The sequence below is a fragment of the Pavona decussata genome, unplaced genomic scaffold (genome assembly GCF_977016875.1).
Source record: "Pavona decussata unplaced genomic scaffold, jaPavDecu1.1 SCAFFOLD_79, whole genome shotgun sequence".
Classification (NCBI taxonomy): Eukaryota; Metazoa; Cnidaria; class Anthozoa; order Scleractinia; family Agariciidae; genus Pavona; species Pavona decussata.
In genome coordinates, this window is record NW_028145497.1 from 59,946 (window position 1) to 323,473 (window position 263,528).

General features: G+C 39.0%; 11 protein-coding genes, 1 long non-coding RNA gene and 2 pseudogenes across 24 annotated transcripts; 6 read left to right on the forward strand and 8 right to left on the reverse strand.

Moving 5' to 3' along the window:
* Positions 1 to 22,868: 22,868 nt before the first annotated feature.
* On the forward strand, positions 22,869 to 115,883 carry LOC146476115 (uncharacterized). Of its 4 annotated transcripts, none has more exons than XR_014865700.1 (21): positions 22,869 to 22,969; positions 25,112 to 25,220; positions 27,805 to 28,038; positions 30,391 to 30,543; positions 31,184 to 31,327; positions 31,611 to 31,784; positions 33,587 to 33,636; positions 34,080 to 34,200; positions 35,398 to 35,520; positions 35,890 to 35,999; positions 36,935 to 37,035; positions 37,511 to 37,899; positions 38,239 to 39,038; positions 39,759 to 40,008; positions 43,722 to 44,513; positions 44,907 to 44,943; positions 45,697 to 45,870; positions 46,188 to 46,331; positions 46,878 to 47,095; positions 48,051 to 49,190; positions 114,620 to 115,883. XR_014865700.1 is itself a non-coding variant. In XM_085114939.1 (20 exons), exons 2-20 carry the CDS (start codon positions 25,119 to 25,121, stop codon positions 48,309 to 48,311), a joined length of 4,377 nt encoding a protein of 1,458 aa, XP_084971065.1. In that variant the 5' UTR covers positions 22,869 to 22,969; positions 25,112 to 25,118; the 3' UTR covers positions 48,312 to 51,118. The 4 variants fall into 4 exon arrangements, 2 of the variants coding, with proteins under 2 accessions (XP_084971065.1, XP_084971067.1); XR_014865699.1 differs by having other exon boundaries at positions 48,051 to 49,139; positions 114,569 to 115,883; XM_085114939.1 differs by lacking the exon at positions 114,620 to 115,883 and having other exon boundaries at positions 48,051 to 51,118.
* Positions 59,363 to 63,411, reverse strand: LOC146476116 (uncharacterized). The gene is made up of 3 exons (XR_014865701.1): positions 63,253 to 63,411; positions 63,067 to 63,121; positions 59,363 to 60,548 (listed from the first exon to the last, which is right to left on the reverse strand). It is a non-coding gene; the product is annotated as an uncharacterized LOC146476116 (long non-coding RNA).
* On the forward strand, positions 67,439 to 115,883 carry LOC146476117 (uncharacterized). Of its 4 annotated transcripts, none has more exons than XR_014865698.1 (22): positions 67,439 to 67,584; positions 72,536 to 72,616; positions 73,506 to 73,689; positions 74,602 to 74,645; positions 75,641 to 75,874; positions 77,033 to 77,185; positions 77,867 to 78,010; positions 82,391 to 82,564; positions 82,909 to 82,958; positions 83,340 to 83,460; positions 97,877 to 97,999; positions 99,341 to 99,450; positions 100,420 to 100,520; positions 104,782 to 105,170; positions 105,492 to 106,291; positions 107,021 to 107,270; positions 107,820 to 108,635; positions 109,008 to 109,044; positions 109,866 to 110,039; positions 111,068 to 111,211; positions 111,821 to 111,958; positions 112,752 to 112,890. XR_014865698.1 is itself a non-coding variant. In XM_085114936.1 (22 exons), exons 2-22 carry the CDS (start codon positions 72,602 to 72,604, stop codon positions 113,010 to 113,012), a joined length of 4,542 nt encoding a protein of 1,513 aa, XP_084971062.1. In that variant the 5' UTR covers positions 67,439 to 67,584; positions 72,536 to 72,601; the 3' UTR covers positions 113,013 to 115,883. The 4 variants fall into 4 exon arrangements, 3 of the variants coding, with proteins under 3 accessions (XP_084971062.1, XP_084971064.1, XP_084971063.1); XM_085114936.1 differs by having other exon boundaries at positions 111,741 to 111,958; positions 112,752 to 115,883; XM_085114937.1 differs by having other exon boundaries at positions 67,553 to 67,573; positions 111,741 to 111,958; positions 112,752 to 115,883.
* LOC146476118 (uncharacterized) lies at positions 84,462 to 86,768 on the reverse strand (annotated as a pseudogene). The gene is made up of 2 exons (XR_014865707.1): positions 85,318 to 86,768; positions 84,462 to 85,145 (listed from the first exon to the last, which is right to left on the reverse strand). The product of XR_014865707.1 is annotated as an uncharacterized LOC146476118 (transcript).
* LOC146476119 (uncharacterized) lies at positions 86,897 to 97,860 on the reverse strand (annotated as a pseudogene).
* LOC146476120 (uncharacterized) lies at positions 114,164 to 133,883 on the reverse strand. The gene is made up of 22 exons (XM_085114942.1): positions 133,413 to 133,883; positions 130,914 to 131,012; positions 130,369 to 130,477; positions 129,531 to 129,656; positions 128,560 to 128,585; positions 127,684 to 127,773; positions 127,268 to 127,332; positions 126,872 to 126,934; positions 126,451 to 126,505; positions 125,978 to 126,039; positions 125,239 to 125,390; positions 124,327 to 124,374; positions 123,591 to 123,655; positions 123,156 to 123,265; positions 122,382 to 122,470; positions 121,582 to 121,715; positions 120,431 to 120,495; positions 120,227 to 120,342; positions 119,807 to 119,865; positions 119,607 to 119,687; positions 118,599 to 118,695; positions 114,164 to 117,895 (listed from the first exon to the last, which is right to left on the reverse strand). Exons 1-22 carry the CDS (start codon positions 133,572 to 133,574, stop codon positions 116,181 to 116,183), a joined length of 3,588 nt encoding a protein of 1,195 aa, XP_084971068.1. The 5' UTR covers positions 133,575 to 133,883; the 3' UTR covers positions 114,164 to 116,180.
* A 1,192-nt stretch (positions 133,884 to 135,075) lies between these two features.
* Positions 135,076 to 150,607, forward strand: LOC146476121 (battenin-like). The gene is made up of 16 exons (XM_085114943.1): positions 135,076 to 135,272; positions 135,770 to 135,827; positions 139,100 to 139,193; positions 139,643 to 139,717; positions 140,354 to 140,433; positions 140,563 to 140,648; positions 140,883 to 140,955; positions 141,987 to 142,018; positions 142,564 to 142,675; positions 143,983 to 144,071; positions 144,787 to 144,839; positions 147,024 to 147,092; positions 147,944 to 147,999; positions 148,477 to 148,570; positions 149,564 to 149,704; positions 150,414 to 150,607. The coding sequence occupies exons 1-16, from the start codon at positions 135,191 to 135,193 to the stop codon at positions 150,549 to 150,551; spliced, it is 1,332 nt and encodes a 443-aa protein (XP_084971069.1). The 5' UTR covers positions 135,076 to 135,190; the 3' UTR covers positions 150,552 to 150,607.
* Positions 150,608 to 153,456: 2,849 nt separating this feature from the next.
* On the reverse strand, positions 153,457 to 173,830 carry LOC146476122 (fibroblast growth factor 1-like). Of its 5 annotated transcripts, none has more exons than XM_085114945.1 (5): positions 173,655 to 173,830; positions 165,774 to 165,856; positions 160,907 to 161,174; positions 154,892 to 154,995; positions 153,457 to 154,049 (listed from the first exon to the last, which is right to left on the reverse strand). In XM_085114945.1, exons 2-5 carry the CDS (start codon positions 165,783 to 165,785, stop codon positions 153,831 to 153,833), a joined length of 603 nt encoding a protein of 200 aa, XP_084971071.1. In that variant the 5' UTR covers positions 165,786 to 165,856; positions 173,655 to 173,830; the 3' UTR covers positions 153,457 to 153,830. The 5 variants fall into 5 exon arrangements, with proteins under 5 accessions (XP_084971071.1, XP_084971073.1, XP_084971072.1 ...); XM_085114947.1 differs by lacking the exon at positions 173,655 to 173,830 and adding an exon at positions 169,409 to 171,458; XM_085114946.1 differs by lacking the exon at positions 173,655 to 173,830 and adding an exon at positions 167,212 to 171,458.
* Positions 173,831 to 179,075: 5,245 nt separating this feature from the next.
* Positions 179,076 to 184,436, reverse strand: LOC146476123 (neuronal acetylcholine receptor subunit alpha-5-like). The gene is made up of 6 exons (XM_085114951.1): positions 184,294 to 184,436; positions 183,522 to 183,566; positions 182,950 to 183,059; positions 181,529 to 181,770; positions 180,105 to 180,539; positions 179,076 to 179,539 (listed from the first exon to the last, which is right to left on the reverse strand). The coding sequence occupies exons 1-6, from the start codon at positions 184,426 to 184,428 to the stop codon at positions 179,190 to 179,192; spliced, it is 1,317 nt and encodes a 438-aa protein (XP_084971077.1). The 5' UTR covers positions 184,429 to 184,436; the 3' UTR covers positions 179,076 to 179,189.
* An 11,849-nt stretch (positions 184,437 to 196,285) lies between these two features.
* LOC146476124 (neuronal acetylcholine receptor subunit beta-3-like) lies at positions 196,286 to 209,803 on the reverse strand. Its single transcript, XM_085114949.1, has 7 exons — positions 209,720 to 209,803; positions 203,356 to 203,516; positions 202,545 to 202,589; positions 201,199 to 201,308; positions 200,410 to 200,651; positions 199,005 to 199,439; positions 196,286 to 198,280 (listed from the first exon to the last, which is right to left on the reverse strand). Exons 1-7 carry the CDS (start codon positions 209,796 to 209,798, stop codon positions 197,931 to 197,933), a joined length of 1,422 nt encoding a protein of 473 aa, XP_084971075.1. The 5' UTR covers positions 209,799 to 209,803; the 3' UTR covers positions 196,286 to 197,930.
* A 10,582-nt stretch (positions 209,804 to 220,385) lies between these two features.
* Positions 220,386 to 224,190, forward strand: LOC146476125 (neuronal acetylcholine receptor subunit beta-3-like). The gene is made up of 3 exons (XM_085114930.1): positions 220,386 to 220,481; positions 222,021 to 222,319; positions 223,301 to 224,190. The coding sequence occupies exons 1-3, from the start codon at positions 220,393 to 220,395 to the stop codon at positions 224,155 to 224,157; spliced, it is 1,245 nt and encodes a 414-aa protein (XP_084971056.1). The 5' UTR covers positions 220,386 to 220,392; the 3' UTR covers positions 224,158 to 224,190.
* Positions 224,191 to 227,229: 3,039 nt separating this feature from the next.
* Positions 227,230 to 231,231, forward strand: LOC146476126 (adenosine receptor A1-like). Its single transcript, XM_085114933.1, has 2 exons — positions 227,230 to 227,356; positions 229,008 to 231,231. The coding sequence occupies exon 2, from the start codon at positions 229,200 to 229,202 to the stop codon at positions 230,295 to 230,297; it is 1,098 nt and encodes a 365-aa protein (XP_084971059.1). The 5' UTR covers positions 227,230 to 227,356; positions 229,008 to 229,199; the 3' UTR covers positions 230,298 to 231,231.
* Positions 231,232 to 238,171: 6,940 nt separating this feature from the next.
* LOC146476127 (neuropilin-1-like) lies at positions 238,172 to 244,989 on the reverse strand. Its single transcript, XM_085114931.1, has 6 exons — positions 244,863 to 244,989; positions 243,843 to 244,052; positions 242,384 to 242,587; positions 240,949 to 241,121; positions 239,717 to 239,857; positions 238,172 to 238,381 (listed from the first exon to the last, which is right to left on the reverse strand). The coding sequence occupies exons 1-6, from the start codon at positions 244,981 to 244,983 to the stop codon at positions 238,235 to 238,237; spliced, it is 996 nt and encodes a 331-aa protein (XP_084971057.1). The 5' UTR covers positions 244,984 to 244,989; the 3' UTR covers positions 238,172 to 238,234.
* A 520-nt stretch (positions 244,990 to 245,509) lies between these two features.
* Positions 245,510 to 261,065, forward strand: LOC146476128 (sushi, von Willebrand factor type A, EGF and pentraxin domain-containing protein 1-like). 2 transcript variants are annotated; one of them, XM_085114968.1, is made up of 10 exons: positions 245,510 to 245,688; positions 246,744 to 246,935; positions 249,616 to 249,810; positions 251,155 to 251,361; positions 252,092 to 252,349; positions 252,898 to 253,143; positions 254,195 to 254,404; positions 257,181 to 257,366; positions 258,645 to 258,684; positions 260,979 to 261,065. In XM_085114968.1, exons 1-9 carry the CDS (start codon positions 245,574 to 245,576, stop codon positions 258,647 to 258,649), a joined length of 1,614 nt encoding a protein of 537 aa, XP_084971094.1. In that variant the 5' UTR covers positions 245,510 to 245,573; the 3' UTR covers positions 258,650 to 258,684; positions 260,979 to 261,065. The 2 variants fall into 2 exon arrangements, with proteins under 2 accessions (XP_084971094.1, XP_084971095.1); XM_085114969.1 differs by lacking the exon at positions 249,616 to 249,810.
* The last annotated feature ends 2,463 nt before the right edge of the window (positions 261,066 to 263,528 follow it).

The following is a 263,528-nucleotide window of genomic DNA, read 5'->3' on the forward strand; positions in this document are numbered from 1 at the left end:
GCTACTTGTTAATCCAAGACATTAGCCCATATCATGGACCTTGAGAATGATGTATTATTCTAGAAAGTGACACAGGCATACTCGGAAAAAAAGAAATCCGAGTGCTCCTATCAGGTGTCGAACCTAAGACCTTCCGACTACTAGTTTGGATGCTCTACCACTGAGCTACAGGAGACTCGTGGGAGCTAAGGCCATTAAGAGCATCCGAACTAGTAATCAGAAGGTCCCTGATAAAAAGCACTCGGATTTCTTTTTCCGAGTATGCCTGTGTCACTTTCTAGAATAATACGCCAACTCATTCATTCACCAGGCTGTAGTTATACTATCACATTTATTTCATCATGGACCCTGTTCTTTAGTATTCCCTGAATTGCATCACGACTAACAATTTTCGAGAGTTTATTTTGTCTTGCGCAAGACGGTTTATCAGACACCGTACCAACGTACATGTGCCTTTATGCCCAGAAGCTTATATCCACGTGCCAAAACGCAAGCCGGCAAAGCGGTTTAGTGCACAGCGGGCGCAATAGACCATTCTCACAGTAATGCAAAATTTTGATGTAGCCTCGGTAAAGCAAAATAATCGACACCGCTGGAAAGAGCTTTTTAAGATAGTAGAAAAGGCGAAAACCTTGAGAGGCTTGGCTTTGAAATAGCGTGCTTCGGGCCACTAGAAATAAAAAAACGGGGTTAGCATTTTCCGTTTCACCTCTAAGTTGCCCCATCCAGCTAGGTGCGTAAGACAATCCAAATAATTTGCCGTGATAGGTACTTTCTTAGCCCAAAATTGTTCACTCGCTTAGATTTTTTTGAAACCGAAAAAGGTGAGAAATTTTGGAATAAATCAACTGACCCATAGCGGGCTCTTAGCGGTCCGTACAGGCAGACCGCATGCAAGCGACGTCATCGCCGCCATGTTGTTGTTCCGCCAACAAAAGGTTTCTTGTTAACGTCTTTTGCTGTTGTTCACCAACATGGCCACGGCATTATTATTTGAATCTCTAGGGACTGGTTGATTCAAACGTGACGTGGCAATGGCGTGGCTGCCATGTTCAAAGTGATTAACAAAAACGATAGAAGCTAATGAGAAACCAACATGGCGGCGATGACGTCATGTGCGTACTGAAAATTTCAGACTACATATCCGAACTAGTAATCAGAAGGTCTTAGGTTCGACTCCCGATAGGAGCACAGCTCGGATTTCCTTTTTCCGAGTATGCCTGTGTAAATCGCTGAATAATATGCCATTCCCAGGAGACTAACGTGTTAGCTTCTTTCGCCATAGAAAAGTGTGATGATCTCTTTGTCAAAGACCAGGTCATTAATGAGTGTTCCTACTGAGTGTTTTCAACCGAGAAGTGAGTTTATATCTTTTGGATTTTAACCATTCTTTCTTTTTCCCATTCTTCAGTAGACCAATTCGAACAAAAAAAGCTATTCTTCTCAACTGGCTAAAGAGTTTTTATTAAAATGATGTATTAAAAACGACTACGTAAACTTATCGCAATTGCTTTGCAATATTTCTAAACATAATAGTCTAGTCATTTTATGAAGCAAATTCGGTCAATCTGCCATTAATTACAAAAGAAGGTATTTCAAAGGTTTTAGACTCAGAAATGCATCCTTAGTAACATATCAATTGTACCAAAAAATCCCATTAGGGGAAGTTACCAAAAAACGGGGTTTATTACGAAGCTCTGAGCACCGTTTTATTAACGGCATAGGAACGAGGCTGCCTTATGCATTTCTTTATAACGCGCGTGTAAAAATCTTTAACTTAATAAAATGCAATGAAATTTCGTGTTTAAATATTCAATTTAACGTGTTTGTTATACAGAAGATATTGTTTTGGTAAATATAAAAAGCTGTATTAGCGAAACGCCTAATTTATTGGTGAAACTTTTTAGTCTGCTCGTTTGGGTAGAGTGTTTTAAATTTGTTGTTGTTGTAGTTTTGCTTTTGTTTTCAGGTTTACCCTTGCCGAATTGATTCCGTTTATGTTAAAAGCATTTAATTTTATTTAAATATGTTGAACATTATTGTACGAAAATAAAACTTTGCGGGTTCACAAGAAGTCGGTCTTACAGGAGCTGGCGCCTTCGCTGTTACACATGTATATTTCACTCCGGAGTGTTTGTACTTGCCTTGCATGTTTGTAATATTTCTGTCGAGCAAAATAGCCATAAAATGTTCAGTTCAGGCAAGACACACCTAAGAGTACCTACAATATTCTTTAGTTCTTATAACAATAAATGAAATTAAATACACTTTTAGATCAATCCTTCTTCACACTAAACATGTGTCATCAAAAAGAGACGACCCGCATGAATAAATAAAACATGCACAGACACCGAGATCATTACAAACGATGCTCTCATACGCATTTTAAAGATACATACACGGAAATCCTATTAATTGTGATTCTTTAGAAAAAGACATTGTACACTTGTGTAATATTAAAATCAGACTTCTGATATTTACACAACGGAAAACATGCAAGAACTGAACACATCAAATGTCCAGTGTACGAGATTCCGATGTCAGATATTCTTACAAAGCATTTTCGTAAAAACAAAGTATTTGATAAACATTTATTAACAACTTTAGATATCAAAGCAATCAGTTAACTACAACAAGTTAGGGTCTGCAACTGCCCCACAAAGCGCCCAGTCACGTTTTATTATCTCGTACAATTTGTGGTCTGCAATAATTTTTTCCCGTGAAACTCCCAACCAGATTAAAGTCCGTAACGCAAAGGACGTCATATCTCGTCGTGAGAAGGAAAGTGAGGACTTTAACCGGGCAAGCACGGAGCGTAATGACATCATCCAAACTGTTCCAGATCAAAAGGTACACCAAACATCCCGCCGCACATACTGCCACCTAACTAACATCACCAGAGCTAAGAAACAGGAGAGTATCATTTCACAATTATCGAGTAGCCGCCGTTCTTTGGATCGCAAGACTGAACAGTCCTTCAACTTTAAAAATGACTGTTTCTTTTGCTGGAACAAAAGCTGATTTCGAGGAACAAAAAGAGAAGATAAAGGGGTGTGTTCAAGGCGACAACCCTCGTAACTAAACGATTCTGTGCTACAAACCTGTTCCGAAAGAAAAGATGAGTGGGCAGAAGTGGTACAAGCCAGAATGTTACATGTTCATGATTTGCCAGTGACCGATGTCATTTATCATCAGGCGTGCAGCGTGAACTTCAGGACCAAAAAGCAAATCACAATGCTATTTGCCTCAGAACACCTGATCTTAAGAAAAGAAAAATTGGACGAATTGCATGAGAAACCTTTTAAATCAGGGGCGTACCCAGGGGAGGGTTCCAGGGGTTCCGGAATTACCCCCTAAACGAAACCAGCTTTTGCGCGCAGTTATATAAAAGGAGGCTGCCAATGGCAAACTGAAAACAACGTTTTTCAGTCTAAAACATGGGTCAAAAGGCATGAAGCTTTCGAGGTATTTTTTGACATGTTACCTTCTATCGTCAAGACACGTGAAGCCATCTCCCATGGACGACTGTTCCAAAACCAATACAGCAACGCTCCATGGAACTGGAGTGGCAAAAGTCGAAATAAAGCATGTTCGCTTTTAAATACCGTATTAAGGTTTCCCTTCCTCATCACTCAAGTTACTGCTATGAAGTGCTTATCGTTCGTAAAGCCCCTGAGCATTAGGCTACAGAAACACGACATTGATGTGTACGAGGCATACCGCCAAGTTGATGACCTTGAAGGCGACCTCAAGCTATCTTGGGAGCATATTGACACCCAGTTTTAACAATGGCTTGAGACAACTGCTACTCTTGCAAGGAAAGTCGGCATCGAACCTTCTATTCCAAGGCCGACAGAAGCATCGCAGTAACGTGGAGGGAACGACGCCCAAAGAGTGTTATTTTTTTTAAGAGGGCCCTTGCAATACCCTTGCTAGATCACTTAGCTACCCAGAAGGACATACTGTCTTCGCTTCTCTGCTTTGTTCCAAAGCTGCTGGTCTGTCAAGAACACGATCAGCTCAAAGATGCACTTCAGTTTTATCGCCTCAGGTCACCGACTTTGAACTCCTCTGTTGCGTTGAAAATAGCTGCAGCATGACCAATCTTAACTTCCTGACAACGCGGTTAAAGCTCTGGCGAAATGCGACTATGATTTCTATCCCAACATTCACTAGTTGTTACGAAATCTCTGCATTCAACCAGTAACCTCTTCAGAATGCCAATGTTTTAGTACTCCACGCCAACTGTAGACTTACTTACAGGCTACTATGTATGATGAACGAAAGTTTTCCCTTGCTCTCATAAGCATTCACTATGACCAGGATGTTGACGTTGATGTTATCATTGAAAGTTTAGCTCAAAAACACCTGCGACGCGTGTTTCTCGCTGACCTTCTGTCTACTGATTGAGAAATAATAACACAATCCTAAAAAAAAAACTATAAAAGAGCAGAACGTACTAGTTGACACGTCAAGAAATGTTTCTTCTAGTGACACGCGTATGCCTTCTGAACGGCTGTATAATTGAACTACCTTGAGTGACTGATTTCCGACGAATTGGACCCCCCACCCCCCCCCTCCTCTTTGCCAGAAGGCCGGGAACGCCCCTGAAAATAATTTAAATAAATTGTGAAATGTTCTTAGATAGTATTGCAAAAGCCTATTTTATTTTTGTCAAACATATCTTGTTTATCAGCATCTTTGAAAACTAGTAGTGCCTAGTAGCTGCGTACTGTTGGACGATAATGTAATGTTATAGGGTTTCTTTAGTACAGACCATTCTGAGTGAAAATTTGAGATACTGTGTGCAGGACCGTTAATGAGTTTAATTGAGCTAATAGACGTATTTACTAAAGTGTTCTACAAGGTGAAAGTTCACAGAAGTACCTGAAGTAAAATTGATCAAATGTGGATAAATTGAGTGCATTTCTGGTGATAAATGAGCAGAATAAAACCAACTTCTGGTTTTAAGCCTCGTTTCCATGTTGCAGCAAAGCGGTAGTTATTAGTCATTACAATTTTGACATGTGCCGTGCTTGGATCCTTTGGGACTTTTCGTATGTTCATCTAGAGACCATTTCTTAATGACTGGCGAAAAGAAAACTTCTGTTGGTCCATCCACAGAATGACCGGACTATAATGTAATCATTGATATGCATCTTGCCAATATCGACATTTCCAGATGACTTGTTTTCCTTGCAATACAAATAAAGAAAGCTTAGTGATTATTAATTAACACTGGTGTTTTGAGTTCATTTAAAATCCTCTTAACTGTAATTAACTTCTTCAATTTCAAAAAAGAACAAAAGATTTCATGTTAACAGGACAATCTGTAATGTTAACAATGGCTTGCTCTTTTATTTTCTAACCGGGTTATGTAAATTTCGTAGCTCAGTACTAACTCCTTGGAGGCCAAATGTTCTCAAACTTTCTTACGAAGATGTTTGCTTAAGTCATAGCGTTTCATTTAGTACAGTTTAGCAGTTTTGTAACTAGCTGAGCCCTCTAATAACGATCTTGAAATGTGGAACTCCATCTTAGAGGCCAAAATCTTACGCTCAAGATTCTAAAAGCGTAAGCACTTTAAGAAATGGTCGAAACCGCGCTTTATAAAACCAGAAAACAAAGCAATTAGAAAAAAAAATACACTAATGAGCTCTATTTCTTTGTTCAATCAAACAATCATATAATACCTGTTCACTTGAAGTTTTTGTTTTTGCTGCGTTGGTAAGGGGTTTTGTTTTAGAAGACTGAAACACTTTTAAATGGTTGTTTTCCGAGTTGTATTCACGGCCAGTGAAAGATGAGTGCACCACCAGCGGTAACTTACTTCCCGATTTCATCTTTTCCCAACCTACTTGAGAAGGGAAAGTTACCTTCGCTCAAGCCTGGTTGTTTCGTCTTCGATCTTGAAGTAAAACCGGGATGGATTCGCTACAATCCAAAGGAGGTGACGGTGTTGTCTTGCAATGAGATGTTTCATCCAATCTTCCCCGTTCCCTCAATATTGGAAGCTGGCGTAAGTATATAGATAGAAATGTTTATAATTTTTAAAGTTCAAGGGTTGAGTTCGATTGGTATTACAAGTCATGTCACGCGGCTCGAACTGTAACCTATGTAACACAATATTCACATGTAAACAATGACCATTATCCGACGGGCAAGCAACACAATTGTTTGATCTCAAAAGGAATACAGGGATGCTTACCATTTACCAACCGGATGGAAATTTTCGGCATAAATACGAATTGATTTAGCTTGTCTAGCAGAAGATGGGTAACATGCCAAATGTATGAACATCAGCTGTAAATCCCAAAAGGAGTAATACAGATGCATCACTGACCAGAAGCCAATAATTTCAGAAGTACTCCAATTGGAATGATGCGTACCATTCGATTTTCCAACTGGAATTTCGGGGGTTTTCATGTAACGTAAGCACAGCTCGGGGACAACTGAGAGCTTTGATGAACAGATGACGTTTAATGACAAACACGATGCATATTTTTAAAGCCAAGCAAAACGGTATTGTTTATATATACTACCCTGAGAATATTTTCGTTGAAAGCGCACTAAGCACGTTGACGTTTTTGCGTTTTCTGCACCACTTTATATGTGTGTTGATTTCCTCTACTCTAACAAAACGGTTTTCTATCTTGAATTTTCAAGTAATGTCTTTCACGACGTCGAAGAACAAGTTTCAGTTGAAAATTAGGAGAATTAAGTTACTTGTCATCTGATATTTCCCATTTTTTTTAGCCACGTGACGCCATTGACCAATGGCAGGGAAGTAAAAATATTTGATGGATTGTAATACAGTCGGACCTCTATTAAGCGGCCACCTATTAAGCGGCCACCCTCCATTAAGCGGCCACTTTCCAAAGTCCCGAATTATCATTTTGTCAGTAAAGTGCTGTATTCGATACCTCTATTCAACGGCCAACCTCTATTAGGCGGCCAGTTTTCAAAGTCCCCAGGGTGGCCGCTTAATAGAGGTCCGACTGTACGTTTGTATTTTAAAGCGGCTGGGGCCAGATAGATATACAGCAATGTTACATACGAAAACGTTTAATAAGAAATATGTAGATATCTAGCCCTGCAATATTAAGCCAAATCCCGTTAACCTCTTCTGGGGCCCCACAAGGGTTTGTCTCCATTTTTGTTTTTGTACCAGGAGACTTGCTGACTGATTGATAGATTCTTAAGGCTTGGAGCTTTGGCACGTATTAACAGAGAAATAAGCTAGAAATAGCTCTCCAAGCCCATTAACTGTTACAGTCCAGTTTTAAATTAGCGAGTGCAGTAAGTTGTTTTTCAGATATTTTGGATGAAATGCTAAGGGGTGGCTACCAAAACCAAAGTTAACGAGCGATATTTCAGTTTACTCGGTATCATTTGTGTAAGAATAAGTTGGACGTTAGCCCATCTTCTACCTTGAGAAACCTTCATTCACTGATATACTAGTAATAATCAAAGATTAGGGAGTGCGATCGAAGATCTCCATCCCAGGCTCTCTATCCTTTGCCAAGTTGGTGATGATGTCATCCGCACCTGCAAAGTCCGTGGGGGACGCCAGATACACGTCCCAAGATCCACTCATTCATTGTCCTATATAATCTCGACTCCAATCTGAATAGGCTATTTCCGAGTTGCTGTGAACCTCATTATGAAAGCGAGGCCAAGTGCAAAAGCTTTTCATATAAAGATTAGTTTTGTTTGCATATGAATGAAAACTAACTTTCATAACAAAAACTTTTCACTTAGTCTCATTTTCATAATGAGGTTTACAGCAACTCGGAAATGGCCTGTTAGGAGTGTGTTTTTTCTACGTCGAACGCAATTACTTAACAGCGATTTTAAGCGGATGACTTGCTATTATCGCATATTAAGTTTATTTTTGTTTTTGTTTAGAGCCACACTGTCAGTGTAAAAACAAACAAGGACATTGAAATGTTGCAAGAAATGTTTTCTCGTCCCGTTGTACTGTGCGCCACAAGAAGACAAGAAGACGAGGCCATGGTCGAAGGCTTCGATACAGATTTCGTAATAATCCTCGATCCTGCCGATTCCAAGATCGCCCGAGAATTATCCCGCATCGCAGATTTCGTCAGCGAAATGATAACAAGGGGAAAAAAGTTTTATCTCACCATAGATTTGACGGAAAAATTGGAGGAATTGTCTCCTGAAGAGTACAGAAAATATATCATGTGGTTGCACTGCGGCTTTTACGTGACAAATTTTTCCCCGCCTTTGGTGCTTCTTTATCACAACACTTTCTGTATCTGGTGTTTCATAATACCGTGCTGTTTGTTTGTGGCTGTGCCATATAGAATTTATAGGAGACTGCGATGCAAGGACAGAAAGATCCATCTGGATTGTCGTTTGGTGTTCAAGATGTCGCAGACGGTACCACTGGTATTACACTGCTTCGCTGCTGATCGACCATTTCCTGGTAGATATTTACAGGACGCGAAGAAATATAATCCAACAGTGCGTCGTGCTTCTGAGATCAACAGTCTCATCATTGTTGAACCCAAGCCTCAGTGATTATTTTGAGTCAAATAAATAAAACGAGTTTCAAGAACATATGCTTTCCTGACGTCGCCTTCCTTCTACAGTATCCACCGAGTCTTTTCTTGGTAGATTCGGAAACTGTCCAAACATAACTTTAAGAAAAAACTACACAAAGCGCTCCTTAAGCTTTTGTCACTTGAGCATGATACCTTTTTTGACGTGTCTACCCTGATCTCTAAACTGTTGCAATATTCATAACTTATAACTACAAACCGCCAGTGTATATCATATATGTATTTATAAGTTTAATGTACACTCAATGATGAAATAAATGAAGAAACCTAAGAATAATAATAGTAGATGTTCAAGCCGGACGCGATGAAGAATACAATCCGCAATCGCTGTCTATGTGACGTGCTTCCAAAACTACAAATGTTATCCGTGTTAAGCTTAAGACGTCGTTAGGATCATGACGTGTAAAAAGTAGAGGGAAAATTTCGGAGTTTGAAGGAAATATTCTGTTTCATGATCGGTGTCGAGTCCTATCACTTCTTCAACGATAAGCGTTGTGCCGGTCCTTACAGAACGTGAAGAGGTTTGCAACATGCCCGAGCTCGTTATTGCAGTTGTCATTTCCTTCTCCAGGAGCCTACTGAAATAGATGTCAACTGTTGTTGCTTACATTTTTTCGTGTGTCTTAATATATGCTCAAATAGAGCCTGTTTATAACCAACCAGTTTCGAGACAATTGTGTTATAGTTATGACTAATACTAATATTATCTTCACTGCTTAATATGTGTTTGTAACTGATTTTTATTACAATTGCAATTGCATGGAAATAAAGGAATTATTTAAAAAGAAACACACGCACTAGAGAGATCGTTAGACCATCAACAGTCTTTTCAGTGTTGAATCCAAGGATGAGTAAAACTGAATAAACGGTGTTTTTCAAATATCGCATCGCTTCTTTGACAAATAAGCCTTTTTTGCTAGATGCAAGACTCATATACAGCTTGAGTCGTCTTTTGAGTCGCAACCAGGAACACCCAACCATTCATTCTGCAAAGCGCCTGCTTCGGGAGTCATTGCCTGAGTCAGAAATTCAGATTTCATTTTGAAGAAAACCTAGCATTTTCTTTAGCGGATGCCGCTTGAAGAAGCTTTCGTGACATTGAAAAACTAATCCCCTGTGTTTTCGGTGGGCCACGCCGTCATCTTTAATTCAAATTTGTCAATTTCTTTTCTTGGGCGCTCTCGACTCAGTCTTAATCCACATTCCACGGTCGCTCAATAGCCGAGTGGCCGTTTTACGGCTACTCCGCCGTGGCTGACAAATCGGGCAGCTTAATCGCAGCACGTTATTCAAAGTACAATTAATCTAACCCAGAACAAGAGTCAACTTTCCAGGCCCGGTTGTACAAAAGCCGATTAACGCTAATCCACTGTTAACTGAACGTGGCCCAATATTCCTAAACAGTACCATTTTTATAAAAAGGTCTTGGTGAGTACAATTCATTTCTGAGAATTTGGAAATGTTGGTTAATTTTTGAGGAGAGGGGAAAGTCGGAGTACCCGCGGAGAAACCTCTCGGAGCAAGGACGAGAACCAACAACAAACTCAACCCACATATGACGCCGAGTCCGGGAATCGAACTCGGGCCAAATTGGTAGGAGGCGAGTGCTCTCACCACTGCGCCATCCCTGCTTCATCTCTGGATTAATTTTCTCGTGCCCTGTCGTTTTGTTTCTTCTGTTGCTGTGTCATTCGCGTTGGTTTTCCTGTGGTGCTGCGTACGTACGGAGGTACGGACGGACAGTGATCTCACTGCAAAATCTGAATCTCGCATCGATAGGTTACCATATTTTCTTACCCATGGTGATCCGCGCGCACCTTCGGCGCTCCGTCATTACACAGACGACGGCCATTAAGAATAGTTTACGTGGTGGTGGAACAGCTGAAGAAAGGGCGACAGATAAAGATCCGACGTTCTTCAAAGCTTCTGGTCGCTCGTTGAAAATAATAAAATGGCAGTTTTAATTGACCCAGTTGCTCGTTAAAGCAGGTTTTTAGAGAATTGTCACGTAACGCAACTGGTACAGGCACTCATCCATGCCGGCTCAAACTTTGACTGTCAGTCTGGCCCAATCGTGCTTTGGGCAAATTACTGTGTTTTGTATCACAGAGAAGTTTAAATAAACGTTAAGAAATTGGACAAAGCTGTAGAGAATATTGTTGCATAATATCAAATTCGTCGTCTAGGACCGCGTGCAGTAGAGAACAAGATTTTAAGTTCCCTAGCAAAAAAGAGACCTTGCTCTCTTCTTGATGACTTTTTGCTCTTGATAGTCTACAAGAACGCATGAGAATTGTAAGAATAGAGATGTGAAAGTTCATAAAAGCCATCCCACGTGAAAAAGTCATTCCGTACATGAGGATAGATGAAGGCATACGAGACTTTTGGTGGTCGCTTTGTTCTAAAACTGGCTTTTGAGAGCCCCCTTTGAAGATTTTAGACGGCCATTTGTCGCGATAAGAACTCCAAGATATTTTTACTTCTAGATCTTATAAAATTTGAGTTAAATTGGTGGCAGTTTAAATTTGTAGCGTAGCATTTTCTGGTGTGTAGTGCAGAAACTTTTTATTACAACCACATTCGCAAAAAGTATTCAGTTTTCAAATTCCTTTGTAATAGAAACATAGCCCTGTGCGTAGTGTTTGACGTACTTCTGCAAAATTCCATGCATGTTCCAATATATTTTTTATTTGTGGTAAACCCACAAAGCCGCACTCCAGAATAAACTTTAGATTCGTGGTCGTTAGTGATCGTTAAAATCGAAGGATATCCTACTCGATAGCAGGTGAGAGCGTTCTGGAGAGTAGGCCAGTTATTTCTAGTCACATTAGAAAGAGCTGAAAGTCACACTTACACAATGGAAACCTAAAACATAATGACCCTTTAAAAGGTATCCTTGGGTACGGATGGTCAAGATGAAAAGGATTGTAACTTGAAAGAAAAAAATGGGTTTTTTTTCGTCTTTCCCTATGTCTGGGAAAACTGAATTGAAAATCACGATGTTTCTTTTCGTGTTCTAGCGGCATATGGCGAACGAGAAAAAAACATTTAGTGTCAGTTTGAGTAAATGCAGTTTTGAATAAAAAACTTGAAAATCCCGGGGACATAGCCTGTTTAAGATAGATCACGTGATTGTCCGCAGAGAACCATTATCTAGTGTAAAAGGAGTTGATTCTTATGAGCCTAGCTAGCTGCGCGCACAGGTCCCCTATATTTGGAGTTGGAGACGTCAACCAAGCTATAATCAGGTGCATTCAACTGTTTATTTCGGTGGATAGCTGCTGAGAAATTCGTATTTGATTGGAAAAGTACCGGCGAAATCCGAGGGGCGTCCTCTGACTTCGGACTGCCTAAAGTGAATGGGTGATTTAAAACGTGACAGGCCAAACACGACAATAGCTGGTCGCTATAAATGTACGTTAGCCCTCAGAATAGAGCTCTCCAGAGTAGGTTTATGAGATTTTTCGCCTAGGATCAAAATGTCATAAGGCTGGTCTGCTCAATGGCGTTGACGAATTTTCGTGGCAGTAGAATAGATATCAGTTAAACATTTCAAAAGACCGACACAACGTTAGAGTTTGGAAGACATGTTCGAATACTTCAGTATCCATCGTCAGTTCAAGGATATTTACAAATCAAAAATTTGTAAACATCCTTAAACTGACAACGGATACTGAATTGAAGTATCCACAACATGACTTCCAAACTCAAGCGCTGTCGTTGTTTTGAAATATTTATGACCTCTTTATCTTAATCGTGAAGGGAAATACTCAAATTTACAGTATGGAGGGTTTCTTGTCATTCGGAGCCGTTGGATTAGTTACTTTATGCCCTTGTGTACGCTAGTGTTGTGGCATGTACTTAGGACTAAGGTTTAACGGCTCAGATTAATATTTGCTGCAAGATTTCAGATAGCACTAAATAAATATGACATCTGTTAAGTTAAAAACATAGGATTTGTAGCCGGATTTCTATGCTCGTGTGTTTATGCTATTAATCCGCCTGCAGTAAGATTGCAGATGTTTGCTTACCACAGATATGAATGTCTAATAAATCCGCGTTTTTGCAAAGCTGTTATTGTTGTCTCTCAGTATCAAGCGCTACTGGCTTTAGTTGTTTCAGCTCTCTTGCTTTGTGACTTCAATAGATATGGTGTTTTTGGAGCTGAAATGTACGTATACCGCCATTCTTTTATGGCCTAGCTCGCATCCAGCAGATATTTAAAGTAGGAAGTCGCAAAGTCCGAAGTCGCAAGTCGGAAGTCGGAAGTCCGAAGTTGGAAATCCGAAGTCGGAAGTCAGAAGTCGGAAGTCGGAAGTCGGAAGTCGGAAGTCAGAAAGTAGAAGTCAGAAGGCAGAAGTCGGAATCAGAAGTCGGAAGTCGGAGGTCGGAAGTCTAAAGTCGAAAGTCGGAAGTCGGAAGTCAGAACTCCGAAGTCCGAAGTTGGCACTCCGAAGTCGGAAGTTGGAACTCGGAAGTAGGAAGTCGGAGTTCGGAAGTCGGATGTAGGAAGTCGATAACCGGAAGTCGGAAGTCAGGAGTCTGCCCAAGTCGGAAGTTCCTCCTCGGCTTTCGTAGGAAAATACACCTATTTATTTCTTCTGCAAAATGTTAGCTCAACATTTTGTAAAACTTAAAATCTAATTCCTTTCGTTTTCTAAAGAGCAAATGTGTCGCCAAAAAAAGGTCAGCTAGCATTTTTGTAAAATCAACAATAGCTAGTAAATTCGGGAAATAAAAACTTGCTTCAACTTAAATTTTCACTGAGTTAACAGATCAGGCTGTATTAACTTTAATACACAAATGGGTCTGGGAAATGTCAGAAAACGGTGTAGGAACACAGAAGACAACGTTTTTTAAAAATATTTTGCTTAAATGTCATCTTTGGGAGCTCCCGCTTGATTGACTCAGAGGCAAATTAATTAGTTCAACTGGAACGCACGAAGGATCAGATCAAACTATGAATTTCTGTTTCTCGTTGTACCCAATCTTCACGATTTGTTCAAGACCCATGCATTCTTGAACATCTCTAGCTTCAAATATTGCATTCGTGAAAAATATTAACAAAAAAACCTGAGACCCGTTTTCTGTGCGGATTTCGACTCGTTGAAGTTTTACAGTGAAACACGCCAAAATGTCCCCAAAGGCTGCCATCTTAAACAAACTTGCAGTTTCTTGTTAAATAATAGACTGCACAACATAACACGAGGCTGATGTAACCTGCATAGTAGTCATTTCAGGGAGCACGAAAAACGAGCAGAACTAAGGGCGTATGGACGATTTAACTGTTCAAAACTGGCATAAGAAGAATACTAATGTTATTGCTCAAAATATTGCCACAGGCAAATGCGTTACTCCAGGAAGTGCATGTTGCATATAATACCTGCAAGCTTTGTGATGGGGAATCGCGTATCTTGCTATGCCAGCTCCCGAAAATGACTGCTATTCAAGTCACAGTGGACAAAAAACATTTTATTTATTTTGCAATAATTCTCTTTAAATATGTTACACATCTACGTTACACTGAATAATTTCACGAAAGTAAAAAAGTGCATAATTCCGTTTCTCGTTGTCATGATAACTCTACATAATTTATCTTGAGTGACAAAAATCGAAAATCTTTCAGTGAAGTATAATAAAAAAAATCGACACCTTTACGAATTTACTTATTCTTTGGGAATCTTTCAGCACTTCTGCCATAGTTTTCAAGTTAACCAAGGTTTCTGTCTTCCTTTTAAACTGATACAGTATCTAACAAATTGACAAAATCAGCAGGACGCAGGACAACCTTATTTTACGGGAATCCACGTTAATAAACTCTAATAAGTAGGTAAATTATGACCATCCGGGTTAGTATAGTCCTGAGAAGGACTGTTTGTGGTGAGATAAATTTTAGTTTTTAAATTGCTAGTTTAAATTATTGTTTTTATAATTTTACTTTTCTTTTTTACATTTAATTTGGCGTTTATTTAATTTCAAAATTCAGTTTAACTTAAATAACAAGGATTCCTGTAAACGTTTTCCTGCCTTTCATTTTTTGCTGTCAATCATCTCAATCGTAACCTCTTGGTAGCCTAAGACCTGATGACATCTAGTGGTGAAGACGCATATAGATACACGAAACTATTCAAAAACCTGGGTTAACTTCAAATCCTACATTGGTTCAATAAGATAGGGGGAAAGTGGTTCCCCGAAAATACGCCTAGTACAAGGGCCCAAAGGCCCTCCGTACACGCCATATGATAGCCTGTTCCAAAATAGTCGTGGCAGTCGCAATCCCTACTAAGTAGGGATTGCGACTGCCACGACTATTTTGGAAATGTTTGGCCATATAGCAAAAGTGAGCGGTAAAAATCGATGAAGGGATTTTTCCCACTTTGAAAATGAAACAAATTTTTGTTACTTTATGATGCAGTCGATTTATAAATGAAACGTTTGGTTGTAGTTAACCCCGCGTAAGTTGCCTGAGAACAGTTTGTGCCTCGATCATTCGGTGAACCGTGAATTCTCGGACGAAGTCGCGTCAAACTTTCATATCGCCTGTTCCAGGCTCCAGCCGTTCCGCGGGAGACGCGAAGGAGCGCCCGCCCGTGAATACAATGTACTCCAACCAAAGCTTTTGACAAGTTTTTCACACAATCCCATACTCAGATTAGACAAACGCTTCTAACGAAATTCTTGTACAAATTTTTTCTGCCGCATAGCGACCTATCCAGTGGATAAAGTTATCCGCTCTTTGAACAACTGGGGCCAGCTTTAAAACTTCGTGAGCCTGTCAACCAGAGAAAACGCCCTAATAAAAGAACAAAAACAAAAAACAAAAAAAAAAAAACGTAATTTATCAAGCCTGATAATAAATGTTAATTGATAATATGAAAATACATTGATAAAGGCGCTAATATTTAAGTTAAGTTTGGATTGCTTCGGCATAAGACGATCAGAAACGTTCCTTCTCCCGGCTTGCCCACCTTAGCCGATCACTTGTGAAAAAAAAATAAAGTCACTATTAGAGATTCTTGAACCCGATATAGAGTATCAATTATAGCTTCTTTAGTTAATTTTTACTTGGCTGACTTTCCTCTACTCCATGCTCATATATGTAACATAAACAAACCAGTCAACCAACTGACCAACAAACATGGATAATTCGGGCACCAAGAGTGAGTATTGTTCTGCCCAAGCTATGAAACTATTTCAGACTTTACAAGAAAGGGTCAGAGAAAAACCGGACACATTGAAATCTCTGTTTTGTTCCAGTACTATTATTATCGAAAGTTCCGAGCCGCTTACTATCTCCTTCATGACAGGTCACATCGGAAGATAAACTCCATCCTTGCTGTACCCTCCGTCGTTGCGTTACTTAGAGGCCCTGCAAAGAGAAGCAAGGATGGCACAGAGAACAATTGACGAAAGCACTGGCTTTGCAGGATGTGCCCCGGCTTGGATCGGGACGGAAAGGGTTTAATACCCCAGCAGGCATATAACGTTGCTGTTAATATTCCCCTTGAGCTCCGTGAGTTTTAAGCTTTAATTTTTTAGCTCTAATTCGTTCCCCATAAAAGACCAACTCTCGGCCTAAATTCCAATTCCGTGCTCTCTAGATAATATGATTTGCATTTCACAATTATATACCACGTTAAATTGAGCACACTCACGGAACTTGTAAAGAAAACCCAAAAACATTGATTGAGACACTTACCGCAATGAGTTTGAATAATTCCGGTCCACATACTCACCTACCTGTATGTAAGCGTTAAATATCACTCTAAAATCTAAACACAGAGATTGTTAAAAGATAGGGCTTGATAGCCCAGACGAGGACAACCACTACAGTACGAAACTCACGAATGCATTACATTTTTCTGTAATTCTCGATTAACTTTTTTTTCCCGTGGCTCTCAGTGAAGCTACTAGAATTGCATCACATTTTTCTGTAGATTAATGAAATTCATTTATTATTCTCTCTTCCATAGTTATTGCTTTATTTTTCTGTATATATCCTGTTCAAGGCTTTCTTTTCGCAGCTGCTTAGGTTGCGTACTTACTGCGAGGATCTTTCTTCTATTTAATCTACAACCCAGAGTTCAAATATATGTTTCATACATTCATATTCATTTATTCATCCTTAAGAACTCACAATATGACCAGCTTCCAGTTGGCTTGATAGCTCAGTTGGTAGAGCACTGCACCGGTATCGCAGAAGTCGTGGGTTAAAATCCCGTTCAAACCTGAATGATTTTTAGGCATTCTTTTCGCAACTGCTTTTAAAGTTGTGTAAATAACTGCAAAAGGCTTTTTTCTAGTTATATCAGTAATATTGTTGCAAAGCAACAACCCCTTCTCAGGAACTTCAAACTGAATTTAAAAATAGTATTTGGTAATTTTCAATCCGAGAAAATTGAAACAACGAGTGACCCCCGCTTGAATACAGACGGTCCTCTGGAACCAGCCATGAACTTCACACAGCGACCCAGTATATTGCCTGTCACCCTAACAGGTCACGTTACAGTTAGCTGCCGGTATAACCCGGCCTGTATTCAACTGAGTTGACTACTGTACCTGTGTGCAATGCCTGTTGAGTGCATTCCCCGGCAGACCGGGATAGGTTGACTGCCACGACTACACGGGCCTCGGGAAGCGCGAAAGTAAGACAAGCACCAAGTGGAGCGCGCGAAACCCTCCACCCAGCTTGGGGTCACGTGATTGGCAACTATTGGCCACCTTTCCGTATTAGATGCTATTTATTATTCACAATTTAGAGTTTGGTTCCGTCGAAAGAGATTTTGCAGCCTTAAAGTTACGTTGTTGGATATTTAAGCAGGGATTGGGCACTGCCGTGCTAAGTGTCACCATTCGCGACAATAGTTTTGTGTTTGATCCAGGTATGTCGGATTTTCTTAAAAAGGCAGGCCGTTGTGGCTCTCTTCTCTACAAAGATATCGAAAAGAAATCAATGAGATGTAATTTTGAGATTGTTCTCTTGAAAATGTGGCTTTTAAGCGCTAACAAGAGACTAGTCTCTTGGCGCTAATACGTTTTATTTAGGGTTTTGTTGATATTTACCTTGCACTTGATGTAAAAAGTTGGCCTCTTTCGAGAGGTCAAATCAGCTACCTGGAGAGATTTAAAATATTTGTTAATAAAGATCTTGGGAATAATTTGCTACCTTAGGTTTTGTTGACGTTTCTAAATTTTTCGGGTTTGATTGTTGAAAGCAGCGCTGAGATAAGAAAGGATACCTGTTTTGAATTCCGGTTTCTAGCTCAACCATTTGGATTCCCAATGTTTCCTCTTACGCTTTGGGTTACAGGTTCGTTTCTCCCGAGGAATACTCGAGTACCTGGGAAAAAGAAAATAAAAAACTGAATAAGTATATAAAGACATTTTAGGCAATCATCATCGGTAGCAGTATTTAAGACTAAGCTAAAGACTTATCTGTTTAAGGATGCCTTTGATTTGTAATTTTTACTATTTTATTCTATGTAAATTTTTAAAATTATTATTATAAAGCGCCATGGCTAGCTAGTGGATTGGCACTCGAGAAATGTATTTTAATTTAATTTTTGTGAGATATAGAGATGTTGATAATGACGACGACGATTGTGATATTGATGATGACGATGATAATGATTTTTATTAATACTTTTAAAATTATTATTATTATTATTGTGATGATGCCTGATACCTGCTTCCCCTTCCCTTCACAAAATGATCTTAGACGAAAAATTTTGACCCCCGCATAATAACAGCCGGTCATTCTAACGCGTTAGCTGCCTGTATTAAGGTTACCTTATACCCTCAGAGGTGTCTCGCGTCCAATCGATGTAGCGGGGATGTAGCGCGTCCAGTTTAAACTGTAGATACCTAAACCCATATATCAAATTAAATCTTGAAGAGCTGGCTATCAAACCATACCAAGTATTTTGAAATAAAATGAATTGCCGAATTTTTAACACTGTTTTCTCAAATCAATTTTTTTACTTGGAGGAGGCGCTTTAAAGAGCTAAAACTCAAAGGGAATTTGTTTGTTTTCCTTCAAATTTGGACAGTAACTAGTTTAACATATATATAATCAACAAAAAGGTGTCTGCGATTTTTTTTTCGAAATATTTTTTCTCCGAGAGCGATTTTTGTACGATCACTCCCCATTTTTTTATTCTATTACGAAAACGTTCTGTAGCTTTTCACAGCGATTGAATATGGCAAAACGCAAACACGTTTTTTTAGCGCTCTGGGTCCGGAAACTGAGGAGCAAAAATTAGCAAAAAATAAAATTCGCTTTGACTTGTAGCTTTCAAAAGGTGATTCGGACGCTCACATTTAGAGGTCTTGAAAAATTCGACAATTCACTTTATTTCAAAACTCTTGGTATAGTTTGATAGCCAGCTCTATATGCTTTAATTTTATGTAAGGGTTCAGGTATCTACAGTTTAAACCGGACGCGCTACATCGCTTGAATGCGAGACACCTCTAAAGGTTAGGGTAACCTTAAGTGACTCGGACTGTATTTAACTGAGTTGATGACGTAGTATGGAAATATAAGCATTTGTATCGGAGCTTTATCTCTGGTCTAGACAGTGGATGAAAAATGACAATTAACAGTGTAGCAAAGAAAGAAGAAAGGAAGGCAAAAGAACTTACTTTTGTATATCCATTTCTCCATGTCTGTCAACATAGTTTGGATCTTGAATGCTTTGTTCTTTTTAACTGGATGTATAGTTCTGCATTTTTATAAAGCTAAAGAAAAACGAAGTAAATTAGTAATCAAAGTTTATTACTTAACCCCAGTTTCAAAATAGCACGTTCGCATGCCCGTGGTTTAACTGACTACGAGTAAGAAATTGTCTCAAGAGAACCGCCGAATTTTCAGGGGTAGTTTTGAAAACGCTGATAATTAATTAATTAATTTAAAAAACTACCCCTTAAAATTGAGCGGTTCTCTTGAGACAATTTCTTACTCGTAGTCAGTTAAACCACGGAGGGCTTTGTGAATCTGGCCCCTGGTCTTTCATGAGCGGCTAGGAAAGGCACAGGAGTGAATGGGTTAAATACTGTTAGTGAAATACTGAAATCAAAACGTTACCTGAGTTAGGAAAAGAAAAAATTTTCTTCGGTTTGGAAAAAATGATCAAACAACTTAAATTAACAGATAGGTACTCTACCTTAAAGATATAGGTACCAGTATTAGCGCTATTCAGTTGTTTTTTAATTTTCTATTTTCTATTGTAATTGAGTGCGTAATACTCTATTAAGAGTAAGACTTATTCAGTGAATAAATAAATAAATAAATAAATAAATAAATAAAGTAAATAATGTTTAAAGTACTTACATTTTCACATTGATCAATTCTTTTCAGCTATTTTCACGTATTTTTTGAGTCGATTTCTACAGCAGCATATTTACTAAAGCAAAGAGTAAACAAAAATAAGTAACATGTAGAAATAATACATTTTAGTTCCACTTTAACAAATATATTAATTTCTTCGTGCTAACCACCAACTCTAACTTTATATAAAATAAGCGTCGGAAAATCGTTTATCAATATAATTGCCAAATAGCAAGGTAATACAGATAATGGGTGTTGAACTCAGATGAGTGTACTTAATATATTTTTCCTTTGGTAATCGGGTTTCTTTTATAACTTATTATTATCTATAAAAAAGTGTCAAATCCGTTTAAAAATGACCGAGTACCTGTTTTCATCTCTTTTTATTTTGCCTTGAAGCTATTCGGTGAATGTTACTGTGCAACTGATATATTAGCAGCGTAAAACAAATTCAATGGCTTAAGAGCGTGATAGCAAAACTGAGGAGCTTTGGACAGCAAACGAGTCCCTCAAATAGGAATGTTTAACATTGCAATTCAACTGTTAATTGAACATCACTTACCCGCTTCATCGGCTTAACAGGTCCTCGCCAAATTGGAGCCTTTTTCCCCGTAAGATAGTCGATGCTGCCATGATCTCAGGCCAGTGTCAACTGTACAACTCTTGAACTCACACTTACACGAGACTGCATTCAGCATTATCACTTTATAGCTTAATCACTTCCATAAATCTTCAAAGCTGTCCGTTTAAAATCCTGGCCGCCAAAGCAAAGTCTGGCAAACTCTTAGTGGCAAACTTGTACACGGACTACATGTGAGTTTTCAGAGACCAACTTTTGCTCCAAACTTAAGTTCTTTCAGTTCGTAGAACAGCAAACGAAATGGCCGTTAAGAATTTTAAAAATCCATTTGAGCTTAGCTGCGCATGGGTGAATAAATTTTTGATGCAGTGTATCTATCACGAAATCATGAATAATCATTGTGTAAGGAAATATCTCTACATTGGTGCGTGCTTCGGCTCAGTCTTGATTAGCATAACCTAAAATGCTGAGATTTTTGTCACTTATGAAACAAAAACAAAGGGAAAAAAAGGCGAAAAGGAGGCACCAGAAGACGCAACCAAAAGATCAACTGCCACGTAAAAACCATGACAACTCAGATTTGCCGGCCGTAATCATTAATCAATAAAAGCTACATTTAACATTCAGATATACACTTTTGTTCCTCGTAGCGGCGCGATTGAAACACATAGTAGAAACTAAGCTTTGGTCCCTCTCCCCTCCCCCTTCCCCCCCCCCCCCAAAAAAAAAAAAAACCCACGCCTGAAGATGCAGAAAACGTAGCGGTCGTAAAATATAATGCCAAAATGGAAAGAATAAATAAAAGAGTATGTATGTTAGTAAGCCGGGTAGTTCAACTTCCAGGAGACCAACTTCCGTTTAGACGATGTCTAAAAAATAAATTAATTGAAATTCACATATCTTAGCCAATGCCCCTAGTGTCCATCTCTGCTATTTCTCTTGACTTATCGAGATGTTGGCACTGGCGCGTTCCCCAAAACGCCTGCACTACAGGCTAAGCATATGTTCCAAAAAACGCCCCTATGTGTGAAATAGTCGCTAACCATAGGTAAAAAAAGTAGAAGCGTTGACTTACGAGATGCTTCCGTCTCTGAGGGATTCAAAATGTAGGAAAAGCACATTCAATTCAATTCAATTCAATTTATTAAAGCACATTTTTCACGAAGGTAAGGCAAGAATGCACTAGCCCGCAAATAGCATAGGCTAATCTAGGCGGGTAGTGCAGTTGATTAGTATATATTTACAGAATATAATTTAAAGATATACCAATAATTAATGTGTAATAAGTTAAGTAAAAAATAATGACTGTCAACTACTGCTCCTAATAATGAGGAATTTGCAAAAGAATTTCAATCTACCTTGGTTGCACTTGCTTTACTTTGTTGTTTCTGTTTTCTTCTTATCTAAGCCTATGGTAGTAGTATAAATCTGAAACACGCTTGAAAGCTCCTTTAAACTTCTTGCTTTTTATGCATGTCAGTCACTCCCTGATGATGTAATGTTGAGGAAAAAAATCCCCAATAAACAGCCGAGTTTTCAGAAACTTGTTGGAAGACTAGAACAGCTGATGCTACAGGAAGTGGAATACTTTGATTTTAACCAGCTGGACGAGTCTAAAGATTATTATGCCTTGCAAGAATCGACCGGGTTAAACTTAGATGGTGACGACGAAATCCCCTGGGACACCGCCGCCTAAGTTGTTCAAAGAGCGGATAACTTTATCCAGCTGATAAGTCGCCATCCAGCGGATAAAATGTATTGGTTGGAGTACATTTTATCCACTGGATAGAGTAATCCACTGAATAGAGTTATATACTTTTTAAACAACTAAGGCCAGGCAGAGGCTTCAACTTATGTGCTACTTCAAAATGTGACAGGGGTCGTCTTGGTATCTTTTAGGTAGGGTACATACCAGGGAAAATAAAGGGAAACGTAGCTTCCATTTATAATCGGTGTCTCTAACAGATGAAAACGATATTGAGCCATATCAGCTTCTGGCCATGTGCCATGGATCCATAGGCGCGTCATCCTGTCTCAAAATTTTACAGATCATGGAGCATAGTTTGCAGCTCTTTGCTGGTATTTTCCGGGTATTTTCATTGACGAGGAAATTCTGGTGGATCTTGCTCAGTTTTTTTTGAACGACTTTTCATTGTTGTTGTAATCCACAGTAACCAAACAGCATCTGTGTACGAGCCGGGGGTACGAGATTATACCTCCAGATTATCGATTACGAAGCAGTTTGGCATTTTGTAGCTTTCGAAAGCAGACGCCTTTCCTGCTTTTGTTTCACCGGAAAAGACGTCTTCTCTTCCGCAGATGCGATTTATTTCGGCCAGCGGCTTACCTCACAAATATCGTGTTCTTCCACTGCTTCTTAAAACATAGCCGTTAACATGAAATGTACGTGACAGAAAAACCCAAACAAGGAGCTTAGTCGCAACACTTCTTTAAAATTTATGACTTCGTACGTTAAAGGTAAGCTTTGTATCTCCTTTAGTTGTAAATCTACACAAATTAGTCGCAGGCAGTAAAGATCGAAGACTCGATATACATGTAGAGCGAGATTTGCACTGACAGCTTAATACAGATTGTTGACATTTTGGACCAAATTGTACACCAAAGAGTTCGCTTGTTTCAAGTGTACGCTCAAAGCTAAATGGAAAAAAAGTCTTATTAAAGATTAAATACATGAGGATGAAGTATAATTTCATTAACGTAAACACGAAAGTTCGTACATATTTGGATCACTGCAGACAGCTAAAGTTCATGGCTCGGTGCTGACAGCGTGCATACACATGTATCCGTGTAACTTAATGATGGACGGAACTCAGTAACGATCGGCTTAAACATTATTTAGTAAATAACTATTTATTAAATCCAGCGCATTTATATGGCAAATCGGTAACGTAACCGCTCAATGAACGAAAATAGCCTGAATTCGAAATTCAATTAAATTTGATTGGTTTAAAACGTATTACTATCAATGGCCTAAGATAATACTTTATTTTTATTGTTTGTAATGAAATGATACAATTCAATTCAATTCAATTCAAATCAATTTTATTCACACTTATTACAACGAAATAGAATATATTTTATTTTAAAGGACAGGAAGTTGTATCATCCAGAAATGGAAAAAGCCTTCTTTGTAAATTATGTGCGAACTACATGAGTAGTTTCATCCTGGGATTCACAAGCAAATTTATTCTGCCTGAGACACAAACCCCATCCCATCTGAAATTAAATTTGTCAAAAGGGCACTGCTTTAGGAATAATGTCTGGTGTCCAAGATGGGAATAACACAATATTTTATAATTGTATTATAATTAATACACCAACTAGCATTAAAAATAAGTATGATGAAATGCACAAACTAAACAATGTTTTTCAAGGAAGTTTCATTGTGAGAATACTGTTTACATGGAATTTTTCATTCTGTTACATGTGCACCCCAGGGCCCAGTTGTTCGAAGCCTGATTAAGCTAATCCTGGATTAATGTGAACTTTGATCTCAGTTTAAAGGGGCAGTGTTACCAAATTTAGTGTCACTTTGAGTGGCCCAAAACATATTTGAATTAGTGGAATCCTAAACATTATGGTTCAGTTTTGTTAACAATATCCCTACAAGTGCACAGAATCTAGTAAGTACTAATTTTGTTTGGCTGTGGATGGCTAGGATGGAAATGAATTGAAACTTGAAAAATTGGCCAATTTTTTCCAGTTCTTCTTGTGTATTTTAGAGAAGTCAGTAAAAACTGATTATAGTTAGTTATTCCTTGGGAAAATCCCTTAATATTTTTTGTCCCGGTGTTCTAACAGCAATTTCATGTTAATAGCAGAAAGCTCATCAATGAAATATTTGAGCACGTTAATTTGCCAAAATACGGCGAAATCACCATTACAGTGCCCCTTTGATTAATAATCAATGAAGATTCTTCCAAAGGATTTTTGTCCTTCAGTATTGACTTGGACTATTCTTTTCCTTTAGCTTGACATTCGCCTTTAAACCAGTTTTAACGTGCGAGATGAAAAATAATCATGAATGTATCTAGCGCTAATCTGAATTAGCTTTAGAACAACTGGGCCCAGGATGACAGTTCATCCCTCAGTGCTTGAAAAGTGGATAGTCATTTCTCCTGGGTCATCCCACCTTGGCAAAAACTGCCAATGTTTAAATAAATAAAATAATATTGTATCATACAGTACATGTAATTAATACACAAATTAGCATTAAAAATAAGTATGAGCAAATGCGCAAACTAATCATACAATGTTTACAAGGAAGTTTCACCAGGAATTTTTTATTCTGATACTGTACATCCCAGAGTGCTTGTAACATGGATGAATTTATCCTGGGTCAAAAGTTGTCCCAGCCTGGGAAAAACTACCATGTACAGTGTAGAGTGAGGCCCAAGGGCAAGTGTGGAAGATATGGTGTTCGTAAGGGAGTGAGCTTGCTTATTTCTGTTAACCCTCAATCACCTCAGTCTGCATACATGAACATGTATGTAGAACTATAATCCCAGAATTGTTCACAGGGACCTTTTTATTTACCTATCATTTTGTAACTAATATTTGTAAAAAATATCAAACTAATCTGGTGACTGTTTTTGCAAGCTGAATAATGAAAGCTCTTGGCAAACTGCCGAGAAAGAAGAAGGCATCAAGGCCTCGACCGATTAATACACCTGAAGTTGAAGATGTGGACAGTCACGGTACAGCCAAGGTCAGTGACATTGAATTCTTTGAAGATGAAATGATGTCGACATTCTCATGGTTGCCTCAAACACCAGACCCAACCTGTTGTCACACTGACAAACATTTGTATTGCACCTTTCAATAATATATGGACTTTGAACTTCAACCCCAACTTGAAATGATTTGCATGTTTTATTGCGGCCAGTCAAAATTATGCTGACAACCAGCTGACCACAAAAATACAGTAAAAGATGGCCAATCATTTCTGGCTGAGATATCCCATACAAAGAAATTCATCCTTGATTGACAGCCTTCTTCATCCAATGATGAAAAAAGGATACTCATACATGTACAGTGTACATGTATCTAAGGCCAGTATGTACACTTCACAGAAAGAACATCACTCTAAGAAAAATTAATGCTATCCTTGTCTACTAGAGATGTTTACAATCAAATAATTATGCCAGCATACATGTACAACATAAGTGGAAGGGATTTAGTGAGATAACCCTCCCATTCCAACAGACGTACCTTTCAGGAGTGCTTAGATCAAATAGAACTTGAAAGATCCTCGCAGTTGGTACGCAACTTAAGCAGTTGTGAAAAGAAAGCCTAGAGATGTCATGGGTTTGAATCCCGTTCAAGCCTGAATCAGTTTTTTTTTTGTTTCAATTTCAAATCAGTTCATTAAACAATGCAAATTTTCACCTGTAACACCTTACAGTGGGGCCTAAGCTTTACTGCCTTAGGTGGGTCCAGGGGCATACATGTACATGTACTTGGGATGCCCCCCCCCCCCCTTCCCCCAGGAAATATGTATTTTGGAGCAAGGACTATAAAATTACCATAAATCAGGGCTTCTGATAGGGTGCGGAGAAAAATTTGGAAATTATGCGGCACTTTTAAGTCTCATTATGCGGCAAGAAAGGTCTATTATGCGGCAAATTATGCGATTCCATTTAAGCTAATTTAACCTTGTTTTATTAGGTCTAAGAGGAGCACAATCCATTTTTTGCTGTTCATGAAGCAATTAGAGCACGGCAAAGGGAAGAAACAGCTGAAATAAAACAGCTGAAATAAATAATTTGTTGCCCTATTTCAAATTATTGAAAATCAGATATTGCTAATTTGGTCAAGTCAGCATTTGTTGCTTCCCACCTGCATTTTTTTCCATGTTTCGCTTGTGTGACTCAGCTTTAATGTGCTTTTCAACCACAAACTTTTGAAGATGATCAACCACTATGTTGCACGAAGAGCAAAACATCTAGGAAGATCGAAGGAGACACTGCTCGCAGGGTTAAAACAACAGACCCTTGTCAACATGAAACGTTCCTTCGAGTACTTTCTTGCCCTGTCTTTTGCCGAAATATTTACAGGAAGGTGCGATCTTTTTTTTCTCCTGCGTTGTAGCGCTCGGCATTTTAACAACAAACTTATCCATAATGAGGATGTTTGTTTCAATTAAAACAAAATAACTACATATTGCAATCGACTATCAAGCAGATTTCATGCCAATACCTTCATCGCAAGTATGAAGGGATCAAAAGACATCTTAAAAATATATCAATGATTGTGATTGGTGTGTTTAGATAATTAAAAAGGATCGATTTGTTTATTCTGGGCAGATGATCACTTGTTTAATATTGAAAACCAGCACCAGGTCCCCAGCATGTAAAATGAAGCAAAGAACACCTGTTTGTTCACTTAATCAACAAACGAACGCTTCCAGTTGATTTTTGACGCCTTTTGAAAGAAAAAACTCCTTGAGATAATGCTTAAATTATCGGAAAACTTAACATAAAGCGAGTTTTTTGCTCTTTTTTTCTTAAATTGTGCGATTTTGTACAAATTCTGCGATTATTCATGAATTATGCTATTTGTTGCGATTTTAGGTCAATTATGCGAAATCACAACATCGCATAATATCAGAAGCCCTGTATAATTAAATACCCTGTAATTTCATTTGCTTTGCTTCATTAGGAATTCCTATTTTATGGACTAATTATCACCTGTAATCGAGTAGGTTCAGCCATAACAGGCGTTAAAGGCTAATGACAGCATTGTCTCCAGACACATACAACTGCAGCACTGCAATAGAAACCAAGATGGCAGTTTTTTGTTGATAATTTTATTTCATGGCTGTCGCAGAGAAGGATGTATCACTGAAGTAATTCTGTTGGGGACTGACCTGCATGACACGATGTCATACATGTACATGGTTGGTCGAGAGGACAAAAGAACAAACAACAAAACAATGTTTCCAACCCTAAAAAGGCAATGCAGCTGCAGGTTATCAGGGTCCTGTGAAAACAGAGCTTTTGAAAGGTGCAGGTCTACTGTTTCTGGTGGCTGCCCCTTATTACAACAGTTACTGATTAATTTCATTTGTAGACCCTTTACCTGAAAGACTTACAAAATTGTATACATTAAATACTGTCTGATGAGTGCGTGAGCACAAAACTCGGAGTAACAGAGAATTTTGTCTCTTCGTTATATCTTCTTACATTGCTGTACATGTATGTACATTTAGAGATAATTTTTCCTCAACACCATTCTACTGACAACTGACCACTGACCACTGACGGCATTTATATGAAACCATATTTTTTCAGGAAATGGAGGAATTGACTGATTTGGACAAACTGTACCTTGCATTGGCAGAAGTCAATTCAGAGTCTTATTTTAATACCTCGTACTATAGCCTGGGCATCACCAGCTTAAGCGGTTTGAAACAATACCCAAAAGACTCTGTCAAACTAGAGAAGAAAATAATGTCTTCTGGAGAAATGGAAAACATACAAGACAAAATTGCTCACAAGCATTTCAATTTTCAGGACCTTGCTCAGGTAACTACCCCTTAAGGCCCCAATATCAATCTGCATAATAAAATTATTGTCCTCACTCAAGTTGTTATCCAGACATACCCAGTGCATACTGTATGTTACTTGTCAGTGATGAGGAGAATATTACTGTATTTGTTTAAACATAAGGCATTTTATCTTTGGTGGTAATTTTCCTTAGTTTTATGACCTGTACTTACATGTACCGTCAAGTGTTGAGAACTTGTCCCACATGATGTAGCAAGTTCCCAGGAATTGTTGCAGGGACTTCATGTAGTCCAGGGGACTTGTCCCACATGAAGGAGCAAGTCCCCGCGAATTGTAGGAGGGACTACATGTAGTCCCGGGAACTTGTCCCACATGAGGGAGCAAGTCCCTGGGAATTGTTGGAGGGACTATATGTAGTCCCGGGAACTTGTCCCACATGCGGGAGCAAGTCCCTGGGAATTGTTGGAGGGACTATATGTAGTCCCGGGGAATTGTCTCACATAAGGGAACAAGTCCCCAGCAATTGTTGTAGGGTCCCACATAAGGGAGCAAGTCCCCGGGAATTGTTGGAGGGAGTACATGTAGTCCTGGGGACTTGTCCCACATGAGGGAGCAAGTCCCTGGGAATTGTTGGAGGGACTACATGTAGTCCCGGGAACTTGTCCCACATGAGGGAGCAAGTCCCTGGGAATTGTTGGAGGGACTATATGTAGTCCCGGGAACTTGTCCCACATGAGGGAGCAAGTCCCTGGGAATTGTTGGAGGGACTATATGTAGTCCCGGGAACTTGTCCCACATGCGGGAGCAAGTCCCTGGGAATTGTTGGAGGGACTATATGTAGTCCCGGGGAATTGTCTCACATAAGGGAACAAGTCCCCAGCAATTGTTGTAGGGTCCCACATAAGGGAGCAAGTCCCCGGGAATTGTTGGAGGGAGTACATGTAGTCCCGGGGACTTGTCCCACATGAGGGAGCAAGTCCCTGGGAATTGTTGGAGGGACTACATGTAGTCCTGGGAACTTGTCCCACATGAGGGAGCAAGTCCCTGGGAATTGTTGGAGGGACTATATGTAGTCCCGGGAACTTGTCCCACATGAGGGAGCAAGTCCCGAGGAATTTTCAGAGGGACTATATGTAGTCCCGGGGACTTGTCTCACATTAGGGAACAAGTCCCCAGCAATTATTGTAGGGACTACATGTAGTCCCAGTGACTTGTCCCACATGAGGGAGCAAGTTCCCAGGATTGTTGGCAGGACTACATGTAGTCCTGGGGACTTTTCTCACATGAGGGAGCAAGTTCCTGGGAATTGTTGCAGGGACTACATGTAGTCCTGGGGAATTGTCCCACATACATATGAGGGAACAAGTCCCCGGGAATTGTTGGAGGGACTACATGTAGTCCCAGGGACTTGTCCCACATGAGGGAGCAAGTCCCCGGGAATTGTTGGAGGGACTACATGTAGTCCCAGGGACTTGTCCCACATGAGGGAGCAAGTCCCCGAGATTGTTGGCGGCACTACATTTAGTCCCGGGGACTTGTCCCACATGAGGAACAGTTGGCAATTGTTGTAGGGACTACATGTAGTCCCAGAGACTTGTCTCACATGAGGGAGCAGGTTCCCGGAAATTGTTGGCGGGACTACATGTAGTCCTGGGAACTTGTCTCACATGAGGGAACAAGTCCCTGGCAATTGTAGGAGGGACTACATGTAGTCCCGGGGACTAATGTCTCACATGAGGGAGCAAGTTCCCGGGAATTGTTGGAGAGACTACATATAGTCCTGGGAACTTGTCTCACACGAGGGAACAAGTCCCTGGCAATTGTAAGAGGGACTATGTGTAGTCCTGGGGACTTGTGTCACATGAGGGAGCAAGTCCCTGGCAATTTTTGGAGGGACTACATGTAGTCCTGGGGACTTGTCCAATGGTCTGAACTATCCATTTTCCTCCAGACGTCTAGTTACAGGGACCAAATTGTTGGTGCTTGTCCCACAAATTCAAAATGGTTTGAACTGAAGAGGCATGAGCCCCTCGGACTTGTTGGCGGGACTACATGTAGTCCTGGGAACTTGTCTCATATGAGGGAACAAGTCCTTCCGAAAAAAAAAAGAAAAAGATGCTTTTTCCCTTTGTGTTCTTCAATATTGGGACAAAATTTTGTAAACACTTCAAGAGACTTGTCCCATGTGTGCCGACCTCTAATTAAAATTCATTTGCTTTTTATCTCTTTGTGAGGTTTTCATTTAAAGGTTAAAATGTTTACAACGTACTTGGATGCTCAACAGATAACCTTCTGTTTATGCTAATTCTTTAGCGCATTAATAAATCAATCTTGAATGCCTTTTATTTGTTTTTGTTTTTGTTTTTAAAGAAATTCAAACGCAGTAACGTTGTCGAGACTTGCAAATTGAAGGGCATTCCAGTTCTTCAAAGGCAAGACGTGACCGTGGTAAAGTCCATGATATGGGGCCCGTATGCTGGTTTTGTGTGTGAAGCACAGTGGACTAAACCTGATGGAATAAAGGTTTGTTTTATCTCAGTTGTAAAGTCTTGCATTTTGTTGACGAAATCACGATTTCGAAAGTGTCTTTGAATTAAAATTACTTAAAAATCAAAATAATTGCTCTAAGGCGTTAGTGTTAATTACTGTACCTGAACTGGAATTTCATTGTAATATTTTGGATACATTTGCTAACCGTCAGATAGAGAATGTTAAACCTTCGCAAGTCTTGGAATGTTTTGGAAAATTCGAGAAAATTACCCTTCAAGGATGTAAAAAAGACAAAGTTTGCCGTGCAATTTGCAGTATCCCTTCATTCACAAAGTCAAAATCATTCACTTTTTACAGAGCTTACATGTAATATATGTTTTAGAAAACAGTCGTCGCGGAAATTTCCATCCAAACACTGAATGGTATGGACCACTCAAAAAGTGTTACGGCACCGGTAATTTCTGTTAAGAAATACCTGTGCCGCTCTGGGTCTATACATGTAGGTGCCCATGGACCTAGAGCAACACGTGTATTAATCTGAGTATCAGGCCTTCCTAAGGCGAGGGGGGAGCGCCTTGTTCTTCCCCCTTCCTCCGAAATGTTTGATACTCAGGCTACACGTGTACTGCTTTATAAAACTTATATCTACCGAAGGCTTGTCTGTTTGTTTTAGGAAAAGGTGTGTCTTCGCTATGGTGTAAATGACGAGCAATTGTTTTTACACGAAGCAGAAATGCTTACTTTACTCCGACACAAGAACGTCCTTACTCTTCATGGGGTGATTATCGCAAGCTCGTATTCACCGTCTCTAGCTTTGGTAAGTTCCATGATCCACTGAAGTGTATTTAATAATGATTTACAGCCGGAATAGTGTTACATCTGTATAGTTTCACATTCGTCTAGGAGAAACAAAATAAATCAATAAATAAATGAGCGAGGGAGGGAGGGAGGGAGGAAGGGATTGAATGAGTTTTTTTGGAGCAGATACCAAACCCGTGGACAGCCAGCGCCAGTAGAGACTTTCAGATTCTACTGTTTGGTTTATCAGCAGAGTTATTAACTAAGGGTAAAGTTACTTTGCATTTTATTTTTGTGTCCAGGTTGTGGAATTTGCAGAATACGGTAACCTCCATGAATCCTCGGCTCAGCGCTCGATAGGACGTCTGTGTAAATTTACTATCCAGGCCGCAACTGCTCTGGAACATCTTGAGGCGAAGAACGTCATTCATAAGTCTGTGAAGTCGTTTAATTGTCTGGTTGTTGCCAAAGACCAGGTTAGTCCTGCTGTATCTCAAAGCGCATGCCCAGGGCACAGCTGTAGTCTATTTGAAATTAATAAAACAAGCAGAGACCAATACAACGTAGAGTTACGGTTTAAAGGTTACTATATTTCGGCTGGCCAAACCAGCCTTCTTCAGGTACAATGAAAAGTTACAATGGGACATACTGTACGCTTATATAGCTGACAAATATTTGCGCAATAGCGGAACAACGTTAAACCTAATTGATTGAAAGTATAAAATATGAAGCAAATGAAATAATAATAACAAAAAATAAAAAAATAATAAAAGGAAAAAAGCCAGTAAATTTCTTCGCGAATATTGAGGCCATGTGGAAAAAGTGTTCTGCCTTTTGAGATTAAAGAGGCTTCCCTGGCCTTACGGATTGAGTCTCGGTTAGAGTAGACTTTTTCTGTGGGGATTAATTGCATGTCGTTAGCGGTGTGGTTAGGAGCGGTGAGGAAGTGTTCTGCGGCTGTGGTGGGTTTAGATTTAGTGTTAGGGTTATCTATGGTGCGGCGGTGTTCATTAAAGCGGTCTTTTAAGCGTCGTTTAGTCTCTCCTATGTAGTGTAAATTACAGCGGTTACATTGGATCATGTAGATTAGATTTTTAGTTTCACAGGTCAGGTTAGATTTGATAGGGCATGTTTCACCAGTGGAAAAGAAGGTGTAGTTAGTGAGACCATCGGAAATGTATGGGCAAGTGGCACAATTTTTACCGCAACGATAGGAGCCGGAAGGGAGCTGTGGGTGGGGATTAGTCGAGTTAGAAAAAAGTTTAGCCGAAACCAGTAATCTCAAAATCTTTAATCTTTTAATCTCAAAAGGCAGAACACTTTTTCCACATGGCCTCAATATTCGCGAAGAAATTTACTAGCTTTTTCCTTTTATTATTTTTTATTTTTTGTTATATTATTTCATTTGCTTCATATTTTATACTGTCAATCAATTTAGTTTAACGTAGTTCCGCTATTACGCAAATATTTGTCAGCTATATAAGCGTACAGTATGTTCCAATGTAACTTTTCATTGTACCTGAAGAAGGCTGGTTTGGCCAGCCGAAATATAGTAACCTTTAAACCGTAATTCTACGTTGTATCGGTCTCTGCTTGTTTTATCATTTGTATTTGTTAAGCCGATCAGATCAACAGTTGATCCAACGTATACCAGCAGGATTATCGTCCACGGTTGCTGCTTGGACTTGACTTATTTAAAATTGGCCGTTCCGGAGTTCAAAATTGGAGACTGGAGACGAGTGTTTAAATTTTCATTTAATCAGAAATTGGAGTCAATCACAAAAATGATCACATTAGTATTAGGAGGTTTACTAAGTTTGAGGTTCTGTCGTTAGATTGCAACCATGTGCAGTTGTGGGTCTAGAAGGCTTTCAAAAATCGGAAAAATGAGACTGTGTATGGATTTGGGGGACGCCATCAGAATTAGAGACAATTGTACGGAATTTGGGAAACCTTTGACAGGTTACTACGCAAGGAAACATAACCAAACTTGGTAAACTTACTAACTGTTGTGTGATCTTTCTGGCGATGGGTTTCATTTCTTCATATGACACCATTTGAACAATGTGTAAAACTAGGGCTCAGTACCTTTATGAACCTCGGAACGGGCAATAGACCTTCTTCTCATCCCAGCGCCAAGAATCGATTCTAGGCTTTGGCCAAGGGATCTCGGCTTGGGGCTTTTTCATACGAGTTTGTGAAATGAGCCCATCTTCCGTTGCTTTTGTAGTGCTCAAATGTGTTTCCTTGTTTTTCTGTCTATTATTTTGATATCCAGATGAAGCTTTCTGGCCTTGGCGCATGTCAGTTTGAGAGCGACATAAAAAAGTGAGTTTTTTTGTAGTCTCCATTTGTGTTAAGGATATTTCGTTACATGGGTAAACAGTTAAAAAAAGAACACTTTTGTTATGTACGTGTCAATGGTATTAAACACAGACTGCTAATTGGGGAGTTTGCAGACGTTGGTTTTGTAGAAGAGGGGGAAACCGGAATACCCTGAGAAAAACGCCTCGGAGCAAGGACGAGAACCAACAAACTAACTCAACCCACATATAACGCCGAGTCCGGGAATCGAACTCAGGTCAGAATGCTCTCACTACTGCGCCATCCCTACTCCCGAATTTTTTCGGCAAGTATAGCTGCAAGAGATGCATATATATCATCGTCTTAAATTTATTAACATCTGAAATCTTTAATCTTTTTTGCACTGAACGAAATTTACCACAAACGATTTGATTAATTTTAATTAGCACTGTGGTCTAACATTGCAGGAAGCTTCCTGTGAGTTTTACGCAAAAAAAAGTGGTTTATCAATTTGCCAAGCTTTTCTCGGCATACTTTGTGCTATACGAGGAATTGACACCAGAAATCGAAATTGCTAAAAATATCAAGGTGAGTTGGTTATGAATGCAAATAATGGATCAGAGAATGAACTCTGCAGTGTAGGTTAAAATGCTAAGTGAACCCATGAATTTCCCACTGAGCGTTAGCCTTAGAAAGGAAACGAGAGAGCGCGCAAGGCAAAGAAAGAAATCTTTGTCCTCGGCGGAGGTCAAAATGAACCTACTTAGTACTTGAACATACACTGCAGAGTTAATTCTCCGATCCGCCATTTGTGTCCTTTACCCTAGCGGGACAACATTTATTTTTAATTATAAATATAGTTCCAAGGGGCATATTACACTTATGTTTTGGAAGTATCTCTTATAAAACTGATTCGGAAGAAATTTGGTGATATGGGAGGATGATACCAAAGCTGGAAGATTGTCCGAAAATTGAGCATTTGGCTGAGAAGCAAAGCTTCGAAGGTAATTGTGAAAATATTTTGTGAACAATCTTTCAGCTAAGGGCATTGTTATCCGATGCAGCAACAAGCTAGGAAGGCGCTCTCTTAGGTTCTTGTATTTTATTCAGTTGTGGTAAAAAGAAGGAAAGAAAGCAAAAAAGATTCAAAGTAGTGGCTGATTGCAGCCAAAACTGACTTTACATTGATTAGACAATTTTCCTTGATTTTATTACACTGAAGTTAGCATAAAAAAAAGTAGAGATTGGAAGGTGCAGCCGCTATTTGCAGGGGGGAAAGTAGTATAATTAGTTATATTATTTTCTAATTTTCAATAAAATGTTGTTGTTGTTGTTGTTGTTGTTGATAAAATTGAGCGAAATTGGATGTGGTGTATCGCCCTTTATAACCCATCGATTAATTTCCGCGTGTTCTTATTGGACAACATTCGTCACGTGGTACGAAACTGGACGGCAACTATCGGACGATAGCAGTCGTCCGATTTGTTAAAGAAATCTGACAGATAAAATACTTTCAGTTTTAGGTCTTTTGCGCCTCGTTTTTTCAGCCTACTTCTCATCGTTTGGATATCTGATGAAACGCACCTGGTGTTTGATATATTATGTAACAAACATCAGTCGTCACTATTTGGTGACGGATTTCAACGGGCTAATCCTCCGGTGTTTCCTTCGAGGTTTACGGTAGTAACCTTTTTATCCTTTCTTTCTGGCATGCCATGCGATGCGCTTAAAGATATTCCTATTAAATATTTAGATATATTTCTTTGATATTTTTGTCCGTTTTAGTCACAAGGTAGTTATGGTCCCCTTTGTCCTTCTCATTTTTGCGATGTATTTGATCGCTGTTTGCTGGTCAACCCAGATGCTAGGCCTTCCTTTTCGGAGATAAGAAAATCTCTTCTCGCAGAGGTAAGTCATTCTTTTATATTCATTGTTTTCTTTGAATTTTATGTAATATTTTTAAAGTTAAAAAAAAAATAATAAAATAAATAAATAAAGTAAATAAATAAAAAACAACAACAAACAAACAAAACTAAACAAAAAAATGGTCTCCAGTAGCCATAAGTAAACATAATTAAGTATAACCAGAATTACCTAAAAAGAATTAATCCTTACACTGTAGGCTAAAGATAAGGGGTTAAACCCCGACCGAATGGAACGTTTAGTCCCGAAATACACCTGTACGTGTTTGATTCAACATAACTCCCTTTAAATATTTCAGTTGTGAGCGTTTGTGTAGTTTAATTGTGTATTCCATTCTGTTTTGTGTTTATGCAGAAGTATCCTTCAAAAGTGAGGGTGATTAGCAGTTTTAGTGCTGAGTCAGCGGAGTTCATCAGCGGCAATACTGGAGACTTGATTACACTAATCGCTGAGGATCGGCACAGGTACATCACAGTCTTAAGCTAGGCCACTTCCGGCGGGAAGCTGCGTTCTCGTTTGAGAGAGAATTGTTGTGGAAAAATTCGCTTTCTAGGGTGAACATGTGTTGTTTCACATCCGCTTTTTAGCTGTTTAGGTTAATTTTTACCCCTATCTAGCCCGGGACGGATAGATTCCGCCCGCGCCGAATTTGAACAACATTTGTAACTGCATACGTCATCAAACTTCGTTACTTCTCAAGATATTTACCTGGGAACTATTTGATGTGATAGGTTTGTGTTCATTGAATTTGATATTACCATGGCAACCAATTTTTGACAGGCAGCTTTTGGCAAAAATGGAATATTCCTGTTTTTAATAAAGGCAATTCACCATCCGTACCGTAACTTTTATGTTTTTAGCCTATTTTAGAGCCGGGTCTCCTGTTAGTTTAGGTTACTTCTTGGTCAGTGTTGGGACGCGTATCTGGCATCCCCCGCATATTTTGCAGGGGCGGATGACATCATCACCAACTTGGCAAAGGAGAGAGGGCCTGGGATTGAGATCATCGAACGCACTCCCTAATCTTTGATAATTACTAGTTTAGGAAAGATGGCGGTTCCCAGATGGCCGCCGTTTGGCAAAATCATGACATAATTCCCACGTGATAGAACGCTCATTGGACGTGCTATTTATCCTCCGAGCGTCACTGGCATAGCTTTAATGTTCTCATAGTTATGGAATTTCCCCCAGGCCACAGAATACGAAGCAAAATCCGGTCAAGATGGGGTTCATGAGGTGCTTTGGAATTCTATTGCGATTTCAGGTAGTTTACTGCGCCGATAAATCGATGCATCACCTTGCCGGGTGTTTATTTTAACCCTGCCCCTTATTTCTTTTGTGTGTTAACAATAGTCAATAGTTACTGGTCATCACAGTGCTAACTCAAATGTCCTTGCAGGAAGGACAAGACGGCCTGGCTGGGTGAAATTCAAGACAAGAAAATTGGATTTTTCAAAAGCGAGTACGTGGAAGAACTGTCTGGCTATGACATCATGGATGGTACGTAAAACAAGCGCCGGTAATAATTTGAAATTTTAAGGTTCGTTTAAAACTTTGAAAAGTGAAATTGTAAGTTTTACTGTGCGATGCCGTAAACCGCGAGCAACACTTTTTGTTAAATTAAAAGTCAGAGAAATGAAAGATCAAATATCAAAAACGGTACTAATTACTACTTATAAACAATAATAGAAAATAAAACAACTAGACAAAAGAAATCAGTAGCCAAGTAATTTGTTACTGTCCGCTTACCCATTCGCTACTGTTTGAGTTTTTATTCGATTCCAAACTGAATCCGATAATGCGCAAACGGAGCCAACTGTCAATCTTCGTAGTAAGGTCTCGACGCAGGACACTATGATCGGGTCTTTCTGAAACAGGCCTGTCACACTGAGCTGAGGTAGCTTTGATTGCATCCAATTCAAGATTTTTGGAGTACAAATGCATTCGAGACATTTCAACAATTCTTGTTTTTCAGATTCATCAGTGCCACTAGAGATCAAAGCCCGGGGCCCCAGAGCCGAGCGTGCTTTTCAAAAGGCCATGCAGAATGGAAAAGTGAAAGTTTTTCGCGGGCGAATCATGCTTCTTGGACAGGATCGTGCCGGAAAAACCAGCCTGAAGAAATCTCTGCTTGGCATGCCTTTTGACCCCCAAGAAGAGAGTACTGTGGGAGTTGAAGTTAGTCCATCAAAATGTGAAGTTGAGGTAGATCAAGTTAAGAACTGGGCGCCTACACCAGGGAAAAAGCTTGAAGTGTCCGAGTTTGTTGAAGACATAGCAAGGTTAATTGCCAAGGACTTGAACCAAACAGAAGCAGACGAGAAGGACATTCCCGCTACGGACTCACTCTCGGAGCAAGCGCAGGTACGTTGCTTGCACAAAGCCTCGCTCCTACTGTGTTTCACTAATCTCCTTATTGGGCTGAATTTGGTCTTGATTACACTACACTACAAACTATAAGAAAGGCTGCAGAATTATTGGTTGTTTTGTCTATGATCAGTGCCAAGCAAATATAAAGGGAGATAGAGAGGGGGGGGGGGGGGGAATTCAACACTGTGAGTTAGTGAAAGCAAAAGTAAAAAAACGTTTGTATGTCTCTAAATTAATGGCAGAGGCGGGATGGAGTATTCGTTATTCTGTTATGTATCTTATTTTTATCTCAACTCTTTCTAGCTTTTCCCCTTTTGAACTTTTTCTTTCCAGGTAAACAGCGACCAGGTGGACGCTGGAAGCCAAGAGCATTCTGAGTCATCGCTAACACAAGCAGAGTCAACACTTGATACGCTCCAGAAAAGCAAGACAGCTGAGATTGATGAAGTCAGTAATAACGTCTCTGAGGCCAGTAACCATACGCAGCAGCAAATGCAGTTGAATATCGACACCAGTGTGGCTTTGCCAGATGATGTCACCGAACTGGTTGTGCGTTACTTGCAGAATCTCAAATTGGAAGACGAGATTAAAGCAAAAGAAGTCATTTTGACCCTGTGGGACTTTGCAGGGCAGCATCTTTATTATGCATCGCACTCTGTGTTTCTATCTGAACGAGCAGTTTACCTCTTAGTGTACAATCTCAGCAAGAACTTAATCGCCGAGGCAGAGCCCTGTGTCAGGCAGGGGATTCATGACATTGTCCGGAAGAATCTGAACAATGAAACCAATTTGGAGAATTTGTTGTCTTGGTTGGTTTCCATACACAGTATTCGAACCACAGTTGGTGAAGCTAGCGGAAACTTTGAAAATCAAGGAACAAGGTTACCCTATCTCCGTCCCCCAGTATTTATTGTGGGTACCAATGCTGATCAACCATTTGGATCAACCGAAGAGAGCGAGAAGTGCATCCAGATGAGTATTTCAGGCAAGGCGTACGAAAAACATGTCATCAGGCCATTCTTTGTTGTTGACAACACCAAGTCACAGAGTGATGAGGGCATTAATAAACTGCAGAAGAGAATCATGGAAGTCTTAAAACAGGAGCCGTACATGGGCGAAGAAGTACCACTGAGGTATGGTGGTGTAAAATATAGAGCTTTTTCATCCCTTGATTTTGGCTTATTCCAGACAACAGCGGTACAATACAGGCGTTCAACGAAGAGAATAGTGTAACCCGTATGCCTCAATATCAACATTTGAAAGGGTGCCTGGATAAAACCCTCAGTGACTTCTAATAGATTGCTAGATCTTCCTTCCAAATTTCCTTGTATTCGCTTGTGAAACAAAAGGAGAATTTGACCTTACATCAAAAGTCGCTTAGGGCCTTATTTCGCGCACCCCTTCATATATGTTCCCCTTATTGTTCTCCATTTCGAATGGTACCATTCGGATTAATTCATTTTAATATCAAGACATAATTTTATCTTTAGTAATCATGCACCTTTATTCTCCTGAACATTTAGTCAACCCGTGATATTCGGTAACGAGAAATAGTGTGCTGATCACCGTCAGGGCTTAAAAGACCTTGAAACTTTGAACAAAAGATTCGGGTAACAGAATCTGGAGTGACATAAGTTGTTAAGTTGGTTATAAAGGAATCTATAGCGAACCACATAGCATCATACATCCAGTATGTATTAGTGCTTGCATACTATGGTATAGTCATTCAAGACGTTACTAAACTCTCGTACATGCAACAATGTTGGTGGTGCTTTTTTCTTGATTTTTCTTGTATTACTTTAAGCAGAAGTAAACGTCTCACATGGCTAAATGCCGTTTTATGAATCTCTTAGGTGGTTCAAATTTGAGAGAGCTGTGGAAGCTCTCGTGACCAACAAGACCTATCATATGGATCTTGATCAGCTCCTGGCTGTCGTCACAGATGTTTGCCAAATCTATGACCAGGACGAAATGACAGCCATGTTGAATTTCTATCATGATCTCGGTGTGATTGTTAAGCATGGTCGCACTGTGGTGTTACAAGCCCAGTGGCTAATTGACCTTTTCAAGCAGCTGATAACCGTGCGGCCTTTTCATGAGGCGGTAAGTTGTTCATGTCATTGGAATTTTTTGTCCTGTTTTTCAAACTTGCACAGTGTGTTCTGGATGACAGTTATAGAGAGTTGTCCCTTACGAATTGCAGCAAATTTAGCGGCTGGCCAACCAGCCTAGAAAAAACTGAAAAGAAAACAGTTTTCTTTGCAACTGCTTCAGTAAAGGGACTAAGTTGAGAGGATTGTGATGATGTTTGTCAGAACCAGTATTCTAGCATTTTTAATGTCAGCTTCCTCGTGTGCGAAATGCCCGTATTGCACTAGGAGGAACATTAATAGTGAATTCATCAAGGAAGAACAAGCCTTTTCTCTTTGATTTCAACACCACTTAATAATATATATATTTAGCCAAGCCTAAAAGCGGAGCTCCACAATAGAAGTCTGCTTATTGTATGAACGTAATAACCTTATAAGTTCCTCAGTCATCAATTCTGCAGTTATATAGTACATTTTTAATGCATATGCAGCTAACTGCTCATCAACAATAACAATGTACAACAGAGGGCAAAATTACTGAATGCTGATTTGTTGTAACAGAGCTCAGTTTTTCGTAATTTTCCTTTCACCGAGGGCAAAATTACTTACTCCTGATTGGTCAAGCGGCGAAAATACTCGCTCCTGATTGGCTGAGCACGACAGTTTTACATTTTGTTGGTTTCTGCATTTTGTGTCCAAAAAAAAAGTCCTTTGAGGTTCTTTCGAAGTTAAACTCTTTAAGCCGGGTTCTTTGTACCAAAAATACATGGAAATCAAGAGCTGCAGCTAGGAAGGAAATTCCTAAAGGTTAATTTTGGTGTCTCTCACAAGAAACAGCAAAAGTTTATTTGTGCCAAAAGCTAAAGACTTGGATCGGATTGATTTTATTTTGCTTGGTTGAGAAACTGAAATCAGTCATGGCGTCCAAGTGCTTTCAACGAACGATAACCGAGCATGAAAGTGTCTTTTTGATGGGAGGAAGGAGCAGGAAGAATTACTCCGCAAGTTCCTTCTTTGGATCCATCGTTTTCTATTTTTATCGATCTATGTTCGTGTGATTTCCAAGCGGTAGGACGCTTCACAGCTCAGGTGAACAATTAATTAATGCCTAACATTTGATTTATCGTTGTTAGTTTGCTCCTGAATTAAACTTGTATTCTCTCTTTGGGAACTGTTCTCGTCGGTTTTGTTTGTTATGTACGCTACGAAAAAATTAAATAATTTGTTAGTTTACTTGCGCCTTCGATGAGTGTTTTACTAACTGTTTAACGAAGTTCCTTGATAGTTTTGGGAAGATTTTGCCCTCTGTGTTATAAAAGCGGAATTTAAATGGCTCAAAATGATATTTTCTCCTTTTGTTATTGTTTTTAGTTTTTAAGATGATCGAGGCAAAACAGTTTGTGAACAGCCAACGCGCGCTACCGGCACTGTCACTGTCTAGTAAATTTTGCTTATCAAGAAGGCCGTACGCTATAAACCTCATAGAAAATGAATACACTAACCAAAAAACACATTTCAAACATATCTTTGAGTAATAAATGAAAAAAGCACTGTGATAATTCATAGCAATAAGTACAGAAATAAACTAAACAACGATTTTTGAAGAATTCACAAAAAACAAGCGAATTAATGTTTTGCGTAAACTTTGTTTTGATGAAAATGAAATCACACTTTTTATTAATTTTACATTCGCTTTTAACGTTCTTTGAAAAGACTTTCAGTGAAAATTACTCACACATCTTAATCTTTGCGGTTATATTCTACTGTTTTAAGTATTTTTGTTTGTTCTCTGTCAAGATTGTCAGAAATAAATGCTAAAATTAGAAATATAAGACTTATGCGAGAAAAACTTGTCAGTAGTTTATGCCAGCGATACAATGTTGGGAGACGTTTGTTTGACTGACTATTTTAGCTCAGAATCAAATTTTTTTAAATGAAGCAAAATGGGATGAGATTAGAAAATAAAACTCCAAGGGAAATAACGAACATGGACCGAAAAATGATCTCAAAAGGCTGCTCTGAGGTTAAAAAAGTTGCAGTGTCAACACTTCAAGAAAAAAATATCTTGCAAAAACAGCAAAGTGTTGTCAACAAAAGCACACGAATATACTCGCCTCTTTGGAGAATAACCAGTCCTTTTATTCGATTGCTGATTTTTTCGTTCGTTTACAACGTTAAGTTTCACTTCAAGAAGAAAAATCCATCGCATCTTAATTTCATTTCATCGTGCCGGATTAGAGTAAAATAATTTCTCTCTTCAAGATTCGGCCGCTGTTTATGAAGTGCCGCCTCCAAAAACTGCTAAAAGAATCGATTTGTTTCTCCCGCCGCAATCCGCCTTGCTCTTTCTCCCGCTGTTTGACGGCAAAATTGGACGAGATCAGAAAATAAAACTCCAAGGGAAATAGTCAACATGGACCGAAAAAATGAGCTCAAAATACTGTTCTGAAGTTAGCAGTATTAGCTTAAGCTAAAGCTTAAGTTAAATGGCGTGTCAAAACTGCAAGAAAACAATATCTTGCAAACCAGCAAACTAGCAAAGTTTTGTCAACAAAATTGCATGAATGTACTCGCCTCTTCTGAGAATAACCAGTCCCTTTGTTCCATTGCTGATTTTTCCGTTCGTTTTACAGCGTTAAGCGAGCGAAACGTTTCACTTCAAAAGGAAAAATCCAACGTTTCTTGGCGCTGGATCGGAGTAAAATTATTTCACTTCCAGATTCTGATGATGTGCCAGTCGATTTGTTTCTCCCGCCTCTTGTTGCTTTGCTCTTTCTCCTGCTTTTGGTCACATATAAAAATTGACTATGTATCTTGTCGTCTTCAAAATTATTATTTTTTGTTTTGTTTTTTTCTCAAACGCAGTTGGCGATGCAACTTCCCGCCAAACAAAAGCGGCCGGCAGCACAGTTGGCCATGCATTTTCCCGCCGTAAAACAACCCGGGTCACAGCACATACGCTCATTTATGTAAGCCAATGTGAAATGAGACACTCAAACCCTGTGCCACAACACGGGTTTTTTTCGGCACCCTTTCCTGTTCTTTCTCTCTTTGTTCGTCACTCATGTTTCGCCTGTTTGCTACCGCTCTCAATCGCTCTCTGACGTCGAACTTCGCTTCTTCGTCGCCTATTTCCTCGATCTCTTTCTATCTCCCTTTCTTTGCTTTACATGTTTGTAGACTTATTCATAATATGAGTTTGTGTTTTGTCGTACAGGTTGTCTTCAAAAATTTTTTTTTTTCTCAAACGCAGTTGGCGATGCAATTTCCTGCCAAACAAACGCAACCGACAGCGCAGAGTGCCATGCATTTTCCCGCCGAAAAAAACCTGATTTGCAGGACAAGGTTTGAGTGTCTCATTTCATGTGGGCTTACATGTAGTAGCGTACGTACGGGCGGTAGGTCGGTCGGACGGAGGTGACGTCATAACCAAACCAAAATTTCTCGCACTGATGGGTTTACCAAAATCTCTTAGCTATGGGGCTCCGCCGCGCGCGCCTACGGCGCGTGCGCGAGCTCCGCTATGACTATCCATCAACTGGCCGCCATGTTGGATTGTTATGTAGCTGATTCATGTGTTTGATTACTCACAGCCGTGCAGACGTCTGATGTTGTTTGCTAAGTTGCAATATCTTATTATTTGTTATATCGTCCCGTTGCTTGTTATACTTACAAGCTTTAAGTTTCAGCGGCTTATTAAGACTTTTTTATTCTCACTCAATGTAGGTACCTTTGTACTCGGAGTGCTGGAAAGACCTCGAAGAAAGCGGCATTCTCAGAATGGTTCTTGTCGATCACGTTTTTGAAGATATCATTGATAACAGGAAAGGACTTTTCAAAGAGGACATTCTGGACATGATGGAGCTCTATGGATTAATCGCCAAATTTTCTTGCTTGTCTTCTGAAAGTGAGCATGAGCAAAGATACTTTGTACCTGCACAACTTAGATCATCCCCGGCTGGCTTGTGCGAGATAAAGCCCTCGAAAAGTGATCCTTGTTCACTGTATCTCCACTTTCTCAATGGCTTTGTTCCACATGGGCTGTTTTCTCAGTTTCTGTCAAGATGCATCAGTTGGTGCTCCAAACATGGCATCAAACAAGCTCCTCAGCTGTACAACAACGGCGCCAGGCTTTTCATTGGAGTGCAGGCCATTTTTGACCTCGTCCTTATTTGCAGAAAGAGATTCATCAAGGTCATTTTGAAGAGAAGAAAGCCTGCTTCACCTGAGCCATCATCAACCACTGCTTCATCAAAAATGGCTGTTGAAGTTCGCACCTTTATCGAGAAAACCTTAGAAAGCTTGTCACGTGACCTATCCTGGTTACGTAATCTCCGGTATGAGCTGAGTGTTGCATGCCCACATTGTGTGGAAAGTAGTGAGAAATGTTCCGAAGATGATTGCCCACATCTTCTCCAAGTGTGTCCTGGAGAAGAGCTGATTTGCGAGAAGAGCTTTTCCGATGAAGCAATCAAAGTTCATGGATTGGAAAAGTGGTTTCAAGTGGAAAATTCACAGGTACCCTTCCAGACTTATGAAGTCAAACGTTCAATCATAGATTTATACAATTTTATTTAGAGCCAATAGAGGGTTGAAACTTAGTGTGACCATGCAAATGAAAGTTACTTTGGACTAAAGCTCACCTTGTGTACAGTGTGCGCCGAAAACATGCAGCGGTACACAGGCTGTGCACTCTTGTGATTTTTTTTGTTTTTTTTTTTGTTTTCAGTTTTCTGCATAATTGAATTTGAACCATTTTTAACATTTTTGTAACTTGGGCACCTCAGCGAATGAAAGTGCAGCAACCTTTAGCTAGAGTTGTACAAACATTCAGAATATAGGTTCCCTCGACCTAAAGGGTATTTATTTGAAAAATAATTCTGAAATATACAACTTCCCTTCTTTTCGTAGACTGTAGAGCAGAAAATGGAATCCTTAGCGCCAGAAGGTAAGCCTTGATCGGTGGTGATACCAGCACGTCTTTCAGGCTGGTGCAAGTGCTCTGTATCTCTTTTGTAGCTCTGTATTCGTTTCATGGCGCTGGTCCAAAAGCTCATGTCGGTATGATGCGTTCTTCTCGCTAACATGCTCGAACCTGTACGAAAACTGATACTGGTTTCATGTAAATGCAGTGTCACTCTTCGCTTGATATTCATTTTAGTTTCAACAATTTAATTGCAGAGGAATACTCTCACCATAAGAATGGAGTGTTTTAACGCGTTATAATTTTTTCATCTTATCTCGGAATGAAAGTCGTACCGCCCTACTTTGCCCATTTATGAAAAATCTCCTTTGAATTGGAATTTGGAAGTGTTACTTTTCGAAGAGAGGAGAAAGCCGGAATACCCGTAGAAAAACATCTCCAAGCAAGGACGACAGCAAACTCAACCCATATGCAGTATAAAGCGAGATGTGGGAGACGAGTGCACTCACCACTGAGCCATTTCTGCTCCTCTTTTAAAAGGACGGAGATTTGGAAGCTCCTTTTCATTTAGCTGAGAAACTTATCTTTTCGCATCAATAATGGGCCTTTAACATTTGTAATCGGGAAACGAGAAATCGTAATACTGTAGTACTCGTTCAAACGCGATGAAGACCTAAAGGCACCAAAATCTTGGAATAAGAAGGATTTGAGCAGGTTTCTTTTGTTGGATATGTGTAATACAAATAACGGCAGCGGCTTCTTTTACATGCTCTGCAGGTTTGGATCAACCCCTGTTAGTGAAGACCGGTACACCCTCATCCGACGATCTTCTCCTCGTTGCCCATGAGCTTGGTACCTCGTGGAAGATGCTTGGTAGAGCTCTGGGACTTCCTGAAGCAGTGCTGGAACAGATTGAAGAAGACAAGCCTAAACTCTTTGAAAAGTGCTACAGTAAGTATAAGCATCACCCTAGTTATTGTTAACTCATCAAATGCGTAATTGAGTTTACGTCTCAAGGTCGTCTCAAAGAATTGGCACTTGGAGACGTGCAACCAATTGGTCGTATAGAATTAAATTGATGTGTGCCACTTTTATTATCGCATCATGTGACGCATTTTGACCAATCGTTTACGAGAAAAATATTTGATGGATTATAAGAGCTGGTATTCTGCTAGCAGAGAACCAGTCAGAGTGCGATGTTACTCATATGCACGCACTATCAATAGAGATAATAGATGTAGTTTTGTACCAAAATGTCTATACCCCAGGTGTTCTGAGAAACTGGACAGAGGCTTTTGGATCTGCCGCTACATATCAATGCCTAGCACGAGCATTGCAGCATCCCATTGTGGGACTACCACGGCTGGCTGTTAAGTACTGTGACGTACACGTTTGCAGGGACACAAGTGAAGGTGAGGATGTTTTCTTGTAATAGGATTCGGTACAGTGACAACGTAGCAAACTCGATAAACCGGATTTCTTAGGAGCTTTCTGTTTTCAACCACACATTTCTCAAGAAATTGGCTCTTTTTAAGTGTTAAACGGGTAAATTCGTTCAGATAAGAATTTCTATCTTGGCTGATTATAAATTAGAGTAACACGTTCTGTGGACAACTAAGATATTTTGTTCTTGGTGGTGAAAGATTTGAACGATTACTTTTTTAGTCTGTATAGCGGTTGTTCTTTCCGAGAGCAAAGGAAGCTCGTGAGTGTATGGAGCTGGAAAGGCAGCAAGAGCAAATTGGGCCTTTTTTTGTTCTTTCTCTCTGGAAGCTTTTGTTCGCTTCTCGTGCTGGCTTGGAAAGGAAATGACTGCGACGCAGGCTATCGATTTTTCAGTTGTCTTATCAGTCTCAGGCTCTGGGTCGGGTTGTATTTACAAGAAGGCTTCGCTTCGCTTTGACAATCCACGCTATTAGTCAATACCATCTCTTAACTAGTTTTCAATACACTTTTAGCCGCCGCAGATTCCCGTGCTCTCATGTGCAAGTCATCTGATGCATCACCTTCGAGTTACCCCGTCTTTCTTTCGTACCAATGGGATCTGCAAGACACAGTCAAGATACTGAAAAGCAAGATTGAGGAGGGCGGGTTTCAGTGTTGGATGGACATTGGACAGATGGGGGGTGGCGACGCACTGCTTGCTGAGATAGATGCAGGGATTCGAGAGTCCAAGGTGAGGAAAATGCTTTTGAACTTCTTAAAATTCCAGCTATTCGCACAGTCAGCGAGGAAGACTCAAGAAACCTGCTATATATGTGTGTGGTAATAAAATACTGTAGTACACTCTCAATTAAGTTGTGGACTCTTTTTGATGCAGTCAGATCTCCTTCTCAGTTCCTTGTTCCTCCAGGTTTTCTAATTGCTTCCATTACTCAATCAAAGATAATACCCTTTGGAATTTTATAAGACTATTTTGTTTCTTTTGGGGGAATCTTTTCCAAGAGATCCTGGTGACAGCCAAGGTACAACCGTGGGCGAGAGAACGGATGGCGGATTCACCTATGAAGGATTTTTACACGAAGAAATCGTTTGCCCACCAACTCCAAATTTCGTACTGAAATTCGCTTCATCAGAGTTGACATCTGACAAATATCGGGAAAAGTGTAACGGACAAGACTTACTTACTGGAACATTCAACATAGATCTAGACCTCAGGCGTTCACTTTTCCTTAACTTTCTGTCTCACAATAAACAAGCGATTAAGGGGTTACCGTTAATTGTTCTTATATTTATTGACAGCTGATTTTTACAGTCACTTGTCGTGACCATCGTAGGGGCATAGCGGTGTAGTGGTTAGCGTGTAAGACTTTTTTTGGGAGTTAGGTCGCAGGATCGGAGGGTCGCGTGGTTTGACGGTTAAGTTGTTCTCTAGATTGTCATGTTACTTTCGTCGAAAGAAACTTTACTGTACGTCGTTTCTCCTGAGTATTGCTGGGGGGAAACCCTGCGATGGACAACCACACCATCCAGGGTGAGTAGCGATAGTCCTAGTTACTTCATGCTACGGAAACTGCGTTAAGCTCCAGCCTTGTGGACCACTTAGGTTCGTAGTGCGACTTTACCTTTTTCGCATCCTGACCATCGAATTAGAATATTTTCTCTAATGTATAACCATTTATCTTGTATAGGTATTTGTGTGCTGCGTAACAGAGAAGTATATTCAATCAGACATGTGTCAGCGCGAGGCCACATTAGCCGACCGCCTCAAGAAGCCGATTATCCCTCTGTTGTTTGAAGACATCCCTTGGCCTCCAAAGGGACAACTCTCTTTGATCTTTGCAAGGCTTCTTTACATTAGGATCAATGACAAAGGTGGTACGATTCATGCTTCAGAGTACGACCAGCTCATACAGAAGGTGCGACAGTTTGTGCAAAACTCTGAAAATTGACGTCAACAGATCGAAATTGACCTTTGGAGCACCTTCAACTAACAAGGATAAACGTATTCGCCCGTTTGAATCTGTCTTGTTAGACTCAGGAAGCTCAATATCACACATGTAGACGTCAAACGTTTTCCAAGACCTTTAAGCATCCTAAACAAAAAAGGAAAGTTTTTGCATCCAGGCAATTGATGCCTGAAATTTCCTTTTCGTAATTCTTTGGTGGTTTTTACTTGTGAGGAAGGCTAGAGGGTCTGTTAATGCACCAAGAAATACTCTGACGTGCAGGGACTGGTTGAATGAAACTTTCACTTCAGATTGGGTTGTGCCACATCTTCGAGCTTGAAAGGGTAGTGACAGGTGGGCTATGTGTCCATCTAGATGAAGTAGCACTGAAGTGTTACATGTACATATGTAGTGTCTTTTATAGAAAATAGGTAGTCACTTTTGAGCATACAGTTACTTCTTTTTTGGAATAATGCGAAGATTTTACTTAAATGCGGTGAACCTGTTTTAAGCGGCACCGTATCCAGCGGTCACCCTCTATTAAGTCCCGAAAATTGCTTCCCATAATTAATGTAATTTAGACCTCTATCAAGCAGTCACCTCTATTAAGCCGTCACCCTTTACTAAGTTCCAACGAGCCGTTTCTCGTTTCCTGTCTTTTCCTTATACTCTTCGTATTAAAGTGCTTGGGAAAAGTTACTAAAATATCAAGAAAATTTACCTTGGGTGATCATATGCTTCAATCTCATGACCTCATGGGTTGAATAAGCATTGATATTACAAGGAGAAATTTGATGCTGATCACTGTTGGGGCTTCAAGGGTTAATACAGGTTCGACTGCATTCGCTTTGGAATTGAAAGGCACTTTCGAATAAGGCTGAGGTAAAAAAAAATATATCTTACAGCTCTTCATTGGAATGCCAAGGAAAGAGTCGAGCAAGCGACAGATATTTAGCCATTTTAATTGTACAAAATCATAATGTTAAATAATGTAACTGAATCTGAATACGACAGTTTGATCGGACTACTTTCTTCTACTTGCGGGGCAGTGAGCCGGGTAACACTTGCATGGTTTAGAGAATTGTTATTATCTTTGTAATGATTTATTATAGTTGACATTTTTGAGCCACGGTCGGCAACCGGAAATTGAATTTTTCCCTTTTTGAAGCGTTTTCACGCCATCGCGTTTGAAAAGTCAAGCCACAGTCATCAACAAGAGCTTTTCCTGTCCTTTGTAAGGAGCAAAACCACGCCAAATGAGGAAACATAAGAACTTCCGGTTACCGTCCGTGGCTCACGAACGTCTGTGCTTAAGCTCCCTATCTATTTAATGGTTACGTTGCACAAAGGCAGCAACAATTCCTTTATTTTTTTAGCGGGCAATATAAAATTTTTGTTTTTAAAATGCTTTCAGTTGCAAGCATTTTGTGAAATACTATAATTTACACATCAAAGTATTGCTTCACAATGATATTCCCATCAACACAAATATATTGCAAGTCTATGTCGGTTTGAATGCCTTGATGTCGAAATGAGTTGGGTAATCCTTGATTGAACTTAACTTTTAACTCTTTAAACTTTCTTTTTATTTTCATGTTTTTGAGTTCGCCTTGTTCTGGGTTGATTTTGTAACATTATAGCGACAGAAACTGTCAACAACAACACATCGTTTTTAAGAACAGCGAGAGACCTTTGAATTCCTTTATGTGTTTGCATTGATAGTTGGCGCCCCCGTGGGGTTACAAGGTCAAATATTCCACATTTTTTGGTCCTTAAACTAGGAAAAATGCATTATGTTGCCAGGCTGTTGCTTGAGAATTTAAGCTGGTAACCTTCTATTGCCCTCCACATCTATGGCACGATATTTCACTACAATTGGCAGAATGTGGGTTGCATGCAATGAATGATTTGTTTTACAGGCAGATATGAACAAGTCGCATTTTTAACCTATTTTTTCTTGCATTTAAGTACCTTGAGAGTACAAAGTTTACTAGAAATTGCCAGAGAACGTTAATGATACTCCTTTAGACCTGCCAATGCCAGAAACCTCTTTAATCAAACGTTGTATCTGGCGTTGTTTGTTTTCCAACATAGGCTATTCTCCTCTTGTACCGAGCGAGTAAAATTATCTTTCGCCGGCGAACGATAAATCGAATAAAAAATGTTAAAGGGATAATCTATCTGTTGCACCTATTGCTCTTACAAAATGTAGATTTCCGTCAATGGAACTTTACTCCGTTAACATTTGGTGAACGTTCTTGCATGTTTGCTGTTCTGTATTTGTGTGGCAACCTGTACTTTAAAGATAACATACGGAAATATATATAAAAATGGCGCTCGTGATCACACAGCCAAACGCATGCACGCGATGCAGTTGGGAAATATTTGTTGTTAGCCCGACTAACAAGCGAGGTTTTACATAACTTATTGTAAGTACCTATGAATTCTCCCAGGGTTCCGTGAGTGTTTGAATAACGCTATGTAAGCTAAAACTGGTCCTTTTCACTGTCGTGAAAGTTTTTAAAACGTTTTTATCTGTTCTTTCGCTTTCATTTGTAACTAGCGTATATGAATTGTTTAGGGACCAATGAGTGGTTTTCACTAAATTTATTACTTTCTAAGGTATGAAATTTATTTATTGCCTCTCGTAATGTGGTTATCACAGTTTATTCCGTGCATAAAAATACTGAAATAAACTGCTGCTACTTTCTCAACTCCGCAAAGTAGAAGAAATAAGAAAATTTTACGAAATATAAAGTCCTGTAAAAATAAATTTTTATAATAAAAATCAAATGACGGTTTAACTGTTATTTTTGTTGTTTGCATGTTCAGTTCTCCTGGCGTTGTATCATTACTTAGGTTTCTCGTTTTCTGTGCATTAATCGATGTATCCGAATGTTAGATGGCTGCTGAAAATAGGCCATCGCCAAAAGAGCCTGCCCTGCCTTTAATTTCTTTGTTTTACTCTCTAGAAGTATAAAACCTAGTTTTCTGTGATAATACCGGTAAATAAAATCAACTTAGGGGAGTTTGCTGTATATGTAAGTCACCAAAATCTAGTTGATCACAGTAACCCAACTGCAACTGTTCGAGACCTTAGGGTTCGGCAAGTTAGATGCTAGTTTGAGGAATATCTTCCAACAGTTCTGGAATCTCCTCGAAACTGTATACAATCCTTGGATGGCCGTCTTCGCCTTGCACAATGAACAGTGGTGTCTCCGGGTTGTTTTGGTCCTCCGCGTTTTCCTCTTTCTGTTGACCCCGAAGTTCATTTTCATCGACATCTGATATTTCAATTTCGGGAATTTCCTTAGGTTTGCCATTTCTGTATCGGTATCTGCTTCTTCGATGTGCAACGTTGGAATTGTGAACTGTTGTGAGCCTTTTGTGGAGTGAACCCCAGAATTAGCTGGGGTACCGTTTTCGTTCACTCGGTGACGATGGCTAGTTTCAGATCTCTTCGTGATCGCGTTCATTTGGTTGTGTCCCCGTTCCTCTTCTTCGTCGTCTTCAGATCGAGCGTGGTTCATGAAAATGTGCTTATGTGGTGATGAAGAATTTCTGCATTTTCTTTTGGAAACGTTTCGCTGCCAGTTGGAATTACCGTAGTTCCGTTACCGTAGTTTAAGTGTAATTGTTCTCCAAAGAACTTGATAGCACCCTGGCCTAGCTCTACTGGTAATTGAGATTGTAGGTAGGCGTAAGAGAAGGAAATGCGGCGCGAGCCGTCAAAAACTGCCGTAGTTCCGTTACCGTAGTTTAAGTGTAATTGTTCTCCAAAGAACTTGATAGCACCCTGGCCTAGCTCTACTGGTAATTGAGATTGTAGGTAGGCGTAAGAGAAGGAAATGCGGCGCGAGCCGTCAAAAACTGCATGAATGGCAACCAGTTAACAGGGATTCTAATAAGGATAATAATAGGAATTAGAATGATCCAGTGGCCGACTATTAGGCAAACACGAAAACCGATTGGCTGCGCAGTGGCGGTCTAATTTGATAGATTGCCTTGGGAGAGACAACGAGAAATCGGACGAACTTTCAAACCTTAAAGTATCTACGTAAAAAATGGTCACCCAAGTGAGATTGACTGAGGTTTCGACGATCTGAGCGGAAGTACAGTCATCTTTAGAGTCAAGTAAATTGTGGAACGTGTAAATGGTATTAATGTCTCTGGTAGTTGACCTGATTGGTCAACGAAGTCGACTCTGAAGACTCCGGCTCAGGGTGTCGAAACATCAGTTAATGTCACTTCACACAGTCCTTCTCAGGACTACACTACATTCACTCACTCATAATTAACGTACGTATTGCATGACCCCTGGGGTTCAAACCATTTTTAGCTTCAGAACTAACTGTCAAGAAATACGTACTTTTACTGAATTTCTTCGTTGAATGGATCGTTCACTGGGCTAGGGTGAAACAATTGAAAGGCTCCAACTTACCGTGTAATTCTTGAAAAAAGGTACAAGAAGAGTCGGTGATGGGAGCAAACCGAGCAAGGTTCGCATAGCTCTCCCTGTTGTGACGGAATTCTTGAGCCTTTGCACCACAACGGAGCCTGTTAACAGCTTATCAATTAACTAGTCTCGCGTTTCTTTTAACATTTGACAAATACATTTGACTTACCAATTCTCTATGCTCTACATAACACTCATGGAGGTAGACCATTCCATTGAGAACGCGCGGATTCAGGATATTTCCTACCTCAGTAGGATGGGACAAAAGGAGAGAACAGTTTCTCTTGAGGTATTCTGAAAGGTCCCCTGTTAGTGTAAAGAAGGTTAAGTCAAGTGAACGTTTTGCCGTGGCGGTCATTCAGTTACATTTATTTTCTTTTTAAAGTACAGCGGGTCGGACTAGATGGCCATGTTTGCTATCCAGTCGTTAACCTACAAGCAGCTAAAATATAGGAATTCTTAGTACGGTGCCTCCTAATACGGAGTTATTTTGCAAAGCTTTTGACCTTGTGGGAGAAGCAAATCTTTGCAAAAGCTGTGAATATTCAAAAAGAAAATTGGAGGTAACCACACATTTTTCAGAGATAATGAAGCAACAATTATTCTAAAAAGCTTTAAAATATAAAGCAATGTGTGAGACTTTCTGTCCAAGTTGAAGCTCAAGGAGGCACCGTCCTTGAAGACTTCACAGTTGACATTTAGAACATTTTAATGCACGGGTTGCGGTGCAGTAGTCTGGCGCCATCTTATCGTAAGAACACAAAGTACATGTATTGACAAATGTAGAATCCTCAAAATGGTTTCAAAATCTCGTCAGCTTCTTTCGAAGAGCTCACTCTTCTTCGCTTCCCTTGGTTCTGGGGAAGAAGAGAGATCCTTGACTAATGAGGAAACGTTTGCCACATTGGAAGGTCTGGGAAATGCCTTTTTTGTATTTCTAGAATGTTTCCTCACAGAGGTTAGGCTAATTTTGTTACGTATTTCAGTAAATCGTCTTATGTGGTGAAGTATGATTTGCTTGCATTAGTCAGGTAGGGTTGCATATAATGTTTTTAGCACAGTTCTGACAAAAAAAAACAGCAAATTCTTCTCGACATGGTGCCCTCTTTTCTTTTGACGACACAAATTAAAACAACAGCAACAACAACAACAACAACTATATATTACCATTAGGCAGATTTTCTTGAACCATAAAGTTTCGAGGTCCTTTTAATCCAATCCCGTGTAGACGCGCTACATTGTCGTGGTTTAAGGTCCTGTAAATTGGCAAGGAAAATTTGAAAAGAACAAACAAAATAAACAACAAAATGAAGTGTAAACATATGGTTGGAAATTAAGGGCTTGGCTTATTTTCCATAAAGAAATTAGAGACAAACACTAATTTAAGATTGATGTCTAAAATAATTGACCTGAAAGTACCGACGACGTATGGCGGATGACTTCCATTGAATCAGCGCCCCCATTTGTGTTGGTGAGTCAATATAAGCCTGTACGTATGCCATCCCTCAAAATAAACGCAAACGTAAAAGAAATCGAAATCTGACCATACCCTTGAGAAAATTAAATTGCTTTACGAAGAAATTTAGAAGAAAAAACATGAAATGGGCTTTTTAATCGAGAATATTGGGCGCGCCGAGCATAATTATCCGAGGCCGATGTCTCTATAGAGTGTATGCACGGCGGCCATGTTGGAGGACTAAAACAATAGAAGATGTTTGCATAGAAATAGAATCTATTTCCCCAAGGAAAATCAGTGTATTGTTTCGGTCCTCCAACATGGCCGTCGTGCACACACTCTATTAAATGAAGTGAATCTTTCGTGTTTAGCATGAAAGGTTAAAAACATATCACAAAACGGTATTTTTTGTCTTTCAACCGAGCGATAGCAGTATTTTTATTGATTAAAGTCTCAATGTGGTAAGCCGACAAATTTAAACTATACACTGATCTTTGTCTGCCAACGACCTCTTACATAAAGACGCCGCTCTAGTGTTGCAACAACTGTCTGCTTTGAGTAGGCTGGGTATATTTTCTTTGGCGCGGGCAGACTGGGTTCTAAGTTACCCGGGACTTTTAAGAAGTTGCAAAGAAAAACAAAACATGGCCGCCGCGCTCATGCCAAAATTATTTGTTCATCTGGGTAGTAGACTATGTTTTACGCCTATAGTTAGGCTGCCTACAGTTTCTTCTAACTTTATTAGTGGTGTGTTTCAAAAACGGAAAGCTACAACACTCTCAAGTGACCATAACACGCGTGAATCCTGCCGCAAACACGATCGCGATCGTCGGAGCTATTTTCCCATATCGTGCCTGGTTTTGGGAACACTATATTTATCCAATTCTTCCACTGCAAACTGTGTTGGAGAGGACAGTGTTTGTGGAGGAAGTGGATCGTGTCCTAGTGAAGAGGAACAGAAACAGACAACAACACCGATAACTTCCGGATTCCCGCTGCGTGACATTTCAGGTCGCTTTTCGTCGTCAAGTAAAAAAATTGTGCTGCAAAAAAGCAACTCAGCTGCAAAATATCAGAGCAAAGAGGAAGCTGGAACTAGATTCTGACGATGAAAACCCTAAGGAGCTGAAAAAATTCACCAGATTTAGTTTGGAAAGTCTGCTTTTTCACTGCATTTTTTCACTTCAAATGTAACATTTTGTCAACATGGGCTGTCACGAGTTTTCGCTTAACAAAATTCCATCGATAAATTCAGTACTAACTTATTACTACAGTATTACAATCACATTTCATTCATTTTCAGCGGACAGATACGGTGGATGAAGACTCCCCAGTTGGAAACAGAATTGTTGGTTTGGAAGTGATCAGTAAAGTATAGGCCTTATCACGGTTTTCGACGCCATTTTGACGAGTAGGCAAACAGGCTTCAAATAACAGTGTTTGTATGGAAATCCGATGTCAAGTAATTCTCCTAAGACATCGCTTCTACAAAATTCATGAATTGGAAACTTTTGGCACTAGGAAAAGGATTTTAAGAAAAAAATTGGAGGGATGTAGCTGGTGCCAGAAAGCCTCCAGTCGTGCTTTGAACTTTCCATACTGTTCCCTGTATTTTTTCCCGCGAACTATTTTTAGTAGCAGTTCACTGTTTAGTTTCAAAATGAACAAACTTGGACTTGACTTTGTTTACGTTTTATTTTTATTTCACATTTCGTGACCGTAACATAAAGTAGCGAGTATTTTGATCATGTGATCTTAGTGAGTTTTAAGCGAAGTGTGTGTTGAGAATCTCCGCAGTTTATTAGCAAGTCGTCGTTTAAATCCGCACAAAATGTAAGTCTCTTTGCACCTTAAATTTGTCTTTCGCCTTTTCTTTAAGTTTATTTTGTATTGTCCTTTATTTCTTTAGTTTTCACCGGTAGTGACAATGTTGTGAAATCGCTCGCCATGATGCTGTAACCAAGTAAATGCAGAGATACATGAGAATAGAGTGTTAACAACCCAACCGCGTCGAATTATTTGTGCAAACCCAACATTCGCTGTACAGACAAATGTATGGAAAGTTCAAAACACGACTGGACGCTTTCTGGCACAGCTACATCCCTCCAATTTTTTTCTTAAAATCCTTTTCCTTGTTGCCAAAAGTTTCCAATTCATGAATTTTTCAGAAGCGATGTTTTATGAAAATTATTTGACATCGGATTTCCATACAAACACTGTTATTTCAAGCTTGTTTGCCTACCCGTCAAAATGGCGTCGAAAACCGTTATAAGGCCTATTAGAGAAGTGCACTAATTGTCAACAAGGTACAAAAAAATTGTTGTTTCATTTAGACATATCACTACAAAGGTTCACATTGAACAACATTTTTACACCATTTGGGAAATAGAAAAACATATAAACATGAACACACCAACAAGACTGTTTCCTTCAATTTTAATGGTAACTTTACGGGAGGTCATGACCTCCCGTAAATTACCGGGCAAGTTCCCGGGAAAATTATTGGGATCGTTAATAACGGGAGCTTCGAGAAACACCCGTAAAATTATCGGGGACTTAAGGACGGTGCCTACTTTTGTTACTGCGCATACGTTCTACGCATCTCGAGATACTCGGTTTTCCTATGGGTAGTGTCTATTAATACAGGAATATTTTTGCGCGGTTTAAAACTATGCAGAGAAAGCTGAACTTTATCAAGTTCTCTTGGTATCCAAAAACAAAATTGGGGGTAACCATGAATTTTTCAGAGATAATAAAACTTCAATATGGAAAAAAAAATCCATACATTGCTTTGTTTTTTACTGTTTTTTTTTTATTATTATTTATTTGAATTATTGTTGCTTAATTATCTCTGAAAAATGCGTGGTTACCCCCAATTTTCTTTCTGGATTCCAGCTCGCTCGTTAAAAATGTTTTTAAGATCTAATTTTAAGCTAGTGGTAAAGAAAATTCAACGTCAAAACTGAGGGACAAAAATCTTTTTGAAAAATCTTTTTTGTTCAGTAATTAAACTCGAATCAAAGTTCTCGTTAATCTAGGATTAGCTTAATCGGGCTTTGAACAACTGGGCCCTGTATTATAGTAGGCACCGTCCCTAATGGGCCACTTACCGGCCCCGATAAGTTACCGGGCCTTTCGAGAAACGGGTTCTCGGTAACTTATCGGGCCCGATAAGTCACCCGTTAAGTCCCCGTAAACTTTTCGGGTGTTTCTCGAAACTCCCATTATTTACGATCCCGATAAATTTCCCGGTAACTTGCCCTGTAACTTACGGGAGGTCTTGACCACCCGTAAAGTTACCGGGAAATCGCAAATGTTGCAACCCTAAACAAAATGGCGGCCGAAGACGGACTTTTTTGTTTAGTTAGAAGACCTCGGTCTTATTAAAGACGGCCCATTCTGGCCGACATGGCTGACTGTGAAGTCATAGAAAGATGCAGGCTTTCACGAGCGAGAATCGAGTGGCTCGTGAATGAACTTGGAGACGAATTGCAGAGAAATACAGCGAGAAGCTGCCCGCTGGCTCCGGAAGCAAACGTGAATACAGGCGTAGTACTATTGTTGTTGTTGTTGTTAGCGTTGTTTTAGATGTTTGAAAAGCGCTTAGGGTCTTTGCATATGGGCGCTTTATAAATTTGAGATTATTACTATTTTATTTTTACAAATAGGCCATTTTACAGTTGTGTGCTAAGTGACCTGGTCTTGGATTCTAAGCGAGGCTGGGGGTGACCTTGTTTTGATACAGACCTCACTACTTCTCATATGTAAATGCAACTAGTTAGCATAAGAACAGCATGATCTACATATGAAAAGCAGTAAGGTTTGTATCAAAACAAGGTCACCCTCAGCCTCACTTCCAATCCAAGGCCAGGTCACAAAGCACACAACTGTAAAATGGGCTATTGTCAACCAACGGTGGAACAAAAAAAATGTGTTGTCATGTAAACACGGCTCACTCGCCGCACATTATTATTACTTCGTAATGACTTCCTGTCTAGCTTAAAAATTGGGTCCTACCATGCAAAACTAATCCTACAGCAAACTAGCGATATTGTGTAAACGGATATTTCGAAGCAACGATCCCTGCTAATTTGTCGGGGGAATTTAAAAGCCATTTCCGCATGACTCGACAAACATGCGAGTTGTTGGCTCAGGAGATCATGCACACCGGACGCATTCCAACTGGGAACACATCTGGGCGGCCTACGATTCTGCGGGAGAGGCAAATACTGCTGTTCCTATGGAGTGTAGCAAATAAAGAGCCCTGTCGTGACATTCGTGGTTTAAGAAAACGTCGAAAATCTCAGACAAAAAACCACAAGGAGTGAAGCAGAACATTGATACACTTCCGTAGCCATTTTGTTTGCGGCTCTTTCGGCTCACGTGACGTTCGCGCTCGGCCGGGGAGACTAAATCCGACACTCATCGCGAATGGAACACAGAAAATTCGGTAATTCCGGAAATTCCGGAAAGAAGGGTAAGCTTAAGCTTTCCATTCGACGAAATTTTCGAAAACTTCGGGTAGAAATCGAATGGAACAGGATCTTTTCCGGTAAAGATTTTCGAAAATTTAGGACAACCTTTTCAGTGTTCCCGAAAAGTGGAAACCGATCGAGAATAAGCCCGTTCCATTCGAGACCGAAATTTCCGAAAATTCAAACCGAAAATTTTTGGTGAATGGAAAGCGCCCCCACAACGAAGAAACATCTTTTCCAAACGAAGCTCGGGAAAGTAAATCCCTTTCACAGTCATTGAGTCACGCCAATCATCAAACTGTTTATTGTAACCCACGAAATGAATTTTTATCTGTTTTCGCTCCTTATTCACGACTATAATCTCAACTTCATTCAAATTGGTGTCTATTTTTGGTCGTTTTGCCACAAAACATTCACAGCGCCAATCTCGTACAAATCGTCCAAAAACTGTTTCGGAGGACGTGACAACAATTTCAACCTTGAACGGATTTCAAATAACCTATGACCTCTGCGATACTGGGCCATGGGGCATTGCTTTACCAACGGAGCCAATTACATCAGGGAGCCATATTTACTCTGGTGAACGAAAATTACAAACCCAACATTGATTTTTTGTTTTCTGAAAAATAAGTGAATTCGATGGAAGAGCAAAACTTACAACAATTTTAGTTTCTAAACTATTATTTATTCAACAGTTAACCGGATAAACGTTTGGTTCATTGTTACTGATAGTTAAAATTGTAGACAGGATTTAAATTGAATGTTCACCACAGCCGCGTGTTGTATAAGAATCTAAGTATACTCACTAATATATTATTTCCGTTCAAATAAATCAAACTATCCCCCTAACAGCCGTCATCTAAGTTAAAATCCGTCTAGTCAATGATGAAGCATCAATGTCACTGTAGCTGCCCGTCAACAAGTTGACTTTCAGCAGAAGTTCAGAACAGAATCTGGATGATTCTAACCGGCTCACTGTAATTGCAAAGTAGAGGGATACTTTCTGTGTTTAACAGTTCGAAAAGGGGGTTCATCCATCAACCGTCAGTAAGGTTATAGCAAGAAATTAAAAACGTACGTTAAGTGTCCTTGCGGTCTTATTTCTTTTACCACCAATCAGGGTTATATCGACACAGCGGCAAAACGAGTGCGCATGCTCCGAAGATTTGTGATTCAAGGGTGAATCGATTAGGAATGCTCCACTGACTTCAATCGCCAAATTCACACCTGTTACCACAATATATTCTTTTTGTTGAATAACATATGTGATAAAGGAAGTTCGAAGAAACCTTTCCTGAAAGCGGCAACCTTATCTATTTTGATTTGGGCTTATCCACGCGCAACAAGGACAAGCAATGGGAATTTTAAAAATGCCGCCATTTTGCCGCGTAAGATTGCTCACGCGTGACGAGCATGCGCACTTATTTTGTCGCTGTGTCGGTTATATCAGTTATCTTATGTAAAATTTAACTTTTAGTAAATATGAACCAGTACCAAGCATTAAACACTTTCACGCATAAAGACAATGTAGTGACAGAGATCCACAAATAATAGTGGTACTATTATCCGATCAGCTTGTTTCCTAGCTAGATAAGCTTGTTTACATAGCATCAAGATTCCAAAAAAAGTAATTTCAATGAGATTTACTGACTAATTGTGCTGAAAAATTCAACGGATTATAAATTCTTATAGGTCAGCCATAATTTTACTTTATTACTTAAGAATTAAGATTTCCGAGTGCTCCGCTGAATAAACAGAGTAAGAATGACATCTCCACTTATCGGGCACCTTCTCCAACATCGCAAATGCAACAGGCAAATTTTCCTGGATGTTTGAGGGCATTGGCAGTGGGCCTGACGAAAGCAAAAACATGGAGAGTTATCATGAGTTTGCTGCATTGATTTTTCAATTTTAATGTCATGATGTCCAACTTCAGGTTCTAGGATTACCAATTATTGTCCTATAAGAGCGCTTTTCAATTGAGTGTCGAAAGTAATTTCACGTTTGCTTTGGTGTTGCTTTAATTCGCACTGTAATTGGCCAGGAAAACACGTGCCACCTTCTCAACCAATTAGCAGCAAAACCAAAACCAAAAATGCCTTGCTCGCACTCTTTCCGCCTCGTTTGGCGTTTTTTGCTTCGATTTCTGATTGTTTCATTGCGCTTTTTGCGCCAGTTGTGATTGGCCAGAGTAATTGCTTTGAAATAAAATACTGAAAATCGTTCTAATTTTAAAAACATTACTTTGTGTCTAGAGAAGTACATTGATTAACGTCGTGAATTTGAAGCCTTTCGTTGGGTCTTAAGGCCCTAATGTGAACAGAGTGGGAAAATTAAATACTTTGGTTTGAAGTAAGTTAACCAATTACTGGTTTAAATTAATGAAGCGCGCTACAAAATCCAACCCAATTTCTGCCGATCCCCCTCCCCCTCCCCTCCCCCTCTTCTCCCTCGCAGGATAGCATGCAACCAAAACGACAAACTGCACCGTGCGAAATCTGCATGCGCAATATGGTTTGAAATTAAACTGGCAGAGATGCATCCTCTCTGAATGAATTTACGGTTCCGTACAGTGTCGATGGCTTTGGTGAATATTGTGTTCAAAACAGGCAGCAAGTGATTAAAAGGGGATGAGCGAACTCGCTTTTATTTTGAGGTACCAAGCTGTAAAGACTCTGGATAACTTTTTTGTGTTTTCTTGACTTCTATCTTGACTTGCTTCGCTTCCAGCGGTCAAAACTGCACATGCCATCTTACAATGCATCCCAAGAAACTCTCAACTAACTCCGACTATTCCCAACTAACTAGAATCTTGAATGCTTAGAATGATTTAGAAATCTTTGATTTAAACGATCGAAGTAAACCTAAATATCCTAACACGGCCAAACAATCCAATAACGGGTATCCCATGAAAACTCGGACAGAACAACAGTTTTAAAAAAGAATGTTCAAATACAATAATGTAAGCCAATGGGTCAGCGAGAACTCCCTAGACATTGAGTTAAGTGAACCCAATAGTTCATTTCGGTCGATATCTGTTCGGAAGCGACCTTAATCGCTAAGAAATTGGGATTTAGTCGTAAAGAAATGAAATCTCCTTTTTTGTTCGGCAAAATGTTTTTCGAAATTTCCGGTATGATGATAAACTAATTCTTTTCGTTTTCAAAGGGGCAAAGGTGTCGTTAAAAATGCGAAAAAGGGTTAGCCTGGACTTTTCGTAAAACAAACAACAGCTAGTAAATTCGGCAAATAAAATTTGAGTCTCTCAAATCTTATACAACTTAAATTTTTAGCATCGGAACAAATCAATCTCTTTTCAAACATGTCTTTAAAAGACCGGGAGAAACGATCAACTAATTTAAGTTCATCCTGATCATTAATCATTAAGATCATTAATATAAGTTCTCGTTCGGTACCCCTGCATGTTTGGATGACAAGATCAACATGACGGTCACAAGCTCTTACGTCACACCACTTAAATAACTCAACCAAATAAGGAAATTCAATTTCCTATCTTAATAGTCACAGTGGACATTCAGTTAATTTCGTACCCAGATCTTGTCATTCTTCGGTAGAGAACATCTGGTCTGAAATCCGTTTTCATGTGTCTGGAATGTGACACATAGCACAACAGCATATGCTCAACATTTGTAGCAAAAACACTCTGCCCAAGAGTTGCCTTAGATAGATTTTTAAGATCAATTCATTCCTATAAATTTCTGTAATATTTCACCCACCGTATTAAAAAAGATCAACTATGTTAAGTTTCCGGAAAAGAGGAAAGGCGCCGCTTCAGTTTTGTTGAATGGTGGCCAAAGTACGTGCGCTATATTGCCAAACAAAAATTTTCATTACTGAAACTTTTAACAGAGAGACAACACGCTTTGGCTTTCGGCAAATCATTTTACTTTAAATTTGAACTCTAGCTCTGTCCGGGGCAGTGTCACCTAATTTTAGTGGCACTTTGAATAGCCAAAGACACATATTTGTACAGACGTAAACGTCAAAATAATGTTTCAGTTTTGTTAACAATAATTCTACTAGTGCACAGAAACTGGTATAATTCATCCTTGGCTGCAGATGGTTAGGATTGAAACTGGATTGCAACTTGAAAACATTGGCCAGTGTTTTCAAGTTCATCCTATGTATCTTGGAAAATGGCTAAAGTTTTTTATAGTTTATTCTTGCCCAGACAATTCATTCCATATTTTTTCACCGCTGCTCCAAGAGCGATTTTGTTTCTGGGAAGCGGTCCAAAGCCAAAATATTTAAACAGTTTTGAGAAACACACAGCAAAATCTCGGTGAACGTGTCCCTTTGAAGACGCTTTGGTAAATTAAGCTATTGTTAGGCATTGTATATTTCATTTACCTTTGTCATTAGTTGATTCGGAATGCTCCTCCATCGCTTGGAGTGGGGCGTTGTCCTGCGCAAAGAATTATTGAAAATGTTATTAGAGGTAAATGCCTTCAAACGAGCGAATAAGATGAAAGTTGTTTCTTTAAACAGAGGAGACTTAAATAGTTAAATGTATTTACATTAACAAACAACATGTACCTCGCCTGTCATAGACATTGTAGCACAGCACACGACTCTAGAGAAAACGTCAGTGTTGGTCGACTGTTTCAAGCTGAAAACTACTACCTAAACTTTAAATGAAGCAAGAAATTTTGTTTAGAAGTATCTGTACAGTAGTGAGATCACATTTCGTGTTGTTTGTCATGTCATGAGACCAACAGAGTCACAAGTCCAGAACATGATCACAGTTTCTTTTAGATCGACCCAAATTAGTTACGCAATTAGCATTATTGTGTTATCAATTACAAACAAACGTCTTTTTACATTCCAACTAAACTGCACCATAAAATAAACACCAAACCTCCAAGAAATGTGTTCTAAGGATACAAGAAAATTTTGAAACTTTTTATGAAGTGTTCTTTGTCTCAGACAGCAAAGTTTGTTGAAAAAAAAATAAAAAAGAACAGTTTGCAAACTCCAACACCAGTTTCTAGGAATGTTCTCTCTTCAAATTTTGTGTTAGTTATCACGTCATTAAACTTTTAGTGTCCATTTGACGTTAATCTCATGACTCAGGACATTCATAAAAATCAAATATATAATAACCGCTTGTAGCAGTCGCGAGGTCTAATATTTCGATTGATTTATACGTAAATAATTTTAGTAAATCACTTTTTATTTTGCAACAGAAAAAATACAATGAAAAGTACATCATCCGGCTTCGGATCTAAGTATTTATCACCGCCTATCTAGATGAGACACCATGTGAACATTTTGTTGCCTAGTTCCTAGACCCCTCTCTGTTTTTCATCTCGGTCAACCCATTTCGGGCCACGTGGTCCGAGTGAAAAAGCGAGGTTTGGACAAATATAAAAAATTAAGACAAATGAAACACAGCTCACGACTCTGGAGTGAAACGTCAGTGTTGGTTGTCCGTTTCAAGCTGAGGACTTCACCTGAAAGTTAAAACAAGCAAGAAAATTTATTTAGAAGTATGTGTGCAGGTGTGAGATCAAATTGCGTGTTATTCGTCATGTCATGAGACTCACTCTGTCGCGATTATCTTGCTTGTGATGTTGTGATCAGCACGTCTATCCGGAACATGTCTCGAACATGATCACAGTTTGTGTTAGCAGGTTTTAGATCGGCCCAAATTAAGTAACCCTTTGAATTTGTGCCGTAACAATGATCAGCATCAAATTTCTCCTTGTAATATCAATGGTGGTTTCTCGACCACTGAGGTCATAAGAATAAAGGATATGATCACCAAAGACAATTTTCTTAATATTTAAATAACTTCTCCCTAGTAATTTAAAAGAAAAGTATAGGGACAAGATAGGAGAATTTGTTCTTTAATATGAGGGTTTCAAGGGTTAATCTCCCGCTCGCCCTGTTGCATGCTCAATTTTATTCGAACTAAATCGCAACATGAAATAAACACCAAACCGCCAAGAAACGTGTGATAAGGACACAAGAAATGTTTGAAAGTTTTAATTTGTTTTTGGTGAAAAAAGAACAGCTTGCAAACTCCTACACCAATTTTGACGAAGGTTAAGAAGTGTTGACAGGCCAACGCGACTCCAGCAGTTCGGAAATAAAGTGTGATAAGGCCGTTCTGCCGCTTTATGATGTTTATCTTGATCATGAAGGCAAAGCTCAAATATACTGAATGGAGGTTTTCTTGATGATAATTTTGAGCCGTTAGGATAAGTTTTTCATATGCCATTGGGTATGCTAGCTCTGTGGCATTTGTTTAGGTTTACGGCACCCGGGTTATTTGCAAAATATCGGACAGGGCTAAATAAATGCTATCTATGAAGACATGGGATCCGTGGATTTCGTAACTCGTGATTTCATGATTATATGCTGTGAGATTGCAGGATCTTCGTTTATCGTGTAATTATATGACAGTCTAATAAACTGATGCAGGTCTGTACGAGACAGCGCTAAATATGTCATCTGATGAAGACTTAGGATCCGTGGAATTCGTTACTCGTGATTCCATGCTGATGCTATTTATCTACAGTGACAGTTGCAGGGTGTTCGTTTATCACGTATATGCAATGCAAGACTTTACAAAATTGCTGAAAGTTGATCATTGTTGTCTCTCGCTTTCGAGAGCTTTGGGCTCTTGCAATTGTTTCCAGCTCTGTTGCTTTGTGACTGAAAGACAATTTTTATGTTCTTAGAGCTGACAAGTATCCTTATTGTTTTGTGGGTTAGCTTGCATTCTATCTAGATGATAAGCCATGTGAAAATTTTGCATGTTGTTGACAGCGAGTGAACTTGATTCAGCACTAGAAAACATTGCAAATTGATGGTGAGTGGAGTGCTGCGTCGCAAATGTTCCCTGACGTCAAATGATCACCAAATACTGAGTATTACTTTACACATTGTAACACTTGCCAGCTATGGTCATGGTGCCGCACCAAGAGAGGATCAACAGATCTCCTGCGATTTACGCGCGTAATTTCGTGTGTCGGGAAGAAAAAAGGCAAAATAAAGATCGCCTCCAGCTTTTCTTCAATAAGACTGTGCTTTGTTATGATGAGCTGAATAATAAAATAGGGGAAAAATTTTCATGCATTTTGATATATAATTCGCTGGGGTCTGCGTCGATTTCGGCATTGTATTCTTGTAGTCTGTTTTCTCTTCGATTACGGCGTGACAGTGACTGAGGTGGGAGATAATTTTGAAGGACAAAATGGTGTTTTAAATGCAACAATCAGCCGAGATCTTACGGGATCAAGAAGATCAAGAAGTAGGTATTTTAATTGAAAAGTTTTAGTTATTTGGGAGTAGTCATTCGCTAAAATGTTCCAAATGAATAATGTTCATTATTTCTTCTATTTATTCTGGCATCTATTTCATTCATATCATTTTCTGCACTCAGTGCACTCACCGAAATTATTGAGAAAATTTTAAAGTAATGGCATATTAAAGAAGTCGATGTTAAAAGCCGTATAATAACCGCCTTCAGGAAAAAACGTGTCTGCTAAAGAGCAAAGTTGATTCCGCGAAAAAAAAAAAAAAAAAAAAAAGGAGCCCTGTGCCAGCGTCCGAACGTTGCTGGATAACTGGAAATGAACTAATGATGGCTCGACATTTAAAGCTTATACCCCATTCACAATAAGGCCTAAACACGTTTAAAACGCTGTCTAGTTAAATACAGTTTAAAGTTGTTTCTTTCATAAAAGCTGCTTTCGGATTTTAGTAGACTACAGACTTAGCACAAATGAAAGCACAAGTTAAAGTTTACTTGAATCCTATGTCAGAGCCAATGTTAAAGCTGGTTTAATTAAATATGTCTTGTAGGTGTGAATGGAGCTTTAGTTTGATTATACCACTGACCGTAAAAATTTCTGACCGGAAATCTCGGAAATTTTGACTGAATGGAAAGCGCAAAGTCTTCCTTTCGAGGTGGACCACTTTTCTCGGTTGGACTGGTCCGCCAGAAAATTGACCGTTCCATTTGTCTATTTCCGGAACTTTCTCAATCCCAGCACCTCGCTGTTCGCTATTTCTGTTCAACATGGAGGAAAGTGTGGAAAGCACTACTTGCACTTGTAATTATCAGTGCAGCCTTTGCGGATGGTTGTCAACGGATTTGTCGGAGCTACTTGTTCACCCGTACACAGTTGCAACAGGTATGCAGTTGCCGTTGCAAGATAAGTGTTTGTTTTGGTTGTTAAAAGCTTTTTATTTCCAGATATTCCCCATGTTTTCGAGCACTTGCAAAACTCCCGCCATTTTTATTTGGTTTAATATCGGTATTCATTTAGTTACAGAAGACTCGACTTCTACTTCAGTTCCCGATGATGTTTAATCTTAGCCAACCCTTGGACGATGGGAAGACAGATCGAAAGCTATCTTAAATTCAAAGACCTAATTGGACAGGGAAATAACACGAAGAAAAGTTCGGACCCGTCGCGATCCATTCGACCCCAAGAAATTTTCGAACTTCAGCCCGGAAATTTTGGTTGAATGGATCGCGCCCATAGCTACGAGCTACGCGAAAATTTGGACAGTTCTTAAAAAAACCGTGCTTTTCCAACGAACGAGCGTGAAGCGCGCGCAAGAGCCTGGTAACGGTCCCCAATTTTACCGGGCCCCGAAATTACCGGGAAAGTTTACGGTCGTTTACGGGTGCTTCGATAATCGCAACATCGGGCCCGATAAAATTTGCCGATAACGGCCCCGATAAGTTTTCGAGCCCGGAAGTTACCGGGACTTTCGAAAAAACGGGCCCCGGGTACGAGGTTGCTCTGCTAGTTCGATCCACTGCGTTTCTTTGTGAAATTTAAATGACAAACAAGGAGCTCAGTCGCAACACTTCTTTAAAATTTACATGCATGACTTGGTACGTTAAAGGTAAGCTTTGTATCTCCTTTAGTTGTAAATCTACTCGAAGTAGTTGCAGGCAGTAAAGATAGAGCGAGAGTATTTAGATTTGCACTGGGATTAGCTTACAGATTGTTGACGTTTTGGACCAAATTGTACACCAAAGGAAATGGAAAAAAAGTCTAATTACAGCTTTAATACATTAGGATGAAGTATTATTTCATTAACGTAAACACTAAAGTTCGTACATATTTGGATCACTGCAGACAGCGTTAGCAGTTCATATTTGGCTGACGACCTGTGCTGTCACATTGTATACGTGTATTTAACTGGATGGAACTCAGTAACAATCTTAAAATAATTATTTATTGCATCATTATTTATTAAATCCAGCGCATTTATATGGGAAATCGGTAACCACTCAATGAAGGAAAATAGCCTGAATTCGAAATTAAATTAAATCTAATTGGTTAATTAACGTGACCATCAATGGCCTAAGATTGACCTATAATACTTGATTTTTATTGTTTCTGATGAAATGTTACATGTATTTTGAGGGACACGAGCTTGTATCATCCAAAAATGGAAAAGGCCTTCTTTGTAATGTGCATTTACACGAGTAGTTTCATCCTGGGATTCACAAGCAAATTTATTGTCTGAGACATACTGTAAACCCCATCCTGAGGGGGGCGTAAGGGTTTGCAGTGATGCGGTTTTGCGGAAATTTTTATTTTAACCTGCGGTATATTGCGGTTTTATAAAACGAAGTGGTATGCGGTTTTTATAAATTTTAGGCTGCGGTAATCGGTGAAAAAAGTGTCTGCAGACCTCTGCGGTGTTACGTTTTCACTCGGATCCTCTCGCTCCCGGTTGTTAAATGAATGCTGATTCGAATTACGACAAGAAAAATTGGGTGTCCCGAACTCGTTTTCAGGGTATTTGAACTTGTAAACTAGTATCTTGACGAATGTTAGACAAGTTTCTCCCAAAAAAGGCTTTTTTAATGTATAACAATTGAGTGGGTTGCCGTGTTGAAGTTGTAAACATTTTGGTTTTTTTAAGTTGCGGTAACTCAGCAGTATTAGTACGTGCACGTGCGCACTTAGTTCCTGACAGGCAGCATAACGTAGTCAGTCCCGTTAAAGCGCGACTTCCAGATAAGTCCTTCACAAAGTCATAAGAGTCATCAATACTCGTCAGAATGCATGATCCACGGATACTCGACTCGCAATTAAGGGCATTTATGATAATACAGTATAAGTTATTTTACCAGTGCGATGATCTTACGTTGATTAACATCGATGTACACTTTTATCAGAATACCTAATACATACATAACTGCGGGTTCGGTATTTTGGTAAATTTTGATGCGGTATTGCGGTTTTTTTACGTTTTTCTGCGCGGTTTTGCGGTTCTCGGACCCCCCTTACGACCCCCTCCATCCTATCTGAAATTAAATTTGTCAAAAGGGCACTGCTTCAGGAATACTGTCTGGTGAGGATGGGAATAACACAATGTTTAATAATTGTATGATAATTAATACACGAATTACAATGAAAAATAAGTATGATCAAATGCACAAACAAAACAATGTTTTGAAGGAAGTTAATCATCGTGAGAAAACTGTTTACCTGGAATTTTTCATTCTGTTACATGTGCACCCCAGGGTTCGGTTGTTCGAAGCCTGATTAAGTTAATCCTGGATTAATGTGAACTTTGATCCAAGTTTTTAATTACTAATCAATAAAGATTCTTTCAAAAGATTTTTGTCCTTCATTATTGACTGGACTTTTCTTTACCTTTACGTCATGTAGCTTGACGTTAGCCTTTAAACCATTTTTAATGCATGAGATGAAAACCTAGCGTTAATCGGCTTTCAAACAACTGGGCCCGGGGTGACATTTCATCCTTCAGTGCTTGGAAAGTGGATAAATTTCTCCTGGGTCAAACTTATCCCAGTCTGGCAAAAACTGCCAATGTTTAAATAATATTGTATTATTAATACAGAAATAAGCATTAAAAATAGGTATGCTCAAATGTACAAACTAAACAATGTTAACAAGAAATTTTTATTGTGAGAAGACTGTTTACATGGAATTTTTTATTCTGATACATCCCAGAGTGCTTTTAACATGGATAAATTTATCCTGGGTCAAAAGGTATCCTAGCCTGGGAAAAAATGGGAGAAAATGCCATTCATTTTTTTTAACATTTTAAAGCCTTTTTAGAATTTTTTGCTTCGTTTCTCTCAAATATACGGGGTTATCCCCAATTTTCTTTTTGGATTCCAATATATATCCCCTGCTTGATCTGCTTTTCTCGCATAGTCAGTCATAAATTAACGTGCAAAAATAGGCCTGTTTTAGGAAGTCTACTGTCCTTGGACACGTACTTAATAACTACATTAACCAATGATCTGTATAAGACAAAAACACATATACTGTATCAGCTGATCAGAACACGCATTTACTAAAGCATATTTTACTAACTTCTTTGTACTGCAGACTCAATAAATAAATCGCACAGAAAACGTGTGCAAACCTTTGAGCTCTTTTCCTTGACCAAAAACGGAACAAAACTGGCAGCAAGAAAAACAACTGCAAAAACTAACATTAGGGCCAACAGGAATGAGCTAATATACCAGCCAAAGTAAACTGTTCCTGTAACAGACAACAACAAAAATTCAATCAGTTGCTTTAATGCTCCCAACAAAAATGTTTGGTAGTGCGATGGTGTAGCGGTTAGCGGCAAAGAAGCATATAGTGCTAGAAAAATTCCCAAGCAGGTGACTTTAATTTACTATTGGCTTCAACTTTAAAAAGTAGCAAAGTTTGGACAAAATACATTCCTTGTTTAAGCTCACCTTTCTTTCAAAATCACATGAAAATTAAAGTAAGTTTGGATTATTCTTTATTTGTCTCATAAACTTAAGACAAAAATTTCTCAAAAACACTCTCATGGAATGTATTTTAACTCGCTCAACACAAAGAAAAGTACCTGAACTATAAGTACCTTGGAAAGTTTCGAAAAAAAAAACGCTCTACATTTCAAGAAAAGTGACTGTTGATGAAGAGCAATGACGTCATTGAGTTGCCATGGTAACTGTGATTATTATAAAACTCAATGCGTCTGAATTACTTTGATCTATTTCTAGCAAATGAGTGGCAGTTGATCTCCTGGTTTACCTTTTCTAACGATGCGATCCGTGTTTAATTTCCTTGGAAAGTATCAGTACTGAAAAATACAACTGAGCTTATACTAAGGTGTATTTCCCTACTTGAGACTCACCTGTTGTTGTTTCGAAGCCAATGGCAGTGGATAATTAATGGTCTCTATATTATACGAGTCATTTCTCCAGTAGGCTGATAATTTACTTATTACCAAATGACAAATAAGCACTCGCACATTGTCCACGCCTTTTGGCGAGCTTGTTATCAACCGGTGCCGGTGCTAAATTCTGACGCTTGGAACACCTCGAAACATAAAAGCACTCAGCCTTCCGTGTCGTGCTTTTCATCGATTTCTTGGTGTTTGGAACCCCTGGTTAAACTCTCGCACCCGTTTTCGATATAATTTTTACGTCTAATTATCTTGGAGATTTTCATTAACTGCAAAGGGTGGTAGGCTCGATCGGCAACCGCTTTTTAAGTCGCGTGATCTGCTTTAAACCATGGTCTTTCTCTGGCCGCCATTTTGTAGGGTGCTACTCCACTGGGGTGTTAAAGTACTATGTACTATGCCGCCCTTTATGTCAGGAAAGTGGTGTGTTGTATTACGTAATTATATTGCAGTTTATATAAGTTATAAGCAGTGTGTTGTATTGCAGTTTTGCTTTCAGCGGTGTGCTATCTTAGTTTCAGTTATAAGCAGTGTGTTTATTGCAGTTTTATCCTAGTTTCAGCGGTGTGCTGTATTGCAGTTTATTTTAGTATAACAGTGTATTGAATTGCAGTTTATCTTAGTATAGCGGAGTGTTGTATCTCAGTTTACTTATTGCCAGGAGCTAGGCTGTTCTATTAATTGCAACTGTGTAAAATTAACATTACTTTTGGAGTAAAAACACCATGGAAAGTTAGACTCAGCATCGTCATAGCGACACCCTTTTGCTTTGCATTGTTCTTCGGTAATTCCAGCAAATCCCCAGTTGATTCTGTTTTCGGGATTCTCTAGTGGGCAGGTTAAAGCTGAATGAAACAGAAATTTTTATCATACATAATATTGAATGGATCTATTCTCATTATTTCATTTGCAGGTAATGCTACTTATAATAATTAATAATTACTAGTAATAGTTCTCACCAAATCTGCCCCTGCTTTTTTGCTGATTGAAAACAATTAAATATTACTAGCAGTAATCATAGATTATAGAGTGCATTTGACACCTTAAATTGAACAAATTTGGCAAAATCATGCAACCTTTCATGTTTGTTCCAGTTTGAGTATTCGTTGTTGTAACTTATTTTTGTCATGTGGCATTTCTGTAAATTACTTAAAAGTAGAATTTTTTAGCAGAAATATTTGAAGTTTTCTTTTTAAATTAATAAGTGTGTGATCAGAAAAACCTTTCGTCCCTCCCCCCCCCCACTCCACCTCCCTAGGGGGAAGGGAGTAGAAGTAGTTGAGGAAAAGAGAAGAGTAGCCGGGGGAATTTTTCCTCATCACTTTGTCTTTTTAGCAAAGCAGCTAGTACCATTTACAAGTAATAGGATTAGCAAAGAGTGTGGCTTGACTCTTTTTACTAACTGCAACTTTCTTTCATTCTCCTCAATATTCAAGATGGTAGCTCTAAAAAAAAAAGCACCAAATAATATTTGGTGCTTGCTTGCCCAGTCAGGGTATACTGACATTGCAGACAAGGCTTTGCAAAATCATTACACTATTAAACTGTTGAATATTGCATACAGGTGTGAGAGGGATTTTTTAACATTTGATTTTTTCTCCTTCAATTGTTGAAGTTGACTTGTTCCTGGGTTTTCCAACAGGCACTGGCTCTGGTGTCAAACTGAAACAGCATTCAGAGAGATGGTTGTGCAGTGGAAAACTTTAAAATGGATGTATCACAGGTTAGTTAGTGAAGGATCTTATACCCCCATAAAAAAGAATTAATTAAACTTATGTTTTACAGTCTTATCAAGCAGCAAACAGCATGGTCTTCAGACTCAAAAGTTAGAACTTAATTCTTAGTGCAAAGTACTGAGCTCGTTTCACAAAATACAGACCTTTAAATTTAGAAACTTTGTACCGGCACAGGGAACTAAATAAATTCTGATCAGTAATTTCAATTGATACACCTGAAGTTGAAGATGTGGACAGCCAGAAAAAAGAAATAGATCCTTCAGCATTTCCAACTTTACCAGTGAGTTATGATTACAACACTGTCTTTACATGGACTTCAGATTGGTAACAGTGTTGAGCTTTTAGCACTGGCAATGGAACACATTGAACTTACAGTTGCTTGTATAGTTGTTCTGGTTTGAAGAAGATATGATATGGCCTTATGTTTCCAATCCCACTCTGATCACTTGGATTTGTTTCATGGTAGTCCTATTTTCAAATCAAGGCCACACTTTGTACTTTTTTTTTTTGATCATTGTAAGTTTATTGTTAATATTGTAATTTTAGCTTTTTAGCCTTTTTATTCCGTTTCTAATCTTGTCATGCGCATTTGAACATTTCATGAAATTTCCGCATCAGAAATGTTATTATTATTATTATTTTTATTAAATAGCCAACTAACTTGCTTCCCACTAGTTGGGATTTTTAACAAATATTTTGTTGAGTTTGTGTATTTATTTGGCTGATTTATAGTGTCCCTAATTAGCACTACAGTGATAAACACTTCAACACTTAAATAAAGTCATCTATTCTTTTATTTATTTATTTATTTATTTATTTATTTATTTATTTATTTATCTATTTATTTTATTTTTAACTTAACCGTAATTCTTGCAGACACACAAGACAGAAGAGGAGCCTCAGTCTTCAACTGAAGCTACACCAGATCAGAGCCCTGCAAAGCCAACGCCAGCAGTGCCCAAGGAATTGAACCAAGCCACTGTAGCAACAGATAATGAACAACCTAGTGTAGCTACTTCACTAACAAACCGCCAGCCAAACAGCGCCAAAGTAGACGAGGGTATGTTGACTTCATTCTTGCATGCCCCGCAATTAGACCTTTATAGGGATAATTAAGTTTTAAATATTTATGTAGACCAGGAAATGAAACTCTTTAGAGTGTAATGTCTTAGCGAAGACGCAGTTTCGTACAAAATTCAGGAAATTTTACAGACGTTTTGCCTGTGTCTAGTCCATACAAACATCTGTCAAATTCTTAGACTTTCATGGTGGCATGAAAATGCCTTCAATTCAATTCAATTTTATTCACACTTGTTACAACAAAATACAATATAATTTATAGCAAGAAAAAAAAAATAAACATGCAAAGCAATTTATTTAGTGATTATACATTCGATGGAAGAAGTGCGTAGTGGCCAAAGGAGCAAGGCTTTCGATCGAGTTGGCCACTACCTCTGTGCAGTTAAATAAAAGTAGGGGAAGTAGAATTTATAATACTGGTTAAAGAGCTCTGCTATGCCTTCACTACTTTAAGGGTCAAGGCTTTCAAACTTGGCCATTTAACTAATTTTAAGGTGCTCTTCACAACAGACCTACATTAAAATTTAAAATTACCATGATAACGGACAATTCTATTGATACAAAACCCAAGAAAAGGACTACCTACTTCAGTCGCAAACCACGAGTCAATGATTGTTGATTTGTTTAATGTAGTTTGTAATTGTTATCTTGATCAATAGGCCATTTTCATGATGGCGTCATTTTACTACAACTACCAGAATTCATTTCATTTTCGTTTTCAAATACAAATTTTGTAATCCCAGTGGAGAGCAAAGAACAATGGCTCTAGTTAGCATGAGAAAAAAAAAACCCAGAAGGATTCTGGTAGTTGTAGTAAAATGGCGCCATAGTGAAAATGGCCTATTTAAAGTTAAAAATTATCTGGAACACTGGATGCCTGTTTCTATTTCAGATCCAGACACGCTTCGATATTTTTCCAATCCTCTTGGATTTCAGGTACGCAATTTCCTTGTTTAGTATTGTCTGTGTTGCATGTGCTACATATTGTAAATGTGTCATAAAATTACATTGTGAAATAATTACCGGCTGCAGACTACAAAATACAGAAAACCACAAAATGGATTGAAATCCGCCAATCACTGTGCACTGACGTGACCTTTTGACCCCATCAAGCTAATTCATTTTTGTTTTCTCAGAGGTCCACTGCAGTGATTAATGGTAGTGAAAAGTGTAAATTATGTTTGGTTGAATCTTGAACTTCAAAGTCTGCATGATGTTATTGCATGAAAGGCACAGTAAGTCATGAGGGGGTTACATTGTACTTTCTAAAGAATTTGTTGATCCCAAAAAACCTGTTGAGGACCCTCTTATTAGGGGAATTGATAGAAACTATTATCAAATTTTGAAGCAGGTATTAGGATGTACTATGATTGTACACAATTTTCACCGTCCTGTAACATTGCAAAGTGGGGCCTTAATTAATTGAAGCTTTGCTGCCTAGCAATATAAGGTGGGTCAATATGGGTATGCTAAGTGATGCTCCCCCAGAAAATATTGCATTCTAGAGCAAGGACTATAAATACCCTGTAATTTTAATTTACTTTGCTTCATATGAGAATGGGTTTTGATAAAAATAATAACTTCATGGACTGAGCATCACCCATAATTGACTGAGATTACACGTAGGTTCAGCCATAACAGGCGTTACAGGTTACAGCCCTAATGACAATCAAATACATGTACAACTGTAGCACTGTAAGCTCCATGGCACTTTTCTTTGTTGATATTATTTTCACTGTTGTGGCAGAGAAAGTTGGATCTGCCCCAGATAATATTATAACAGTTACTGATTCATTTTAATCAGTTTAATTGTTAAGTACCTTCACCTGAAAGACTTACATTAGATGCATTGTTGTACATATATTGCAGTTCATTTTTCCTCAACATGATTCTACTGTTCCACTGACTGCATTATGAAAACAATTTTTCAGGAGGTGGAGGAATTGACTGATTTGGACAAACTGTACCTTGCATTGGCAGAAGTCAGTTTAGAATCTCACTTTAATACGTTGTACTTTAGCCTGGGCATCACCAGCTTAAGCGGCTTGAAGCAATACTCAAAAGACTCTGTCAAACTAGAGGAGAAAACAATGTCTTCTGGAGATATGGAAAACATACAAGACAAAATTGCTCACAAGCATTTCAATTTTCAGGACCTTGCACAGGTAACTGCTATAGATTTGTCCCTCTTTTTTTTTTTAAATCTGCATATTGTCTCCACTCACTGTTCTCCACACATGTACAGTTCATATGATACTTGTCAGTAGTGAGAACAATTAATCATCCTTGGTGATCAATCCTTTTTTTTTTTTCATGTCGACCTGTATATGTACCACCAAGTGGTGATATTATAAGGAGAAAATAGATGCTTGTCGCTGTTTGGGATTAAAGGGTTGCCTGGGGAGTTGTGACTCCCACATGAGGGAGCAAGTCCAAGGGAATTGTTAAGGGCGATTTACACGGTACGACTCTGTCGCATGCGACAAGCTTACGACAGGCCTACAACACCAATGTCTGCAATTTGCCTACGACTGTCGTGACGTACTTCACAAAAAATGTCGTAGGATTTTAAAACATGTTTTAAAATCCTACAACAGTCATAGGTATAGGCAATGTTGAATGACGATAGTTGTGTGTGATTTTTTGCATGATGCGAGCAGCGCGTGCTCTAGAAATGACACGCGACAGTTGTAAGCAAAAGTTGTACTGTCTAAATCGGCCTTTACAGGGACTACATGTAGTCCTGAGGACTTGTCCTACAGCTGTACACGAAGGAACAAGAACCCTTGAATTGTTGTAGGGATAACGTGTTGTCCTGGGAACTTGCCCCACACGAGGGAACAAGACCCAGATAATTGATGCAGGGACTACAGAGTGTACATGTTGCCCTAGAGACTTATCCCACATGAGGCAACAAGTTCTGCATACATGTAATTGTTGCAGGGACTACATGTGGCCCTAGCAACTTGTCCCATGGTTTGAAAGTTTTATCCCGTTTGTCCAAAAAATTGTTTGTTGCAGGGGCCAAATTGTTGGTGCTTGTCCCACAAATTCAAACTGGTTTGAACTGAAGGTCATTGTCCCTGCCCCTCTCTCCCGCCCCCCAAACAAACCCTCCTCCTCCAAAAAATCCATTTAATATGTTTGTCCCTTTGTGTTCTTGGGACAAAATCGTAACTAAATTCTGCATATTGTCTGTTTGCGAGGTTTTCATTTGAAGGTTAAAAGTTTATTTGGATGCTCAACAGACAACTCGTTATCTTAATTTTTTAGCGCATTAATGAAACAACCTTGAATGCCTTTTATTGATTTGTTTATTTAAGAAATTCAAACGCAGTAACGTTGTTGAGACTTGTAAAGTGAACGGCATACCAGTTATTCAAAGGCAAGACGTGGCCGTGGTAAAATGTATAATATGCCGCCCGTTTAGTGGTTGTGTGTGTGAAGCACAGTGGACTAAACCTGACGGAATAAAGGTTTGTTGAGAATGATGTATTATTCAGTAAATGACACAGGCATACTGGGAAAAAAGAACTCCGAGTGCTCCTATCAGGAGTCGAACGTAAGACCTTCCGATTACTAGTTCGAATGCTCCACCACTGAGCTGCAGGAGACTCGTGGGAGCTTAGACCATTGGACTAGGTTCATGGGACGAACAAAGGTTTGTTATGTCTCAGTTGTAAAGTGTTGCATTTTGTTGAAGTACTCACATGATTTCAGAAGAGTAATCAAAATAATTGGTCTAAGGCGTTTGTGTTAATTGCCTGAATTGGAACGTCATTTTGATTTTTTGAATACATTACTTTGCTAACCGTCAGATACTTTGTAAAACTTTCGCAAGTCTTCGAATTTTTGGCAAAATTCGAGAAAATTGCCGTTCAAGGATGCAAAAAGTCAATCCTGGCCGCGCAGTTTCCAGGACCTTTTAAAACTCAATGTCAAAGTCGTTCACTTTTCACAGAGCTTATTTTTTTTGTAGAAAACAATCATCGCAGAAATTTCCATGAAAACACTGAATGCATGTACGCGGCCTGTAATTTCTGTTAACAAATACCTGTGCCGCTCTGGGTCTATAGGTGTCCATGGACCCAGAGGTAGGTATATTTATTTACAAAATTTTGTATATCTACTAAAGATGGTTTGTTTGTTTGTTTTAGGAAAAGGTGTGCCTTCGCTATGGTAAAAATGACAAGCAGCTGTTTTTGCACGAAGCAAAAATGCTAACTGTACTGCGGCACAAAAATGTTCTTACTCTTCATGGCGTGGTTATCTTAAGCTCGTTTTCACCGTTCGTAACTTTGGTAAGTTCCATGATCCACTAAAATGCAGTTGACAAATGAATGATTTACAGAAGGAGGGTTGGAGGGATGATGTCGGTTATATCAATAGTTTCATGTTCACCTCGGCGAAACAAAATAAAATCAATAAAAAAAATTGAGTTAGGGAGGGATGGACGGATTAAAGGATTTTTTGGAACAGATACCAAACCAGTGGACAGCCAGCGTCACTAGAGACCTTTAGATTCTAGAGTACAAGTACGACTACGAGTTATATCCTAGGAAGTTTCATTTTACTATTTGTGAGCGACGAACTTTACCAAGTTGGTTTGAATTATGATAGCTTTTATGATTCAAAAAGAATAGATCTTATACGTTTCGAGGACTTATTTTCGCCACAACGACGTTCTCATAACAACTCAAAGTAGAATGACCACGCCCATCTCATTTTTCCGCCAAAACTGACACTGGTTCACTCACGGGTAGTCTTTGTCTATTGGGAAAGCTCCTAGTTGACTCTTACTTGTACTAGAATCTTGAAGTCTGTATTAAACTCGTCGTCAGTAGATGAGCTTGGGGGTTGGTGTCGGAAAGACCGGTGGTGTCACAGGTGAAGTGAGCTAAGCAAGGTGTGAAACCATGGCAACCCTGTGAGCGGCAACCACCCGGCACCGTCACACTGAAAGATCAGTGGAAATAAAACAGAAAGTAACAGCTGAGAATACAAATAAAAAATACTTGCCACACGCACCTCAAACCATACTTACCAAAGGGTGGGAGGGACTGGGAGCAACAAACTTGGACAGCACAAGCTCCGGCAAGTGAACAGATGCGAAATGAACTGGCACAAGCATGTGAGCTGTAAGAACCCAGGGGCCCCTGCAAAATGGAGTGGCCGCCCCCACATGCTCCGGCCATGCGGGCACCGCTGACCCGCACTTGCCTCGATTTAAACTTTACCTAAATTACATTTAGCCACATTTAAATAAGAGACTTTATTTCTGACAAACTTGCAAAAAAAAAAAGAAAATTGCACGCGTAATTCAGAACAATGCCTGCAAAGAGAAGCAACACTCGTGGGAGCAAAGAAAGTCACTTCTTGACCTGTTCCGCGAGGAGACAGAGTTTGTACTCGTGTCGCCCACTCAACCAACAAGACACAATCAGTAGTCTAAAGCTCCATCCATACCAACAAAGCATGTTTAATTAAACCAGGTTTAACAAAATTAAAATTTTTAACAGGAAGCTGAAACATTGACAAAGGATTCAAGTAAACTTTAAGTTATGCTTTCATTTGTGCTAAATCTGTAGTCGACAAAAATCCGAAAGCAGCTTTTATGAAGGAAACAATTTTAGACTGTGTTTAACTAAACAGCTTTTAAACGTGTTTAAGCCTTGGTGTGAATGGGGCATGACACATTCATTAAGTAACCAATAATAAAGAATTCTTTTTTTATAGACCAATCAATAGAGAAATGGATAGTGATATAATGTTTCGACAGGAGTACATTATTAAAGATATAACTAATAACAACCAAAGGTTAGTGAGTGCGTTGGATGATCTCGATCCCAGGCTCTTTTTCCTTTGCCAAGTTGGCGATGATGTTATCCGCCCCTGCAAAATCTGCGGGAGACGCCAGATACGCGTCCATCCATTCATTGTTGTCCCTTGCAATCTCGACTCCAATCTGTATTAGGAGTCATTCTTTCTACGTCGAACGCAACAAATGGGGATGATTAATATGGATTGTAATATGGACAAAGATGACAAGCTGAGTTTTGTGAATGCAGTAATTCAACGTTCAAGGATTGCAGTCCTTAACTACAGTAAAACTAAATTACTTGTAATATTTAACGGTGTGAAATTAGATAATAATAATAATAATAATAATAATCATTTCTTAAGCGCAAATTCAACTGAAGTTTTCAAATGCGCTTTACAAATGGTGTTAATTAAACAATATATATAGTGTTAAAAAGTAAACTGTAAAAGCATAAAAATTAGATCATAAACATCATGCTAACTAATTCTGTTAAAAATTAAAAATCGTATAAAAGTTATTCTAAAGGACTAATCGAGATATGCTCTTTTAAAAAGGAGAGTCTTAAGTTTCCGTTTAAAAATGTTAAGACTGTGTTCCTTCCTGAGTGCTAGAGGTAGTCCATTCCACAATCGAGGAGCCGCAGTAGCGAAGGCTCGGTCCCCGAGGGTGGGCAGCGTTTTAACTGCCAGTGGTTTGAGCGTATAGTTATCATTGGATCTCAAACCATAACTGGAGTTCGGCTTCAATGTGATTAAGTCCCGTATATATTTTGGGGCGGTGCCATGGAGAGCTTTATATGTGATTAAAATTATTTTGAAATAAATTCTATGTTTAATATTTAGCCAATGAAGTTCAGTTAATAATGGGGTGATATGACAGTATCTAGGAGCTCTAAAAATTAGTCTTGCCGCTGAATTCTGTAGGCGTTGTAGTTTATAAACAAGGCTGTTTGGTAGCCCATACAACAGAGAATTGCAATAATCCAAGCGACTAGTGACGAATGCGTGTATTAAGGTCTCCGTGGTTTCTCGGCTTAAAAACTTCCTAATCCGGCTAATATTGTGGAGATAGTAGAAACCAGCTTTGCAGATCTTCAATATGTGGGTATTCATGGTAAAATGGCTGTCAAACCATGCACCAAGATTCTTTATCGCTTCACAGCTAGAAGGAACCACAGAGTCTCCGACAACTAGACTGTCAATCGTCACTTTCTGTAGCTGTGCTCTGGTGCCAATAAGAATAAATTGAGTCTTGTCATCATTGATCTTGAGCTTGTCTTTGATCATCCACTTCCAGATATCCCGTATGCAGGCTTCCATTGCAGTAACAGCCGCATCTTGAGTCGTACTATCACTCGGTCGAAAAGAAAGGTATAGCTGCGTATCGTCAGCATAGCAGTGCACTGTAGGCAGATGTTTACTGACGATTTCAGACAATTGACTCATGTAGATAGAAAACAATAATGGGCCTAGGCAGGAACCCTGCGGTACACCAAAGTCGATGTCAAACTTGTCAGATCTTACACCGTCAATTACCACTTGTTGGAATCTGTCTGACAGATAGGAGCGAAACCACTCCAATGCAGTTCCACTGAACCCAAACTTATCCTCAAGACGCTTAAGCAATACCGTATGGTCAATCGTATCGAACGCAGCGCTCAAGTCCAGGAAAACCAATAGCGTTACATGTTGACTATTCATGTTAAGTAGGATGTCATTACGAACACGGAGTAACGCGGTCTCGGTACTGTGGAACTGCCGATAGGCTGATTGCATCTCAGGAAAGAGCCCGCATGACATAATATGGGAAACAGTCTGTTGGATAACTGCCTTTTCTGTGAGCTTAGACAAGAACTGGAGGTTGCTAACAGGCCGATAGTTCTTCTTTTCAGGTTCCAGATCAGATTTCTTTAGCTTGGGTTTCACTAGCGCCCCTTTCCACATGTCCGGGAAGTGGCCTATTTCAAGCGAGAGATTTATCATAGATGATATAGTGGGTGACAGTTCATCAAGACACTCCTTAACAATGCTAGTTGGAATAGGGTCAATTTCACACGACTTTGCAGGTGAATTCGTGATGAGCTTCCTTACTGATTGTAACGGGAGGGCCTCGAACTTAGATAAGGGAGTTCCAGTGAAAGTGGTAGACCTGACTGGCTCTGCATGTAAGTCCGCGGTTGTCTCACTTGCATCTAGTTCGGCACGAATACTCGTGATTTTCCGGACAAAAAACTGACCAAAGTCATTAGCTAAACTGGCAGAGCTGGAATGAGGAGGATAGAGTTCGTCAGAGCGTCCTCCCAGAAGGCGATTGACTGCATTAAAGAGACGCCGTTGGTCAGTACTATTCTCGTTAATGAAGTCCGTATAGTAATCCCTCTTGGCCTGCTCAATTATATGATTTGCATGATTTCTTGCCTGAGTGAATGCAATTCTATCTGACTCAAGACCAGTTCTCCTCCAGATGCGCTCACATTTTCGACGTTCCCTTTTTGCTGCCTTGATGGTGTCACTGAACCAAGGAACGCGTGGTCTCACCGTGATAGTTTTCTTGATAATAGGAGCATGCTTGTCCAACAGATCGGAGCAAACGGAGTTATAGCGAGAGACAAGATCGTCTAGTTCCCGTGGTTCTTCGCAGCATAGGGCAGATTGCTTTAGATCTTCTTTGAAAGCATTGATATCTATTGCCTTTATCTTCCTGTACGATATTTCCTATATATATAGATAAGATATATATATAGATAAGATATATATAGATAAGTTGGGCTTGCATCATAAATATCTTTTCCTTATTCGAACGGTGAAAATACTCGGTACTTGTCTTTATGTTTTACTTTGCTTTTTATTTTTGTGGCCAGGTAGTGGAATTTGCAGAATATGGGAACCTCCATGAATCCTCGGGTCAGCACTCCATAGGGCGTCTGTGTAAATTTACTATCCAGGCCGCAACTGCTCTGGAACATCTTGAGGCGAAGAACGTCATGCATCAGGTTGTCAAGCCGTTTAACTGTCTGGTTGTTGCCAAAGACCAGGTGAAAGTCCTGCTTCATCTCAAGGCTTTCAAAAATCGAAAAAAAATTAGAGACTTTGTATGGAGTTGTGGCACGCCATTCGGCAGAATTAGAGACATTTGTATGGGAATTTGTGCGACCTTTGACAGGTCACAGCCTGAAACATAACCAAACATGATAAACTTACCAATTTTTATGTGATCTTTTAGGCAGCGACAAGAATCGATTCTTGGCTTTGGCCAAAGGGATCTCGACTCTGGGGCTTTTTCATATGAGTTCCTAGTGCGAAATGAAGCCATCTTCTGTTATTTTTAAGGTGTTCAAATGTGTTTCTTTGTTTATTTGTCCATTATTTTAACTTTCAGATAAAGCTTACTGGCCTTGGGGTATGTCAGTTTGAGAGCATCATAAAAAAGTGAGTTTTTTGTGGTCTTTATTCGTGTGAAGGATTCTTTGTTATATGGGTGAACCTTTAAAAAACAACAACAACAACAACAACAACAACAACAACAACAACAATCGTTATCATTGCAGGAAGAGTTTTCATTCAACGCTGCTTGTCCGTGGCAAGTCTAAAACACGTTTGTTTTTGTTCGTTTTGTTTTTATACTCGCTTTACTTGGTATTGTTTTCGACTGTGACCTTTATCTCTTCTCTTTTATTTCTGGTATTTGTAATCTCCCATTACCCTCATACCCTCTTCTTCCGTAATGTGCATTTGAAATTTTATTAACTTCTGAAATCTTAAACGATTAGACTGATTTTAGTTAGCACTGTCTGTGGTCTTACCTTGCAGGCAGCTTCCAGTAGAGTACCCGCAAAAAGGAGCGGTTTATCAATTTGCCAAGCTTTTCTCGACATACTTTGTGCGATACGAGGAAGTGACTCCAGGAATCGAAATTGCTAAAAATATCAAGGTGAGTTGGTTATGAATGCAAATAATGGATCAGAGAATGAACTCTGCAGTGTAGGTTAAAATACTAAGTGAACCCATGAATTTCCCACTGAGCGTTAGCCTTAGAAAGGAAACGAGAGAGCGCGCAAGGCAAAGAAAGAAATCTTTGTCCTCGGCGGAGGTCAAAATGAACCTACTTAGTACTTGAACATACACTGCAGAGTTAATTCTCCGATCCGCCATTTGTGTCCTTAGCGCTAGCGGGACAAGGTTTATTGTTAATTATATATAGTTGCAAGGGGCATATATTACACCGATGTTTTGGAAGTATCTCTTATAAAACAGATTCAGAAGAAATTTGGTGATATGGGAGGATGTTGCCAAGGCTGGAAGATTGTCCGAAAATTGAGCATTTGGCCGAGAAGCGAGGCTTCGAAGGCAACTGTTCTTTTTCTGGACAATCTTTCAGCCTTGGGCATTATTCTCCAACGTACCAGCCGTCTGGAGGCGTTTATTTACTAAATATTCGCCGTATGGTTTTGTACCACGTGATCTGCGTCGTCTAAGGAGAGCCCGCGAAAAAATTAATTGGTGGTTAATATATGACCTTCTCAAACTCATTTGTTTGGATATCTGATGAAACACACTTTCGAGTGTTTGATATGGCTTCTCAAATCTCGATCCTTAAACACAAGGAAACGACACAGATCGCGAGGTGAAACGATAGCCAGAGATGGTTTACCCGGCAGACCCAAGAGAAAATTCTCCAATTCCTTTTGAAGGGAGTCTTTTTGTTTTGAATAGCTAGTAGCTTGATCAAAATTCCACAGTTGGTTCAAACGAGTATCAATTTTGTCTAAATTAATATCAGCTGAGCCTGACTGCCTAACACGTACTGTCTTCCGAGAGTAACCACAGCGTTGGTAGAATCGAAAATCACAATCATTGAGATAGCCACACGATGGACACCGAACAGAAGGTACAAAAAATTTCGCCACCAGCGGGAGCTCCTAGGACGGGAAACAACAAGATATCACAAAATTTTATTTAAAATTGCGAGCATCATACTAACTACATCTCTCAAAAAGAAAAGACGATGACAACAGGGTATGACCAAATCGTCCTAAATCACTTATATTAGAACCTCATAAGCTATGTAACATCACATCATTTTGTGGACAAAAAATATCGAGACGATCAATCATCCTTCAAAGCATCTCTGTCCAGACTAACTCGCCATTTCGGCTCAAAGTTAAACACCAGTTAAATAATTTAGAACTCAACCAAGAAGATCCATAAGTCTCCCGGAATATCAGAGTGATTTATCCATCCTTCCTTAGACGGGATGAGAAGGGCTTGTGAATCGCCTTTACGAGCAAGCTTAAGAGACCTTGTGGACTAACACTGGATCAGCGGCCACCAATATTTCCTCGGATACACATCCAAAACAAGTACCGAACATGACATCCGGAAACTCTTCAAAAAACATAAGACCGGACCCACTAAGATTGACGGAGGAAAAACATAAGGTCGTTCCAAAAACAGCTCATATCGGGAAAGATCCTGAGCAAAGAGATTTACCCCTGACGACGCAGGAGTCTGACAGGGCGTAACATGTAGAAGGGGTTCCCCAAATTTATCTTTCATTGCGTTTGAATCCAACGCCATCAAATCGCAGGTGTGACCAGTAAGGCTTACAAACTCTTGCTCAACAACCTTCCATAAGGCAGGACACAGTTTGCTATCCATGGTAGACAGGCGGCGAGAGTGAGTGTCCGCTGGGTGATTTCATTGGTGGAAATATATGACAAATGTAAAGACACATTCACCTCCACCGTAGAAAAGAACAACCCCTTTAACGCTTCATTGAGAGGTCCACTCTTTCCACTTTGATTGTTCCAGGCCTGGACCACAGCCTGATTATCAACCAAAGCATCCACCCGGGAATTCCTCAACTTATTTCGAAAAGCCAGCAGCACCGTCTTGAGGGCAGTAGCTTCCTTTGTGGCAATGTCCCAAGATTGCTCTTCATCGGTCCAATAATCAGAAATATCTGCAGACACTGGTGAAATCAGCGATCCTCCCCACTCAAAGTTAGAAGCATCCGTAGCGACTGATACTCGAACATGACGCTCACCCCTCCAAGGAAGGGGATCGTCCCATGTCTCCAGAAACAACCCATGGGAAATTTCCACTCTAAGGGCCCTACACACCCGTGTTAGCTTGGAAGAAAGATGGCCCTTCGAAATAGCCGCATTCATTTCTTTGGTAAGCAGTCGTGCTCCAGGAACGACTAAGGAGAAGGAAACACACTTACCAACCAAACGCTGGAGTGTTTTAATCGTTATTATTTTAGCGTCTAGGACCTCCCCGATTAATTTCCAAAGTTTGCTTTTCTTCTCGGGAATGAGGTGGAACACCTGTCGAGCTGAGTCCGATAAAAACTCTAAGTAAGGAACAACCGTTCTGGGACTCAAAACAGATTTTGCCAGCCCTAAAAAATATCCAAGTTGAATAAAAAAATAGACCACAAGAAAAAAGGGCCGATTTTGCAGCTGCAAATCTACGCTCACCAGGGGTGGGAATATCAGCGTATACCCCCTTTTCAAGGGGAATTTGTAGTTGTCCGTTGTGGCGATCATCAATATACAAAAGAAAAGGGACAGTCAAAGATCGAAAGAAATTTGTTGCCACAAGACCAGTATTATGATAAACGTACGGTGAAATCTTCCAACCAAATGGTAAAGTATTATAGGTGAAATACCGTCCACCCCACTGAATGCCGAAAAATGTTCGACTGTCATCCGTCAAAAGAATATGATCGTATCCAGACTTGTCATCAAGAACACTCTGATATGAATTCCGTGAAACATAACGTGGCAGGTCACCAACATGATCCAACTTAAACGGCTTTTCTTGCATCCAAAGATTCAAAAAACGTGCATCATTACACAACCGTGGCTTAGGTGGTTCCACGGTCAAAGGGAGAACGAGATGGGGGGGGGGGGGGGAGGGGGTCATACGAGTCATACGATTCTCCCTTAAAAACCCCTAAGAAATGCTGAAAAAAGGGAAAGACAGACACTTTGCTCTCAATCCATGACAAGACTTCAGATTGATGAAACGTAGGATTCCCGTGACAATTTCTTTCCAGCCATCAACATGCTCGTGTAACTCGCCCGCCCTAAAATGTTCGGGGTCTCGAAAGAGAAATCTCCAACATCTCCAAGAGCTTCCCCACGTGACACTTTTATAACCGTTGATCTGAATTGAGAATTTGCTGTCACCTTGCTGCTGACAGGAACGGGGTTTCCTCGCCAATCTACCCATCGGAGACACCGTCTATTCGTTCCAGCTTGGACCACTTTAGAATCAAATGCAAAGGGTTTAAGGCATCCCTGAAAGGGAAAATAAAAGGGAAAAGAAAATGAGCAACTTGTGGCGACGAAACCCAAAGTCAGCAGAGAGATGACAGCTCTGACCTAGCATAACTCGGGGGGTCGATTGAGATACCCTTTTTCAAAACTGCCAAACTCCACGACTTTACGAAATAAAGGATATGCCACACAAAATGGTCTGTAACACATAAAAGACAATAGAGATTTCTGGGATAACATTTATTGAACTCTACAGCCGCAATTACAACTCAAAATGCTGTGAAAAACGTAACTGAGGTGCGAGCTACATTCAGAACATTACTTATTGGAACTGATTAGGGGTGCCTTATAATTCTGCACATTTGATTCACCAAAATCTCTCTTCCTCTAAAGGCACTGTGCCTTAATATGACCCGGCTTGTTACAATAAAAACATTGCCGAGGCGGTCTAAAGGACAAGTAGCTCCTATTCTTTGATACACCACCCGCACCAGACGATTTTTGGAGCTGCCGCAGATTACTCTTCTCGACTTTGGCTACAACATCCAAGACCTTCTCGTGGTCTTTGTCCCCAAGCAGTGGGAAGATGAAGTTGCAAAACTGATTACTGGGCTGATCAAGCTTCCCTCGCAGCGTCTCAAAGACTAGGCGATAATATGCCTCCTTTTCATGCTTGGAATCGTGGGCTGCGTTCTTTAAGGCATCAACCAATTCTAAGGCGTCATACTTACATGTATTGAACTCTACAAGAGGGCGGGAGGCCAAACTCAAATTCGCTTCAACAGATTGTCTACAGAGGACTTGGTCAGCATGTCCATCGCCTCCTTCAACACGTTATACTTGCCGTGCAATGTCTGTAAAAAATTTTGAACAACAAACAAAATGTGTCGGAATGTAAACTCCATAAACGATGAGTTAAATTATGCATCATAGAACACTCACACTACGCAAAGTGTTAGCCCCAGGGACAAAACACCTTCACTTGTTCAAAAACTATCAGGACAGGCCTTCAGTTATACCCGGGCTTAACAATAAAGCCAAAAAAAAAAAATCACAACTACAGAGTATAACTATCCAATCCATCGTATCGAACAATAGTCGCAGGATGGCAACATAACGCCATCCCAGAATCTTCGCGCTCCCGTCTTATTATCACAAATTTGCTTAAAGTGCCCATAACGGAATTTTTTTTATTTTCTCATCTGAATCTTTACATTACGCGAAGAACGTCCGCGAAAAAATTTTTCGATTTGCATGAAACGCAAATTTTTTATGAATTTTACAAATCTTTAAAATCCTATTTTATTGCGGTCCACCCGCCCCGCTGATGAGAATGCCGACAGGCTCACAATAGGGCCACGTGACATGGTCTGTGACGTACATTCAGGAACTCTCGAGTCTATGCACTCACTTGACCTTCAGTAAAGTACATTCGCGGCAGAAAGAAAATCGTCAGATTCACCGGTAGGAAGGAAAAACTTAGCTCCAAATAAGTATATTCCATGGCAGAAAACTTATCTGACACGGAAAGTGAGCAAACCGCTGAAGAAAGCAGCTAGGACGAATTTGAAAGCGTCGAAGTCGAGGCGATAGATGGCGTCCACGAGACAAGTAATACGTGTGAAGATGATGATACACTCGAACCGTACGCGGACGAGCCGATAGCAGACGAAGAATGGCTAAAAAGATATCGCAAGGAACAAGAGGAGAAGCGACGACTCGAGGAAGATTTAACGAAACGCTTGGAGAATAGAGTGCGTGTTAGTGGATGGTAAAGTTCTCACCTTGCATTTTGCATACGCGCTCTTCATTATCATCTGTCAAACTATGGCCAAGTACTCACAAACATTCGAACGAATTATTTTCCATGTAGATGTACTTGTGGTAACTGTAGCCGTGATCTGCTAGCAAATATCAGCGAGTGCTACTGCTGCAAGGAACTCGAAGGCAATTGGGAAGCGCTGACTAGCGACATTGTTCTCGCGGAACTACAGGAAGGACACGTGTTGAACTGTGATAATAATAGCTTGTCTCGTTCTCTGAAATTTCGGCCGTAAATTTAATTGTAGGATGGAAGTTGTTAGCTTGTCCAATGAACAGGTTAATTTCCTTTTTGTCACTGTCCCACAGTTTACAAAATCCATTGTATCTTTTAGGCGCATACGTCTTGCGAAATGTTCGAAGTCTAACAAGAGTTGGCGTCTAATGTAATTCGTGTCTGTCACCGGTGTCGGGACAAATTTGAGCCCTTTAGAAATAACGCTAACAGGCTGTCGCTAAGTCGTTTGTTTGAAAAATTCTTCATGAATTTCTCGTGTTTTTCTCTTTGTATCTCAATCCATTTTTTTGCCAATTTTTTTCTGCGCTCTTTGCGCTTGTTATTTGTTTTGTGCCCTTTTTTATTTTGAACCCCCGTTGTGGTGGTTAGGTTTTCAGAGATAAAGCTGTTATACTTTTCAACATTTTTATTGTTTGCAGAATTCTGCAACACATGTGTGTACAATATTTGTTTGAGCTCGTTGAATTCTTGCTGCAGTTTATCTACCTTATCTACGTCGTGGTTTACAATGTTTTCTGTGTCCGCCGAGTGCGACCGTTCTCGCATCGATCTATTTACATCAGTGGTAGCATTTGTGCTAGTATTTTTTGAGAGCTTGGTCTCAACGAAACTTCGCGGATCTCACGATCTATGAGAATATAATTATACCAAAACAATTACGCTATATTTTATAAAACTTGCGACTGAGTTAACAGTGAGGTCAAACTATAAACCTCAGAAGGTTACAACGCTTAGAATGTCACAAGCGGGTGTGAATATTCAGCATCGAAAGCTTACCATTCGCTTTTCTCTGCTCCTCTTCGAAGGTGTCTCTCGGTCTTCGTCTTCCTTTCGCTTAGCTGTTTTAAAGGATAAACACAAACGCGATGTCATCCTACTTCAGTTCACGTTTTAAGTTTAAACCTGACTTCATCAGCCTTGTGAAATCCTCGTCATTGAAGTGCATCGAGCACAAGGACGAGGTCTTTCCAGGCGCGCGTCCACATCTTCCTCCGCTCCAGCATAAAATCGATCCATTTCTTTCGCCTCCTCAGTCTTTGCGGGCATGTAGTGCCAAAGAAAGGAATCCTGTGCATGCTTATTCCATTTGCTTCGTCTTTGATGTTTCCACATCTCGCTGCAACACATCTTTCCGGCATTTTCGAGAAACGTGCAGAAATACCGCGACTTGTTTTCAGTGAGATCCAGAGAAAGGCTGAAGTCACGTGTTCCTGAATGTACGTCACAGCTCTTGCTAAACCGAGAGGAGACTAATGCGGATCCTGGGCCAAAATGGCGGCAAATTTGAACGTCTTATAAAATTCGTAAAAAATTCACGTTTTATGCAAATCGAAAAATTTTTTCACTGAACTTCTTAGGGTGATGTTTAGATTCAGATAAGAAAATAAAAAAATTTTCCGATATGGGCACTTTAAAGGCCCATGTTCACCCAAGAGACATTGCGCGCCGAGCTGAATTTCGCACAGTCGAAAATTCAGAAAATTACTAGCGAGCGCTAAATAGCGAAAGTAATCCACATTCATCGAGCTCATTTCCAGGAATATCACTATTTTTCGTGTCACTAAGCTTTGTATAATATCCTCTCGCTTCATTTATAAGGATATTTTCAAGAACAGTCTTCGTGTGGAAAGGAAAATTGGAAAATCGTCGGTCGCTTCTAAGTAACATCTCGCCGTTGACAATGTGGTTGTACAATTGTTATTCCGAAGGAATGTATTCGTCTCGCTTTTATTCTGAAACAAAGAAGCGGGAGGATTTGTTGTCTCCATGCATGCATCTGTTGTAGCGATGTTCCTGATTTCTACGGATGCCTGACCTTAACACGTAAGTTTTTTAGCTCCATTCGATTTTATTCTCCCGATTCATGTAAACAGCGTTGCGAAGAGACTTAATAAACTGTATGGTTTTCTAGGTGGCGTTCCTTCGTTTTTTCTTATTGGCACAGGCAAATAAATTAAAATACTCATTTGGTTGGTTAGCTGCAGATTCATTCGTAGCATCGTTGCTTTATCATCAAAGGTAGAAATAATTTTATGATAGTAAGATAGACCGGATCGGCGCAGCCTGCTATAATTTTGAAAGCGATATTAACTGAGCTAACGAGTCCAGCACTGTTAATTTAATTTCATGTCAGCTTTTATAATAATCGAAAGGACACTTTAAGATTACTGTCTAACTTATTGCTGCCGCAGCGAGGGAGCCTGAAGCGACCGAGCAAGGCAGCAACTCTAATCGGCACAGAAATATACTTATGGGGCCTTGCGAGAGCTTTCTTGCAAAATGCAAAGGATTGTGGTCGCGCAAAGATCAAAGGAAAAAGGAATTGTGGTTAATTTTGTGGGCACCACAATGCAACGCGCTGCTTTGCTTTTTCCAGTTTCGAACAGAGCAAGGGAGGGGAGAGAAATCAAGGTGAGTATTTTTCGTCGTTTTCAATGTCCCTGATTTTGCGGAATGTTTCTACTTCGCTTATATTTTCTAAACTGAATCTCTTTTAATTTCAGAACGCAATATATTTGCAATTTCAGCGTCAGGTATATCCTCGAGAACCCTCGAGGTAAAAGTGAAGGCAAATTCTTGAAAGTTGTGTTGTTGATTACGTAAGCTTATCTGCGTTGATTATTTCCAACTTTGTTCATTTTTAAATACAAAACGTAGGCACTCAAGCTACGTACTCACACTATAATTTGAACACTACCTCATGCGAAAAGTAAATAATGCATACAAGGACTGTATTTGTAGAAGAATCATTCATGTTTAGCCATGTTTCAGAACCCTCGAAGCCATCCGCGCCGAAATCGCTGAGACAGCGTATTTAATTCCAATCGTGCAATCTTCTGATTATATTTTTTTCAGCAGGGCAAAACTGCATTTTAGCTCATCTTAAGTCATGAATATGTGAATAACATACGCATTTCAAATGTTTTACTGGATGTTAGTCGTTTTCAATGACATGCTTGACATGTAAACAACATTTTATTTTCGATCAGATTTTTATTTACGCGAATCATTGTATTCACTGCAGGGTCAGTAAACTTTAGTTTTCCATTGCTTCGTTTGGTGTGAATTTTCACACTTCGTTCTAAACTTGATCACTTGGTGTATGTTTATACGCCTCGTTCCAAACTTGATCTCTTGGTGTATGTTTATACGCCCCGTAAAACAAAAGTTAGATTCATTATCTTACCAAATAAACAAGTGCAACAGGAAACAACATTTCAAATGTCCGATATTTTTTAGCCTTGTATGTAGCTGTTTCACAGGTTTTATGTAATCACTCTAATAGAGGGCGTTTTAGAAACGCTCACTACTTAGTAACAGTAAGTATAACTCAGAAGTCTGTTCCACCGTTAAGTAAAATCACACTACAATTTATTGTATATTTACAGTCGAACCAGGTCAAGCGTACCCCCCTAGACTCTATTAATGGATCGATTATTTGAAAATTGAACCCATTAGTCGTTTCAAAGAATGCATTCATTTATTCATTGTTAACGCGGATCAATGATCAAATTAAAATTCGCAGAACATAGATCCGCGCTAACAGTAAAAGCAATAGCCTGTAAAATTCAAACTACAGTACATTTGAAACAGCTCGTTCGTTCAAACTGTTCCTGCATGTTGTTGACACATTTATATAATTCGTTATGCAAATTTGGTCATGGCAAGAGCACAAAGTAAAGCGCTTGCAAATGAGTCGGGCTGAAAAATTCCAATTTATCTTTCATGTATAGCATTACCTACCTTGTAGCATGAAAAAGTTTGGTATATATTATTATTTCACCAGACTGTCCATTATACGTCGACGAATAGCGCAACACATGTGCTGCCATTGTCGAAGGTCAACTGAAATGAACATCTTTTACTGTGAGTTCGCATACTTTTCGCTAAATTAATTTGCATATACCTCAAAAAGAGAACCGCTTGTTATAATAAAACGCTTCCAGTCCTTTTTCATTTTTGTTTTTGAATAACTAACGGAAAAAACGCAAGTGTACAAACGTAAAATGTTCATTTAGTGATCATTAGTTAGTTTAAACAGTTTACGCGACAGGACCCACCGTGCCCGGTTTAAATTGGCGAATTTTCTTTCTGACAGTACGCGTTGACTGCTGTAAATCACGAGAAATCTGTTTTTTGGAAAATCCACTGTTATATAAATCAAGAATTGCCGCTCTGAATATATTGAGAGGGGTTTTTCCCGCGGGTTTTCTGGTTTTCTGGTTCCATGCATTATTTGTACCCTGGTTCGTATAATCCAATCAGAAATTGAATACTTGAAACGACTAACGGGTTCAATTTTCAAATAATAGATTCATTAATAGAATCTAGGGGGGTACGCTTGACCTGGTTCGACTGTAACAGTTTCAAACAAATACAATTGTAAGTTCTGTTTCCTTTGTACTTTCAACATGTCATTAAATACACATTTCCGTTGTTTTACACGTTTCTTGTCATCACTGTGTTTTCCCGTTTTAAATGAGCACCATGGGTCATTTTCAACTCTTTCAACCTCCCCTTCTTATTCTCATCATAACAGCAGTCACCTGCCTCCCCAAGGCAGCATTCACTGCCGTTCCGGTATACTAGTACAACAATAGAATGAAAATCTTCGCACAAAATTATTCAATGTTGAGGGCTGCCGGCTTTAACTGTTCGACTGTCTCGCCGCGTCGCTCAAAGGAATGAATGCAGAAAAACGAACCACACCTCGAATTTCGTTCGCCGAGAATTTTACACAAAGGAGTACAAAGAACTCGAGCGCTTTGGAGAGTACATATTTCTTATAGGTATAGAAATTAAAATAAATCGGAGCGACTGAAACGAAATCAACCAGTCCGATTTGCGTGGTCTGATTTATTTTGAATGCGCCAGGACTTTCATCCCAGCGGGAATATTCTTGTAAACCAATCAGATCGCAAGACTAAACAATAGAAGCGCTTTTAAACAATAACAAACGGCCGCAAAGCCGAATGGGTGAAACTGGGCCTTTAACATAAATTAGTAATCCTGAAGATAGTACAAATGCACGAAACGATCAAAAGAGACCTTGCGGGAGTGCATTAATCAGTCAATTCAATGCCACAGGCACAAGAAAATAACATAACAGCTGACGCAGCTCCCTAAAGAATAAAAATTCACTAAAAAGGTACGATTTCCCAGAATCAAACTGGGAGGTGTCGCCCTCATTAACCCAATTCACCCACATTATCAAAATCAGCTATTGTTCAGAACAAACTAGCAAAGTTTCTCCAACACTTGTCAATTAACTGCCTCGAATCATTAAATAAAACACTCCAACACACAAAGCAAAATAAACAACAAAATGCTGGTAAAAGTTGTCTGCATTCGTTTAACCTCCTCAATTCAACTAATGAGAAATTTCATAAACAAAGTCGGCAAAATCTTACCCTACTTCACGATCTCCATATGGTAAAAGATTCTCGGACAAATTATTCCTAAGACAAACTGGCGAAATCTCGCTCACATCCGAGAAACTAATTTCATAAGCAAGAAACGAGATCTTGCCCTAACGAATCTGACAACTTCACCCATAAACACTGGCAAAACAGGCTTACACATATTTGTGAAACTCTACTCATAAACATTAATCCGGCGAAACATCGCCCACATTGAACAGCTTCCCTCATTAACACTGACAAAACCTTGCCTAATTTTTGTTAAATTTGTCTTATAAACAATCCGGCGAAACCTCGCCCACATTTGACAGCTTCACTCATTAACACTGGCAACTTGAAAACCTTGCCCAAAATTTGTCAAACGGCTATCTCTAAAACAGGGAACGGGGAATGGAGGAATGGGGAATGAGGAACGGGGAATCTCTAAAAGGGGGAATCTCTAAAATAGGGAATCTCTAAAAGGGGGAATCTCTAAAATAGGGAATCTCTAAAAGGGGGAATCTCTAAAAGGGGGAATATCTAAAATAGGGAATCTCTAAAATGGGGAATCTCTAAAATAGGGAATCTCTTAAAGGGGGAATCTCTAAAATAGGGAATCTCTAAAAGGGGGAATCTCTAAAATAGGGAATCTCTAAAAGGGGGAATCTCTAAAAGGGGGAATCTCTAAAAGGGGGAATCTCTAAAATAGGGAATCTCTAAAAGGGAGAAACTCTAAAAGGGGGAATCTCTAAAAGGGGGAATCTCTAAAATAGGGAATCTCTAATAGGGGGAATTTCAAAAAAGGGGAATCTCTAAACGGGAGAATCTATCAACAAACTGGACATATCTATGAACGTTTTAGAAGTAGAGTTTTTCCTAAGAGACATTTACAGCATTTACCAACAACCAATAATATTATTGACAGTTGTTGTCATAATTACTAGATATTTAAGATAAAAATAAATTGTTGTCGTCGCTTGCCGCAATATCTTCGGTCTAAAAAATTTATGCCAATCGATACCAAAGGGCCACATACAGTAAGAGAAATCGAATTTTCTACGGCATCTTACTGCAAAACGGTAAAGATGAAAGCGCAATTGAATCTCTGAATAAGCCGTAGACTCAAAATGACTGGAACTGGAACCGGGCCTGGCATCTGTAACACGCGTCGACCATCATTAACTGGACTAGACAGACGTCTTTACGCCTGCATAAAGCTTATCTAGTGATCAGTTCAAAAATGCCAATTGTGAAATTCGCGGTGTTTGTGTTGCGATTGATCCATCAGCCCTAATGGCCTTACCGACGATGTCTAATAAAAAAGCCGCCCCTTTCTTATGTCTAAAACTAACCAATTTCCTTTTATGCCTTTCGAAAATTGCAACAAACGCCTTCAATGTTTTTCAAGAAAAAAAAAAGGTTTCACTGGTCAAGGAAAAAATTCACCTTATCTATGATGTTATCACTCAGGTACCAGACATGCTTATCTCCCTGGGATAAAGACATGTCTGACGTAGGCCGGAAGCCACCCAAATTGCAAATGCTAAATATGTTTTCATTGTGTCTGGCTGGTTACGTTTCATGGCGTAATTAACACGACTAGTAATGAGAATATAAGGTTTAATAGCGTCTGCTTTTTTATACCAAAAAGACAAATTCTCTTAAAGTAGTACCAAATGGCGGGGAATGGCTGCAAGAACGTGTTAAGATAAGGCATGTCATGCCGACCTTCGGTCGACCTTTTTTCAAGTCGGTGGCTTCAACATGGATAACAATTTCAAGTTGCCATTGGCGTTTGCCAGCAAAAGAAAAAAAGCTGGAGGTGTTTGATGGGCTCCCAAAATTTAGCTGGGACGAGATAGTTTACCAGCCAGGAAGTAATTGGTCAAGGCTCATTTGGCGCGGTTTTTATTACCCAGTATCAGACAACAAAAACGCCTGCTGATTAAACAGTGGTTGTAAAAAAGCTTTAGAGATTTAAGAGATTCCCCCTATTTGAGATTCCCTATTTTAGAGATTCCCCCTTTTAGAGATTCCCTATTTTAGAGATTCCCTATTTTAGAGATTCCCTATTTTAGAGATTCCCCCTTTTAGAGATTCCCTATTTTAGAGATTCCCCCTTTTAGAGATTCCCTATTTTAGAGATTCCCTATTTTAGAGATTCCCCCTTTTAGAGATTCCCCCTTTTAGAGATTCCCTATTTTAGAGATTCCCCGTTCCCCGTTCCCCATTCCTCATTCCTCCATTCCCCGTTCCCTGTTTTAGAGATAGCCTTTGTCAAACTGTTTTTATAAACAAACCGGCGAAACCTCGCCCACATTTGACAGCTTCACTCATTAGCACTGGCAAAACCTTTCCCAATATTTGTCAAACTTCTCTGATAAACAATCCGGCGAAACCTCGCCCACATTTGACAGCTTCAGTCATTAAGACTGGCAAGACCTTACCCATATTCGTCAAGCTCATCTAATCGACAAGCTGGCGAAACCGCGTAAGCTAATTTCATAAACAAGATGGCGAAATCTCGCCCTGGCGAAACCTCGCCCCGACAAAACCTCGCCCACATTTATCAGCTTCACTCACTAGCACTGGCAAAACCTTGCCCACACTCTCAAAGCCCAATACATAGCGACCCGGCGAAACCCCGCCCACATTTGTAACACCTAACTCATGAACACTATGGCGAAGCCCCGCCTACATTTGTCGGCCTGCTCATAAACAACGGCAAAACCCAGTCACAATGGTAGATTCATAGCTAAGTGTACATAATAAAGCTGGCGAAAAAACCCCATCTATGTTGCATAAACTAAAACACAACCGAGTCCGTGCAAAATAAGGAAAACCCACCTAAATCACAAAACATACCGAAACACAAGATAGCTGGGATCCTAATAAACCTATAAGCAAAAATCAAACATTCACCTTAAGGTCTTCACCTCGCGCTGCATTTTGCGGTCCTTGCGGAGCCTGCGGAGCTTGAATGGCTTCCGGGGCGTTTCCTGCTTGAAGGGCTACTGGTGCCTGTGGCGCTTGTGGCGGTTGTGGCGCTTGTGTCGCTGCCAGGGCCGGCTGTACTTGCGGAACCTGCAATTGTTGTGCAACCTGCAGAACTTGCTGTGCTTGCTGAACTTGCGGAGCCTGAGCCGCTCGCAGACAAAGACCTTCACGACGAGACGGGGCTTGAGGTATTTGCGCTGGTCTATCAGCCATATTATACAAACAGAGAAGTCGTGCGGTTTGGACGAGAACAGTAAGAAAAGTCCTTTAATCTGGTTGTCCGCTGGAAGGAAACTGAGCAAGAAACGAGTGTTTTCCATCCTATTTATGCCATCCTCGTTACGTAATCAGCGTGCATATGCAGGCCTGGTGCTAATTAAGCATTAAAATAACTTATCTTATAATCGCATTTCATTAGTAGCATTGTAAATAGTACTTGGCTAATCACCTCCGAGCTAGCCAATCAGCGCGCGCGCGAAAAGTACTATTCACTTGTGTGGTATAAACTAATTAGAAATGTGAAGCACTGCGGTATAGGGCTTACAATACCGCCAGTATTGACTTCAAGTTGAGTTTCCTTTTCTTTGATATTTTTGTCTGTTTTAGTCACAAGGTAGTTATGGTCCCCTTTGTCCTTCTCATTTTTGCGATGTATTTGATCGCTGTTTGCTGGTCAAACCAGACGCCAGGCCTTCCTTCTCGGAGATAAGACGATCTCTTCTCGCAGAGGTAAGTCATTCTTTTATAGTCATTGTTTTCTTTGAATTTTATGTAATATTGTTCAAGTTAAAAAAATAATTACAGTCGAACCAGGTCAAGCGTACCCCACTAGATTCTATTAATGAATCTATTATTTGAAAATTGAACCCGTTAGTCGTTTCAAGTATTCAATTTCTGATTGGATTATACGAACCAGGGTACAAATAATGCATGGAACCAGAAAACCAGAAAACCCGCGGGAAAAACCCCTCTCAATATATTCAGAGCGGCAATTCTTGATTTATATAACAGTGGATTTTCCAAAAAACAGATTTCTCGTGATTTACAGCAGTCAACGCGTACTGTCAGAAAGAAAATTCGCCAATTTAAACCGGGCACGGTGGGTCCTGTCGCGTAAATTTAAACTCACTAATGATCACTAAATGAACATTTTACGTTTGTACACTTGCGTTTTTTCCGTTAGTTATTCAAAAACAAAAATGAAAAAGGACTGGAAGCGTTTTATTATAACAAACGGTTCTCTTTTTGAGGTATATGCAAATTAATTTAGCGAAAAGTATGCGAACTCACAGTAAAAGATGTTCATTTCAGTTGACCTTCGACAATGGCAGCACATGTGTTGCGCTATTCGTCGACGTATAATGGACAGTCTGGTGAAATAATAATATATAACAAACTTTTTCATGCTACAAGGTAGGTAATGCTATACATGAAAGATAAATTGGAATTTTTCAGCCCGACTCATTTGCAAGCGCTTTACTTTGTGCTCTTGCCATGACCAAATTTGCATAACGAATTATATAAATGTGTCAACAACATGCAGGAACAGTTTGAACGAACGAGCTGTTTCAAATGTACTGTAGTTTGAATTTTACAGGCTATTGCTTTTACTGTTAGCGCGGATCTATGTTCTGCGAATTTTAATTTGATCATTGATCCGCGTTAACAATGAATAAATGAATGCATTCTTTGAAACGACTAATGGGTTCAATTTTCAAATAATCGATCCATTAATAGAGTCTAGGGGGGTACGCTTGACCTGGTTCGACTGTAAATTAATAAATAAATAAAGTAAAGTAATTAGAAAAACAAACGAACAAACAAAACAAAAACTAGTCTCCAGTAGCCATACGTAGACATAAGTATAACCAGAATTACCCCAAAAGAATGCACTCTTACACTGTAGCTTACAGATACCGGGTTAAACCCCGACCGAATGGAATGTTTAGGCCCGAAGTACAGCTTTACACCTGTACGTGTTTGATTCAACATAACGTCACTTTAAATATTTCAGTCCGGAGTGTTTGTGTAGTTTAATTGTGTATTCCATTCTGTTTTGTGTTTATGCAGAAGTATCCTTGGAAAGTGAGGGTGAAGAACAGTTTTAGTGCTGAGTCAGCGGATTTCATCAGCGGCAATACTGGAGACTTGATTACACTAATCGCTAAGGATCGGCACAGGTACATTACAGTCTTAAGCTAGGCCCCATCCAGCGGGCAGGTGCGTTCTCATCTGAGAAAGAATTCGTGTGGTTAGCATGAAAATGAAACGAAAAAAAGAAAAAAAATTCGTTTTCTAGGGTGAACATGTGTTGCTTGACATCCGCTTTTCAGTTGTTTAGGTAAATTTGTACCCCTATCTAGTCCGGGACGGGGGCGGTGGGGTGAATTCTGCTCGCGCCGAATTTGAACAACATTTGTAACTGTATACGTCATCAAACGTCGTTACTTCTCAAGAAATTTACCTGGGAACAATTTGATGTGATAGGTTTGTGTTCATTGAATTTAATGCTACCATGGCAACCAATTTTTGACAGGCAGTTTTTGCCCAAAATGGAATATTCCTGTTTTTAATGAAAACAATTCACCTTTCGTACAGTAACTTTATGGTTTTAGCCCATTTTAGAGTTCTTCGTTTGGTTTCGGTTACTTCTTGGTCAATTTCGGTGGTTTTCTCAAGTTTCTGGGAAATCCAGAAATCCAAGATGGCTGCCGATTGGCAGTCAAGACTATTTAGTTTTTTATTTTATTTTATTTAGTTTATTTGCCACACACAATTAATTTAATTTAATTGACAATGAGTTATTTGACGTAATTCTCATGTGATAGAACCTGAGATCCTGTTTTGGATCTCATAGGAAATATCTTTGGACGTGCTGTTTATCCTCCGAGTGTCATTGGCATAGCTTTAATACTCTCGTAGTTATGGAAATTTCTCAGGCCACAGAATACGAAGCCAAATCCTGTCCAGATACAGTTATTGAGGTACTTTGAAATTCTATTGCAATTTCAAGTAGTTTACTGCGCCGGTAAATCGATGCATCACCTTGCCGGGTGTTTATGTAACCCTGCCCCTTATTTTTTTCGTATATTAACAATAGTTAATAGTTGTTAGTCATATTTGTGATGCTAACTCAAATGTCCTTGCAGGAAGGACAAGACTGCCTGGCTTGGTGAAATTCAAGACAAGAAAATTGGATTTTTCAAAAGCGAGTACGTGGAAGAACTGTCTGGCTATGACATCATGGATGGTACGTAAGATAGTCGCCGACAATAGTTGAATTTTTTTTTATAATTTTTTTATACAATACTTTCCTTACATTTACAATAGTTACAATACAATATAATATTAACATGCCAATAGAAGACTATGAAAGAAACTATTTAGTTAGATTAATTACAAAGAATTACAGTACTTTAGGTAACATCCGACAGTTTACATGTACCTTTTTCAAAACAGTTCTACTAAACGTTACACTACTAATAAAGACAAAACTAAGAGAAACAGCACTAACAGATACGCTATTACTTAATAAGAATAAGAAAAAAAAATTACACCAAAAGTGGAAAAGGGAGGGCCAAGAAATATAGGGTTAATTATTATTATTATTATTATTAGTATTATTATTATTATTATTATTATTGTTATTTTTTTTTTTTTATTAAAGGAGAACCTTCAAATTATTCAAGTATAATCGTCTATTTTATGGGTTGTTTAAAGGAAAGACTAAGGAGTTATAATGACTGAAATATTTGGTGCCTCTTTTGCTGGAAAGCGTTTTGTGTCCCTGTAACAATAGAAACATGTTTTTCTATTTTTAAATTACATCTAACTTGATTAAGATATTCAATTAACGATGGTTTAACGTTCTTGTATTTGCAGGAGTAAATATAATATCTGCCAAGAAGTAAACAATGATTCAATAAAGAGGCGTTTTTATCTCCTTTAAGACCTAAACAATGGCATAACGTTAAAACTTGTGAGGCTGGAATTAAATCAGCGGAGACGAAAAATAGTTCAACACTATTCCAAAAGGCCTGTGTGATCGGGCACTCCCAGAAAAGATGAAGCAATGTTTCCTGTGCTGTTTGACCGAAGCAACAGAGATTTGTTTCCGAAAGTTTAATTTTACACAAAAATGAATTTGTAGCGATTCTCCTATGGAGAAATTTGAACTGGAAGTTTCTTAGTTTCGTATTAATTGACTCCCAGTCCAAATTCTCCACGTTTTCAATTTCACAGTCCCTTAACCATTTCTTTTCGCTCCTTTCAGGGCGAGTACATTTTTTATTGATGAGGATTTTGTAGGCTGCCTGACTTGGTTTATTTGTCGAGTTCAGTATGTGAAGTACATTTTCTGGAATTTTTTTTATCTGGCGATGTCAATTTTAAAGACCTCATAGCACTCCTGATTGCCGAAGTTACTCCACAGAATTCGAGGAAGGAAACAGGAAGGCAAAACTTGTCTTTAAAAGAGCTGTAGGTTATAAGCCTTGAATCACTTGTCATCAGATCATTAATTTTCAGCAACCCCGCATCAACCCATTGTTTATAGAAGATACTCTTGCCTGCAATTCTGATCAACGAGTTATTCCAAATATGGCCAGTACTAAATTCAGCTAGGGAGGCAAAGGAATCCTTATAGTGTAAGTCCGCCCACAACTCAATAAGTTCTTGGGTGAAAGCATCTTTTATGTTGAGATTTCGGGCATCTTTTGGTGACAAGTTACCGAGAAAAACCAACTTTCCGCTTACCTAAGACAAATGAAAGTCGAAAAAGCGCTTCCATTTAGATTGAGATTTTTAAAGCCTTATTAAATTCCATTATGTCTAACATTCTTTGACCACCATCTTGGTAACCTGCTATCATTTTAGTCCGCTTAATTTTGTCGCCCTTGTAATCCCAAAGGAATTTGAAAAGAAGGTCATTTTGTCTCTTTCAATGATTTTGAGCACGACGTAGTTGACGACATCACATAAACAAGTTGTGACGCAGCAAGAGCCTTGATAACTGCAATTTTACCGATCAAGGTTAATCTCTTGTTTCCCCAATTATTTAAAATTTCCCCTACCTTATGAACTTTCTCTTCATAATTTAACTTCTTACTTTCTTCATAATTAACGCAGAACCAAACACCTAAAGCTCTAACCTTGCTATCCGCCCATTTCAGATTTTTATCAGAGCATAACATTTGGTTTGACCCTTTCTTGGAGCCAATCCATAGAGCTTCAGTCTTTTCACAATTTACTCGTAAACCTGAAACCTCACCGAATTTTTCCAATATATAAAACGAGCGTTGAAGCGAATTTTGATTACCATCCAAAATCAACGTGGTGTCATCTGCATATTGACTAAGCTTACTTTCAGTGCTGCCTACTGTGATTCCTTTAACCTCATTGTCTTTGCGAATTGTAGTTGCTAACACCTCTGCGCACAAGATAAAAATGTAAGGGGAGAGGGGACAGCCCTGTCTTACACCTCGACCCAATTCAAAGAAACCTGTCTACCAACCATTATTTATAACACAGCTTTGAATATCACAATCAAACAAATTTATCCACTTTATATAGGAAGAACCGAAACCAAAATGATGGAATGTTTTCTCGATAAATGCCCATTCGATAGTATCGAAGGCTTTCTCAAAGTCAACAAAGAGAAGTAGCCCGGGAATGTTCTTTGACTCTGTGTATGAGATGACATTATTAATCAAGCAAATGTTTTCTGCAATGGAGCGCCCTTTCAAGAAGCCAGTTTGGTGGTTGTCTACTAAATTTTCCAAAACAGCCTTAAGTCGAGAGGCAATCATCTTGGAAGCAATTTTGTAGTCAACGTTTAATAATGTAATGGGTCTCCAATTTTTTAGTTCTTGTAGAGACCTGTCTTTCTTGGGTATCAAAGAAATGATAACCCTTCTTTGCGTTATAGCAAGCTTACCCTTCTCATAACTTTTGTTAAGGCAACTTACGAGGAAAGGAGAGACATCCCCCAGAACACTTTATAAAATTCTGCTGGGAGGCCGTCCGTTCCAGGCGATTTATCGGATTCCATTGATTTTAGAGCCTCGAAGCATTCTTTTTCAGTCATCAGTCCTTCGCAATTTTGCTTATTGATCTCATTAAGTGTAGGGTGTTCTTGACTAAAAAACAAATCGTCAGAAGATGTCACTGCGGTGTTTTTTGAAGCGTAAAGCATACTATAAAAGCAATTGCATTCTTCTAAAATATCTAAGTCGTTCGTAACATATGAACTGTTGCTCGCCTTAATCTGCATTATTGTTTTCCTCCTACAATGCCTGTTCTCTAAATTCAAGAAATATTTGCTATTTTTTTCACCTTCATTGTACCATCTGGCCTTAGATCTAATTACGGCCCCTTTTGTTTTGTACTGCATGATACTCTCGAATTCATTTTTCTTCAATCTTATCTGTTCCTCAAGAACTTCTTTATCATTGTTTACATCCTCTTTATTTTTGATCTTCCTCATTTTAGCTTTGGAATATTTCATTGAGGCATCTCTAATTTTAAGTTTCAACATTTCCCACAGCAACACTTCATCGACTCCTTCATCGTTTTCGTATTGGCTGACTGTTTCGGTGATTGTCCATTTGATACTGTAGCATTCACATAATCAACTTCACCCAAAAGCGCACAATTAGCGCACAACAATAGTTGATGTCAATTTTACACATCGAATGATCGGTTTTAAGATTCGTTTAAAACTTTGAAAAGTGAAATTGTAAGTTTTACTGTACGATGCCGTAAACCGTGAACAACACTTTCTGTTAAATTAAAAGTCAGAGAAATGAAAGATCAATTATTTAAAAAATGGTACTAATACTACTTATAAACAATAGGGTCTGGATAGTAGCAGACAAGTTAATATTTTAAGGAAAACGACAAAACTTTTGAGTCTATAAAACATGTTTCGACAGAAACTTCGGTCATCCTCAGTTAGATAAAGTACAAAGCGGCAGAAGTTGAAGTAGTAGTAGACAAAAATGTTAATTATGGTAACGGTAATAACAAAATGAACCTGAAACGTGACAATGCGAGAGTTAAAAGGATAATTTTAGATTTACATGGTGTAATTGCTGGTTCAAGTAGGGTTGTTCTTTTTGAATATGAATAGCCTCTTTTATCTTAAGTTGGAAAGCTACCACTTTCGAAACATGTGTTATAGACTCAAAGTTTTGTCGTTTTCCTTAAAATTATGAACAATAATAGAAAATAAAACACATCAACAAAGGAAAACAGTAGCCAAGTAATTTGTTACTGTCCGCTTACCCATTCGCTACTGTTTGACTTTTTATTCGATTCCAAAGTGAATCCGATAATGTGTAAACGAAGCCAACTGTCAATCTTCGTAGTAAGGTCTCGACGCAGGACACTATGATCGGGTCTTTCTGAAACAGGCCTGTCACACTGAGCTGAGGTAGCTTTGATTGCATCCAATTCAAGATTTTTGGGGGTACAAATGCATTCAAGACATTTCAGCAAGTGTTGTTTTTCAGATTCATCAGTGCCACTAGAGATCAAAGCCCGGGGCCCTAGAGCCGAGCGTGCTTTTCAAAAGGCCATGCAGAATGGAAAAGTGAAAGTTTACCGCGGGCGAATCATGCTTCTTGGACAGGACCGTGCAGGGAAAACCAGCCTGAAGAAATCTCTGCTGGGCATGCCTTTTGACCCGCAAGAAGAGAGTACTGTGGGAGTTGAAGTTAATCCATCAAAATGTGAAGTTGAGGTGGATCAAGTTAAGAACTGGGCGCCTACACCAGGGAAAAAGCTTGAAGTGTCCGAGTTTGTGGAAGACATAGCAAGGTTAATTGCCAAGGATTTAAACCAAACGGAAGCAGACGAGAAGGACATTCCCACTACGGACTCACTCTCGGAGCAAGCGCAGGTACGTCGCTTGCACAAAACCTGGCTCCTAACTAATCTGCTTATTGGGCTGAATTTGGTCACGATTTCACTACACTACAAACTATAAGAAAGGCTGCAGAATTATTGGTTGTTTTGTCTATGATCAGTGCCAAAATATAAAGGGAGAGATAGAGAGAGGGAGAATTCAACACTGTGAGTTAGTTAAACCAAGATTAAAGAAACGTTTGTTTGTCTCTTAATTAATGGCAGAGGCGGGATGGAGGAGTTCGTTATCCTGTAATGTATCTTGTTTCTATCTCAACTCTTTTTTGCTTTTTCCTTTTGAATCTTTTCTTTCCAGGTGAACAGCGACCAGGTGGACGCTGAAAGCCAAGAGCAGTCTGAGTCATCGCTAACACAAGCAGAGTCAAGACTTGATACACTCCAGAAAAGCAAGACAGCTGAGATTGACGAAGTCAGTAATAATGTCTCTGAGGCCAGTAACCATACGCAGCAGCAAATGCAGTTGCATATCGACACGAGTGTGGCTTTGCCAGAGGACGTCACGGAACTGGTTGTGCGTTACTTGCAGAATCTCAAATTGGAAGACGAGATTAAAGCAAAAGAAGTCATTTTGACCCTGTGGGATTTTGCAGGGCAGCATCTTTATTATGCATCGCACTCTGTGTTTCTATCTGAACGAGCAGTTTACCTCTTAGTGTACAATCTCAGCAAGAACTTAATCGCCGAGGCAGAGCCCTGTGTCAGGCAGGGGATTCATGACATTGTCCGGGAGAATTTGAACAATGAGACCAATTTGGAGAATTTGTTGTCTTGGTTGGTTTCCATACACAGTATTCGAACCACAGTTGGTGAAGCTAGCGGAAACTTTGAAAATCAAAGAAGGAGGCTGCCCTATCTCCGTCCCCCAGTATTTATTGTGGGTACCAATGCTGATCAACCATTTGGATCAACCAAAGAGAGCGAGAAGTGCATCCAGATGAGTATTTCAGGCAAGACGTACGAAAAACATGTCATCAGGCCATTCTTTGTCGTTGACAACACCAAGTCACAGAGTGATGAGGGCATTAATAAACTGCAGAAGAGAATCATGGAAGTCTTAAAACAGGAGCCATACATGGGCGAAGAGGTGCCACTGAGGTATGGTGGTGTAAAATAAAGTGCTTCTTCTTCTCTCGATTTTGGTTTATTCCAGGCAACAGCAGTACAATACAGGCGTTCAATGAAGAGAACAGTGTAACCCTTATGCCCCAATATCAACATTTGAAGGGGGCCTGGAAAAAAGCCCGTGTCTTCTAATAGATTGCTAGATTCTCCTTCCAAATTTCCTCGTATTCGCTTGTGAAACAAAATGAGAATTTGATTTTACATCAAAAGTCGCTTAGGACCTTATTTCGCGCACCCCTTCATTTATCTTCCCCTTATTGTTCTCCATTTCAAATGGTACCATTTGGGATAATTCATTTGAATAAGAAGACATTAATTTTATCTTTAATTAATAATTATCATGCACCTTTAATGTCCTGAATATTTAGTCAACCCGTGATATTCGGTAACGAGAAATAGTGTGCTGATCACTGTCAGGGCTTAAAACACCTTGAAACTTTGACCAAAAGATTCGGGTAACAGAATCCAGAGTGACATAAATTGTTAAGGTGGTTATAAAAGAAACTATAGTGAACCACGTAGCATCATACATCCAGTATGTAGATCCTTAGAGCTTGTATACTATGGTATAGTCATTCAAGACGTTACTAAACTCCCGTACATGTAACAGTGCTGGTTATGCTTTTTCTTGATTTTTCTTGCATCTCTTCAAGCAGAAGTAAAAGCTTCACAAGACTAAATGCCGTTTTATGAATCTCTCAGGTGGTTCAAATTTGAGAGAGCTGTAGAAGCTCTCGTGGCGAGCAAGACCTATTATATGGATCTTGATCAGCTCCTGGCTGTCGTCACCGATGTTTGCCAAATCTATGACCAGGACGAAATGACAGCCGTGTTGAATTTCTATCATGATCTCGGTGTGATTGTTAAGCATGGCCGCACTGTGGTGTTGCAAGCCCAGTGGCTAATTGACCTTTTCAAGCAACTTATAACCGTGCGGCCTTTTCATGAGGCGGTAAGTTGTTCATGTCATTGGGATTTCTTGTCCAGATTTTCAAACTTGAAGAGTGTGTTCTGGATGACAATTATTGAGAGTTGACCCTTAATAATTGCAGCAAATTGAGCAGCTGACCAACAAGTCTAGAAAAACCGAAAAACATTGACTGTTCTTTGGAACTGTTTAAAGGGACTAAGTTGAGAGGATTGTGATGATATTTGTCAGAGTCAGTATTCTAACATTTAAAATATGTAACCTTACTCGTGTGCAAAATGCCCGTATTGCCCTAGGAGGAACATTTATAGTGAATTCATCAAGGAAGAACAAGCCTTAGCTCTTTGAATTCAACACCACTTAATATGACTTTCCATCAACTGGTCGCCATGTTGGATTGTTATGTAGCTGTGTCACGTGTTTGATGACTAACACCCGTGCAGACGTCTGAATTTGTTGTTTTCTAAGATGTAGTATCTTACTATTTTTATATCGTCCCGTTGCTTGTTATACTTACAAGCTTTAACTTTCAGCGGCTTGTTAAGATATTTTTTTTATTCTCACTCAATGTAGATACCTTTGTTCTCGGACTGCTGGAAAGACCTCGAAGAAAGCGGCATTCTCAGGATGGCTCTTGTCGATCACGTTTTTGAAGATATCATTGATAACAGGAAAGGACTTTTCAAAGAGGACATTCTGGACATGATGGAGCTGTATGGATTAATCGCCAAATTTTCTTGCTCGTCTTCTGAAAGTGAGCATGAGCAAATATACTTTGTACCTGCACAACTTAGGTCATCCCCGGCTGGCCTGTGCGAGATAAAGCCCTCGAAAAGTGATCCTTGTTCACTGTATCTTCACTTTCTCAATGGCTTTGTTCCACATGGGCTGTTTTCTCAGTTCCTGTCAAGATGCATCAGTTGGTACTCCAAACATGGCATCAAACAAGCTCCTCAGCTGTACAACAACGGCGCCAGGCTTTTCATTGGAGTGCAGGCCACTTTTGACCTCGTCCTGATTTGCAGAAAGAGATTCATCAAGGTCATTTTGAAGAGAAGAAAACCTACTTCACCTGAGCCATCATCAACCACTGCTTCATCAAAAATGGCTGTTGAAGTTCGCACCTTTATCGAGAAAACCTTAGAAAGCTTGTCACTTGACCTATCCTGGTTACGTAATCTCCGGTATGAGCTGAGTGTTGCATGCCCACATTGTGTGGAAAGTAGTGAGAAATGTTCCAAACACAGATTGGTGCGTTGTGGTCAAGATGATTGCCTAAATCTTCTCCAAGTGTGTCCTGGAGAAGAGCTGATTTGCCGGAAGAGCTTTTCCGATGAATCAATCAAAGTTCATGGATTGGAAAAGTGGTTTCAAGTCGAAAACTCACAGGTACCCTTCGAGACTTTTGAAGTCAATCCTTCAATCATAGATTTATAATATTTGATTTAGAGGATTGAAACTTAGTGCGACCAGGCAAATGAAAGTTACTTTGGACTAAAGCTCACCTTGTGTACAGTGTGCCCCGAAAAGTTGCAGCGGTTTCCACAGGCTGTGCCCTCTTGTGATTTTGTTTTTCCAGATTTCTGTATAATTAAATTTGAGCCATTTTCAACATTTTTGTAACTTGGGCACCTCAGCGAATGAAAGGGCAACAACCTTTAGGTAGAGTCGTGCAAACATTCACAGTGGAGGTTCCCTCGACCTAAAAGGTAATTATTTGAAAAATAGTTCTGAAATATACAACTTTCCTTGTTTTTGTAGACTGAAGAACAGAAAATGGAATCCTTATCCCCACAAGGTAAGGCTTGGTCGGTGGTGGTGTTGGGGGGTTGGGGGGAGGGGGAGGGGAGGTGGTGTGGTGATACCAGCACGTCTTTAAGGCTGGTGAAAGTGCAGTTCTTTTCTCTTTTGTATCTCTGTATTCGTTTTCATGTCGCTGGTCCAAAAGCCCATGTCGGTGTGGTGCGTTCATCTCGCTAATTACACCAAATCAAGATGCTCGTACCTGTACGAATATTCAGACTGGTTTCATGCAAATGCAGTGTCACTCTTCGCTTGATATTCCTTTTAGTTTCAACAATTTAATTGCAAAAGAAAAATCTCACAGTTATAAAGAATGGACTGTTTTAACGCGATATAATGTTTCCATCTTATCTCAAAAAGTTGCCTTACTTGGTACCGGTAATGAAAAATCTCGTTTGATTATTTTCCCGAGCGAGATACTTTGTTTGGAAGAATGTCAATGCGTTAAGTGCAGAGCACTATTTGGAAACAATCCAGATCGAATTGGAATTTGGAAATGTTTAGCTTTTAGAAGAGAGGAGAAAACCTGAGCGTTTTCCATCTGTATGGAAAAACCGGAGAGAATTTTCCGCCAAATGGAACAGTACAATTCTCGAGCGCCTTTCATTTGTATGCAAGAAACAGCTGTTCTATTGGGGAATGAAATGGAGCGATTCTTTGTAATCAGGAGACGAGAAATTGTAATAGTGTAGTACTCGTTCAAACGCGATGAACGTCAAAAGATACCAATATGTTGTAACATTTACGAAGGATTTTAGGTTTTTTTTCCTGGATTTATGCAATACAAGTTACGTCAGCGGCTTCTTTAACCTGCAGGTTTGGATCAACCCCTGTTAGTGGAGACCGGTACACTCTCATCTGACGATCTTCTTCTTGTTGCCCATGAGCTCGGTACCTCGTGGAAGATGCTTGGTAGAGCTCTGAGACTTCCTGAAGCTGTGCTGGAACAGATTGAAGAAGACGAGCCTAAACTCTTTGAAAAGTGCTACAGTAAGTATAAACATCACCCTAGTTATTGTTAACTGATCAAATGCCCAATTGAGTTTACGTCTCAAGGTCGTCTCAATGAATTGACGCTTGAAATCGTGCAAACAGTTGGTTCATCACCCAACGTGTTACTACTGTTAATCCAACCTACCAAAAAAGATGGCCACTGGTATATTTACCCATAATTCTTAGTGTACGCAAACCCTGAAAACGGTCATAAAAACGCACAGAGAAGTTCTAGACTTCAAACCTAGCATACGCAATGTTGTTATTACAGGGACGAATTTCGCAAAAAATTGTATGTGCCTAGTGACTATGTTAGGTTCGCAAGGTATTGTGGTAAAATGTACAGCCGCCACCTTTTTCCGTACGGTTGATTGAGTTGAAGTTTACGTAATTATTACAACCCCTGCCCCCTAGGATAAAGCTCAGTGCACTGTCCTCAAACCTCCCCCCCCCCCCCCTCCCTTTTAAACAAGGGGACATTAGCTATTCCAAAAAATAAAATGAATGGAATTTTAGGAATAAAATTTTCGCAATTTTGAATACACCTCGTAAGGTTGTCCTAACGTTCCAGAAAATCGTAACAACCTCCGGAAAATACCGTTCCATTCTGCCATACCTACTCGGGTCCAGTTTCTCCGACGTAAGGTGATTGTGTTACTTCGGTTTTCGTAGAGAAGTGAATGGAACGGGTTTTTTTCAAGTCGGTTGCAGTTGACCTGGAAACACCTTAAACTTTTCGAATTTCCAAACGGGAACGTTTGGCCGAATAGAAAACGCTGTTATGTCCTCTTTTGTTCAAACCCAAAACGCTCTTCGGTCGTATAGCATTAAATTGATGTGTGCCAGTTTTATCATCGCATCATCCGACGCATTTTGACCAATCGGTTACGAGCAAAATATTTGATGGATTATAAGAGCTGGTATTCTGATAGCAGAGAACCAGTCAGAGTGCGATGTTACTCATATACACGCACTATTAATAGAGGTAATAGGTTTAGTTTTATACCAAAACGTCTATACCCCAGGTGTTCTGAGAAAGTGGACAGAGGCTTTTGGATCTGCCGCTACATATCAATGCCTAGCACGAGCATTGCAGCATCCCATTGTGGGACTACCACGGCTCGCTGTTAAGTACTGTGACGTACACGCTTGCAGGGACACAAGTGAAGGTGAGGAGGTTTTCTGTTAGGATTAGGATTCGGTACAGTGACAACTTAACAAACTCGATAAACCGGGTTTCTTAGGAACTTTCTATTTTTAACGACACATTTCTCAAGAAATTGGCTCTTCTTTGAGTGTTTAACAGGTAAATACATTCAGATAAGAATTTCTATCTTGGCTGATTATAAATTAGAGTAACACGTTCTGTGAACAACTAAGACATTATGTTCTTGGTGGTGAAAGATTTGAACGATTACCTTTAGTCTGCATAGCGGTTGTTCTTTCTGAGAGCAAGGGAAGCTCGTGAGTGTATGGAGCTGGAGAAGGAGCAAGAGCAAATTGGGCCTTTTTTTTGTTCCTTCTCTCGGGGAGGAAATGACTGCGGCACAGGCTATCGATTTTTCAGTTGTCTTATTAGTCTCAGGCTCTGGTCTGGGTCGGGTTGTATTTACAAGAAGGCTTCCCTTCGCTTTGACAATCCACGCTATCGGTCAATACCATCCAATAACAAGTTTTCAATTTTCAATACACTTTTAGCCGTCGCAGATTCCTGTGCTCTCATGTGCAAGCCATCTGATGCACCACGTTCGAGTTACCAGGTCTTTCTTTCTTACCAGTGGCATCTGCAAGACACAGTCAAGATACTGAAAAGCAAGATTGAGGAGAGAGGGTTTCAGTGTTGGATGGACAATGGAGAGATGGGAGGTGGCGACGCACTGCTCGCTGAGATAGATGCAGGGATTCAAGCGTCCAAGGTGAGAAAAATGCTTTTGAACTTCTTAAAATTCCAGCTGTTCGTACAGTCAGCGAGAAAGACAAAAAACCTGCTATATATGGGTGTGATAATAAAATAGTACACAATCAATTTAGTTGTCGACTCTTTTTGATGCAGTCTGATCTCTCTCAGTTCCTTGTTCCTCCAGGGTTTCTAATTGCTTCATTACTTAATCAAAGATAATACCCTTTATAAGACTATTTTGTTTCTTTTTGGAGAATCTTTTTTAAGAGATCCTGCTGACAGTCAAGGTATAACCTTGGGCGAGAGAACGGATGGCAGATTCACTTATGATGGATTTTAATACGAAGAAATCGTTTGCCCACAAATTCGCTTCATCACAGTTGACATCTGACAAATATCAGGAAAAGTGTAACTGGCAGTTGATTGACAGTTGATATTTACAGTCATTTGTCGTGACCACCGTAGGGGCACAGTGGTGTAGCGGTTAACGGGTCCGACTCTCTTTTGGGCTTTAGGTCGCTATACCGGAGGGTCAAGTGGTTTGAGGTTAGGTTGGTTTTTGTCAACAGGACAAGTTGACAAGAAACTTTACTGACGCCACATCATTTCTCCTGACTACTTCTGGGGGTGACCCTGCAATGGACTAGCGTACCATCCAGGGAGAGTAGCGATAGTCCTAGTTACTTCATGCTACAGAAACAGCGTTAAGCTCCAGCCTTGTGGGCCACTTAGCTTCGTAGTGCGAAGTTACCTTTTTCGCATCCTGACCATCGAACGTTTTCTCTAATGTACCACCATTTATTGTATAGGTATTTGTGTGCTGCGTGACAGAGAAGTACATTCAATCAGACACTTGTCAGCGCGAGGCCACATTAGCCGACCGCCTCAAGAAGCCGATTATCCCTCTGTTGTTTGAAGACATCCCTTGGCCTCCAAAGGGACAACTCTCTTTGATCTTTGCAAGGCTTCTTTACATTAGGATCAAGGACAAAGGTGGTACGATTCATGCTTCAGAGTACGACCAGCTTATACAGAAGGTGCAACAGTTTGTGCAAAACTCAGAAAATTGACGTCAACAGTTTGAAATTGACCTTTGGAGCTCCGTCAACTAACAAGGATAAACGTATTTGCTTGTTTGAATCTATCTTGTTAGACCAAGAAATCTCAAAATCACACAAGTAGACGTCGGACGTTCTCCAACACTTTCTAGAATCCCGTAACTTATCAAAAGGAAACTTTTTGCGTCCAGGCAATTGGTGCCAGAAATTTATTTATCGTACTTCTTTGGTGGTTTTGATTTGTGAGGAAGGCTGGAGAGTCCAATAATGTATCAAGAAATACTCTGACGTGTGGGGACTGGTTGGATGAAACTTCCACTTAAGATAGGGTTGTACCACGTCTTTGAGCTTCAGGACGGTGCCTACTAATAAAGAAGTATTTTTGCGCGGTTTAAAATTATGCGGTGAAAGCAGATCTTAGCAAGGGCTATCGGAATCGAAAAAGAAGACTGGGGGTAAACACCTATTTTTTGTTAGAGATAATTAAGCAACAACTGTAAGGAGGTTTTTTTTTTTTTTCAAATTGAAGCTTCATTATTTCTGAAAAATGCATGGTTACCCCAAATGCAATTTTGGTTTGGATACCAAGAACGCTTGGTAAGTTCTGCTTTCTCCGCGTAATTTTAAACCGCGCAAAATATCCCCGTATTAGTAGGCACCACCTATAGGAAACCCGGGTATCTCGAGATGCGCAGAACGTATCCGCAGTAACAAAAGTAGGCACCGTCCTAACAAGAGTAGTAACAGTTGGGATATGTGTCCTCTAGACGAAGTAGCACTGAAGTGTTACATGTACATATGTAGTTGCTCTTATAGAAAATAGGTAGTTACTTTTAGAATAATACGATTTTACCAAAATACAGTCGAACCTGTTTTAAGCGACACCGTATTAAGCAGTCACCCTTTTTTAAGTGGTCAGTTGTCAGTCCCGAAAATTACGTCCTATAATTACAGTGGAACCTCTCCTTACGGACACCTCTATAATACGGACACCTCTCTATTACGGACATTTCACTTGGTCCCTGGGAGAGCGAAATCCATATGAAGACTACTTCTCTAAAACGGACACCTCTATATGTAATAAGGACACTTATTCCTGTCGCCTTAGTGTCTGTAATGAAGGGGTTCGATTCTACTGTAATTTCGACCTCTATCAAGCGGTCACCTCTATTAAGCGGTCACCCTTTACTAAGTCCCAACGAACCGTTTCTATTGCCTTGCCCCGTTTTAATTGTAAAAGAAAACCACTAAAAAAGAGTAACGAATAGCCTGTCAAGCAATTGAATCTCGAATGACCCACAATACTGACTGTGGGATCTTGGCGTTAATGTTTTATTAGTCCACTTTTAAACTGTGTTCTCCTTTGTCATACTAAAAAACTCCATTTTATCGTTGCAGTTTCTTAACCGAGTAAGTTATTTTGTGAGCGCTTTTGTGCGTAAGCCGTACATTAAGTTACCAAATGTGAAATGAAATGGCACTTTTATTGTGCTTGGTATGCATGTGTTCTGTGCAACCTGTATTAAGTGGTCACTTAGCCATTCCCCGAGGGTGATTGCTTAACACAGGTTCGACTGCATTCCCTTTGAAATTGAGAGGCATTTTCGAATAAGGCTGAGGTATAAAACAAACAAACAAACAAAAGAACAAAACAAAACCAAACAATGTCTTACAGTTCTTCACCGGAATACCAAGGAAGGAGGCGAGCGTGCGACAGGTATTTCGCCATTTTAATTGTATAAAATCATAATGTTAAAAAATGTAACTGAATCTGAATACGACAGTTTGATCGGACCTTTCTCTTCTACTTGCGGGGCAGTGAGCCGGGTAACACTTGCATGGTTTAAAGAATTATTATTATCTTTGTAATGATTTATTATAGTTGTAATATAGGTGACGAATTGTCCGTGTTTAACTTAAGTACAGACGTTTTTGAGCCACGGACGGTAGTCGGAAATTGAATTTTTTCCCTCTTTGGAGCGTTTTCACGCCACCGCGTTTGAAAAGTCAAGCCACAGTCATCAACAAGAGCTTTTCCTGTCCTTTGTAAGGAGGAAAACCACGCCAAAAAAGGAAACATGAGAACTTCCGGTTACCGCGCGTGGCTCACGAACGTCTGTACTTAAGCTCCCTATCGTTCTAATGGCTACGTAGCGCAAAGGCAGCAACAATTCCTTTATTTTGATAGCGAGCAATTTAAACTTTTTTTTGTCACCTTTCAGTTGCAGGCATTTTGTGAAATACTATAATTTACACATCAAAGTATTGTTTCACAATAATATTCCCATCAAAACAAATATGTTGCAAGTCTATGTCGGTTTGAACGCCTTGATGTTGAAATGGGTAGGGTAATCCTTGATTGAACTTAACTTTTAATCTATCTGTTGCACCTATTGCTCAATACAAAATGTAGATTTCCGTCAATGGAACTTTATTCCGCTAACATTTGGTGAAAGTTCTTGCGTGTTTGCTGTTCCGTAGTTGTGTGGCAACCTCTACTTTAAACATAACATACGGAAATATAAAAATGGTGTTCGTGATCACCCAGCCTAACGCAAGTACGCAATGCAGTTTGGAAAAAAATTGTTGTTAGCCCGACTAACAAGCGAGGTTTTATATAACTTATTGTAAGTACCTAAGAATTCTCCCAGGAGTCCACGAGTGTTTGCATAAGGCTATGTAAGCTAAAACTTTTGTGGAAGTTTTCAAAACGTTTTTATCTGTTCTTTCGCTTTCATTTGTAACTAGCGTATATGAATTGTTTAGTGATCAGTGAGTAGTACTAAATTTATAACTTTCTATGGTATGAAATTCATTTACTTCCTCTTGTAATGTGGTTATCACAGTTTATTCCATACATAAAAACAACAACAACAACAACAAACACTGAAATAAACTGCTGCTACTTTCTCAACTCCGCAAAGTTTTCGTTTTCTGTACATTAATCGATGTATCCGAATGTTAAATGGCTGCTGAAAATAGGCCATCGCCAAAAGGAGCTTGCCCTGCCTTTTATTTATTGGTTTTATTTCCTAGAGGTAGAGGTATAAAACCTAGTTTTTGTGATAATACCGGTAAATAAAATCAACTTAGGCGAGTTTGCTGTATATGTAAGTCACCAAAATCTAGTCGATCACAGTAACCCAACTGCAACTGTTCGAGACCTTAAGGTTCGGCAAGTTAGAGGCTAGTTTGAGGAATACCTTCTAACAGTTCTGGAATCTCCTCGAAACTGTATACAATCCTTGGATGGCCGTCTTCGCCTTGTACAATGAACAGTGGTGTCTCCGGCTTGTTTTGGTCACCCGCGTCTTCCTCTTCCTGTTGACCCCGAAGTTCATTTTCATCGACATCTGATATTTCAATTTCGGGAACTTCCGTTAGGTTTGCCATTTCTGTATCGGTGTCTGCTTCTTCGATGTGCAAGGTTGGAATTGTGAACTGTTGTGAGCCTTTTGTGGAGTGAACACCAGAATTACCTGGGGTATCGTTTTCGTTCACTCGGTGACGCTGGCTTCTTTCAGGATTTGTCTTGGACGCGATCATTTGGTTGCGTCCGCGTTGCTCCTCGTCATCTTCAGATTGAGCCTGCTTGATGTAAACGTGCTTATGTGATGATGAGTTTTCCATTTCTACTGCATTTTCTTTTGGAACCGTTTGACTGCCAGTTGGGATTACCGTAGCTCCACTTATTTGCCATATAGGGGGCATTACCACTTCACCTGCCCGCCTTTGACTCTGGCCCAGTTTCGGTTTCTCGTAGTATTCTTCCAGCAGTTTTGTAGGAGAGGTATCCTTTTCCTTTAAAATGGCATTCTTTGCAGCATTGGCCATATCGCTTTCTCCCGATTTCGATGGCTTGTCAATCGTAGATGGGCCGATTAAATGCTGAAGCTGTTCTGAAAGACGCCTCAGGTTGGAATCTCGGTTTTCTTTTGGTCGCTCGTTCATCCTTGGGGGCATTGCAGCCACGGATGCTCTTTTCTTTGGTGCGCCCGATTCTGCTTGCCTGAGCTTCATCAAAGACATGTCGGTCAGCATCTGTAGCTGGTCTCTCTCGCGCTCAGCTTGTTGTTGCTTCTGAGTCATTGTGGAGATCATCTCTTCCAGGCGCTCAATTTCAAATTGCGCCTCTTCTAACCTGAACTGGAACTCTTCCTTGTCCTTCAACGCCTGTTCTAAAGCTTCTCGGGTATCTTTCATCTCGTTCCTAGCGGTTTCATGATCTGACGCAAGCTGATCTCGGTGTTTCACAACTCCATTCAGTTGTGTTTTCAAGCTGTGTATCGTTCGATCACTGGTGGAAATGTACCGTTGATACTTCTCTTCGAGATGGCGAATAGAATCTCTTCGTTTCGGAGAAATCCATTCTGCTGTATCAATGTCCTTGCCAACTGTTTTCAAAGCTGCTACAAGCTCATCCCTTTCTAGGAGAGCATCGTCGAACATGGACTTTAGGTCGTGCATATTCTTCTCACTTTCATATTTGTATAGCGTATACTTTTCTTCTGTGAGTCGTTTGACTTCTTCCGCCAGATATCGGGCCTGCTCAGCCTCGGCTGCACGATCGTTGGCCTCGTTCAATCGCATCAGGAATGTCTTTGTTATCATTTCAACTTCTTTCAGACACTTTACCTCTGCCTGTTGAACTTGATCAAGGATTGTCTCTTTAACTGCTTCGGCTCGTTTCTGTAACGCTTTTGCTTTCAACGCTGTCAGCTCTGCTTGTTTAAGGCGCTCTTGGAGTTCTTCCCGAGAATAAGTCACTGTTATATCAGTGCTGTCCCAGTCCATGGCTGTTGTGTCGTCCTCAAGAAAACCCACGGTTGATTCTACTTTCTTCATCGTCGTGGGTCTGTTCGAGGAACCTGGGGCAGCTTCTTCGGCTAGTTGATCTAACAGAAAAAGACAAATGTTGGCATTAGTAAAAGTTCACTTCTTCCTGTATTGAAGGAGGTTTTGTATAGTTTATGAGCACATTAATTGAGAGGCACCTCAGTTGAAGCGAAATAATTGTATAGATGACTATTTTTTCTCTCTGACGTCGGAAGTCAAACTCGTGAGTTTTACCAACATAGAAGGAAAAATAAAGAGTTTGTTTTCTATTTTGTTGAGCGCTCTAATTAAAAATTGCGGCGTTGATGTGCATGTATAATTAATGACGCCCAACCCCATTCTGGGCACTTAAAAAAAGGTTTAGTCTTTTGATCGATGAATAGGTAAACTGTTTTCAGTGGTACAATAAAGATTAACTAGTGAATAATTATTGCCTGTTTGGGTCGGTGCTGATACAATAGTGAAGCCTTCATCATAACATATTGCTTTCGAACACGAACAGAGCACTTAAGGTCCCACGCCAGTTGAAAGCAATCAATTCAGTAACCAATAAAAATGTTCAGTTTAGAAAAAGTTATGGGGTGGTTGTTATTTGAAGGAGTAATGTCATGAATTTGTTGCCTTTTGTGTCAAACATTTTCGAGATGCAGATCTAACCCACCGATTTCATCAAAGAAACAACAGGAGAACTTGAAATCAATCGTCACAATTATTGTACGGTGCGATACACAAAAGCAGCTCCTATCAGTAGCATGACCTTACCTTCCAAAGAATGGGAAGAACAGCTTGGGGTAGACGAACCAACTTTCATTGAGACTTGATCCCGAAGCTCTTGAAAGGTAGGGCGTGAGTTTGGGTCCTAAATGAAAACGTGATAAAAGTTCATGCTACGTTCAACAAGAATGACGCAGACTTTGCGAAGACCCGACTAGTATAGCATTGGTTTTACCCAACTGTTATCGCGGATTGTGTAATTTCAGTTGGTTAGGTTGCATTTTTTGCTGTTGTCAATAATGTTAACTTTTTTCAGGTGTTTCCCTATTTTTACTTTCGGTATGCCCGGTTTTCTACCATTCACAGAATGCAACATCTTTATTCTTAATTTGATCCACAGGATCCAAGATGCACGGCTTTATTATTTATTTAAATCCATTTATCACTACATAACCATCGTGACACATAGGCGGTGCTTATTTTGTTCTTGTCGACTAATGAAGTTTTGACAGAAAAAATACCTCACCTCTGACGTGGTTTTATTTTCATAGATTTGTTTGATTATATTCCAAAATTGGACATCGGTTAATATCGGGAAAGTAAAACCAGACACAGAACTGAGAAATTATTTATTTCCTGAATTAAGCTGGCAAAACTCCTTTATATAGGATCGAGTTACAACTAAACAACGCATGCAACATTACGGACAAGACTCGTTGGCCGTTTGTTTTTTGGCTTTCATGTTTGTGTCTGCGCCGAACCAAAGTTAATGTTCGAGAATGGTTATGAAGCCAAACAAGTTTCTTTGTGACATGTTTTTGTTAACATTTTTGGCCTTGACCGTGCACAAACCACAAAAGATTTTGAAATGTGTTGGAGCAACTGGTCAATAGAAGCGTTCCTTTTAAAATATTCAGCTGTAGTGTGGACGTTAAAACAATGGATTGTGCATGGTCGCGGCCCCGCTTCCAACCTAAATTGCAGCACCATTCTTATCAACTTTGAACATGGCAAGGTTTCATAACCAGTCCCTCAATTAACTATGGTGGAACATACCTTTTGCAAGCACAGCATAATGTAATCTACGAAACAGGCAAGGTGATCCATTGTTTCATTTGCCTGATTGTAATTTAAAACCTGAAAAAAGTAAAGCAAATTTTAAGAATACCATTCAGTACTTGCTTTCCAACATAAGACGTTTTGAATTAGAGCTAATTAGCCAAGGAAATTACTGTGACTTCAAGGATTCAGCATACCTGTTCTAAGTTTGTGATAGGCTTCTCACCCACAGTAACAACAGCAAAGATAAACAAACCTGAAAAATGTCGGAATTTGGCAGAGTCAGCGTCACAATTATGACTGATGAATTGTGTTGTAATTGGTCAAGAATAGAGATGCAGTGTGTGTTGTCATTTTGTGCAGAGTGGAATTTTAAAGTCAATCGTGATATGCAGCTTGCCACCCTCCATATCTGGTTGCTGCCGTGGCTCTTTCAAGACAAGATGGTGGTAATTTCTTTTGGATTTTTGGTGGATGAAGAACTTCAAAGAAATCCTCTGTCGGATCTTAAACAAATTTTGTTACGACAAGTATTGAAATACAAGGTATCTCAGTGTGGCGAACCCAGAAAGTATTGCTTTTGTTTCAGTGTCGTTAATAATCCCTTTACAGCTTACCAAACGCCCAAACATCAGACGACAACGCTCCCACAGAGTGACGAAGCTCAGGAGCTGGAATAGCCACCTTGTTCTTGTAAGCTACATCCAACATCGCCTGTGTGCACCAGGGAGATCTGGATTCATTGAAAACGAATGTTAATTAACAGTGAATTTATTAAAAGTGACGTCTTTCTATAAAAAAAGGGCCTCTACGAAACTTACCTTGCACAATGAAAGCCTGAAACTTTTATTAGTCCTTTCTCTCCTACAAGACAATTCTTGGGCACCTAACAAAGGAAAATATCCTCAAGGGTTTGTCAACAAACTTTGCACTTGTTGTTTATTGTCGAGGTAGAATTCCACTAAGTGACGGAGGGGGGCAGCCACAGACGAAAAAAGACCGATATAGACTTGATATAGTTAACCCTTTCCCTGCTAAGTTTTTTTGGCCCGTTGTTCCAAAACGGTAAAGAAAAACCCAGCTTGCTATTGTAATAGACCGTTTAAAAGGTCTCGATGAGTGTAATTCATTTCTGAAATCAAGATAACTGAAGGAAGTTAGGTCTTTGATAGAAATGGTTTTAAAAGGACAAAAAAAAAAAGTACAAAATTTCATTGATCGACTCATGTGATAGGTATACCTTAAAACTGTAGCTTAACAGGGATTCTAATGTAATAGGGATTGTAAACGAATAGGGATTAGAATGATCTAGTGACCGACTATTAGGCAAACTCGAAAACTGATTGACTGCGCAGTGGCGGTCTAATTTTCGATAGACTGGCCTGGGAGAGAGAACGAAGAAAGCTGACGAACTTTCAAACCTTCAAGTATCTACGTAAATTATGGTCATCCAAGTGACATTGACTGACGTTTCGACAACCTGAGTGGAAGTACAGTCATCATCAGAGTCAAGTAAATTGTGGAACGTTAGTAGATGGTATAAATGTCTCTTGTAGTTGACCTGATTGGTCAACGACATCGACTCTGAAGATGACTTCCACTCAGGGTGTCAAAACACTCACCCGAATGATCATAATTTACGTACTTATGGCATGACTCCTGGGTTCAAACCATTTTTAGCTTCAACTATCTGTCAATAAATACCTACTTTTACTGAATTTCTTTGGTGAATGGATCGGCCACTGGGCTAGAGTGAAACAATCAAAAGGCTCGAACTTGCCGTGTAATTGTTCTTTTTGTTAAATAGGGTACAAGAAGAGTCGGTGATCGGAGCAAAGCGAACAAGATTCTCATAGCTCGCCCTCTTGTAACGGAATTCTAGAGCCTTTACACCACAACGGAACCTGTTAACAGCTTATCAATTACCTAGTCTCGCTTTTCTCTTAACATTTGACAGTTTCATTTGACTTACCAATTCTCTATGCTCTACAGAACACTCATGGAGATAGACCATTCCATTGAGAACGTGATTCAGGATATTTCCTAACTCAGTAGGATGGGACAAAAGGAGAGAACAGTTTCTCTTGAGGTAATCTGATAGGTCCCCTGTTAGCGTAAAGAAGGCTAAGTCAATTGAACGTTTTGCCGTAGCAGTCATTCGGTTACATTCTATTTTAAAGTGCGGCAGGTTGGACTAGATGGCCATGTTTCACAAATCTCGTCAGTCTTGTTCCAAGGGCTCTCTCTTCAATTCCCTTGGTCTAGGGAAGAAGAGAGATACTTGAGGAAAAGGTTGCCACATTGGAAGGTCTGGGGAATGCCGTTTTTGCATTTCCAGAATGTTTTCTCACAACGGTTAGGCTTATTCTAGCTGTTTTTTTACTTTTTTTCTAATTTTAAATCGTCTCAAATGGTGAAGTATGGTTTGCTTGCATTACTGAGGTGCGTATAGGGTTACTTGTAATAATTTTAGCACAGTTCTGACAAAATGCACCAGCAAATGGGCCCTTTGCAGCTAACGGTCACGTGGCGCAAAAAAAAAAAAACCACTTTGCTGGAGACCAAGCTACGCACTGGGACATCCAAAACAAAGCGACTTCATCCAGTCAATTTGCACTTTCTTTGTTTTCGATGTTCCACTGCGTAGCTTGCTCTCCAGCAAGGTGTTTTTTTGTACCATGGACCGTTAGCTGCAAAGGGCCCGTTCTTCTTGATATGGTGCCTTCTCTTAACGACACAAAGTAAAACAAAAAACAAAACCTATGCTATTACCATTGGGCAGATTTTCTTGAACCATAAAGTTTCGAGGTCCTTTTAATCCAATCCCGTGTAGACGCGCCACATTGTCGTGGTTTAAGGTCCTGTAAATTGGTAAGGGAAATTTTTGAAAAGAACAAACAAAATATATAAAAACATACATGTAAACCGGCATATGGTTGGGATGTCTAGAATAATTGACCTGGAAGTACCGACGACGTATGGCTGACTTCTATTGAATCAGTACCCCTATTTGTGTTGGTGAGTCGATATAAGCCTGTACGTATGCCATCCCTTAAAATAAACGCAAACGTAAAAGAAATCGAAATCTGATCATGCCCTTGTCAAAATTCAATTTGCTTTACCAAGAGTTTGAGAAGAAAAACATGAAACGGGCCTTTTAACCGAGAATATTGGGCGCGCCGAGCGTAATTATCCGAGGCCGATGTATCTATTAAATGAAGTGAATCTTACTTACCACGGGTTGAGCATGAAAGGTTAAAAATATGACACTAAATGGTATCTTTTATCTTTCAACCGAGTGATAACAGTAACGTTATTGATTAAAGTCTCAATGTGGTAAGCCGACAAACTATAGCCATGTGCTGATCTTTGTCTGCCAACGACCTCTTAGATAAAGACACCGCTCTAGTGTTACAACAACTGTCTCTGCTTTAAAGCTCCTCTTCATTCAGTTTCTCTACAAGACTTGCAATTTGTACTTCTCATATTGTTTGATTTAGACCTAGAAGGCTGGTTTATTTTAAGGGCAATTTCTTTTGTACTCACATCATTAACCTTGACTGGTTGCTAAACGTTTCTTTCAGGATATCGGAGCTCCCCTCTTGCAGAATATGGATCAAAGCGTTCTTGTTGCGAAACTTGCCGTTAATGACGCTCTGCAAGGTAAAGGTTTCGTTTTTACGCATCAGCCAGAGGTGAGTGGGGGAATGGTATAGAACTATTGAATGTTTGTCAGTGTTAGTGACAAACTGCGGCACTCTGATTTTGAACCAACTCCTTTTTTGACTAGACCCTTTTAAACTTGCTCCTTTACCTTGTTTAAGGGTCAATTCTTTGCGAAAGATTGAACATAGTGGACTGAAAGAATACTTGATTTTCACAAGGCAATAAAAAGGAAATAATGTACCTTGATAACTTTGACACATCCTGTATTTAAACTAAAGAGTTGTTTTTCGTTGACGCATTAAGAAAAACTCCTACCCACGGCAGGCCTGAGCCATTCTCTTCTCTTGTTTCAATCTCTGTCCAATCCACCTTCCAGATTTCTAAAACACACAAAAATCATCCTTTGCCATCATTAATTTTTCAAGTAGAAGAGCGAGATGGAATCATCTTCTCTTGTGCATGGGAAGACAATTTAATTTCACATTACTTTTTTACTTTGTATATAGTTTGGTGGCAAAATCTAGACATTTTAGGTGCACTGCGGAGGTTGCACAGAAAGATCGTCCGTCGGATAGGTTCAGTATATTTAATTTCAATAAGTCGGTAGATTAAAAAAAAAAACGAATCAAAGGTGAAAGAATAGTGCAAATAAAGAAATACACGCTAATTTCATCAAAATGTCAATCGCTTATACTAAACGCAGTTTAAATTTCTATTATTATTTATTTTTCTTTTGATAGGAAAATGTTTCTACACTGCGAAACGAAAAAAGTCCGCAAAAAGCCTGGAAAACGTAACATTTTTCTGACCTTCTCATTAAGGGTACTTGGCTTAGCCCAGGAGAACCAATTACAGTGAGTCTCGCCTAACCAATCTATAGCGCAACGTAAAGCACTTTAAAATATCCAACAACTGTTATTTTCATTTTCTCGTAACTTGGCCCACGGAAGATGTCGTTAGCCTCAAACATTTCTCGCTTTTGTTCTTGTTCCCAGTATTTTACTTTTCATAGCTCAGAGTAGGTGTATGCCTTCATAATAAATATCCATACCATCTGCGTTCTTGAGTGTGGGGTACTTCTCCAGAGTAATTCCTAGAGCTGTAAAAACACCAATAATATTATTGTGTTGTCACCATTCTTTATTAAACAGCTAGGATGAGCGCAGTTACTCGATAAGGCTACAATGGAGTCTGTTCCACTTGATCAAAGCTCGGGTTGGAGTTAACCATTTTTCTTGCCTTTTTCGCGAATTGGCGTCAAGAAAATGGGTATATAGATCTACGGTGTTAACTGTAACTGTAAATTTAACGTCAGATTTTTGGCGACGGAAATTGCACTAACGGTGCATACACTGTAAATTCGACTGTTTGGTCAACTATGGGCATTTTCCATCTGTCCGCACTTGCAGGCCAGACTTGCAGTGGGACGTTTTGAAGGACTGGGTCTGTAAATACTTTATACTGGCATGATATTCATTCCTTCCTTCCTTCCTTCCTTCCTTCCACCAACTGGCACCTTCCGTTTGCAAAAACAGGCCCATATGGCCGGCCAGTCCTCCAAAGTAGAAAGCCCTTAAAGTTGACCAAATTAAACAGTAGAAATAGTTATATATGTATGTAACACGCTAGTTGTTTGTGATTGGTGTGTTTCGATCCTCGCTGTGGTTGTTGACGATTAGAGAATTTTGATATTTTTGGTTCAGAGTAGAAATTTTCCCTCAGTATCCACACTGGTACCAATCGCCCGCGCGTTGTTTGATAGAAGCCATCCATGCAGGCTCTAGAAATTTCAAGTCTGTTAACCCTATCCCTGTTCAAGTTATGAGGGTGAAGTCTATGTGAATCCATATCAAAGTGAATCATTGCCGCAAATAATGCATCACTTTAAACCCGGACGATGAAAAATAGTCACTTCTTTCATGACATTTACTATAATGTTAGCACGTACTGATTTTCTACATACTCGCATGTTGTTTACACTGGTCCAGTAGCTGTTGTATGCTGTCAAACTGCAGAAAGTTTGCATAAGACACCGCGTCTGACTCATCCTTTACTCGATACTTCTGGGTTGTTTCATCCAGAAGGACTTCTATATGCTTTACTGTTCTGTCCGTCCTATAATCGTAAAAAAAAAGGCAAACGAAATTTGATTTTCTCACATTTGCTTTATTAGTATTACAAGATAAAAAAAAAATACAAAAAAGATAGAAAATGGGAATAGGATCGCGGAGATCGAGTTTGAGACCTAGAATCTCGGAAAATCATCTGTTGCTGGGACTTCAAGATGAATTATATGCATTATAGGAGATGGTGAATACACACTCTCCCTTCAAGAAACATGCCACTTGAGAACACAACCAAACAACTCCAAAAGATACTACTGAGAACGAAAATGAATGTAGAATACAACGGCTGGAATGTCAATCCAATATCTATGCCATTTCAATCGATACTGTTTATTTGTTGGTTTATTTTCTTGATTGTTCCTTGACAGCTCTAATGCAATCTATATTATTAATGTCTGATTTTCTAGAAAGGACACCGGGATAAGGATTCATTTCTTCGAGGCGATGCACTAAATCCAGTAATTTCTAACGTTACTTCTTTAATTCCACTGTTAGCTAGTCTTCCAGGCGGGCTATTTAACTTTCATTTTGTTGAGATCTGGAAATTGTTAAAAGAGGATTGAAATTTAGACTCACCTGAAAGAAAGAATGGTTCTTGTCCCCTGGCCGCTTGTTCTTAAGATAAAACAGCCTGGTACCTAGAAAAAGTTTACAGCAAAACGTAACATATACCTCTAAAAAGACCAAAGAATAACCTATGGTCAATATGAAATCAAAATTCTCAACTCAAAGGCTTTAAAAGGCGGAACAAAGGCTTTATTTTTGGGTTTCCTTTCTTTAGATCAAAGTTTCATCTGCTGTAACTAAAAGAAGAAGGAATTTTGGTATAGTAGAATATCTATGCATTTCACGTGGCGTGGATGTAATCCTTATCATCTTGACTCGAGAGCGAGAACGTGTCGAGAATAAACATGGTTTCAGTATGTGTAACGGCTGATTATGTCGTAGTCCGATTCGAGGAAAAATGTCTTCAGTGACGGTCCGTGAGTTAGAAGCCTTTTTTATCTTTCAGTAGAAGCTATTTCAGATTAGTTGGTTCATTTCCGTACCTGATCTCTGAGGATAGCTGCTGTAATAGTCGTGGGAATCTCATCAAAAAACCATCTGTGAAGTAGAATTCGTGAAAACGTGGTTACCTTAACGTGGGTTGTTGAGCCACATCTTTCTTCTTTAACGACTGATCTAAACATTTACGATGATGCTTTCTTTATCACTAAATTAAGTGAGTAACGAGTATTTTTATAACTGATCTAAAAACTTGAAGAAATGATCTTATACCAAAAGTTAAAACCAAATTTAGCCTAGATTTTCAGAACTAGAAATATTTATTTAAATTCATAATGAAAACCAAAAAGCCTCAGAGCAAGATAAAAAGTACTTCGCTCAATTTAGCCTGACCATTTCAATCCAGTTCAAAGAGTGTGATAATGACGAGTCACTTAAACGAAATGCAGAAAAATGTATACTTACGGTTCTTCCTTGAGATCTTTTAGTTTCACAAGATCCTTTGGAATGTATCCGTATCCACTTGTCCTACAAAATTAAAATAAAAGCAGCTGGCAATTCATGGTCTAACTGCTCCCAAAAGGTACATTGTACCGAAACTTAAAAGCTTCAAAGTTCCGGCATTAAATAGAGGCGATTTTGCAGTTCTCATGAGGTCTCACGTGATTGGCTTACAACCCTTCTAGAAAACAATAAAACTGAAACAACAGAACAATACCCCCAACCGTGAAAACAATAGCCACTGCTACCCAATTAAAACAATTTAATACAGTCAAGCTTACGAAGGCTGATACAGTACTATTGAATAAAGAGGACTCTACTTAGGCCATTTAAATCTTAACGAAAGTGAAAATTACTTACGATGTTGTGGAGAATGCTTTCCATTCCATACTGCCAGAAGCATCGGAGACTGTCAAGTGATCACCCTAAAATAACAATGAATGAAAAGGCAATTGACGATCGAGAAGCATTTCATGTCATAAACATTAATCATGATAACATGAGCCCATGCAGGAGTGTGAGTTAATAAGTATAGCTTCTTTTTCTTACACCCACGTTCCTCCAGACCGGGGCCGATGAACATTTGTACGAGAGAAAAAGTGAATGGATTTAAACCCATTCGGAGCTAGTTCTCTGTATTTGCATCACGCATACCTACTAACGACAGTAGCTTTACAAACTAGCCAACATCTTTAAATAATCTCATTCATTACTTAAATTGACAAGTTGTTACTGTAAAATTTTAATTTTAGCGTCTTATTCTATAGCTCTCTTACCGTGTTAAAAGGAAGGCTCCCTGGCATGTCAGAATAATGCGACTCACGAGCAACCACACCAAAGCCACTAAAGGCGATAGCATGTGATAACTGGTACAATTAAGAAAGAAGGAAAGAAACAACGGTATTAAGTTTAAAAAGATACTACATTTAGTCTGAATTAAAATTAGAGAATTATTCAGAAGTGTGGGGAGACATAAGTTTCTCTTCGGATCAGATTCAACTGGGGATGAACATAACAGATGGGAAATTCTCTATGACAGGATTAAGCACTAGTGTATCATTTTGTTTATTCCCATGTACCATATACTATATGATAAGGTTTGGCCGTCAATTTTTGGAATATCGTCTACCAGAAACTGTCCAGCAGATGCTCTCTGCTGAACAGTTTGACATTTGTATGTAAATTTGAATTCGATCAGATGTGCTCGCTTTTAACATTAGTGTTTACAGTGTGTTTCACACAGTTTTATACTTTTGAAAAACGTCTCATACGCAAACAATTAAATGAAGTTAATCATCAACCTTAGGGGAGCAGGGATCGCACAAAGGAGAGAGCACTCGCCTCCCACCAATGTGGCCCGGATTCGATTCCCGGACTCGGCGTCATATGTGGATTGAGTTTGTTGTCGGTTGTCGTGCTTGCTCCGAGAGGTTTTCCCCGGGTACTCCGGTTTTGTCCTCTTCTCAAAAACCCAAATTTCCAAATTTTAATTCGATCTGGATTATTGTCAAGCACGTTATCATAATCCTCAGCCTCGGAAGATTGCTCAAGCACTCTACGTGTTATTGACATAAAATAAATCACTTTACTTTACTTTTAACTTCTTTATTAATTCTCCATTTCTATCTCATCATTTCAATAAATATAAATACCTTGTGTCTTTTAAACTCAGGAATACCTGTCGGTGCAAAAGGGGAACCGAAGTAAGATAAATTACATGCGTGCAAACATTCTTATTGAGTCAGGTGTCTCTCATTCAAAAGATCGCCTAAACAGCATAACGGGTGCGCAACTCAAATAAAGAGAGGTAGGGGAGATACCGGTTGTTTAGCGATGGATTGCCAAAGGAAATGAAGAGTCGTTCTTTCAATAGTTTTATGTTCAAGATGCAATAATGGAAGATAAGCTATAGCATCATTTACACTGGAACTTCAGAGAGACGTTCACTGCAGGACTAAGCTATGGCCAGATACACCCGAGTGTCCTTATCCTGATGGTTCCAAGAGTTTGCACGTCGGATTTTGCTCGTTCCTAGGCAGCGAATTGTCCATCATAACACACACTCAGGGTGTGTATTTTTTATATTTTAGAAAGGATTTATTCCATTTTGGGTACAAAACGGACTAAATACAAACTAGGCTTGTGTCTCGGGTTGCGTTCTTATTGCATAAGACGCATTAATTCCTCCACCAAGGAGTATATTAAATAGATAAAAGTTTTGACATAATCTTAGGGGTAACGAAGGAGTAGACCTTCCTTTCTCTTACTAAAGGCTGCTTCCTCGCCCTCATTCCGCGACACAAACTGCAGTAAAAAGCGTGCTACAGGGATTCTTCTTTGAGAAATAGAAATCTGGGTCCAAAACGTATGCTGATCCTATGTTAGCGTAATCCCGTGCTTTTAATTGATTACGTTATGTGGCGCGTTCTTGGACCCACTTTATTCGACCTTTGCAGTATCTGTATACTGGTCCCTAAGGTTGGCTCTGTGAAAAGAGTTGTGTCTAACCTATACTGAACTGATTTCAACTGATATCTAACTCTGACAAAGAGTTGTTTACAACAGTAGGCGAGATTAGACAGAACTAGCATCGCGATCTATGTCTTCCAGTTACAGTACCTACCATAAATTGTGCATGGTTTGCACCCTGGAGAGCTCCGGAACGTCACAGCTTTACAACATGACCACGACTTCCCCGTAAAGCGACCGGAGTGGTACTGAGCCAGGCTGACTGGGTTATCTAGACAAGCTAATAATTCATCGAGTTTATATTACAACGGAGAACAGACGTCGCGTAGCCTTAAGAGGAACTTCGATGAATCAGACTGAGTGATCAGCCGACGTTGCACCGTTCTTTAAACCATCACCACTTTATTTAAACCCGACTTAACTGGAGCCCCTGAGCTGTTCTAGAAAATTTACTATCAGAGTTGGAGCCTATGCCCCCTGGGCCATCCCTTGAAATTTGTTGTTTCCAATCACCCTCCCTCACTCTTGTTAAAGTGGTCGGCTGGTTGTTTGAAAAAAAGGAAACACCGACAAATTTACGAATAAACCATTCTAAGTGAGCTAAGGTTTCAATTTGGTCGTGGCTATCATATTTACGTGTCGTGCCTCAACCGCCACCACTTAAGTTTGCACGAGGAGGAAGAGTGAAGGGATTTTTCCTCCTTTCGTCGCACGATATCACGCCTTGCAGTATAGTCAGTCTTGTACTATTCTAAAGTTTCCGGAGAGTGATGAGCTGGCTGTGAACTAATCTTAACTTGTTTATTTTCTTTTTAAGCTCAGCTTTGTGCCTTTCAACCTCGGCTACGACAGTCTTGCCACTTAAAATTGAGGGATAGTATGTGGAAGCCACGTTTTAATAAAAAGCAATGCTGTGCTATAGTGTCAGATTACTGTCCGAGTTCGTTTCCATTTAGAACTGATTGCACAATTATATAGGCCTTTCTACTTACCTAATCTTAGCGAACACAGCCAGGATTCAAACTCCTCCACTTCATAAGCGGATAGATAAACAGTTCGAGTGTTGGAATTGTCTTTCTTAGTGCGACAATGATATGTTATCTGAAAGAGATAGGACACAAATGAAACAACTGCACTGGTTTTTATATACGTGGTTCATCCATTCCAAACCTCTGTTGATCGCCATTAATAAATTTGTTGACTCTAGCAGACTGACAAGCTTTAAAGTCCTTTAAACAAAGTTTCATCAGGAAAAATCACTATTCTTTTTTATTTCCAATTCGTTTACCATTAATTTACATGATCAGAATAAAAACTGTAACGTTTTCCGCACTAGGCCGAGTCGAGGGGAAGTACGACGTAAGATAAGAGTTCCCATGCCATTTCTTCTCTAGCGACGTGAAAGCACCCCCAAAATAGAGAAAGCCTAAGAGAACGCCCCAGTATTCGTTTCCCTCTAAATCAGATTTCCTAATTTCAAAACTCATTGATACAATCTATTTAACGTAGACTAAGAAACATACAGGGACGAACCGACCTGAAAACAGAGCACCTGTCCAAAGGCGCCATCATCCACTTCTTCTACTGATTGGATGTTTATAATGTCGGTGAAAAATTCCGGCTTTTCTCCTTTCGTCTGTGCAAATGAAAAACTACACATTTAGGATTAAAGAAATAAGGGAGGAAAAACATTTTCCATTATAACAAAGGAAAGAAAAACATTCCATGCTTCATCTTCAGAAAAGTAAATAAAAAAAGCAGAGAGAGAAATGTAATGTTTATCTTGTCACGAGCGTTAGACAAAGCCGAAAAATAAAGTCTCTCCTCTATGTATTATCAAAAGGGACAAATAATGTAAAAAAAGAAGTGTTTTCAGAGTTTCAAAGTTGCTTCAAATAGAGGTTTACCTCGATTACTGCGACTTTGGTCATATCAAAACAATCAATCAATCTTTGTTTTATAGTTACCAATTTTTTTAAGCTAAAGATCGAAAGTTATTGCATTTTAAATTATAATAAATAAATAAATAAATAAATAAATAAATAAATAATTAAATAAATAGACATGTGTATGATATACACCAGCAATTTTGAGAAAAGAAGTAGTTAATTAATTATTGAATAATATTGAAATAGTTTTTGAAATCAGCTGAGCAGGCGTGTCAACATAGGTGTCATGTAAGAAACCAGTTTAACAAATCGAACTTCGTGCAACTTTATCCGTTAAAATTATGTTTTGATGGTAGAAAAGAAGGAGAGAAACGTAGGCAGTGGCCATTGTTTCTTTTCTTTTACAGTCAATTCACGTGACCAGTATTTTTGAAATTTGAATGGAAAAGGAGGCTATTTTGAACATCGCCAACGAGATTTCAGAGTTCCCGTAGAAATTTCCCTAGTTTGTTGACGGTATAAAGCTTTGAATTTTTCTTTACATTGCAGCATTAAGTATTTCAAGAATAACAATTGTTTCCCAAGTATTTTGAATCTTTTTTTTTGTTAAAAATTCTTTTTTGGAAAAATTTCCTGTGAGATGTTCAAGATTCCATTCACATATCGGACATTACAAAGAGAAATTCGAATATTCATTTTATTCTCGGAAATACTGGTCACACGTGACGTGAATTCACTGTAATATTATCAGAGACATTAAATCTTCTTTATAGCGGATTCCAGAATAATAGCAGGCTTAAGTAATTTTTATAATCCCTTTTATGACACTTTTGAGATCTTAGCACTAACAAGAATAATAATAATCGGCTAAGTCCCTCGGACAACCACACTGATTGGAAATGAAATACACTATACTGGACACGAGAATCGTATAAAAATATTCTGTCTTTGAGGAATTTGAGGATAGGAAGAGCTGACAAAGACTAGTTACCTCACTTCACAGATTCCTAAAGTTCTTTAACCCTTTAAGCCCCAGTGGTGACGAACATCTATTTTCTCCTTACAGTGTTGCTGCTTGATTAAACATTTAAATCAGGGGAATAAAGAAAATAATCACCAAAGATGAAATGCCTCGATTTTTTGACAAAATCTCCTAACTAATAGTATGAGAAATGTATGGAGGACAGTGAGGAGAATGTACATCAGTGTTGATACTGGAGCAGAAAGGGTTTAACCTACGCAAACTATAATCGTCTTCCCAGTGTTGGTTCGCACCTGATTATCCATAATTAAAATATCCTTTTGCAAACCGGTCTGCGTATTATGTTATAGGATAATCGTAATAGCAAGTCAAAGGACTTAATTTAAGCAAACGTTTTTGCTGCGTTGTATTGGCTAACAACGTAATCACTACGCCATTGGCACTACAATAGCAAGATAAAAACTAGAAAATGTTTGATTTTTCTTTTTCTGCGCAGTTCTTGGGCAATTGTCAGTTTTCTCGGCCAGTTTTTCGTGTCATCGTCTCACTAATACTCTTCAATTTACCTCGGTTATTGTTTATCGAATGTTTATTCACCAAACATTGACAACCGTCGTATCCGCTTTGATAATCCGCTTACTTGGCATTGATTGAGTGGAATTCGGTAAAGAAGTTTGATTAAAAAGTCAGATGCATGCAATGAATTTTCAGAAAGTCAATAGTGCTGTTAAGACGTGATGTATTCCAAGAAGTAAAGGCAATTCTGGGATGAGCCTATTTAACCATTAGTTCGTACATATGTGTTGCTACCTACTCAGGCTAGTAAAGAGAAGTTAACGTAACCGTTGTATACTCAGAAGCCTTGTGGGGGCTAGTTACGAAGGCAAGATAAAATAGGATTCATCTGGATCTAAGCTATCGTTTGCGTTCATTTATGTTATGTCTATTATGAACGAGCTTAAGGTCCAATCGCTCCGGCCTCAGATATTTCCTACAATAAATTGGGAGCCGTAAAGAGCTTAAATTAAAGCTGACCTCTGTGGTAGAGAATTCTAGAATCAAATTAAGACAGAAAAAATAGTCATTGAGTTGCAATTAATTCATTGATGTCCATTTTAACATCATTTTAGCAGTTATAACCTCATTAGTAACTGTTAAGACTTACCCATTGTGCCGAGCTGTGATAATACTCAAACGAAACTTCAGTCAAAACTCCAAACACTCCTTCGAACAGCGACTTGGCAAGAAAACTGCGTCTCTTAGTCTTGCGCACCAGAATATTTCCGCAAAACTTGGCGGTTTCTTTTTTGTTCTTTGCGGGTTCCATAACTGGATCAAGCGCTTGCTCAATTCGTAAATGACTTCGCAAACTCCTTGTTCGTCAGTTTACATAATTTGCAAAGTTGAAATTGTCTTCCGTTAGCTCTGTAAGTTTGATCACTCTGCAAATGCCTTCGGCGATGCAGTTGACGGTTGTGTGTGATGAAAATGCAAAGCTCTGAAGATTAACGTTCGTAACAGAGTTCCAAGATCAAAGTTTTCTTTTAGCTATAACAGTGTATCGCTTAAGGATTCATCGGTCTCAAAACGCTTCGAGACGATACCACATTTTTTTCTTACACGTCTGTCAACTAAGCGTCTAAATTAGGTCGTATATTGCCAATAACTTTGATATACGCATCTTAAGTCTCAGAAAATTGACACATGCCACACAAGTTAGTTTGTTTTGGGTAGAGCATTTTTTTTCTTGAGGGAAAAATCTGTCTAAAGAGGAAGAGGAATGTGTACACTGCGCATACTTCCGTAGTCACGAAGCGCGACATCACGTAACGAATGGTAATGCCACAGGTACCCGCGTTTTTTCCCATTAGTTTTTAACTAAAATTTTAAGACTTGGCGTGTTATAGCCTGATTCTCAGATGGTCCAGGTCGCTCGCGGAAGGGAGACAGTGTGTGGCCGCGAGCGACTTGGACCGCCTTAGAATTAGGGTATGCGTGTTAGGACTTAAACATGTTTTTTTGGTCAAATTCGGGCCGTAGAAATCAATGGACTTAACAAAAACTAGATGTAAGAAAGTAAACAAACAAACAAACAAACAAGCAAATGGAAAGATAGCAACAACAAAATCGAATACAATATATCTGAGCCAGCTACGGCTATGGAAAGATCTGGTCACTTCAGTTTAGTAGTGGGAACGCACAAGTAGAAGTTACAAAGAAATTACAAGCATATTTCTGTGTCTGTTTGTCTCGCTAGAGTTTTGCAGACGGACAGGATGGGACTAATCTCGTACCCAGATCTCCCACGGTCAGGCGAGAGGGAGATCTGAGATCTAGGGTGGGACTTACCCAAGAATGTTTAATTCTGAAAATTTTATCTATCAACTAAAAATTGCCTCGTTTTTAAACTGGTAAACGAGAATCAAATTATGTTATTGATGAGAAACGACTAAAATTTCGCGCTGAAACACTGTAGCCGAAAAATAGTCGAAAACCAATGTGGTCCAATGCCGGGCTGGTCCAATGTTAACTGACAACTGGGCCAGCCAAGTCCTCCCAGTTCCAGACCCAGAGCAATGAAGTAGTTGTTATTCACCTTCCTCGGGACTCAGCCAGAAGTAGGTTAGTCGGTGTCGAAAGTAAAAGAGAGAAAAAAAAAAAAATCAGTCCAATGGAAGTTTTTCACCTTATTTGCGGCGATTTTGTGTTTCCCCAATTCCCCGGTTTACTTGGACCCAGCTCGACTCTGCTTGCGTTTTCTGTTTTTATTCATCCCCAGTCCTCTCCGACTGTTTGAAAACTTTTTGCCGTGTTGTGTTATGGGATAGAATTCTAATCCCGCACAATTTGCATCCTTATTTTGCATGTTTTATTACCACACTGCAAAGCAAATGAGCAGCTTACAGGAATTGGGATAACTGTAGATATAGTCATTTTGTGAACATGATGATGGAAGACAGAAGCACAGAATTTGATCCAGGGGAGGAACCAATTTCAAACAATACGGACGATGAAATCGACGGAGGTTAGTGATTCGAGCAATTCATTGCGTGAACAAAAATAATTTTTAGCACTTTATATGTTAAAGACAACATTCCCGAAAGGCGAACGAGTGGTGGCGGAAACAAAAAGGTTGGCTGTTGAACACATTTTCATCGTTCTTTAACACAAAAGATAACGTAAGCTTACTGCGTAGAGGATGTTTTATGCAGAACAGCGTAAATTCAACAGGAACACTTACCAGTCATGTTCGCTGATGTTCGATCCTCACCCCCACGTAACAACACATCCTCCCTCGTCCTTAAAACATGAATGCATAAAAATGCTTGTGGAGTTGTGTATGCTATAAGGCATTAAAAAACTACAAGACAAAAATATATATATTGCATTATTTGAAATCAAATTACATTCTCGGTTCACCCTTTTTTTCTCCGATGCCCGTAGCTCCTCTAGCCTACTTGCCTGACCTATAAGCTTATATATGGGATCATATAAACTTGACTTCTTGAAACTTCTTTTCAGTTGGAAGTAGCAACAATGTGAAAGGCAGGAAGAGTGTTAGGAACCTTGTTGGTTTCTGGTAAGAACAGAATGAGTTTTTCTTTAATTTAATTCATTGAACTGCAGAACATTCCCCACTTGGACTTTCTGCCCTGGGTTCGATAGCTACAATGTTTTAATTTTTGCACAAGCCTGCCTCCCCGGGTTTGGGGGGAGGTGGGGGCACTCCCACATATAACAGAGGTGGTGGAGTGTTTTGAAACATGGTGGGGGACTCATATACCCGCATATACCTTTACTCAAACTTCCCAAAACGTCCTTTCATAGTTTGCCAGTGTGTCCGTAATCGATTCGTGACAATGCATAATTAGGCAGTTGTTCAGATGATCCTGCTTTATGGTGCTTATAACAAGGAATGCCCGCAGGGCAGGCCATGTCTAGGTTTCGGTTGGGTATCTTTTTGTTTTCTTCGTCCTAGTCAGAAATCGCCACATTAAAATATGCCTTCCCCTAGTAGGGATGTCTTGTCCTGATTGTCTTCAACAAAAGGGGCCCAATCAAATTCTATTATTCAGGCACATATCACAAGAGAGGGGACCCACTCATCCCTTTCTGTGTGACGTCAAATCATTATTTGATTTATTCATTGTATTCTACCCTCTCCCAGAAGGGATTTATCGTTCTGATTGTCTTGAACAAAAACAGCCCAATCAAAACTATTATTGGCGCGTATATCACGAGGGAGGGGACCCACTTATCTCTACCTGTGTGACGTCGAAGCAAGTCATCATTTCGAAAAGTTGTTTTTGTTCAATGGCAGCCACATGTATGAATTTAAGACTCTGATCTGCCGTTTTCAGAGACAAAACAAACCTTTTTCAAGCAGTAAATCGAAATAATAACTTCTAGGTAGTACTCGACAGTTGAAACGTTTGGTGGAAATTGGGAGAGTTCACAGCGAAGAAACTCTGCTTTTAAAAACAGATCGAATAATCAAAGCGAAGGATTAGAGCTAGAGGAGGCCATACCAGTTCAGCAGGGTCATGACGTTATTGCAGAATTATTTCTGGTATGATTTTTAGTAACACAACGATAAGTATCACGCAATATATCTGAATAAAACCATTCGGACAATTCTTTCAATTGCCAAGGGAGGATAGTTTTTAAATATCTGCAAAACATACAATGGGGAATAATTGGGGCTACATTAAGCATTCCGTGTAATGCCATTAGCCGGGCATCTTGTTTTATAAGGTACAGTAGTTCTGTAGTTCTGTAGTTCTTGAGTCGCCAAAGCGCAGAAAATGTATGCTCTGAAGTTGCTGATGCCACAGGTAGCGCAAATACAACCTTAAGAGTTTGTGAACCTCTCCTAGTAGTATTTTGGTGACAGGAATTTTGTTGAAAACTTCGCACATGGTTCTTATTATTTTGCCAAGCGTGGTCCTTATGAAACGATTTGTGAAAAGATCACAAGACTTTATAATATTTTGCCAAACCAATTTTATGCTGTGTTAGCAATATTTTTGGTACTGCAACGTCATCCCTCCTGCCCCCCTGCTCCACCATCTATGTATAAGCTAAAATGTACCCATGTGGTATGTGCCACTATTAAGGGCATGATTTTCAAGCAGTTACCATAAATGATTTAATAAATGCCCCCTCTCTTATGAATGCCTCCTATCTAATTAACGCCCCCACTAAGCTGACAAGTTTGTATTAAACGCCCCTCTCTAACAAACGCCCCCTGTCTAATAAACGCCCTCCCTTCCCTGAAAACCACACATAAACTAGAAACAGATGTACAATACAATCAATAAACTTATATGCGTTCTTGCTTAATTAACACCGGTGTGTGCGAGTTACGTCTTGACATTGAGCTATAAGAACTACCAGTACCCTTTTCCGCCGCTTTGTATGTACCATATACCGTTATGGATTTGTAGATGGCTTAGACCTATCAGCGGACGGACTTGATAGTATGTTAAAGCTCTGTTATTTACTAATAGGTTATTTAGCTTACCATGTTACAGTTATTAGAATAAACGCCTCTCTCTTTTAACCCTTTCCCGACCAAGAGTGCCATATGGCACAAGACGCAATTATGAGCTCAGTATTTGGTCAATTTGTGTGAAATTTGCACAACCAAAAGATCTTTGAAAGATCTATAAATTGAAGACATAAAATCATGCCCCCCTCCTATATGAGACTTGATTTACCACCCCTCAAGCTTTTGGATTTTTCTTCCCTTGTACGTTAAGGGTCCAGTTGATATCTTACAACAAGCAATGCACTGACAGCTGTACATTAAGCTATAGTTTAGGGGGATACCCAGTATGTACAACGAATAAGAAAATTTTCAATGTTTTTCTTCTTTCGTTTTGGACTTTTCTCACTCTAATATGTGACCTCCTCCATCTCTGTTGGTGTGATTTATAGCACACCCCAGAAAATACCTTTTAAATGGTATATCACATGTGGTCTTACAGTTCATAGTTAGCGATTTAGAAAAATTCGCCATTTCCCTTGGACGGGAAAGGGTTAAACGCCCCCCCCCCCCCCCCCTCGGACCCTTGAAATTTAATAAACGCCCCCGGCGTTTATTAGATCATTTATGGTACCGTCAGTAAGTCTGGGATAGGGTATAGAAATCAGAGAGTTCTGGTCAAGAATAGGGTAACATCTTCCAGGAAGCTGATCAATTGCTTGAGTACAGTCTAGACTAGGTTTCCCAAAAATTGACACAAAAAACACACTTTAGTTGTTGTTGTACTGTCATACACGTCTACAAAAGATTGCCTTTTTGGCTGGAATATGCTTGTGACCGAGATTCTGGAAAATAGTGAGCCTCGGATATGGTAGGGATTTTTGGCCTTTAGTCTAGTATGCATTGTAGGGTTACAAAATGCAGGTAAACTTTGCCTTGTTTAGAGTAAGTGTTTCATACTCCCAGCGGCACAACCCCACCCAAAATTTTTTAGTCAAGTAGCCTTTGCGGCAAACATCCATTGGGATTGCCTGTACATGTAGTTTCAGAAAAAATCCATACACTGTACCTTCCCGACAGAAAGGATTTTTCTTATGACCTTCATACATGTACCCTCCCCCCTCCCCCCCTCTGGAAATTGTAATTTAGATTCATACCTCTTTGAGCTCTCCCTTCCCATCCTCCTACAATTTCTAGTCCCTCCTGCATGTAGGGTGGGGAAGGAGGGGGGAGGGGGTATGTATTTTCTGGAACTACGCCTGTATACACAATGTTTGAGAATTAATTTGTCATGAGCAAGTCATGTGAGTTACATGTACATGTACATGTATTTAAAATAGTTCTGAGTGTTTGTATCCTTGCAGGCTTTTGGGGCTGTGTAACAACTTTGGTTATGTTGTGATGTTAAGTGCTGCCCATGACATTCTTGGAGCAAACAAAAATAACCAGGCAAACCAAGTAAGAAATAAGTAGACATTACTGCAACATTAAAACTTGGTTGTTATTGAAAGGAGTCAGCGATTGGTTTATTTTACCAGGCATATAATTGTATTCTTTCTGTATCTTGCCCTTGATAAGAATTTTTAAAGTTTTAGAGCAATTACAGGGTTGCTACAGCCAAGGGGAGTCCAGAGGAAAACAGGTGGCTTCTTTAATTTGCCGTGTTCAGGGAAAATACATAGGTGTACAGAATTTGCGGGAATCAAATTTCTGCTTGTAATAACAATGCTTATTCAACCCCTAAGGTCATGAGAATTAATCAAGGTAAATTTTCTTGATATTTTAATAAAAAGTATGGGATTAAGATAGGAGAATTTGTTCTTTGATATTAGTAGATTGAAAGTAGAAAGAAACCAAAAGGTACAATGCAAGTATTACTAAACATTGTCATTTTTGCTCCTCTCCAGACGGATACAGCTTCAAGCTCAGTATCATCGGCCAATGCCATTGATGGTTTAGAGTGTAACCCTCTATCAACTGGGGTTTGTATTGACAGAAGTTTTTAGTTTGCATGTAACATCACTTGTAACTCTATCACCCCAATATTATAACAAACACATGTAACAAAAGCCCACACTTGTGCACAGGCAGCCAGATGATTGCAGCTGTAACTGTGTAGAGGCAGCCATGAACGGCATGAGTGTTTCACGTTTTGTAATTTAAGGACAGTGCCGCCTAATACAAAATAATGTATTTTTGCATGGCTTAGGACTGTGCAGGAAAAAAAAATCTTAAATGAAATTGGGGTTAACCATGCATTTTTTAACTGTAGTTTAGCAACAATATTTCAAAAAAGCATTGAAATGCATACCAATGTGTGGAATTTTTCTTTCCAAATGATTTGAAGCTCTGAAAAATGCATGGTGACCCCCAATTTGCTTCTTGGATTTGATAGTCCTTGCTAAGATCTTCATTTCCTGTATAGTCGTAAACCACACAAAAACAGCTTTGTATTACTGTGGTTGGCATCTTTCTTTTAGAAATTAGAGGCTCCCAGAACATCCTAAGATGTGCAGAATGTACACATGCCCTAGGCCTGTAGCAATTAGGAGACTCCCTCCTTAATTCAGCATTTAATTGAACTACATGATTGTATTTTCCCATGTTTTACCTTGCAGACTGTTTTGCTTGCTGATATTTTACCAACTCTATTAATAAAAATAACTGCCCCATTCTACATGCAAAAAATAAAGTACAGGTAATGAAATAACTGTTTTACTGAGCACAAAGCAATTTATAACATAAGTCAAGTGTACTTTCAAATGTAGATGCATTATGTGAGCTTTGTTTTTTTATTTTATTTTTTTCATTAATTTTATATTTGCAGTGTGAGGATTGCAATTTGCGTGTTGTTTGCCTTTGCAAGCTTTTTCATTGTGGCATTTTCTCATGCCCTTTGGCTTAGTCTCTTAGGTAAGAATTTTGAATTCTTTATTGGAGTAATGTTAATTTTAGAAACCATTAATTTTTGTGAACCAGAGTTTTCATTAACTTGACCGGGCACAGGACAAATTGACTGTCTGTTCATGAAGACACCTCTGGCCAGCTGCTTGTCTGGGTGCACTTATGTCTTATCTCTTGCCTGGCTGTTCAAAGTCGTAAGAAACACCTGATGAGCACTGTTTCATTTTTTATTGATTTCTTTAGGTGTTGTATGTGCCAGCATAAGTTCAGGATTTGGTGAAATCACACTACTTAGTTACTCATCTCATTTTGACAAGTGAGTTCTACTAATTAATTTATTACAGGTTTAAATTCAAGCTTTCTTCATTTGTGTGCCTTGTGCTAGAGGCCGTACAACATTCATTTGTACCCTTCACATTCACGTTGCTGCAATTACCACCATAATCAGTGTGACCCATGACTTGCTCCCGTTTGGCCTCTTAGCTCAGTCGGTAGAGCAACAGACGATCAAATCCGGAGGTCGTGGGTTCGATTCCCACCAAGGTTGAAGATTTTTTCTTTCCCTCTTGCGAACTCCCATTTCCTTACTAGGGTTAAATTGCTCAGTGGGAATGTCATGGGTTAGCTTTTAATTAGCACTTTAAAATACACTGTGCATAGAGTTAATTCTCTGATGAATCATTTGAAAATGCTGTCTGTACTGTAAGTTACAGCCATGTTTAAATAAATACACTTATTAGATTCGTTATTCTTACCAAGAACCACACTGTGCTAATGTGTGAATATAACTATTTCCCAACTTTTAGCAGAGGAGCATCTTCATGGATTCGTATGAAATTTGCAGACAATTTTTCTTTGGTCTGTTTATGATATTTCAGTAAAAGTTGTGCTTGACTAAGGTGACAATTTATTGCAGCATTCCTGCAATTGAGAGAAAAGAAGAACAGAATTCTACTGTTTGCTTAAATTGCATTGTGTAGTGTAATATGTTTCCTACAGCACTGCAATTAACTGTACATGTAGCTTTCTTAAAGCCTTTGAGAGCCCCCACCTCCCTGGGAGTTCCAATCCCTTTTATGGGTGGGTGGGTGGGGGATGGGTGTTTACTGGAAATACATGTCCAGATACAGCTGCTAGCAAGACTGTATAGGAACTTTTACTGAGTTTGTGTTTTTTTGACGAAATAATAGAATTGATGGGCAGTCAAGTGTTAGGGTTTATGAAAAACAAAACCAGGTGTTCTTGATTTTATGGCCATTAACTTAATGGTGTTTTGGATTGAAGTTGGATGTTTTAATTGCAGAAGTGAAACATATTAAACCGTTGACTGCTTTTTCTTCCTTCCAGAGATGTTGTATCTACGTGGTCCTCTGGGACAGGTAAGGAAAATTTGAAGTATTGCAGCTGCGAGTATTTTCTTCCTGACCAGTCTAAGAAGATTTACATGTACATGTACTTGTGTACAGCTTCTTCTCTTATAGCCATATTTTAAGCACTGTGCTAGCCCCATGCATAATTTTCCAGAGCTTTGTTATCTGGCCATGGTGTCACGTATTTCTGTCTCCCATGGCAAGGACGCACAGTGTAGGATTACACTTTGGAAGTTAAAACAGTATTTTAGTCAGAGAAAACAAAAATGCTTCCACATCATGCACGGTACATCCAGTCACTGTTAGAGATAGTTATTGTCAGTCACACTTTGCCAAATATTTACACGTGCAGTTGTGTGGTAGACCACTGTTTTCACACTGACTAAATTAAACATTATTCCCTATTCTAGAAATGCCTGTGTGTTACATGTATTTCATGATTGACTCCGCTTTTTACAGCAGAGTGATTGCCTACTGTGTACATGTATGCATTTACTGTACAGTCTGTAGGACTGAGTTGTTTATTTTATGAATATTTGTTTTATGTAACACAGGAGGTGCTGGGGTATTTGGTGCACTCTCCTATGCGGGCTTCACTTCTGCTGGGGTTTCTCCAAGGAATACAGTGTTAATAATGAACGTCATACCATTTACATTTGGAATTAGGTGAGATTAGAAGGCACTTTTAAAACTTTTGAAATTCCTAGAATGTGCTGTTGGCTTTTAGACAACCTTTTGGGGAGAGTAACATGGATAGAGGGGGAGGGGGGGTTGGGGTGGGGTAGGTTCATGTACTATGGCATGACTTTCAGATGGTCTGAACTTGTCTGCTTTTGGAGAGAGAAATCGGACTGGATTAATTGCAACATCTGACAATCTGCTGTACATGGACCAAAGCTTGGAAGGTCCACTCCCATGGCAGAATAATGAAAAAGGTTGACTTTGGATTACAGTGATACAATGGAATTACTTAGCATACAGTATTGGACTGTTAACTGATTCAAACTGATTTTGTGAAGATCACCAAACGCAGTCGTATTTTTCGTTTTAACACTTTCTCCAATGCCTTCCCTAGTGTTGATAACAATGACTCTCAAGACCACAAGTTACTGGTTGGCTCAACATTGAAGGGGGGTGGGAGGGGGGAGGGGGGGGGATGCAGCATTCACATGGTCATGGATAAGTCAGGGAATTTGAAATTTTCAGGCCCGGAAAGTCATGGAAATTAGAAAAATTTGTTTTGGACATTTCACTCATTGTTTCACCTCATTGTAAGTTCATGGAGTGGGATTAAAAGGGTGATGGAAACTCTTAAATTGAAAGCTGAATACAAAAATACAGCTGATTCAAAGCAATTTGGCATTTTAAGGCCAAATTGTCAGATACAATAGTTTCGCTTCCAACCCTTCAATTGTATCCGACCTAAAAGAGGTTAAGAAATTCCAAATTTTCGGCAGCCCTCCTGATGCCTTCAGCAGAGTAAAATGTTGACTGTTGATGCTTCTGAAAAGAGACATGATTGCATACAGGGCTAGTAGTACTGTTTGAGCCACAAATGGTCTAAGCAACTCACCATGGCAAAGCTGAGGACTTCTAACTATAAGTACATGTAGTTTGCGTTGGAACAAAAATAATAGAGCCTCTAGAGAGAAACTTTGATCCTGATTGACAAAATGCCATGTCCTTGCTTTGATTCAACTTGAGGTCTCTGCTGAATTGTTGTATTGAGTGGCTACATGTAGATGAGTGTGTATGTTTGCGCATTTGGCTACGTTAAGCAAATTCACGAATGCAATGCTCTACAATACAATAACCATGTATTTGCGAAGTAGTATGCATTGTATGTGTAGCTTCTAACTATATGCTTTTACGTGACGTTTCCAACAGTGTAAACACAACTTACCTTTTAGATCTTATCTGATGGTTTTCATTTTTCAATTTATTTTTGTAAAACTATTCAATGGTTGATGTAGTTACTGGTTTATCCTTGAACCACCGGAAAGTATCAATGAACGTGAACCTCTGCTAGTCACAGCAAGAACCAGTAGCACCACTGACGCTGGTAAGGGAATGTACATACATGTGTAGTATAGCATTTGAGTGGCTGAATACTGGTGGCGCTCTCAAGAGTCACAAAGTCCCTTATGCAATGTCTCTGAAAACCATTATTAATTTTTAGGGATCAGTGTGTAGAGATGTACGTTTTGCTTCGTTTTCCTTTTTGATTAAGGACAGTGCCTACTTTTGCTGCTGTTTAGCAAGTGTTCTTGGTATCCAAAAAGAAAATTGGGGGTAACCATGATATTTTCCAGAGATAATAAAGCTTCAATGTGGAAAAAATGCCATACATTGCTTTCTCTGAAAAATGCGTCGTTATCCAAAAAGAAAATTGGGGGGTGACCATGAATTTTTCCAGAGATAATGAAGCTTCAGTGTGGAAAAAATGCCATACATTGCTTTCTCTGAAAAATGCGTGGTTACCCCCAATTTTCTTTTTGGATTTCAATAGCCCTTGCTAAAAACTGCTTTTCCGCATAGTCATAAACCGCGCAAAAAAACTTCTGTATTAGTAGGAACCGTAAATGTTATTGTTATGTTTTGGTATTTCTTCTGCGTGTTTTGAGCTTTTCTATTATATTCTTTTGTACGAGAGATACATTCAGTGGATAGTTCATATGTGTTCTGTCATTCAAGTACAGTAGATAAAGAGGCATCGAGTTGAATGTACAATGTTTTTCCAGGGCTAAAGGTCACATTCCACCCTTTATTCTTTGCAGACGATGAGGCCAGTGATTTGTTAACTTTTAAAACAAAACTTCTTATAACCAAGGTATGATTCATTTCACAAGTCACTTACACCTTTCTCTCTTTGGTTTTTCCCCTCCGTCTTTTCCGCTTATAAAGGGGAAGGAACGGAAGTAACACAGGGATTTGGGGTTATTTCAAAAAACCCAAACAGTTTTTCTGTTAATGGAAATCTAAAAATTAATGGTGCAGTTTTGTTATGCATGTTATACAGATTACCAAATCTGCATGAGTATGCCAGGCCGTAGATGGACCGGACAAGAATGGATTGCAAATTTCTCAAGTTTCCAAAACGCGCTAGAAAAATAAATAAATTATATCGTGAGTTGTTCCTTTCAACGATTTTGTTGATTTCTTTCTTTCGGTGGTCTAGAACTGTTTTGTTAATTAACATAAGATATTATCGTGCACCATTTTCACAAAGAAAGGTCAAAATCCCAATAGAATTTCCCACCTTTAATGAACTGTTACACTAGGCAATTTTTCTTGCAACTTGCCTCGCAATTTTGTTGCGACACGTGCACAAGTTGCATGAATCGTTGCCTAGTGTAAGATGAACTGAAATGATCCTGTCTCGCAATTTTTTTGTTGCTGCAATCGTTGCGAAAAGTAGAGGTCGCTACTACTTCGTAAAACGGTGATTGCAACAAAAACGTTGCGAGACAAGTTCATTTTACGGAATGTTACACTACTACGAATGTTATCCTACACTACGCGAGGTCTCGTACAAGTAGTGTTGCAACAGCGCAATCAAATTGCGAGACAAGTTGCAAGACATATTCCCTAATGTAAAAATACCTTTAATCTGTTTTTTTTTTTTTTAAACTCTGGATCAAACTTTGTGCAGGCGCTGCAAATTATGGTGTCCGGCCTCTGGTTTTGAGCATCCCCAAAAGTGACCAACATCTGTTTTCTCCATACAATTTCACCACTTGTTCAAAAATATAGGTTATGAGAAAAAAAAGGAAACCATCAGCCAATTCAAACGTATACCAAGTAAATTCTCACAGCTACTGCCAGATATACGGAGGACGGTGAAAACAGGCAGCCCAAGCTCATGTCACTAAAGAGCGTGTAATAATTGTACCAGTGGTAGCCTGCGTGGCCGACTTAATCGAGGAAGGAGAGGGGGCCGGGGGAGGGAGGGGGTTCATTTTTCCCACCTCCCTCGCTCCCCCTCCCCTTCCCCGATTACGCCGGCTTCACAGAATATACTAGTAAGAGATGACCTTTGAGTGCATGCGGTATTGGGTTACAGGGGGCCCAAATTTAAACGCGTTATAAGACTTTGTGTGAGGAATAAAGTATTGTCGATTCCGGTCTTTAAATAATGCTAAATTTGAACTTTTATCCAATAAAATAAATAAAACGGACGCGCCTCTGGTGTGTTCTTATTCGTTTGGGTGATTCTGTGAAAGCATTGTTATTCCCTTCATAAGACGGAGTGAAGGGAATAACAGTGATTTCAAAGAATTTCAAAAAGCTTAAAATGGTTTCTTATCTGTAAGATGAAGCTGGATGGAACGCTATTTCATCGCAGGGTTAACCTCAGCAGTACAAACTAATGTACCCGTTTATACACTTGGCCTCGGTTGTTCAAAGAGTGGATAACGTTATTAAGTGGATAACTCGCTACCCAGCGGATAAAATGTATTCCAATCAATACATTTTATCCGCTGGTTAAAGTTATCCGCTCTTTGAACAACAGGGGCCAGTTGTTCAAAGGCCGGATAACTTTATCCTGTGGATAAGTCACTATCCAACAGTTTCAATCTGTGCAAAGATTTCAGTATTTTCTCTTGTACAAGCGAATATGCACACTCTAACCAGAGTTAAGTTTGGGAGTGTACGAAAATCTTGGATAACGTTTAACGTGAAGTATATTTTAGACCCTGTATAGTGCCTTATCCAGCGGATAAAGTTATCCGGCCTTTGAACAACTGGGGCCAGGGGTCTAGGTGAAGAGAGACAATGTGGAGCAAAGTTTCTTTCTAAGGAAACAACTCAGCGGTAAGGGAAAAGATGCAGATAACACCCTAGCCTCGCACCACCGACCGTCCATCTGAGAGTTAGTTGGGGTTTTCATATTTAATTGTTAGTTTCGTTGGCTGTTTACAATGTGGTTGCAATAGGAAAATTTTTAACAGGTAATTAAACTTCAGTTTGTGATGCCTAATCATGCCTTTTTGACGTTTTAATTTCTTCGTAGTCTTTACTGAAATACATGCTGCCGCTGTTTTTCGTGTATTTTGCGGAATATTTTATCAATCAAGGTTTGGTAAGTGCTGTATGTTTATGTGTTTACTAATTTCCCAATTTGCATACATGCACCTTAAGGCCAAGTAATACGGGCAGCTTTCCCTTGCAGCTTGTCGCGCAACAAATGTTGCGTTGCAAGTTGCGATTGTAAGTAAAAGTAGAAACAGCGTCTATTTTCTGCAACATGAAAATTTGTTGCGCGCGAAGGTGGTAGTACGGGGAGCAAACAATCGCGGGCAACTTGCAACGCAACATTTGTTGCGCGGCAAATTGCAGGGAATTTTCGCCCATATTGCTTGGCCTTTAATACATGTATAATTTTGCAATAGAAAAACTGAACTCTAAAGTGATCTCTTTCAAATGGCTAAGATGAATACCGGCCCTTGCTCTAGGAAACTAAGTCTTGGCGCAGGTTTCTTGTATGTCACTTTTATCTGCAATAATTGTGAGTATTGATGTAATGCCGTTAAGAAAGCAAAAGAATACAGCCATCAGAAAAATGCAGCCACCAAAAGCTGAAAAGTTTTTGCATTTTCTGTGGTATCCCTCGGGTTGTATTCATGTTGACCGGCGTTTGTCATTGTTGTGTAGTGGTATGTAGGTATTACATGTATGTGTAGACGGCAAAGTGAACTGATGGATTAAGTGTGGGGTGTAGCCGAAACATCTTTGGATTTTCGAAGTCTTTGGTACTGGTCAGATATTTCAGCAAAAAAATGAAAACAAATAAATAAATAAAAAATAAATAAAATTAATTAATCCGATCAATCAATCAGCCCATCCACAGAAATTCTCTGGCAATCTTGGGAAAATAGTCGGGAGTATTCAGCAATTAGAATTGCATAAGTAACATTTTTTTTAATTCCACAGCATGAATTGATTTACTGGAATGGAATATGGCTAACTCCTTCGGAACAGTACAGATGGTAAGAAGGGGCGGGACGGAAAGGTTGTTGTTGTTGTTGTTGGTTTATTTGATTGTTTTTTGTTTGTTTGTTAAAGTATTCTTGGCGCTTAGTTCTGGAGGGTGAAATCTGGGAATTTGTAGCACAAAGCTACCGAGTGGTTGGGGGTGAGTCCCTGATCGAGATATCGTTCCACTTGGCCAACAAACGGAAGGGTTATCAAGGGTTATGAAGCCAAATAAACGTCTCTGTTACATGTTTTTGTTATCAGTTTAGGCCTTGACCGTGCACAAACCACAACAGATTTTGAAATGTGTTGGAGCAAAAGACCAATAGAAACGTTCCTGTCAAGAATTTCAGCGCTAGTGTGAACGTTAAACAAATTGCACGGTCGCGGCCCATGCAACATAAATTACAGCGCCATTAAACATTGCAAGGTTTCATAACCACTTGTTCAGTTAACTATGGCGGCACTCAACATCAGTCTTCTTTACACAGGTATCAAGTAGACTATCAAATTGGTGTCTTTATTTCTCGCTCGTCTGTGAACATTTTTGCTATCCGAAAGATTTGGCTTCTGTCTATTCTGCAGGTATGCCGTTTCCTCCTATTCATTCATTCATTCATTCATTCATTCATTCATTCATTCATTCATTCATTCATTCATTCATTCATTCATTCATTCATTCATTCATTCATTCATTCATTCATTCATTCATTCATTCATTCATTCATTCATTCATTCATTCATTCATTCATTCATTCATTCATTCATTCATTCATTCATTCATTCATTCATTCATTCATTCATTCATTCATTCATTCATTCATTCATTCATTCATTCATTCATTCATTCATTCATTCATTCATTCATTCATTCATTCATTCATTCATTCATTCATTCATTCATTCATTCATTCATTCATTCATTCATTCATTCATTCATTCATTCATTCATTCATTCATTCATTCATTCATTCATTCATTCATTCATTCATTCATTCATTCATTCATTCATTCATTCATTCATTCATTCATTCATTCATTCATTCATTCATTCATTCATTCAGTCATTCATTCATTCATTCATTCATTTATATATTTTATTGTTCGATTGATCGCACGACGCGTCGGTTTTTTTGTTTTTTTTTTGTTGTTGTTTTTTTACCGGAGTACCCAGAGAAAAACCTCTCGCAAGGACAAGGACCACAAGGACACAAGGACAACAAACTCAACCCACATATGACGCCGAGTCCGGGAATCGAACCCGGGCCTCATTGGTGGGAGGCGAGTGCTCTCACCACTGCGCCATCCCTGCTTCCTCAAATGCTTTTTAATGCGTTTAAAAGTGCAGTCCGGCTCTCGTGTCAAGTAGTGATTGTACTTATAGTCAAACCGAACATGCAGAGCAAAGCGTTACCAAGTGGCGGGTATTATCTGGACACTGACACCGCTGTGTTTTCAAGAAATCGGTTCAGAACCGCTGTAAGTGAACGTAATTCGTGCTGTTCAGCAGTCATCCTACAACTCAGCGTAAAAGTGTATCAGAGAACTAAACCGAACCGTATTTATAATTTGTTTTAGAACGTTAATCTCGCCGTACTCGTGTGTGAAGCTTACTTTCATTTCCTTCCGTCCGTGTGGATAATGTTCGTGATCATCTTATATGAAGGACTTTTAGGAGGCGCTTGTTACGTCAATGCATTCTACAGGATATCCGAAGAGGTGAGTTCATCTTACACGGGTTCCATGTTACATTTTTTTGCGTGGTTCCAAGCAATTGCGATATCCTTGCGGCTTTGTCAGCATGATGGACTATGTCATGTCACCTCAGGCGCATGCGCGCGTTGATGAGAAGCACTTTGAAATCGTTGGCCCAACTTTTTCAAATACCGTTGGAGAGTTCAGGAAGCTTCGGGAATCGCTTCATACTCGGAAAGTTAGCTGAGTTTTATTTGCAAACGTTCCTTAGTAATTGCAAAAGCTGTTTGTTGCGATATTTTTTAAGTTTTTGCAATGGCAGAAAAGCGAAAAAAACCGCGTCGAGTTGTATACAAGTTAGTCTCAACCGGACTCTACTGCGCATGTGCCCCAGCTGACATCGTCTCTTTTAAGTTCTATTGATAGGCCATTTCGGAGTTGTTTTGAACCTCTTTACGAAAGCGAGGCTAAGTGCAAAGCTTTTCATATGAAAGTTAATTTTAAATCATATTGCCTGTGACTAATTTTCATAGTAAAAACTTTGCACGAAGCCTCGCGCTTCACGAACCGAATTGTAACCATCAAAATGTAAGTTTTCCTTAGAAATTTCGAGCTCATAATCTAATTGTTAATTGGTACTTCGCTAAAAACTTGGAAGTCAAATCTCACATCGTAGTCGTTCTTTTACTAGAATCTAAAGGGCTCTACTAACTGCTTCCTGTTCCTTCTCCAGGTTAAACCAGAGCATAGGGAATTTGCAATGGGAGTGACAAGCATGGCGGACAGCATGGGTATAGCACTGGCTGGGGCCACTGCCCTTCCTACCCACAATGCACTGTGCACTTACTGGAGAGGCAAGAGTCCTAGATAACTGTCATGACTTTGGTGTCAATAGATTAAAATGTGGCATTTTAAAATGCAAAAAAATTACCGATATTTATATAGCATTTAGCATGGGCTGGGGTTGGGGTGGGGGGGGGGGGGGATTATTTGTATTTATTTTTATCGATCGAAACATTGTCAACCAAACAATGACGGTATGTTAAAATTGCGTGATGGTGGCGTTTTGGAGCATTAAAGGTCGAGTTTGATGCAGTGGTGAATAATTTGGAATTCATACTTTCAGTGTTGAAACATTATCAACCGAATAATGTCAATATATTTTTTCATTTGTGGCATTTTGTAACTTGATACAACATAAGGGTGAGTAATGTTAAATTTAGACGCGCACCGTCAACCAAGTAATAGTTGAAATTGCTGACAGCAATCAATTATCTGAAGATATTATGAAATTAAAAGATAAGGGCTAAAAAAGAAAAAAAAATAGAAATCAGCACTGGGGATATTTTCTCCCCCGCATGTGTCTTTGCAAGTTTTTCCTTAACGACAGGTGCAGTGCTGGATAGGTTGATGCTTTTCTTAATGTCCATAACGTCTGTAAATTGGAAGTAATATATCAAACACGAGACACAGTGTTACATCACGTGATGTCAAACACCGAGAATTCAGATGAAAATACGACGCGTTGCGGAGTATTTTTGACGAATTTCGAGGTTTTTGATATTGTGATGAAACACTGTGACGGGTGTTTGTTATAACTTCTCAAAGAAACTGAAGGGGAAATTAAGGATGCAAAAACGAAGAGTTTTTCATCAGAAATCCAAACGATGATTTCCATTCTCTTTGGCTTTTGAATTAGTAATGAGTTTGAGGAGAAGAAATCAAATGTTTGATGTCAGCTTTGGGTGTAACAAACTGGTTCACTCTCTGGTGCTTTCTTGATGTATCGTAAAGCTTGGGAAAGTGGAAAGTCACAAGGACCATTTCTGTTAGACCCTTAAGGTATATCATTCAACAAAAGCCCACAACTGTAAAAGTCTAGGTTCTTAAATTGGCTTTGTTGCTTCAGCCTTGTCTCATTCGAAACAACCAGCAGCCGCCGTCGCGGTCTGGCGTCAAAGGATCCGAAAAATGTTGGCCGCAGACCCCGCCTACAAATGATTTAACCCTTTTAATCCTACCAGAGATCAGCAACAAATTTCTCCTTGTAATATCAATGCTTATTCAATCCTTGAGGTCATCACCCCAGGTCAATTCTCTTGATATTTTAATAACTTCTTCTCAGTACTTTTATAAGAAAAGTATGGGGCAAGATAGGAGAATTTGTTCTTTGATATTATGGGTTAAAAGGTCAAGGTGGAGCTCGTAGAAATGAAAAATTCGAAGCCATTGTTCAATCAAAGATTTATTGAAAATAAAAATATGGTTAAAATTCCGTAAGCGTGTGGTTTACGGCGCTTAAAGTTAATTTAACATCTCTCGATATCATCTGAATTTTTAAAAAATACTGAACTGACCAATAAGGTCTTCTCCGAAGAAAAAATATAAATTGTTGTTTTTCTTTTAAAACTCTATTGACAAACCAAGTTAAATTAAAAAATTCAATGCTATTTACACTCTCATTCATTTTATCCTTATTTGCACGCTTTTCATTTTTTTAGACTCGAATATTTTGTTGCAAATAAATATTTTCTTGCTACTTGAAATATTGTGAAAACGTTTGACCTTGCACGTGTAATTGCCGTTACAGGCTGTGCTTCAGTGACTTCTGTAGTCTTGGATCCTGCCCAAATATCAGTTAATTTTGTCACAATTATTCTTGATCGCCTAGGCACATTTGAAACACATGAGATATATTTCATCTTTGATAATTTTGAAAAGTCGGGCGACGACTTTCTGTTTACAGTTGTAATTGTTGTTGGTCCGCATAAAATTCTATAATGATGATCATTACATTCATTCTTCGGTGGTGACTCTTAAATGTAATATTTATGTAATATATCAGCCCTGTTTAAAGTAAAACGTCCCTTTAAATAGACTGTTCTCTGCAACTGGGTACTTGGTGGTAGAACGGGTTCCCGTTGAGTGTCGCAAAACCTATACCAAAGTCACTTCGACCAATCACAACAGACGGAAACAGCGCAATAAACCAATCAGTACTCGAAGCAAATACGTGTAACCGGCGACGAGCGCGGGAAAACGCGTTGAGCAAGTCACGATTGGTTTTGGATTTGCTTTTCATTGGTCGGGAAAGTGGCGGGAGTTTTGTTAACCAATCACAGAGGGTAAAAAAGCAAAACCAAAGCAAAAGCGACTAACTAAGTATGCCGTTTTTGCTGTCTGTGATAAATCTTCGTGCCCGATTGTCCAGGCAATGTGTTGGAGTTTGTCTCCGCCTGTGCGAAGTGCAAGTCACCGCGGATGGTATCGTCCTGCATGCTCTCCATTTGGAAAAGGTGCAATACTTCGCCTGGAGCGCGTAATGTAACAGTTTCCCCTTTGTGTAATGGGGCCCTGTACGTGAGTACATCTCATCTCCGACATGTCTCTTTGTCATGCCATTACCTTTGTGCTACCACTTTTTCAATCTCCATTTAACAAATCGACGGCAGTTTTCTATGGTCTATACTCTTATAGACCATAAAATGACGTCAAAAAATGTTCAAAACTCAAGTGGAACAACGAACCGCAGGCGAGTGGTTTCAATGCCAAGTTTTGGACATTTTATGGCGTCATTTATGGTCTATAAGAGTATAGACCATAGAAAACTGCCGTCGATTTGTTTTTTACAATAACATGGAAAAAGTACGAGCGGAATTGGCTATTTTTTTCGTTGAGAAAGCGCACGCGTTACATCTGACGTCATTTTTATTGTCTGTACTCTTATAGACAATAGCTACGAGCCAATCAGCGCGCGGGAATTTGGACAGTTATTGTAAAAACTGCATTACAGTCATAACCACACAAGTGCCAGATTGTATTCTCTATCCGCTGCTTATTCCACATAAATATCTTTTTGTCACGATGACCATTGAACGGTATGATGGTATAGTGGGGTTTCTTCATGCAAATGTAATTATCAGCTGATTCCAGTCACTGCTGACTCGGTTGGTCCTTTTCCCCCTCTTCCAGCACCACCAAAGAAATACGGCTCAATACCTTCACCATTGGTATCTCTTGGGTCCTCATTGTTAAGGCGGGAGAGGCAACAGGAAGAGCAAGGCTCTCCTATCTGCTTCGCGTGTAGGGACCCTTCTTCGTCGTCCCGTATCGCTTTGTTTTATCTCGAACCACGCACATTTTTCCACGATTACTTTGTTTTTTTCACTGGCACAACCATGAAGTCCACAGATTTCTGTATCGCGGCCGTGTTGATTCCGTGCTTGAGTTTCCCGTTCTTCTTAATGGCGATGTAGAATTCATGGGTAACGTTGCCTGGGTTCTTGCCACTATACTTGTGAGAAGCGAACGTGTGGAAATGGTTTGGCCCTAACGTTTCTTTGAAGAGGCATTCGTCTGTTGGTGTGGCCTGGAAGGGGCAACCACAAAAGACTGTTAAAAGAGTCGTCCTTCGTGTACGTCTGTCTTTATATAAAGCATTCAAGACCCAATAATGTCCGGTATCTAATTTCTCCGCACATTCACTGCTTCATTTCACACACACGCGCGCGCCATTTATTTATCTATCTATATTTTAACAGAAAGCTCCTTCACAAAGTGGTTTTCAAGGTTCTGGGTTGAATAGAGATTACAATTATAACAACAATGCATCAATAGACTAACTGCAATAACTGAGAAAGGATTAAAAATGTAGAAAGTTGATAAAGTAAGTCATAAACTCGAAAAATAAGGAGATTTTTAAATCTTAACAAGGATTTATAGTTCCTAATATCTTTACCTAAATAGACCCTGCTCACTCGGCGGCCATGTTGAGTCTTAGGAGAATAATTAGCTTTGTTTTCGCACGATAAGCCTCGCCCAGACGAATTCGCTGCGAGGCTAGCCTTGCAAAAGCAAAGCTTTTTATTCTTCTTTCAGGTTTATCGGTCAATTAATTAATATATTAATAAACAACAAACTGTAAATATGAGAGAACGAAATACGAAAAGAAAGACCGAAAGGCTATTCTCCTGAGACTCAACATGGCCGCCGTGTGATAAAGGTCTATTGTTCCAGTCCTTAACGGCATGAAAAGGTAACCGCTGTTGAGAAAAAGCAAATTGATCACTGTTGTCAAAAAACGAAATGATCATTAATGATAGGTCTTTCTTTTTAAGCAAATTCTCTCAACTACTATCATACGAAATATAGTCTAATTTATAGACAGAGCAGTCAAGAGAAAATGTACGTTGATATTGTAGCGTTACTTACCGAAACGCGTGAGATGCCTTCGTTATCCATGCAGAGGTAGGAGTTGGACACCACGCCCTTTAGTCGAACAATACTTGGCCCCATTGATTGCATTTCGATTAGCGCTGCAATGGAAAGATCGAGAAGCAGTTGGAAAATTGTGCATGAACTCAGCTGTTGAAATCTTCAAATGCTTGCTATAACCAACTTTCGGGTACAGTAGAACCTCGATTTAACCGAGTGCCAAGGGACTAGGAAAATTGGCTCGTTATATCGCGGTTCTGTTCCAAACATTTTGAAAGGCCGGGCTGGAGAATATCGTTCGTTTTACCGAGGACTTCGTTACACTAAAGTTCGTTAAATCGAGGTTCCACTGTGCTTTTAGGCTTTTGCAAGGCCCCTTCCCCATTTCATCAAACAGTCACTTATTTATCCCTCTGAACAAGAATTCCGGTTGGCATTCTCTTTTTTCACGTTTTGAAGGTTAACTGCAGTTTTTGACGTCGTTTACTCGAGCATTCTGCTAACTAAATGTTCTTCAAACTCGTACGATCGCGATTCGCCCTGACGAAGGGCTAACGCACGAAACGTCAACAGCTGAATCTCTTTACTTTGGCCAAATTGTCTTCTCAAGTTCAAAACCAAACATTCGTCTCTACTCCCCACCGACGTAGCACCGCATTTTCTTCAGAAACTAACGCCTTTGTTCGCACGATGTAAGTTTGTTTATTAACTTGTTTTTGTCCAATCATCAAGCGTATTTCATTAGAAATGGTGTTAGAAAAGACACTTGTTTCGCGTAGGTTGTGTGAGTCAACGCAACCGCTCGTGCATTTTTAACTCTAAGCGTGTCGATAAATCATAAAACAACTTCTAATCTCAGTTATATTCGCTTCTGTCCCATTCTTACACGTACGATTCAAGTGTCGGATACACCGCCTCCGTGTGCTTTTAGCGAAAAACTGAAGCTAATTGAGATAGGCCGGCTATTAAAGGCTTTGACAAAAACCCACCGTGCTTGATATTGGTTCCTCTTTTTTAAAAGATCGAGGAGAACAATCCATCGGTAATAAGGCAATGTGAAGTGGTTTCGATGGCTGGAATGTGTAAAGAACTCTTGCACTTATCACAAGGAAGTTGTTTAGATAATTTCTCATTAGCAGTTTATTTTTGTCTTGCTTCTCGAAAGTACACTACAAGTTTTGCCATCGTGTAGTCAGATCTTAAATTCGCTCAGGGCGGTTGCACTGATAAAATCCCGAATCTACTTTTGTTTACCGCTCAATAGTCGGTGTTCTTCAATTTTTCTGGAGTGTAGAGGGTTGCAAACCGGAGAACTTCGAAGTCCTGAATTAATATACAGTGCGGTTGAAAAACCCATTAAGGTAATGGAAGGTGGTTGTATTGGGGCCACCTTAAAATGTTTGAAAGAATACACCATCAAGCTAAGTAGTGACCAAAAGGAATATCGGACATATATCCACGTTGTTTCTCGTGATCAGTATCAAGCTATTCAGTATCGGGTCGGTGAAAGACTCTCACGTTTTTTTCAATTATTATCATTTTTTTTTTTTTCATCTTTACCCAATTTTGAACATCTTTTCCTCTCTTTTTCAAGTGAGTCTCGTTTGGGACACCTTACGTGAACTCGTGCCTAGCAGTTCCAGCGTAGCAGTATAAGGCTAATTATAAAAAACGTAATTTACCTCACATTGCGTCAAATGTGGTCACATGTTGTGTGCTCACACGCAATGTTCCCAGACACTTAAACTAAGAACACGTTTCGAGTGATTAATTATGGCCGATCTAGAGAGCTAATAAATTATTGTTAGTCCGATAATCACCTGCTGCGAATTAAATTTAGCAGGAAATGAAGCCACACGCGGCAATTAAAAAAAAAACTAAAAAAAAAAAAGCTTAGTGTGATTAACAACGCTTGTCAAGCTAATCTGATATTGCTTCACATGTTATTCCTGATTGTTTAAGAGTGCAATGACTATTTTTAAACTTAAAGTGTTGTATGCACACTCCATTACTACGCGCATACCACATTGACGCCAAACCTGAGCCCTTAAAATTCGGCAAAATGGCGGCGACTTGTGGTGAAGGTTTATTATCCATTTTTTTCCGTTTTTGACCGTGGGAATGATAGAGAATGTAAAGCCACATTCGTAAGCTAACTTTAGTTCTTATCCAGGCCTTTATTAAGGCCGTAGGGCCAACCTTAACCATGATAATGTCAACTGCTTGAAATATGCTCATGACGAATACTTTGATCTTCTCTCGTGAGATAATTGGAGTTCTAGTCCTGATCTATTGGAATAATTTAGGACCATGTCCAAATAATGTTGTTTTCTATAAATGGCCTTGTTAAAGACTCGATTTCCATTGGCCTGTTGTTTTCTCTGCCGACGACTTTCCCAATGTTCACGCTCCATCTTCGTATTGCCTGAATATTTTTAAGAAACTGACTCTGCAAACAATCGATAACTAAAGAGTTACTAAGTGAGTGAGGTATAACTTTGTAATTTATCCTCTGTATTTTATCAGTAACACATGACAGTCACTGCTTTACATGAAGTCCGCGAGCATTTAAAATATTCAGTTAACTACAAACAAGAACCTTAAAAAAAGAGAAAAGACTTGGAAGCCGCCAAACAACAGACAAACAGAGAAAAAAACAGAGAGAAAAAAAACAGAAAAAAAAACTGAAGTCGCCAAAAAACAGACAAACAGCACGTCTGTTTAACATAATGGATCTCTTAGGTTTAGAAAGGCGGGCACTAACCAGCCTCCACTGGCTGCCGATATCGTCTCATCCACCCACCCTACCCATGAAATAACGCTAAGAGACCAAGAACACTGAACACGTGCTCAATAGGTCGCACTTTTTGTTACCACATAATTTTCTCTTTCTCTTTCGTTTTCGTTGACTTCAAATTTGGAGAAAGTGCTACGACAAGAGCCTCAAAACCCAGTGTCATTCCTAAGCACACGTCGATAGAACTATATAGTCGAGACGTCGATTGTTTGCGACAGATTAAACACGTGTTCCTTGCTGCTTAGACTGACCTGAGGTATTTCTTTACTGGCCTTCATCTCATACACTGTCATCGACTAACGATATCTCGTATTGTCAATTAAGTTTGAACTGATCTCCTTCATGCTTTTTGTAGAGTGGAACTAAGAGTGTCGGTTCAGTTCAGTTTATTGTTTTGCCATAAGTTGTACAAAAGCTATTAGGAATTCGCTAGCGTTCACCAAAAACCGGGAACTTTTGTCAGACGTACAGTGTTGTTTCTCTTGTTTACGTTTGCAAGTTACAATATTTTTAAGCAATCAAAAACCCCGTCATATATGGTTTATTTTACGAATAGTTAAACATGACAGTCAGAAAGAGAATTGAAGCACTCAAAATGCAGTATACATATTGAAAAGGCATTAGGCGTACGGCATAAATATAAGTTCAAATGCAAGGTAAAATCTGTATTCTAATGTGCATGTTTGAAATCGAGCCTTGTATTGGTAACGTTTAAGCCTTTTGTTTGTATAATTTGCATTGGAAGCAAGTTTTTCTCATCCAATGACGATTCATGTAGAGCAGTTTCCCCGCTTGGGGATATTTTGGAAACTTTTCAATTCGACTTGGTCGATCAAGTTTTCGTATTTGGAGTAATCAAGTTTCGATTTTGCTGTGTTGGACTTCTTATTTCTTCCTTAATTTCCTTCATTTCAATATTGATTGTTGCCCACAATGGCAACAATTTTGCACCCCTTCAAGTACTGTCAGTTAAAATCCGCGCCAACAATAGCGTGGGCAGCAGAGACCTGGCTGGGTTTGAATCGCGCGCTGATGGCTGTGTAAATAGTATCAGTGTCAAGACATATATCAATAATTTTTGAAGTCGCCTGTTAAATGAGCCAGTGGTCTCCTTGCAACTATCACGCAAGGATGGAATGCAATGATGTTTGGCTTTGGTATTTTGAAATTTAAAGACGAGTAGTACAGCAACCTCTCGGTAGTTCAAGAGCGCAGAACCAGCGATCTAGAGCTTAAATCGCCACTCTTGTGTGCTCTTATCTTCTGGGAAGTTATAATACACTTCGGAAAAGATTTACGGATTTCGAGTGGGTTTAACCGAGTTTCGATTTCCTAATCTTTAAATGTTATTTACTCGAAAGCCGAAAGGCCAATCGAAATAAGCCCGTGCTGAAATGACAGTGGTTGGCAGTCATCCATGCAATGGACTCTAAGGAGCTATTTTTAATAAGGTCTAGACACTTATTTACTTGAGTTGCCCCTCATAAGTGCAAGCCAGTGGTCGGCCAAAAGTCTTGTTTTGCGTTGGCGTAAGATGTTGTTTTCATCCACCACTTAAAACATAATATTTTCACTCTCTGCCGGCCCTTTGGCGCGCCACGCCAGTCGTATGTCGCCCTGTAGCCTGGCAAAACATTTTCAAAATCCTCAGTAATATAACTGCGGTTTCCTAATCAATTTTATCTAAAGTACATCAGGAAAACCACCAAGCGTTCTGCCCCCAGTTTCTTCCGGTGCGTTTTTCCGGAAATCATAAAACTTACAGAGTTGGGTTTTGCGAAAGACTTTAGCCTTTGGCCGCGGGTTTGAAGGCCTGTTTCCTCGGCATCCAGCTCCTTTGGGGCACATTGTATTGCTCAATTCTAAAGTGCTGCCACTTCCTCTAGCCACGGGAGGTCTAATTTTACTTTAGAAAAGGGGGCGCGTTCGTATCCCGCGACCTCCGGAAATGGATAAACAAATAGAGATTGATGAGGACTACTGTTTGTTTGATGTTTAGTGTACATTGTACTTTGTGCGAACGCACGCTTTCGAAATCACGCGCCTTTTCTTTCTTGTGGACTCGAAAAAGATATGTCCTCGTTTCCGCGCGACGTTCTCGCGAAACGCTTTCGATTTTTCCCGTTTGTAAATGTCGTGTCTGTTACTGGTCACGTTGAGAGCGCGAGCCATCAATTTCACAGACAATTAGTGTAAATTACCTACGGATCGTGTAATAGTTTAATTACCCAGTTTCTTTTGAATGTGTGTTGCGATAACTGCTCTTCAAATTGGCTCTCCTGAAACAAGTGTAATGATAAGGCCATTTTTCATTCTTGTGGACCAACGGGTTCGGCCTTTGCGCTATAGGAAACGATATTCTAATTAAACCTCGAGACCGACAATTTTGCTTTCTTCGTTTATAAAACACCACGAAGTAATCGTGGTGAAATTAGCATGACACATCAGTTCTCCAGGGTTTGTTTTTGTTGTGGTCCTCAAATGTTTAACTTAGAGCAACTGTAAGCATTAGCCTAAAGTTATTGGGTCTTCGTTACCAATCTGCTATCATTTGACGAGCCGTCTATTGATTCCCTTTATGAGATACGAGATCACTAATCTTGCTTTTTGGGCGCAAAGACTCCACTCAGTATCTCTGACCATTCACTGACGTAATTATTAAGATGCCTTTGTTTACACGAAGCTTGCTCCATTGTCATGCTAAGAAGGTCTATTCGATTGCTTTGAGTTGCCGAACCTGCACGAGAAGAAATTGCATCCCGCCTGAAGAAATTGCTGCAGAAGCTGCTTTCAAATCTAAAAGTGTGCCTTCGTTATCACCCTGAAATATTGTAACGATTGATTAAGAATGCGATGACGCAGTTATTAAGTCGATGGCGCGTAACACGGCTCATTGGGAGCCTTCTTTCAAAAAGTTGCCAACCGTTTAATGAAACCAAAATTTGCTCTGAACAAACTTAAACTACTTCGCGATGCCAAGCGTAGTCTAGTTAGTGCGTGGTGTTCAATATTCGCCTCCATTGTCACCGTTGTACACGGTGACATTCTGATAGTACGTCAAAAAACACACCGTGCCGTAAAATCGATGTGTCGGTTTTCGTGCACGTATTAATTTGCATGAAAATCAACGAAGCCAAAACATCGTATAACAGTCAAATAAATGATCATAAAATCGCGGTTGATTTCACGCTAAGCGACGACTAGCTCATACTTACTGTCTCGATTGTGGAAGTTCCTAGTTCCCCTCAGCTTTCCCGTGTTGGAGATTTTAAGGAAGAATCCATTCTTGTTATATAGTCGTACTGTTCTTTTGTTCGTGGGTCTTCCTATGAGGATACCCAATTTGTGCAAGCTCGTGGATCGTGTTGTGTATTCGTTTGTTGGTTTGGGTGTTTGCTGAAAATCTTCTTTGCTAGCAAGTCGTTTTAGCGGCAGAGCGACCGATGAACACATCAGTAGACAAACGACGGTGACCCAACTTACCTATGGTGTAAAAAAAAATAGACAAAAGAATATTATAACCTGTTAATAATTTAAGCAAACTAAAAAATCACTCAGTTCGCGAGAAACTGATGAAGGCATTTTAGAGATCAATAACGTACGTTAAAAAATCGGCTAAAGGAATTATCAGTATATTTTGCTGGAAGATCCTTTGTAAGAATTAAGGGAAAATTATCTAGCACCCCTTAAAATAGTCTTAGGGCCTTCACCAAAACTCACCATTTTTATAACCGCCACCATCGTGTAGTCCGTATTCGTTTGGTCGCTTCGAGAAATGTAACCGCAATTTGCGATGATTAGATGTCATTATTTTATTATTCTACGACATTTCCTCCGTGTGGTCGACATTAACAGCTTGAAATAACCCGCTCGCTATATTTGGTTTACAGTGTTGTTTCATTGTTCAATGCGATGTGAAGTGAAATCCTTGTGTTATACGCGCGCGGCCACTCCAGCCCAGACTAGGAGTGATATTGTTGGATGTAATTGCTTTCCGGCTGAAAAAATGTATTTAAAATACCGCCACTGTCTTTTGATGACATTTCTGGAACGAGCCTTTTATTACTATGCAATCACACTCCCTATATTGCGCCGTCAGGGGCAAAAGTCGTTTAAACCGAAATATGTGGAGCCAATGCGAGATGTCTGGGCAAAACTGGCTGGACAGACAACGAGAGTTTCGTCGCAAAGCTACCTAGAAGTGATTCTAGGCCGAAGAAAGACTTTAGCCGTTTGACATAGTTGGAATTCTTTGTTCAACTTTAATGCTCTTTTTCGGCAAATTAACAAAGGCACGGTCAGTCACTGAGAAAACATCATAAAAGCGCCTGGGACAATTTCCGCGGATGCTAAGAGAGGCTCTTAAGAGGTGTACACACTCCAAAATTGTTTCGAATTTCTGTTTGTGGAAGGGTGTTAATGGCCGAGTACAGGTCATTTGCAAAGTGCCATTTTTCCCGAGGACAGCGACGACCTTCTTAAACAACACCGACTGGCACTTCTCGAAACAAAAAGAGTAAATTACTTCTATTCATGACAGGCTTGTGTACGTGCGGCTCACTGAAACTAGAATCCCTTTAAGAACAAGAGTTTTCATCCATTGTGCAATTTAATCGCGCCAGGTTCATTTCGCACGCAACTGTTCTTATTACTTCACTTAGCGCAAAACATCGAGAAAAGCCTTCGAATGCCGTTAATTTGCCACTTCCGGCCTGCAGTGATCTTATTGTCTTCTTATTTATTAATTATAGCCGATCTTATTTAAAATACCTTCTTAAAATGGCCAAGACGCAATGCCGTTGAAGCCTAGATGTTGGACTATTTGAAAAATTTGTGGCATCATTCTCCGGCGTCGCTTTGCTGTGTACAGGAAACGCTAGCCTGCCTCGCGGCGTTTCGAGTATAGTCTTTGTTGATTCCAATGCAAGAATCTCTTGATCCAGAAATTATGCAAAAAATGTTTTATGTCTGCCCCGATAGTAAGTAATTGCCCTCTCGAGACATGCTAAAAATACCAAGAATTCGATTTCCAGCATGTAAACAGCTTCAGTTGCCATGGAAACCGACTTTCTCGGACGTATAATTATCGTTGAAGTTGTCGACATGCATTGGTGTGAAATGCAATGTTTGGGAACAGTATTAGTGGAGAGAAAATGACACGAGTTGAGTTAAGGAGTACTGAAGATGGCAAAGTGCGTGAAGCCCATATGCTCTGGAAACATTCCTTCTGCTCGCCTACACTGTCTACTGTAAGTGATCTTTAACACCGACCGGTTCCAATTTTGGATTTTTTTACGATGAAACAATTGGGCATGAACGCATTCCATGCTAAACAAAATAACAGCCATAAATGGATGGATTTTTGAGCCACTGTCATGTTTTATTCCAGTGGACATAAGAGTTGGGTGAATGAGAAGTATTCTTGGAATCCAAAATGAAATTTTATCATGTTAATCTAATTTCTCTCCACCCATTCTATTGTTGATGCCCTCGACTGTGCTGTGTTCTCTTCTGAGACATGCGTTTTACATTTGGTATAGCAGAAGAAGAAAATTCCTCAACCCTTTTCATACAAATAAGAGCACTTTTCCATTTCTTTCCTCAGTTTCTTGTAACAGTTCCCGCTGCAACAGCGTTTGTCTAATAGCTTTCCATCCCTCTAACTGGTACACTGAAAGTGACAGCTCTTTCATCTATACTTTCTTGTGGCTCAGTACCCTATAAACTAGGATGGTCTTAACTTTCGCTCTTATTGTGCTGTTGAGTGGAGAGCCCTGTAACTAGCTTGATATAGCTAGGTACGTTTCCGCTACAAACAACGCATTTACATGTTGTTTTTTTATATATATATTTACTCCGTGGATACAATTCTACAATGTGAGATCCAAATCGGTTAGGTATTAAAGGGAAGTATCATGGGGTTTTTGACCTCTTTTACTAAAAATGGTGAAATAAGACCTTCACTTTGCTACAAAATAATTCTAGCACGACAAGAGGAGAAAAATCAACTCAATTCTTGACAGGAACAACTCGTACTCTGTTCTAGCGCATTTTGGAAACAAGAATACGAAAACTTGAAAAACATTAGCCTAACATTTTTTCAAGTTTCAATCCATTCTGACCTACTCTGTCTCTGGCCAGAGGCACTAATCGACAGTTTTATTGCAATGGGGTAATAATTTATAACAAAACGAGACAATGTTTTTTTGTTTCTGTTGTCTGACAAGCATTTTTGGGTTTTGAAATGACATCAAATTTTCGTGATACTTCTCCTTTAAGCACCACTTTCCTGTGGTGTTGTTTTTTTCAGTATGTTGTTTTATAGTGTGGCTCCAAGTTTTGAGACGTCTGTACTGAGACAAAATCATTACTTACTGTTGACGTTCAAGTGAAAGTTTCAAAGTACGTGATACTGTACAAAGTGCTAATGGTGCCGAATTGTTTTTCGATATTTTAGAAAGTACTTCAATTTTTTTAGTTTTTTAACGTGAGTGTAGTTTAAAAAGGTTTAAGGGTTAACCAGTTTGTCACTATGGATGCGTCATTTGTTTGGAAAGTGAAACCGTTTGTATTGAACCGACTGAGAACTGTTTGCTTAATTTGCGATTTCATTTTGCTCTTCCCGGCCCTTGAACTAATACCACCAATAATGCTCGCTCTGGGAGAAAGTAAAGGCATATATGTTTTAACTAGAATGATGTATTATTCAATAAGTGACACAGGCATACTCGGAAAAAATTCCGAGTATGCCTGTGTCACTTATTGAATAATTCATCATTCTCATTTATTCACCAGGCTTAAAAAAAATATATTCCTTTGATCACATTTATTCCATTGCGCATATGCCACAAATGACATTCCAATTCTAGCAGTATGCAGGATGTTTGTCCCATGAACCTAGTTTAATGGCCTTAGCTCCCACGAGTCTCCTGTAGCTCAGTGGTAGAGTATCCGAACTAGTAATCGGAAGGTCTTAGGTTCGACTCCTCATAGGAGCACTCGGATTTTTTCCGAGTATGCCTGTGTCACTTATTGAATAATACATCATTCTCATTTATTCACCAGGCTTAAATTATTCCATCACATTTATTCTATATGTTTTAAGTAACCAAGGTAAAACGACGTACAACATCGTTGAAATACATTGCAAAACGGACAGGTTCAACACATGGAAGAACTGACGGCTCACAAACGTGAATGGCCTCCTTTTAACCATTTTTCTGTTGGCCATAGACTCGAGCTGAAACCATAATTGAGGTTTAACGTCGGTACAGTTAGATCTCAAACTTCACTCGTGTTATACATTATTTATCGTAAGTTTAAATCAGCTAACAAACCATACCAAATGAGAATGAAGCTGCACGTGACTGCAAGTTTAACAAACCTCAAACCAATCTGCTCTGCCGTACAGAGTCCATTTGGCTCAAGGCTAACGTTCGTTATCAGGTCCTGATGAGATTTTTTGACAGCGAAAACCAATTTATCAAGATTAAAGCTGAAGACCTTCTTCATCTCGAAGATTTCGTTAAACCCTTTACCTAGTCTCAGCTGAACCATGTAATTTACTTCATAAGCTCACTTTATTACTTTTTTGTAAGTCTCTGGCTCAAAATGTGAAAGTTTACAAGAACCTTCAAGTAAAGAGCATCTGAATGTTCTCTATTCCTCCGGTTTCGTATATTTTCAATTCGAGTGAAATTTTTTATCCGTTTGCTTCATTAAAAGGTGAAGATTTGAACCTTTCGTACCGCGAATAAATTTAGTTAGAATTATTACTGAAATGTTTTTCTACCTTTTTGAGTCAGGAAGAAATCCAAAAGTGTGACCATATAAGCTAAGAACTTCCGAGCAGTTCTCTCCCATGAGAACTGTTCTTTCATCGGTATTTTGACAATTTGTTTTTACTCTTGTTGAACTTTTAGTTAAAACATACGAAGTAGGTTTGATGACGGGGAAGCCTGAATTTGAAGCCGGGGGATCAGTACAAGGTCCAGGCTCCCCCTAACTTAGCATATGACAAAAACAGAGTGACAAGACGTAGAATTTACGATTCGAGCTTATGTCAAGGAAGAAAATGCTTACCCCCTCAAGCATGGTCCGAGTGAAGACCTCTTAAGAGTTCCTTGCTGTCTGTCAGCTCATTCGTTGTATAAAAGCCATCATTACTAAAGAATAATAAAACGAAAATAGTATAAGCTACTCGAGATAACTTTGTCGTCATTAATCCCCTTCACTTTTCTACATCAAAACTAAGAGCTTTAATCTCGCTACCTCTCAAAGGTTTCCTAGTTTCGTATTTCATCCCGCCTTGCACTGTGCAAGAATTCAATAATGTCTAGCTTTCCACCTGTCCAGAGTGAATCATTATACAGTAGCGTGCCTTTTTTAGCTCGAGGATGGGACGTCCAAATCATTTATCAAGGGAAAATCTTGCTAATTAGGTGATGCTGTGTTTCTTAAGAGAAAAGATTTACGGAAAATTACGAAAAGGCCGGCGCGACAAATGCGAACCGGAAATGTGCTTTTAACACCTCTTCGCACCTCTTATAAGAATACACAAAAACATCGTTTTGTACCAGCACCCAGACTCAAACGTCTACCGCCGAAAGTCGGCGTCTTTGAACTTTTCGTGACGACAAAAGTTTGAATTGTATTTCTTGCTTGCTTATGTTTTGCTTACGTTAGCGCAAACAATGTATTTGAGCTTGAAATGTCCGCTTAACACATCATTGAATCCTTTGCTTTATGTTGCCCGCCGAAATGACGTAATAAACCTTAGCGCATGCGCACTGCTCCCAGCCCGTCCGTCCTGACTTCTTACCACAGTGATAGTGCCACAAATTTGTTGGCGTGATTAAACGGTTGGAAGATTTGCTGCCACGTTCACCAAACATTTCAATATGCTCTATCGTTAAGAGGCCGTTTCGCGGTTTTTTGACATGTCGAGACGTCTGTTTCCCTCAGATTCTACACTCGAACGGAACTCCAACACGCGCTATGGAAGAAAGAAACCGCTTCCAACCATTTAAAGCGATGTTAAATCAACAATAGCGAATTATTGCCTTAAGGTAGCCGAAAAATAAAACTAACTACATAAAAGGCAATTTGAGCACCTCAACGCTGTCACAGAAACCGCTAAAAACAGAGAAAAACAATGAATGTGTAAGTATTTTTCAAAACTGACTAACGAGAAATCCTTCAAATTTATATATGAAAATGCAGCGTCACCATGCTCATTGAGTATGAAACAACCCGCAATAATTTGTCCGTCGAGCCTCAAACCAAAACTGCAATGTTCCGTACGCGTGAAGGACGTGCAATGTAATTGACAGGAATCATTTCAACTGCAAGTGTTCTGGCCAACGGTAACCTATATTGTGAAATGAGAACCTATATTTTCTACATTTGTAAATTTTTTTCATAGAACAATTTGGTCTTCACTATTTGTTTATTTCCTCTGCAGCTGTTTAAATTACCATCGGTATAATTTTCATAGGATAAAAAGAACTTAGAATCCTACCTGTCCCTTGAGAAATTTACAAAACGTGGTTTCTTGAGAACTCTCGTTTAGGCAACTTTTGCAGGATTGACTTATTAAACTCAATCAGCTTAAACACCTCGACTAATGGCCTTGCTTTCAGCCGAATAGGTATGGTTTGGTTGTTGCTGAGAGAATGCGCTGAGTTCAGCAAACAGTGTTCAATATGTGTCGGTGTCTTTAGTTCTTTCATGCATTTGTAAAACTTTTTCAACTTTACAAAACATGGGGGTAAGCCGGCGTTAATATCCATTGTGCAATTGTGGAACTAACGAACTACCTAGCGTCTTCGGAAACTTTGTGCCACGTCAAAGGCCCTTTACCAAGCTTCCGACAATGCCCCGTCTCCCCTATGTATATCCGAATTCTCCGTGGGAATACCGCAATTTTAACCCGGTTCCGACTGGTTAATCTGGTCCATTTATAGACCTATCCAAGGTTATAGATCCCGTGCTGATTATCCCTTTAATCCGCCGTTGGTGAGCTAAGAATCATTTGAAATACCATTGTTTTTTTTTTTTATTTGAAAATAAGTCAAGGTTTTTCATTTTTGACGATCGAAAGTGGTTTTGCGTTTGCTGAGCTCTATGTAATTGGCTCATAGCGCTTTTTTATTTTATTTTATTTTATTTTTAATTAAGCGTCGTTAAACCTCAAACCAAAATAATTTACCCTGGTCAATGACAAAAAACGCCATCCGCGCAATAAACCAATCAGAATTCGCAGTAAATACACGTAATTGGCGCCAAGCGCGGAAAACGCGTGCGACCAAGTAACGATTGGCTTTGATCTTGCTTCTCATTGGTTGTGAAAGTGGCGCGAGTTTTGTTAACCAATCACAGAGCGTCACAAAGCAAAACTAAAGCAAACGCGGATTGCTTTCGACACTCAATTCAAAACCGCTTTGACTGACTTGGCACGCATTTGCTTTGTGCAACGAATCAGGGACACAGATCGCTAAACTAATCTTAAGCGAGCCTTCATTCTGTTCCTGCTGTTTGCACCGGATGCATATTGTGGCTTAGAGATTTGATTGGTTCATAATCTGCGTTATCGTTCAGATCATTTAAGTATTTTTTTATTAATATATTTTTTACGCGATTAATCTCTGATGGTTACTGGAAATAAGTAGTAGTATAAAACAAAAACTGAAAAATGTTATTCAACTTTCTTAGACTCAACCACAAATCAAAGAATCAGTTTCTCGAACTGATCAAAAAACGGATAGTATTTGATTCGGGTATATATACACTAGAAAAGTAATTAGTAAACACTATTCCTTTAAGATAATAGTACTGATTGAATCCTTCTAGAATCTTTATCCTAAGCTGAGTGTTGGCGTTCAATACAGAGCTTTCAACAGCTAATAATTAAACTGCTCTGAGAAAACTAATCAGATGAAAAGGTTTATTTCCCACACATTGGAACAAGGAGCCTTTCCCATGGTGGTTTTATGACTGTGTTTAGAGGCATGTTATTCATTATTTTGTAGTAGTATTCGCTGTGTAATAGAATATTCTAAATTCCCCGCTCAAGCAATCCCTCTACCACTCCCCCATCAACTGCCAACGTCAAACACAACAAGTCTCTTTTCTCCGTTAGTCATTTTTTTTGTGTGTGTTTTCCCACCAGCTTTTCAGATGACCCGAAGAACCGTTTCTGGTCGTCTCACAACATACTCTATCACGATTCGTTTTAATGAGACAACTTTTCACCCAAAACATTCTGTAGAGCAAGAGAAACGTGAAGTTTGACTGTAATTACATGTATTGTCAAGTTTGAAAACTAGAATGCCACCCCTTTATTGAAAGTTCCAATTGGAACTCACCCAGTATAGGAGGTTGTTCTTCTTTCTTTCATGTCAAGCAGGGTCGGACATTAAAGAAAGCGGCGTATTCGTTAATTATTTTAACCCTTGAAGGCCACCATCATCTAAATTGACTACTGACACTACCGCCAATTCGGGAGTTTGGCAGAGACGCAAAAGAGAGCTGGCTGAATTCGGGTCAAGCTGTTTAGACAATTCTGATTATCTGTTTCTGTCATTTATGAAATTCAAATTTGTCTGAAATACAGTGAACTAGCTATAAACAGATTATCTTACTGATTGATCTATACTTACTTTGTGTGCTGCTGTTCCACTAATCCAAATACCTCTCAATCTGGTTTGTTTACTCACCTTTCACCATCCGCAATACCGACTGCATATATTCTGCCTAACCTTTGTTTGTTTTTTTGTCAGCTGTTTCAAACTACGATATTAGTTTCATTCGATATTTAGCGCCACGAATGGGACGAAACCTTTAGCTTGTGACAACAGGCATGATTTTACTAGATCCAGTCTTGAAAAATAGCAAGACACGAAACACAATGCAAGAACTGCTAGGCATGCAAGGACCCGACATTGTTTTAGCAAAACCAGTAGCTCATGAAAACGGTCTCATCAGTCCACGATGCGTCGGTTGTAGTGTAACACTGCTTGACACAACTGTTCCTGTCTCGTCCTTTTGTCTGTGATATTTCTATGAGTATAATTATAGCAACCATACTTAACAAAGAAAAACATTTGCGCTATTGAATCCTGTTTTTCTTAGTTGTGCACCCTTGGAGGTGGTTTACAGTAAACGTGAAAATACCTGCACCAAAATTGTGTTGTTGCTTCTGCGGGAATGCCGGAATCTTTACGGCAAACAAACACTCGGCAAATAAGGCTGAAACCGTTTCGATATAGTGAATGTCTGACCTCAAACTTACCTTGCAATCAAGTGCTGCGGCGAGAACGCAGCGTAAATGGCGAGCCCGCTAAAATATATTAAAGAATTCATGCTTACCATAATCAACAAATTGTTTGATGTTTATCACAATGTCTGGGAAATTTACCCCGGTTGTATTTATCTATTGTTGTACAACGTGAATCCCGTCCAACGTTGTAGTGTACATATATCATTTGTCGTAAACTACTGACTCCAGGTGTCTAACATTACAAAAAAACAGCGCTAGGGATATTGTAAATTGTTTACGTACTATGTGGGAACTTTCGAAGTAATGTTTCCTTCAAAGATGATAAACTTTAAGATAGCAGTTTTATATGGCGTTGTGTTGACTGATCAAGAAAATAGAATACGGCACAAAATTACTGGAAAATAGATAACGTTATAAGTTTCTATGCTTTTATTTTCTTTTGTTGTCGTTTTTGTTGTGTTTTGCGTTCTTTTTATAGTAGGCGACATACCTACGTCGTTGATGCTTTCAAAGTTTTCAGACAAACCTGGGAAGTCATTACAAATGTTGATTGGGTTAAATGTAATAGAAGATAAGACAATACATGATAAACTGTATATCGCCCGTTTGCTGCTATTTCCAGTTCTTCATCAAGTTTACCAACGATCAATACAAGAAATCAAATTTTACGGAAATGATTTAATTTTGCATCGGATTCCCATATAAGCGCTGTATTGAGCGGTGTATGGAAAGAGTGGGTTATTACAAGAATGGGCGCCTTTTCCAGGTTGGATCTGAGAAGTGGAAAGAGAAAATATGTGGTAATAAAACTTGGTGGATATATAGTCCGCCCAACGTATGTTTTCTTTGAGGACTCGAAAAAGAAAGACTAAAAGAAGAAGTAGAAGAAGAAGATTATTTTACTGGGGCTTAAGGGGGTTTACTTCGGTCTTCAAAAAAGCCCGCGGGATCGAACTTTTACTGCTAGTTTTCATCAGGTAGGTCGCTTGTGATTGGTACATTTCGATCTTCATTATTCGAACGAGATGCTGTTCCCTCTGTGGCCGCTATTGTCTCAATCTCCTGTTGCGTTTCGTGATCGTAGGCTCCCACGCTTCGGGAAGGGTCGATTCCGCGTTTTTTCCATTTTTAACGCACACCGCTCCAATATACATGAGCACCCTCTCAATCGGTCTACTGTATTTAATTTCTGATGTGACTGCTTTAGGAAGGAAAACGGAAGGGCTTAAAGGTCCCTTACGAATAAACGAGCTATATAAATGAGCTTGGAATTCCGCAATAGGTGAGGTGAGGTAAGTAAGCTTTATTTCAATTAAAATCTGCAAGGCCACAGTGACAAACCTATGAGTGGTGCCGGATCTCTTGTAAACCTGGACCTGTAAATTATTTGAAATGCAAAATACAGACGGCAGGCTGATCCTAATGGTGGAGGTGGCGAAAAATAAACATAATGGCTAGAACAACTGAAATATATAACAAATCAGCCTGATATTTCACGGTTTGCAAAACAAACCGTCTATATTTTGCAAGCTTTATTTCGGCACGTTAAGCCCATTCAGCTCAATGGCTGGTATTCGAAGTGGCCCAGCTGCATCTAATTTATCAAATTACAAAACATTAAAATAAAAATATAATATTATGAAAAAAAAAAAAAAAACGATTAATGTGGCTATTTCGAAATTCCAATTTATAAACTTCAATTAGGAACCTTAAGAAAGAAGCTTTGCATTCACTTTTGTCATCTTGTGAATATACTTAACATACTCTAATCTGTAAGTAGAGTGAACTGTGACTCAACATACCGTACAATAAGAATTGAAATTATTAAGGTTTCTTCCATTTAAATGTTCTTCTGCTTGAACAGAGCATCATAAAAATTAGTTCCCAGCAGAAATTTCAGTCATCTCGAATCGGAAAAATTTGTTTCCGCAAACCACAAAAAATCGACAATCCGCAAAATAAAACTCCCGCAAAATTTTCGCGCTACACGGTTCGTATACATTTGACCATAATGCCATCCGGCCATGCTATATTGAACGGAGCCTATAGAAATAGTTCAACCGCTGGCCTTATTGCACGTGTATCCAGGGACGAAGATTGGTGTGATATGGGGTGGTGGGGTGAGATGGTATGCATTGAGGGGGGGTGGGGGGGGGGGGAGTGGTATAACAAAAGAAGTCGTAGTAACTTATTATATTGTTAATTTTTTATAAATTTGTTTACGTGTGGGAATGTAAACAATTTCAAAACGACTGAGTGTTTTCCTTAACAAAGTGAGGGAATTATGATGAAAATGTAACCTTTTCACCTTGAGAATGAAGCCTCTCGGGTTTTGTAGATTGGCTATCCTTATGCTGAAGGAATCGTGTACTGCCAGGAGTGCTTTTCTTCGGTGTTCATGTTTATAAGTTCAGTTTTGCGAGTCAGTTATTGTTGCCACATTGTTTAAGCAAAGCATTCGGGCATTTAAGACCATGGTTTGTCACACTTAGTACCCTCTAGCAACGATCACTGCAGTTTCATAGTCACACCTAATCGCCCGGGTGTGTATACTGTTAACAGCTTAAGATTGCGCGCATTGTTGACAGTAGACATTTTATCGACTGGCTGCCCTAATTTCGGGTTTCAAGATAAAGGAATGGCCCAGAAAAAATATATTGGAGTTGTTATGGTGTGGTATGGAATTAACGCACACACTTAAATTATAATTCCACTGTCTTTTGTTCTCGCGCTCTGTGGTCGCGTGGGTGGGAGATCATGAAGTCATCCGTGCATCTTGTCGTGTTTATTCAGATCATATAAACACCTTAAACCACAGTGAGCCCAATAGTAGTGCCAGGATATTTACCGATTAGATATTTCCCTTTTTTTTCCCCAGTTGGCCTGCTCACTTAAGAGTCAAATTTCCCTGGCATTTGAACGTGAAATTTGCAGATGACTGAGTGGAATTGTGGTTGTTTATCAGCTTCGCTTATAAAGAAGTAATGGTAAGAAGCCTAAACTTGTCAATTGTTGTCAATTTTTTTAGTATGTGATGAGTCAAGTTATAGACGCTAAAACTCATTTCAATCAGTTGTAGAGCCGAACAACTTGGCTCAACTCGGCTCGTCCTTCCTGGTTTTGTAGCCGGATAAAATGAATAATCACAAGAACAATGGAACACAAGAAACTACGTTAGACTGCTAGTTCATCGGAGGATTACCCGTCGACAATTTTGCTTGTTTAAAACAAAAGAATGATTCCAGCGATCAGGATTTTAACGGAAACCCGGCCCCCAGTTACACCCCCAACGAGTAATCTAATTCACTTCCGTGATTTGAGAACTTTAAAATGGTCATTATTTAGTTCTCTCAGTGAGCACGCGCGGTGTGATTGGTCAATTTAGCGGGCCGTATTTCACTGTACTGCTCGCTAAACTTGTTAGTTTCCTTTCCCGCGCGCCCAATTAACCTCAGAGACATAATAAATATCTTACTAACCTCGTTTTCTTGGTCCGTACTGTAAGTTACGGATCCTCGTTTTTTCCCATGCGTTGATGTATGCCGCTTCCCATCCGTTGATTTATGGCGCTTCGCGCTTGGGCCAGAAAACAACGGATTGGAAAAACGAGGATCCGTAACTTACAGTACGGAAAACTGAGAGATATATATTACATGAAAACAAGTTAAAATGGACAAACTTACTTTTCTTACACGCGGTACATCCATGTATACTGATCCACCTAAAACCGGCACTTGGCGAATTGATCCCTCAGCACTACTTAGTTCAATTGTATTAAAACACTTCAATGGGTCGAGACTTAAACGAAAAGCAAACTATTTGATTTGCCAGCATTTTAGCATATGACAGCATTGCTTTGGTATTGGAAGATTTGCCCGACTTCCTTCATGTCATGCGTTCCAAAAATACAGACGTAGGAAGGCTTTTAATATAAACCCTCAAACGTTGAAGATGTGTTATACACTTGACGTTTTTTTACTTTGTATTTATTCAGATTTCCATTTTTATAATAGACACAAAAAGTAATTGAACACATTCGAACTGCTGTCAGTAATTTTCGCCAAAGGCCAAAACGTTTCTAAGATAAGCTCACTGATAAGTTTTAGTGCATGGAATAATATTTGACTTGACTGCACAAATTGAAAGGAATTTCATTTACAATGTTAATTTAAGAATACTTATCATACTATACGCGGACTTTAGAGTTCCAAGGCCAAATTGACACGTCGCTTTGCGGTCGCGTTAAATCTCACAAAACTGGCAAGTTTTCCCAACAACCACAGAAAAACAACAAACAATGGACTTTTCTTTGAGAGTTTAATGGCTTAAAAGTTCAACAAAGTGCAGATTTTATTGTTTTTTCTACCTTGGATTGTATTCAAACTGGCTAAAAACACTTGAGTCGTGCGTCAGCTTGCGTGTTGGAATTTGCATGGAACGGTGCGTTTGCAATTGCTTTTATTAAATGTTTGTTTATAATATTATTAGAAATGGTTATCGCTTTTTCATTTCGCATCTTATTGTAACCAGTGAGGGGTAGCATGAATAAGCATTGTTGATATTACTGATATTCTTGTTTTAATCTGAGTTCACACCGATGATTGCGTTTTTGCTTGAAAGGCATTCTTTTTATGCGTATCTCACAAGAGCAAACAGAAAAGGATTATTGGGCGCTTTCCATTCCACGAACGATCCGATTTGAAGTTTCGAAAAATCTAGCTGCCGATTGGAACAGTATTTTCTGGTTAACCGCAAACTGACTTGAAAACAAGACCCGTTCCATTGACTTGTTTTCTACTTTTAACAATCAGCTTACTTCGGAGAAAGTGGACCCGAGTAGGAATGGCTGAATGGAACGGAATTTCCGGCCGTTGTTCTGATTTCCGGTATATCCAAAATTATATTCCGGAAAATTTCCTTTCCATCGATTCCTCACCCGAAATTTAAGGAATTTTTGATGGAATGGAAAGCGCTCTTTGTCTCTCGGGAACGATGGATTTTTTAAACGTTTTGCAGGGATTGAGGTTTACCTTATTTAAAATGTGAATCAGCGAAAAGGGAGGTTTTCAAAAGCGCCAACAACATGAACAGAGTCGCGTGAACAAAATAACCGATGAATTTTAAGCAAACTCGCACTGCTTAGCTTTTCGTTGGGGAAAAAAATGTATGTTTTTAAAGGATCGTTTCCAGCTCAATGAGATATGTCCAGAAGTGTACGCTAATGAGATGGATTAGCTGTATGATAGACATCCGAAAGATGTCGCCTACCCAAACTTCTTGCTAAAACACAAATAAGTCTGTCAAACGTGGAGTCAAATGAAAATGACGAAAAGATCGGTCTTATATCAAGTGTACCCGAATTCAGGGTTAGGTGCTGTAGTGATTGTTCATTGGGATGCCTGTGTAACCCCTGCTTTATTGCATGTTGGGATTGAAGTGAAATACAACATGGCGGAATGAAACGTGCTTGAGTCGTTTCTGAGGATTATCCACTTCCATTGGGGACTAGTCTGGAGTTGACTTGTCCCCAGTAGTCTTCATGCAGCCTTGCGCTCCCTTTGTCGGGACTAGGGACGAGTCAGAGTCTGGAGTGCAGACATTACAGGTGCCTATCAACAAAACGCTACTGCGAAAACGATGACAAAGTCGCAAAGCTCAGTTTCATTCGTCTTTGCTGGAGAAGATCAACATGGATAAACACGTCCAAGAAAAGCTTGAGAACGAAAACCCATCTTTCTGTGATTGTTTTTCAGCCGGCTTGAGTGGATGGCCATTGACGCTCAGGCTGACTTGGGCGCACAAATGTCCTTATTTGTTGCGGAGAACTGACCAAAGATGGAGGAAATTTTACGAAGCATTAGTCTGGACGTGATTTTAGGGAAAACTGCCCACAATTTTATTATGATTACGTGAATTTGCCTTCTAAAGTGACCCTGGTACATCATCTTGTGTCGTTAAGTTGATTACGTTCATTCTATTTACTGTTTTTGAATTGCTACACTGTAGGAATTTGCTCTTTTGTTACTTAAGAGTTACTTATCTCGCGATAACAAGTACAACAGAATCTCGAGTATCTGCAAAGATATATTCATTTGTAACAAATTAGACTCATGTTTTCCTTCATCTTTGCTCGGCAAAGTTTCGCAACCGCAAATGCGAAATTAAAACCAAAAAACAAAAAAAAGCAAGTAATATTTAGAATATCGTTGTTGTTTATTAATCTACCATTACCAAGTTTATACATGGATTGTAAATCACATATCATATTTACTACATAAAAGTGCAATATACGAAGAGGGAATAGGGCGATTACGACAAAGCTTCAAACTGAAGCTCAATTTCAAAACTGAAGTCCGAGTAGGAATGGCCGAATGGGACGGTATTTTCCGGTTGTTCCGATTTTCCGGAACGTTGTGACGACCTCGCGAGGTATACCCAAAATCCCGAAATTTTATTCCGAAAAATTTCTGCTCCATTCAACTCCTCAGCCTGAATTTTAGGGAATTTTTCGGTGAATGGAAAGTGCCCATTTACGTGCTCGCATTGTTATTGTTGATTTGGTTCCTTTTTTTCTTGCTATATGTAAGACACAATATATAGGGATAAATGTGATGGAATATTTTTTTATTCCATTGCCCATATGCCACACATGACATTCCAATCCTAGCAGTATGCAGGATGTTTGTCCCATGAACCTAGTTTAACGGCCTTAGCTCCCACGAGTCTCCTGTAGCTCAGTGGTAGAGCATCCAAACTAGTAATCGGAAGGTCTTAGGTTCGACTCCTAATAGGAGCACTCGGATTTTACCCGGGGAATCTACTTCACAGCTTTTTTTCACGACTGTCACATGCCAATCGCTCCCATTATACATACTACGGGAATTGCTTCCCCCACTCCTTGAAACAGAAACTTACCACCCATACGAAGACTAAAACTTCAATCGAAGCTTTGCTGGAGTTGAAAATCCAATACGAATGCAAGTCAGGGCATCCTCGGAGACCCAGGGGCAGTTAGTCGGGTGGAAGGGATTTTCTTGGGCGAAAGTTTAGTACTTTCGCCTACGAAAATCCCTTCTACCCGACTAACTGCCCCTGGGTCTCCGAAGATGAAGTCAGGGCACCTTATAGGAAACCAAACGATGAGTGGCCTGATCTTGAGTTGATTTCCTGGTAGCCTGAGAACAGGCTCCCAAGTGGGGTAAAGGCCGAAGACAAAAATCGACACGCTGTTTTTTCTTTTCGCCCTATACTCTAATTGGGAGCATGTTCACAGGTTATTTCCTAGAAACTATGGCCTCGTGAATGCGATCAATAGGAAAGTAGAGTACACCAACTCAAGGACTTACGCATGAGTGTTTTGCGGTGCAAGAATAGGAGACTACTGTCAAGACAATAGTTATATTACCTCACCGGCTGGTTTAAGTGATATGATTGGTTGCGTACTCAAAGTATACAGCGCGATATACCATAAACTACCTTACTTAGAAAACACATGTTTTATTTCTGTCATTAATAAGACAATTATACCACTCAATCGCTTAGTACATTTATTCATAGGTATACTGTGTGCCTCGTCAAGTCAAACATATGCACGGATATATCTCCGTAGAAACCATTTGTTCCGAAAACGAAACAGTGATATGATTGGTTACGTACTCAAGGTATACGGCGCGATATACCATTAACTACCTTACTTAGAAAACACATGTTTTATTTCTGTCATAAATAAGACAATTATACCACTCAATCACTTAGTACATTTAATCATAGGTCTACTGCGTGCCTCGTTAAGTCAAACATATGCACGGATATATCTCCGTGGGAACAGTGATATGATTGGTTACGCACTCAAGGTATACGGCGCGATATACCATTAATTACCTTATTTAGAGAGGCGCGCTTTTTTTTTTCTGTCATTGATGACACAATTACACCACTTAATCACTTAGTACATGAAATTATAGGTCTACTGCGTGCCTCGCAAAGTCAAACATATGCACGGAAACATGTCCGTTGAAACCATCTGTTCCAAAAACGGAACAGTGATATGATTGGTTGCGCACTCAATGTATACGGCGCAATATACCATTAATTACCTTACTTAGAAAGGCCGCGTTTCTTTCTGTCATTAATAGCACAATTATACCACTTTATCACTTAGTACCTGAAATTATAGGTCTACTGCGTGCCTTGCAAAGTCAAACATATGCAAGGATATATGTTCGTTGAAACCATCTGTTCCGAAAACGAAACAGTGATATGATTGGCTGCGCACTCAATGCCAACCATATACCATTAACTACCTTATTTTGAGAGCTAGGCGCGCCTTTTTTTGTCATTAATAAAACAATTATACCACCAAATTACTAAATACCCGTGTTCAAAGGTCTAATACGTACCTCGTTAAGTCAAAAATATGCACGGATATATGTCCATGGCCGGAAACCATCTGTTCCGAAAACGGAACAGTTTTCCGAGAGCGATCGATACTCGTGGAAATCTTTGAGCCTCGAGAAAAAGATAATGTAATTCCCATTCATATCCAGTTAAAACAAAAATAATAGGGGTTACTGTGTTCATTGTTCATCAGATATTTTCGCTGAAAGCGAGCGCAGGATGGAGACTCAAAGCTCGCGTGGGTTTTGGATTTTTTAGTATTTGCAGGCACCACTTTTCGACAAGCATCTCGATGTCCTCGTTTAGTTACAACAAACGCTCTTTTACCTTGAAGTTTCCAAATAATGTATTTCATCGTCTAGAAATCTGGCGATTATCACTTGATATTAGACAATTATCCCACGAGCGCTTTGAATATGAGATGATAGAAAAGCACCAATTTAATTAGCTATAACCATCCCATATCCAACAGGTAAAAGTGAAGTAATTACGTTGTTAATAACAACCACGAAATATTGCTAGATTTTTCTAATTCTGTTTTGCAAAAAGCAACAGGGAAAAAAAAACCAACCAAACAAACAAAACAGACCAGAATTTTTAACGATGGCTATATTTCTCGGTCATGGTATTATAGCTGAAATCTCATGGTTGCTTAGGCAATCAAAACTCTGGAACTGCATTATCATATCTGATGGATTGTTATTATAGCGCATATATGACTGAGTTTCGTGACATGGTTAAATAACAGCTAGCAGTGATACAAATGAAGGGAAAACATGCCATTGCATGCACGTGACAGTGTACTCAGACCAGTCAACTTTTCAAAACGTATCAGCCGATGTCAAACGCCCTGCCTGAGAGTAAATGGCAATCGACGACACCGTGATCATAATCACAAACAGCCAAAAGAAAATGCGATCCAGCGCGCGAGCAATCTCCTTCCACGTTTCTTGATTCTCTGCATCTTCATTGGCTGTAAAGATAGAAAAGGCCGTTGAAGGTCTTTGCCTCTTCTTCGTAACTTTCCCCATCTCTACATCACCATTTCCTTGGTTTTCGTCTGCTTTTGTTGTTTCCCCGGAGTTTTCTACACCACTTATAGTCGTACCCGGTGGGGTTATGACCTCCCTCTTTCGTCCTTTCCTCCTGAAGCAAGCAATCCCGTTTATCACTGAAAAGTGAATTTGAAGCAATTTTAATCACTCACTCACTCAATCAATCAATCAATCAATCAATCAATCAGTCAGTGAGTCAGTGAACTAGTCCGTCCGTACGTACGTACGTCCATCAGTCAGCCAGTCAGTCAGTCAATCAGTCAGTCAGTCAGTCAGTCAGTCAGTCAGCCAATCAATCAGTCAAGCAATCAATACAAGGATGCACTAAGAAGCAGAAACGTACAATTTGTAACGTATATTGATAGAGGTATTTTTAGCTGTCAGCCGACAAAGGCCTATTCAACAAATAAAGACAATTTCAGGCGGGAATGAAGGTGGGTGAAATTATTCCCAAATAGATTACAGATACAGTCACAAAAGTTCGTGGCTTTCTAGTTTTTTTTTTTTTTTTTTTTTTTTTTTTCTATTTTATTTTATTTTATTTTATTTTTTTCTATTTTATTGTTTTTTTTTTTTTTTTTTTTTTTTTTGCATTTTGAATTTTGAATGAAATAATAAACGCTCAAAGTTCATCTGGTCAGGTTCCACCCAATGCCGGTCTGGATGGGGCTTAAAACTTACCTATCAAATAAGTCATAAATCTTGGTGGCTCGCAAGTGGCGTGGTGCGCCATGAGCACCAGCACAGTAGCGGCCAACGCCAGCCCGATTTCAAACATAACCACAATGTAGTAAACCCCAATCAGTGGTAGCGTGTCTGACTGTTCCGGCAACTGGTCGGTTACAACAACCAGGTAAACGCTGATAGATAAAAGAATGGTAGCACATAGTCCGACTCGCCCGCCGTTTTCCAATGGGATAAAGAAGGTCACAAGAATCAACATACCAATGATCATGCAAGGTACGATTGAAAAGAGGACAAAGAACATGGGCTTGCGTCCGATGAAAAACGAGATAACAACCTCGCGGAATTGCCGGTCTTCGTTTTTGTAGTCTTTGGTCGTGATATCGATACTCCTCAGTGACCAGTAACCATTTGAAATGTTGAGTTTTAGCTCTAAGAAAGCAAGGAGAAACTGCTCAAATATTTGGCGAAAAACATTTTTTGCTAACGTAAAATTGCTCTTAGAATACCGGAAAGAAAATATTAAGGGATTTGTCCAAGGAAGAATGAACTATAATCTGTTTTTAGCGACCTCTCTAAAATACCTAAGAAGAACTTGAAAAAATTGGCCAATTGTTCCAAGTTGTAATCCATTTCCATCCTAGCAATCCGAGTCCAAACATAATTAATAATAGTTTCTGTGCACTAGTAGGGTTATTGTTGACAAAACTGAACCATTATTTTAACGATTCCACCGACTCAAATATGTTTTTTGGCCACTCAAAGTGACACCAAAATGGGTGACACTACCCCTTTAAGCTAATGGTAAAGAAAAGTCCTAGTCAAAACTAGCGAACAAAATCTTTTTGAAGGACCTTTATTGATTAGTAAATACAGTCGACTCCCGATAACTCGAACCCTCGCTAACTCGAACCTCGTGCTAACTCGAACCAATTTTCCTTTCCTTTCAGGTCATTTTCTATATAATTTTACCCTCGATAACTCGAACTCCGGATTACTCGAACCTTTTTTTATTTCCCCTGAAGGTTCGAGTTATCGGGAGTCGACTGTAAACTCGAATTAAAGTTCCCGTTAACCCAGGATTAGCTTAATCGAGCTTTGAACAACTGGGCCCTGAATGATAAATTATTCAACAATTATTCAACGGACGCGCTTTTTGTATGAGGTGATACATAGCCACCATGGCCCTATTTACCCTGAAATATCGCCAGACCTTGCCGATTTCATTTTGTAAGAGAGAACAGAAAGCGATTAAACGGCCTTTATTTCTCTGTCATGGTATATTCCATGGTTGTTAAACCAATCAAAACTCCTGAATTGTGTTATGCAATATGGTCCCGTATTTAATCACAAAGTCTGATTCTTTCGATGATGAGCACAAGCATATTAGGAACTTGAAATTAAAATTGAAACCCACATACCTTTCTCAGGATCATCACTATGGAGGGATTTGGTTTCGATGTCCATAAAAGAACGATCAGCTGTCAGTGAACGAAACACCATATTGCACTTTTGTTTGTCGAAGGGAAAGTACCCCACATTTAGACTACACGTGCTTTCAAAGGAAGCGGGAGATACCCAGGTATTCTGTCCGTCATTATGCACGATTACATATGTGCGGAATTTCTCCAGGTGACCTGCTTGAACGACAGAGCCATCAGCACTGAAAAATATTTATCAAAGGCGGATTGATCGAGTTGAAACAGGGATACTTGTATAAAAAGGACTGAAACATATAAAGTAATAAACGAAGGGAATGGAAAGTTAACTGGAGTAAGAAGGCAATTCTTCGAAGAAACATTACCACAAAGGAAATCTTAAGCTAATTTTAAGGTTCTCCCCCTCCCTGTAACTTGAAGACGATTAGGGTATGACAATCAAACTTGGATATTATACGCACGTTCAGACATATTTCCTTTGAGGTCCGCAAAGTGGAACAATGGCGTCAAATTAACAAATTACTGCGAAAGTTCCTCTACACGGCCACCATCTTGAATTGCTTGATCTCTTTTAATGCGCAAAAAAACCTTTGGAATTGACCCAAAAGTTATTAAAATCAATAAATAGGCTAAAGAATGTGTGAAAGTGTACACTTCACATCAAAGAGGCAACATATGAAGATCTGGAAAAGCGTGCCTGTCAAAACGTTGTTGTCATGGAAGTCTCAAGTCATATGAGCAATCAGTAATCATATCAATATTTAGGGAAAGTCAGAAAGTTCGGTGGTTTTTGCTCTATTACAAGAAAACACCACCAAACGTCCGCTTACCCCTCATATTCAATTGGCAACAAACTTTATGTGACTTGTCAGGGTTCAATCACCAACAGTCATATTTTTACAAGCAGGTTTGTTACTGTAATTTGTTGATTTGGATCACTCTCTGGTCAATTTTGGTTGCCTTCTAAGATTTTGGGTAAATCCAGAAATCGAGGACGCTGGGTCCAAGATGGCCACCTTTAGACAATAATGACGCGGTCCCCACACCATTTGACCTTACCTTCTCCTTTAACTGATCTCATAGAAAATACTTTTGTGTTCACTTACCAGTTACCTTCCAGGCTTCATTGTGATTGATTATTTGCCATAGGGACGGGCGAGGGCGAATACCCTATATAGTATCGAGTTAATACTTAAAAACCTGTTCTAAGTAACAAAAGCACTGCACGAAGGGTTTTGAGGAACGTTTTAATCACAAGAAGTAAAGCATCCCTGATATTCCGATAAACTAAACTAAGATAAGTAATGTTTGAATTAAGAGAGCGAGTCTTGTGCATCTAAATTTCTCTTCAATTCTCAGGGGAATCGATTTTCTTGACTAAAATCCAAGAAAAACGGACTTACTTGTTTTCCAGCACGATATCTGGAACCCATATCTTCTTTGGATCCACAAGAATACGTTTTATTCCGCCATAATTTACAGGATCCCATTGCAGGAACGGATTAATCCAATTCTATAAAGCAATGCGTGGAAAACAAGGTGGGCCTTTAGTATTCGTTTTGAGTTCGGTTTGGTGTTTTTATCGACCTATCATTCGACAAGCACAGAAATTATACTACGGTAAAGAAAGTTCGGAAACGATATTTACATGCTTTAGGTCATTCCAGGCGCTCGATCTAATTTCTTATGACTTAACCCAAATATATCCGAGAAGTATGCACAATTTTGGGGACATGGAAAAAACAAAACAAAAGTGCGGCAAAGTGAAGTGTTTAAATTGGGAAAAAAAGCAATTCCATTGTGAAGTAATTTATTTCCGTACTGACATTTGAATTGTGAACAAATTTTAAGCTGAAAATTTAAGGTATTTAACGTTAAGATGGCGATAATTATGATGATGATGATGATGATGATGATGATGATGATGATGATGATGATGATGCAACTATCTGCAATATAGAAGGATAAATCTTACCTGTTTGATGACAGTTTCCGTGGTAATCACTTGAGCTCTATTGTTCTGGAAAGTCAAACACAGAAAAGGTACATGCCATAAAAATTGTCGACTGTTAGCGGAATTCAGTGGCTTATCAGCTGCCATATTTATATTGTTGTTATGTGATTCATTGGTCTGTATTCGGTTGTGTCAGTGTATCGCAACTGGCATAGAAAAATGCCACTCGTAATTAGCACCCAGCCGTACATATTGTAGTGAAATCAAGATGAAATCACCACCTTTTTGGTTCAAGAACCCAAGAAACTTGACATTCAGAATAGATGTAGCCTTAAACCGGATTTTGTGAACGTCATTTTTTTAATATAGTGAGTTCTGAATTGAACTTGATAGGATGACTTTTATTTAAAAATATGGTGAATTCATCAGTACAGAATGAAATTGACGAACTCTATCATAAATATTCTATATATATATTCTTTAAACTTTACTCTAATATTAAAAACTACCTGGAAAGTACTGCTTTACTGTGGTTGCAAGAATATAATTAGTAAGCGAAAAACGGCTGTAAGGGTATGGATGATGATCGATCGCAAAAATACCGCACCATTATAGCGAAAGCTGTTTTGCAGAAAGTTTGTGTGAGACAGTTTTTTCACGGAGTTTCTCAACGAATATTCACTTGGATGCTACTACGGTTAATAAATAGTTCACTTAAATGTTCAGTTGTAGGACTATGTAAACATTTGAAAAGTGCTTGTTCATTTTAAAAGGATTAACATTCCCTGCTTACCACTTCAGTCAATGCCTTGAATTCCACTTCAAAGTTGACATTTATGACATCAGATGGTTTCAACACTGGACGCACCATTCTGTCATACTCCTTAAATAGCGTCTGCCTCAACAGGTATTCTGGTTCTTGGCTCATTTTTTTTCCTGCCTGCCCTGAAACGGCTTAAACACAAGAAATGTACCTGTAAGCAGATAGGCTGATCCTCCGATAGAAAGAGAGGCAAAAATTACGAAGGAAGAGAGGGAGGGAAGCTGGTGCATTATTATGTTTTCCCAAAAATGCCTACAGTGGAGAAATATTTCAAGGCATAATTGTAATGACAAAAAGATAGACACGTTCCTCCATAACAGTGCCTACGAGGTTTAAAAGAGTCGTCAAAGCGATAAATTTGTTTCGTCGAATAAGGATCTATTTACATACAGATGTATAGTGTTTGAAAGCGTACCATTGCCAGATGTAATTTAAAACCACTAGTTAAAAAAAAGCAAGTCACCAATTCTTAAGGAATAGTTCAATGGTTCATCAGCTAAGCACTGTTCTTTGAAGTTAACTTTACATTGGAAGGCATTGATAATCGTGGAAGGACGATGACTCCTGTAAGGTTTTGCTTGTTTTGACAAAACGTTTTGGACTTAAAAAGATAGGCAACAATTATCTTTGCGGTGGTTGGTTAATTAAAAGACAAAATACATCAGAGTACCCTAAAACGAATGTCACATGCAGCGTTCACCAATCAGAGGACGACGCTGCTTTTAAAGTTTTATTTGTCTCGAACATCGGATTTTTTTAGCCAACTTTATGGCTTCTTCAATTAAAATCAACAATATCGTCCAAAGTGCGATCCATGCGTATAGCAACAAGCTCAGGAAATCACACACCATTCCCAAAGGGACTGATCATTTCCCTAGTAACAAAATTGATCTCATGATCAAAATCGTGACGTAGTTTCGATTGATCGTCTGACACATTAGGTGATTCAGCGGTTCCCTTCAGGAAGAGAAGGAACGCGGACATATCCTGTGATCTTGTGTAAGCTGGCAATAACATCAATTATATTTCTAAGGATACAAACGAAAACAAGATCTTATAATATCATTATTCTTGTTTTACAGACCTCAAGATGAGGTCTGGACAAACATTTCGCTTTATAGGAATGCTTCTCTCTGTATTTATTTGCTTAAAGATTGGTTCTGTTTACGATGTTTTAAGGGGCCAAGAAATCCGTTATCACCATGGATAAACAGCAATAGTGAATGGTTACAAACCATTATATTCGTTACCTGTTGACTAATCCCAGCTCAAAGATCGATTAGATCTGATCTTCTTTAGAAACATAAGTTTAGGATCTTTCACGAAACCGTGTCATTTGTACAAGAAATTTTAAGTTGCTCCACTAAGTTGTTATTGGTTATAGAAGAACGATGAATTCGAACAGGGTCGCCCAACGAGAAAATTTAAGCAAAATACTTAAAATATCGTCTCCTGTGTTTCCAAATCATTTTCTGCCCGTTTGAAGGCATATTTATTTCAGCTGATCTGTTCGAACCCCAACTAACAAGTAAAGATCCTGAGGCTCTTAATTTGGTACTAAAACGAGAATTGCCAGTACGTAGGGCCAACCGAACAGGAAATCATTGTCATTGACTAAGTTGTAGATGAACTGAATAGAAACATACCACTTTTGTTATCAGTGAATTTAACGTTTATTAAACATTCAAAAATGGATATGTAGCTAAAAAAACTGGGTGACTAATTTATTAATTTTCTGTGTAGTTGCTTGAATTAGCTAATGAATATAATTTTTGTCATTTCGAATTCTCTGCTGACAGTTTAAACTTTGGGCAATTCTCAGTTATCATTCAAAGTAACCCCACCAGACTCTGTTTGGGCGATAAGCCAGGTTCCTAAATTTCATGTTAACTAGTTAGTTTGTTGCATGATGTCTTATACATGAGGAATATAAACGCTGTGATATTGATGTTCAACTTCCTTGGTGACAGTAGCTAGGAAAATCGGCATAAACTTTAGCACCTAGGGAAAGCAAGATTTCCTTCCATGCCGCGAGAGTGATTAACAACGCGTAAACATTCTTCCCTTCTCTTCCTATACTTGCATCAAAAGAGAAAAGTAAAGGAAGAAAAATTAAAGGTTGTTGAATGAAACGCTCGCGAAATATCGTTAAAAAATCCAGAAGATTTTGATGCGAAAATCTCAAGCCAGTAACAGTTAAGTGCGTGGCCAAAACAAAACCACAAAAATCACTGTTAAAACGTTGATTTCGGGTGATGATGTCGAAACCTATAGATATAGTTTCATTCCAGATGCGATGCTAAGATCCAGTGTCACAGATTGAAACCTACTTTTATTTCCAACGAGCATACGAGCCACGACTGGCGTCCAAGACAAATATATCTCGATAACAGCAAAATTTTGCGGAGCATTCCTTGTAAACCGACTCGTCTGATTCGGTCCATAAAAGCAAAAAGTATAAGAGAATTTCTAGTCGCGAAAACGCCGTCCTTCATTCAGGCATCTCTCAGGACTAATCAATACATTTTCAACGCCCACGTTTGATGCGCAGGAAAGACTATAGAGTAAAACGATGAGTAATAAATGAACTTACCCGGCGATAGGAGAAACAAGAGAATACAACTACGGCAAAGCAACGTCATATCGGCTCGATGACAAGTGCACTTTTGGTGAACTAGAGAATGCATGCAGCAATTAAGCGATTTTTTGAATGTTTTTCTGGAGTCCACATGAAGTGAACCGAAACAGGCGTTTGGTTATCACAGCCGGAAATTATTTTTACGGTTGCCTGGAGTTTTAACGACATTTAATGTTTTGATGTTAAATTTAGTTCACGCTACAAGGGGGTCGCAGAAAAAGGAAACTTTAGTTTTTGCCTTCCTCTCCACTGGTTTTGCACGATTGCACTTGAATTTAAGTGAATTCCAAATCAACAATCTTTCATTGGAATTCCTTAAAGTCAGGATACTTTAAACTGACACAGCTCATTAATAGTGTGTTATATTACATATAAACATTGCATATATTGGCGACCGAATGCCCTATGGAATCAACAAGTTCTTCATAGTTGCCGCTTTTATAAACAGGAAGAAGTTAGGCATCCTTCCGCTCTTAACACGCTTGTTACTTTTTACCAGTTAAAGAATCCATGTTGGGAACAAACTCAATGGTTGACTACAATAATGTTTGCATTATTGTTAGGTAACCAGTGTTGTCTTTCTTTTTATTTTCTCCTTAAAAACGGCTAAGAACCGGACTTTCAGTAAATAATTCACACTAAATATGTTTCCTCACACGTATCTCGAGTTCAGCTGCTAAATGGGTTATACTCAATTGTTTTCGAAGTGTCACCCTGTTGGATGAATTGATCATAACTGAACGCCATAACTGCCTTATGGTGTTTTTGGTCTTTATGTTCGGTGTTTTCTTTTACATCGACAACATTCTTCCAAGTGTGATCCATGCGTACGTCCACAGAACGTTACTGAGCAGTACATTTATTTCTAGACGGCATATGCGTAGCAACAAGCTCAAGAAATCACACACTATTCACGAGTGACTGGCTGTTTTGCTAATTGATCTGATGATCAAAATCGACACAGTTTTGAGTAATTGAAGGAAGAGAAGGAACGCAGACATATCCTGTGTAAGCTAGCAATAACATCGTGATTGGTGTCATCAACAAGTTATTCATAGTTGCCAGTTTGATAAACAGCACGAAGTTAGCTCTTGTATGTTTTACTAGTTTGAGGATCCAAGTTGGGAACAACCTCAATGTCTCACAAATAATGATTGTGTTATTGTTTCGCAAACTTCTGTTGTCTTTCCTTTTATTTTTCCCTTAAAAGCTAAGAATCAGGCTATCAGTAATAAATTCTCCGTCGCTAGACATGTTTCCTCAGCCGTATTTCGAGTTCTAAATGGGTTAAACCCATATATTTGAGGTGTCACCCTATGGGATAAATTGACTATAATAATTGAACGCCATGCATAACTGTCCTATGGCGTTTTCGGTCTTCGTGTTCGGTGTTTTGTTTATTTTATGTTAAACGTATTTCATTATTCCGTCTTTGTTGTATTAAGTGACGTACAAATTCCGACCAAAATTTCCCGTCGTTATTAGTCTTACTATTTATGGTTTACATAACACTGAGATAAAAAGAAAAATTCACATCAGACTTAAAGTGATAACGAAAAATTGGATAATTTCGTCAACGGCATTTCCTTGTTCCAGTCAACACTGTCGCGGAAAATAGACCTAGGCTTTTAATTTTTTTTCACCTTTTCTGTTCAGAAGACATTTAGATTGTCATTGTCATGACACTATTTATCAAGCCTTTTATCTACTGCAAGTGACAATATATCTAACAATTAATTAAAATCGACTATATTGTCCCAAGTGCGATCCATGCGCATAGCAACAAACTCAAGAGATCACGTACTATTCACAAGCAACCGACTGTTTCCTATATATAAATATAACAACTTAGTAATAAAATTGATCTCATGATCAAAATCGACACAGTTTTGATTGATCGTGTGACACATCAGGTGATTCAGTGGTTATCATCACGAAAAGAAGCAACGCGGAAATATCTTGTGCGAGCTAGCAATAACATCCACTATATTTCTATGGATAAACGAAAATGCCATCTTATAATATCATTATTCTGGTGATCATAATCTTCAAAATGAGGTCTGGACAAACATTCACTTCATAGGAATGTTTATTCTGATTTGTTTGTTTCTTTGTTTTTTTACTCAAAGAATGTTTTTGAGAGGCATTAAACACTTTCTTGTTCAATACCCTTAAAAAACCTAGCCACACTCAACATCAGCAGTTGCAAGTAACTCCTTCTTGCAACCGCAATTATTGTTTTTTTCATTCGAATCTTTGACAAATTAGGTGCTGTTGTGGAAGGCCAAGAAATCATAAATTATGGCAATACTGGATTGATTGATAGAGGCTAAAAAAAAAGGAGAGAGCAGAATTGAATGCACCAAATTTGAAGACATTAAATTGTTTACTTGTTGACTAATCCTTGCTTCAACGTCGATGGTACCTTTAACACAAATTTGTTTAGAAGCGTATCACGAGTTGGTACCACTTGTTTAGAAATTTTTAATTGGGCAAAGAAGAACGATGATTTCGATGAGGATCTTTACTTCCCGAAACTCATAATTTTCGACAATAAATTTCAATTTAGTTTATAAGCCAGGTTTACTTTAAAACCATTCTCAGTGTGGTGACAAAATTTAAGAAGCTGTAACTTTTAACACAAAAGAAACGGCTAATAGGACTGAAGCAATGGGAAGTTAGTTTACATGTAATGGAAGTGAAATGCGAAAATACAAATTAGGCAAGCAACATCTATCTCAATAGCTTTTAGCATCTTGCGACTAGGAAATAAAGTTGGGTAAAAGGAGGGTTCACTGATAAAAAAGGAAGAAGCTGATTGTGCTTGTTGACGAGAATCCAAACGAGCTTGTTTCTTATCTCTCCGTTCGTCAACTAACGAATGCTGTTCTTGAGGTTCTAGCACGATTTACGAGCAGGGCCAGCCGAAGAGGAAATCATTGTCATTAATTTAGCTATAGAGGAACTGTATGAAAACTTACCACCTGTGGTTACTGGGATAACTTCTCTGAGCGTTATAAGCTAAGTCCTTGATTTATATTAGGATCAGTAAATTTATCGTTTATTAAACATTCAAAAATGTATATGTAGTTTTTCAAATCACTGATGGACTAATTGACTCAATTTCTGTGTAGGTGCTTGAACTTGCTAATCAGTATAATTTTTGGTCATTCGGCTCGGCTGGCATTTAAAATTTTGGCCAATTCTAAGTTTTTATTCAAACCCCAAAAGACTCTGGTAGGTTAACGGAGTTCCTTAATTTCATTGTAGTTTGTTTGTTGTATAATGTCCTATTCTTGAGGAATATAAAGGCTGTGAAATTAGTTTTGATGTTCAAATTCCTTGGTGACGTAGGTATAAAAATCGGCGTAACATCCAGCACCTAGGGAAAGCAAGGAGTGATTAAAGACGCGTAAACATTGTTCCTATACCTGTCTTAAAAGAGAAGAGAAAGTGAAAATCCAAGGTTGCTAAATGAATGCACGTGAAATACCATTAAAATAATTCCAGAAGATTTTTGATGCAAAAAATTCAAGCGCCTGTAACAGTAAGCGGCTCAAACAAAATAGCGACGGATTTTCTTGTTGCCGACCACGAAACTGTTGAAACAATGATGTGAACAACGGACAACAGCAGCTAAAGGATTGCTTTTCAGTCACCTCGCGTTCAACTTGCCTCCCGAGTGAGGCTGTCGAAACCCAGAGATGCTAAGGTCCATTGCCAGAGGTAAAAACCGACTTTTGTTTCTCACGAGCACACGAGCGCTGGCTTAAAACCTTTGTCCAGGTGACTGACTTCCAAGACAAATATATTTCGAAAACAGTAAAATCTTGAGTAGTCTGTCCAAACCTACTCATCTGATTCGGTTCATTATAAAGCAAATAGAAATAAGAGAATTTCTACTCGCCAAAACTTCGTTCTTCATCCACGCATCTCTCGGGACTACAGTACTTTTTCAATGCCTACCTTTGTTGCTCAGAAAAGACCTACAATCAAAAGAGTCAAAGTAGTAAATGAACTTACCCGGCAATAGAAGATACAGGAGAATACAAATACGACAAATCCACGCCATATCAGCCCGATGACAAGTGCACTTTAATGGTGAACTGGAGAATGCATGCAGGTGAACCGAAACAGGCGTTTTGTTATCACAGCCGGAAATTATTTTTACGGTTACCTGGAGTTTGAATGACTTTTAATGTTTTAATGTTTTGATGTTAAATTTAGTTGATGCTACAAAGGGTTCTGTTAAATAAGGAACCATTTTTGCCTCCCTTTTCACTGGCTTTGCCCGGTTGCACTTCAGTTTTGAGTGAATTTCAAATCAACAGTCTGTCATTGGAATTCCTTAAAATTAGGATGTTTTATAAACTGACACAGCCTATTAAGTGTGTTATATTACATATAAACATTGCACATATTGGCGACTGAATGAGCGGTGGCATCAACACGTTCTTCATAGTGGCCCGCTTTTTATAAACAGGAACAAGTTACGTATTCCTTCGCTCTGTTATAACATGCTTAAAACAGGTTTTACCAGTTTGAGGATCCATGTTGTGAACAGGCTCAATGTTTGACTAATAGTGATTGCGTTATTGTCCGGTAATCACTGTTGTCCGTTCTTTTTGAATTCTCCTTAAAAAAAACTAAGAACAGGACTTTCAGTGATAAATTCAACATCGTCTCCTCACACGTATCTCGAGTTCAGCCGCTAAATGGGTTAAGCCCATGTTTTCACCCTTTTGGATTAATTGATCATAACTGAACCCCATAACTGCCTTATACAGTGGAACCTCGATTTAACGAACCTCTACTTAACGAAGTCCTCGATATAGCGAACGATATTCTATGTCCCGGCCAAAGTTACAGTAAAATGTATGGAACAGAACCTCGATATAACGAACCTCAATACGAATTCTTCGATATAACGAACATAATCCGGAAGCCCAAACGTAAAATCTACCTCGATATAACGAATTACAATGTCAACACGCGACAGAAGATAAACGCTGAACAGATCAACAGTCAACAAATCCTTTAATCCTTATGGTAAAGAGACGGCAACCTTTCAGTCAACGGCTTATTATATGTCATAGACATTGGCACATCAATTAACTTCTGCTCTATCTTCTTTGTCTCTTATTACTTCTGCGGCACTTCTGGGTGACGAAAATTGCATTGAATTGCGTGACAGAAGTCAACTGTGTTACAAATCAATATTTAACTATGACCTCGATATAACGAACATTTTGGTCGGTTCCCGTCAAGTTCGTTATATCGAAGTTTTCGATATAACGAACCCTCGATTTAACGAACAAATTTGGCCGGCGAGGTTCCACTGTAGTGTTTTTGGTCTTCATGTTAGGTGTTTTATTTTAAATCAACAACATTCTTGTAAGTGTGATCGATGCAAAGTTGACAGAACGTTATGTTTCGGGTAACTGGGATGTGCATAGCAACAAGCTCAAGAAATCACACAATATTCACAAGCGACTGACTGTTTTTCTTATTGATCTTATGATCAAAATCGACACAGTTTTAGGGTGCATTCCATTGACAGTATTCCGGAAAAGGAATACATACAATGATGACAAGAAATCCTTCATATGGGGTTTTTGGGGTCACTGGAGTACAAAATCGATGTTAAATTAGCATAGGCCGGCGAAAGTTTGCAGAAATGTCTTCCCAAACGTACTTAGATTAAAAGGAAAATCTAATAGCTATTCCGCTTATTCTTATTCCGGAATACGGTCAATCGAACGCGACCTTAATTCGTCGCCTGAGTCATCGGGTGATGATTCAGTGGTTATCTTCAGAAAGGAAGAGAATACAGGAAGGAAGACAAGGAACGCAGACAGTATCCTGTGTAATCTACCATATCATGAGCGATGTCATCAACAGGTTATTCATAGTTGCCGCTTTGATAATAAACAGCACGTAGTTAAGTATCCTTCCGCTCTTAATATGTTTTACCAGTTTGAGGATCCATGTTGTGAAAAGGCTAAAATGTTTGACTAACAATGATAGCATTATTGTTTTGCAAACCACTCTTGCCTTTCCTTTTATTTTCTCCTTAAAAACTAAGAACCCGACTTTCAGTAATAAATTCACTCTAGACATGTTTCCTCACACGTTTCTCGTGTTCTATATGAGTTAAACCCATGTTTCGAGTTGGATGAATTGGTCAACATAATCGAACGTCATAACTGCTTTACGGCGTTTTTGGTCTTCGTGCTCGGTGCGTTCTTTGTTGTATGTCATACTTATTTCATTATACTTGGTGCTTCCGTCTTTATTGTATTCAGGGACGTACGTCTTTATTGTATTCAGGGACGTACCTGTATTTACGCTCATTATTAATACGCTAGTTCCGACCAAATCTTCCCGTCGTTAAGATTGTTTTACCGTTTATAAAAGAAGAAAAGAAAAATTCGACAACGGTCTTTTCTTGTTCCAGTTCAATGCATTCGCGAAAAGTGGGCCTGGGCCTGTTTTAACCGTTTCCCTTCAGAAGACCATTTTGATTTGTCATAATTAAATTGTCCATTTATCATTTATCAAGCCATGAAGTCTATCTAATGCGAGTGACACTATATCCCACAAGATGAAGCCGAGGGAGCCAGTTTCTAAAGCAACTGCGGTACTGCGTTGGTGGGGAGTATTAACGACTGTTTGGTTTATTAAATTGGCCACCGTAAAGAGATTCGAGTGCTGACGTTTCGAGCGTTAGCCCTTCGTCAGAGCGAAGCAAGGATTTGTAGGTTTATGTGTCTACATAGAGAGCTGAGTGCACGGTGCAACACTTGCCCTTTTATTCACAACAACGACAAAATTTCGCAAAGGGATATGTATTAAAATCACTGATCGTTTTACAAACATGTTTTGCCAACATCTTCGAGACGTTGAAAGAACTGACAAGGATGCATCCAAACCAGTCGCCCCTCACTTTGGAAACGTTTTGCTAAGAGGGATTGAGGTTTGCCTTATTAATGTGAATCAACTAAAACGGAGGTTTTTGCATGAACAAATTAACCGTGAAATTTCAAGTAAACGCGTACTTCTTAACTTTTTGTGCCTCAGCTGATGGCAAAAATAAATCTGCTAGGATTTTTTTGGGTGTGTGCAATAAGGAGTAAAAAACAAAGAGCTAAACCTCGAAAGACTGACTTGGGCGCACAAATGTCTTATTTACTGTTTTTGAATTGCTACACAGCAGGAATTTCCTTTTTGTTACTTAAAGGACCGGCCAATCTATTGCAACACCATCCAACATTGTTGAATCCAACATTACTGGACGGTGTTGCACAATGTTGAACGAGGTGGCCAAACGAATGCAATACGTTTGATTCAACACCTGGGATTAAGGGTCTGTCACCAGAAACCAGAATCCTTAGAAAATAAACTTGGCCCTATTGGATTGCCAAAAAATGGTGCAAGACAGATCGACCTCCGCGTCGGACCATCTACTCGCTTTTCCTGGTCATACACGGTTACACTTAACTTACTCCTTTGCCCTTTCTCTTTCTCTTTGAAGAGAGATCGCTTGTGTTTAAAGCTTTTGCCGTTGACAGATTCAAAACTTTGTTCGTTTGCCATACTGTAGCTTGAACACTCACGAGGCAATGTGCGGAGGAAATATGAACAATAAATCATCGCGATGTATGTAGATACCCGCAAAGTAAGCTTAAGGTGGCTGAACACAGTTGCGCGCGCTTTACAGATTCTGTAAGTGATGCTATTAAGCGCGCGCTAGGGTTGTGGTACGCAAATACGGCGGTCGATAAAGTGATCCCTCAATTTCACATGAAATGGATAATAAAGTTAAGTTTTGATCCTAAATAACTAAGTTTCTCGTTTCTGGACTCTTTTTCTTTTTTTCCCGAGCAAAAAAAACATTCACCAAGACCTTTCGCATGCTTTTCATCTTTGCCATGAAATCCAAATAAAACCACGCATGCGCATTTGACCAAAAAATTGCGACTGGTTGTTTTCGTGGAAATGAACTGTTTTCTAAGGAACCGCTCATTAGAGTTCCCAGAAATTTGGCATGAAAATAATTCCCTAAAAGCGTAACTCGCCTACAAAGAGAAACCTAAATCTAACAGAGGATATCTTTACAAAACATTAAAATGCAAAATCAATATTTGCAGGAGATCTCTCTGTCAAAATTACATGAAAATAGTGCAACTGTGTCAGTGTTTTGTGAGTTGTTCTGGATACAAAAAATGGAAAAAATCTAACGAGTACATTTTCTAAAAATAAAGGAAACCTACTATTTGTGGAGGTTTAATAGTTCGCTGCGTTGCCATGGAAACGCTACTTAGCTCAACGAGACGTACGAAAATACATTCTTTCTTAGTTGGTCTTACACCATACCAATTTTGGGCGTCCAGAAATACATAGTTTCCAAATAACGTCTTCTGACATCTGCACACTAAAAAACTGTATTCGGCCACCTTAAGACCTGTTCATATGAGCACGGTTGTATTGACCAGTATGGCTCGGTTTCCGAGATCTCGCCTCGCTACTAAATCCTCTGTAAAATTTCTCGGGTATCTCACTGAAGGTATATTAAATTTCAACAAATTAGACCAATGTTTTCCTTCATCTCTGCTTGGCAAGTTTTGCAACCACAAATGCGAAATGTTAAATGAAATGCAATTTACATTCAGAATATTGTTTTGGTTTATTAATCTACCATTACCAAATATATACATGAGTTATAAATTACACATATTTATTTTAAAGAGCAAAATACGAAAATGGAATAAGGCGATTATGACACCTTCTGAAACTGATACCAAATCCCGGCTTCAAAAACTACATAAACCCCGAGTAAAGGATGATCGAATGGAACGGTATTTTCCAGTTGTTCCGATTTTCTGTAATGTTGGGACAACCTCGCGAGGAATATCAAGTTTATTTCGGAAAATCTATGTTCCATTGGACTTCTCACCCATAATTTCCGGACTTTTTGACTTAATTGCTTTTTTCTTGCTATATGCAGATACCAAATAGATGGGCCTGCTAAAAAGTCATAGTGTATTATAAGTTAATACCATAGTGACCTATCAAAAAATTTCGAGCGGCGCTTCAAATGCTTTTTAAGTAAGACAGCGAATTGCCTCTTAATCAAAAGCGCCCTACGTTATTCTTTGTTTAACTACTATTAACCTGGGGAAACCTACTTCACAGCTTTTTTTATCTTCGATTCTGTCACCTGCGAATCGCTCTCATTATACCTACTACAGGAAATATTCCCAATAGCCCACTCCCCTCCCTCTCCCTCTCCCCCCTCCCAAAAAAACATACTTGCCACCCAAAGGAAGAATTAGACTTCATGCGAAACTTGACGGTAACTAACAGCCTTTTTTTGGAGTTGAAAATCTAATACGAATTCAAGTCAGGGCAGCTTATAAGAAACCAAATGGTGAGTGGCCTCATCTTTAATTGATTTCCTAGAAACCGACAGTATGGGCTATTGAATTCGATATATAGGAAAGTAGAGTACGCCAACTAGTTTCGAAAATTCAAGGACTTAAGCATGCGTGTTTTGCAGTCCAAAAGTAGAAGACTACGGTCAAAGCTTTAGTTATAATTCCTCACAGACTGGTTTGAGTGATATCAGTTGGTTGCGCAGTCAAGGCGTATGTCGTGAGACAGCGTTAACTACATTATTTAGAAAGGTGGCGTTTTTTGTGTAAGAAATCAGGTATTGAGTTAAGTGTTGTCATTAATGAGACAATTGTACCACTTATCACTTAGTACATGAATTCATAGGTCTACTGCATGCCTCATAAAGTCAACAATATGCACGGATATATGTCCATGGAAACCATCTGTTTCGAAAAGGGAATAGTTTTCCGAGAGCAATGCTCGTGGAAAACTTTGAGCCTCGAGAAAAGGATAATGTCCAAGGATTAAAATCCCATACATATCCAGTTAAGACAAAAATAATATGAGTTACAGTATTCATTGTTCATCAAATATTTTCGCTGAAAGCTCGCGTAGGATGGAGACTGAGCGCGCGCGTGGGATTTAGACTTTTCAATATTTGTGGGCACCGCTTTTTGACAAGCATATCGATGTCCTCGTCTAGTTACAACAAACGCTCTTTCTACTTGAAGTTTTCAAATGGTTTTTTCATCGTGTTGAAATTTATTTAATAACTGGTATAATGCTTGCAATTCCGGGGATTTGATTGGCTAAGCAGCCATGGTATATGAGCCATTAATGTTCCCATTTCCAAAAGGCACGGTGATATAATGGTGTTATTAAAAACAACCAGGAAATATTAGAACTTAACAAGACAACGGTATGATAGATACCAAACCGAGAGTCAAAATGCAACCGTGGACAGCTGTTTCAAGCTGGCTGGCTCTGGTCGGCACGGTGTAGCAGCAAAAAGAAGAGTGGTATATTGTTGCTCCACCGTGCTGACGAGAACCAGCCAGCTCGAAACAGATGTCCACGCTTGCATTTTGATTCTCGGTTTGGTCTCCATCATGTCGCTGTCGTGTTAAGTTTTCTACGCAGTCAAATCAGCCTTGCAGTTATTTCAGTTACTTATGTTTATTTTTGGCTGATTAGATCTTTCACAAATCCAGCCTATACTTGCAGCATTTTCGTTCGCGGTTCTTTGCAGTTTATTGTTTACAAGAAATGTTGCTAAATGTTACTGATTGCATTCCAGTATGGAATATATTGCTATCATGATTTCTCGGTCATGGTATTATAGCTGATATCCCATGGCTGCTAAGCCAATCAGAACTCGGAAACTTTCATTATAACTAATTATGCAATTTTAATCACATCGGACATATCACATTGGTGATTTTAGTTGAGAAAACGTATTAATTCTATATTTTGACCAATTACAGACAAGCGAAGATATCTGATGGATTGAGTGCATATATGACTGAGTTTCGTGGAATGATTAAATAACAGCAAGCAGTGGCTACTCAACTTTTTAAAACACATCAGCCGTTGTCAGACGCCCCGCCTGAGAGTAAATCGCAATCGACGACACCACGAACAAAATCAAAAATAACCAAAAGAAAATTCGATCCAGCGCGCGAGCAATCTCCCTCCATGTTTCTTGATTCTCTGCATCTTCATTGGCTGTAACGATAGAAAAGGCCGTTGAAGGTCTTTGCTTCTTCTCCGTAACTTTCCCCATCTCTACATCACCATTTGCTCGGTTTTCGTCTGCTTCTGTTGTTATCCCGGGGTTTTCTACACCGCTTAAAGTCGTAACCGGTGAGGTAATGACCTCCCTCTTTCGTCGTTTTTTTCTGCAGCAACCAATCCCGTTTAAGACTGAGAAGTGAATTTAAAACAATAATTTTAATCAATCAATCAATCAATCAATCAATCAATCAATCAATCAGTTAGTCAGTCGGTCAGCGAGTCAGCGAGTCAGCTAGTCAATCCGTCCGTCCATCCGTTCGTCAGTCAGTCAGTCAGTCAGTCGGTCATTCAGTCGTCAGTCAGGCAGTCTATCAGTAAGTCAGTCAGTCAGTCAGTCAGTCAGTCAGTCAGTCAGTCAGTAAGTCATTCAGTCATTCATTCATTCAATCAATACAAGAAGGCACGGAAACACAAATGTACAATTGTAAAGTATATATATTGAAAGAGGCCTATTTTTCAGTCAGTGAAAAAGGGACACTCGAGAAAAAAGAAAACCCGAGTTCTCCCAACAGAATTAAAACGGAACATCACCGCACTGTTTAACACTTTCTACCAACTAGTACTGAGTAGCTGTAGCTTCTTGCGGAAGTTAGAAAAGTAATCAATAAATAAATGATCATGGATAATTCAACACATAAGACATTTTCCAAAGGGCGTGGAGATGGTTGTCCGGTTGCCCCTGACCTCTCCAATACTGAAATCAACCACTACATGAAATTATTCCTAAATAGATTATAGGTACAGTCACAAACTTTGGTGGCTTTTTATTCCATATTGAATGCAGTAATAAACGCTCAAAGTTCGTCTGGTCAGGTTCCTTCCAATCTCTGTCTGGATGGGGCTAAAAACTTACCTATCAAACAAGTCATAAATCTTGGTGGCTCGGAAGTGGCGTGGTGAGCCATTAGCACTAGCACAGTAGCGGCCAACGCCAGCCCGATTTCAAACATAACCACAATGTAGTAAACCCCAATCAGTGGCAGCGTGTCTGACTGTTCCGGCAACTGTTCAGTGACAACGAGCAAGTAAACGCTGACAGCCAAAAGAATGGTAGCACACAGTCCGATTCGCTCGCCACTTTCCGCCGGGATAAAGAAGCTCACAAGAATCAACATACCAATGATCATGCAAGGCACGATTGAAAAGAGGACAAAGAACATGGGCTTGCGTCCGATGAAAAACGAGATAACAACTTCACGGAATTGCCGGTCTTCGTTGTTGTAGTCTTTGGTTGTGATATCGATGCTCCTCAGTGACCAGTAACCATTTGAAGTGCTGAGTTTTAGTTCTAAGAAAGCAAGAAGGAGTCGGTAACTGTGTATGTGCGTATTCCAGGGCATCAGAAATATAATATTCTGCCAATCTATCTGCAGAATGTTTCGTCTTTAACCGAGAAAATTCGAGACGGATGCTCTGCGCATTCGCGGAAACGAACAAGTTTTCTTACTACATCGGAGTGATGATGATGGTGATGATGCTGGTGGTGGTGGTGATGGTGATGATGATAAGGGTGATGAGTACAATGATGATGGTGGTGGTGGCGATAATGATGATGATCAATGCAGATATCTATTCATAGGATAGGTTTATGCCACCTTACGCATCTGAATAATTAAAACAATTATTCCGCTAACGTGCTTTTGATATGAGGTTATACATAGTGATGCAATGATCCCAAATTTTGGATACAAAGGGGACGTTGGTTCGTGGCCGTGATAAGAGCCCAAATTTACTTTTACAACAGTTACAGTGCCGTGGATACATCTAATGGTAGTTCCTTAAAAAGCCCTTCCCTCAAAAGGTTTTTAAAGCGCTGGATGTGTACTCTTGAACATAAACTAAGTGAAGATCACTTATTAACTTAAGATGGCCTCCTCGTCCTGATTTCCGTACGCTTTGAAATTGCTTGCAAAAGGGCAAAGAATAGCACTGGGATGATGCAGGGTTACAACATTAATCACAAACCTGTTTCTTTCGATAGGCACAAGCATAGGAAACCTATAGTGGGAAGTCTAAGATAAACGTGTTTAATTTTCTTATGCTTTCATTTTGCGCCTATTTGAGTAGTCGATGTGTTACAGTTTTGACGTGCGAATTGGCGTGTGATAAGCAGAAACTAAAACACAAGAACGCTACAGGAGCACTACACTTGATTAGGTAGCTTTTATCGCTCTGAGAAATGGGAGCTGTTTGGCTATTTACGGTGTTCTTATGCTTATCTCGCTAACTACGGAACCAAAATTTGCCAAAACGCATACCTTCCTCGGGATCATCACTCTTCACGGATTTGGTTTGGATGTCCATTAAAGAAGCATCAGCTGTCAGTGAACGAAAGACCATTTTGCACTTTTGTTTGTCGAAGGGAAAGAACTCCACATTTAGATTACACGTGCTTTTGAAGGTGGCTGGAGACACCCAAGTATTCAGTCCGTTATTATTAACCATCACATATGTGCGGAATTTCTCCAAGTGACCTGCCTGAACGACCGAGCCATCAGCACTGAAAAATATTTATCAAGGGCGGATTGATCGAGTTAAAAGAGGGACACAAAGATTGAGTTGAAGCAGGGAGCATATAAAGTGATAAACGAAAGGAAATGGGAAGTCAACTGACTTATAATTGTAAGCTAGGAATTCGTGGAAAAACGTACAAATAAAGGGAATCTTGCCAAAAAAAGCCTCCTCCCTTCATAACTTGAAGACGAATAGGGCTATGAGAATGAACTTTGGAGGTGATATAGTACTTTACGCACATGTCTAGTCACCCTCTAGACTTCATTGTGATTGCTTATTTGCCATAGGGTGGGGCAGGGTCGAATATGATGTCGAGTTAAGACTTTAAAAACCTCTTCTTAGTAAAAGAAACATTTCATGTAGGATTTTGAGGAACGTTTTAATCACAATAAGTAACACATATTGGATGTTCCGATTAACTAAACAGACTAAATATATTTGAATAAGAAACCGAGTTTCGTTCATCTGGATGTCTCTCCTAAGCGGAATCGTTTTTTTTTTTCTTTTCTAAAATCCAAGAAAATCGAACTTACTTGTTTTCCAGCACGACATCTGGAACCCATATCTTCTTTGGATCCACAAAAATACGTTCTATTCCGCCATAATTTACAGGATCCCATTGCAGGAACGGATTTGTCCAACTCTACAAGGCAATGGGTGAGACTTCATTATTCGCCTTGAGTTGAACACTTACGGTTTGTTTGTTTCTTTGTTTGTTTTTATCGACGCATCATTCGACAAGAATTGAAGTTATGCCACCTTAAAGACAAGTTCTGAAACTGTTGAAACGGTTTTTTTTTCTTCAAGTCATGTTTCAATTCATCCCAGGTAGTCGATCTAATTTGCTAATGACTTCAACTCAAAAGTACCCCAAAAGAGCTCACAATTTGGGGGGCATGGAGAAATCCTAAAACACTAAAAACACTAAAACACGTGCTGCAAAATAAAGTGTTTGAATTGGAAAAGACCCAATTTTATTGTGAAGCAATTTCCGGACTGAAAATTGAATTTCGAAGCAATTTTAAATTGGAAATTTAAGGTTCCTTTTAAAACATAAATACTCTTCAGATATCGGAGTTGAAGTTTAACTGGAATACTTAAATCAAATTTGAGGGATGCAGCTGAACAAAAGGATAATAATTACGTTTACTTTGGAGGCGGTTTCATTGACAAGTGCATTAAAAATTGACAATACGATTCCCCATACAAAAATGGTGTCATTTTAACTTCCAGTGTAATCTGGGAACCATCAAACAAGCAATGCAATATGTGTGTAGTGCAGTTTTTTTGCTCACGGCTACTACGAAGACGACTTGATGTAATGGCACGACTTCATATGCAAATGAAGATGATGATGATGATGATGATGATGATGATGATGATGATGATGGATGATGATGATGATGATGATGATGATGAAGATGATGATGATGATGATGATGATGAAGAAGATGATGATGATGATGATGGATGACGATGATGATGATGATGATGATGATGATGATGATGATAATGATGATGATGGTGATGATGATGATGATGATGATGATGAAGATGATGATGATGATGATGATGATGATGATGATGATGGATGATGATGATGATGATGATTGATGATGATGATGATGATGATGATGATGATGATGATGATGGATGATGATGATGATGATGATGGATGATGATGATGATGATGATGATGGTGATGATAATGATGATGATGATGATGGATGATGATGATGATGATGATGATGATGATGATGATGATGATGATAATGATGATGATGATGATGGATGATGATGATGATGATGATGATGATGATGATAATGATGATGATGATGATGGCACAACTATCTGCAATATTGTAAAGACAAATCTTACCTGTTTGATTACCATTTCCGTGGTAATTACTTGAGCTTTATTGTCCTGGCAAGACAGACAAAGGAAAAAAAGAACAACACACACACTTTATCATAGTTGTAAACTGTCAATGGATTTCAGTGGTTCATCAAGTGCCATATTTTTATAGTTGCTGTTTGATTCATGGGTGTAGATTCGTCTGTGTCAGTGTATCGCAATCACCCAGCCATACATACTGTAAATAAAATCGAGATGAAATCATCCCGTATTTGTTCTAAAACCGACAAGACGTGACATGTAGATCAGAAGTACCCTTAAGCCAGATTTTCTGAACGTCATTTTTAAATATATTGAGTTTTTTAATTGAGCTGGATTGGATAATCGTATTTTGAAATACGGTGAATTCATTGCTACAAAATAAAATTGACGTACTCTATCATAAATGTACTATAGATTAAACTTTATTCTAATATTAAAAACTGCCTGGAAAGTACTGCTTTACATTAATACCATGTGTGCAAGAATACAATTAGTCACCGAAAGAGGCTGCAAGGGTATAGGTGATGATCTATCGCGAAACCATTCAGCGAACCATTACTGCTCATAATGATTATGCTTGCCGCAAAAGAAGAGGGTAAGCTGTTACAAAGTACCTCACCTCTATAGCGAAAAATTGTTGCGAGGCAATGGAACTGCAAGTTAGTCACGGAGTCTCCCAAAAAATATTCACCTATGTTACTGTGGTTAATGAATAACACGCTTTGACACTGAGGTGTAAGCCATTTTTTAAAACTGCATGTTCTTTAAAAGTGGATTACCATCGCCTGCTTACCACTGCACTCAACGCCTTGAAATCCACTTTAAAAGTGACATTTATGACATCAGATGGATTTAACACTGGACGCACCATTCTGTCATACTCCTTAAATAGCGTCTGCCTCAACAGGTATTCTGGTTCTTGACTCATATTTTTTCTCGCCTGCCCCAAAACGTCTTAAACACAAGAAATGAACCTGTAAGTAGATAAGCTGATCCTCTGATGGAAAGAGGGGCAAAAATTACGATGGAAGGACGCAGTAATAAAATTCATTCACGACAGTGAGACCGGGATTTTTTTCTCTCGAGATTTTTTCTCTCCATTCTGTCATACTGTTTAAAAAACGTCTGCCTTAATACGGCCTTATCACGGTTTTTGAAGCCGTTTTGACGAGTAGGCAAACACGTCTTGAAATAACAGTGTCATGGAAATCCGATGTCCAATAATTTTCATAAAACATTGCTCCTGAAAAATTCATGAATTGGAAACTTTTGGCACTAGGAAAAGGATTTAAAAAAAAGGAGGATTGTAGCTGTGCCACAAAGCGTCCAGTCGTGTTTTGAACTTTCCATACATTTCCCTGTATTTGTTTCCCGGGAACTACTTTTAGTAGCAGTTCACGGCTGTATGGAAATGTCAAAACGCAACTAGATGCTTTTTTGCACAGCTACATTCCTCAGTTATTCTCTGTAAAATCCTTTGCATAGTGCCTAAAGTTTTCAATTCATGAATTTTTCAGAAGCGATGTTTTTTGAAAATCATTTGACATCTGATTTCCATACAAAACACAGTTATTTCAAGACGTGTTTGCCTACCCTACACAATGGCGTCGAAAACCGTGATAAGGCCTATTGATATTCTGCTGCTTGTACCATTTTGTTTTGCTCTAAAACGGCTTCAAGAAATGAATGTGTAAGTAACTAAGCTGATCCTCTGCGAGGAAAAGGGGACAAAAAATACGAAGGAAGTTGTTTAGATCGGGATTTTTCTCGTCGCCTGGGGCCGGAAGAGATGGATCCCTAACTCTACTCGAAGAACATGATTCTAACTTTTCACAGCACAGGGTGAATCCAAAATGGCTGACGATCCTCGTCAATTATTTCGAAAACTCAATTAGTTACATACATAAGAAAAGAGACTAGCGAACGCTGTCGAGAAGAAAATCACAGAATTCTTTAATATGAAGAAATTAAAATATCCTTTACTTCAGTTGCGGTTGGCTACAGTTGAAAACATTGCTAGTCATTCTTGGATCTGTGCGGTTTATTCCTTTGCGAACAGCATTGTATGTCTGTTACAGATTTACAACAATGATTCTTGTACAACAAGCGACACAGACGTGTTTCAAGATTGTTGGCATTCGTACCAGACTGTTTATTAAGTAATTTTGATGTGCCTTAAATATTTCTCTTCAGTGTTCGTATTAGAGTGGTTCAACTTTATTTTCCAGCCTCCTGCAAACGTTCAATCACCCCCCCACCCTCCCAATTCCCCGAAGCCGAATCCTGGCCACAAAGTTCCCCCAGGCTGCCAGTAAAAGCATAAGTTGTCTCCTCGCACAAAGCGTCGCCGAAGCTATTGAGTGCAGAAACCGGAAACACTAAAGTTTGGCATTCAAATTAGGCTCCGTAGAAGCTAAAGTGCTTTGTTGCGGTCTATTTGTATATTGGGCCGTCAAGTATGACCGCAAACTGAACGCATATTGACCGAGAAGCGTTCTGTTTGGTGCTTATATTTGCACAATGGGAGTCAGCGTTCAGACGTTTTCCATTTCCTTTCCTTCACATAAGAGACAACTGCATGCAGGATACTCTGGTAGAAATAGGAATTAAATTGGCGTGTTACCCGGCGAGAGGAGCGAAAAAGGCGTCTGCTCTCACAGGCCAAGTCCTTGGAACATTTTCAGTGTTTTGCATAAGCAGCATGCGCATAGCAACAAGCACATGAAAACACGCACTATTCATCAACACATTTTTCATTGGCACATCAGTTGATTCAGTGGTTATTTTGGAAGACAAGGAATGCGGACATAACCTGAAAACCAACAACATCGAATATATTTCCATGGATACAAGCAAAAACACTTAAGACCAGTCCTCAAGGTTACATGTATTCAATTCACAACTCTCAAGATGTGATAAAGAGACAATTAGCTTTCTAGGAATATTTCTTTCTTTCCTCAAAGATAGTTTTCCGAAGGCATTGAATACTTTCTCGTTCAATGTCATGAATGCAGTCGGCGAAAATGAACTTTTGCAGTTGTAACTAATCCCCTCCCCCCAGTGCAACCGCAATTCGATTATTGTTTATTCTCAGAGTGAGAAGTCTTGTCCAATTAGGTGGTGTTTTAGATGTTTCAGAAGGCTAAGAATTTGGCCATTGCGGTGGATGACCAGCAATATTTGACTTAATTCTTGGATAGAGGTTAAAATAGAAAAAGAAAAAGAACTGGCCCCACAAAATTTTAAGAAATTACATGGTTTATCTGTTGACTAATCTTAATTTAAGCAGCGATGATAGCTTTGATACTAACTTCTTTTAAGAAATGTTACTATTTTATTTCTGGTTATAATACATGGATCTTTAACGAATAGGCTTTTTATTAGGTTATAGTAACTCAAAGAAGAACTTTGACTTCAAATACCATCTTACCAAACTTCATGATATTTGATCAAGAAATTACATAAGGATTTAGGTTTACAAGTCGATTTTATTCTAAAATCACGGTAGCCGATCGACAAAAGTAATGGCTAATAAGAATCAGTACTGAAAACACGTCATAGGAGTGAGATAAAAACATACAAATTAGGCAACCCACATGTAATATTTTGCAGGTTTAATTCTCGATTTGCGACATGTAAGTGGCGTTGGTTAAAAGCATTAGAATCCCAATGAACTTGTTACTAATGTGTTTTTGTTTCCCTAAACTAACGGTTGAAGAGATTGAGGTTCTTAAACTGGGACCAAAGCACGACCTAGCAGTAAGATCAGCCGAACAGGAAATAATTGTAATTGATTAAGCGTAAGGGAAACCCTATGGAAACTGACCACCTGCGATGATGAAGTCTTAACCTCTTTTCAGTAGTGTTATAGGGCATTTACTTATATTACGACCTTTTAAAACATTTTTTCAAAGTTTTAAAATGCCCGAAGTCGCTCGAAAATACGGATGGGAAAGCTGATCAATTATCCTGATTTTATTGGTTAAATTCAAAACGCAGCATTTCTCCGCAGCCGGATGACACTTGAAATTTTGGCTAAATCTCAGTGATCACCATTAGCCTAGTGCAGGAGTGCTCAATAGAGCCGATATGAAATATATTCGCTCCCCAGGCTACATAGAGCTGGCTGGGAATTCTTGGCGCTAACAAGATACTTGCTGGGAAACGGGCTTTGGGCGGCAGGTGAAATTCGTGAAATTCCTTATTTCGTGTTATTTAGCTAGTTTGATGCTGGATGGTGGCCTTTACCTGATAAATATTATGAAAGCTATGATATTAGTTTTTGGTGTTCAACTTCCTGAGCCACAGTGGTTGTGAAAACCTTCGTAAATTATAGCAGGTGGACATAAATTATAGCAGCCAGGGAAAGCAAGATTTTTTTTCATTTCGTGAGAGGAAAAAGTACCCAAGAAATGAAAACAAAAGGGAAGAGAGAGGAAAAAATCCAAGGCTGTTTTAGAAATCTTTTCCATGCAAAATGGAGTTGAAATTTCACGGCAAGATTTTAATAACAAAAGTAACAGTATGGCGGAACACAGTGTTTTGAAGTAAGCGCCTTTTTCATGCCGAACACAAAATTGTTGAAACGTTAATCTCAACGCAGCACAGACACCACATAAAGGTTTTTTTTTATTCGTCTTAAATTTTCAGTTTATATTGCAGCACAGGTAACCAAAGCGTATGTGACACAGGTTACCATGCAAGCGTGATTTAAGACTTTGTATGGAGTTAAAATTAAATCAAAATTTAGACAACAATATTCCCACAAAACTCACCAAAAATATAATAAAGTCTGAAAAATCTTCCCCGGTGTGTTTTGCTGTGTTTTCAATGCTTCTCAGTGCTTCTAAACGCTGTTTAGAGCGGTTTATCTCTCAGCAGCTCTTCCACGTGCATCACTGCATTATGTTAATGACAAGGTAGGAAACTGAAAGTCGAATTTGAATAAAATTTGGCCCGTCATTTGAGGAGAGCACTTCGAAAACCTCGCTAAAATTTGCTTGAAACTTAGGCACTCGCTTAACTGTCTCTCCATATGGCAAGAAGGATGATGTGCGGTCCTTCCTGAGTAGATAACTTTCGGCGAAGTTTATTTATTGAGACACAGGCCTTCGTTGAAAACAAAGTTCATTTCAAATTGGGTGCCATTTTTGCCGCCGACAGAGCCGTGTCGCTGGAATGTTGGAACAAACTCACGGTCAAACCTAGGCACGAGTACTAAAATGTGCCCAGCCGGGGAAATCCACGGGAAGCCTTTGGCAAGTAACAAACCACACAAGCCCCCTCCCGGCTAAGTGCAGTTCTGTACCAGCCAGCCGTGCTTGGCGTGACAGCAAGAAATGTCTCTTGGATTGTATTGACTGTGACCTACCGAAACGACCAAACACGCATCGCCAGATCTTTTCAAACGACTCAGATTACTTTTCCTTCCTCCCTCCTGCTCGCAATAAATAAGCCGGTAATGAGAACTTCGAAATACAAAAGGTTTAATGAGCAAAACAATGACCTTACACGTGTGTAAAAAATGTTGCCGTTCTCGGCGAAACAACAACTTTGCGAAATTCAAGGTTTTTTGGAGAACGTGCATACAACAGATACAAAGACAAATTTTTAGTTTCTTTCAGTCAGCTTTTATTCAATTAAAGCCAACTCGTAAGTTACGAGTTGGAAAATCGCGAAGTCAATTCACAAAAAAAAAGTAATAATAATAATCCAAAAGTCAATTCATATTCTCAAGAGACGTTTCTTGCTGTCACGCCTAGCACGGCTGGCTGGTACAGAACTTCACTTAGCCGGGAGGGGTGTGTGGTTTGTTACGTGCCAAAGGTTCCCCGGCTGGGCACATTTTAGTACTCGTGCCTAGGTTTGACCGTGAGTTTGTTCCAACATTCCAGCGACACGGCTCTGTCGGCGGCAAAAATGGCACCCAATTTGAAATGAACTTTGTTTTCAACGAAGGCCTGTGTCTCAATATATAAACTTCGCCGAAAATTATCTACCCAGGAAAGACCGCACATCATCCTTCTTGCCATATGGAGAGACAGTTAAGCGAGTTCCCTAAGTTTCAAGCAAATTTTAGCAAGGTTTTCGAAGTGCTCTCCTCAAATGACGGGCCAAATTTTATTCAAATTCGACTTTCAGTTTCCTACCTTGTCATTAACATAATACAGTGATGCACGTGGAAGAGCTGCTGAGAGATAAACCACTCTAAACAGCGTTTAGAAGCACTGAGAAGCATTGAAAACACAGCAAAACACACCGGGGAAGATTTTTCAGACTTTATTATATTTTTGGTGAGTTTTGTGGGAATATTGTTGTCTAAATTTTGATTTAACTTTAACTCCATACAAAGTCTTAAATCACGCTTGCATGATAACCTGTGTCACATACGCTTTGGTTACCTGTGATTGCAGAAACCCAAAGATGTGATGCTGGAATCTATCGTGAGAGACTGAAACCGACTCATGCTTTTGTTTATATTTATATTCTTGAGATTTTGGAATCAGTTTGCTCATGCTACGATAGTGTAACATAACGGTTATCGTGAACATCAATCAGTGTTATAGTCTCCATCGTATTCTAATTAGTTTTTCTTCAAGGCTCAATGTTCAGTGTTGCGCAAAATTGTAATGATTCATGGTAATCTAATGGACCAAAAACGCCTTCCAGTTGATTCAAGTTGTCAATCCCTGGCTGAATTTTTTCAATACTTGCGAACTTTTCTCTCACAAAGCTTCTGTGTTCAGACACAGCCAGCACCCTGTAGCCGTGTACTTCAAGTTACTTTACCATCAAGAGCCGAACTTTACCTTTCATCTGTTCTACACATATTTGGTTTTATCCTTGGTCCACTTCACACGAGCAGTAACTTATTAAAACTTTTAGCTATTTAATTAACTTCCAAGACAAATAAGGTTCAATAATAGTGGTGTCGTGTACTCCTTTCAAACCATGCCTGACCTCAAACGTGTGCAAGCCCCTGGGTCTCGCCTGATCGTCCAAAGACTCAAATAGATGGGTAGACAAAAACGCAACTGAATAAGATATTATAATCTCTAGACATGAAAGCGTCTTAATGTATCAACTCATCTCCCAGTTGCAATGTAGTTAATGAAAGCCTTACAGGTGTGAGGCGAAAGAGCAAATGACTGACTTACCAGAAGATCGAAGAAAAAAGAACAAACAAATATAACCAAACCTCGCCATATCTCCCCGATGAGAACTGAACTTTAGCATGTTTACTAGAGACGGTAAGCACACAGCAAATTTAAGCGTTTTTCATGCTTATTATAACCGCTTGATGCGTTTACGTAATTCATGCCTCCGAGTAATTAACAATTCTTTAACCAATACGTGACCCGTAACGGGTGTTTTATTGTTACAGCAGGAAATTTGTGCTCGGCTACCTGGATATGACGAAAACATCATATTTATAGCACAGTGTCAATGTGATGTGTTTACGTTCGTTTTATGATTAGTTCACGCTACGGAGGTCGTAAAAAAACAAAACAAAAAAAAAACCGTCCCCCTATTTACTATTTATTAATGCTCTCATTTAAATTTTTAGTGAATTCTAAATCAATAACCAACTATTTTCTTCTGTCTCTAACAATTCCTTTTTCCTGCTTTTGACGAGTTTCAGTGCGCATAAAATGAGCATGTTTTTAAAGTGACTCAGCACAATAAGATGGAACAATATCGCACAAAAACATTGCTTATATTCGCGCTGTATGATAGCAAGGTCACGTCATTTCTCATGGTAACCACTTTAGAAGTCATAAACATGATCGAAGAACTTACTAACTTCTTCCTGTTTATAAAGCTAGTCGCTGTTACGTGGGAAATAGTTATCTGCTCGCTCCTAAGGACGGTACCTCCTTCTAGCATGGTATTTTTGTGCGGTTTATGACTATGCGGAAAAAGCAGATCTTAGCAAGGGCAATTGAAATCCCAAATTAAAATTGGATACAACAATTCTAAAAAGCTCTAAAATACAAAGCAATGTATAGCGTTGTTTGTCAAATTGAACGTCAATTATCTTTGATAAAATGCATGGTTACTTCAAATTTTCTTTTTGGGTACCGATAACCCTTGCTAAGATATGCTTTTCCTGTACATTTATAAACCGTGTAAATATGTCCCTGTATTAGTAGACGTCGCCCATAGCTCGCCCGAGCTTCTCAAACCATCCCGAGATGCGCAAAACATATGCGCAGTAGCAAAAAGAAGCACTGTCCTTAATATTTTCCAGGTTGAGGATCCATGTTGCGAACAACTCAATGTTTGACTAACAATGATTACATTATTGTTTTGTAAACCATTTTTTTATTATTATTTCTTCAGGGGCCACATGCACGAAGCTCCCCTAATTTAACATGTGTCCTAAGTACTGTTTCTCAACCATTTGTCTGTTGTTACTCCAATATTATAGACTATTGTTAATATAAGAAACACTTCTTAAGATATATCCTAACTTTAAAGAGGCTCATGAACCGGTCTGGCCCCAGACTTCCAGCAACGACCACTGCCGCTGCTGTAATTCAGTCGTTGACTGCCTGCATCCGCATCTTGATTTATATTTTCTTTTACGCCGTCGCTTATTGTTGGCTGCTGAAGTTCTGGGAGACCGCTTCAACTCATCATCTCTGTGGCACAGTTTGTTATAAAGGTCTTAGCAAGTTTGTTCGAAGAGGACCCACCTTGTCTAGGGTAGGAGGGTTATTGAAGACACCACCTATCTCATGAACATTACCGACAAAATTTTATTGGCATGAAAAGTTGAGTTGACACGGAAATATTCAGCTAGCAAGAGTCAGCATTGCTATATGAACAAGAAAAGCGAGGTTTGATACTCATTATCAGTTTTTACTGCTGGATAGAGAGGTGGCTATGCAATAAAGACACCATCTTTTGAGGTTGAGGAAGGGGGAAGCAGACAGAGACCACCATCTATTTTGTGGTATAGCAGTTTTGATTACTTCGGCTGGGCTGTGATTGATTTTGGATGCGGAATGGTCTGCCAATACTGTTACAATCGTATCTTACCCTATTCTCATATGTTGGCTATGAAAAAAATAATAATAATAATAATAAATAAAATAAAGAAACTTTCAATATATGGATCGCTGGATCCAGCAAAACTACGAAAGCTACTACAAAATTGGCTTTAACACGTTTATAATCGGGCAATCATTTTCAAGAAATACTGGCTCTGTGATGACCAATGATTACCACTCTCCGACGTTTTGTTGACTAAGTAGCCGCCTCACGGCATTAAATTGATAGTTTTTAAAGATTCATACTTCTGTTTACTTTTCTTTTACTCCTAACAAGAAGAATCCGTGCGTGTTAATGGTTTTCGCTCCTTCCTCCCTTCCCGACCGGCAAATAAGAGATTTAATTCCCAAGGAAACATGCATAACCGTTTACAATAGGCCAGTTCCACCAGAGTTTGACTATTGTGATATTGTACGGGATAATTTGTTGGTGACCTTGGCTGAAAGACTTTAAAAGTTACAAAACCGGGCTGCTAGAGTTATTACTAGACAGGGGTGTGATTACATCAGATCTGATGACATCCTTTATAATCTGAGATAGATAAAACTAAGCTAGACGTTTTAAACACAAAGCGCTCATGATGTACAACATCTAGAATAACAATGCACCTATCTGTCTGTAAAAGCTTTTCAAACCCGCAGTAAATACAAAATACAGTGGAAGCTCTCCTTGTGACCACTATTGTAAGCGACCAGCTCTAGTTATGATTACCATTGTAAAACCCTGTTTGAATTGTCATTTGAACCCTGTAATCAAAAGTTCTCGTAAGCGATCGCTCCCATAAGCGGCTGCAACCACTTTTGGAAATTACAAACTGGTCTCTTTCTTTGTTTTTAAGCTCCCGTAAGCTACTACATTCAGATACGTATTACGGCAACTCAGTATACACTCGTGATCACATTTACAGTGATATAGCACTGCGTAATAATGTTCGAATCTAAAATTTAAGATGATTTACGGCTGGATCAAGAGTGTTACCCTGAGACCGAGGTAGAAAGCTTTATACCAAAAGCTCTGGTAAGTGACCAGCTTCTATTGTCTCAGCTTTTGGTCGCTTACGAGAATGCAATCAGTCGTAAGCGACCAGCTGAGGTTGTCGCTTACGAGAGCTTCGACTCTTGGAAATAATGACAATAAATTGCTTGTTTGTAAACTGCTCGGACTGAACACATGAAAAGAGCTTTTGCTTACAACGGCGCTAATTCGAAGCTATGACTGAATGACCTTCCACGTTCTATGAAACAGGCGATAAATATGTCGTCGTCGTCCATCAGACGAGAGCTATCATCTGTTAAGCCCTCGCCATTTTTTACATGTCAGTTCGTAGAATGCCCTCATGTGTCACGCCGAAAGCTCAAAACAAGAAAAAAAAGTCTAGCAATATAATCAGACTTTGTGGTTGAATATCTCACACGGCATCCCAACAACCCAGGAGTAATATACTTAGGTTGATTTAGTGATTTGAAACCTTTAAACTGGGCAATATCGAGTTTTATTGCATGAAAACAAGTTAAAATGCATGATTGTACGTTTTACCTCCATTTTAGCATATGACAGCATTGTTTGGGTATTGGGAAGTTTCACGGACTTCCTTCATTCCAAGCGTTCCAAAAGCAAACGTAAAACGCTGTTAATAAACCGCTCAAAGTTGAAGATGTATTACATTTGACGATGCATGTTTCATTGCTTCTACTTCTTTTTCTATTCTATTAATAAACGGAAAATTATGGAACACATTTAAACTGCAGTGATTAGTTTTTGTGAGGCCAAATGTTCCACTGGGAATGAAGGGGATGAGTGTGAGCGAGTGACAATTAAGCAAAACGTTATCCAAGAAACGCACACTGCAAACATGGTTTCGGCAGATCCTTCAAGCAAAATATTTGTAGTTGCCCAGAATCGTGGCGTGATTAAAAAAACCTTATCCGTCCCTTTCAGAGCTCAATTTGACACTGGTACCTCTTATTCATTTTTCCTGGAAGATGTACGGCATATTTTGCCAAATTTACTTGTCGCGATAATTTCTTCGAAGTTAATAAGTAGTTTTGTTTGTGTTTGTTCGAAACTTTCGTGTGCTCATACTGCCATTAGAATGTGGCCTCACCCACTCAGCCAATGAGTGCCCAGTATTTGTATGCTTTGTGTTCAATAAACTCTCGGAAATTACGTAAAGTGGCGTGGTCTTTGAAGCACAGGGAAATTGTGGGGTAAAATAAGAGCTAATTAGTATGCCCCATATAGAGCATGCTAATGTATTTGATAATTTTGCTGCAAATACACGCTATTAATTAACTAAAGCAACAGGTAAACTTGCAATAATAACAGCGACCATTTTCTTCGACGATGTTTCTTTACCTAACTTAAGCTAGAGATTTTAATATTACTAAAATAAGAAACCAATTCCTTAACAATTTTTGGGTATAATTAAAAGAGAGATTGCTCTCACCGTGTCGAGTCTTTTTTTTTTTTTTTGAATTCTATCTCCTTCCCTTTGCTCAATTTCGTTCACTGTGGTAGGCTTTTGGAATCGTGTAGTTTTACTGAATTCATTTTCCAAGTACTCGGATATACTTGTGCACTCAAAGGTAAGTAACGCTGGAGTGACAAGGACGGCCTTAAGTTCCACGAGCTCAGTGTACTGGCTCGTAGCCGAAGCAAATTAAGGTTACTCCATACCTCCAGAGATGTCTTCAGAGGTGTCTTGCGTCTAAGCGATGTAGCGCGTTCCATTTAAACTGTAGATACCTAAACCCTTATATCAAATTAAAGCTATAGAGCTGGCTATCAAACTAAACCAAGAATTTTGAAATAAAACGAATTGCCGAATTTTTGGCTCTGTTTTCTCGCAAATTTGGACAGTAGCTGGTTTAACATATAAACAACAAAAACTTGTCTGCGAATTTTTTCTTTCGGAATACTTTTTCTCCGAGAGCGATTTTTGTACGATCACTCCACATTTTTTCCCTCTTATTTCGAAAATGCTCTATAACTTTTCATTGCGATTGAATATGGCAAAACGCAGCCAAGTTTTTTTAGCGCTTTGGGTCCGGAAACTGAGGAGCAAATTAAATTAGCGAAAAACAAAATTCGCTTTGACTTGTAGCTTTAAAAAGGTGATTCGGAAGCTCACATTTAGAGGTCGTAAAAAATTCGACAATTCATTTTATTTCAAACTTCTTGGTGTAGTTTGATAGCCAGCTCTATAAGCTTTAGGTTGATATAGGGGTTTAGATATCTACAGTTTAAACTGGACGCGCTACATCGCTTAAACGCGAGACACTTCTGAAGGTATAGGGTAACCTTAAATGAACCATCAAACAACAAAGAATTAACAAAGCTCTAATGAAAGAATGGCATTGCCATTCATAAAACTCTACCAACATTGCGGCAGCGCCTAAAACAAATTAAAAACGTGATTCCGAAGTGTGAATGACACAATAAAAATATGCTCATAAATAGAAGCTGCATGAAATATGGAGTCTTCGTGGATGTGACCATGTTCTAAGACGGTTCATTAGTCGCATGTTTCTTATGGGATATAATATCACTCACATTAGATAGAAAGCCACTCGGGCGCTTCTATCTATGCTCGGGCACTTTATCCCATGCAACACTCGCGCTCATTGTCTTGACTGACCCTTCTTAGCAGTCATTAAGAAGCGCAATAGTTTTGTAGGATGCCTCAAGGGACAAAAATACCTATAGAATAACAGAATTTGATTCTTTTGTCTGTAGAGTATCTGCAAATTAAAAGCCTAATCACAATAGCCGGTTTCAAAGGACCCGTCACTTTTGTCATGTTTAACATTGCGTTGTTATTCGCTGCAAAGAGTGACTGAAGAAGCAAAACGCAAACGTATTTGTTTCAGCAAAGTCACTCAATATGATACGCTTCATTTTGAAGATGGCTGTTCTACTATTCTTGTTGCATAACACAGGTGAGTGACAGCTGTCTGTTTTATTAGAGAAGTAAATTTATATTATCACATGTCACTTTGATGCTTTGTTTTTGTTTTTGCTGACTTAAACTCGAGTGCATAGAGTTGTGTCTACAAACTAAGGTAATTTTAAACAGTCGGTCTCAAATGTTAGCTTCTGGGAGCGCTTCAAACGTAAGAGTGACCACAACCTATGAGTTCCCTCCTAGTGTAAATTAAACACAAACGAGAATTTCGAATGTGGGGCGCTTGCACAATAGAACACTGAAAAAATACCATCCAAATGTCTTAAACCGAGTACCGCGAGTACAGCGACTGAATGATAATTCAAAAGGAAAATACAAGGATCAGTGTGAAGTACATGAGAGTTGCTCGGCATATCAATCGGAGTCCATCATTGTCGACAGGTTACTGAGTGTCTCAAGTTTGGCGGTTTCTGTTTCAGTCGATTTTGCACCACCAACCGCCATAAATTAGATATGGCGCGTAAAAGGGCACGGCGTCTGAAAAATTCCTTAATGGTTGGCTTCTAATCAGCTCACGGTGACAAACCACTCTTCCGGTTTGCGTCTTAATGATTCTTTTGCAAGTACCAAGCCCAGACTTCTAGTTAATACTGAATATTTCGAATGTTTCAGGCGATTCGATTCTTTGTTAAGCTTGTTTACATGCGCCGAGCGTTTGTTCGTTGGTGCCAATCGGCAAAATCAAACACACATAATGTCTTTGTTTTAAAATCTGAATTGACACCTAACCTAATCTCTTGAAACCTTAAATGTTCCTGAAAACGTATATCATTTTCGAAGAGTTTGTCAGTTTCCCACATGATGAGGCTTGGAAAGCTCGTGAACCCAAATGAAGATTAAAACTTCTGTACTTTTAAACTTTAAAAAGTTTAAAAATTCAATATAGGCAATATCGCTTGGTCACTTGTTCCATAAAGGTAGAGTTTATGATTGAGGAAGAAGTCGTTGGGAGCGTATGATTAGGGCAAGCCTGCAGGGCAAAAAGTTCATCTCCGAGTTTCAACAATGCAACTTACTTGGTAGGGCAATATTGACCCAGTGTGGCAAAAAGAATAAACAAATTAAATTACGATAAATTTATGAATGAGAGAAAAGCAGAAAACTAAAATGAAATATTAAAAGGTAAAAAATATGCTGAAATCCTTATGGTAGTTCAAGACCACAATAGTCAATGGCATGCTTTGGTAAGGTCGCTAAACGCGCCGTGACGGTGTCTTACATGTACATCATTCAGGCTAAAGCTAACTTATTCAGATTTAATAGGTAACTCGACAATGTGCTCACACGTATTTTGTTAATAACTATTTTCCTACAGAGTGTACAGGGACTAACCCGGCGATGCCTAACCCGATGCCTAGAATAAGCCTTTCAGATGAGCACCGACTTCGGCAAGAGCTGTTCAGTCAGACAAACAAAGATCGCATGGTTCGGCCCGTGCTGAATTCGTCAGAAGCAGTCAAAGTCAAGTTCGTGGTTCAGTTGAATTCCGTCGTGGATGTGGTGAGTTCTGTTCTATCCGGTAACAGAAGCTACATGTATATTATAACCCATAGCATGAAAGTATTTCGGAGGATTTATCTCTACGACTGACAACTATTTCGGCCTCCATTGTATGCGATTTTAGCGCTAACCTTACTAGTTTTGAAATTCCTGACCTGAGTATTAGTTTTTGTTAAAGCGACGTATGAAATTCGAGTTATACCAGAAAAGCAGAGCAGTGTAACATTATTACTCCAAATTAAAATCTCGTCGCTTTAATAGAATCTACCAAAGTAAGCTACATGCATAAAGGGGGGGGGGGGGAGAGAACTCTCTCCGAAGCAGAATGTCTTCAAAGTGCAATGCCAAAAAATATGTTTGGAATGAACCAGTATGTTTTCAGCCAGAACACTCTTTTATATGGTTTTTACTCTTTTGCCCACAAATTGAACCAAAATGAATTTGCTTTACATAATCTTATCTTCTCTTCTCTTTTATTTTATTTTATTTTTGCGTATTGTAAATGAATTGCCTATGAGATCTGTTTGAAGGAAAAATAATAAAACAAGAACGCAAGAAAGACAAACAAGCAAGGAAAAAACACACATTAGTCAAAACCTACTAAAATTTCATTCTTTACAGTACCACGCGAGTTGCCTAGTTGTTTTGACAACAAGAAGGTCAAAACCGAATTCAGCATGGACCAAATGAAACTGTATGCTGTAAACTAAAGTGTATTTCATACGGAAAAAACCGAATCGCTGGTTGTGCAATACATGTACATGGTGTATGGTAGCATTCGATCTTCTTAAAAGTTTCTCTAAATAGACGAAGGTCAGACCAGCCTCGCGTAAGAGAAAACCCTACCGCACACCGAAGAAACCAATTTGAGGGTTACGGTACGGAAAACCGAACCACGTCCAAGATAATCCGATCCGTATACGGGACATTAGCCAAGTAGCTCGCTCTGCCATGCAATTTGAGTAGCACGCTATGTGTAAGCTGGCAAAGCCGAAAGCTGGCAAGAGTCGCCGCAACGGTTTTAAAGTTGAGAACGAGAAACGAAATGAACAGAACCTTTTTCACTGTTACAATAACTTTAGAGCTAGACAAGGGAAAAGACCTCCGTTCAATGGAACAGTTTTCGCAATGGAGTAGCATTGTCACCTTTTGTAAGAGAAGTAAACGTGTTCAACTTATTAGAAACAATGTTATAAAATTCTGGTGTTTGAAACGCATGCAGCAGTACATGTATACACCTAAGATACGTGTATCTGGAAGTAAAAGTGGCGATAAATTACCGGGCCTGGGAAATCAGTAGTTTCGTGATGTTGTCGATGTATGATTTGAGGTGGACCGGAAAATGTTGGATAAACCTTGTGTCAAGGCGATTACCCAGAATAACTAGTTGTCAAAAGAGAATTTCTCGCCCTTTATCCTTCAGCAAGAATTTTTTGGTAGTAGTATTGGGAGAAATAAAAAATTAAGGATCCTTCTTCTTGCTGTCTTCTATTTCTCTTCGCCAACAAATCTCGTGTGACGAACTATACGTGCATCATTTATATTGTTAGTAGCGTATTTTAATACTCTACTAACAACAAAACTAGTTATTGCACGATTAGTTCTTTGATAACACGCACATGCAAATGTTCGCTGATTGTATAATTATATCTAAGTAATAAATGCTTTTAGTTGTCAGGTTTCCTGTGGACCATGACCCGTAACTGTTTGCAGTTACATGTTTTTCGTTATGATTTTACTGACCGAACTAACAGACTAACACTAGTACTTGCTCGCAAGTTTATTTTACCGAGTTTCAGCTCCACACCTGACCGAAATATAGCCATACTTTTTATTTATTTATTTATTTATTTATTTATTTATTTATTTTTTACACAGGATAAAAAAGGTCAGGTAGTCTCTACAGACACATTTATCAAACAGGTGGGTGTTTTGGATAAAGGGAGGGGCAAGTTCAAGTATTTTCTTGATGTTAAGGTCTCAAATGACAACGTCACACTTCTGCAGTCCCATCGGGAGATGTGCGTTCACTACTCTTGTAACGTTACTGACTAGGGACACCACGGGATTCTTGGTCCCTGACCTTTTTTTCGGGTCACCCCGCAGAATGTTGTAGCTGCCATGTTTGAGTCGAATTAGAGAACACGTGTTCGACAGTTGTTACTTCGATTCGAAAGCAAAATTAACGTTTAAGTTTAGAATAGTGTTAAAGGTGGGTTTACAACAACTACGAAATTATTTTCTCCATTTCATTTTGCTAGTTGGCCTTTAGAATAATTTCTGCAAAGAGCGCACATCTAAAAATAAACCATTTATAATCCGGGCTGAAAAAAAAAAAACGTCCAATTTGTAAGTGTCTACGATATAGATCTGTGAAGGTAGATCCTTTTGAAACGATACTCAGTCATCCGATTTGAAACTCGCTCAGAAACGAAAGAATTATCTCTCAGCCGCACATTTCAGGCGACGTCCAACTAAAACGGCCTACGCTGTGTACTTTTAATAAGCGAAGACGTTTAATTGCGCAAAAAAATGAAATGAGAAAGTCCAGGTGATCAGGTACCCACCTAGGCAATAAAAGGTCATATAGTATTGCCTTATTGGCCACTGATATCACCATTGTATGGCATGAAATTTTCGTGTATTTAGTGTATCAAGTGTGAATTAGCCAATATTTTGTGTTTTTCAGAAACTAATTTTTCCGTTTCTTAATACTGATGTTTGGGTACGTAACCAATTTTTGCGATTTCTCGACAAAACGAGTATGAACTATTTTGAAAAATTTTCGAGAGATCCAAGGGTAACATGTAAACCACATATCGAAACCGAACTAGCTCACTTCGATAATTCGAACAGTTTAGATGGGAACAGACGCACAGTAACTGTTTTATGGAATTATATTTTAGCTTAAAAAATCAAACTAAAAATTTTAAGTTCAAAACTAGTGATCCCTTTGAAAGGTTATTTTTACACCAGGCGTCTCTTTGTTGGAGTAAATGCGGAATTTTGTTAAATCATAATAAAGTTACTCCAACATACATGTAAGCAGTGAACTAAAATTCATTTCAAGTCGATCAGGACCAAACTGTGTTGTCACTTGAAACTTACTTTGAAGTGTAACGAAATATACACAAACGTGGAGTAAACTTTTGAGGATTTCGAAAAACTATGTTTACAATTCGTGAAAATAACCACAAAACGGTCAAAACTACAGGCAAACAAAATGTCATGCTAAGGTGGTTGGTTAATCGTACAAGGTCATTATCTCATTTCTTCTCCATGTTTCAGCGCTGGAATAACACTTTTCTCATGTGGAAACCAAGTAATTTTGGTGGTCTGAAGAAGATTCTTGTGAGTCCAGAGGAGATATGGGCTCCTGATATTGTGCTGTTCAACAAGTGAGTGAATGGAAGTATTTTCACCTAATCAGAAGTATTTTACATTATGCAAATTAAATTAACGCCCCTCTCTGTTAAACGCCCTCTTTCAATTCATAGCCTTATAAGGCGTTACCTAAACTCCGGTTGAAATAGATTCCTGAGGCACTAGTTTTAAGGACATTGTAAAATCTGTCCTTCTAACTTGCTCGTTAGTTAGTAATTCTGGATTTAACCCATCCTCAAAACAGCTTAGAGAATGAGCTTATAGTAAACACTCCAGGAGTTCATTCGAGTGAATTCGGTAGAGCCATTTTTTTTCTTGTTATTGTCATTTTTTTTATTCCAGCATATAACTAATGCATCTGAAACCAGAATGAGGGTGTAACTGTGAAATTAGGAACCTTTTAAGGTCATGCACTAGGATCTTGGCTACCAAGCAAGAGACAGCCTCATCTGAGACTTCTTTGAATCGTCAAACAGCTGTACTTCAAAGGTCTACAAACACCGTGTTACATGGGGTGCTTACCATTTACACAAACTACCCGGAGGGAAATTTTCGGCATAAATAAGAAATGATTTAGCTTGTCTTAACAGAAGATGGATAACATGCAAAATGTATGAACATCAGCTGTCAATCCCAAAAGGAGTAATAAAAATGCATCACTTTGACCAGAAGCCCATAATTTCAGAAGTACTCCAAACGGAATGATGCGTACCATTTGATTTTCCAACTGGAATTTCCTGGTTTTCCATGTAAACGGTAAGCACCTCAATTTCACCCACGCTTCCACTCAAAGAATCGGTCACTAAGTGTAAAATCGACTATTATTATTACACCTAATGGTACCTTTTTGATACGCTTCGGCGGTATATCAGGCGAGTTTGGTTGAGCCATGGTTCGTATTTTGGCGAGACCAAACGAGCCTGATATATGCCGCCGATTTAAGCTTACCAATAAGGTACGATTAGGTATTTACCGTACCCAAATTCAGTCCAAAATCCGGCGATATTTTTAGTAGTTACGGTAATAAAATCTGTCCAGTTTAGTTTTAGCGGGAAATTGATTTTACTCTTTTTACGACCGGAAAACACCAACTAAATCTTACACTGTAAAGTACGAAGTTTTTTTTTATTAGAACAATTTAATTTCAGCTTATCGTACGGTAACATTACTTTACTTAAGAGTGACCATGATATCCTGCAATATCAGATCAGTGACTTGATATCGTATGATGTTAGGAAAGTCAGACTAGGCTTCTGATTGGCTAATTGGGAATTTACATACGGTTATAAAAAATACTTAAGTCTAGCTTTCAGTAATCCAATAAAACACCATGAGTCCCGCCAAACATCTTGAGGATGCGGAAATTATCTGAGGTAACGGGTCTTCAATGCAAGGTTCTAAATATTTAAATGATAACGAAATATTGATTCCATCACTCGGTTTCTATTTTTCTTCTACTGCCTTGGAAAAGTGGCCACGGGCTTGATAGGGCAAGTGTTGAGAATATACTCTCTAGTTTTCGCATCACTTGGGTTTGTTTATTTTTTCTATAGTGCAGATGATAATGTTGCTCAGGCAGGCTACACAGAGAAGTTCAAGACATGGATCGTTATCTACCACAATGGGATGAGCGACTGGAATTCCCCTGTGTCCTTTAAAAGCACGTGTAACTTTGACGTCACGTATTTTCCGTACGACGAACACCGTTGTGAAATGATTTTTGGTTCATTAACGGCAGACAAGACGCTGATTGATATTAGGACCGAAGAAAAGCGACTAGAAAACCATAAAAGTGACAGAGATGCAAAAGGCACGGAGGAACACGACGACGACGACGACGACGAAGAATTTGGTACGCCGTACATGTACCGAATAATGCAGTTTTTAGATGACAGTCGTGAGCCAAAATTAGCCAATCACAATGACCTTAAAGGGGAAGTATCACGCAAATTTGATGTCATTTGAAAACCCCAAAAAGTTTGTCTGACAACAGGAACAAATAAATAATTGTCTAGTTTTGTTATCAATTATCACCCAAATGCAATAAAACTGTCGATTAGTTCCTCTGGCCAGAGACAGAGTAGGCCGGTATGGATTGAAACTTGAACAATGTTAAGCTAATGTTTTTCAAGTTCTCGCATTTTTGTTTCCAAAATGCGCTCGAACAGATCACGAGTTGTTCCTTTCAAGAATCAAGTTGCATTCTTTCCTCTCGTCATTCTAGAATTATTTGGCAGCTGATTGAAGGTCTTATTTCATCATTTTTAACAAAAGATATCAAAAACCCATGAAACTTCCCTTTTAAGCGGTATTATTTAGTAGGCCTACACCTGGCCTAAGGCTCTACTTTCCCTCGACCCTGATGACCTGAAGCACCATTGCGTTTATGAATTAGAGTATTCCTCTGTTGTTCGTTCTTTTTTTTTCTCTCGACTAATACTGGGAGACGTCGCAAATGTTGCAGATTGCCCACATAACGAGCCAATCAGAACTCAAAGAAAAACAAGTAATAAGTCAATCGTAGGAAAACGAACAAGGTAGACAATTGTCTCACTTGCTGGGAAAACGCCAAACTTGACTTCATAATCAAAACTAAAGACTATTAAGGCTATTGACCTAAAATCAATCGAATTGAGGGTTTAAATTACATTAAGTTTTCGCATTGAAAATCACGTCAAAAAGTGAAGAATAAAAAGTTGTCAACAGGCTACCGCAAATTCTTAACCAAATTTATGTCATAGGCCTTCTTACGTAGGCATTCATCTTCTCCCAAATGAAGTAAATATTTAACATTTACAGCATTTCAAATTAACACTTCTGGCTTTAATTTCAGAACAAATAAGCAACAATGGTGGTTGGTCAGTTCAAATGGTTGAGGCACGTAGGAAAGAGAGGATTCCCAGGGAACACCCCTATCCATTCACAGAGATCCACTTGACCTTCGTAATCCGCCGCAAGCCACTTCACTTTGTCGTCTTCTCAATGATGCCCTGTATGTTAATCGGAGCCCTTATTCTTGTTAGCTTCTTCATCCCTGCCGAGAGCGGAGAACGAATCGGTTTCAGCTGCACGGTCCTTCTCTCCGTTAGTGTATATTTGATCATTGTGACGGAAGCTCTGCCAGAGCAGTCGGACACGCTGCCATTGATCGGTGTATACTACATAATAATCATGATGGAAATAGGATTGGCGTTGACCGCCACCATTGTTGTACTCAAAGCACATCACTGTACCTCCGAGCCACCTGCATACCTCAAATGGTGCTTGTTCATCAACAAGTTTTATCGGTGTTGCCGAAAGGCCGCTAAGCGGAAACGCTCGACCAAAATCGAATCCCCGGTGCAAGTAATGGTGGTAGATTGCGAAAGTGGTAAATCAGATGATTGCAAGATGGAAGATGGTCAGCTGCAGGTAACGGAGGATAGGTACAGGAAAAAAAGCTTTTTTGACATGAGAAGTCTCTCAGGAAGCTCCTCAAGCCAGCTGTTCACTAACAGTGTCATGAACGTGCAAGAAGAGGAAGAAGACTGGATCGAGACTTGGCGTCAAATTGGCAAGGCCTTGGATAGAATTTTCTTCTGGACTTTCGTCGTTTCTTTCTTCGTTTCGACTATTGTTGTGTTCACCTACGGTCCTTCCTTGGCCAAGCCTCTGAATGCAGAAATGGACAAGCTATATGATGTAAAATGATCTTTCGCCTTTTTCACACCACATATCAATTATCCATACTGGCTTCTCAGAACTATACTTTTTATCAAAGTACTCACACGGATAAATGCGCTTTTGCATTTGGAAACGGGTGTGATTTGAGTTTGGCTACGCTTGCTAGAATTTCGAAATGAAACGAGCCATTGTTAGAGGTTCTTGTCTCAAAAATCGCTAGTTATTAAAGACAAGAAAATGAGTACTGATGACATACTTATGAATCATAAGTATGCATTTTCAAGGGTAAAAACGTAGTAAAGGGATACATTTTTTTTTAAAAATGTGTTTACGAGAAAAGAATGATGTTTTATAGTCTACAAGAAACGGATGAACGAACATCGTTTCTTTCGGAACATGGCGGTCTGTAGGATATTTTTATTTCAGTCGCCCTTAGATTTTACTCTCTATTAAATAGTTATAATTAACAGGTTTCATTCTTCCCCTTGTTACCCCTCTATCAATCATCTTTCTTCACTAATATTTATTGATTAGTATACTTTATTTATTTATTTATTTATTTATTTCTTCCGTTACCTAATGAGTTACATTGTATTCATTCATAAGCATTAAAAGTGTCATGATTTTACAAAGACTAATGTACAAAAAGACAACTACGAAGTTTTCACAATGTGGAAGTTAAAGGGTTATTCAGGTTGAAACTTTTCACCCTCCTGAGCATTAAATCAAACGTTTTAAAAGTCTTTTTTGTAATTTTTCAAATAACGTTAAATTATAGGGGCTTGACGTTTTGGTCAGTCAAAATCGTAATTTTGGAATTTCTTTGGGGTTAAAATTTTGCACACAACCTTTGGAATACTGAACATTTCCAGAGAATATTCATACCCACTTAGTAAATGGTAATTGGATTTTTGAGTTATCAAAACGTCAAAAGGGGTGAGGGCAGAGAAAATATTCCTTTAATTAAAAATAAAGAAGGCCTAGGGGATTTTGTTTTTAAGCTCTAGGATCCTGCACCTTTTTGAAAGCGTTCAGATCCACGCTTGACACGTCCATGTTAATCAAAAGTAGAGCAGGGTAAACAATCACCCTATATGTCTTGCAAAACTTAAAGGGGAAGTATCATACGGTTTATGACCTCTTTTGTTAAAAGTGGTAAAAAAGACCTTCAATTTGCTACAAAATGATTTTAGAACAACGAGAGGAGAGAAATCAACTCAATTCTTAACAGGAACAACTCGCACTCTGTTCTAGCACATTTTGAAAACAATACGAACTCTTAAAAAACATTAGCCTAACATTATTCAAGTCTCAATCCATTCCGACCTGATCTGTCTCTGGCAAGAGGCACTAATCGACAGTTTTATTGCACTGGGGTGATAATTGATAACAAAACTAGACAATTATTTCTTTTGTTTCTGTTGTCAGACCAACTTTTTGGGGTTTTGAAATGACATCAAATTTTTGTGATACTTTCCCTTTAAACCAATCATAATTCATTTCAGATAAGCACCAATGATCACTCGTCCTAGATCACCGAAACCGCAATCTTGAAAGCGGAGATGGCCCTGAGGTTGTTGGTGAGAACAACTGAGACTTCTTTTGTTCTTCTTGGTGTCTTTATATTTTATTTGAAAGAATACTTATTAAAGCTATAAATTATACTATCATGCAAAAAGCTATACTGTTGAAAAAATAAATAAAGATTTTTAAAATGATGAGTATGCACCAGCAGGCACTGGCTCGGTTTCTTTCCGTGCCTCGGAGATAATTCTCTCATCACTGGTGAGAACCTTTTTAGTGGATATTTTTGAGATGACATCTTCTCGGGTTTATTCTTATCATGTTACTCAAATAATATCAAAATGTCAAGACAGCTAGAACAATACCTATACTCTACACGTTTTCATTTCCACCTAGCAAACAGCAGATAGTGTGTTTTACTGATAGAACATGCATCAAAGGCTTTTCCGTGAGATGCCGATAATATTTCTACGCAAACATTTAAGATGTACACAAATTGTTGTGAAGAAGAACTTGCACGTTTAAAAATAAAAGCTAATTTACACGTACTGATTTATCGGCCCGATTACTTTTTTCAGTTACAAGGGCAATTCACAAGTAACAATTTGTCGCCCAAATTATTTTTGTTGGTGTAGCGCGGAATGAAAATGGGCCTAGCTATAGTTGAAAAAATCATTAGCATTGCAACACATTTTCCGTCTCAATTAGCCTTAAGATAAAATAGAACAAGATCAACCCCAGCCACAACAACTAGCTAGCATTGGTATACTACTACTCGCTAGTCAGGAAAATGTTTTACTGCTTATACGTTGATTCATTCGAAGACGAGAGGAGAAATTGATCATTTCACTAAAAAAAAAAAAGAAAAGACAGCGTCTTTATTTTAATATGTACAAACAGCGTTCTTGTGAGCTTCACCTCAAGTTAGATTGTTTTAAGCGAATAAATATACAATGAAAGAGCCTCTGAACTTGTGTATTATTGCTAATATTTTAGCTTGTTAATTATTTTAATGCAATAAAATAAACTGTCCAAACATTTCACAGACAGTGCAAATACTTGAAAAATTTGAAATTATTTGATGTATTTGTCATAGACAGGGAAATTGATGTACGGGAAGTTGACTATCATCTCGAAGCTCAAAAAAGAAATTCAGTAGAAAGAAAAATATCAATCGAACTACCCAGGGTAATTGTTCATTATTTGAAAAGTCTGTTTAAAACTATCTATTTAATAAATTCACTTGATTCACAGCAGTCAATACCATAGCCTGATAGTGACCGCCGTATATTGGTCGAAACGTAACCATCTACACCAATACTACGCTACACAATCGTAAGACAAAGCGTTAATATTGAGCTATCATTCCAAACCACGATCAATAACACCATTTGTGACATAAACTGACCATTTTTGGCGTCTGAAATTTCCTAGTAAAAAAAATGTGTCACCGAAATTTCTTACAACAAGTTACGTATCATTGTGCAAACATTGGGGGTTATTGCTTTTAATTGCATTTTCTTGAAATCATTCTTTTGACATCTTGTCAGTATGAGTTTTTACTGTCTGTTGAAGCGAAAATTCATCCCGCTGAACAGCAAGATAGAAAAACTTCACGAGCACCGAAAATGATTTTATTTGCAGGGTTTTTACAGCTTGCTTCGGAAAAATTTTGTTGGTATCAATGCCGTTAGTCAGAGCAGTAAGTATCATTACAGTTCTTTCAGATATTAAATTTGTGTATTGTATTGACGAATTTTTCACAAACGCAAATTTCGCAAGTTATCTTGTGAGCAAAGCTTCTACAGCTCCTCATGTCCCTTGTGTAAGTTAAATTACATGTTGACATTTTCCTGAGTTATATCCTTGCATATAGCCTACAAAAGCTGACAAACTTGGCGTTTTTTAGTGCGTGTGTGTGTCTCTAAGGGTAAAGCAGAGAAAGTTGAATGTTGGTCGATCGATCGATCTAAATTTAGGAAGTAGTAATTAAGGATTCAAAAATCCGGATTCAGATTTTCCCAAAGAAACACATCCTAAACTTTGTATTTTCTATATTATTCTTGTGCTTTTCTGGAGCGGTTTTTCCGAGGCTTTGGGGAAATCAAGGAATCCAAGATGGCGGATAGATAAGGTTAACATGAATGCATGCATTATTGGAGGATCGGAATATTACCGGAATTAACTGTCGCCAGAATTAGAAAACCATCAAATGCGATGCGTGATAAGTATTGAGTTTGAGTTTGAGTTTGAATTTTATTAAAGGTCTCAAAGGTACATGTACCCTTTTGAATCGTCGTTGTCAGTTCTTGAAATTCAAAACAAGCTGTTAAAATACAGTTGACGGGCTAATAACGTTACCGGGCACTTTTCATAAGTAAGGGCCGGCTTACTGGAGCGAATGGCGTGGAAACCGTCAGTCGCTAAATGAACACGCACTATAAATTTGTATTGTATTCGTACGTGCGTTCTGTTTTCTTGCAGCCTACAGTCGTCGATTAGAACTAGTGACGATAAAAAAAAGAGAAAAAGAAAAAGAAAAACAGCAACAGACTAGTGATTGCCATCTAACAAATTTCGATCTATTACAAGATTAAAAAATTGTATATTCGTAACAAAGTAAAACTTAATTTTTTACAATGATAACATCCTTGTCATCGTTCTTTTCATTTCATATTAATTTCTAAACTATCGGATGTTTCTGGATTCATTGAATCATTAGTGAAAATTTGTAAAATACTAATTGAATTTTTAGCTGTTTACACATTTTGACGGCCAAATCCCAAATTACTGTAAACAGTCAGTTTGCCATCAATGTATTCTTTCTAGAACGGAAAGAACCACATGCAAGAGAATGAATACGAATCTTATTCCGGGTTAAAATGGCAACCTTTCTGTTTCAGTGAAATAGAGACTCTTTTCCTTAATCGTTAACCTACTTATATGAATCGAAATTCTTCAAGGCTATTCTACTTTACAAATTTAATATAACAATATGAATTTTTTGACAGGTTTCGCCGCTATGGGTTAATTGGTTTTTCGCCAGATTTATTTTAAAATTACGGTAGCCAACAATGGAGTATTTTCAAATGTTATATCAAACGATTAAAAAATTTTGCTGTGTCAATTATGACAGTACAAGGCTCCAGAAATTCCCAAAAACTACTAACACTATACACAATTTTGGTTAAAAAGAAATGTTGCTTACATTTTGGAAAATTTTTTTTAAACGCTTGCAAAATCTCGATGGATAAGATAGCAAACCATCTATTTACGTATTTACTCAACAGGGAACTCAATCTTAACTTGTCAACCTGCCTTTCTCTCAGTTGATTCATTTGATTTATTTTCAGACAGCTGTGAGGCTACAGCAGGGATCTCCTCCTCCGCTAGCCTGAGTAGAACACACATTCGTTAGACAACAGATTTAGTTTGCGTCGGAGTTTTGCCACATAATAGCCAAAGATATTTGAAGGATAACTTTGGTGGTCATCTTGGAACCGACGAGAAAAATAAACAGTTTTAAAAAAGCCGAGGGCAAGAAGATGAATAACACAACTTCTTTTCAACAAGTCGAACATTCTCAACCATCTGTAGAAATTGCATCCCTCACCAAAGCCGTAGACATGGTCTATTTAGTGTCAGGAATATATCTCTCAATCATCGCCGCGGTAACAGTATTTGGTAACGGTCTTCTTCTTCTGGCAATCATCAAGGATCCGTTCAAGGCATTCAGGACACCCACAACAGTTTTTATAGTGGGGCTTGCGTTGGCTGACTTTCTTACTGGGCTCATAGTAGATCCATTAACAGCCTTCCTAGACATTGCTTCTTATTTGAAGCTCTTTAACACAAACAATGCCAACATGGCAAAGATTCTAGAAGCCTGTATTCAAGTTAACATCCATATTTCGTTTATTACGATGAATGCGTCTTTCCTAATTCTCCTCGCCTTAACAATTTGCCAGTATGTCGCGATATCGTTCCCGCACAAGCATCGCACGTTGGTGATTCGCCGAAACACCATCATTGCCCTTGCTGTAATCACAATATATTCCGTTATCTTCTCTCTTCTCTCTGAATTCGAGGTTCCTCTGAGAATCAAGCTAGAGATAGACACACATTTGAACACTAACGTGGTCGCGATTATTCTTCTTCTGTGCTATGTACTTCTCTACCGAGCTCATCGCGTGCATCTTAACAGCGTGAGTAGTCTGGATGATAACGATAGTCAGAGGAAGCGGAGGAGAGAGCAGCAGCGTGAATTCACCGCCTTGAATCTGCTTCTAGTAATCTTTCTTCTGATCTTCACCCTGCCATCCATTATCTTTTGGAATCTTATGCTTTACAGCTATTACGACCGGCACTTGTTATCTCTTAGGGAGAATTTAAGACTCGATCTCTCAAGAGTCCTTACATTTGATGTGCTGGTCATGAAATTCGCCCTGGATCCTTGCATTTACGCTTGGAGACTCTCAAGGTACCGCAGTGCAATCATGAATATTATGAGGTGCGGACGTGGTGGACTTGCCGTTGATGACTTTTCCGACGGAGGAAACAGCCAAGAGCGTCCTCAAACCAGCAGTATGTTGATTCCGCTAAACAATCCTACTCATCGGACAGCATCGGAGATTGAAAGTTAAAAATGAAAGGATACGACAGTAACAGAAGCAAAAATACCAGAGACGTTTGTTAAATACTTAACTTCAGAAAATATATGAGCGCGATTTTTTTCTTTCATTTTGAATTAAGTCGAATATTTCCGGTTCTAAAATAAAACAGCAAACCTGCAATGACTGCTATGAACTCAAATAAAATTAAACTTAAATTTAACCTAAGGCCACTTTTACCATGACCTTCACTTTAAACTAGCTTTTCATCATAATGATAGTGTATATATGAGTTCTTGTTATATTACCACTCAGTTAAATATTTCTGAGAAAGTCCGTAAACGGTGAATAACATTGGATGATATGGTCACCTATATATAAAGATTGTTAGAATAAAAAAGCAGTCAACAAAAATGTAAGAAGGAACCTCTTAGCTACGAAATAGAAACAGATATTATCAATAGTTACGAAACAGAACTAACCATAGCTAAGCTTTTGAAGTCCCTGAACTATTTTACATATATAATATCAAGAAGAGATGCCGACCTCGGGAAGGGGATGGGGAGCCTTTTAGTGCCTTTCCAAGTTTTAGTCTTCCATCAATCATCTTTTTTTTGATAATGGTAAATGTAACGGCGCAGTGCGTAGGGTACTCGCCTTTCACCAACATCACTCAGGCTCGAATTTCAGGTCAAATGTGAATTGAATTTGTTGTTTCGTTGTACGTGCTTTTAAAAAATTCATTTATTCATCCACCTCAGTTTCTTTACTTTAAGTTCTCATTTAATGTCCATACCTCTAGTATGCACACGTATAGTTCAAACATGTCTGACAGTGGAAACTTGTTTCAATTTCAATAAAACCTGTATTTTTAGCAAATGATCCTTGTACAATAAGCAGTTTACACCATCAATATAAACGTTCAAGGAAAACATGTTATTAAAATTGTTTCAAATACATCGTTTTGATGTGCATATCCTTCCTTTCCATTTCGTCTTGATTTTTTTTTTTCTTTCTTTTATTGACAATTGTCTGTAATTTAGAGTAATATGTTTGGTCTTAGTTATACGAAGGGGCCTAATGCCAAGCTCTTTCACCTTTTATGGGGTACCGGTGGGTGTACAAATACAAATATACAAAAACGTAACGTAACGTAATATGGTGTGAAAGTGCAATGTTCATAATTCTTATAGCATACAGCAGAATGGTTCTTTGTATATTACTTAAGACTTTGTTTGTCTTAGACCTTCCTAACAAACTGTTCAAGTCATTCTTCACTTTCCTATCGTATCCCTCAAGACATCCACGACAATGTTTGTCTGTAGGACTTTGAAACCCTCATTTCTTTCCATCAGTTCTCTCCTCACCGTTCTGTATTTCTCTGTCTTGCGGGTGTCGGTATCGCGCCTATTTATCCAGCTTGGACACGCCATTTCTACAATATTAATCACTTTCTCCCTTCTGTCAGTGACAACAAGGCCTGGCCTGTTACGTACACCCTCCTCTAACAAGTGTCTATCCGTAGAGACAGTGCAATTTCATAGTATTTACACATCAGTATTGTTGCAGTTGCTGTGAGGGCCCTGTCTAAGGGGTAACTACTTCTCTCTAAACTTTAAGGCTATCAGTGATTCACTCAGAACCCATTTCAATGCATCGTTGTGCCTCCAAAGATACTGTCTCTGTGCCAACTCTGGGCATCCAGATAGAATGTCCTCCATTGTTTCAGGATATTAGTGGCACTTTGGGCACAATCTGTCAGATGTCAGTCCTCATTCACACTGCAGATCGTATAAGTTGATGCTGAAATCCAATTCCTACACCAGTCAAAACAGTCCGAAGTTCTTTCTTGCTTTATTGACGATTGTCTATCTTTCGTTCTTTCTTTCTATCTATCTATCTATCTATCTATCTATCTATCTATCTATCTATCTATCTATCTATCTATCTATCTATCTATCTATCTATCTATCTATCTATCTATCTATCTATCTATCTATCTATCTATCTATCTATCTATCTTTCTTTCTTTCTTTCTTTCTTTCTTTCTTTCTTTCTTTCTTTCTTTCTTTCTTTCTTTCTTTCTTTCTTTCTTTCTTTCTTTCATTCTTTCCTTCTTTCTTTCATCTATTCCGCTTATTGAATTTGGGTGCGTTCGATTGACCCTATTCCGGGATAGGAATACATACAACGATGGCAAGAAATCCTTCATAAAAGGTTTTAGGAGTTACTGGAGTACGACACGGCTCTTAAATTCTGTGTGTCAGCGATAGTTTGCAGAATCGGCCTCCCATATTTCTTAAGAAGAGAAATTTAACAGCTATTCCGCAAAAAGGTCAATCGAACACAACCTTAAACTCGAATTGTCCGAGAATCCTACTCTCACCTTTTTAATAACTATTTTTCATTAATATTTTCATGTCTCATATATCTATACAAGTCATTTCCCTAAATTGTATTTCTGATCTTTGCAGACGCTTTGTTAAGTCAACTATATTACTTAATCTCTTTAACATTACCAATAGCACTATTAACCCCTATTATTAAAAACTGGATTATTGTATAATGCAATTCGAGGGATAAGCATAAGGGAGGTGGGGGAGGGGGAAATATTCCCGACCCTCCCAGCCCCCCTTCCTAAATCCAGCACTGCGGACTACCTTCTGCGGAAATATCATTTTCATTTGTTAGCCATCTCGTGACCCAATCCTCAGGTTTTTAAATCTACCAATGAGATTGCAAGTTTGAAACTGAGAATGCTGCTTTGATGGTAAAAGCCTTTCCTTTTGGCACGAAAGTGCCTGAAATAGAAACCGGCAAATTTAGTTTATGGCAAAATTCAAATTACGTGACCTGGACATCTGAAACCTTCAAGAAATAGCAACTGCTGACCTTGAATTAGTGTCATTACTTTGGCCTTTGGGTCTGTTCTTTGAGTTAGGGTTAGTTTTGGGTTAGAGTTGGGCTTTAGTTGTCGTCAAGTCACGTGACAAATACGGTAATGTGTTTGTTAAGCGGAAAAGAGTTTGCCCTGAAAGGTTATTTTCAAAACTGCGCACCCCCCTGATTTGCACTTAGGGCTTTGTTTTGAAATGGAGCTCTTGAAGGCCTGTAACAACTGCTTTCTCAAACTAAATCCTTATTCTTTGCTTCGACTAACACAAAACTTTGCAAAGTAAACTTTGCTTTGGAGTAGAGAGGAATCAACTTATCGCTTGATTTTTTTAAAATCTTTTCACGAATTATACTCCAAAAAAGAATCAGCTTGTTTCTCGTTTTTTAGCTATTTTAACGAATTTGTCACCAGAAAGGAATAAACATATGACTCCTTTTGAGCTAATTACCACCATTATTATTGTTAATATCAATATTCAACTTTTTATTTCTTTATTTATTTACTTATTTATTTACTTATTTATTTATTTATTTATTTATTTATTTATTTATTTGTGAACTCTAAAGTAATTTTAATATCTCGAAAAATCTTCTGTATGGCTTGTGCCATATAAGCCTTGGCATCTCATTATCGATCTATTACTTATTACTGTGCACTCTCTCGTATTACTATTATTAATAAAAGGACATTATTGTCAGTAGTAGAATTATCATAAGATTTTGCGCACTTTAGCCTTGACAAGAGCCATAAATCAAGTAATAAATTCACTCCGTTCTGTTCTGAAATTGCTCAATATATCTAAAAATCGAACAATAAGGTCATTCCTTTCCACTCAATTTAGAGGAAAACAGAAAATTGGTCAATAAGTTGACCACTTTCTGGTCTCAAGTTAGGGAAAATTGCCCACTATCGATGTAAGTTCATTCCTTTCTGGTCTAAAATTTCTGGAAATAGCTAAGAATCGAGCAATAAGCTTGTATATCTCTCTTCTCATATCCGAGAAAAAAATGAGCAATAAGTATGCTCCGTTCTGGGCGTATTTTCAAGAATTCAATTCATTTTCAAATATCGTCATTCCTTTCTGTTCTCAAATTCGCGAAATTAGCAAAATATCGGGAAAAAGTTCACTCCCTTCTGAGCTCAGATTCGTAAAAATAGCCAGAAATGTTTTAATAAGTTCGCTCCTTTCTGGTCTCCAGTTCGTGAAAATAGCTAAAGGTTGATCAATCAGTTCTTTCCTCTCTTAATGTCCAATTCCAGCAACAAATTCATTCCAAGTTTATTAACGAATTTAAGGACGGTGCCTACTATTGTTACTGCGCATACGTTCTACCCATCGCAAGATACTCGGGCTTCCTATGGGTGGTACCTACTAATACAGGAATATTTTTGCGCGATTTAAAACTATACGGAGAAAGCAGAACTTACCAAATGCCGTTGGTGTCTCAAAAGAAAATTGGGGGTGACCATGCATTTTTCAGAGAAAATTAAGCTTCAATTTAGGAAAAAAATTCCATACATTGCTTTATATTTTGGCGCTTTTTAGAGATATTGCTGCTTAATTATCTCTGAAAAATGCGTGGCTACCCCCAATTTTCTTTTTGGATTCCAATACGCCTTGCTAAGATCTGCTTTCCCCGCATAGCAATAACCCGCACAAAAATACTTCGGTATTAGTAGGCACCGTCCTTAAGGCCAGAAAGGGAGGATCTTCTTGCTCGATTTTCTGCTATTTTTGAAGAATTTGACACCAGAAAGTAATGAACTAATTGCTACATTCTTAGCCATTTTCACGAATTTGACACAAGAAACGAATAAATTTGTTGCTCCATTTTTAGCTTTTTTCACGAATTTTACGCAAGCAAAGGATGTAGGTGCGGCTCGATTTTTCCGATATTTATACGAATTTGAGACAAGAAAGTAATGAAAGTATTGATCGATTTTTAGCCATGTTCACAAATTTGTGACCAGAAAGGAATGTCCTCAATGTTTGTCTATTATCAGGAATTTGTGACCAGAAAGAATATCTACTTATTGACTGATTGGGAGGACCGGACGGGAAAGTATTTGGCCCGAGATCATGGCGTACGAACCGCGCGAATGAACTTGTCAATGAATTTTAGCTATTATCCCGAATTTGAGACAGAAAGGAAAGAACTTGTTGCTCAATTTTCGGCTTTTTCTTTAAAAAAAATTGAAAGCAGAAAGAAATTAGCTGAACTTATTACTGTTTTTATTATTTTCTGGAATTTGAGACTTGAAGTATTCGCTCGCAAGATATCAGCTGGAAAGTTGTATACCGTTACAGAAATCATCAGCATACAATTCTTTAAACGGGAATCGAACACAAAAGTTGATCCTTTTAAAGGACCAATTGGAAGGCAGTAAATGTTTACTCAACAAAATGACTTTACATTCAAACGACCAACACAACTGATTTGTAATTATGTCAACAAGCGAACCGAGTTCGCCAAGGAAACTTAACACAAAAACTGAAGCAAAGTTTTTTTCAAGTCAATTCTCCGGAGATTCCGTGATTGAATACTTGTCCTCAACTAGCTCAGCATATCATAAATATCCCACGCAAATCTATTTCTTTTAATTAAAAGGGATTTGCTGAAGCAAAGACATGCAAAAATTACAGAGAGATTTAAGGCTCGACGTTTCGGAGTCATCTTGACTCCATTATCAAGAGAAAAAATCAGTTTGTGAACGCGGATATTTAAATAAGCTAGAGCTGAAAATTAACATATTAATAGATGGTTAAACAAATACTTTAGCGCGAATTGAATTGATTTTTTCTCTTGATAATGGAGTCAAGATGACTCCGAAACGTCGAGCCTTAAATCTCTCTGTAATTTTTGCAAAGCTATTTCTATTCCTATCTAGCGGCAGAGTTTACCAAACGCGAATATTTACGATATTATTGTTAGTCTTTTCACATTCTCTTTCTATGTTGTCAGTCACTTATGTTAATTCATTTTAATTATGTCAAGTTGTTCGCATTAATTATTCTGTTGCTTTTTTCTTGTTGGTTACGTGATGACGGCACTTGCTTTTGATTGGTTTTGCCATGAAGCTATTGTGATTGGCCTATATAAGTGCGACACCACCCGGATGGTTTGGGCGGAATCAGTAAACTAAGCGCTCAGTACACAGGGTGAACACTCCTCTTTTGTTAATCAATGAAGCGATTGCCTACAGTTCAATACGGAATACAATTATCTCACTATGCAATCACCGGTATGAACAAAACAAAACAAAACACAACACAAGGACAACACAATAGGACACAACACAAGCACAAAACAAAGGACATGACCCTACTAGCTAAGCTCAAATTCGACTCAACTCCCTCAACACAACACAACAATAGAACACAAGAAACCAAATAAACCTAATCAACTCAACTCTATTCAATTTAACACAACTCAATACGACAATGGGAGAACAAAAGAACAAATCAAACAAAATAAACCTACTAAAGTCAACTCAACTCACCTCTAGTCAACACAGTACAACAACAGGACACAACATATGAACAACAGAAACAAAGCTACTCAACTCAACAAAACACGACGCAACAATTAAACATGAAAAGGATAAACTTATCGAACCAGAAAGGTTAAACATTATAGCTCGATTTCGCTATTTTCTAGAGTCTGAGACCAAAACAAATTTTTAGCTATTTTCACAATTTTGAGACCAGAAATTAAAGCAGCGAACTTAGTGCTTGATTTTAACTATTTTCACAAATCTGAGACCAGAAAGGAGCGACCTTATTGCTCGAGTTTTGGCTACTTCCACGACTTTGAGACCAGAAAGGAATTGTCGGAATTATTACTTGAGTTTTAGCTATATTCAGGAATTAGAGACCAGAAAGGGATTAACATATCTCACTGTACGCTATTTTGGCTATAGTTTTGAAATTTGAAATCAGACAGGGATAAACTCATTGCTCGTTTTTTTTTTTTTGGCTATTACCTGAAAGGAGTAAACTTTTTGTTTCATTTTTAAAAATTTCAACGTATTTTACACCAGAAAGGCTTGATTATGGCTTATGGCTTCTTATGGTCTGATTTTAACTATTTTCACGAATTTGCGACCAGACAGGAATGAACTTTTTACTCGATTTTTGCTTATTTTCAAGACTTTGCGACAAGAAAGGGATAAACTTACTGCTTGATTTTGGCTATTTGCACTAATTTGCGACCACCAAGAAATGAACTTACTACTCGATTTTTTACTATGTTCAAAAATTTGAGACTAGAGAGGAATCAACTTGTTGCTCGATTTTCTGCTTTCGTCACGAATCTTAGCATGGAAAGACATGAACTTATTACTCAATTTTTGGCTATTTTCTCGAATTTTCGACAGAAAGAGATTACCTTTTTTGCCGATTTTTGGCTATTTTCAAGAATTTAAATTTAGTTTATGGCTATTTTCACAAATTTGGGACCAGAAAAAAATCAACTTATTGCTAGCAATAATATCTTAAATATTCGCTTTCGGTAAAGTCTGCCACTAGATTAGAATAGAAATAGATTCGTGTGAGATATTTATGACATAGTAATCCAGTTGAAGACAAGTATTTTTAATCACGGATTCTTTGGAAAAAAGACCCGAAAGAATTTTCGCTCCATTCTTCGCATGACGTTTTCTTGGCGATATCGCTTGGCTGGTGTGGACGTTATTGAAGAACTTAATTGTGTTGATCGTTTGACGTAAAGTCTTCTGTTGAGTAAACTTCAACTGCCTTTCAGTTGGTCCCTTCAAAGCATAACGTTTTAAGTTCAATTCCCGTACGAAGGTTAAAGGATCCGTATGCAGATGATTTCTGGAATGGTATACATCTTTACTGTTTCTAGCTTGCGCGCGACAATTTCTGGTCTCAAATTCTACAAAATTACCAAAAATCGAAACCATTACAGTGCCTGCCGAAGACTTCACATATTTTCCCTGTTGCAGCAAAGAAGCAACAAGCCAGCTTCCAGGAAAAATAACACAAAGACACAGTTTAAAGAAACTTTTATTCCATCGAATGATATACTGTTATGAACTGATTCATTGTAGGTTAGGTAAACCTCTTGCAAGTGTACAACTCAAACCTTATCGCCAAACCATGATGCCACGTTTGAGGGTAAATTCGAAAGAACCTTGATTTTATAGCTTTAAACTTTCGAGTTACTGGAAAATATGGCTCCGTGTTTCCCTGAAATACCTGTGGAGAAATAAAACATATTTGGGAGAGGTATTAATCATCTGGATAATTTATGATAAATTAAGTTGTAGAATAGTGTATGTACCCATTAATAACATTAAAAAAGTAGGTACGTAAAGTCCTAGATCCTCATTCAAATCTAATCCTAATTGTAAATGAAATTGAAAAAAAAAAGTATTAGCGACGATTTAAATTTGTTAAAGTTAGTCTCGTTACGTATATTAATTTTTTTTTTCAGATTTTTTTATTTATGCACTATTTAAAAAGTTTAATGCAAAAGAAAATCACAATACATCACAAAGTAACATAAAGACAACATTAAATTGCATAAATATCAAAGGTAAAATGTGCGCAGTGACCAAAGGAGCTTAGGCAATTTCGGCAATTTCTTCTATACGACCGGGGCCTCCATTTCAAAGGAGCGTTCATCAAGTGTCTTGACACCATCGCGATTCGGGTGCCACGCGAGGTACACAAATAAACTAAACTGATTGCAGGGATGGCACTTCGCCAAAGGGCAAATTTTAGAAGTAGAGATTCACGAACCAGGCTTCATTTTACGTGTAAAATAAATCAAACTGATTGCGGAAATATTGGCGCAAATAAAGTTGTCTCTTGTCGTAGTGTCTCCCCTGCAACCAGTTTCGTTTATTTACAAGAATTATCCAGAATAGTTTATTTGTGCATTGTGTGGTCCTGTGCATTCAAAGTTTCGGGGCACCCGCCAGGTGGACTCCCCCTTTCCTCCTATAAACATGAATGAAAGGACAGGCCGCAGCAACGGTCGCCGCATTGCTGTATACAAACAGTGAGTAGTTGTGCTCTTTAGCGTGCCGTACTAATTTAGTCTAAGAAGGTGTAGAAAACAAGGTCAACGGCTTAATGTAACATCACCGACCAATAATGCGATCATCTTAGGCAGGACAACGTGTTAACCACAGCTAGCATGATCTCACCAGTTTATTTAAAACCCTCGTTTAGGCCCCCGATGGGAATGTTGACATGAAGTTTTTGGAGGTGGCTGGAATTCATTTCGATCCCACAGCGAAATCAATTCTCACAAGTGGATCAGTACAGTTGTCGGGAAACGGCGATCATTTTATCGTTAACAGTTGCCAAATCACGAAAGACAACTCCTATCACATTTTCTCTTCTTGGCAACGTCTAGTTATTTTCAAGAAAAAGTGGAGACAACGAGTCTCTCCCGCAAGATCCGCCATTAGGATTGCCCTATACTTCTCATTACCGAGATAAGGTTATAATTTAAAAGTAGTATGCCGCTTTGCAATGTAGAAATTTATCCTTGATTGAATTGGTAAATCAATAAATAAGTACCTTATCTTTATCCCCCTCTTTATGCATTTTCCAGGATTTTCCATCATCTGAGGAACCAATTTTGTATGTTTGCATGTAATTAGAAAACTGCTTCCCTTGAGTGGCGACGGCTGTCACCATAGTAGGACTTCCCAGGTCAACCTAAACACGGTGTTGGGAAGAAACGTTTGTATTATTCGTTATTTCTCCATTATCGCGTTAAATTGTATTTTTTGTCAGTAGACCGGGTAACGAAAATCTATAAACATCGTAAACAGTACAACCGCCCCTCAAATTTGATATTCTTGACTTCTAATATAGCAAAAACATGGCTCTGTAAAACCTCTACGGACCGTTGTTTGGATCGAGACGGGCCCGTCTCCATACAAACGTTTGTAAAATTTCCTGAATTTACGGGAGAGTCCAAACTTAGCCATTTTCCCTATTTTAACGTGTTCTTTCCAACAATGTCGGCAGTCCATGGATATTTCTTGCTTCGCCGGCATCAAAATTTAACGTCAGCTGTATTGTCTATCCGCGGTTACTCTATCAGTAAAGAAGATATTAAACGCCTTCCCTATGCTGGTTTCCCCTCACGTTTGTAGTGAGATATCTCTGTCGTAAAACATTTATTACTATTGTATTGTTGGGTCGTACATCCGGGCAGTATACTGTTGATTGACATTTTGTCATATGACTTTGATTGACAAGTACAGCACGTGTTTATCATGTACATAGGATAGTATAACAGCGTCATTTTATGCGAGAAGGCGTGTATGCGAATAGGCGATTATGCGATTTTAAAGGCGAGTCCAGTCTGTTGGCGAATTACTGTGTAAGAATGCCAATAAATCAGTTTTAATATACGAACGTTTAATTCATTTGGCGATATTCTCGGCTTTCTTGATATTGTACTGGGAAGTATTTTATCGCGCATTTTTTCCAGTAATATTTTGCACTCATAATGACCGCCCATATTGCCCTTTTAGTATGTCTTGAAGCGTGGATACGTGGTAACACCACTTTTGGTCCACCATGTTGCTTTTTACATCTTTTAGTGCCTGGAGAACGACATTAACCGCAGAATCCCGAACAGACAATAGATTTTTGTGCTTTTTAAAGTCGGTCCCAGAGTTTCTTTGTTAAAGTACAAAAAATGTATTTATGACTGGAGCAACTTTTCCAGAAGTAGTTATGTTTTTCGACTAATGGGGCATTTTCTAGGCCCCACTCCCCCGATTCATGAATATTACCTGGATCCAGGGTTTCACATCCCAAGGGAGTGCATACCAAGCGTTATCTTGACCTCTGTGTAGTCTTGCTTTCCATGGAGGATAACTTGCATAGTGTGAGCTGGCAGTGATTGAGCTGTTGGCGATACGACCGTCAGACATTCCAAGTGGTTGGTCGTACGATTTACAATGAACTGACCACACAAGCAAAAGTAACATTAGCTTTAGTCATGGAGTTGTTGGGTGGGGTGGTTCGGGGGCGGAATTTGTCCATTCGAGCTTTTTAACATTCTTCGCAACTTTTTCAAAAATTTTATCTATCAACAATTTCATGAGGTGTGGTATCAACATGGGACTCAAATTCTGACAGGCAAATTTTCAGTTACAGTTTGATCAATTTTAGTGTTTTCGATACTATTATGAAAAATCAAGACACAATACACACGATTTAACCTTTTTTTGTTTACAAACAGAAACCTTTTTGAGATAATATTTAAGGTCTTTATCACAGCCTTGATTCCCACAAACTTATGGACGGTGTCGAATCCGCTTTTGACCTCAGGGACCGTTTTTGGAAAGTCGTGATAACTTTTTTTTCTACCAATAATGAATTCCAGTTGAAGGCCATGTTCATGTAAAATAGATTTTAGTCCTGACACGTTTTTAGGACTTGCGACAAAGAAGACCAAAATGTGGGGTCTTGTTGCGGTTACGTTTAGGGTAGAACTTCTTTAAAAGTTATTATTGCTCTTAAAATTATAACAACTCAATCGTCTGCTGGATCTTTCAAACCAATGACAATTTACCAAATTAACATATAACGTAACATCAATTAAGATGGAAAAAATATGAAAAATGCTGCATAATTTATTTTACGTCTGAACCTTGTTTTTATTTTCTCTCTTATTGGTTCAACACCCTCCCTTGAGCTCTTAAAAACTGTTATTTTTGTATTGCGTACTCAAGATGAAGTCTTGGCATTTTCTCAGGACTGTTTTTCTTATGCTTCAGAAGAAAAAACGAGTGGTGAGGAATTTTAGGGAAAGTTAAAAAAATTCAAGAATAAAAGATGATTAAAATTGAAGAAACTGAAAATAAAAAATGAAGGTTAAATAGGCAGACAGGTTCCTATCAAGCTGGGGGCCTCTTCATAACCGAGCTGGCTCGGTAGTAGGACGAATTTTCTCTTTATTTCTTCATATATTCATATAGGTGAAATAGGCGTGATATCTACGCTTTGGCCTTCTTTTCCCTTGAACGTTTGTCTAAATCAACGGGTAGCCGTGAGGCAACCACAGGCCTGAACATAAATATATTGTCCACTCAAAGATTTTCCATTTAAGCCAAATATATGTAAATAAGACACATACACTATCTCATTGCGCAGAGCTGTTCTTGATAGTGACAGCGATCGCGATGAAATGAATTGGGTGGATTATGTGGACTATTTTCCTACCTGTATCCGTGTTATAGAATATCTCGATGTTGGAATCTGTGCACAGAGGATTGTTCTTGCAAAAAGAATCTTGGCTGTAAGGTTCGTTTAGTAAAGCCCTGAAGTTCTTCTTGATTTCTGTCTGCGTGCTGGGTTTGCTAGCGTCTCCACTGTAGAAATAGTTCGTTAGCCCCAACTCCTTTATCATGGAAGGGGTAGCTCTTACTATATAGAAGATAAAAGAAAATACTGGCTGGAAAAAACTTCGTGGGGACTTGCAAGAGAAAAGAGGGGCCTTTCTTTGAAATAAGACATGACATTGACATCTGAGTGAAATGAAACAGCGCCCACGCATCTTAAATTTCTCCCAAAACCCGGTCTTTTAGCGCTAAGTCTAGCTTTCTACAGCCTTTTAAATTGATTTTTCATCTTCATTTCATATAGATTCATGCTGCAACGCGAATCACGCCGATTTAACGAACATCTGAAAATTGTTTATGACACGAGCGGAAATGCCACGCAAGATGCCACTTCAGGAGTAGTCGATCGCTAGCCTAACATCGTTAGAGTTATAACGGCGGAACTAATCAACTAATCAACTAATCAACTCTTGCTCTTGTTTCGCCATTTTACCTCAAGTCCCGGATGTTGAAATCAACTTCAACACGAAAAAATATGAAGTCTTTGACCGGTTCAAAAATTCCCGATAATTTCACGATGCCCAAATAGAAATCATCCGTTAGACCGTTGAGCAATTTATAGACCGTTTGAGAGAGAATGGGCCTGATTGAGCTAAACAAATAATGCCATATAGAGACACGAGGGGGGGGGGGGGGGGGAGATTTCAATGAGAAATACTAAAAAAAAATGATCAGTTTTTAGAAAAGTTAACGAAATCTGTAATTTCTGTAGCCACCTTCTGGAAAATAAACTCAGATATATTCTTCGAGGGTTTTCCTCCCACCACTAAACCTTCAACATTTCCAAAATTAGGCTAAAATTAAATTCAACCTGGAAACAGTGGACGACGACCAGCCACTTTGTGGATGTGCCACTGAAATTCTTATTTATTTCATTTCCATTTTCGAATAAGGTTTATGGGATACTTCTTATTCATGGATAATCAATTAAAGAGTTTTCATTGGCTTTTAGTGGCCGGAGGATATTGACATCGGAGGACAATGCCCAAGGCTGAACGATTGTCCGAAAATGGACAGTTGGCCGAGAAGAAAAGTTTCGTGACTAACTTTGAAACTTTAAGCCGAGTACACTATCCTGTGAAAACTTTACTTTGGAACAATTGTTAATTGTAAAAAGACCGAATAAATTATATCCATAATGTTGCCTAATTAGCGTATGTAATAGGACTTTTTGTGCCTTTTCTTATCCTGTAACTCCATTTTTCTTATTTCTACTTACTTTATAGATAGTTACATTAAATTAAAATCAGGGATATATTTATCATGACAGACAAGCTTACCCTCACAATTTACCGGCCCAGAAACAGACAAATCAGCAGGAGGCATTGCGACAAAACTCCAAACGGAACCTTTGCAGACATAGAACAAGGCTGGGTCCTGGGCAAAATCATAACCGACTTTACAAACCAAGGAACAGACTTTCCCGGAGCTTGTTTTAACACAGGTTACAATACCATCCTCAGGAGGGTCGAACATTGGACAAGTCGATCCTACCGCGAAATATCAGAAAAAGTTACAAAACAATCCGCTACTGGCGTTCGACGCCAAATGTTCGTGGTAAGTTCCGGCAGCGCAGCAAAAAAAAGAAAACAACAACAAGTCGAGGGATGTCGTCTAAGCGTGCACAGCCCTGTACTATATGTTTTTAATACTGTAAGCGGCATAGGTTTTAATCGTCTTACTACTTAGCCATCTCTTAACAGGAAAATGAGACAGGTGTATGAATTTTGATGAGATCGAATGACATATTATTCAGTCAGTGACAGAAAAAAGGAAATCCGAGTTCTTCAAAAGAGTCGACTATCACCTTCCGATTCATTCTACATGTAATGTTCTTCCTTTGAGCTACAAGAGATTTGCCAATAAACTAGGTTCATGTGACGTCAAACGTCCTGAACGCTGCTAGTATTTGAAAGTCAATGTGCGGCATATGTGTAATGGGATAAATGTGATGGTATACATTTTTTAAAAGATATTATGAATAGATGTAATAAGCAAGTGATAGCTCGAGGTGGCGCCTGTAAGTAAAGTCTGGACATACTAAATAGATTGCGAGAAAATGCTTCTTTTATCGAAAGAAGACATTTTATTTTTTGTTGAGCTAATAATATTTTTTGATTAAGGCCGGGGTGAACATTTATTCATCTAAGCAGTGTGTCGCGTCTCTTAAGAATATGACTTCTACCCGCCATTTAACTACTTATTTAGCAGTCAAAGTTATTCAGTCCGTTTTGGAGGAACAGACTCGTATCCAGATTCTCTATAAGAGATGAAAAAACATGATTGGAAATTTTACTTACCATGGTTTACGAGAAAACTAAGGATCAGAAACAGATGACGCCAGTCGATCATTGCTTCCATGTAAGAATGCGACAAAGACGTTATTAAAGGTATATGTCTTTTACATTTTAATAACTGCATTTTGCACATGTTACATAGAAACTGATGAATTTGTTTAGAATAAATAGTGATTTGTCGAAAGTTTTTTCAGTTGGCTAGCAACGTAAAAAATGAGTACAGCTAAGCTAACAGCTAGCTTATGTTTCGTTAAAAAGAATAAATTAGTTACTATCAGTTCATACCAAAGAATTATGCAGTACCTGAACAGAATGACCAAATTATTATGTTTTTAGGCCAACGAAATTTACTCTAAAACACCTTAAAGGTTTTCTTAAGAAACTTAAACTAACAACTGCGAAAACCTGCGGAATTTCGATTTCCTAGCTTTGTCGTTGCGTGATCAGTTGATTTGTTGATTGCTAATTGAAATGCAATAATTAGTCACATAGGTTTTGTTATTTTATCAGTCTCATGGTCTGATAATTATGTTTAGATAAACCTGGATTGTGTTCATGTTTTGTTCTATCAGGAGCTGTAGTATCAATACGTTGAACTAACAGTAAAAAGAAGTTCAATATTGTCTTCATCTTAATTGTCACAACGATAACTGAGTTACACTGTAAATTGCTGCGATAAAAAACAACTCACGAAGAGTTGAATATTCGGAAGAAATGACACTCATGGCTAAAAGTGTAGCATATTCCGTAGGAATCTTCCTCTTCACATGTTCTATTTCTCGCTGTGATAGTCAGTGTCCCCTTGGTTATCAGGGATCTCCGTGTACAAGTAAGTTTTGATTTTCGTGCATAGATCAAGTCCATCTTTTATTTCTTTTACGTCGCACTTCTATGGAAAGTGGATCAAAGCTGAAGTATAGCGCTTCAAATAACTGTTGAGACACACAAGTTAATTCAAGTCAGCTTCAATGGTCCAAAGAAAAAAAGTTTTTAATTTGATGTGTAGTTCAGTCCGAGTGACACACGCAGTACTCGGGAAAAAGAAATCAGAGTCCTCCCAACAAGACTCGAATCTATCATGGTTCTGTCATCTATAATTTATCTATAATCTTTCACTTGAAGGCCGCTGAGGTTACCAATTGCCTAGATAAATAATAAATGAGAGCAAGGACCCAGACTCACAAAGTCCTTCCGAAGTTAAAATGTATCCAAAGCTTATTGTTAAAGACGCGAATGTTTGCTTCTCAACAGAGGTGGTAACTAAAGGTAAATTGGCAACAATGAAGAGATTCCATCATTCCAGTGTTGGCGTTTCTTGCGTAATCCCCTCCTCTCTACTCCCCACCGACGCAGCACCGTAGATTCTTTACAAACTAACAATCCATTAGCTTAACAGGGCTTCGTTAAACTGGCCCTGACCTCTAAATGCTCTTGGAGAACGCGTCAGCCATCATGCAACGAGGGGAACTGAAGATACGAATTTTAAGCTGTTTAAAGTATCTCGAGCAGTCGTGTCACTTCTATATACAATACCCCCACCCCGATCCCCGTTGGCGAGGGAGTCCACTGAATTTTCGAGAATTTCACGTTTGAGGAACCGTTTGGTCATACAAACAAACATCGGTTAAACATCGCCTGGGTCTTCAGTCCCATTTCGCGCCCACACTCTTAGGTTCCTAAGTTTTTTCTTTTTCGGTCATTGTTATAACCAATAAACCTGTACAAAAAAATTGAAATGAATCAAAGTAACAGCTTTGGTTTTGTTTTGTTTTGTTTTGCTCTTTTTCTCTTATTTTTTTCTCTTTTTTTCTTCTTTTTTTTTTTTTTAGAGATTTATTGTGCACAGTTTTTTGTTTATTTATTTTTTTTATTCTACATGAATAGTCCGTTCGTGTGAATCATTACCACCACCCTCCAATGGACGGTTTAAATCACCTTGTCAGAGGACATATCAATCCAAGTGCGAATTCGAATGTCTGCAAGGATACGAGTTGAAAGGTTCCGCTGAAAGGACATGTACCGTGAAACAACCATTTAACATCATGGAGTGGAGTGGAACAACCGTGACCTGTGAAGGTAGATTTTCTTTATTATTGATAAGTTTGAAATACCTGACCATTAACTAGCACCATCAAAGTTTTTAATAATCAAAGGTTCGATTTGTTCGATGTCACCAGGCTCTGACTCTCCTTTGCAAGTTGTTGATGATTGATGTAATCTGCTACCCTGCAGAATCTGGGGGGGGGGGGGGGGGGGAGGATGCAGATACGCGTCCCAAGATCCATTCATTCGTTGATTGTCTCATACGATCACGACTCCAATCTGTATTAGGAGTGCGTTCTTTCTAAGTCGATCGAACTCATCAAACAAACAAAACGCGCCGAGTTGGTTCAAATTAAACTGGCCTGTCTTTGGGGCTGAGGTAGTTCCTTCTCACTGCCTTAATGGCCCAGTGATGATGGACACAATCTGTGAATACCGGTGTGCTCGCGGATATCATGTGGACGGATGTTCCACGGATATAACCGGGAGTGCTTTAATGTGCAAAACTGATAGAACACGGGACGCTCCAGTTCCCAAATGTCGTGGCAAGTTAATTTATCTTCTTTTGGATTTTAATTAACCTTGCCCATATCTATATATTACAGTGCTGTATAAAGGTTTTCATGTCATATGTCAAACATGAGAATACTTTAGAGGCTTGAACATAGAGAAATGTGCTGTAACAACTAGGCGCACCCAGGTTTTCTTCGAGTTTTTTTTTTTATACCCAATGAAAATCTCTCAATAACTTTTTTGATATAGCTTCCCGACCTATTGACGAGGGTGTCTGGGACATAATATACTGCAGTCATCATGTTTTATGATGTGATGTCAGCGTCTCGATGTCATGATCATCGCGTCTTGTTGTTGGAGATGTAAGGAGAATCCTAGATTGTAAACTTGTGCAATACAGTTCATTTCGATGCAGAGTACTGCCCCCTCCCACCCACCTGTAGTGCTGTGACATCTGTCAATCATACGAGCACGCGGTCAAAAAGGGTACTCCCACTCACCTTGTAATCGTTGCGAGCATGGAGTCAATAAATCACAGTTGAGTTTAGACTTTCGGTGGTTTTACTTGAACGGTACAAAACACCACACCGCCCTTCCATAATAACAACAATTATACATCAAACAAACTGGTTACCTTTTAGGACTAAATTACATAAATTACATTTTTTTTCAGTCGGTAAATTTACAGATAACATCAAGACTCGAACCTAATCGACCTACCGATTCGACTTGTTCTGGTATTACTGAGTTACAGCACAGGCATCCCAAGCTCAATATCAGAGAACCGTTGAATTTTATGTTTTAATATGGGAATTTAATATGGGAATAAAGCGGATTGTGTAAAATAGTAGAAACTAACATTGTTATGTCAATAAAGTCAACTTACCCTGTTTCTCCTTGTATTCTTTGTCATTTACCAGCTTTACAAGCCGATTCGAAGCGATTTCGGTGATTTAGCGTCACTCAGGTTTCCACTGTTAAGTGTAACGAATGGCCGAACTCTATTTCAGCCATGCTCAAAGCCTGAAACGGAATAAATCCATTGAAATCGTCCCAGTGTCCCAATTCCTTCATAGAATCAAACTAGAGATGAATACCTATCTTCACAACGCATTTCCGACTCGACTGAAGCCGTATCACGTTTGCTAGAAAGATTTTCTTTCAAGTCGGCTCGATTCTGAAATTTCGAAAGACCCCCGCCAGAACGCCATGGACACATTGAACGTTCGAACTCCACGCTGGGTAACAAAAGTTCCCCGGCACGGGTGGTCAGCGGCCAGTTGTCCACAGGCAAACAGATTTGTTCGCGGGGTCTCCTCGTGTCCTTTTTGTCAAGACCGTCAAGGGACCATTTTTTCCATCGACCAAACAAAATTACTACCGGACGTGTTTCCCAAATTTAAAGGATGCGATCTTTTCATCCTAGACGTAAGTTTTGAATTTCGTGCATAGATCAGGTCCATTTTTTATTTCTTTTACGTCGCACTTCTATGAAAAGTGGATCAAAGCTGAAGTATAGCGCTTCAAATAACTGTTGAAACACACAAGTTAATTCAAGTTAGCTTCAATGGTCCAAAGAAAAAAAGTTTTTAATTTGATGTGTTATTCAGTCCGAGTGACACACGCAGTACTCGGGAAAAAGAAATCAGAGTCCTCCCAACAAGACTCGAATCTAGTATGGTTCTGTCATCTATAATTTATCTATAATCTTTCACTTGAAGGCCGCTGAGGTTACCAATTAGTTAGATAAATAATAAATGAGAACAAGGACCCCGACTCACAAAATCCTCCCAAAGTTAAAATGTATCCAAAGCTTATTGTTAAAGACGCGAATGTTTGCTTCTCAACAGAGGTGGTAACTAAAGGTAAATTGGCAACAATAAAGAGATTCCATAATTCCAGTGTTGGCGTTTCTTGCGTAAGGCCCTCCTCTCTACTCCCCACCGACGCAGCACTGTAGATTCTTTAGAAATTGACAATCCATTAGCTTAACAGGGCTTCGTGAAAATGGCCGTGACCTCTAAATTGCTCTCATATTAGAATGTACAATGCGCGTAAAGAACCTAAAACGTAGAGTCTATTCGTAAAGTCAGTTGGTTTAAGCAGCCTTATGTCCTTCGAAAATTATTAGGTTTTTTTTTTTAAGAAACAGCAAGCTACCATTCTTACTTTTAAAATTATTTCTACTTCTTATTTCTAGCCATCGAATGTCCTCTTCTTCTCGTAAATAACGCGGAACCTCCTACCGGATCTTGTTCGCCTCCTTTCGTGAGTAGCCCTGTTTACGAGACCAGCTGTACCTTTCATTGTCGTTATAACTACGAACTAAAGGGTTCCAAGGTGCGTGTTTGTCAACTTGATGGAAAGTGGTCTGGAACTGCAACGAGCTGCGAAAGTATGTGCATCAAGACAATGTAACTAAATTTAAAAACGTAAAAACGTAAAAAAGAACAAGGTTGTAAAATTCTGGCCTGGAAATCAAAGCTGAGAGCGATGAAAAATGTAACTGCAATATCGAAAATTGTGAAAAGTGTGGTTTATGTTAATTGAGGGAAACCATTGGGAAATTTTCGATTAGATCGTTCAAATATAACATTAACTGATCAAATGTTATAAATCATACAGGGGAGATTAAGAGAACAAAGGAGCACTCTTAGAAATCCTGCGTCAATAACTCGGTCACCCAATCATTGTTGTACATTATACAAAAAAATCTTGTGAAAATTTTAAATGCATCTTGCTTGATACTTAACTTTACAAGAGCTGACAAGGAAAAAAAACTTTTATACAACTCTCAGTTAATAGGCCTTATCACGGTTTTCGACGCCATTTTGACGGGTAGGCAAACAGGCTTGAAATAACAGTGTTCGTATGGAAATCCGATGTCAAATAATTTTCATAAAACATCGCTTCTGAAAAATTCATGAATTGGAAACTTTCGGCATTAGGAAAAGGATTTTAAGAACAAAATTGGAGGGAAGTAGCTGTGACAGAAAGCATCCAGTCGTGTTTTGAACTTTCCATACATTTGTCTGTATAGCGAACGAGCCGTGAGCTGCTACTAAAAATAGTTCGAGGGAAAAAATACAGGGAAATGTATGGAAAATTCAAAACACGACTGGACGCTTTCTGTCACAGTTACATCCCTCCAATTTCGTTCTTAAAATCCTTTTCCTAGTGCCAAAAGTTTCCAATTCATGAATTTTTCAGAAGCGAGGTTTTATGAAAATTATTTGACATCGGATTTCCATAAAAACACTGTTATTTCAAGCCTGTTTGCCTACCAGTCAAAAAGGCGTCGAAAACCGTGATAAGGCCTATTTACTTTAATTCTTGGGAAGGCAAACAGCTTCGATCGAAACTGAAGAATGACGGATTGTTGGAGAAAGCGTCAACCATCATGCAACGAGGGGAATAAGAAACGAATTTTGAGCTCTTAAAAGTATATTGAGCAGTCATGTCACTTCTATTTACAATGTCCCCACCCTGATCCCCGTTGGCGAGGGAGTCCACTGAATTTTCGAGAATTTCACGTTGTGAGAAACTGTTTGGTCATACAAACAAGCCTCGCTTGGGTCCTCATGTCCCGTTCGCGCCCACCCTCTTAGGTTTCTAACATTTTTCTTTCTCGTTTATAGTTATAACCAATAAACCTGTACAAAAAATTAAAACGAATCAAAGTAACAGTTTTGCTTTTTGTTCTGTTCTTTTTCTGTTTTGTTTTCCTTCTTTTTTTTAGTGATATATTGTCCAAAGTTGCCGCCTGTCATTGGAGCTGAAGTCGTTCCTTCTGACTGCCTTAATGGCCCAGTGATGGCGAGCACACACTGTCAATACCGGTGTGCTCGCGGATATCATGTGGACGGATTTCCCCCGCAAATAAGCTGGCGTAGTTTAACGTGCAAAACTGATAAAACATGGGACGCTTCAGTTCCCAAATGTCATGGCAAGTTAATTTATCTTCTTTTAGATTTTAACTAACCTTGCCCATATCTATATATTACAGTGCTGTATAAAGGTTTTGATGTCATATGTCAAACATGATTTTTTTGAATGCTTCAGAGGTTCGAACATAGGGAAATGTGCTGAAATAACTAGGCGCACCCAGGTTTTCTTCAAGTGGAATTTTATACCCAATGAAAATCTCTCAAGAATTTTTTAGATATAGCTTCCCGACCTATTGAAGAGGGTGTCTGGGACATAATATACTGCAGTCATCATGTTTTATGATGTGATGTGAGCGTCTCGATGTCAAGATCATCGCGTCTTGGAGATTTAAGGAGAATCCTAAATTGTAAACTAGACAATGCAATACAGTTCATTTCGATCCAGAGTACTGCCCCCTCTCACCCGCCATACCTAATAACAACAATTATACACCAAACAAACTGGTTACCTTTTAGGACTAAGTTACACTTTTTCAGTCGGTAAATCTACAGATAACAACAAGACTCAAACCTACGACCTTCCGATTCGACTATTTTGAGTGTTGCTGAGTTACAGAAACTCATATGAGCTAGGCTTGTGTGAAAAATCTCCTGTATGCTGCTTGGATTTGATAATTGAGTAAGTGACATATGTGAAATGATTGAGATGCTAATTACAGGACCCTAGTTTAATGGCCTAGCTGACAAGTCAACTGTAAACTTAATGCCACATTTCTTTTAAATCTGCAGATTTCCAGCCTCCGACCTTGAACTGCCCAAATTACCTGACCACAACAAGCACGCTAAAAGGCAAAGCCACAGGAAAGGTCTTCTGGAGTGTTGAAGTTTCGGACAATTCTCTCAGCGTGGATCCACATGCAAAGATCAAAGTACGCTCAAGTCATTTGCCTTCACAAGGACTTCCCATTGGCTCGAATACAATTAAAGTAAATGCCACTGATAATGCTGGAAATGTCGCCGTGTGCATCTTCTTAATTGAAGTCAAAGGTTAGCTGAACAGAACTGCTTTAGTAAAAGGATAAGGGGTTAATTTAGAAAGAAACTGCGATGCTGCGTTTGGTTTATAAACAGAGCTGATAGCTTAAGTAAAGCGGCCACCACAAGGAGATTCGAGTGCTGATGTTTCGAGCGTTAACCCTTCGTCGGAGCGAATCAAGGAATTGTGGGTTTTATGTGTTCATATAGTGAACAGCGGAATTACGCTATTGGTAGGAGCTTGGTAAAAGCCTTTGTTCTTGTTTTGGCGTTGTCCTTGCTCAGGTACCCAAAATTCTTAAAACATAAATCAGCCAATAAATGCCTTTATGTTTTAAGATTATTACACAATTGAGAGAGTTAGCCACTCAGAAACGGATCATCTATTGTCTTGCCTAGAAAAATGTAGTGAATATATGTGTATGTTGCAGCTGATTCAGAGCTGTCGACCGTTTACTATCAATGCCGTTTTAGATCCTTGTTTTAGTAGTAAATACTCTTGACTACTTCAGAAGTAAGTAAAAATTCAGTTTTATAATTGTATTGAAATTCCGTTTTAGATACTGAGCCCCCGACCTGCAGCTTTTGTCCTGCAGACATTGTTCAAGAAGAAACAAACCCAACAGCAAGAGTTAACTGGCGACTGCCGGTTTGCTCTGACAACTCGGGGAAGCCTGTCAGTATCGTATCAAACATACAAATTGGGGCGACATTTCCAGTTCCCAGTACCTCCGAAGTCCAATATAATGTTATAGATGAGTCCTACAACGTGAACAAAAACTGCTCATTCAGGATAACTTTGAAAGGTAAAATACCCAATGGCAGATCTGGGTTGGGGGCGGCCTCCTCCCACTCCCCCCGCTTATTATTTTTTACAGTCGAAGTGTAGAGGCGAGACATCGGGATATTTTGTTTAATGAAGAAAAGCAAGTCAGGCGTTCGAATACGGGGCGGCCCGCAACTAACCTGAAGTCTGGATCCGCGACTGTAACCAATCTGAGTCAGTTGTACAACCGGTGATCGGACATGCCACCGACAAAAACGTGGTCATTCAAATGGGAAAACACGAAATATGCGCATTATAATTAGATCACCTCATAATTCCATCAGGTCGCATCTGCAGGTCTACACTTTGTGCGGAACAACGTTTTATCAATTGAGTGTATGCAGAAAGATCACACATTGGTATGTAAAGCGGCACAATATGCGCTTTCTTTGTATTGAAAACCAGCTATAGCTAGAGCAACATCGTTAAAGCTTAACTTCTTAACTTAACAAGATTGAAATAATAGTCGCGTTGGAGAGTTAACAATTTAACAGTTTTAATTGAGGTTAATGTGAATTCACGGCGGCATAACCCAGTCCTAGCGATTTCCTTAAGAGCCAATTTTCAAAGTGGACACGAGCGCGAGCTAGCTAGTTAATGTTATCAGTTTACATAAAAAGACATAAAACACAACTGCAACACTTCTAAAATACTTGCATTTGCCGAATTCTATAAAAATAGATAAATCTTTCCCACGACGTTTTCGTAGAGTGATTGGTTGTTCGGCTGGGCTATTTCAGTAAGCTGTTAAGGTTGCGTACGTAACTGAGATGGTCTCTTAATTATCAATATCTTTCTATTATGGACCTCTGAAAGAAGACCGAGACCGAAGGCAAATTCCCTAACAGTACATTGACCTTCTGACGCCATGAGTCCACCATGGTCATATTGTAGTAGATTAATGTTCCTCTTTTTGTGTCTGAGCTGTAAAGAATAAAATATTGATATGACGGACCTTTAGGTAAAAATTGTCTATTTAATTCTGTTTATATTCAGAACTAATGCGTAGTTGTTGATTTTTCCTTTATCAGGTAAAACGTGTCCTCGATTTCCACCTCCCCTTAATGGAGCTTTGGCCTGCATAACCGAAGAGAATTCTGAGACCTGCGCAGTAATGTGTGAGACTGGGACCGACTATGAATATAACCCGCCCTTGCTGTACTTTTGTTCCAGTGGGCAGTGGAACATGTTCTCTATGATGCCGGCTCACTCGCCAAACATGCCCTGGCCTAACTGTTCTGGTAAGTTTTCTTTCACACTACTGCTTTTTACCTTTGAAAGCGCATATTCCTTGCCTGCTTTTTATATGTTGGGAAAATCCCAGAAATCAGCGATTTCGTTGTCTCCAAACCGTTCCAGTTGTTACTGGATAAAAGCATCGGCGACCATCGGCGATGTAAAAATTGTAGGGCACTAGGAAAAGTACCCCATTTTAAATTTTTGAGGTTCTGAGAGACTTCGCAGTGATCTAAACGATAGCCGATGCTCTCCGGCAGCCAGGAAACATTTGTGTTTTTGTATGTCGGGAATGATTGCCGACCCTCGTAGAAATCTGGGACGCGTCGGGAAAATAGAAACACTCTCGACTTTCCTTATTCATCACCGGTCATCCCACATCCCAGATGATCGATTTCAGCACGATTTTCGTGTTTTCATAAGTCAGTAAAATCTTTGACTGTCGGGCCTGACAGCTAGCGAAAATTCCTATTTTCTGGGATTTTCCCGACGTATGAAAACCCCAGACTTTACAGCATTTTTCAATTGATTGTCGTAAAACCAAAACCAAAGTTATTACTTTGGCCAATCACAGCAGGCGCAGACAGCGCCATTAACCAATCAGAATTCAAAGAAAATACATGTAACCGAAGCTTAGCGCAGGAAAACATGTGCGAGCGAGGGACGATTGGTTTTGGTTTTACTTCTCATGATTTGGTTGAAAAAATTGGCGCGAGTTTTGTTAACCAATCAAAGAACGTAGTAATGCAAAACGAAAGCCAACGCGCAATTACTTTCGACACTCAATCGAAAACTATGGCGTTATATCCCGGCCAAAATTCAAGTTCTTCTTTTCAACTTCTAGTTCTCATTTTATCTTTGCTGTCCGAGATTCTACGTTAGAGTTTCACAATGCCACATTGTACTTTCATAATACGAATTTTGACTTCTTCTTTCCAAATTCTAACTTACATTTTATCTTTGCCGTCCGAGATTCTACATTGGACATTGGACATTGTAAGTTTCGCGATAAGACAGCGCCGTTGCTCATTCCTGTTACACATTTTCAGAAGCACCGTTATTCGATATGTGAGTTTAGTTATTTTATGCAAGTTTCACTTTTCAACTTCAGACACGCATGAATGATCAATGATAGACTGTTCCAAAGAGAACGTAAAGAGTAACTGCTGTACTTTTGCGGGTGCAAATCAATGTGGCGGAGAACGATCGTGAGTACCCTGAGTACCTACGTCAAGCTCACATCACAGTCAATCAGGTATCCATCTCCATGGCCTTAGAAAACATAACGAATCCATTTGAGATTGATGGATTAGTATTGAGACTGGACTATCTTATGCGCACGTTAGTAGTCAGGGTATCCCATGAACATGTCAGATGAAATTATCCAACAGCTTGGGGAAGCTTGCAACGAGCTGACTGCAACAAGCGAGGCTCATTCAAGATCGATTGATGAAGATGCCGCCGAATTTAATTCCCAAGTGTACACTCAGCGTCATGGAAGACCAGCCTTCAAGATAAAGGAAGAAGAATTATCTCTTCTCGTAGAGGAAGGGTTTAAAATCCCTACAATTGCACGTCTGTTCGTGGTATTCACACGCACAATAGAGAGAAGAATGCAAAAATATGGCCTTTCTGTATCAGGTAAGAATATCAGAAAACTTTGGTTCTGCATAGTTTTAAAACAGTTATCTGTAAGTTCTCCATGCCCACTGAACAACCATATCAGTGTTGATTGATATTTACAGAGAACTCTTTTTAAATTATGCAGATCAAAAGGTTTTCCCGATATTCTAACCTAATACTGAAAGGCCATTTTTCTGCATTCTTCTCTCTATTGTGCGTGTGGATACCATGAATAGACGTGCAATTGTAGGGATTTTACAATAAATACTTTATTACCACTTCCCCAATGAGGATTTTCAGAGCCAAAAATATACAGTTAAGCTAGAAATAAATCATGCAGTTAGAAAGAATGCTACGAGAGGAGATAATTCTTCTTCCTTTATCTCGAAGGCCGGTCTTCCACGACGCTGAGTGTACACTTGGGAATTAAATTCGACGGCATCTTCATCAGTCGATCTTGAATGAGCCTCGCTTGTTGCAGTCAGGCTGAGCTCGTTGCAAGCTTCCCCAAGCTGTTGGATGATTTCATCTGATATGTTTGCGGGATGCCCTGATTTACTAAAGTGCGCATAAGATAGTCCAGTCTCAATATCCATCAATCTCAATCTCATATTTATTTGCACCCGCAAACGTACAGCAGTTTCTCTTTGGAACAGTACATTGTTGATCATTCATGCGAGTCGAAAGTTGTAAAGTGAAACTTGCATGAAATGGCTAAACTAACATATCGAATGACGGTCCTTGTACTGAAACTGGTAACAGGAATGGCGCCGTCTTATCGCGAAACTTACAATGTCGCATTGTGAAACTCTAATGGGTCCTAATGTAGAATTGCGGACGGCGAAGATAAAATGTAAGCTAGAACCTGAAAAGAAGAAGTCGAATTATGTATCATGAAACTACAATGTCGCATTGTGAAACCCTAACGCAGAATCTCGGACAGCAAAGATAAATTAAATGAGAACTAGAAGTTGAAAAGAAGAAGTTGAATTTTGGCGGGGATTTAACCGGTTTTCCTGTCTTATCAACATAATGAACTGATTAATTGTTGATTGATTGATTGATTGATTGATTGATTGATTGATTGATTGATTGACTGATTGATGATTTGTTTAATGATTACACGGTTGATTGACTGATTGCTTTCTTCTCTCTTAGCTACAGCAAACCCATCTTGGATACGAAGGATGATTCCAGACTTCTTCTATAACGGTGATGACCCCAACTTCCAAGACGCCATTAAAGTGAAATTCCTTGCCCTGTTAAAGTCACCTTTCATTCCTCCGTTTTTTCGAACGAAACAATACACTAAGGATGACATTTCAGTCTTTGTAGGAGCCAAAGGTAATTACCTCTGCTATTCTCTTCTTATGTATATAATAAGTATGATTATTTTGGAAATAATGAAATAGCTATGCATCATACAGTAGAGTAACAATACTATTTTCGGATTTAACACCCTTTAAAATCTACTTTGGGCTACTGTGGGTAGTCGAGATTTTACTGTAACCAAGACGTGCAACGTACATAAGCCTGAAAAGGGGAATATGAAATCAGCGGGTCGCTGCAGTTTCTCGAAAGCCCCGGCGGCTTTTGCCGTAGAACATTTTACCGACTGGAGCCAATTTTTCGTGCAAACTTGCCAACGTGTTACATAAAATGACAAAGACTTTAAAATCAGTAAGCAATGAATCCCTATTTAGAAACATTGTGCACGCAAAAGCGTTTTGGGGTCTGGTAAGTAATCGGGTATTTCAAGACACGGGTTGTTGACATGTCATTGTTGGAATTTTACAGCAAGTTACCGACCAACATCAGTCGGTCATGGTAGCGTACGTGTTTTAGTAGTTTTCGGTGCAGTTGTTTGAGTTTTGTAAGCTGTTTAAAGGCCGATTTAGGTGGTACAACTTTTGCATACAACTGTTTTACGCGAAAACTGTAGCGGACATTGCTCGCGTCTTGCAAAACTTCATACACTAACTGACTCTCACCATTCAACATTGCCGGCCTACGTGCACGGAAAGTTGTAGGTTCATTATTAACTCGAAGCAATTCGTATCGTGGGCTTATCGTCAGCATGTCCCATTCAACACAGTCCTATACCCTCTAAATCGACCGTATAAGAGTTCCGGTCGGATTATTTCATTTTTTCAAATCTTAATAGGAGATCATAGGAATAATGAATACATCATCTAATACAAGAGGCTATGTTCACTTGAAGTAGAAAATAGCACGCAATTAATAATAACAATTCAAGGAACATGACCTGAGCTCCAAGTTGGCTTGATAGTTCAATTGGTAGAGCCGCACCGGAGGTCACAGGTTCGAATTCCGTTCAAGCCATTTTTTTCAGTGTTTTTTTTTCCTCAAAAGTCTGGTTGCTTAGTTAACTGCAACAATCTTTCTTCTATAAAAGAATTCACATGCTTGAATCCGCGCCTGATGTTAGGGGTGTCTTGGATTCACTCAAATGAAATAAGGTTTGGCGTTTTGGAACTATAAATTTTACACAACAATTCAGATGCCAATGCAATGTGTAGGCCTTTAGAATATATTTTATTACAAAGACGGAGACAATTTGTCCTTTTGGTATCAACTTATGCCTTACTTTTATGATTACAGGTTAAAGATACAAGGAAGCGTTCAAATAGATGAAAACAAGGTAAGGCTGGCCTGTTGAAAGGTTTCTGAATAAACAGTGCAAAATTGCACCTTGAGATCTCTTCCAGTTGTCGTTCATTTCTTGTAAGTTTCCGGCGTTCGTTGTTAATCATTTTAATGATTTTTGTTTCACTAACATCGGTCCTCCTCTTGCCACCAAAATTGCCCATACCACTGTTGGCTTCAAATCATATCTCAGTGGTTACTATGCTTATAGTTTCTTCGTTTTACCTACTACATATGACGAGAATACAAATATCGATTCATCTTCAGCTCTTTGTCATAGTTTCAATGTCTCGAAGATGTTCGCGAAATCGTTCGCCTAGTCTTCTTCCTGTTTCACCAATGCATAACTTTTTGCATAAAGCGCATTTAATTTTAGTTTTATAAGTGCATTTTATGCAATAGATAACATTAGCGGAGGTGCATTTAAAACGGTCGGTGACTTTAATAGATCCTTCGGATCCCGAAATTTTGTTGACGTTGTGAACGAGAGGGTAAGTTTTGCAACGTGCGCGCGCACTTAAAACCACCAGGTTGGTTGTCGGATCTTAGGAGGCTTCTGACTGGAAAGTTTTTTAAAATAGGAAATTTATTCTTTCACCACAAAGAACACTTTTTACAATTACTTACGTCACTTACGTTGGATACTTACACAACTGACAATACGGCACTTGAACTACTTACAATAGGCCATTTTCTTGATGGCGTCATTTTACTAAAACCACCAGAATTCATTTCGTTTTCCTTTTCAGATTCAAATTTTGTAATCCAAGTGGATAGTAAAGAACAATAGCTCTAATTAGCCTGATAGATCAAAAACCAGAAAGCTTCTGGTAGTTGTAGTAAAATAACGCCATAGTGTCCTATTCAGTACTTGTACTGCTTTCGGTACTTGGAACGCTTCATACGATACTTACATACGCAGCTAACAATACAACACTGTAATTATCTATTAGTATATACCACACGAGTGAATAGTAGTTTTTGCGGGCGCTGATTGGCTAGCTCGAAGGTGACTAGCCAAGTACTATACACCCCCGTGCAGCTGAAGAGAAACAAGATGGCTTCCCGTTTCGCAACGGCTACTTAAGAAGAAATTATTCCGATAAACGAGGCGGCTGTTAAAAAAATACATAAGTGGCAAACAAAGTTTGGTTTGACGGCATTAAATGGTAAGTTGTTTAATCTTTTCAACCTCATATTCTAAGGCGAAAAACGAAAATACAATCCCTTTTTTACGAAAACTGCCGAGCACTAAAATTACATGAAAACAATGAAACATCTAATATTTTTCAGCATGGTTTCAACAACAAGACGAATTTCATAGAAAAATTGAAGTATGACACTTACGAAATAAACAAGTGTCTCAAAAAAGTTTTATTTGTCTGCAATTCAAGAAAGCGAGAGGGAACTTTCTACAATAAGAAATCACTTACCGGCTGGCGCGCGAGATTTTCAAATTTCATACCATAGAGTGAGTATATTGTCAGAAATAAAATAATTTTTTGGTCCGCTAGTTATTCAGCTTGAGTGGTATACACTAAAACAATTATTTACCTCAGTGTCGGTAAAACTGATGGATATTTACCTCGCTGCTTCGAATTCGCGGCTAGGTAAATATCCATCACTATTCACCTCCAGTTCGGTTAATAATTTTTAACTAATATTAATTATTACGATACGAAAGTATAAACAGACTGACTGAAAAGTTACCTATGTTTTTATCGCGTTTGAATGAAATTAGTGGAGGATGTGAAAGATTATGCCAGTTTCAGGGTAATTTTGGAGCAACTTGAAGCTCTGCAAACTGATGATGTTTTTTATCGCATATGTATGTCATTCTTTTCCTTCTGTGACGTTTGCAGTGCTGACTGCCGGTCAAATAATCCTTTTTATAATGACTTTTCACATCCAACAAATTTTGTAATGAGAATGACTAATATTATAAGCCTTATAGTTTCTTGTAATGTTTACTCAGTACTTTTCTTTTTTGTGTGTAATTTTTCGTTGAGGGGGTACCCGAAATTTGTCTTGAAAAGAACTCTCGAGTCTGTAACTAAAGGCACTCGACTGATTTGTACAAACAGGGAAAATATTACTGCAAAGTTTAATGTTCAGTTAGACTATTGAGAATAAAAACATGTTGCCACGGAGAAAAAGCCCAATATGGGATATCTTGAAATATAGAAGTACATTTTACGGACCTGGAAAACTACCAGATAAAAAACACGGCAAACGGTGTGGTACTTTTAACTAATATGTTAATAGCTAATACCGTTTACTTGTTCGCAGGTTGATGGAATATCGAAGATTTAAAGTAAGAAAGAAACAGTGTTTATTTGTAACAGAACTCAAATAAACGTGTAACACAACACCGCATCCTTGTCGTATGTGTGTCTGCTAATTAATATGAAGTAAAGTTAGACTGCCAAAAAAATTCGTACGGAGTTGCATTTATTTGTTTGGTAGCAGTGTGGTGTTCAAATCATTCTCTTTTTAATTTCAGTTAGGCAAGGTAGAATCTCAAGATACAATAAGTGAGTTTACGCAACAGGACGGCTGATGTGGTGGGACGGGAAATAGTGCTTGTGTGACCAACGTGACGGCCAAGTATTCATGACTCTTGATTGTAACATTCCAATCGCTCGTGGTTTTCAGGTTGTCACAGATGAGAAAGCAACAGTTTTAGTCGAAAATCGCCTAAAAATGTGAAATTGGTCACAGAACGATATTTTTCCGTCCCCTTCCGTCAGTCGTGAAGCAAAAAGTTCACTCCTTTGTGGTCTCAAATGCGTGATTTCAAATTCCAAGATTATTCCTTTCTGGTCTCAAAGTCGTAAAAACAGCCAAAACTCGAACAGTAAGGTTGCTACTTACTGCTCTCAGATTTGATCCTTTATTTTCTGGTCTCAAATTTGTGAAAATGACAAAAATTCGAAAAATCTTTATTCTCTTTTGGTCTCAATCTCTAGAAAATAGCGAAATCGAGCAGTAGTTTCATTCCTTTCAGGTTCTTGTTCAGTTTCTTGTTTAATTCTTCTGTTGTGTTGTGTTGTGTTGTGTTGTGTTGAGTTGAATTGATTTGTTTCTGTTGTTCATGTGTTGTGTCCTGTTGTTGCATTTTGTTGAGTTTAGTAGGTCTATTCTGTCAGTTTTGTTCTTTTGTTGGGCTGTGTTGAGTTGAGTTGACTGTAGTAGGTTTATTATGTTTGTTTTGTTCTTTAGTTGCGTCCTATATTTTGTGTGAGGTTGCCCTTTTAATTTGTTGTGTTCTATATTTTGTTGTGTTGTTTTTTTGTTTTTTTGCTTTGCTATTTTGTTGTGTTCTATGGTTGTGTTGTGTTGTGTTGTCTTATGTTAAGTTAAAGGGTAATTAGATGGTACGAAGATTGTATTCGGTGTTGAAAAGTTGTGTATTACGGAAAGAGGAGGGTTCACTCTCTATACTGTACGCTTAGTTTACTGATTCCGCCCAAACCATCCGGGTGGTGTCGCACTTATATAGGCAAATAACAATAGCTTGATGGCAAAACCAATCAGAAGCAAGTGGCGTCATCAGGTAACAACCAACAGGGAAAAAGCAGAGAAATAATTAATGCAAAGAACTTAACATAATTAAAATGGATTAACATAAGTGACTGAAAACATAGAAAGATAATGTAGACAGACTAGAAATAATAGGGGGCTTCACACTAGAGCTTGTAAGTATAATCTAAGTGCACTTGAAACCTACTTTGAGTGTGAAGGGGTAAAACCTACCAACTTGAACTTTACTTAGTGACCATGGAAACTTTCGCAGTTCAAAGAAGCCGAAGTACGCCGCCAAGTATGGCCAACACCACACTTGAGAACGTACTTGACCAATAGGGAAAGGGAAACCAAGTGAAAGCCACGTGCTGCGGTGCCAGGACAGATAAACATTTTGCCGTGAACCAAAATTAATTAAAAAAAAAAAAAATCAAAATGGATGGTTGGAGATACGCTTCGCAGTTTGAGGACTCCATGGAACAGTCTTTTTTGTAAGTAAACATAAAAAAGAAGGAAAAGCCGATTTAAACTTACGATCTCATTTGAATTTCATCTTTACGGACAGCCTGAACCATCGATTTTCAGTTCAGAAGATGTCGCCTGTTCTTTTGTTTTGTCGCCAAGTACTCGTAAACAATGAAGTACCTATGCATTTCCTGTAATGTTAAAACTCTCTGAGTTAAAATTAAAGACAAAATAAAGAGTAAACAACACAAAACGTTTTTCCCTTGTAAAGACTTCATGATTTTCCGGCGAGCAGTCGCATTTCTGATTTTACCGCGAACGATGATTGACAGCTTGTGCTTCAAGTGTATACTTTGTCACCAGGTGTGAAGCCAAGTTTTCTAAAGTGCGACTTGAGATTTTCAAGTGCACTTGAATCAAGTGCTTACTTGAAACTAACTTAGCTTGCAGTGTGAAGCCAACAAATATCGGAAATATTCGCATTTAGTAAACGCTGTCGCTACATAAGAAAATAAATAGATCCCCGTGAGATATTTATGACATATTAAGCCATTTGAAGACAAGAATTCAATCATGGATTTTCCGCAAAATCGACCTGAAACAACCTTTGCTTCAGTCTTCGCAAGTTAGTTTCTTGGCGAATTCGGTTGGCTGGTGTGTTGACGTTATCGCAAATAATTAGTGTTAATCGTTTGATATAAAGTCATTTACTACCTTCCAGTTCCTTCGAAAGCATAAAGTTTATTGTTCGATTCCCGCAAGAAGCTTAAAGCATCGTAGTATGCAGATGGTTTCTGTAACAATACATAATTTTATTGCGAATACCTTGCGCGCCACAATTTCTCTTCT

Coding starts and splice junctions, on each gene's coding strand:
- LOC146476126 (XM_085114933.1), top strand. CDS start 229,200: ATGAATAACACAACTTCTTTTCAACAAGTCGAACATTCTCAACCATCT.
- LOC146476124 (XM_085114949.1), bottom strand. CDS start 209,798: ATGCTAAAGTTCAGTTCTCATCGGGGAGATATGGCGAGGTTTGGTTAT. Junction 201,309..202,544: donor CGGAAATGGTAATCAAACAG/GTAAGATTTGTC, acceptor ATTGCCTTGTAG/AGTTGGACAAATCCGTTCCT. Junction 200,652..201,198: donor GATGTCGTGCTGGAAAACAA/GTAAGTTCGATT, acceptor AATATTTTTCAG/TGCTGATGGCTCGGTCGTTC.
- LOC146476125 (XM_085114930.1), top strand. CDS start 220,393: ATGTGGAAACCAAGTAATTTTGGTGGTCTGAAGAAGATTCTTGTGAGT. Junction 220,482..222,020: donor GATATTGTGCTGTTCAACAA/GTGAGTGAATGG, acceptor TTTTTTCTATAG/TGCAGATGATAATGTTGCTC. Junction 222,320..223,300: donor CGACGACGACGAAGAATTTG/GTACGCCGTACA, acceptor CTTTAATTTCAG/AACAAATAAGCAACAATGGT.
- LOC146476121 (XM_085114943.1), top strand. CDS start 135,191: ATGATGATGGAAGACAGAAGCACAGAATTTGATCCAGGGGAGGAACCA. Junction 139,718..140,353: donor GTAACCCTCTATCAACTGGG/GTTTGTATTGAC, acceptor TTTACCTTGCAG/ACTGTTTTGCTTGCTGATAT. Junction 149,705..150,413: donor TCTACAGGATATCCGAAGAG/GTGAGTTCATCT, acceptor TTCCTTCTCCAG/GTTAAACCAGAGCATAGGGA.
- LOC146476120 (XM_085114942.1), bottom strand. CDS start 133,574: ATGGAACCCGCAAAGAACAAAAAAGAAACCGCCAAGTTTTGCGGAAAT. Junction 124,375..125,238: donor CCAGTGTAAACAACATGCGA/GTATGTAGAAAA, acceptor GTGTTTTTACAG/CTCTAGGAATTACTCTGGAG. Junction 120,343..120,430: donor TCAGGCTTTCATTGTGCAAG/GTAAGTTTCGTA, acceptor CAATGAATCCAG/ATCTCCCTGGTGCACACAGG.
- LOC146476117 (XM_085114936.1), top strand. Junction 78,011..82,390: donor TTTCACCGTTCGTAACTTTG/GTAAGTTCCATG, acceptor TTTTGTGGCCAG/GTAGTGGAATTTGCAGAATA. Junction 110,040..111,067: donor ACTCTTTGAAAAGTGCTACA/GTAAGTATAAAC, acceptor TCTATACCCCAG/GTGTTCTGAGAAAGTGGACA.
- LOC146476127 (XM_085114931.1), bottom strand. CDS start 244,983: ATGCAGTTATTAAAATGTAAAAGACATATACCTTTAATAACGTCTTTG. Junction 242,588..243,842: donor TGGGCCGGTAAATTGTGAGG/GTAAGCTTGTCT, acceptor TCTTCTATATAG/TAAGAGCTACCCCTTCCATG. Junction 238,382..239,716: donor AAGAGGGGGATAAAGATAAG/GTACTTATTTAT, acceptor ATTTCTCCACAG/GTATTTCAGGGAAACACGGA.
- LOC146476128 (XM_085114968.1), top strand. CDS start 245,574: ATGACACTCATGGCTAAAAGTGTAGCATATTCCGTAGGAATCTTCCTC. Junction 246,936..249,615: donor AACAACCGTGACCTGTGAAG/GTAGATTTTCTT, acceptor TCTTATTTCTAG/CCATCGAATGTCCTCTTCTT. Junction 251,362..252,091: donor TTCAGTTCCCAAATGTCATG/GCAAGTTAATTT, acceptor TTAAATCTGCAG/ATTTCCAGCCTCCGACCTTG.
- LOC146476122 (XM_085114944.1), bottom strand. CDS start 161,432: ATGGTGGCGGTTATAAAAATG. Junction 161,175..161,411: donor TGGTGGCGGTTATAAAAATG/GTGAGTTTTGGT, acceptor TTTACACCATAG/GTAAGTTGGGTCACCGTCGT. Junction 154,050..154,891: donor AAGGCATCTCACGCGTTTCG/GTAAGTAACGCT, acceptor TGCCCCTTCCAG/GCCACACCAACAGACGAATG.
- LOC146476123 (XM_085114951.1), bottom strand. CDS start 184,428: ATGAGCCAAGAACCAGAATACCTGTTGAGGCAGACGCTATTTAAGGAG. Junction 181,771..182,949: donor GATATCGTGCTGGAAAACAA/GTAAGTCCGTTT, acceptor AATATTTTTCAG/TGCTGATGGCTCTGTCGTTC. Junction 179,540..180,104: donor ATTTATGACTTATTTGATAG/GTAAGTTTTAAG, acceptor TTCACTTTTCAG/TGATAAACGGGATTGCTTGC.
- LOC146476115 (XM_085114939.1), top strand. CDS start 25,119: ATGAAAGCTCTTGGCAAACTGCCGAGAAAGAAGAAGGCATCAAGGCCT. Junction 31,785..33,586: donor TGGTTGTTGCCAAAGACCAG/GTTAGTCCTGCT, acceptor TTTGATATCCAG/ATGAAGCTTTCTGGCCTTGG. Junction 40,009..43,721: donor TGCGGCCTTTTCATGAGGCG/GTAAGTTGTTCA, acceptor CACTCAATGTAG/GTACCTTTGTACTCGGAGTG.